A 227629-nucleotide genomic window follows, 5' to 3' on the forward strand; every position below is an offset into this window, starting at 1 on the left:
TCATTTCTTAGAGTTTAGAATTCATACTCCATTCATTCTCAATGGAAGAATATAGGAGATGCTTGGAGAGGCAAGAGAGAGAAAGAAAGGAGAGAAACCGTAGAGCCGATGAAATCAATGAGTTGCAGAGGCAAGTCGATGAACAAGTTCTCATAGCAGTGGCAATGGAAGAGGAAGAGAACCAAGGTCGCCGCCGTGGTTCACAAGTCGGCCGTCGCCGGAATGTGGACAGACATAGGCATTCTCGGGGTAAGAATCTTTTGGAAGATTATTTTATCCCAACTGCTTTGTACTCTGATGTTGATTTTCGAAGGCGATTTAGAATGCAACCCCATTTGTTCAATAAAGTCATGCATGATATTTGCAATTATGATGCATACTTTGTTCAAAAGTGTGATGCTACTGGGGTTTTGGGCCTTCTTCCGGAGCAAAGCTTACAATTGTTATACGAATGTTGGCGTATGGAGCATCTGCTGATCAGGTGGATGAGGTTGCCCGAATGGGGAAGTCCACTACGTTGGAGGCTTTGGTAAGATTTTGTGATGCAGTTGAAAATCTGTACACTAGGGACTACCTGCGTAGACCTACTCAGGGACCTCCAACGGCTTCTACAAAAAGCCGAAGCTCGAGGATTTCGGGAATGATTGGTAGCATCGACTGCATGCATTGGCAATGGAAGAATTGCCCAACTGTCTGGCAAGGTGATTATGGAAATAGAAAAGGCACAAAAAGTATCATCTTGGAAGCCGTTGCTGGCTTCGACACATGGGTTTGGCATGCATTCTTCGGAGTTGCCGGAGCCCAAAATGACCTCAACGTCCTGGGTTAATCTTCGGTCTTCAACGATGTTTTGAGCGGCCAAGGCCCCAATATTACCTATCAAGTCAACAATACAGTCTACCAGACGGGGTATTATCTAGCTGACGGTATCTACCCAAGGTGGACCACATTTGTCAAATCCATTCCGAATCCTCGATCCCATAAGCAAAAATTATTTGCTACTTATCAAGAAGGATACATGAAAGATGTCGAAAGGTGTTTTGGCATCCTTCAAGCTTGATGGTTGATTGTTCGAGGTGCGGCCCGTATGTTTGATGAGGAGATCCTCCGAAGCATTATGATGACTTGCATCATCCTCCATAATATGATTGTGGAGGATGAGTACGATTATGATGCTGGAGAGGTCTATGAACCGGATCCAATAAACACGGCCTTGACCTGGATTTATGAAAGGCCCATATGGCCAAATAGAGAACCGTTTGAGCCGGAACCGTTGGTGAGGGACGATCGTATGATGACCTGGATGATAGATCGATATACAAAGATGCAATCTTCGTATATTCATGAAAGCCGTCAACTTGACTAGACAGAGCATATATGGATGGTGAAACGGAATGAAGATGAATGATGGAGCATAGATGCTTTGGTTATATTTTATTTACTTATGTTTTGGTTGTGTTGTTTACTATTGCTTATGGTTTGGTTGTGTTGTTTTTTTATTTATTATTGTGCCTTGTTTGTAGTTTTTGTTTTAATTTTAATTATGTTTTGTTTGATGTATGGAATATGTTGAATAAAATTGTCTTTTATTGAATGCTTTGTTTATTAAATAAAGAAATCCAATACAAGTCATTAAGAATTACTACTACTAAAATAAAATACATGAAGTACACCAACGTTAATAGAAAACAAGAAAAATAAAAATACATAAAAGGATGCCAACTAATTTAATGGTTTTGATCATTTAACCAATCCTGTGTTGCTAGGCCCATCATCCTGGAAAAGTCTTCTTCTCATAACATCCCTTCGTTCTAGCTTCCAATATTGTTTTGTATCAGGGGACATATGGCTTGTATCCATCGCCATAGTTTCCCGATCCGTCTTCTCCATATCTTTTTTGCGCAAATACTCCTTTTCTCGTGCACACTCGGCTTGAATTGCCACCTTCATATCTTGGCGTTTCTGCTCCATTTCAATTCTTATGGCGTTTTGCCTTGCAATTTCCTCCAAAAACTTTGAATTATGATTGCTTGAATTACCCGCTTTCTTTGCCTTCGCAGCCTTTCGGCCAATGGGCCTCGGTTCCTTTTGGATGGGTGAGTCTTCACTCATAGGGGAATCGAGAGGTGAATCCGATGTCGTTGCATCACGGAGAGGCGTCTCGTTTAACACAACGTCGGGACCCGTGGGAATAATTATGAAGCGTTTACAATATTTCACCACCTCCCAACATTCATGATGGGTGAATCTTTTTTTGCCACCCCCGGTTGCACCGAACCACATCTGTGCTTGAATGAGCTATTTAACAAAAAAATGGAAATGCAATAAATATTTAAAATATATTGGATATGCAAGTAACAAAATAAAAATAATGGAAATGCAATTAACCTTACAAATAAATTGGAAGTGCAAGAAATATGAAGAAACAATTGGAAATGCAATAAATATTAACAACATATTGAAAATGCAAGAAATATGAAGAAACAATTGGAAATGCAAGAAATATTAACAACATATTGAAAATGCAAGAAATATTAACAAAATATTTGAAATGCAAGAAATATTAACAAAATATTGAAAATGCAATAAATATTAACAACATATATATATTAGGACATTAAACTTAATATAATGAAAATTACAAAATACTTACCTCGTTAGTACGATTTTCCCCACTTCTATACAAGTTCATCGCTTTTGCCAAGACATCTCTCTATTTTGTCATCTCTTTGTTGAGAAGTTTCCACCTACTCGACAATGCCATTTCCGTACGAGGCGAGTCCGAATTTTTTCGCAAAATTCGGCATGAATTTTTTTCCACATATGGAAAAATTTCATCTCATTGCCTGTCAAGGGACAATGACAAACTCGGAGCCAAGCCTCACACAAAGAAACATCTTCCATGGTGCTCCACGCCCCTCCGGTTTCAATAGAAGAAGCCATAAAAATAAGAAATAAAATTACAAGGTGAAAGAGATGAAAATGTTGAGTGAAGAGTGAAGAAAATGTTGAGTGAAGAGTGAAAAAAATGTTGAGTAATTGTAGAAGTAGAATAAAATGTATGAGAATTGGTGTTGAAAGTGAAGGGTATTTATAGGTATTTATAGGAAAAAAAATCAGAATTTTTTAGTATTTTTTTAAAAAATTTCGATTTTTTTTCATAATTTTATTGCTGGAAAATCGCCACCGTTGGATGAAGTGTGGAATCAAATCGGAGCGCTGGGGCGTGCACGTGTCTTCCCCGTTGGTGGCGTCGCGTCGACGCTGGTTCAAATTTTTGACCGTTGGGCGTGCATTGTACACGCCAACGGTAAAAATTTGAACTCCGCGTGTCGACGTCGGTGACGCGTCACCCCGCGTTTTGGACTGGGTGGAACTTGCCTTGGGCCAGCCGGGTTGGTGGGTCCCACCCCGGGCTGGGCTGCTCCACCGAATGCAATTTTTTTCCCCACCCTCGGGCTGGGCTCATGGATGGACTTGGTCTTAAAGAAGTCCCTACCAGACAAGAGTGTGTCTGCTGGAGTTGGCTCCAGCGCATAAGAAGGCCAGTTGGTGTTTACCTCAGTGGTTGAGGTCTTTGTTTGCAAACCCCATGGAATTGGTTCGAATCCCCTTCTCGGTGGCCCCTCCGTCACTATCACATGCGAAAAGATGCAGAAAATAGAACAACTTTGTATCATGGGAAATGTTTTATTAATACCGTCCCTAACGTTGGTGGGTTATGCAAGTTGGTTAAGTTAGTACGAACACGTGACTCTTGTACTTAAGTTCAAATCACTCTTGACACCTAAGTTCAAATCACTCCACTTTTTAATAAATTAGATTAATTTAGGACCCGTTGGATAACTATTTCAATTTTAGTTTTTATTTTCATTTTTTGTGCTAGAGTATAGAGGAAAATAAGAGTGAGAATAGGAGTGAGAGTATGATTGAGAGAGAGGATAAGAGGGAAGAGTAACAAAAATAAAAATAAAATCTTGAAAGTGAGAACAATTTGAAATAGATTTCAGTTTTTAGTTTTTGTTTTCACTTTGATTACATTACATCCTCCCCTCTCATCTTCCCTCTCAATTCTATCTCCACTCTCATTCTCACTTCCATTCTCCATTTTTTTCATCTACACTCTAGCACAAAAATTGTAAACTAAAAACTAAAATTAAAATAGTTATTAAATGGATCCTTAGATTATTGCTGGTATAAAAATAAGATGTGACATGTTGTCAGACTGAAGTGATTTAGACAATATTCATTCACGACATTAATTTATGAAACCAAAGTCAAAATTAAAATCATCCCTAAGAAGAAAATTAAAAGTAAGTTGTTTCAAAGCTATCAGTCATGCATTAAGGGGTACAACGTCATGAACTACTTAATGGTCTTGTGAAATACATCCTTAATAAAAGCATCAAGATTGGTGTCTGATGAGCCACCTTTAGCAATTGCTCCCTGACAAGTCTCTTGAAGTTGTTTGGCTCTTTCCCTCATCTCCTTTCCCTCCTTGCTTTCGAGATCCATAAACCTCTGCACAAGTTGTACAATTTCCTCCCTGGTCACCAAATCTTCTTCTTCAAACCCCTTCTTCTTCTTCTTCTTCAGTACCCTGCATCCTATCTTCCAATCTTCCACAATTTTCTTAGCGTTGAGGATTTGATCCCCAAATATAGGGCAAGTGAGAATTGGAACACCAGCATAAACAGCTTCTAGGGTTGAATTCCAACCACAATGTGACCAAAACCCACCAATAGAATCATGGCACAACACCCTCAATTGGTCACACCAAGACACCACCAAACCCTTATCACCAACACCATCTTTCAACTTAGAGGCATCCCCACGAACCACCCACAAGAACCTAGCACCACTGTTTTGCACCCCAGCAACGATTTCATCCATTTGGACTTTTGAAACTGAGAGGAAGCTTCCCAGTGAGATGTACAAAACTGAGTGTTTAGGTTGAGAATCTAGCCAATTATAGAGGTAATTGTGATTAGTGGGAGGACTTTTTGAAAGCTCAAAGTAAGGTATGCTTGGGCCAAAAGGGTAGATAGGCAAAGCAAATTTGGCTTTTAGATTGTCAAACACTTGGGGCTCAAGTTCGTAGACTGAAGAGGACACCAGATATTGTGCTTTATATATGCTACGCACAACTTCCAGGTTTATCTTCAAGATTTGCAGACCGTCTCCGTTCAACACCGTGGGAAGATCTAGATCTGCTATTACCTCATCATCTCCCCACTCTTTTCAACACAAAACCAATATTAATGCATAAGAAAAGGTTTGGAATATTAATATTACAGTTCTTATGTGCCCTTATATATTAAATAACGAATTGTCGATAACATGTCAAAAACAAAACGTATTAAAAAGAGAGAATTGTTGTAGAATATAACATTCAAATTTGGGTTGTAATAAAATAATTTTGTAACGATTCACGCACCTGAGACATTATTAAGAGGGAAGTGGCTCTTTTGTTCGAGTGTCTCGATGTGAAGTAAGACTGAGAACACCGATGCCGACATGGGCCAGAGTGAAGCCACCGGAATATTCCTCCGGTTCGCGACCCTCGTAGCCCAAACAACATAGGGATCAGCAACTATGGCGCTCACCGGCAGCTCAAGCCGGTCCAGTAGCTGCTCAACCGGAGCTTCCAACTTGGTGTTCACAGCTTCCACGAATCCAAGAAAGTCGTTTGCGCGAACAAGCTCGGAGGGTATGAGGTTTGGTACAGTGGCAAACCGGATGTTGTGGGGTTTCTGGTCGGAGCTCATGAAGCCGTGCCACTCTTCGGTGACGACGAAGGTGATGAGGATGTCGGGTTTCTTTGAAGACAGTAGTTTGCAGAGGTTCATCATGGGGTTGATATGGCCTCTGCCAGGATAGGGCAGAGCCACGACGTGGCAGACACTGGTTGGTGGTGGTTCTAATTCTCTGTTGGAGTCCATGTCCGATTTCATGATTCGATGAAATCAGTAATTAGTAATAAAGTTGAAGTTGGTCGCTGCATATATGCACGCGCAAGGGAGGGGCTTAAATGGACCAAAGTCTTTTCTTTTTATTTTTTATGGGTGTGATATGACTTTAGCAGGTTTTCCTTTTTAACTACTTTTTCGTTACAATAATTGATTGAATTATAACATGGTTGAGGTCCAGGTTCAGCGTCTATAAAAGATTATCCGAAGAGAGATAGGAAGAATGAGGCAATGCAATGGCTAGAGAAGTATTTCCCGAAAAACAGAGAGGGCTTGTAACCGGAAAAAAAAAAGGACTTGACTCAAACCCAAGAAATCTCAAAGCTTCAAATGAGGCTTGCCCTTGTGGTAGAGATCAAAAGGCTCGAATCAAGTAGATATTGAGACGACACAACAGATCAACAGGTCAAATGAGTCTATAATCGATTCTAAAAAAGCCGCTGCCAATTTTTAACCAAATGATGGAATGCATTGCTTTCCTCCATTCCAGTCCAGCAACCAAGCATAACCTCAACTTGTGATGCATAGCATTTATATATGTTTTGCATAAATTTTATAGCTTTTTGAAGTAACAAAACCCAAGTTCCAAAAATATAATTAACTTGAGTTTTCCTTGCTGAAACGAGTCCTCTTAAATGTAAAAAATTTTCAATCATGTGTAGGAAGTAGGAACTATAAATTAATCACACCATTGCAAGTGAGATTGTACTATTTTAATTCAATTTCATGCAACAAAATTCCACTCAAATTGAGGTATGGTTTGGCCAACAGGGTAGACAGGCAAAGTAAATTTGGCTTTGAAAGTGTCAAAGACTTGATGCTTTATAGACTGAAGTGATCACAGAAGATATTGTGCTTTTTCTACTATTTCAGAAACAGTTTCGAGGGCTCTATCTAGGGCTTTTTGACCGTCTTGAATACTGTGGTAAGATCTGCTATGCGTGTGGTGGCCGATCCCAGGGATGTTGTCTCATCTCTACCCTCTTTAATTTACACATTGTGCACAATACAGAAAACATAAGAACAATTTCATAAAAAATTTCCTATTAATATGCGCTTACTGACAAAAGATGTCTCTGAAAAATTGTTTTACTACTCTATGATGTAACGTGCCACATTGTTCTATGCCGAACATGTACTACACAAAGATAAGTGCGATTGGAATCTGTGATATCATAAATCATCTAAATCTGAGTAACTCCATATAATATAAGATTTAAAAATATAATCAGTCCAGACCCTTCTGAGTGGTTCAATTTCTAAGACCCGTTAATAGAGTCTTACAAATTCAAGTATGAATTTGAAATGATCCCAAAATTCGGGAGTTATATTTAATTGACCCTAAAAAAACAAAAGATATCCTCTGGCAAGTGGAGGTGGCAAAGTTGAAACTTGCCAGTTCCATTTGGTTGGATACAATAGTGACCGAGTGATGTGAGAGTCCAAGATACTTGAGCAACAACACCAGTGCACCACACAAACATGCATACATTATAGATAAAGACTGAACAAGTTGCCTTGCAGCTAGCTTAGCTTAGATGAGCTCGTCAAGAAACTTCTGGAGTGACTGAAATACCCTCATGTTCAGTAATGGATTCACTTCCCAACTAGTTAAGAATCTAGACTGCGAGTCAAGAAGAGAAATCTTTTTAATTCATCGTGACGTGATGTTATTAATTTATGTCTTTACAGTTCAATATAATTTATTTAGGTCACAGATTTTGGTATTTTGGTTGACACTGACCTGTTAATAAAAAAAAAGCCTTACTATTTTGTTCAAAAGGCGCTCTAAAGGTGGTGAATAGGATAACACCAACTTTTATATTGAACAGACATATTTGATTCCATAAATAAAAATAATGAAATGATAATTCACACACAGTAATCATCATATGATTCTATTTTTCAACCAAACTATATAGAAATTGGAAATGATATCCCCAATAATTATATTATTCCCACAAACCCAACACAAATCATGAACTTATAATTAGTGGTGATGGCCTCGTGAAATATCCTCAATAAAAGCATCAAGGTTCCTGTCAGATGAGCCACCTTTAGCAATTGCTCCGTGACAAGTCTCCTGAAGTTGTTTCGCTCTTTTCCTCATCTCTTTCCCCTCCTTGCTTTCAAGATCCATAAACCTCTGCACAAGTTCTGCAGTCTCCTCTCTGGTCACCAAATGTTCATGTTCAGTAGCCCCCACCTTCTTCTTCAGCACCCTGTATCCAATCTTCCAATCTTCCACAATTTTCTTAGCGTTGAGGATTTGATCCCCTACTATAGGGCAAGTGAGAATTGGAACACCAGCATAAACAGCTTCTAGGGTTGAATTCCAACCACAATGTGACCAAAACCCACCAATAGAATCATGGCACAACACCCTCAATTGGTCACACCAAGACACCACCAAACCCTTATCACCAACACCATCTTTCAACTTAGAGGCATCCCCACGAGCCACCCACAAGAACCTAGCGCCACTGTTTTGCACCCCAGCAATGATTTCATCCATTTGGGCTTTTGAAACTGAGAGGAAGCTTCCCAGAGAGATGTACAAGACTGAATGTTTAGGTTGAGAATCTAGCCAATTATAGAGGTAATTGTGATTAGTGGGAGGACTTTTTGAAAGCTCAAAGTAAGGTATGCTTGGGCCAAAAGGGTAGATAGGCAAAGCAAATTTGGCTTTTAGATTGTCAAACACTTGGGGCTCAAGTTCGTAGACTGAAGAGGACACAAGATATTGTGCTTTATGTATGCTACGCACAATTTCCAGTTTTATCTTCAACATTTTCAGACCGTCTCCATTCAACTCCGTGGGAAGATCTAGATCTGCTATTACCTCATCATCTCCCCACTCTTTTCAACACAAAACAAATATTAATGCGTAAGAAAAGGTTTGGAATATTAATTACAGTTCTTATGTGCCCTTATGTATTAAATAACGAATTGTCAATAACATGTCAAAAACAAAACGTATTAAAATGAGAGAATTGTTGTAGAATATAACATTCAAATTTGGGTTGTAATATAATAATTATGCAACGATGCACGCACCTGAGATCACCGACGCCGACATGGGCCAGAGTGAAGCAACCGGAATATTCCTCCGGCTCACGACCCTCGTAGCCCAAACAACGCAGGGATCAGCAACAATGGCGCTCACCGGCTGCTCAAGCCGGTCCAGTAGCTGCTCAACCGGAGCTTCCAATTTGGTGTTCAGAGCTTCCACGAATTCAAGAAGGTCGTTTGCACGAACAAGCTCGGAGGGTATGAGGTTTGGTACAGTGGCAAACCGGATCTTGTGGGGTTTCTGGTCGGAGCTCATGAAGCCGTGCCACTCTTCGGTGACGACGAAGGTGATGAGGATGTCGGGTTTCTTTGAAGACAGTAGTTTGCAGAGGTTCATCATGGAGTTGATATGGCCTCTGCCAGGGTAGGGCAGAGCCACGACGTGGCAGACACTGGTTGGTGGTGGTTCTAATTCTCTGGTGGAATCCATGTCCGATTTCATGATTCAATGAAATGAGTAATTAGTAATAAAGTTGAAGTTGGTCGCTGCATATATGCACGCGCAAGGGAGGGGCTTTTAAGGAAGATTAAAATGGACCAAGTCTTTTCTTCTTGTTTTTTATGGGTGATAATATCACTTGAGCAGGTTTTCGTTTTAAAATACTTTTTCGTTACAATAATTGATTGAATAACATGGTTGAGATCCAGGTTCAGCGTCTATCAAAGATTATCCGAGGAGAGAGGAAGTGTTGAAAATAAGGAAACAGGTGAAGAAAAAAAAAACTTATTTGTGGAATTCAAACTTCACTTTTTAATCAACTTGAATACTGAATAGAACTTAAATAGCAAAGTAACAAAAGAAACTAAGCTAAATAGTAGGAACAACTACTTCACGACTAAACCATGATACTCAGCCACTAACCATGACTCGATGACAACTTGGACTCTCCTATTAACAACCAAGTCCTTAAAGAATAGGACTTCCACAACTTAACAAGATACCCATAAACATAATAAATAGAATAATAAATATTCTTAACACCCTCCCTTAAACTGAATGTTCTGTAGATAATCAGTTTAAAGATAAAACTTCAATTCTTCAACTATCAACAAGCAACATCCTTCAAAGAACTAATTCCCAACAAATTTCTCAATTTTACGAACACATGCAGCTTGAGAGGCTTGGTAAAAAATATTAGCAATTTGGTCCTCAGTTTTACAATAAATCAGATCGATAACATCATCCTTGCAGAGATCACGAAGAAAATGATATCTCACATTAATATCCATGCAAAACTGAATTTTTCGAAAGCTTAATAACAGACATTATCACAATAGATTGATGTTGGACCTTGTTGCATGTAGTGAAGTGCTTCAATTAACCTTCTCAGCCAAATGGCTTGGCATGCACAGGATGCTGCTGCAACAAATTCAGCTTCGGTTGTTGATAAAGTCACAATCGGCTGTTTCTTAGATGACCAGGCAACTGCCTGAACCCATCATAAACACATATCCTGAAGTGCTCCTTCGATCATCTTGATCTCCCGCATAGTCATTGTCTGTAAAATAAAAAACAAACCAGACTTTGCTTCCTTCTTATAGACAACACCAAAATCAACCGTAGCTTTTAAGTAGCAAAAAATTCTTTTTGCTGCTGCAAGATGAAGCTCTGTAGGATTCTCCATAAAATGACTAATAAGACTCACATGGATGAGGGCTAATTTGCATATTGAGAAGTAAGTTGTGTCTTACTAAAAGGAAGGAGCATCAGTCCGCTAGAAGGTTGCAGCTTTGCCTATATCCCTGATAAAATTATCAAGGTTTGTATCAGATGAACCCCCTTTTGCAATTGCTTGATGACACAAATCGCTGCGTTCTTTCGCTCTTTTCCGCATTTCTTTTCCATCACTGTTTTCAAGATCCATAAATCTCTTCACGAGCTCAGCAATTTCTTCTCTTGTCATCAATTTCTCATCTTGTACCTCTGTCTTAACCCTCCCGCCAATCCTCCATTCTTCAACAATTTGCCTGCTGTTGGGCAGTTGATCAAGGAACAGAGGGAAAGTAAGCATTGGAACACCAGCGAAAACAGCTTCCAGAGTGGAGTTCCACCCACAATGAGTCCAAAAACCACCAACAGAAGAATGGCACAACACTTTCAGTTGCTCACACCAAGACACCACCAACCCCATTTCACCATTGCAGCTCTCTTTCAACCGAGAAGCCTACCCCCTAGCAACCCACAAGTACCGAATCCCGCTATTCCTCAGCCCTGCTGCAATTTCGTCCATTTGGGTGCTCGAAACTGAAAGAAAACTGCCCAACGAGATGTACAAGACAGAGCCTTTCGGCTGAGAATCAAGCCATTTCAGATAGTCAATGCTATTGTCAGCAGCTGATACAGAGCAATTGTGTTCAAGCTCTAGATAAGGTATGGCGGGACCAATTGGGTACACAGGGAATGGGAATTCTGCTTGTAAAGAGTCAAAGATTTGAGGTTCAAGCTCATAAACGGAAGTAAACAGAAGATACTGTGCTTTTGGAACCCATGAAATGCACTCCAGAGCAAGCTTAATGACTTTTGGGTCGTTTCCTTCGATCACTTCTCCAAGGTCTGCTAAATCAGTAGAAGAAATCCCTGGTATTTGATCTCCACAATCTATCATAGAGAAACAAATCAAGCCCAATTTCCACATCAATTTCAATTTGGGTTATCAAAAGATATATATATGCAGATAGCAATTACTTACCAAAAAACTCAACTGGGATGTTCTTGTTTTGTGAGAAAACATTAAAACGGTGTAGCATGGACAAGAAGGTGGCTGACATAGTCCAAAACAAAGACACCGGAATATTCCTCCGAATCCCAAACCCAACACCCCACCGAACCTCAATATCAGCTATGACAGCTGATACCGGCGGCTCGAGCCGATCGAGCAACAGCTCAAACGGAGCTTCCATCTTGGTCATGACAGCTTCGTAGAAGCCCGGAAAGTCGGCGGCTTTGAGACGCTCGGGAGGGATGACGTTTGGGATGGAGGCCAACCGGATGTTGTCGGGTTTCGGGTCGGAGCTGATAAACCCGCGCCACTCTTCGGTGACGACGAAGGTGATGAGAAGTTAGGGGTTTTTTGAAGCTAGTAACTTGCAGAGGTTCATCATAGGGTTGATGTGGCCTCGGCCAGGGAATGGCATCGCCGCCACGTGGCTGACGGTGACTGAGTCAACGTCGGAGGTAGCCATGACTCTTATGACGTTTTAGAGAGAAAGGCTTAACGTTTTTGTCTTTGAGGCTGGCAAGTCATTTATACAGAGTTTCATTTATTTTTAATAAAATAATATTAAAATGTATCAATGTTACCTAATAAATTCAGCTCCCTATTTCAGAAGAGGGGATGAAAAACCGACGCCGACAGTGTGGAAAGCGAAGCCACCGGAATATTTCTCCAGCGGCCTGCGGGAACTGCCCAGAGAAGCTCGATGTCGGCTATAATGGCGGTCACCGGAGGATGAATTTGATCTAGTAGCTTTTCGAACGGAGCTTCCATCTTCGTCATCACGGCTTCGTAGAAGGCGGGATAGTTGGCGCCACGAACTAGCTCAGAGGGAAGGACGTTGGGTATGGTACGGAAGCTGATGTTATTGGGTTTCGGATCGGAGCCTATGAAGCCAAGCCACTCTTCGGTGACGACGACGGTGATTTGAATGTCGTTTTTCCTGGAAGCTAGTAATTTGCAGAGGTTGGTCATGGGGTTGATGTGGCCTCTACCAGGATAAGGCACCGCCACTACATGGAGGACGTTGGAGGAGGTATCCATTTATGCCTTGGATTTCTGCTTACTGCCCGGTTTGTATAAATGCTTGTGACTGCAATTTTTTCAGTGTTTTGTTTTATCCTCTGGATGATTGATTCTTTTTTTCATGTTAAAATAGGTTTCATTTGTTTAGAGTACCCATTGGACGATGGTTAGTATGAAATTGTCAAATTTTCGTTTTTGATAACGCGATATTTTAAATTATTAAGAGTGCAACTCGATTGCAAGAGACGAACACACTGCGTTAACAAACTAACCTAACTTATATAAGATACCGGCTTTTATTTTAAATTAGGTATATTATTTCATTTCAAACATTCACTAAACAATAAAATAGAGTCTATAATCGATTCTGAAAAATCTGATGCCAATTTTTAACCAAATGATGGAATGCTAGAATACTGTGGTAAGATCTGCCATGCGTGTGGTGCCGATCCAGGCTGCAAGTTAATAAGAAGAATCTTGACGTATGACGTGATGTTACTAATTTATGTGTTATAATATGAATGTTATCTTTATAGTTGAATATAATTTATTTAGGTCACAGTGTAATATTTCAATTTCAAATGTTCAAAACTAATCAGATTTTGGTAATTTGGATGACACTGACTTGCTGATAAAAAAAGGTCGTACTATTTTGGTCAAAAGTGGGCTCTAGAGGTGGTGAATGGGACAACACCAACTTTTATGTTGAATAGGTATACATATTTGATTCCATAAATGAAAATAATGAAAAAGATAATTCATTACATAGTAATCATCATGATTTTATTTTTCAACCAAACTAAATAGAAATTAGAAATGATATCCCTCCAATAATTATATTATTCCCACAAACCCAACACAAATCATGAACTTATAATTAGTGGTGATGGCCTCGTGAAATATCCTCAATAAAAGCATCAAGGTTCTTGTCAGATGAGCCACCTTTAGCAATTGCTCCGTGACAAGTCTCCTGAAGTTGTTTCGCTCTTTTCCTCATCTCTTTCCCCTCCTTGCTTTCAAGATCCATAAACCTCTGCACAAGTTCTGCAATCTCCTCTCTGGTCACCAAATGTTCATGTTCAGCAGCCCCCACCTTCTTCTTCAGCACCCTGTATCCAATCTTCCAATCTTCCACAATTTGCTTAGAATCAGGCATTTGATCCCAAAATATAGGGCAAGTGAGAACTGGAAGACCAGCATAAACAGCTTCCAAAGTTGAGTTCCAACCACAATGTGACCAAAACCCACCAATGGAATCATGACATAACACCCTCAATTGGTCACACCAAGGCACCACCAAACCCTTATCACCAACGCCGTCCTTCAACTTAGAGGCATCCCCACGAGCCACCCACAAGAACCTTACACCACTAATCCGCACCCCAGCGACAATTTCATCCATTTGGGATTTCGAAACCGAGAGGAAGCTTCCCAGAGAGATGTACAATACTGAGTGTTTAGGTTGAGAATCAAGCCAATTGTTGAGGTCATTGTGATCAGTGGGAGGACTTTCTGAAAGCTCAAGGTGAGGTATGCTTGGGCCAATTGGGTAGACAGGGAAAGCAAATTTGGCTTTCAAAGTGTCAAAGACTTGAGGCTCAAGCTCGTAGACTGAAGTGGACAAAAGATATTGTGCTTTATCTGCTACTCCAGAAACAGCCTCAATGGCTCTGCCCAGGACCTTTTGACCGTCTGCAGAGAATATTGTGGGAAGGTCTGCAATGGACGTGGTGCCAAGTCCAGGGATATAGTCTACTATCTCATCTCCACGCTCTACGCATTATACAATTAGCACAGAGAAATAGAGAAAGAACATCAATAAATTTTTGCATTGAGATAACATTATTTTTGTTACATGTAAAAGGCTTTGAGATTTTCATTCAAAAGTTTCATACAAAACCAAGTTTCAAATTATGGGGTTCTCAACATTGAAGAAAAAGGATTATACTAGATTTTATAGAGACAGAAGATCATGGCGTATCAAATTGATACGAGTAAAGTCATGGTCAAATTCTACATTTGACATGCGCAATTTAACTTTTTTTTTTTTGTTTGGTTTGAAAAAAGTGCTAGAAAAATCACATTAATTAAATGGCTTTAAAAAATTAAAAAAATAAAGTGAATCGTATACGTTACATACTCCTTTAATAGCGAGAAACCTTAATTGCAAAACAATATTATTCCCATCATATCATATGTCTTATGCAAAGTGTTTCGCCAAAGCGGCAACTAGAATTCACGCACTGTTTTATCCCTTGGCATGTAGCAAGTGGCAAAATTCAACTTTGCCATTATTGAATTTGTTGTCTTGCCACAAGCTAAGTGATTGCAAATTCTTTTTCACTTTATAAATTAAAAATAATCAAAGATTTTAAGCAACTCTTTTTCTGGCGAAAATTTGAAGCAACTAAACAGTAAAGTAAGTGGGCGTAGATGTGGACGCACCTGCCACATCAAGAGGGAAGTGTCCGTTCTGTTTGAGGAGCTCAAAGTGATGCAAAAATGAGAACACCGACGCCGACATTGGCCAAACCGCAGCCACCGGAATATTCCTCCGGTTCCCGACCCTCACAGCCCAAACAACGTACGGATCAGCAACTATGGCGCTCACCGGAGGCTCGAGCCGGTCCACAAGCTGCTCAAACGGAGCTTCCAACTTGGTGCTCACGGCTTCCACAAAGCCAGGAAAGTCTTTTGCTCGGACGAGCTCGGAGGGGATGGCGTTTGGTAGCGTGGCGAATCGGATGTTGTCAGGTTTCGGGTCGGATCCGATGAAGCCGTGCCACTCCTCGGTGACGACGAAGGTGATGAGGAGTGTGTTGTCGGGTTTCTTTGAGGATAGGAGTTTGCAGAGGTTCATCATGGGGTTGATGTGGCCTCTGCCGGGATAGGGTAGCGCCACCACGTGGCAGACTGAGATGTGGTTGTCTTTTACTGTTCCCATTTTCTCTCTTTTTATGGAAGATTGAAGATGAAGTTTGAAGAAAGCTTTATATAGAATAAAATGAAGATTGAAGAGATTATCATGAAAATCCTCGAAAGACGAAATTACCCCTCGGCAACAGTGTTATCCATTACAAGTACCAATCCAACGGCTCCAAATATACATATGTATAAATAGGTATATTTGATTCCTTATTTATAAAATAAAACATGTATATTTGGTTCATGCTTTTTCCATGAATATGCATTGATAGCGCACACCTCATTTTGATTCCAAATATACATTAATAGAAAACCTCACTTTAAGGTATCCTACACATTATTGCATTATTGATCGAGATAGCAAAAAGTGATATTCTTGATGTTCAACTATTAACACGTTGCCCTCTTGCCAGCAAGAGATGATGACAAAATTGCTTAGGTGTTAATGAGTTTGTTTAGCATATTGCTGCCCACATGTTGGACTTTTAGGTATATTTGATTCCATCATTATGATTAATCAAGTAATCAAAACTAAACAAATCATGAACATAATTAATGGTGACCTCCTTGTGAAATATCCTTGATAAACGCATCAAGGTTGGTGTCAGATGAGCCACCTTCAGCAATTGCTCTATGACAAGTCTCTTCAAATTGTCTTGCTCTTTCCCTCATCTCCTTCCCCTCCTTCATTTCGAGATCCATAAACCTCTGCACAAGTTCAGCAATTTCCTCTCTGGTCACCAAATGTTCATGTTCTGCCCCCACCTTCTTCTTCAATACCCTGTATCCAATCTTCCAATCTTCCACAATTTGCTTAGCGTTGGGAACTTGGTCCCAAAATATAGGACAAGTGAGAATTGGAAGACCAGCATAAACAGCTTCCAAAATTGAATTCCAACCACAATGTGACCAAAACCCCCCAATAGAATCATGACACAACACCCTCAATTGGTCACACCAAGGCACCACCAAACCCTTATCACCAACACCATCCTTCCACTTAGAGGCATCCCCACGAGCAACCCACAAGAACCTAGCACCACTGTTCTGCACCCCAGCAACAATTTCATCCATTTGGGCTTTTGAAACTGAAAGGAAGCTTCCCAGGGAGACGTACAGGACTGACTGTTTGGGCTGAGAATCTAGCCAATTTAGATAACCGAGGCCATCATTGTGATTTATGGGTAGACTTTTAGAAAGTTCAAAATGAGGTATGGTTGGGCCAATAGGGTAGACACGCAGAGCAAATTGGGTTTTGAACGTGTCAAAGACTTGAGGTTCAAGCTCATGGACTGAAGTGAACAAAAGACATTGTGCTTTTTCTACTACTTGAGAAACAGTTTCAATAGCTCTGTGGAGGACTTTTTGATGATTGTCTCCAAAGAATACTGTGGGAAGATCTGCAACGCTTGTGGTGTTGAGTCCAGGGATGTAGTCTATTATCTCATCTCCACGCTCTTTCATTTACGCATTTCACAAATAGACACAGAGAAACATATATAAAGAGCAATTTCAATAAATAAAATTGCATTATTGAGAAAACATTATTTGATAAAGTGAGAAATGAAAAAAAAAGGTTTTTGATTGCATTCAAACTTTGCAATTCAAAATTGACGAGCAGTTCATCTTTAAAACAAATGGACACTTGTTAAATTTTTTTAACATTTTCTTTTTTTGGAATTTGACAAGCGTTAAAATCTCATTTGTTGTGAAGAGGAGCTCCTCCTCAATTTTAAGGAGTCAAGTCATGCTAATTAAAAACGGTAGTAATACAAAATGCATTCCTACAAATCACATATCAGTGATATGAATGCATAAACTTCTCTGTTTTGAGTTAGTTTTGCATATAAATGTGATTTGTCTGTAGACTGTATGAAGAATGACTTCTTACATGTGAGCAGTCAAGCAGTGTAACTTTGTAAGGTGAAAATAGGGTTGGCATGAGAGTCGACTTTCAACAATTAATGCACGTGGGGTCACCCACATGCTGACATGCATGTAGCGTACGAGCATATGCCATAATAACAATCAATTATCATGTCCCGATGTAAACCTAACAATCGACGTACCTGACAAGTCAGCAGGGAAGTGGCCCTTCTGTTTGAGCAGCTCAAAGCTATGGAGCACCGTAAACACCGACGCCGACATTGTCCACAGTGAAGCCACAGGAATATTCCTCCGGTTCCCGACCCTCACGGCCCAGTCAACAAAAGAGTCAGCAACTACGGCGCTCACTGGAGGCGCCTCAGCCTCGAGCCCATCCAGAAGCTGCTCGAAGGGAGCTTCCAATGCGGTGTTCACGGCCTCAAAGAACGCCGGAAAGTCGTTTGCGCGGACCAGCTCAGAGGGGATGACGTTTGGTAGCGTCGAAAATCGAATGTTGTCGGGTTTTGGGTCAGATCCGATGAAGCCGTGCCACTCTTCGGTGACGACGAAGGTGATGACGAGGGTGTTGTCGGGTTTCTTTGAAGACAGTGATTTGCAGAGGTTCATCATGGGGTTGATGTGTCCTCTGCCGGGATAAGGCAGGGCCACCACGTGGCAGACGGAGATTGGCTCAAGTTTTGCTGTGGCCATTTCTCTTGTGTGAAGATTGAAGCTTTATTGCTATATTGTTGGTGTTTGCTGCATGAAGATTGAAGACATCGAAGATTGAAGCAGATGACTGATCAGTTAGCTTTCACGATCATGAAACTGGTTGAAAGACGGAAATACCCCTCGGTTGCGGTAGAAATTAACACTTGGGCCTTACTCGTCCTCTGGGAACTAGAGACTGCTTATGCGCGGACTAATTTTTATATGTTACGGGTGATTGGTGTACTATATAATATTATTAGTGATAAAAATGGATATATTACTAAATATCTCTAATATATGTGAGGCAGTCGTGTGAAAACATTCTCCAATACATATAAAACATAAAAATAAAATATTTCTACACTAGAAAATACATGTGTTAGTGGACATAAAAATCAATTTGAGACTTGCGCAGTAACTTAATGAGTACACATGTTAAGGACAAAGTCTTTAGTTGCAAAATACATGTGTTAAGTGGATCAATAAAACCACATGGTCAATCGTTTGTCAAACTGCATACATAATTGTGGTGGGCATGAAACCAACTCAAAACAGAAAGTGTCATTAGAAATGTTGCTTGCATATGTCACTTACAAATGCTTCAAGATTGGCATAAGTCGAGCCACCCTTTCGAATTGCTTGTCGATAAATGTCCCTAAGCTCCCTCGCTTTGCTCCTCATTTCCTTACCCTCCTCACTTTCCAAATCCATAAACCTCCTCACAATCCCTGCAATTTCTTCTCTACCCACCAAACTTTCTTTTTCTCCCACCCCTTTCTTCTTCACCCTCCACCCAATCTTCCAATCCTCCACAATCATCTTGCTATTGGGGACCTGGTCCCAATATATAGGAAAAGTCAGCATTGGAAGACCAGCAAAAACAGCTTCTGAGGTCGAATTCCAACCGCAGTGGGACCAAAACCCACCAATAGAATCATGACATAACACCCTCAATTGGTCACACCAGGGCACCACAATCCCCATCTCCCCGCACCTCTCTTTCGACTCAGAAGCTGCTTCACGCGCCACCCAGAAGAATCGAACCTTACTCTCCCTCAACCCATCAGCGATTTCATCCATTTGGGCTTTGGGAGCTGAATGCAAGCTCCCTTGCGATACGTACAAAACTGACCCACTAGGCCGTTTGTCTAGCCAATCAAAATAGTGGGCCTCACTGGGCCTTGATTCGGCCTCCACTTTGGAATGGGGTATGGTGGGCCCAATGTGATAAACAGGGATCGATGTGTTCGCCCTCAGAGCGTCGATCACTGGGGCTTCAAGCTCGTACACTGAAGGCAACAAAAGCCATTGGGCTTTGGACAACGATGCAACGGATTCTAGAGCTCGATCCAATACATTAACCCCTTTCCCGTAGAAACACGTGGGAAGGTCCCCCACACGTGTGGAAGGAAGTCCCGGGATGTAGTCCACGTGCTCTTCTCCTCGTTCTATAAAGAAAACAAACACACATGTTGGTATTTGTTTGTTATTCCATTTTATTTTCTGTAATATCAGTAGTTATTATTTTTGAAGAAATTAGCACATGATACCTCTAAAAAGTCCAATACATTACTTAGTAAATTATAAGGATTATATTTCGAAACAATTATAATTACTAGAATTAAACTCAAACCAAGAGAAGTATTTAAGTTACTGAGTTCGTTATGTACCTTCCAAATTAACGGGAAAATGCCTGTGTTGGACGAGGAGATCGAAGAAATGGAAGACGGAGTAGACAGAAGCGGACATGGTCCATAGAGAAGCTACCGGAATATTCCTCACATTCCCGATCTCGATGGACCAGACCAAGTACGTGTCGGCTATCAAGGCGGTGACCGGCGGCTCCAGTCGGTCGAGAAGGTCTTCGACCGGGGTTTTGATTTTTCTCAAAACGGTCTCATAGAATCCGGGAGAGTCAGCGCCGCGGCCGATCTCGGAGGGGATGACGTTGGGAATAGTAGCGAAGCTCACGTTGTCGGGCTTCGGCTCCGAGCCGATGAAGCCGAGCCACTCCTCCGTTACGATAAAGGTGACGATGATGTCTGTGTTGTCGGCGGCCGGGTTTAACGAAGCGAGGGAGTTGCAGAGGCACATCATGGGGTTGATGTGGCCGCGGCCGGGGAACGGCAGAACCACCACATGGCGTGTGGTGATTGGTGAGGTTTTTGGGAGGCTCATTGTATTGGATTGGATTGGTTTGGGATTGGGGAGACGTCGGAAGGAAGTGGAGAGTCCAAAGCTCCAAGAGCGTGAATATAAAAAGAAGAGCGGCAAGAAAACGACAAAACAAGTTTCCGATTTCCCAGTTTTCTTAGCCCAATTCAGCTCGTTTGAATGCCCGTCCTTAGTTGTATGTGTTTTGGATGGACCAAATTTAAAACGTGGGCCGAGTCATGAAAAGTAGAAGCCCGCTTCTAAATTTACTAAAATAAATTTTTTTACTGCACGGTTAGTGACAGTGAAATTATTATGGGCCCTACAAAACAAAGTATTTAAAGACCATACGGGAGAACCATGGTCCGCTGTGATTTGTCCCTTTCTTTTACTTTCCTTCCCTAGGAGGACCACATAGAATTAGAAAGCCCAAAGGAAAAGGAAACTCGAAAAATATCTATTGACCATCACCAAAGTAACGTAGGAATTGGTTTGTCCAAAATTTCTTTCGTATGGGACTCATTCAATTATTTTTTTATTTAAATCATAATCTTAACAATTTTTATACCTAAGACTATATACTACAATATGATAAAAAGGTCTAGTCTAGTGACATCTAATTTCTGGTATATGTTCGACTTGTTAAATAAAATATGCCGCGTATAACATAAAGATAATTTCAGATAAAAAGAAAAACGAAAGAGAGAATGATTATGCATATCATTTTCCATGGGCACATATATATTGTTTGATCAAAAGAAGCAAACATTGCAAGCAACAATATATTAGTTTTTGTTGTGTGTGTGTGGGGGAAATGAACAGTATGTTACATATCTTACGAAATTCCATAAGATATGAAGCTCTACCTAACATATATAATAATGCACATATTTCTCAACACCAGTCACCTATAATGAAAAGCTTTAACGCTTTCAAATTTTGCTCTAGGGACCACAAATACACATATCTTGATGAATCATTGCAAGACTTCAAATTCGTATTGAATTAATTAAAGTGGAATATTTGATTGCAACAACTAGCACATGGATTAATGAATGATTAAGATCCATTTCACGAGATTATCAATAATCTACTTTGACAATTTGGTCTAATGACACGTAATCTTTACGTTGTACTAGAAGGTATTCTAAATTTAAATTTTATAGACGACAACTGTTAAACAAGAAAGAGAAAAAGAATTCCACACCACTCTATTGAAAAGTTTGAAAACATTTGGATATACTCATGTCACTTGACTTCTCTCTATGATCAATTTACCCTATAATGTCTATTATAAATAGGACAATACTTCCCTTCTTACCATGTAAGTAGGAGCTCCTATATTCATGTTAATAGTAGTATAATATGTGTGCATACGTTTTTCTTTTTATATTTTTAATGAATTATTTTTACATATATGTCAAACTGTGATTCGCTAAAAAGAAGAGTATCTCCTTAAAAATAAAGAGGAGGCAAGCAGTATCTTATAAATACATCCTTACTGAAGTAAAGTTGAGTTGAGCTTGGTGATGCTGCTAGTCCAATTCCCATCACTATAATTACAAGACTATCAACTATGGAAAAGGAGATGGGCATTTTCTACAAGATGGGCCTTACCACAAATCATTTCAATTTTCATGATAAGTAGGCCCCAGAAACAGAGAATGTTTTGGAGTTAACCGAAACTGGTCCTCCCAAAAAAATAGATATTTTCAACTACTTTTTAGTTAAATTAGAGATATTTTCATACGACAAACCCAAACACATGCAAAGCAAAAAGTCCATGGATGTTGGAGTGAGATATTTGTTGAGATCTTTCGAGCTATCTCTTTAGTCATCGCGTCACGAATCACACCTCCTCACAAATCGACCCTGCAACACAGAAAATAAGGTATTATCAAACGAACAATAATTTCAAAATTCAAAACATATCAATTTGGCAGAGAGAGAGAGAGAGAGAGAGAGAGAGAGAGAGAGGACAAAAACCTTGAGTCTTGGTCTTTTATCTGCGTTGAGTTTGCGGACTTGGTACCTTATCTTCTTGGAGAAAAGTCTAGACTGGCGCTTCTCTCTGTACCTTAGAACACTTGCCTCCCTTCTTGTTCTCTCTTCTTCCATTATTGGCACCTCTCCCATCTAAGTAAAGGATAATTAGACACAAAATTAAACATTAACACAACATTCTATACCTAAGAGAAGCCTCCTCATATATGCACATGACACTCATTTTACAATTTGCATGCAGTTTTACTGCTAAATCCAATTTGACATATGTCATCATGGACACAAATAAATAAATAAAAATGTAAAATTTACATGTTTGGATTGGAACAGTACTATAAAGTACACCATTTAAAAGTGTTTTTTCCGTACCTCAAACATATTGAAAGGGAAGCGTCATGTGTTCTTGTTCAGAGTATACGAGAGTTATTCGTATTTTCTCATAAAAGAAGCACAAGAATACAATATAAGTGCGAATAGCATTTCTCTTTTGAAACGAGGAAGAAGCATGGAAGTAGAAATGCATGCTATATATATATATATATTAATGACATCCTATTTCTTCAAAATTGGCACCAAATTAAAAATACGAAACAAGGTATAAAAAAGAGAGTAAAGGAAGATATGAAATAAAGTTAATCAAGTACTGACATAATTGCCATTGCTAGCCATGGAAGAACGTGAACAATCATCTGCCCAAAGAGGACCACGATCAGACCAAGCATCCAACACCTCTTGATAATTCAAATTCAAATTCAACTGCACCCTCTTCTCATCGTCCTCATCCCAAAACACAACACTCTCACTTTTTACAACCTTTCTTTCATAGTAGCTTTCATCTTCAAAAAAGCACCTATCTGCGGTTTGAAACACTTTCTGCTCAATCTCCTCCCCTTCTTCTCCTTTAGGAAACTCATCCCAATCCATAAAATCCCAATTAAGCTTGTGACCGCCGTACATGTTTTCGCTCGGTAATTTTCCATCTTCCTCTTCTTCAATGCCCAAAATGCGCTCCCAGTCATCCATGATATCAACCACATGATCATCTCCATTGGTGTTAAAAGCATCATCTAATTTGGTGGTAGTAGTAGTAGTAGTGGTAGTGTCAGAGAATTCTTCACCAGAATTATTGATGCTGTCTGGCACCTGTTGCTCTTCCTTCTTTGGGCTTCTTAATAAGAATGAATGGTACCTCATCTTATCTTTGGTCTCTCTTTTTCTTTCTTTCTTTGTACACAATTTGAGTATAACAGATGATGATATGAGAAGGGAATGGAAGATGTAGTGGGAAATTTGTATGGTGTTTTTATCCTGCGTGGCACCTTATCTTCTAGCCATTGGCTGGTTCAAGGCCTCAGTATGAGTTGAAAGTCTACAGCTTGAAAAGGGTAAGAAGGGCCCTACAACCACAATCCATTTTCACTCTGTGGAAAGGGGAGTTGGGGACCAATTACAAGACAGACTTTTTGAATTGCTGCATCGAGAAGAACGTGACCAAAAAAGTGTTGATAGCAATAAATTAGATATTTTATCAATTTCAAAGGGTTTGATCTAATTTGTTTCTGTATGTGTTCCAGGTATGTGCTCAGTTATAGTAGCAAGAAAAAGAGAGAACGAATTAAAGAAGCCCCGTGTGGTGTGTATGTATATAATAATTGGAAAACGCCACCCAAAATGGTTGTTGGTATTCGACAGTTTGTGGGGCTTCGTTGGTACCAAGATATGATCCCATGCGGCCCATTGTGTGCAGAAGACTAGCAGTCTGCAGAACATGTAAGTTTTTCTAGAATATATTAGGGCATTTTATATACATTGGCTCGTTTGCTAATTAGTATTGAATTGGATTAGATACTCCTTAATATTATCCCATTGTGTGCAGAAGACTAGCAGTCTGCAGAACATGCAACTTTTTCTAGAATATATTAGGGCATCTTATATACATTGGCTTGTTTGGTAATTAGTATTGAATTGGATTAGATACTCTCCTTATATTATTAAAGCATGTTTAACGAATAAATTATTTTTTTAAAAACAAGTTGAAGGTAGAAAATGAATTACTCATTAAGAAAACGTATCTCATCTAATTCTCACAAAATGATAAGATAGCAACACCTTATAACTAATCTCTCCTAATCCCCCAATATGGAAAGTCATTCATCTCTACATTCATTTCCTCCTTCAACCTACCTTAGATTTAGATTTAATGACTTATCCAATCCAATTATAAACACCAAATGAGCCCATAGGAGTTGCTCAGATATGTCAATGTTTGAGGCCCATATATGATATAACCCATCTTTCATATATACAGACTCACTCATCTAAGAACCTAAAACTGAAATCCTTAGGCAAGCGGGATTGTTCATATATATAGCTTTGCAATAATATTCTTCTTGATGTAATTGTTACCAGACAGTTTGACATGAGAATAATTTCATTTAAGGTGATATTTCATTTGATATAAGTCAATGTTCAATGAAGAAGAACTAACCATCCAGTCGATCTATAATTCTGATGATTTTCTCTCGAATATATATGGTACGAAGTTTAGCTCATATATTTGTTCATATCTCATATTGTATTATCTTCCTGTTTATGGCCATTTAGACAGAAAGCATTTTTGGAGCTTAAGTAAAATATGTTTAGCTGGCTTCCTCCTAGACTTTGAGTAGCATAGTCAAAACAATTATAATAGGATCCCAATTAATTTCATGTGTTTATATGTGCTGTGACCACACGCATGCACCGCCCATATATTCCAAAGCGTGTTGGCTTTACAGTTAATTGGGCGACCTCTTCATGTGATGTGATGTGGTGTGTGAACACAAAAGCTTGTATTAAATTTTGTAGGGGGTTTCGCCAGCGACACATGCTTGCTGGGTTGAGTTGCCATGCACTTTCTCAACAGCCGAGATTTGGAACGCAAAACCACAAATTTATAGGAGGATAAGTTGAGTTGTATCTCACTTATCAACGATAATATTGCTTGGTCAATACTCTACCAAGACGTTTAAAAATAGGAGCCATCAAATATTAATTCTAATTAGTTTGGGTACTTTAAACTTATGTATTGATGTCCGAAGATGAATACAACTTAAAAGTGGGTCTGCTTTTGGTCGCGTGTGTCCTACGACAGGCACAAAATGGATCTGCAAAGAGAGAGAGAGAAAGAGTGCAACGATAAGATCTTAGGTATTGGTGTGATATCAGTCGAAGACTTTCCGATACTTAAGTTAGTTTAAGGATGAAGTGAGTAAGTAATTAGACAGAATAAGGGTATTATTGCCAAGTTACTATTACTCGGTGCATTGAGGCAAGAGCCTTGTTTATAAAGGAAAGAGGTGGAGCACCTTGGGTTATTACTTCGATGTGGGACTATTGATGTCGCTTAAAGGGCTGCCATTTGTCCCTAAATGGAAGTGGCATGACATGTGCCTTCATTAGGCTGGATCGACAAGTGAGATTGTCGAAGGCTAATCCCTGCCAATTGTGAACCCTGGTGAGTTGGGATGGGCCTTGTTAACCTTCAATTAAGGGTCATTCGTCCTATGTATCCTGATTGAGAGGGTCTGGTTAGATATGGTATAAAAAATATGCATAGCCTAGAATGTACACATACATATAAATTTTGTCCACTACTATTCTAGGAATAAAGACCTCGTTTAGTGGCTCGACCTGCATTGAATTATAATTGAGTTCAAGTGATTTCTTAGAGTCATATTCTTTTAGATTGGACTTGTACGACATAATATCGTGTCCAATTTAATACGTGCAATCTCAACATTTATAAATTCGCCAAATAACTATTTTAATTGAAATAATCTAGTTTAAATCTAGCCACAAAAAAATTTCATATGGATATTGAGATATGACACTTAGATTCCAAGGAAATTCTCACATGCATATATAAATTCCTTTTGGTCGCGAGTCCTTATTTAGTTAGAATTTTGGTTCATTACTTACTAAGGTTTTTTGTTACTTACCATTTTATTTAGTTCTATTGTAATTGAGATTTATTTACTAATGAGATTTATTAATGAGACATTAGTCATCTTACAAAAATGGGATTGTCGCAGAAAGAAAAAAAAAAACAAAAAACAAAATACTAGTCAAATAGGGCTACTGGGATAGATTTGCAAGCTGACGTCTGTGGTAAGAAAAAAAGCCTTTTTAAGCCCCTACTTTACTCCATCTCCCACATGCAGGGGTTGACCCAGAATTCCAGATATCATTCTCTTCTCTCTCTCTCTCTCTCTCTCTCTCTCTCACACACACACACGTACACACATACGTGCACATGGGAATCACACAGAAATAGACTAAATAATTATGATCAAACAAAGATAAAGGAAATTGTATTGGAAAGATGGATTGACAGTACTTTGATTAATGATGATGATGATGATGATGATAACTAATTAAGCAAATCAAGTCCAGAGAGACTCTCTTTTAAGAGGGTCTTGGATTACATTGCTAGAAGAAGCAAAGCTGCTGAAGTATTGATGTGGAATGTTATTGAAGTCACTGTTGGATAATAGAAGGGACTTCTGATCATGATCATGATCATGATCTTGATGATGATGATTATGTTGATGATCTATCTGGTTGGGTAAGGCTACAGGCTCCTGCTGCATCTGGATGCAGAGTATCTCTGCCTGAGCCACAGCAAGCTGCATTTGTAGCTGAGAAACTTGGCTCTGCAGGAAAGATATTGCCCCTACGCACCCATAAACCGGGTCTCTCACTCTTGCATTTGCTTCATAAACCAAACTGCTCACAGCATCTCCTCTTTGATGAATCGGAAGCTCCTGGTTATCAGAGAATAATAAGTCAACACACAAGTACATGTAATTATCTATTGAGAGGAACTTTATTCGCACTCTGCACTTGTGCTTATGCACTCCTATGGATGAGTGCAAATAACAGTGTCATTATATGGCGTTGTTATTTGTAGTACTCTTTCACAGGAGTGTATGAAAGAAGTGTAGATAGCGTTTCTCCTAGAATTAATCAGACGTTTAGAGAGAGGGAAAAAAAGAAACCTGCAACATTTTGCTGACATTGCTAGCACCAAAGACCTTGTGAACAAGGGCAAACTTATGAGGGTCATCAGAAGGGAAGTAAGGGGCAAAGATGCAGTCCTTGGCGCAGCGGCGCCTCAACAACTTGCAAGAAGCACATGGAGAAGTTCCCCCCATTAATTTCACTCCAAGAACAAGAACTCAAAAAAGAAAGTTTTTCCCTCTGGAGTTGTACGTAATTAAGCAAAGCTAGAAGTACTACTCGTAGAGAAAACCAAAAACAGAAGGAGGAGCTTGGTAGTGTTCAAGCCAGAGAGCTGAAATTGCATATTTATATTAGTTCGAGGTCGGCCGCCTAGGGTAAGAATGGTTCCCACATGCTTCATCATTAAAATAATATCAACACATTTAAACAACGGCAATCAAATGCATAGACTTGAAAACACTGGAATCTGGATATTCCCAACTAGACAAACTAGCAATTTCTTGTGTGGAAATTACAATTCTAGCAAACAATGCCATGGTTTTGAGATGTGATTAGCAAGGGCAATTGGGTCATTTTACTGCATTTTATGCAGGGGAATAGATTCTTCTGCTAGTTGTCCACCGCCTTGGCGCGTGAAAGGTATGATATATTTATATACATGTACATGCACATAGGTTGGCAAAAGCCATGCAGTTGTAATTATGTACTTCTCACGTTCTGGTTTGACTCTTCTTTTTCTGGCTTGTGCTGCACTGTGTATGGGTTTGAGCAAAAAACGAGTAAGACAAAGGGAACAATGAAAATGTGATTAATTTTATGGAAGACGAATATTAAATTGGAGGTCATTTAAAAGCCATTGATTAGGGGAGAGAAAAAGGCTTGGTTAATTATTAGGGTTTTATAGTAAATACAACATGAAACCAATGGGAAACCCTAACCGGGACCAACACACCAAGAGAGATGGACTCAACGTGAATGTTTGTTGGCAGACATTCACATGGAAACATACATTTCTAACTCTCTCTCTCTCTCTCTCTCTCTCTCTCTCTCACACACACACACACACACACACACACACACACAGAGCCCCAAACGCCTACCTTTGATCAATATAAATTTCTATTTAGTTTATTATGTATATAACAATTATTGTGGGTTTTATTTTTCTTGTTTTCTTCATGCAGCTATATATATATATATATATGTCGTCCTCAGTCTTGACCAAACTGGGAATATTCTTTACATGCCGGGAAAAAAAAAACTACTGTTTCTAGAACTTCTTAGCTTTATTTAAGAATCTCAGTGACATTTAAATCAAACATCGATTTTGACACGCATTGTTACCTAGTTGTCACAACAGTGATGATAGTGTTCCTAGGACACACTACTTATCTTCAATAAAGTTAAAGACACATGAAATTGTCTTTTTCCGTAGAAAAAATGTTTAGCATCCTCAAATTCTGCATAGTTTTGCTAGTGGTTTAATTTTTTGGGTCGAAGTTGCTAGTGGTTTCATAATTTGAATACAAATGACTTGTCACACATTTTCCTCGTTTATCTTCTAACTTGTATATGTACATGAGCATGCGCAGCCATTAAGGCCCACAAGGGACACCTGATATGAGCTTGTCTTATGTGTTGCCAATTGGCTTAATTGATTTTGAATTTACTCGCTTTTTCCTTTTCTTTACTTGCCGCTACATGTGTGACATGTGTGTGTTTTGCTTTTTATATGATTTAGCTCAGTTTTATACTCTTTTTCTTCTTTACTTTTCGAATATCTCTTATCTATAACAAGTGACTCACATCTTTATTATTTAAAATTGACCATTCTTGAAAAAATTTCTGACTCCGTCACTGTGACACGAGTATGAAACCAAATGGCAAGTATTGAAAATAGGTGATGCGTGGCTATACATACCAATAATAATAAACATGCTTTTCCTAGGGCACACTTTGTGTTATGATTAATCAACTAAAAGCTAGTGAAATGATAAGAAAGGGAAAGGTCAGAAATAGCAGAGAACTCAAGTGCTTGAATTCAAAACTCTCATCTCCTCAAATAAGATTCATAAGACACGCTGTGTACTTTTATTTAGCGTAGGGTCAGATATATGCACAGAAGTGCATGGCTGCGAAACCATCCACTAACACGTCACAGCAGTGACCAGAGTACAAGACTTTGTTTGATTTCAAATCTTCATCATCATCACATGTATGCATTATATTAATAATGACCACATAATATATATATATATATATGATAATATTACCCCCACCAAGAAATTAATGAGATCCGACATGAAGCAAAGGGTTAAGAATTTATTAAAAGGAAACCCATTTCGAGAGAGATTGAAACTAAAACAATAGCAATTGTGAAACTCTAAGACCAATTCTCACTCTATTGCATTTAATGCTCTCCACATGATTCCAAGCTTCTAATCTTTTGTTCCGAGGAAAACAGCTCTCTTCCCCTAGTTGTCATGGCAGCATATGTGCATATATATATATATATATAAATTAAAAACCAAGTCTATGCTTTCAATTAGACTCTCATCTTATCTCTCATACATTATTTTAACATTAAAATGAGGGCCATATTGTTGAATTTCTTATCAGAAAACGCGTATTTTTTATATTATATTATTTATATATAAGTTTCAGTTTTCAGTTTGAAGTTTCAAACCCCTAAGCTATAGGAAGAAGAAAAACTTGTACGCTCTAGACGGTGAGATCCATGTAAACTTTTTTGTTTTACTTGTATATTTTAAGCTAATGAATAAAGTAGAGGAAAAACAGACATCTTTCACAAACTTAGAGAAAAATAAAACATGCAACCTCCGATGCAAACATTAAATGCACTTGCTTGGTGATATGGAAGATTCGATTCTTGAGATATGCATGGTTTTCTAATCTTCCTAATATTCTAATTTCTATAAGATGGTGGATGATATTAGAAGAAGCCATCTTTGACAATGGCAGCCTCGACAGTGGGGGTTTTCAAATGGCTACTACTGACATCAAATTCAATTGCTTGAAAGAGTGGTGTTGGATTTCCAATGCGACCGTTTACCACTATGATCAACTCAATACAATGAAAATAAAGCTGCCGATACTAACGGTGTTAGTTGAATAAGCACAGGTTTTTGGTGTGTTTCTAAACGGTCTTAAATTCAAACCCCTACAATACCCATGTGTGTAAGTTTCTTCATTCTCTGAAGATCAAGCCCCCATAATAACCGTGTTAATGAATTTACTTTCTTTCCCATCCAAACTTTGACAAATAAATAAATAAAGCGGTGAGTACAAGCTGGGCCACGCTAGCCTAGCTACATATATGTTCATTTCAAGTTTCTAATAAGTACCCAAAAGACCATGGCCAAAATAACTATACAGATGCACAGAAAATATAGAAAATAAATAAACAAAGGGAAAAGGACAGATAAGTATGAGTACCTTTTGTCCTTTGGCCCTAAAATTGAGCCGGCTTGAGAATGCCATCTGGGTACCTGCGACCGGACCAGAGTGATGCATAAAAACTCCAAGCTAGAGAAAACCAATGTGAATGTGATCTTGAAAAGAGAAAAGAAAAATGTTTCCCCCATTTGGTTTGATATTCTTTAGCTTTAACTTTGGTCTTTATCTTCTTACTATGGACAAAAACTCCCCTTCAAGGGGTTCCTACTCTGTTCTTATCTCACACATCACATAATCTGTAAGATAGGAATATTGCTCACGTGATGAGTGAGATAAGAACATGCAAGTCTTCCCCTTAATATTGGGTAAGTAAGAATTAGGAACCGAATTTAGTACTTGGCTACAGGCGGCATTGGACTAGCAAAGTTTGAAATGTATGAAAGTCTTGTTCTAGTCAAGTTCTACAAAGCTACAATATGGGCTCAACCAAGGGGATTTAACATCCACCTTAACTTGACCGTTTCAATATATATGTCGGAAACTGACAACCCAACACAACTGGCTTGGCTTTTCTTTGTTGCACACAAGCACATCTCATTATAGTCTTCATCTGACCATTGAACTTCAGGGTTCCCATCCAATATGCAATCAATAAAATTCCATAAGCACGAAGATGTTGGCAATGACCTCAAATTAAACTAGGCTATGATCCATCAGTCATCCTGGACAAGCTTCGACTCTCATTCAATTTTCGTAGATTACGCTTTTTTATTCCGTTTCTGAACAAAGTGCTTGCTACAGATTTTGTGTCCTTGCAAACTGAAGAACAATCTACGCTCTTTTCTTTTAGTCTCTTTTTCAAGTAGTCTGCTGTCTGCGCCTGAACTGGTTATGAGCAAACAGAATTTTCCATGATCACACTATAGCAAACAAATCCCAAATGCCATTGATAAGTTTCTTAACACAAATCTCAGTTACCAAAGATGAGTCACATAAAGTCATATAGACAAATCACCAAGGAGGACTACATCATGTGGTCATTGAACTACGATATTGTCTTTTCCTACTGAGCTTCAAAGTTACTAGCATAATCTTAAAGCCTAAGCTCATGAGATATCTCAAGCTCTGTGCCTACAGAGTATGGCTAGACAGTCAGTTCACCCAAATTTATACTTCTTATTTTACAGCAGATACAAGTCTATCACATATCTTTCAGAATTTTGTATTTATGTTCATTTTTGTGTGCTTTCTTTTTCCTTTTTTGGGACAATTTTTTGTAAGCTTTCTGATTTAGATGTAGTATGGTTCCCACACAGGTCATACTACATTGATGCCCTTCGATGTGATGCAGTAGCATGGGGAGTATTTTATATGGAAATTATGGAATTCACATAAGATCAATGATTTGATTTTAAACAGGCGTAAGTACACTACTATAGTAGTTGAGGTGCAGCTGATACTGCCATATCATTACATTACTTCTATATGATGAAAACGAGAGGTTCGTTTCTGCAGAATACAACCTATTACCTATTTATCAGGGATAATAGTCTGAAAAACTTAGCCTCATATCACAAATAGGTTAAGCTGCAGTTTAACATGTTAAGGCAGCCAATTCAGCATTATGACCTCAAATAACTAAGCAAGTAGGAAGCTTGGTAACCAACCACGTAGATTGTGGATATTACTATTAACTCACTGTCTCAAATTGACTTCAACAGATACTCTGGCATGTATGTTACAAACTTTGAATCTGGTTTAACATTACTACTAAAGAAAATTAAAACAATTAATAATACATACCAGAGTGGGAAGAAGCAGATGCCATGGCACAATCCTTCAGTCTCTTTATCTGTTCAATAACTTGCACATTTTCAAATACTCCATCCGCTTTTGCGTCTTCAGTAGATTTCTTCGTAACGTAATCTTCATCTGTTTTTGGGTCTACAGCACATTTCCTCTTAAAGCAAACCAATGCATTTTCACATGCCTACGAAGAAAAACAAGCTTAGATCAGAACATACAAAACCACAAAGGCTTATGATGTCTAGCTAGACGACTTAATACCACAATAAGAAGACGGAGAAAATAAGTAGAAAAAACACACAGTTAATTACATGTGAAATGAACAGTTACACAGATGCAAATGCAATAGATTTGAATATCTGATCCATCTCCATCTAATAGAAAATAAGCTTTATATATAGCAGTGGACCTATGATTTGTTGTACCAGCACATTCTAGATATGAGTAGCAATCCACAGAAATCATAACAAATCTTAGATACTAAATCAAGAGTCTAGATGGACTTGTATTTCTAACTGTTATCTCGAACCCAATCGAGGAATTGATTACAGATTTGGCTACTAAATCAATCATGATGATCTCAAAATCAGAACACAACTTTCCACACAAAAAGCCCTCTCTTAATTGAAAAAGTTAAGAAATAAGAAAACTGATAATGATAGTGATGAAGATGATGATCGATCACACTCACCCTTCCTGCAACAGAATAGAAACCACTATCTTTTGACTGGTGAGCAAAGTTTAGCCATTCTGTATACGGAACTTGCAGCCATGGATTAGTCGCAGACTTGAGGTCCCGCAAAAGCAAAGCCTCATACCTCAAAGCCAAGCAACTCTGCAAACAAAAAACCGGATCACAGACTACTTAACTACAATAAGCATTTACCTGGCGATCACAATTATTAGCTAATTAGGTCCATGAAAATCACCAATTTCAGCAAATCAACATTCAAAAAAGTTCAAATTAGAAGCAATTGCTCCGGGAAATTAAGTTCTTGATAATCAACAAAAGAGATGACTTGCCTCAACATCGCCTACAAGTGCGAAGGAGCGAACGAGAAATTCAAGAACCATAAGCTTCTCCTCGGGACTTTTCTCTGAAATTTCTCGCAGAACGGAGAGAGATTCGGACCGCAGGAACTGCCTCAAGCCGGACCTGACCTCTATCGACGACTTCACGTCCTTGGAAACTAACGCTGATTCCAATACTCGCAGCGTCGCATCGTCGAACCTGCAAAATCTCAAGCCCTTCAACACCACAGAGAGAGAGAGAGAGAGAGAGAGAGAGAGAGAGAGAGAGGAAGAAGATTGGAGAAGAAGAACAGACCTTTTGTTCAAGACAAGTGAGTGAAAGATCTCTGACATTTCGGCGGGAAAATGATTTTCTGAATTTCATTTTTGGGTTGAATTTATAGCTGACACGGGCCTCATTGGACCTATCTCATGAGCCCATTTAGGCCCAGCACTACCAAAAAGCAGCAAAAGTCTCTCTCTTCGTTTCTCTGTAACAGTCACAGAGTCGCCGTCCCGCCGATTAATCGTTAACATCGAGAGATATGGCGGGACGAGACCCTCGGCAGCTGCACCGGCTTCCTGTATTGACCAACACAACGGCGCTGGAGGACCGTATCGGCCTCCAGCACCGTGAGATCCAGGCCCTCCTCGTAGACAATCAACGGCTGGCAGCCACCCACGTGGCGTTGAAGCAGGACCTGGCAGCGGCTCAGCACGACCTCCGTCGCCTGTCGGTGGTCGCCGGTCAAGCCAAAGCCGAGAGGGACGCCGAGGTGCGCGAGGTTTACGAGAGGTCGTTGAAGCTGGACGCCGAGGTTCGCACCATCGACTCCATGGGCGCCGAGCTGGCTCGGACCCGTGCCGATATTCAGGAGCTCGGCTCCGTGCGCAAGGAGCTGGTAGCCGAGTTGCAATCGATTGAAGGAGAGGTTGCGAAAACTCGGTCCGAGTCGAAGCGAGTGGTAGACATTAAAGCCGATATTGAGACCTTCCAGCAGGAGAATAAGAAAGGAAGGTAATTTTAAATTTCTTTGAAGAGAATTTGTGTAGATTATGAATTATTTATTTAGTTATTTATCTGCTATTAGGGAACAACAAGTATTAATTACAGAAAGGAAGGTGATTTTGAATTCTTTGTTATTTGATTTTATGAAATTGTGCACATAAAAATTCAATCTTTTTTTGTGTGATGCATAGGGTTGCAATTGAGAATGAAACGAAAACCAGAGCTAAAAACCTTGAGTACCGGCAGGGAATGGAGAAAACCATGGCTGCCTTGGCTCGTGAGATTGAAAAACTTCATGGGGAGTTGGCCAATGCAGAGAAGAGAGCAAGGGCAGCAGTAGCAGCTGCTGCAGCAGCAAACCCAGGTAATTTTATTCCTTCACCTTCATCTTGTTTTTTTCCATTGAGCTATGGTTTCGAATTCTGATGTAAACTTCCTATTTTAAACTCACTAACCCAAATACAATGTATGAGTTTTAGTGACTTTTCGGTTGTGTTTATGCAGGTCCTGGATATCCTGCAACCTATGGCGACCCCGAAGTATATGGAGGAAACGCGTACCCTGCCCCCTATGGCATGCTGCATCAGGTATGTGTATGTCCTTGGCTTCTTAATGCTTTCCTCATATCACTCTTACTCTTGTGTATGTTGCTACTCAGTAGATTAAAATCATTGGAAAAGATGTGCAAGAATTGTTAGTGCCTTAAAGAATAACCGCATTTAGAACCTACAGAGTTAGTACAAATAATAACATGAAGATTGGCATGAAAACTGTTCTATCTTGATCAGAAAGTATCTGACTTCAGCCATCATTTCTTTCTTGAGACCAAATAGGTGCTAGATGGTTTAGAGTAATTCGAAATTCGAAAAATGAGAAGGAAGTTGTGCTGTGTTGAACCCTGAAATCAGAAGATATTAACAAGGAATTTTTGAAGAATTTTTTTTTTCTTTTTCTTCTTTTCTTTTTATAACTTGAAGTGTTCACCCAGTTCTGTTCGTGGCAATCTGTTGCACTTCAGGGTTAGTGAACTGTAGGAAGATAACAGCAATTCTATGGCATTGTTAGACATTTTAATCCCAGACTTGACAACAATGGGACGAACATGGAATAGCGAAACATAAACATTTGTATTAAGTATGGCAAGAAATGGAAGAAATATATGAATTGCGACGGTCCTGTCTACTTAAAATGTTCCATTATATGTACTTCTTTTGAATTAATTTAAATACGTTGTATCTACTCTTCCCGACAACCCTAGTCCTGTTATCAAACTTCAAATTCATTCTTTTAAACCCTTTTCGTTCAAATGATCCTTGAACATACATATATGACCTCTGCATTTTCAGGCCCAGGGAGGTGCGGATGCTGCCACTCCATATGGTTCTGTACCAATGTCACATGCTTCTTATGGCATGCAACCAAGGCACGATATGGGATGAGAATTCCGGCAGGCGTTTAGATGACCAAAGATCAGACTATGCTCTTCGGTTTGCCAATGATTTAGTGGTTCAGAAATGTAAATTATCTCGACATCCCAAAAGGTTTTGGCAGCAATTACATGAGCAATAGCAAGATTTGATATGCAGTTGAATTAGTGGCGCTGCATTTCCCTTGCTTCCCTCTTGGGCTTTTTTACTTTTTATTTTCAGTCTACCTAGTTCCAACCCTCTCACATCAAATTTTAAGCTCCTTTTCTCTTGTGAAGTGACCAGTCATCACCATGGGGATATAACAAGGGAAGCAATTGGTAAGAACCAGAAAGAAAAGAAAATGCTTAATCTGCAAACACAAATGGATGAAGGGACAAGGACACATAGGACGTAAGATATAACTTGTCTATGTATTATAATATTTATTGATTTTAAAATCTAAAATTTTGTCATCAATTTCAATTGAACCACCTTTCATCACCTTGACACGGCCGTCTAAAAAAAATTTCGGTCAAGACAAGGCCATCAATTTTACTACACGGTGTTTTTCTCGAGTAATGCTACTTTTATCACATTTGTATACTACATTCTTATACCCATATGTGACCACATTTGCCACATTCTCATACCACTTTATGTGAGTAATGCTACTTTTATCACATTTATATACTACATTCTTATACCCATATGTGACCACATTTGCTACATTCTCATACCATTTTATGTGACAAATGAGATGCATAACCACATTAATTAAAATTAATTTAACATTTTATTTTATTTTATGATTTATTAATACTTTTTAATTAGTGTGGTTGTATACCTCATCTGCCACATAAGATGGTATGAGAATATGATATACAAACGTGGCAAAAGTAGTATTATTATTAATTCTTTCACTATCACACAAATAACTCTCCATGAATCACGATTTGGTCTATTCTTTTGCACGCTCAGATGCAATGGAATACAAAGGATTTATGTATTTCAGTCTTCATAATTCGAATAAATTTTTGGAACATAGGTAAATCTTCACACAAAGCAAAGAAACAACAAAAACACATTCGACAAAATAAAGTTTTATACGAAATCGTAATTGTTTTGGATTTACAAAGCGCAATCAAACGCCACCATACAATATCATGTAACCTCCCGCCACAGACCAACTGCCTGACTTTGTCCAACTGATCTAGCCAAGTCATTACAAGCCACCCTAGAACGAAATTGAAACAAAGAAGAAATTATCTTCATGTTGGCACAGAGGCTTTAAGCCTAGAATAAAATAACAGCAGCATTTGCTCAACATAAGGAGTCTCAAAGAACTGCTGCCAAACCACCAAAGAAAGAAGGCCAGATGACAACACGCACTGATCAGCAACACAAGGGAGGAAATGACAATGGAAGGTAGGTTTTTACGTAGAGATCCTTGTCATCCACAAGTACTTTGCAGTCACCAGAGAGGCTAGCCCAACCCAGCAAGTAGAAGATCAATAAAGGAAACCGGTACCCCAAACTTCGAGCATCAAGACAATGTAGCAAAACAGTACTAGATCTTAAACACTAATTACTGATGTCGTCAAGTAAAATTATCACCAAGGGCAAGCCTCCGCGCCACATGATCAAAATGTCAAATCAAAATAGCAGATCCTATTCAATGTGGACAGTTTTTCAAACATCGATATAATGTTACCAATATCCTCCACTACTATACTCCAATGACTTCAGTTCAATCACTAAATGCTTAGATAGCTGACAGAATTGCAAACTTATACCGAGTAACAAGCTAGCAATTTAAACCAGTCCTGTACCTGGCCCTAAAGGTTAAGTGTATTACATTACACATCACGTAATATAACATGCCACCAATTTAATGATTGGTGCATCCAAACATAAGTACATTACAATATAAAATCCAAGCCACATGAGAGTAATGGGCAAGAACAGATTTTGGTTTATCTAGGCCCTCTAGAGAGGGCAAGTTAAGCAACCTCAGCCATTATTCATAAAGGTGTCAAATTTGCAGTCAGAAATGAATGTATACATCATAATCATGACCATGCATTTCACATGCTTCTATTTATGCTTGCATCTGAGCCATATATATTAAATGATCTGATGCAATCAAGAACCCAGCTATCCAAAGCTGGGCAAATCTCCAAAAAAGTGTTAATAATGGTTATGAAAGAGCAGCACTCACCTGAAAATATCAACCTACCTTAGCAGCAAGCAATTTGGAGATTATCCACTTGTCTCTAAAAAACATTCACACGACTAAATCAATCCCATGCCTATAATTAAAACCCTCCAGGTTGTAGGTAAAGTAATACAGGAGGACAGAGGCCTTGCTCAGGGTTAGTGAACAACCTACCTCTTAGTCTCCAGTTTAAAGAACCCTCCAACGGAATACAACAAAAACCATCAGACAACAATTCTCATTACATAAATTCTGCTTGATTGGGAAATTCTCTCAATAAGGACGTGCACGGTTTCCGCCATGTTGATGTCTATCAGGTCCACCATCTCTATAATTATCCCTGCGCCCACCGCCCCCATATCCACCTCTACCACCACTGCTTGCACAGAAAAATAAATCAGTACACAGCCCGAAAAAACAGATAAATAATTTGCACAAGAATCAAGTCAGAAAACCAGAAACTCCTTGGTTCAAAGAGACTTCTCCCCAGTCACACAAACTAGCATTGACAAAACCAAAAAAGAAAGGGAGTTTCACTAAAACACCCAAAATGGGAGCTGAAATTATAAAAAAAACCCAACACCCAAAACACTTTATAAACACACCCAAACCCATCATTACACACATTCAAAACCCATTTATAAACACACCCAAAAAATATACAATTATTGACTTTGGGGTTGATTTTGGGTGTGTTTCTATGTTTAAATAGTGTTTGGGTTTTTTTATAAATACATGTCTAGGATTGGGTATATTTATAAATTTGTAAAAAAGAAAATCAACCAACTCTAAACCACATTCAAAAATCACAACATAATCCTCATTAACAGAACACTCCAATTGAATTAATCAATACCTTCAGTGGTTAGCCAAAAGAAAAAAGTACAAATTATAAAACAAACAAGCAAATATAAAGCATCTGGGATTCATATTCAGGCTTGCTGACTTTTGCCCACAATGTGAGAAGCCAACATAGCACAAGAACAACACAAATGGAGCTCATTCAATCACCAGTTAAATTATATAAACAGTCGTTAGATAGATACCCCTGGTCAGGCGGAGCCCTAGGTGCCGACCTCTCTGCCATCGCAACATTGATCTTATAGCCCCTTAACTCGTAATCTATAAGCACAATACCCAGTTAGAATACAATTATATAGACATCATCATGATTCATAGCATGCAGATGAAAGACAAATTGTTACCATTGTAAAATCCACCAGCTGAATGTGCAGCAGACGGATCTTCATATGCTAAACATGCATCGCCTTTGTTTTTTCCCGATTCATCTGTGTATATTTTGATATTGTATGGCCACTGGTCCTTATAGCCACGTTTTTGCTTGATTCTTCCCACCTAAAAACAATAACTCAGCATAAGCTAACCACTTAAATGTATAACCAACTTCTGGGAACAGACAAGGGAATTTAACTTCGTACTACAACAGACAGTCCATAACTCATTATTTCACATGGATGCCCAAGAAAAAAGGTTTCTAAACAAATTTACCATATATTACAAGGATAAAAAAAACAAATTGTATCTTAGAACTGTTGTAAATCAATGAAAGCACATCATGACATCCTTATCAAGACAAGATAAGATAAGATGAAAAGAGAACTGCCATGCTCAAGCTAGAAAATCAGAAGCAACATAATTTAGATTGAAATGACAGATACCACACACAAAAGAACCAAACAAAATTCAAACTTAAAAATACTCAGATTCACTATGTTCAGAAGTAGGTATGGATTTACTTGTCCAATGCCTCCAAAAAGCTGCTGCAGTTCATCAACAGTAACATCTGGTGGCAAGTTTGATATGTAGATTCTAGCATTGTCACAAGTTTCATCACAATTCTGGTCGCATTGCTTCACCTTAGCTGGGGCTTCCATAGCAGCACCACCATATCCACCTCGACCACCAGCACCATACCCACCATCATATTTAGCAGGAGGGCCACCTCGGCCACCACTCCTTACATCACCAGGACCATCACCACCATAACCACCCGCAGGACCACCATAGGATGGGGGATATGATGTAGGCCCACCAGTATAGCTTGTAGGAGGAGGAACTGCATCTGTTCCATAACTAGCATTGTAAGATGGTGGGTAACTGCCTCCAGCTGCACCATAGGACGGCGGCACATGTGGAGGAACCTGACCGTACCCACCATCATCTCTTCCTTGGTTACTGCCATAAGAACCACCTCTACTACCACCTCCACCTCTACCATCAAAATTACCCCCTCTACCTCCATCATAACCGCTACTTTTACCTCCTTCATAGTTACTACTTCGACCCCCATCATAATTACCACCTCTACCACCACGGTTACCACCATAGCCCCCACCACTTCCTCCCCTATTATAACCGCCGCCACCACTGCCGCCGCCGCGATCACCACCGCCACCCGCAGGAGAGGGCGTGCCACACTTGTTACACTCAACTCTTCTTGCAAAGTTCAAATTCCCACAGCTATATACAACCATACCAATTTCAAAAACCACAGATACATATGCAATAAAGAAAACATATAGGTAAAGAAATGTCAACTGAATTCTAAAGCTTTCAAGGTTAGAAATCTACGACCCATCAAATTAGATAGTGAGGAGAGAAAGAGAAAAAGAGGAAGGGTTTACCCTGGGTTAGGGCAAAGCCAATCACCATCTCTTCCGCTGCCACCGCGGCCACCTCTGCCACCACCACCACGGTCGGCACCTCGGCCACCGCGATCTCCTCCTTGATATCCTCCGCCTGCAATCAAAACCCAACAGTTCAAATTAAAATCAAACCAAATTAAAAAAAAAATTTAGAAAGACCGACCAAAGCAAAGAACTTTTCTGTATTTACCTCGACCACCACCGCCGCCATAACCTCCACCACCTCGTCCACCACGGCCTCCACCACCGTAACCACCTCCATCGCCGCCCTTACCTCCATAACCACCACCACTACCTCCTCCATATCCTCCGCCTCCACCACCACCTCCATAGCCTCCACCACCGCTTCCGTAGCCTCCAGAGCCACCATAGCCACCACTGCCGCTAGATCCATATGGCGGAGGGGCGCCATCGCCACCCTCTTGACCGTACATCCCAGCCATGATCTAGGTTTGAGAGAGAGACACAGAGATTAGGGTAAGACTCGGATTTTAAGATATTTCCAGACGAGGGCTTGTACTTCATTTATAGGTAAGTCCTGAAGAGATTTTTGTCTTGGCTGACTTCGACTCAAACTCATGTTAATTTAATTATCTCTGGCCCAAACCGATTAGCACTCTAGAGTCAGTCTGGAGTAGGGGTTTTGTTGGGCCCTCCGGCCCATTATTATTCACTTTACAACTTTTTTGTGTTTTTCTCCTTGATCGGTGTATCCTATACTTTTGACGCAATATGACCGTGTTCTGTCTCTCTTTTTTTCTTTTTTCTTTTTTAATACAAGTGATATTTAGAGAGGGGGAATTGATATCGGATGCAGAAATAAATGCTCTAAACTATTTGAGTTATAAATTCCTTGAAGATCATGTATTATATAGGGGTATAATACTCCCCATTTTTAGAGTATAATATTAATAAATATTTACTTATATTATAACACGTGCACGAGTTATATCATATGGCCACACTTGAGTACCACACTATAATTACTCATCAATTTGGATTGCACATTCAGATAAGAAATTGTTTAGTCAATTATTCAAGTTAATAATGTAAAACACAAAATACGAGTGCATTTTGTTAGGAACTGTGAATCAAATACAATTGCCCTGCATCTAGGAATGGTCTACTTATTCCTAAATAAAGGGATGATAACAATAAAAAGGTAAGAAGTGTGACACAAGGCTAAAGGTTGAACGCTAACCACCACCTCTCACCCAAGGCCACACACCACTTTCACATGTAAGTGACTGTCTATATAAGGTGTAGTGCAGCTCTCCTTAACCTTGCATGGAAGCCTTTTGAGATCAAACTCGACACCTGAATGAGTCCATGGGCACGATCACACTTAGGACAACATCGATGCAATTCGGGATGAGCTAAAGGGCATGGCCCCAACATTGCTCTTATTTTTTTCCTTACCAATCTGTGAAATACTCAGACCTACGCCGTACACTGCGGATAACAAGAAACAATATAGAGCCTCAAAGTCATTTTGATTTCCAAACACCCTTCTTTTGCCATCTGACAATAAGCACTTGATACAAAGATATTCTACTGTAATCTAATCACCAATACGGGGAGTGGGATTCGAACTCTAGTACAGAGTGGGGAGCACATCCGCTCTAGGCAACTTGGCTAAGCCCATGTATGCTCACAAAATAAGCACTTCAACAAGTAATCAAACCTCTTACAAGCTACAACAACAAACACCAGCAACAATGGAACAGGAGACAGATCATACAGCAGTAAAAAATCTCCTCAGATATCTATTTTCTACAAAAATTTCCTCGGAATCTATTTTCTAATTAAATATGGTTAAGGATAACAAAATGGTTGTGACTAGTAAGGTCATCCACTGGCTAAGATAGGCCGGATAAAGGAAATCTGAAAGAGAAGTGCGAAGTTGAACAGAAAACCTGCAATTATCCACTGACGGATCAACGGTTGTGATTAAACCCAAGCCCCCAAAGTTACAGCTATCTGCACTCTGATTATGCTGCTGATAGTAGCTATTAAACGCATACGATATATTTCCAGGCCAGCTGATATTGGAACAAGACCCACCAGGAGACAGTGCAGTGCAATCGGCAAGTGAACATGCCTCTAAAGAACTTGCAGTTACATTGGATAAGTCCTTATTGTTGTTCACTACACACCACTTCGAAGGAAGGTACTCAACATTCTGCGCATCCACGAGGTTTTTTGAACCTTGGATAAAGTCAAAATGGTACTTGGCTTGACCATCAAAAGTGAACACACCCCAGTGTCTTTCAAAATTCCCAGTGCTTATGCTTCTTTGATCCTCATCTAAGAGGCTAAAAATGTATGTTTCAGATGGAGGATCCCGAGGTCTAAGTGGGGTACCCGATTTGCTATGAAGGTGCTCCATCAGGCCTTTCATGAAGGTCTCTGCAGTTGATGAGGTTGCGTTTGCTGCTCCATCTGTAGGCCAACCAATCTGCGACACAACAATTTCCATTTTAGGAAATCCTACTGTTGACAATGCAGTAACCAGGATGTCGTAGCTCAAGTCAAAGCTGTTTTTGTATGTTCTGCGGCTGTCATTATGATGTTTTGCATTGGCTTTAAATAGAGCGAAGTCGAGGGAAATGTTTTTGTTCTGGTGGAGACTTAAGAACGGAGAAATGGTCGCAAAGAATGGTGAACTGTGCTTGCTGAGAAACGTTAGGAGTTCAATCATGGTTCTGTTGAGATCAGCCCGAAAATGTCCTTTCGAAGGATGGCCAGACTCTGACAGGAAGGAATCAAAACTGCAAGGAACAACTACTTTCACATTGCTCTCCAATTTTGCTCGGGCCAAAGCTATATGGATATTCATTGCTGCTCCAATGACAAAGGGGTGAAATTGCTCACCATAACTCTGGAGAAATGGCTCATCTCCAACAGCAACATACCTGAAAAATAGTCTAGTTAGCAACCAGAATATACTTAACAAAAATGACAATATTGTGAATGAGCAAATTCCATTTGACTCCAATTAGAATAAAAAACAAATGTTTAGTAGTTGCTTTAAGAGGCTAAACAGTAATGACCCATGAAATCCCTGCTACAAAAATTTATTTGTCACTTTGTCCTTGCATTGCTGACTAAACCTAAAAGGGAGAAAGAGAGCATCTGCCATATCCTGCAAAGCTTTCTTCTTCTGTAAACAAAAAAGACTCACTTTAGAGTGTTTCCAGTCCTAATGCAATTAAGCACAGTTCCTGCTTAATTTTTTCTTGTAAATAGCTTTCCCGTAAGATCACAGGCAACAGGCTCCTCTCTAAAGTTCATTACACGTAGGAAAGTTTCATCTTGCTCTAGCCATAGCTCATGTCCTAAAAAGTGTGTTGCTTTATTGGTTTACTTGCCAAAAAAATAAAGCACGGATCAAATTCGAAGAGTTCAACTCCTGTAGCCATCAGCGGATTTCCGCTGCTAGCATTCAGACACAAACACCAACACCTAGTATTTTCATGCTTCCACCATGAAAAACACACAAATTATCTTCAAATTCCCTACATAAATTAAATTATATTCTTCTTTATTCTTAAGGAACCCCCCACCATAACTAGTTCACTTGACACCAAAGATAAACCATGACACAATGTTTACGCAAGTACTCTCAAAAACATCAAGACGAATATTTCGTCATGGCCTCCGCCTGTTTAAGGTTGTTTAAATAGAAAAGCAAGTAAACTGAGCTCAATAGCGCAGAAGTCCCAGCTCCAAGAGCAACGAAAGTTTGATTGACAAATACGATTTTTTTACCTCTTATGTTCTCAGAAATTGCAGCACAAAGCAAATAAAAGCTTCAAAAAGATATATTCTTTCAAATGTTTAATACAGAAATAAATGTACTTGAGCAACTGGGCATTAATAATAATCAATTACGGTCATAGTAAACACACTATCTATGGCCCAAGATCAAAAAAATGCAGCATCTAATTCAAAAACCCATCCGAAAGAGGCAAAGAACTTACTCAATTTTAACGCCACTGCCACCATTGGAGACGTAGCGAGTGACATTGTCATGAACCCAACTCTCAGCAGCCTTCTTAGAAGAATTCAAGGTTCTAAGCAAGGCATTAGGAATGCCCACAGTGATAACAAGATTGGACCCAGAAAGCGCTTCTAAGACACCTGGGTCGGCGTCGAGTAGCTTGACCTTGGTCACATTGTTAGACTTCAACAGCTCCACCACCTTGGTCGGCGGTAATGGGTGCGAGGCCGTCGTGCCCCAGTTGACGCCTACGGCTCCGCCGCCATAGGCCATCGTCGCCAGAAGGAAGACGACGACTGTGCAGAGATGTGGAGGCATTTCTGGGTTTTGCTTTTACTTGTTAAAGGCTGAAGCTTGATGCTGAAAAATTAATAAAGACACGCGAATTTGGTTGGGGGTTTTGGCAGCTAGTGTTGTTTGTTTGTTTGATGGAGAATAATTTGGAGCCAGCCAGACATGTTCGAAAGGTAGAAGAAAGGCCCATTGGCCAGATCCATGCGTCGAATGCGTCCATATGGAGGGAAAGAATTGGTGGTCCGTTTTTAAGACCCATTCGAACATGGGATGGGACTTTTTATTCTTTTTGTTTTGACTTTTCAGTGTGCAAAATGCTGATTTAGAGATCATTTTGACGTTCAAATATTGTCGTGTCATTGTTGATCTTGAATTTTATAAAGAAAATATATTATTTCCACGATTAAAAATGCTATTTTCGGAGTATTTATTTTTATTTATTTTTACCTTGAAGAGGGAAAATTTTGAATTGGGATATCTTTCAGCAAAGCAAAGAGAATACCACTAAATAAAGGGAAATAAGAGTCTACATCCAATAAAAATTCTTAATAGATAATGACAAACTCCATCAACAAAAAAATAGATAATGATAAAATAAACAATATAAAAAAATCTATTGACAAACGTTGATAAGTATTACAATCTGTTAAAAATAAATATCTTTCTGATAAACCTTTAATATATTTTTAAAAATTCTAATATGTTTTAAAAAAATTGAAGTTTGAAGAAAATAAAAGAAAATAAGCAAAATATTAATCTCACCAATTTTTATAAAAAGCAAATTCTAAATTCTAAATATAAGCATCCAAGAAGAAGTGTAAGTTAAAAGTTTTGAAGGCAACAGGGGTTAGCCGAGTATAAAATGAAACTTGCAGGTTAATAATCTCAAGTTCAACTCTAATAGCATCTTAATAATGTGTGTGAGAAATTCCGGTTTAGACTTTCTATTGTGTTCAAAAATAAATTTTGAAATGTTAGATAACATTCGAGGTTTAAAAAAAAATATTTAACGGTTTTCTTAGAGTGATATAACTATTTGAATCGAAGATTTTATTGATTTAAAGGATTAAAAAAAAGGAAACAAAGAGGGAAATATCCCAATAAATCAGGAGATGTAGATACAAAAATCACGGGCCAAACCGTTAGAAGAAACGCTTGCACAGCCGCCTTTTTCACGGGGACCGCGGCCCGTCACGCGATCATCCCCTTAATCAATCACAACCGTCCACGTGGGTCATCATCAACAGCCACGACTCTCCTGCCCGTCTACCTAATATCCCTGACCCGGTCCTCCAAATTTCTACCGTGCCACCACAATCTCCGTCAACACCATTCAACCTCTCACTCTCTCTCTCTCTCTCTCTCTCTCTCTCTCTCTCTCTCTCTCTCTCTCTCTCTGCACAATGTCTTTAACTTTGAGCCCTTCTTCTTCATCTGTAACCCCACGAAAATCAAGCCTTGGTGGTCCAGCTTTAGCTAGACCCTCAAAGAGCAACAATTTTCTCAATGTGGGTGGTCGCAAAAATGGCAATGTGAGTTCAGGCCGGTTGGTAATATTTGCCAAAAATGAAGCTAATAACAGAGCCACCATGGAGGCAGTGTTCGAGCCCTTTGAGGAGGTCAAGAAGGAGCTCCTTCTAGTCCCCACTGCCCCTCATGCTTCGCTTGCTCGCCAAAAGTACTCTGACCAATCTGAAGCTGCCATCAATGAGCAGATCAAGTAAGTTTATCAATCTCCCATGTCCACATTTTTATAATTAACCCCAAAGTCTTCAACTTTATGGTCTTTTTCCATTCTTCATGTTCAGTAGAATTGTTCTTTTCCTAAAAGATTGATGCTTTCTTGTATGCCAATCAATATAAAGTTTTGATATTTTCTTGGTTCTGGGTTTTATTTATGTAGAGTTTATGTCAATTCTATTTTCGTTTTGGTTTTGGTGATTTGACAGATTAATGCAAAGAAAACAAGAAATACCCAAATATGATTTCCGTTTTTTCTTTCTTAAACTTCTACTTGCTTGCTTCTGTTTTAAAGTTCTGACCAATTTGATGCCGAACTTTTATTTTCTGAATTAGTGTGGAATACAATGTCTCCTATGTGTACCACGCCATGTATGCCTACTTTGACAGAGACAATGTTGCTCTCAAGGGCCTTGCCAAGTAATTTCTTTTTACACCCTTAATTTTCGTTTTCTTCCTAATTCTAGTGATAAATTTTGATTGATTGAATTGCTTAAGTTCATGATACCAATAACACACAGGTTTTTCAAAGAATCAAGTGAAGAAGAAAGGCAGCATGCTGAAATGCTTATGGACTACCAGGTGTCTGCAATATATATCATTTCATACATTCTCCTTTTGAGTTTCCAAACTCATTTTGTTATGAATTTTGATCTCTAAATCTTTTTTTCTTTTTCTTTTTTTTCCTTTTCTGATGTTTTCTGATGTACCAGAACAAACGCGGAGGAAAAGTTAAGCTGCAGTCCATGCTAATGCCCTTCTCAGAGTTTGATCATGCTGAAAAGGGTGAGGCATTGCATGGTAAGTTCTTTATCATATTAGAGACAAATGCAACTTATTGATGTTCAAATTTAATTTTAAAATGTAGCAAGTCATATGATATTTTCTGCTACTTACTGTTCATGTGGCATTCAATTTTATCACTTATTATGTTTGCACCTTTTTTATTCAGCAATGGAGCTTGCGCTGGCCTTGGAAAAGTTGAACAATGAGAAACTTCTAAAATTACAGAAAGTAAATGGCTAGCTTTTCTGTTTCTTGATTGTGGTTTTAAAAATCTATATAATTTATTTCCGTTTTTGAAAACAAAGTACATATTTTGTCCCGAATCGGCTGCTTTATCCGATGATCACAGGTTTTCATACTAGTATTGTCTTCTGAAATATAGAATTCGTGATATTACAGATAGCCGATGAAAACAATGATGTGCATTTAGCGGATTATGTGGAAAGTGAGTTCTTGACTGAGCAGGTATGCAACTTTTAATGCTCTTTTTGGTATATTTTCATTCTTGGTTAGATTTTGACAAAAACTGAAAAAATACTGCATTTGGGTCATTTCAGGTGGAAGCTATAAAGAAAATCTCAGGTATGTAGCTCAGTTGAGAAGGATAGGCGCAGGACATGGTAATGGCTGACAACAAAACTGAGAGAACATGTTAAAATATGTAAAACATTTTTTTGGTGAATTCTGAAAAACGGTTTTGTTTTGCAGGTGTTTGGCACTTTGATCAGATGCTCCTCAATGATATTGCATGACAAAGAACAAGAATATGAGACATCGTTTCTTCGTTTTATGCCAAATGCTCTTAATGTTCTCTTTGTATTCTTAAATTCTGTTCACTGAGGGGATGTTTTTTTTTAGGTGGTAATTGTTCAAATATTGAGCTAGAAATTTTTCCGAGTTAGGGTGTAGGCTGGATCTTTGTTTTGGTTTGATGATTTATCTGTTATTAGACAAAAATGCTGCCTGAGTTTTTTTTTTTTTGTATTTTGTTAGTGGTTCTATTTCTATTATGGGTCTCATGCGTTTCCATTAAAGACAGGATTAATAAGTGAAGTTGCTAATTAAGCAACCTATCTCAAGTGGGCCACCGTCGTATTATTATGAACTTTTGGTTCTCTCTCTCTTATAAAAAGGAGAAAATCAAACACATACCAAATGCTGCTCCAAGATAAAAGAATACACTTGGCAGTAATTCAAATTGCTTAAGCCAACCTTAAGCATAGCCATACTACACCCCCTAAACATTTACGGTTTAAAAGCGACATGTGTAATTAAGTCACGAATCGATAGAGGATTAAAGTGACATTCTAAGTTTATGACCTCCTTAAATAAAATGAAGACTACGTGTCATATTATATGACAGTGTGAAATTTTAAATGTTACCGTTGAAGGAGTAACTTAAACACTTGAAGGCGAAAGATATTTGGTTGAGGAGGAGGTCAATGAGGGTAAGGATTTGCAGGTAAAATTGGAACTAAATTTAGGGGAAAGTGGCAGCTACAACTATCAGCAAGGTGAATGTAAACGTAGTGAATATTAATTATCTAGGAGATGGTTTCGTCATATGCAGTTCCAAGCTACTTTTATGCCAGCCAAATAAATATGCATCACAAACCAAGGTGAAACCAGAAATTTTTTAATGGGTGAGCTAGCTAAAGTTATTAGCTTAAAATCTAATGATAATTTTTTTTTTGTACTTACATTTTCTATAGTAAAATGCTTCTTTTTTGGAGACAAATTAATAGAAATTTTTTTAAATTGATGTTGGGACAAACTTTGACACCAAATACAAATGCGGAAGACCTCTTACTATGCTTATTGGTGTTGAACTTGTATATATATATATTTATTTTTAATTAAAATATTATGCTATATATATAAATTATTTTTTTCCTAAACCTTCCTACAGCCAAGGGCAACCATTGCCTTGGTTCCGCCCATGTCACAAACCTTCTAATCTAAACTCTATTCGCTACTTTTATCTTTTTTATTTTATTTTACCTTGTTGATTAAGATATAAATAGATTAGTATATCCTAATTAGCAATACCATCCGGTGTAGCTCATTAAATTATCTATGGTTGAGATACCGGGTTCAACTCCTGGCACCGCAATTGTCTTTTTGGCTTAATTCACTGCTTTTACCTTTTTTTTATATTTCCCTGTAATTAACTTTTTTATATTACCTTTTTAGAAATATTTTTGCTCACAATTTAACTCGAGGGCATTATCACCACAATTCTTAATACTCAATACATGTCCATAAAAATAATTATGGTTAACTTGTTACATATCTCTCTCAAAGTTTACACTCACTTCTTCTGCAATTCAGAGTATTTTACTTTCATTTTCAATAGCTTTTTATTAGCATTTGAATAAATAAATAATGTTATTATCACACCATCCAGCGTAGATCATTAAAATTATCTTAGAGCATCCACAGTGGTCGCATGTAAAAGGGGTTGTATATCAGATTTAAACCCTCTATCGCCGGAATTAGCTCCAATGTTCGCATGTAAATGGTTGTACATTTGCATTCTTAGGCTGAGATGCCAAAAAAGATGGAAGTTTACATCTTTTTTTACGTTCCAGAAGCGAGTCCCACGGCTGATAAAGGAGGGAGAGGAGAGAGAAAAGTAGCAAAGTTTCTGGAATTACGCACCCCACACTCGCGAATACAACTTCAGTTGCCCAACATAACTTAGTTCGGGCCCCACTTGTGGCTTAGTGCGCTTGATTTAATGGCATTTGAATTGGTGCTACAACAGATAAAACATCCTACGGCTCCCAAAATCATTAATCTAAAGGCCCAAACAATTTCTAAACAAACCCCAAAATCATCTAATTGATGCGAAAAAAGGCCTAATTTTTTTCCTTCAAATTTTCTATATATAAGTACGACCTTTGTTCACAAAAATCACCACTCTTCATAACTTATCCGAATTCGGGGATGTAAAAATCACCACTCTTCATAACTTATCCGAATTCGGAGATGTAAAAGTGACTTTACACCCCCAAATTTACATCTCCCCACTGTAGATGCTCTTAGAGTTAAGTTACCCAGGTCATTGAAATCTTTTTTTAAAAATTCATAATTCACAATTCAGTTTTCCATTTTTCCTTTTCATTAGCCAGACAATCACAACATTAGCAGCAAATTCTAAATTCCTACTTCTAAAATAAGTTCAGAAGTACAGCGCCTCTATAAATTTAAATGAAATAAATAAATAAATGTTGGCAAGATGATTATTCCTTTTTATGGACGAGGATGAAATAAGTGTACATGGAGCTTTCGTGCATCAGAAAAATTGTTTCAATGAATATGAGAAAATAAAAGCTAAAAACAAGTAAAATTGCAAAGCCAAAATCATCCGAATAACATAAGCAGCAAGTCAATTAAAATTGGTCCGATACATATCTCATTCCAGCACAAAACATAATAACATTCAAGCCAGTATTGCAACTTAAATAATCCACAAAGCAGGGCCGCAAAATGAAAGAAAATAGAATCCTCTGAGCATAAGCTGAAAAGAGTCAAACTGCTTAACTGATTCAACTAAGTACCATCTACAACTATAGGAACAACAATCTATAGTTGCCACCCTATTGTTTAAGCAGTAGCAGCTGTTTGGGCGGCTGCTTGTCGCTTCTTTGCCTCCTCAAGGATGGTTAGCTTGATACCTTTGCCCTTGGGAAGAGACACCCAAGGCTTTGTACCCTTGCCAATGGTGAACACATTACCAAGCCGAGTAGCAAACTCGTGACCAGTGGCATCCTGAACGTGGATGGTCTCAAAGCTTCCCTTATGCTTCTCCCTGTTCTTAATGACTCCAACACGACCTCTGTTTCTTCCACCAGTCACCATGACAACATTTCCAACATCAAACTTAATGAAGTCGGTGATCTTGTTTGTCTCCAAGTCCAGCTTGATAGTGTCATTGGCCTTGATGAGGGGGTCAGGGTAGCGAATAGTTCTCCCATCATAAGTGTTAATATAGGGGATGCCCTTCTGCCCAAACTGCACTGACCGAACCTTGCATAGCTTGAACTGCTCAGGAAAATCATATTGCGGAGTCAGATATAGTTAATTATCTAACCAATAATATAAGATAAAACGGAACAAAATACATTTCAGAAAGTACTTCAAGTCACTGACATCATATTGCAAAGCATAATGAACATAAAGCCGAGCAAAACAAAATACAAGAAACAACTAACAGAAAGACAACAAACATAGTGTTGCAGCTCGTAGACTTCTTATTTGTACCACTCGTTTGCAGGAACACCAATGCACCTGATCAATACAATTGGTGGCAATTTAATCTATCACTAGAAATACAAAACTAACGCCCTCCATTCAACTAACGTGAATACTTCCATGGTCATGTTAGCGTTTCTTCCTAGTAGACTCTCTGATATTTTCTTCCACATAAGATGACTGTAACATATTTTTCTTTGACAAAAGTATATTTCTACACTTTAGCTATTAAACCAATTTCATAGATAGAACATGTTCAGTAGATTTGTTAATAAAACTGACATACAATGGCTATATATTAAATAAGTTAGAACATAATTACATTTCCGCAAAACTAAAGAGAGATGATATACAAGGACCAACCTTAGACTCCTCATCTCTAATGGAGTGGAGCCGGAACCGACCCTTGGTGTCATAAAGCAGACGGAAATTCTCATTTGTTTTTGGGATGGAAACAACATCTGTAGATATAACAACACAACAAAACTTTCAGCACATTTCCAAGGATCACACTTGTTTCATTTTATAGTTCTACTCTACCACTAAATATTATACAAAAATGAATCGGCAAAGTAACAAAATGGTACTAAATTAGTGAAAGTGTTGAACTTACCCATGAATCCAGAAGGGTAGGTCTTATCGGTCCTAACCTTGCCATCAACCAAAATATGACGCTGCATGAGAATGGAAACGACCTCACGGTATGTGAGAGCATACTTCAACCTGTTCCTCAGGATGAGGATCAGTGGAAGGCACTCCCTAGATTTGTGAGGCCCAGATGATGGCTTGGGAGCCTAGACAAAGATTTGAAGCAGAAAATTACGTTAAACCCAAATCAAAATGAGACCAAAAATGAAACTTCATTGAAATTTTTTCTTCTTTATTCATTTTGGGGAGGGAGGGTTTACTTACAAAAGCACCCCCAAGCTTGTCGAGCATCCAATGCTTTGGGGCATTGAGCCTCTTCAGATGCTTCTTCAATCCTCTAGCCTGTAACACGAAGCATAAACCCACAGTTATACACACAACAGAGATCTTCAGAAGCATACGACAAAAAAGAAATACAGAGAGAGATAGAAGGAAGAGGGTATACCATTTTAGCAGAGGCAGATGCCGAAACCCTAGGTGGGAATGAGGAGGAGGTGCGATGCTGAAGAAGACAGGGACGAAGCGGCGGAGAGGCTAAGATTTATATGGGTGTATGAAATAAAGAGGGGGTTTTAGGGTTTGGGGAAGGAAAAGAGCGAGGATTCCGTGTGGTCGTGCTCAGACTGGGATGGAACGTGGACGGACCTGATTGAATGTGAAACATATTGGGAGGGTAGAATAGTAGCATCCCATTTTTAGCCACATCCATTGGTAAATTGTTTTTATTAATCTATTTTTTTTAATACAAACGGTAGTCTAAATTAGAGGGGACGTGATTTTTTTATACATAAAAGTTAAAACTAAGATATCATGATTCAAACTGAGATCACTGCAAATCAAAGTCTTTTTCCATTGGACTAGAACCTCTATTTTCTTATTAAGTTGAAGTCTATTGAACACTTGGCTTCTTTCTTATGTTTTGTGGGATGGATTTGTCTAAGGTTGGTGAAAAAATTCAGAGCTCCATTAGGTCTGTCAGATCGCCTGGCCTTCGACCTTTTGTGGGGTTGGGTCAAGGTCGAGGGAGTTGACGGCGAGAGCTATGGGGTTGGGAGAGGGAAGGGGTTACCGGTGCAGGTTTTTTTCTTCTTCATGTTTTTAATTTTTTTAATTTTATAATATTTTTAAAGAATTTTATGAAAGTAATGAAATTGAAATTTCATAGTCCATTTTGATACGGCACCTAAACTTGAAGGGGGTCGTTAGTCCTAAAAGTTAAAGAAGGAAAGTAAAAAAGAACTAAAAAGAGCTAAAACGAAAAAGAGAAAAACAAGTAGGTTCGTCCATTAAAATTTAGATGGAAGACACGGCACGCGGGTAAATTGCTTCCCAAGGCTCTTGCGCCCCAAGCCTCGTCAACAACTCCAAGGTTATATTTTCTTCCTACACTGGTTTCAGAGACTCACTTCTATGGCGGCGAAGCTTCAAACCCTTTTTAACTGATCCACTTCTCCGTTCCTCACCCTCTCTTTAACAGAATAGTATATGGGCTTTCGTTGATTTGGCTGCTAATTCAAGCTACAGCTATGGCCACGAATACGGAAAATGAATCTACAGTCTCAAGAGAAGTAGAGAAGCCTCCAATTGAGCCTATACGGTTGCCTTCGGTCGAGGAGATTCGAGGCCAAGACATTTGGAACAACTGTGCTGTGCGTAGTGTTGTCAGTGGAGTTATGGGTATGGCTAAAGTTCTTTCCTTTCCCTCATTTTTTGGATTTTCTCACATGGGTTTGAGTTTTTCCCCTTATTCTATGTTTGTTTTCTGAGAAAACGTGGGAAAGTTATGTTCTTTTTGTCTCTTGTCTCGAACTAGATTGTTGTGGGTTTCAGAATGCGTAAAAGTCACCTCTGTGTAGCCTTGTTCTTGTGCTAGATTTAGTCATTCACAAGTTTGTTAATACCTGGGGTTGTATTTATGAAAGGAAAAGAAAAAGAAACTAAATTTCATTGATTTCATCACCTCGTTCATTTCTCTGCATTTGAGTTGAGTGTTGGGGTTTGCTCAATTTAGCGAACTCTACCACAAGGTCATTACATTGGCGTTGTACTTTGATTTTGGCTGTGAAAAACAATTAATTTGAAGTTTTGCATGTATTTGTACAGAACTTAATAGTAGGTGCCACTGGAAATTTATTCTGTTTTATTCGCCATGTTGTTTCTTAAGCAACCAATGGTATAAATGTATAAGTATGTTGTTGTAGATGAGGCTGTATCTAGGCTATTAGGATCTTGAAATCTAATTATAGTAATGGCTAATTCTTTGAATGTTGTTGGAATTCTGTAGGTGGTGGGCTTGGATTGATGATGGGCTTGCTTCTTGGGGCGTTGGACACTCCTCTAATGCAAGACAAAATGACTGGCAGACAGCAGTTCATTTACCAAGCAAAGCAGATGGGCCAGAGGAGTTGGAGTTCTGCAAGAGCATTTGCAGTTATGGGGTTTGTTTTCTCAGCTGCTGAGTGTGTTGTTGAAAAGGTATTGCCGAATATGTTAAAATCCGTACTCTTAATTTTTATTTGATTGATGAGGTTTAATATCTTTGCTATGGGTGCTAATTCTGCATTATTGTTTCAGGCACGAGCTAAACATGACACAACAAATACAGTTGTTGCTGGATGTGTAACTGGAGGTGCACTGTCAGCAAAAGGTAACCTTTTCCCTGATCTGTTAACCCTTTGTCTTTGTTGAAAGTGTAATATGAATTTGTGATATGTTGTTATACAAAACTTTAAACCGACATATACAGATCTTACACTTCAGATGAAGTCCAAGGAATTTCGTAGTCTATATAATGATTATTTTCAACTCTGCATTCAGGCATATCACCATATGATTCTACCTGCACACTTGCTTTCCCTTTCTTCTCCTTTGGAAGGTGAAATTGAATAATCCCATCTTTTCTTTGGCAGAACATTTGTTAATTTGAGTTGCTGGTCTGAACTGATTTCATTTAGATGTAGGGATGGGGAAGACAAGTAAAATGCTATTTTGACAGAGCTGATGAATGGTGTTTGTAAAAAATTTAACATCTTCAAACATAAACGGATGAGACTTATGCCATTGAATACATCAATTATCTGGCTGGAGACCCCTAAGGGGTTAGTGCCTTGTTCTAGCTCTATCAGTCAAATGCAGATACACGCCTTCCCCCTCCCCCAAATGGTCCCACAGTCCGTTTTCCAATCAATATTGAGCTGATGTTTAACATTTACTTTCAGAAGCTACATGATTGCTTCTGTTCACGGAATTCGTTCATTAGTCAGCATGTTTATTTACAAGGGATTCTAGTAGTTAAATAATGTCATACATTATAGATGGATCCTTTGTTGTTTAACCATTTTATAATAAGTTACAATAATTTTAAAATAAGAGGTTGCATACCTTTATCATTTCTCTGGTATCATAGTTAGAATCTGAAGTTCACATCTATAACCAAATTCAGCTTCTTAATCCTGTTTTGTTGCTCCTTAAGATGCAAATAGAAAACCAGAAACCATTTAGAGTGTTGGTTACCTTTAATTAGTTGAGCACTTCCTTGTCCTGGCGTAGACAGGGTATAGAGGGCAGTCATTGAGTAAGTCTCAATGTTGCTTCTTATGGTGAACTCCCTGTAAATTTTGTTGGGTTGGGGATGTTCAAGTTTCCGAAGCATAGATCAAATTGCCAGTATTAAACAGAACCATGCATACTTTTTGGTTGCACTGTGTTACCTGTCTCCTGGTACATGTTTTATTTTTTTCAATTATTAAGTCTCACTGAAAGATAAGTGGTATAACATGGGTGAAAGGATGAGTAAACAATACAAGTACTGGACCGAGTGGTTAAGAATTTGACCCTTGTTGGAATTGTTCTCATTATGGTCCTGCTATCAGTGAAATTTCCTTCCATGCATATCAATCTCAGGTTCTTACAATTTTCTTGTTGTGCTGTTTTAGGTGGTCCACAAGCAGCCTGTGTTGGTTGTGCTGGTTTTGCTGCATTTTCAGTGCTGATAGAGAAGTTTTTGGATAGACATGATTGAATTTGAGGGCATTGCTATGTTGCCCCATTTTTGCAGACTAAAAGTACGACAGATCAGTAGAAGAGAAATAGCATCTTGGCCTGCAGTAATACAGATGTTTTTGCTTAGATTCAACTTCAGCCATTGTTATTATTATTTATTCCCGTTTATGAAGGGATGTACCAGCTAAATTACAAAGCCAATCATTTTGTATTATGTTATTCTGTTGACTGCAGTTCCAGTTTCATAATTTCAACAGAGGATATGTGACTGAGGAAATTGAATGGATTATAGAGAATGTTTGCTGCAAGATTCAAATAAATAGGTAGAAGGGAATTTCTTATTCCATTGTTGTATTAATTCCACGATATACTAGACTGGTAATGGTAATGAATTTTTTTTATTCGATTGACGAGAGAGGGGAATTGAACTTGAGATTTCTTCTTTCCATCGGAATATAAGTAGTTATTGCGAGAGAATATTTATGTCTTTCATCGAAAAAAATTCGGGTGAGAATTTCCTTATCACATGGTACGATGAATGTCAAGCACTGACCAGTTATAACATAACATATGTTTAACACACCCTATGGCACGTGACAAGGAAGATCCACCCTATCAATAGTTGAGAGTGACTCGCGTGCACAAGTAATTGAATTTCTACCGTGAAGAAATTTTTATTTTTTATAAATTTATTGAAACGTATTCTAAAAAAAATGTGTCAAATTAAATTTTAGGTGCAATAGTAGATCATGATAATGTGTCCGCCTCTTAGCATCCGAGTTTGAATTCCCCTCCTCATTAATTAGAGTAGTTTAGAATATTATCGATTCCTCAAAATAAAAAATAAAATATTAGACATGGGCATCGAAGTTCTTTTGGGCTTATCTTAGAAGGTTCTCCGACGTGGCCCAAATCCAACTGGTCACCAGCAACAAGTAACTGAAGAGCTCTCCTCGCGGAAGAGGTACTAACTAGGATAATATGTCGAAGACAGGTGAGGTCGTATGCGTTACCGGTGGAAGTGGCTGCATTGGATCATGGGTCGTCCGCCTCCTCCTCGACCGTAATTACACCGTCCATGCCACCGTCAAAGATCTCAGTTAGTTTATCCTTTGCCTTTTCCATTTATCTACACAACTGCCATTTCCTTGCTGTTCAGTCTGAAACGTCGTCGTGTCGTTTTTGTTGCAGAGGACGAGGGTGAGACGAAGCATCTAGAAGCCCTAGAAGGAGCAGCGACGCGTCTCCGTCTCTTCCAGATCGACCTCCTCGACTACAACTCCATCTTCGCCGCCATCAATGGCTGCTCCGGCGTCTTCCACCTCGCCTCTCCTTGCATCATCGATCAAGTCCAAGACCCTGAGGTTGCTTCATCTTCACAAAAACGCCATAAAAGAAGCTCAATTCTTTGTAATTATGATTATATTTAGATGAAATTGGTGTGCTTTTTGTTATACAGAAGGAGCTTCTGGACCCGGCGATCAAAGGAACGCTTAATGTTCTGACGGCAGCGAAGCAGTCTGGGGTCAGGCGAGTGGTGCTGACATCCTCCAACTCCGCCATCATTCCCAGCCCTCGCTGGCCGTCCGATAAGATCAAGGGTGAGGATTGCTGGACCGATATTGACTACTGCAAGCAGAAGGGAGTAAGTTACTGAGTGCCTAAGTTCTTAGTTATTATAGTTTGAAATTTTGAAAATTGGGGACCGTGATGTGATGCTGATTGTGTATGCTGTTTGGTTAGTTGTGGTATTCATTGTCGAAAACTTTGGCGGAGAAAGCTGCGTGGGAATTTGCCAAGGAGAAGGGATTGGATGTGGTTGTGGTGAATCCTGGCACCGTGTTGGGCGATGTCATTTCGCCCAGGCTCAATTCTAGCATGGTGACGCTAGTGCGCCTTCTTGAGGGTATTGTTCTCTGCACATTTGTGTTTGAATATCTTCTAGCATTGCACCTAGAAGTAGATTGTTGACTCCATCCAATTCTCATATGTGCAGTCTTATTTGAATACTCTATTATTGTGTAATGTTCTGTTGCCTGATAGTTTGCCATGTTACGTTGCCAAATTGTTGATCGAAATCATACATTCAGATCAGACATAGTTTTGCATTTGATTGACAGTTTGTTTGATAACATAACATCTCTATAGTAAGAGAACATTTCCCATTTATTATTTGTGGTAACATGGGACTAAGGTGACCACGTTCTTATTGAGGCTGTAGTTGGTAGATGAACCAGGAAGCAGGTGGACAGTAGACATTTTCTGAAAAGACATTTCTGCTAAAGAAAGGTTTGAGTTTGGTGTTTAAAATCTTGAAGTATTTTTTCATTTATAATACTTGAGTTTGTTTGAAATTTTTTGCTTAGTTAATCCCCAAGTTTGGAGAAGGTAGATTGCATGAGAATGAGTGTGTGTGGCAATAGAGGAATCCTTTTGCACCTCTTTGCTAGCAAGCAAATACTTGGCTCCTTCTTTCCTGCAAATCACCCTTTCACATGTGTGCAGAATTTATTTTTATTTTTCTTTCTTTTGAGCGTTTAATGAGTTATCTTTGCACATGAGTGAAGCTGTGATTCGCAAGTACAGAGGACTGGCTTCGTCCAGATAAGAAGCCAAGCAGAGTCCCTGCTAGCATATGTTTCTCTTTAAGTTTGATAGTTTATGTCATTAAAGGGTCGGTTTTTGGTTTCCTTAAATTGTTTATCCATGTCACCTTATCTCTTCTCCTGGTTAGTGGAGGACTGGACAGAAGGGTAATGGCCCTAGAAACATCATGGCTGAAGTAACAAGGAAAATCGATCAACCTTAAAAAGAAAAAGAATTGACAATATCCTTGTCAATCTTTGCTGCAGGCTGCACTGAAACATACGAGAACATCTTTATGGGAGCTGTGCATTTTAAAGATGTAGCTCTTGCACACATTTTAGTGTATGAGAACAAATCGGCCACTGGTAGACACCTGTGCGTTGAAGCTATATCACATTATGGTGACTTCGTGGCCAAGGTAGCTGAACTTTACCCTGAGTACAAGGTTCCGAGGTAAATTCCAGTCCTTAGACACCTGTAAAGTGGTTTTGCAACTGAATCTATGTGCATATATATATATATATTTGACCAGAACTATGTGCGTATCTTAAGTTGAGGAGTTTGGTTTCCTGATAACAACAATAAGCATCAGAACGTCAAATATGCAGTATTGTGAAACTGATACCCTATGTTATAATTGATAGCAAAACAACAGATGATCAAGCTGAACCTCATCATAACACAGCTACAGCTCATTGTACTGAATTATGTTCTCACAAATGGTTCTAACTGATTGTATTTAGTTAGACAGGTTGAGTGATTTTAGGGATTAGTCTGTAACTGTATTGCTAAAGCTTACTATAAATACTTGTAAATCCTTCTCCATAAATTCATGAGAGAAAATCTGTTATTTTACAATAATTATTGTCAAGACATCCACTGCTTCATTGCAACTTCTTTATCTGCCAGTACTCCTTTTACAGTCATTTCATGAACATATGGCTTTGAAATTGCTGAAGCTATTAATACGTTTATTATTGTGCAGTTTGCCGAAGGATACCCAACCCGGGTTGCTGAGGGAAAAAAATGGAGCGAAGAAGCTAATGAACTTGGGTTTGGAGTTCATTCCCATGGATCAAATCATCAAGGATGCTGTTGAGAGCCTAAAGAGCAAGGGGTTTATTTCATAAACGAAACTGAAGGATATGAAACTTATGAGGAACCTACTTATTGTAGAAGTGGTGAGGACATGCAACCTAAATGATATAGTTAATGTATTGTGTTTAATATTATGTACCAGTCATGCCTCCATGCAATCTGTATATGAATAAATAAGCAACATTTGAATGTTCATAATCTGTTCTGCTGAAGTATTTGCTTAAAATTAAAAGTTAACGTAGTCCCAAACTCAATTCTCATTTACTGGCTCAAGGTGCAGCGGATGGTGAAAAGCTACAATTTTTATTTATTTTCGTATTCACAAACATTAAGCTAATAAGGCAAAGACATTAAATTCATTGTACTTGTAACTCAAGCGATTATGAGCGCAAATATGAATTTTTGAGCAAAACTTATTCTCATGGGAAAAAGATTCCAAGATTAAGACCTAGATCCCAAGTTTTTCAATGTTGCTGGCCTAGACAGGGTATAGAGGGCAGTCATTGAGTAAGTCTCAATGTTGCTTCATATGGTGAACTCCCTGTAAATTTTGTTGGGTTGGGGATGTTCAATTTTCCGAAGCATAGATCAAATTGCCAGTATTAAACAGCACCATGCATACTTTTTGGTTGCACTGTGTTACCTGTCTCCTGGTACATGTTTTATTTTTTTCAATTATTAAGTCTCACTGAAAGATAAGTGGTATAACATGGGTGAAAGGATGAGTAAACAATACAAGTACTGGACCGAGTGGTTAAGAATTTGACCCTTGTTGGAATTGTTCTCATTATGGTCCTGCTATCAGTGAAATTTCCTTCGATGCATATCAATCTCAGGTTCTTACAATTTTCTTCTTGTGCTGTTTTAGGCGGTCCGCAAGCAGCCTGTGTTGGTTGTGCTGGTTTTGCTGCATTTTCAGTGCTGATAGAGAAGTTTTTGGATAGACATGATTGAATTTGAGGGCATTGCTATGTTGCCTCATTTTTGCAGACTAAAAGTACACAGATCAGTAGAAGAGACATAGCATCTTGGCCTGCAGTAATACAGATGTTTTTGCTTAGATTCAACTTCAGCCCTTGTTATTATTATTTATCCCCGTTGATAAAGGGATGTACCAGCTAAATTACAAAGCCAATCATTTTGTATTATGTTATTCTGTTGACTGCAGTTTCAGTTTCATAATTTCAACACAGGATATGTAACTGAGGAAATTGAATGGATTATAGAGAATGTTTGCTGCAAGATTCAAATAAATAGGTAGAAGGGAATTTCTTGTTCCATTGTTGTATTAATGCCACAATACAATACGAGACTGGTAATGATAATGAATTTTTTTTCTCCAATTGACGAGAGAGGGAATTCGAACTTGAGATTTCTTCTTTCCATCGGAATATAAGTAGTTATTGTGAGAGAAAATTTATGTCTTTGATAGGAACAACTCGGGTGAGAATTTCCTTATAACATGGCAGGATGAACGTCAAGCACTGACTAGTTATAACATAACAAGTGTTTATAACACACTATAGCATGTGACAAGGAAGATCCGCCCTATCAATAATTGAGAGTCACTCGCATGCATAAGTAATTGAATTTCTACCGTGAAAGTAAATTTTTTAAAAAATTTATTGTAACTTATTCTAAAAAAATATCAGTGTCAAATTAAATTTTAGGCGCAATAGTGGATCATGGTAATGAGTCCGCCTCTTGGCATCCGAGTTTCAATCCCTCTTACCATAAATTAGAGTTAGTTTAGAATATTATCGATTCTTCAAAATAAAAAAATAAAATATTAGACATGGGCATTTCTTAAAACGAAGTTACTTTTGGGCTTATTAATGTCTTAGAATTAAGTGAGTTCTAAAATCCGACGTGGCCCAAATCCAACTGGTCACCAGCAACAAGTAGCTGAAGTAACTGTAACCAAGCAAAGCTCTCCTTCCGGAAGAGGTACTAACTAGGATAATATGTCGATGACAGGTGAGGTCGTATGCGTTACCGGTGGAAGTGGCTGCATTGGATCATGGGTCGTCCGCCTCCTCCTCGACCGTAATTACACCGTCCATGCCACCGTCAAAGATCTCAGTTAGTTTACCTTTGCCTTTTCCATTTATCTACACAACTGACATTTCCTTGCTGTTCAGTCTGAAACGTCGTCGTGTCGTTTTTGTTGCAGAGGACGAGGGTGAGACGAAGCATCTAGAAGCCCTAGAAGGAGCAGCGACGCGTCTCCGTCTCTTCCAGATCGACCTCCTCGACTACAACTCTATCTTCGCCGCCATCAATGGCTGCTCCGGCGTCTTCCACCTCGCCTCTCCTTGCATCATCGATCAAGTCCAAGACCCCGAGGTTGCTTCATCTTCACAAAAACGCCATAAAAGAAGCTCAATTCTTTGAAATTATGATTATATTTAGATGAAATTGTTGTGCTTTTTGTTATACAGAAGGAGCTTCTGGACCCGGCGATCAAAGGAACGCTTAATGTTCTGACTGCAGCGAAGCAGGCTGGGGTCAGGCGAGTGGTGCTGACATCCTCCAACACCGCCATCACTCCCAGCCCTCGCTGGCCGTCCGATAAGATCAAGGGTGAGGATTGCTGGACCGATATTGACTACTGCAAGCAGAAGGGAGTGAGTTACTGAGTGCCTAAGTTCTTAGTTATTATAGTTTGAAATCTTGAAAATTGGGGACTGTGATGTGATGCTGATTGTGTATGCTGTTCGGTTAGTTGTGGTATTCATTGTCGAAAACTTTGGCGGAGAAAGCTGCGTGGGAATTTGCCAAGGAGAAGGGATTGGATGTGGTTGTGGTGAATCCTGGCACCGTGATGGGCGATGTCATTTCGCCCAGGCTCAATTGTAGCATGGTGATGCTATTGCGCCTTCTTGAGGGTATTGTTCTCTGCACATTTGTGTTTGAATATCTTCTAGCATTGCACCTAGAAGTAGATTGTTGACTCCATCCACTTCTCATATGTGCAGTCTTATTTGAATACTCTATTATTGTGTAATGTTCTGTTGCCTGATAGTTTGCCATGTTATGTTACCAAATTATTGATCAAAATCATACATTCAGATCAGACATAGTTTTGCATTTGATTGACAGTTTGTTTGATGACATAACATCTCTATAGTAAGAGAACATTTCCCATTTATTATTTGTGGTAACATGAGACTAAGGTGACCACGTTCTTATTGAGGCCGTTGTTGGTAGATGAACCAGGAAGCAGGTGGACATTAGACATTTTCTGAAAAGACATTTCTGCTAAAAAAAGGTTTGAGTTTGGTGTTTAAAATCTTGAAGTATTTCTTCATTTATAATACTTGAGTTTGTTTGAAATTTTTTGCTTAGTTAATCCCCAAGTTTGGAGAAGGTAGATTGCATGAGAATGAGTGTGTGTGGCAATAGAGGAATCCTTTTGCACCTCTTTGCTAGCAAGCAAATACTTGGCTCCTTCTTTCCTGCAAATCACCCTTTCACATGTGTGCAGAATTTATTTTTATTTTTCTTTCTTTTGAGCGTTTAATGAGTTATCTTTGCACATGAGTGAAGCTGTGATTCGCAAGTACAAGAGGACTGGCTTCGTCCAGATAAGAAGCCAAGCAGAGTCCCTGCTAGCATATGTTTCTCTTTAAGTTTGATAGTTTATGTCATTAAAGGGTCGGTTTTTGGTTTCCTTAAATTGTTTATCCATGTCACCTTTCTCTTCTCCTGGTTAGTGGAGGACTGGACAGAAGGGTAATGGCCCTAGAAACATCATGGCTGAAGTAACAAGGAAAATCGATCAACCTTAAAAAGAAAAAGAATTGACAATATCCTTGTCAATCTTTGCTGCAGGCTGCACTGAAACATACGAGAACATCTTTATGGGAGCTGTGCATTTTAAAGATGTAGCTCTTGCACACATTTTAGTGTATGAGAACAAATCGGCCACTGGTAGACACCTGTGCGTTGAAGCTATATCACATTATGGTGACTTCGTGGCCAAGGTAGCTGAACTTTACCCTGAGTACAAGGTTCCGAGGTAAATTCCAGTCCTTAGACACCTGTAAAGTGGTTTTGCAACTGAATCTATGTGCATATATATATATATATATATATATATATATATTTGACCAGAACTATGTGCATATCTTAAGTTGAGGAGTTTGGTTTCCTGATAACAACAATAAGCATCAGAACGTCAAATATGCAGTATTGTGAAACTGATACCCTATGTTATAATTGATAGCAAAACAACAGATGATCAAGCTGAACCTCATCGTAACACAGCTACAGCTCATTGTACTGAATTATGTTCTCACAAATGGTTCTAACTGATTGTATTTAGTTAGACAGGTTGAGTGATTTTAGGGATTAGTCTGTAACTGTATTGCTAAAGCTTACTATAAATACTTGTAAATCCTTCTCCATAAATTCATGAGAGAAAATCTGTTATTTTACAATAATTATTGTCAAGACATCCACTGCTTCATTGCAACTTCTTTATCTGCCAGTACTCCTTTTACAGTCATTTCATGAACATATGGCTTTGAAATTGCTGAAGCTATTAATACGTTTATTATTGTGCAGTTTGCCGAAGGATACCCAACCCGGGTTGCTGAGGGAAAAAAATGGAGCGAAGAAGCTAATGAACTTGGGTTTGGAGTTCATTCCCATGGATCAAATCATCAAGGATGCTGTTGAGAGCCTAAAGAGCAAGGGGTTTATTTCATAAACGAAACTGAAGGATATGAAACTTATGAGGAACCTACTTATTGTAGAAGTGGTGAGGACATGCAACCTAAATGATATAGTTAATGTATTGTGTTTAATATTATGTACCAGTCATGCCTCCATGCAATCTGTATAAATGAATGAAATAATCTGTTCTGCTGAAGTATTTGTTTAAAATTAAAAGTTAACGTAGTCCCAAACTCAATTCTCATTTACTGGCTCAAGGTGCAGCGGATGGTGAAAAGCTACAATTTTTATTTATTTTCGTATTCACAAACATTAAGCTAATAAGGCAAAGACGTTAAATTCATCGTACTTGTAACTCAAAGCGATTATGAGCGCAAATTTTGAATTTTTGAGCAAAACTTATTCTCATGGGAAAAAGATTCCAAGATTAAGACCTAGATCCCAAGTTTTTCAATGTTGCTGGCCTAGACAGAGTATAGAGGGCAGGCATTGAGTAAGTCTCAATGTTGCTTCTTAGAGCATTTCCAGCAGTGCAGGCTGGGCTCGGGCTGGGGGTTTGGGTACTGTAGGCGTTTCCAGCTACAAAATGGAGCCGGGCAAGAGGTGGGGGCAGACTGAGCTGAGGTGGGAAGTAAATGTCTTTGTCCTTTTACTTTTATTTATTTTTATATTACTCCATTTACTTAAGTTTACAATGTAAATAAGGAAGTACCCCCCATTTGGATTCAAATAAAAATATTAGAAAATCAAATTCCCACCAAATCAAAATATGAAAAATCGGTTTTAGTGCAAAATACGATTTAGGCTAAAAATGATGGCTCATTAAGTCAATATATACTTCATATTAAAATCCCATAAAATCAAGTTTTCTTATTTGATGTGTAAGGAATAAAAGCCGCCAAAAATTTTCTTGAGAAAATGATTATTTCGAAAAACCATTTTTCATACTTAGTCAATATTGCACATCCGCTAAAAATCTTGAGAAAATGATTTTTCATACGTAGGAACCCAAAAATCTTATCCGAACATGTTATCCAAATTAATTGTTTAAGTAAACAAAGTTGTGAAAAAAACAAAAAAATGAATAGTATTTGTCATGGCAAACCTAAACTGCTGTTTCACTAAAACACCCAAAATGAAGGTTGAAATTATAAAAAAACCAAAGCACTATTTAAACATATAAACACACCCAAAACCCATCATTACACACACTCAAAACTCATTTATAAACACACCCAAAAAGTTGACTTTGGGGTTGATTTTGGGTGTGTTTCTATATTTAAATAGTGCTTGGGTTTTTTTATAAATACATGTCTAGGATTGGGTTTATTTATAAATTTGTAAAAAAAAAATTGTGTTTCCAGCAATGCAAGGCTTGTCATGGCAAATACTATTCATTTTTTTGTTTTTTTCACAACTTTGTTTACTTAAACAATTAATTTGGATAATATTTTCGGATAAGATTTTTGGGTTCCTATGTGTCAATACTATTCATATCGGATCAGATTTTCGGTTTCAAATTTCAGATACATTTCAAAATTCAAATTTCAAATAAATTCAAAATGTCAAATTTCAAATACATTTCAAAATTCAAATTCCAGATAAATTTCAAATTTCAAATTTCATGTGAATTTCAAATTTCAGATAAGATTTTCACCCTCTAAAATTGCGCCACGTGTCATCTCTATCTGCCTAAATTTTTCTATAAATGCAGAGGCTCAGCTCATACCTCCCACACCATATCTTCTCTACATCTTCATTTCTCATATTTTAGATTTCATTTCTCGGATTTTAGATTTCATTCTCTATTCTCAATGTCAGACGATATGGAAGAGGTTTTGGAGAGACAAGAGCGAGAAAGGCGAGCAATAATGCGTAGAAGAGCTGCAAGCAAAAGGGCGCAGAGAGAACTAGATGAGCAACTTGGTGTGGCCGTTGCTTTGCTTTGGAGGAAGAAAACCAGAGCCACCGTGGTTCACGAGAAGGCCGAGCACCGAATGTGGACAGACATAGACATTCTCGGGGTAAGAATCTTATGGAAGATTATTTTATCCCACAATCTCTGTACTCTGATGTTCATTTTCGAGCAAGATATAGAATGCAACCCCATCTGTTCAATAAAGTCATGCATGATATTTGCAATTATGATGACTACTTTGTTCAAAAGAAAAATTGTCTTTGGAGATTTGGGGCTGCTTCCCGAGCAAAAGTTCACACTGTGATAATGAATGTTGGCATATGGGTCATCTGCGATCGGTGGATGAGATTGCCGGATGGGGAAGTCCACTATTTTGGAGAGCTTGGTGCGATTTTGTGATGATGGAAAATCTGTACACCATGGACTACTGCAGACCTACGCCCGAGGACCTGCAACGGCTTCTACAAAAAGTGAGTCTCGTGGATTTCCTGGAATGATTGGTAGCATTGACTGCATGTACTGGCAATGGAAAAATTGTCCATCTGCTTGGCAAGGGGATTATGGGAATCGGAAAGGGCAGAAAAGCATCATCCTCGAAGCAGTTGTTGGTTTTGACACATGGGTTTGGCACGCCTTCTTTGGAGTTGCCGGCTCTCAAAATGATTTGAACGTCCTGGGTCAATCCCCGATGTTCAATAATGTTCTGAGAGGTGAAGGCCCAACTATCACATATCAAATTAATAATACCGTCTACCAGAACGGGTATTATCTAGCTGATGGTATCTACCCGAGGTGGACAACATTTGTGAAATCAATTCCACATCCCCGATCCCACAAGGAAATTTTGCTGCCTATCAAGAGGGGTACATAAAAGATGTGGAGAGGTGCTTTGGTATCCATTCAAGTCCGGTAGGCAATTATCAGGGGAGCGGCACGTCTATTTGATGAGGAGGTGCTTAGGAGTATAATGATGACTTGTATCATCCTCCACAATATGATTGTGGAAGATGAGTATGATTACGATGCTGCTGAAGATGAGTATGAACCAGATCCAATGAACACCGCCTTAACACGAATTTATGAAAAACCTATGGGGCCAAATGGAGAACCAGTGCAGCATGATCCATTAGTTAGAGACGATAGTTTCATGCATCGGATGATTGAGCGCTACACGGAGATGCAATCGTCATATATTCATGAACACCGTCAAATGGACTTGATGGAGCATTTGTGGGCGGTGAAAGGCAATGAAGGACAATAAAGTAAAGTGAAGATGTGTTTTTAATGTATTATGTTTATTTTATATTTTTAGTTATGCTTTGTTGTTATGCTTTAGTTGTGGTTTGTTTATTTTTTATGCTTTGATTGTGGTTTGTTTATTTTTTATGCTTTGGTTGTGGGTTGCTTTTTATGTATGGAATGTTTTGAATAAAAAGGAATGTTGTTGAATATTTTCTTCATTCACTAAAAGACAATGAATACAACTCATAAAATAAAATACATGAATTACAACTACTTTTTTAAGCAAAACAACTAAAATGGTACAATGAAATGAAAGGCAAGCAAACTAACTTAATGGTTTTGATCATTTAACCAATCCGTGTTGCTAGGTCCATCGTCACGAAAAAGTCTTCGTCTCATAACATCCCTTCGTTCTAACTTCTAAAATTGTTTTGTTTCGGGGGACATATGGGTTGTATCCATAGTCATAGTTTCCCAATCATTTTTTTCAATCTTTCCTTGGCGTACATACTCCCTTTCTTTTGCATATTCTACTTCCATTGCCCTATCGTGCTCTTGTTGTTTCATATCCATTTCAATTCTCATGGCTTGCATCTTTGAAAGCTCCTCCAAATATTTAGATGTATTCTTGGTAGAATTACTCCCTCTCTTCACCTTCGCCGCCTTCCTCCCAATAGGCCTCGGCTCTTTTTCGATAGGTGAGTCTTGACTCATCGGGGAATCCATAGGTGAATCCGATGTCGGTGTCTCATGGAGTGACATCTCGTTCAACACTATCGTTGGACCCGTTAGAATAATTTGGAATCTCTTACAATTCTTCACCATCTCCCAACATAGGGTATGGTTGAAACTTTTTTTCCCTTACCCAGTAGCACCAAAAAACATTTGTGCTTGCATAATCTATACCAAAAAAAAAAAAGGTAAGGCAAGAAACTTTAAAAAATATTGGCAATGCAACAAGTATATAAAAAAAAAAAAGGAAATACAAGAAACTAAAAAAAATATTGGCAATGCAACAAGTATTAAAAAAATTAATGGAAACGCAAGAAACTTTAACCATTTATTAGAAAGCAAAATAAAATATAAATATTGCAATAAACATTCATATTAATATTGGAAATACAAGAAATATTAACATAATATATAAATTGCAAGAAACATTTAAATAAAATTTAATATGACATAGAACTTAATAAATAAAAAAATTACAAATAATTTACCTCACTGCTAAGGTTTTGCCCGCTTCTATGGTTGTTCATTCGCTTTTGTCAAGGCATCTCTCCACTTTCCCAACTCTTTATTAAGAATTTTCCACCTACTAGATAATGCTTGATCCGTACGGGTCGAACCAATTACCCTTTCACAAAATTCCTGATGAATTTTTTTCCACATATGACAGAATTTGATCTCATTGCCCGTTACGGGACAATGACTAACTTGGAGCCAAGCCTCACACAAGCTAATATCTTCCGTCATGCTCCATGCCCCTCCTCCGGTTTCACTAGAAGAACCCATAATATGATAGAGAAAAAAACAACTTGAAAGAGAGAAAAAAACAACTTGAAAGTGAAAAAAATTTGACTAGAAAGTGAAAAATAGTAGAATGAGAAGAAAATGTATGAAGAGTTGGTGTTAAAAGCGAAGAGTATTGGTTGGTATTTATAGAAAAAAATTCAGTATTTTTTCGTATTTTTTAAATTTTTCGATTTTTTTCTATTTTTTTGGCAAAAATTGCATCGTTGGATTCTTGGAAAAAACTAATCGGAGAGCCGAGCTTCCACGTCGCATAGAGCCGTTGGGGTTACTTTTTGATTTTTATTCGCAAAAAATGGCTGCCGTTGGATAAGTTTAAAAGCGGATCGGATGGCCCAAAGACATGCGACACGTGGAATCATGCCGTTGGCGGCCGTAGCGTCAAATTTTTAAACGGGCATGTGTATTGCACGCGACTTTAAAAATTTAAGCCCGCGTCATCATAGCGTCTGGCCACGCGTTATCACGGCCCGCAGGTTGGAGCTCAAGCCGCCTCCCCTCGGGCTTGCCCAGTTTGTAGGCCCCCTGTTTGCCCGGCGACTTCTTGTTCTTTGGAAACCACATTTTGGGTTTACCCCCAACCTCCTCTTGGGCCCTTTCGCCAATGCTCTTAGAGCAACTCCGGTGAGAAGCCCAAGCCTCTGTCTGGGGTTTGGGCCAAAAAGTTGTTTCTAGCAACAAGCCCGGGCCCAAAGTGGGACCCAAAAACTGGCTGCTCAAGACAAGTCAGCCCGAGCTCCACTGAGTTTAGGTCTTGATGTCGTGAGCTCTGATGCGCTACATCACATGTCGCATTTTGGGCTCTCCGATCAGATTTTTTTCTCCAATCCAATGGCAGCCAATTTTTGTGCAATTAAAAAAATTAAAAAATTGAAATTAAAAAAATCAAAAAACAAAAAAATACTGATTTTTTTTTTTCTATAAATACCAATAAATACTCTTCACTTTTAACCAAATTCCTCATACATTTTCTTCTCCTTCTACTATTATTCACTTTCTACTCAATATTTTTTTTCACTTTCAAGTTTTATTTTTCTCTATCATATTATGGCTTATTCTATTGAAAATGGAGGGGCATGGAGCATGATATCTTATTCGAAAATTTAAAATTTGAAACCGAAAATCTTATCCGAAAATTTTATCCAATTATGATATATGAATAGTATTGACACATAGGAACCCGAAAATCTTATTTGAAAATATTATCCAAATTAATTATTGAGATAAAAAATTTGTGAAAAAAACAAAAAAATAAATAGTAATTGCCATTTGCCATGACAATGGGTGAAAACACACAATACTATTTGCAAGGGCAATCACTATTCATGTGAATAGTGGCTGCCCTAGCCCCCTTGTCATAGCAATGGGCAAATGGGTGGAGTTGCTCTTATGATGAACTCCCTATAAATTTTGTTGGGTTGGGGATGTTCAATTTTCCAAAGCATAGATCAAATTGCCAGTATTAAACAGCACCATGCATACTTTTTGGTTGCACTGTGTTACTGTCTCCTGGTGGTGGTACGTACATGTTTTATGTTTTTTCAATTATTAAGGCCCTGTTCGTTTATGTTTTGAGAGCCCATTTTCATTTTGAGAGAACAAAAACAAACAAAAACCTGTTCGGTGGGCACAAACAGAAAACACATAGAACGTCTTAAGAAAACAAAAACAATTTCATGTCTACTTGTAGAAACAGAAAAAAGCTTTTTTCATTCTCATAGGAAACAACATTGAAAACACGATGCTTCTCTCCCCATCAGACCAAAACCACCATCAAACGCTGCCAACAGAGAATCACACGCAGAGCTTGAACCACCAACATCACCCTATCAAAATCAACACCGCCCCATCGAACCAGATTGTCACCGCCACTCAATCGAACCCAACAAAATATCTACGCAATTGAATTGAACCACCATCGTTGAACAACTAATTACCGAATCAATTTTCAGTCCAAGAAAAGGAAAGGGAGCTGTGAAGCTATTGGAAGGTGAGGTTGCAGAGAGAGAAAGACAGAGAGAGGGTGCAGCAGCATGAAGAGAAAGTGGAAAAAGGGGGGTTGGTATGATTCTTTCAATTTTGGAGAGAGAGAGAGAAAGATAGGGAATGTTAGAATTGGGGTGGGTTTGCAGAGAGTGAAAGTGAAGGTTGGGTTGAGGTTTCAATTTTTTTTTAAAAGATAATTCTAGTTTTATACTATATAATTTTATTCTATTTTTTAAATGATATTCTTTAAGATGCTTAAAAAATATTTTTTTAAAATAATATACGTACTTAATTTTTTTTTTTAAATTCACATATTAATTACATAATGTTGTATTTAAAAAACATAATGCATTTTAATTAAAGTTACATACATTCTTCACTGTTTTTGTCATTTTCACATATTCTTTGGACTCATTTTCACTGTATTTGTTCTCTGAAAACAGTTTTTAACTAATCTACTAGACACATTTTTGTTCTTTGAAAATGTATTTTTATTTTCTCGTTTTCATTCTATGAAACATTTTCAAAATACTCACTGAAAGCATTACCAGACGGGCTCTAAATCTCACTGAAAGATAAGTGGTATAACATGGGTGAAAGGATGAGTAAACAATACAAGTACCGGCCTGAGTGGTTAAGAATTTGACCCTTCGCATTCGAAGTTCTTTTGGGCTTGTTTTAGAAGGTTCTCCGACGTGGCCCAAATCCAACTGGTCACCAGCAACAAGTAGCTAAAGTAACTGTAACCTGCAAAGCCCTCCTCGCGGAAGAGGTACTAACTAGGATAATATGTCGAAGACAGGTGAGGTCGTATGCGTTACAGGTGGAAGTGGCTGCATTGGATCATGGGTCGTCCGCCTCCTCCTCGACCGTAATTACACCGTCCATGCCACCGTCAAAGATCTCAGTTAGTTTATCCTTTGCCTTTTCCATTTATCTACACAACTGCCATTTCCTTGCTGTTCAGTCTGAAACGTCGTCGTGTCGTTTTTGTTGCAGAGGACGAGGGTGAGACGAAGCATCTAGAAGCCCTAGAAGGAGCATCGACGCGTCTCCGTCTCTTCCAGATCGACCTCCTCGACTACAACTCCATCTTCGCCGCCATCAATGGCTGCTCCGGCGTCTTCCACCTCGCATCTCCTTGCATCGTCGATCAAGTCCAAGACCCCGAGGTTGCTTCATCTTCACAAAAACGCCATAAAAGAAGCTCAATTCTTTGTAATTATGATTATATTTAGATGAAATTGTTGTGCTTTTTGTTATACAGAAGGAGCTTCTGGACCCGGCGATCAAAGGAACGCTTAATGTTCTGACGGCAGCGAAGCAGGCTGGGGTCAGGCGAGTGGTGCTGACATCCTCCATCTCCGCCATCACTCCCAGCCCTCGCTGGCCGTCCGATAAGATCAAGGGTGAGGATTGCTGGACCGATATTGACTACTGCAAGCAGAAGGGAGTGAGTTACTGAGTGCCTAAGTTCCTTGTTATTATGGTTCGGAATTTTGAAAATTGGGGACTGTGATGTGATGCTGATTGTGTATGGTGTTTGGTTAGTTGTGGTATCCATTGTCGAAAACTTTGGCGGAGAAAGCTGCGTGGGAATTTGCCAAGGAGAAGGGATTGGATGTGGTTGTGGTGAATCCTGGCACCGTGATGGGCGATGTCATTTCGCCCAGGCTTAATGCTAGCATGGTGATGCTATTGCGCCTTCTTGAGGGTATTGTTCTCTGCACATTTGTGTTTGAATATCTTCTAGCATTGCACCTGGAAGTAGATTGTTGACTCCATCCAATTCTCATATGTGCAGTCTTATTTGAATACTCTATTATTGTGTAATGTTCTGTTGCCTGATAGTTTGCCATGTTGATGTTGCCAAATTGTCGATCACAATCATACATTCAGACCAGACATAGTTTTGCATTTGATTGACAGTTTGTTTGATAACATAACATCTCTATAGTAAGAGAACATTTCCCACTTATTATTTGTGGTAACATGAGACTTAAGGTGACCAAGTTCTTATTGAGGCTGTAGTTGGTAGATGAAGCAGGAAGCCGGTGGACATTAGATATTTTCTGAAAAGACGTTTCTGCTAAAGAAAGGTTTGAGTTTGGTTTTTAAAATCTTGAAGTGTTTCTTAATTTATAACACTGAGTTTGTTTGAAGTTTTTTGCCTAGTTAAACCCCAAGTTTGGAGAAGGTGGATTGTGTGAGAATGAGTGTGTGTGGCAATAGAGGAATCTTTTTGCACCTCTTTGCTAGCAAGCAAATACTTGGCTCCTTCTTTCCTGCAAATCACCCTTTCACGTGTGCAGAATTTATTTATTTTTTTGTTTCTTTTGAGAGTTTAATGAGTTATCTTTGCACACATGTGAAGCTGTGATTTGCAAGAACAGAGGACTGGCTCCTTCCAGATAAGGAGCCAAGCAGAGTTCCTGCTAGCATATGTCTCTTTAAGTTTGATAGTTTATGTCAATAAAGGGTCGGTTTTTGGTTTCCTTAAATTGTCTATTCATGTCACCTTATCTCGTCTCCTGGTTGGTGGAGGACTGGACAGAAGGGTAATGGCCCTAGAAACATCATGGCTGAAGTACCAAGGAAAATCGATCAACCTTAAAAAGAAAAAGAATTGACAATATACTTGTCAATCTTTGCTGCAGGCTGCACTGAAATGTATGAGAACTTCTTTATGGGATCTGTGCATTTTAAAGATGTAGCTCTTGCACATATTTTAGTGTATGAGAACAAATCGGCCACTGGTAGGCACCTGTGCGTTGAAGCTATATCACATTATGGTGACTTCGTGGCCAAGGTAGCTGAACTTTACCCTGAGTACAAGGTTCCGAGGTAAATTCCAGTCCTTAGACTCCTGTAAAGTGGTTTTGCAACTGAAACTATGTGCATATATATGCATGCATATATTTTGCCATATATATGTAGAGTGCTTTTGCCATAACTATGTGCATATATTTTTTTTTTTGCCATAACCTTGTGCATATCTTATGTTTAGGAGTTTGGTTTCCTGATAACAACAATAAGCATCAGAACGTCAAATTTGCAGTATCATGAAACTGATTCCCTATGTTATAATTGATAGCAAAACAACAGATGATCAAGCTCAACCTCATCATAACACAGCTACAGCTCAATGTACTGAATTATGTTCTCACAAATGGTTCTAAGTGATTGTATTTAGTTAGACAGGTTGAGTGATTTTAGGGATTAGTCTGTTACTGTATTGCTAAAGCTTACTATAAGTACATGTAAATCCTTCTCCAAAAATTAATGAGAAAAAATCTGTTATTTTACAATAATTAGTGTCGAGACATCAAATGCTTCATTGCAACTTCATTAACTGCCAGCACTCCTTTTACAGTCATTCCATGAACACATGGCTTTGAAATTGCTCAAGCTGTTAATACGTTTATTATTGTGCAGTTTGCCGAAGGATACCCAACCCGGATTGCTGAGGGAAAAAAATGCCGCGAATAAGCTAATGAACTTGGGTTTAGAATTCATTTCCATGGATCAAATCATCAAGGATGCTGTTGAGAGCCTAAAGAGCAAGGGATTTATTTCATAAACGAAACTGAAGGATATGAAACTTATGAGGAACCTACTTATTGTAGAAGTGGTGAGGACATGCAACCTAAATGATATAGTTAATGGATTGTGTTTAATATTATGTATATGTACCAGTCATGCCTCCATGCAATCTGTATATGAATAAATAAGCAACATTTGAATGTTCATAATCTATTATGATGTGGTATTTGCTTAAAATTAAAAGTTAACATAGTCCTAAACTCAATTCTCATTTACTGGCTCAAGGTGCAGCGGATGGTGAAAAGCTACCATTTAATAAGGTAAAGTCATTAAATTTTCGTATTCACAAACATTAAGCTAATAAGGTAAAGTCATTAAATTCGTCGTACTTGTAATTCAAGCGATTATGAGCGCAAATTTGAATTTTTGAGCAAAACTTATTCTCATGGGTAAAAGATTCCAAGAATAAAACCCAGATCCCAAGTTTTTCAATTCCCAATTCATCGTCACACTCTGTCAGCTTAGCGACATTCGAATTTTGACTATTTTTCAGGTCACATACATTTTTGGAGTTTCAGCATTTAATTAAATAAATATTAATATTAATATTTCTGAGCGGTGCTGCAAGTCGTGGCCCAAAAGACATCATCCCCCAAAATAGAGAAAGAAAGAAGTCCCAATGGCCTCATTTACTTGTGTTCATCCTCTGCTCTTGTTGCTCTGTTCCGTCTTACTGTTGCCAACAACCACAACTTCTTCTGAGAGCAACAAAGTTAGAGTTGATGTCTACTATGAAACCCTGTGTCCCGACAGTGAAGATTTCATCGTGAAGGATCTGATCAAGCTCTTTGAAAGTGGGCTCATCTCCATAGTTGATCTCAAGCTCTATCCCTACGGCAACGCCAAGCTTGGATCCAACAACACCATCTATTGCCAGGTCTCTCTCAGTCTCTCTCTCTCTCTCTCTCTCTCTCTCTCTCTCTTGTTGCTTTCTGTTTCTATTAACAATAATTTTAATTAATATTATTGGCCTAATGGCAACATTGAAACTTTTCATTTTCATTGACCATGAGTATTTCTAGTTCTTGGCTTCTAGGGTGACCTTTGAGCCACTTTTCCGTCAGTAATGTCATTTTTCTCTATAAACTTAATTAAAAAGAAAAAAGAGAGGGAAATCCATTATTTATATGAACATTTTGGTTAAAATGCACTGAAGGAAGAGATGGAGAAAATATTGTATCTAATTATAAAAAAATTAAATTTTTTTTTTTTTTTTAAAAAAAAAAAAAAGGGGGATAATAATGAATTTTTAGGACCATGAATTTTGGAATTTACGTGTGTTTAGGTAACTATAAACAGCCACCCAAGAGAAAAAGTAACCTGCCAACTGTTTTGTCTAAATTGCCACTTGTAATCCACCAATTTTGGGCAAAGGCAAAATCTCTGACTTGATCTTTGGCTCTTGCTCTGTTTAACAGGATTCACAAATGGCGAAATTAACGCTTCACTGACAACCTCATAATCATAAGACCGGATAAGCTCTTCTGTTCTTTCTCAGTTTTCTTATTGCTTCAATGGCTTCCTCTCGCACAGAAAGTAGAACCCTTTGTTTTTCTCTTCTCCCCTGCCTCTTGTTGTTTGCTCTGTTCGCACCCGCTTCTTCTTCTGCTAGAACTCTGCCTTCTGATTCTGGAAAAGTTTCGTTGGCTTTGTACTATGAGTCCCTTTGCCCTTACAGCGCCAACTTTATTGTCAATTACCTGGTCAAGCTCTTTGAAGATGACCTCATTTCCATTGTTGATCTCAAGCTTTCTCCTTGGGGTAATGCCAAGCTCAGAAGCAATGACACCTTCAGTTGCCAGGTCCTTTTATTCTTTCCGTGTTTTTTTTTCTTTTGAATTTTGTATCTGGGTTTTATGAAAGGATGCCATTTCATGGACTGGTCCTCTAAATGATTGCCGTAAATTGGTGGTGGAACATAATAAATTTCTTAACCATTGTTGTTCAACCCGAGTGATTGTCCTTCACTTCTTGCATGTGGGTTTTGTCTATTCTTGCTTAATTTATGGTTTCTGAGGGTTGTAGATGTAATTGATATGAATTTCAATTGCATTCAGACTGGTTGACTTGTTTGTGATGGTTGCAGCATGGTCCATCTGAATGCTTATTAAACACCGTGGAAGCCTGTGCCATCAAGATCTGGCCTGCACTGGTAAGACTTGATCAAGCTAGATATAAAGAAACTTCCCAAGTACACATAATTTTTGGCATTCCTGCAAAGTATGTCATGATGCAATGATGTTAGTTATCGAAATTTTCTGGTTGACAGCTATTGTCTTATAATAAAACACGCAATGCACTAGGCGTTGGTGGTTTATCCTTCTAGATTTGTTTAATGAATTCTTCGAGAAATTTGCTTGGATTCATTATGTAATTAGTTTTCAATCTTCTTGGATAGTTCAGTGTCCTTACATATATAGGATAGGGTTGTTGGTTGGTTTCGCAGAAACGTATTCCTAGTCAAATGCCAGTTATGGAGTGTTGTTGGAACTATAGAAAGTAATGCTCAAGCTGAAATGCTAACATTTGGTTCACTGTCACCTTGATGCAGAATGATCATTTTCCTTTCATTTATTGCATTGAGAGTTTGGTTTACGAGCACAAGTATCCCCAGTGGGAGTCATGTTATGAGAAACTGGGCTTGGATTCAAAACCTATTGCTGAATGCTACAGTAGTGGACTGGGCAAAGAGGTCAGTTTTTTTAGCTTATTAATCGTTCATAGAATTCAAACACGCTCTTGTAATGCATCTATTTATTTTATTGCATCTTAACAAGAATCAAACCTTGTTGTAAAACTCTTTTGACATTTCACTGATTGTTAATCATGCCATTTTTTGAAACCTCCGTTATTCTGTTGAGAGGGACAATACAAACCCCTTTCTCTTTTCCTTGTTTGGTGTTTGTGATTTTTAATGAAAGGAAAAAAGAAACACAATATAAGTGGAATTATTCTCTGGCAGCTTGAACTACAATATGCAGCTGAAACCAGTGCTCTCCAGCCTCCACATCAGTATGTGCCATGGGTAGTTGTGGATGGACTGCCAATTTATGAGGTTTGTTTCCTTCTCATGATTAGATTTCTAATTCCATTTCCATTGCCACCGAGGTTGGGTTATGGATATATTTTTTTAAGTATCTGGACTACTGATGGTTCTTTTTTGCTTCAATAGAGTAGAGTATTGTCAAGTTGTTAATTCTATCTGTTCTTTATATATTTGAAGAAAAACAATCTTCTATGATGTTTTCCCCAACTTGATTGACTCATAGTAGTGAGTTTATTGTTCTATTATCGGGATCTTCAAGAAATGACATTTCTTCTCCCGTTGCAGGACTACGAAAACTTTCTGACCTATGTCTGCAATGCTTATAATGGCACCGCTGCCCTCAAGGCTTGCAGCAAACTATCCCTTAATACCATCCAAAAGGCAAGCACTAAATCTACCCTTTCAGTTGGTTGTAACGAGGGAAAGATGCCAGCATTATTCGGAAGAATAAGATCAACCCTAACATCGTGGATGCGTCAGATGAACATGGCAATTTGGATATAGATGTCTCGCAATTCCATATCCATTTTAATCCAGTCATCAACGGTATGGTGCAGCTTTTGCTCGTATTTCCCATTTCCAGTAGATTGCAGTTACTTGTGAGTTGGTTGGTACCGAACAAAGAGACTTAATGTGCTGTTAATGTGTCCTTATCTTTACTAATAAATATACAGGAACAGTAGTATATATGGTGTAAATGGATCATGTTTATGTAGGAGCTAGTAGATTTTAATAAATTGAAAGACTTTGTTATGGTGGGGCTTGCATTAAACCTTGCCATTTCCATTTCCATTTCCAATTCCAATTAACACAGGGTGACCCTGTCATATAAAACAAGGTGTGCTTCTCAGTGCCAAGCTTTGTTTTGGGTGCACTAAGGGCCCATTGGGTTTCATGGGCTAACCATGATAGCGTTCGTAAACAATCCCAACTCGCTTGAAAACTGGATTGGATTGGATTCACAGGTACTATGTATGTAATCCCTGGAGAGTTCCCAACTATGCCTTCCTTATGAGAAACACAATGGGAAAATGGTTGTCAGTTCACACTTCCCTTTTTTGAGAGGGGCAATAATATACTAAAATTACACACTACACGGATGTTATGACTCGAATTTAGGACTTTGCTTTGGAAAATAATTACTCCAAACAACTACAATAGTAAGTGGTTTGCAAATTCACACATCCGATAAACCCGATAAATCTTTCCATAGCTCTCAAAGACATTGTATGGTGTGCTTCCACCACACAATAGTTTACACTATAAAACCCCCTCAAATTTGAACAAGTTGTCACTTCCAAATGAGAATCAACAAAATGGCTAAAAAATAAAAAATAAAAAAATTCATTCATTTAGAGAGACTGATTGGATGTTAGCTGATTGATTGGGCTGCAGATTAGAAGGAAAAGGAAGTGAAAGGAGAAACGACTCTTTTGTTTCGGGTCTACATAACAAAATGATTCTTCCAATAACCATCAAGTTAAAATTCCAATTAGGGCTCCACAGAGTCGCTATCAAATCAATAGACATCAAATAATTACCCATCAAGTGAATGAATGGTCAATGATGATATGTCTCTTCATCCAATCAAATGAAGCCACACATTTACCACTCCAATTTGCTTCTTTAATTTGTCTTCTACTACACGGGTCAAACCCTTAAGTAAAAAGTAGGTCCATGACTTCCTGCCCTAGCTACCCATTTTAATTTACCTTGTTCTCTAAGTTACAGCAACAGTGCAATTCAAAATTTGCTCTGTGAATTAGCCATGTACAAACGATTTTGCTAAGATTAATCACCTACGTAACCGTAGACTATGAATCAAAAACCTCCCATACATATTATACAGGCGACTGTTGTTACCACAATTCTTTTGAAATTTTGAACTTCTATAATTCTTTTGTTTAGGGAAGTATCCAAGGCTGAAGAAAGAGCAGTGGATTGGACAGTGTCTGTGAAGAAATCTACGCTTCATATATCCTGTCGGAGACTCAAACTACAGTTTGTCAAACAAGGTAGAAGGGACCCATCTTTATCAGTATATATCACTGAATGGGTCGTATCTTTGCACAAGCTTATTATTCTCTACCACAACTCTTGGCTTTTCTGTCTTTGGCTTTGGCACCCTCCTAATCCTATGCGTCGATGCAAAGGGCCACCACCACTGCCCAACTGTAGAAAATAAATCACCAGCATTTGACAAAGCCATTGCCCATCATTCAATCTTTCCCTTCCTAGAACCTAGAAGCTACAACCAACCTCATTTTTATTCTTCTTCTTTTTTTTTTTTGGTGATATTTGTAAATACAATTATGCATGGAACGTTTCTCTCACAATCGCTAATTGTGTAATTCGTTTGATTGGAAAGTTCAGCACAATGTAATGCATAGAATCGGAGCCATAAAGTAATTCCAAATTAATTAGTAATTAATTGTGAAAGTCAATATGCATGGCATCATCCTTTAAGATTTTTAAAAAAAAGTAAAAGAAAACCATTTAAGTTAAATCGTGTCAAAATTCTTGTTACTACCACCAATGGTTAACTAGCATCTTAAAGGTTAGAGTAATGCTACACTTACCATATTATTATCCCACATTTCTATACCACATGATGTGGCATATACCACCAATTAAATAAATGAAGTGTATTTTAATAAATAAAATTAGAAAAAAAAAAACCATGATGTGGTTAACTGCTGCCACATCATGTGGTATAAAATTGTGTTATAAAAAATGTGGTCTAGTATTATTCTAAAGGTTAAGTGTAATTTTTTTTTATTGAAAATAAAAATAAATGAAAAGCCCTGAACAATACAAGAGGACAATAAATTCTGATTAATAAAATAAAAAAGTAAAATCCTGTTATGTATGAACTGGAGTAACAAACAAGACAGAGATTACGCCATAATAGACAAACAAATGGTAATAAAATTCGATAAAATTGCATGTCGAGTGTAATGATCAAACAAATTCCCTTAGCATAGAGTGTAAGATCATCTATATATCTAATTCCACCGTGTGCATTACGATATTGAATAAGTTGCAGCACTGGCGGACACTCAAAATTTTTCTCTCTCCTTTTGCTTTTTCCAAAATGTCACTTTATAAATACACCCAAAAAATATACAATTATTGACTTTGGGGTTGATTTTGGGTGTGTTTCTATGTTTAAATAGTGTTTAAATTTTTTTATAAATACATGTTTAGGATTGGGTTTATTTATAAATTTGTATATTAATTAAGTATGAAAAATGGTTTTTCGGAATAATCATTTTCTCAAGATAATTTTTGGCGGCTTTTATTCCTTACACATCAAATAAGAAAACTTGATTTTATGGGATTTTAGTATGAACTATATATTGATTTAATGAACCATCATTTTTAGCATAAATTGTATTTTGCACTAAAACCGAATTTTCATATTTTGATTTGGTGGGAATTTGATTTTTTAGTATTTTTATTTGAATCCAAATGGAAGGTACTTCCTTATTTACATTGTAAACTTAAGTAAATGGAGTAATATAAAAATAAATAAAAGTAAAAGGACAAAGACATTTACTAAGGGCAATTTGAAGCACCTACAATGATTTTTCCGGCGATGGGCAAAGTCGGTCCATTGATTTTGGAGGCACTGTGCAAATATGGATGTCGAGGCCCTATATATACAAGTAGGAAAAAAAAATTCCATATAGAAACAAAAATTTCTGACACGGGAAGAACACATTCGGAAAGAGCTTCCCAGAAAAATTTATTTAGTCACCCTTCCAAATCACAGAGCTGATAAATTGATTTTCCAATTTAAATCCTTGATGAATTCTCATGTTAATAAGGGAGGGAAAAGAACTGTGATTTTGGGGAAATGGCTAAAGCTTGGGTTTTTACGATCCAAAATTTGATGGAAGAGGGTGGTACACTGGTACTGAAAATAAATGGCTTCATTTTGAATGGAGGAGAGTGAGAAAGACTTGCTGAAAGAGAAAATAATATTATAATGGTTTTGCAGCTTGAGAGTCGGGAAGAGGAAAACACAGGTTTCAAGCCATAATAAATAGATAAAAAGAAGAGTTGCAGCGTAAGAGTTGGGAAGAGGAAAATGAATTAAATTAGGACATCTACTCTCTAAGTTGTAGAATTTGTTGATAATTAATATTCAATTCAATTTTGGTTTTGGTGCCTTGTATGTAGTGTTGTGGGGTGATATTTAATATTTCATTTTTATTTTCATGTTTTAGTTAATTTAATGGGTTGACTTGGAAAAATTTGGAGGTCCCTAAATTTTGGGGGCCCTGTACGGTCGCACACCTCGCACACCCATGAGCGCCTCAGGGGAGGAACTGCACCTCCTTGCGCCTTACTAGGTCCGCCAATGAGTTGCTGATTAACTTTTCTAATATAATACAAATATTGAGTATGCCCTCTCCATTGTATTCCTTGAGTTTCTCAATGAATTTCCCTCATATTGTCAAGGTTCCTTAAAAAGAAGATGTACCACTAGATCGAAAACTAATTTATATTGTGTATTGCGCTAAACAAGTGCAAAAATACATATGAAAATGCAAATGACATTTTTATTATTTAAATATTATAAAACGATATGGAATCATTTTTAAAAATAAAAATAAAAATCAGACACTAATGTTAAGCACCCACTTCTAGGAGGTATAAGTTGAGGATATCTCATTGTGGTTGGTTGGTTAAAATGATTTACTTTCTAAGTCTCATTCAAAGATCATTTGAGTCGGAATCATTAAACATAATTATTTGATAATCCCATCTTAATCATTGTTGAAATTTGAAGGGATAAAATATTAAAACACCAACAAAAATAAAGGGAAGTGGGGCTTAAAGATGCAACACTATATGCCGATTCCCTTCTAGAACATCACAAGAAAGTCATCCAATTTTGCTACCTGTAAAAAGCACAGCTAGCTCTAATTTTTTTTATTTTATTTTTTGGTCACGTAACATTAATCAAATACTTGTTGATTATGTCCCCATCCCCCCCTGCACAAGTTTTGGTTTATCTTCTACCTACTACGTTAAACAATAAATTTAGTGATATCTTCTTTTCAAGCCTCATCCTCTAATTTTATCGGTTGGTTCTCATCATCTAATGGGTTTGCCGTCATGCATACGTAGCTAAGAATTTCCTCACAAATTTGTAATCACTATTTTACTTCTTTTTTTAAGGAATTTTTTCTATTGAGAAGAGCGATACTAGTATATTCTACAGTATTATAATATTGTATAATATACTTAGTGACTTTAGTTTAAAGACCATTGCGATTAAAATTCTTTAACTAAAGAAAAAAGGAGGAGTCTCGTGGGCATAATGAAATTCATACAAATTTAATATATTTGTTAGTCATTTCGTTGGAATCTCAGTTAAAAATTGACGTGAGATTTAAAGTTTACAGAAACTTATGTGAGATTTTATCATCACTAATACAATATTACAGAAAGGTCAACTACGCAAATTCTTTGCACCTACCTACCTCTTGTCAATTACTTATTACATACAACATTTCTCTAAAAGAATTCAAATTTTGGTCAATTACGTATAGTTTTTTTGTGGTGTTGTGATTGCAGATATATCATTTTCATATAGACCAAAGGGAAGTGATCAAGTATTGGTTCGCTTTGTTTTCAAGTGAAAAAAATACTATCTGGCTGTCCTTCAATCCCCAAATTAGTTAAAGATCTTATTACACGGCCAAAAGCATATATATTTGCCAGGAGGCTTGGCATTACAAGCATGTATAGCTGAGCTGAGATAGGAAGGACTCGGCAAAGAAATTGCAGAATAAGAGCATTAATCCAGATCACCTCTCAATTTGACCGTCGTCTTCCAAGATGGCCTCAAGTTGGGTAATGAGATTTGATTTGGACTGAGTAGCCCTTCAGAAAATTGATTTGCAATTCTGGTTGGGGTTCGCCAAATTTATGTGACTTTAAATTTTTTTTCAAAACAATGAAACGTTTTACTATCCAATTAGTTATCATCAACAAGATATAAGAGTGCAATTTACAATCACCTATAAACCACACATGTCAAGTAATAAATTATATAATCTTTATAATTCACACCTTATTGTTTAGTCCCTTTATTTTTGGTAAAAAGGAAAACCCTCACAACTCACTACTATTCATTAGGTACAAAGTTTTAAGGTAAACCTCGATTATGTGAAAATTGCAATCATTCAGAAACCCTCACAACTCACTACTAACTTAAGTATAAAGTTTTAAGATGAATCTTGGATACATTGAAGAAAAACCTTTGCAACTCACAACTATATGACTAGATAAACCCCGAATATGTGTAAATTGTAATCATTCGAAAAACCACCAGACTTAAGATAAACTCAAGAGTGTTCTCGCATCCTTGAATTTACAACTTGTCTCATAACTTCTCAAAGTCATTTTGTTCATTTTACAATAGCCACTCCTAACTTCTTGTTTATAACATAAACATATGGCCCCTAACTTCAGAAACCCTCACAACTCAGTACTAACTTGTTAGGTAAAAAGTCTTAAGATAAATCTCGGATACATTGAAGAAAAACCCTCGCAACTCACAACTATATAAGAAGGTAAACCCCAAATATGTGTAAATTGCAATCATTCGAAAAATCACCCACTTAAGATAAACTCAAGAGTGTTCTTTCATCCTTTAATGTACAACTTATCTCATAACTCCTCAAACGAGTTGTCTTTTTTTTTAATAATCATTTTACAATAGTCATTCCTAACTTCTTGTATATAACATAAACATATGGCCCCTAACTTGAATTTTCCCTTTGTTTTTCTCATGTTCTGGCTCCTACATCATTCCAACAAGGACAGCCTATGTACTGATATTGTGATAAAGAAGTGTACCATATATATATATACATATATAATAGCAAAGTACTGCATGTGATGTGAATATGTACACCCACCAAAAATAAAGTTCATAAATCCATGGTGCTGCAAATTGGACAACTCCTCACGTGTTACCGTATTTTGTCCGTATAGTTTTTGTGCCTACCCTATGAAACAAGGGCATGTGGGGTGGGGATGCCTTTGCTTGGGACCCATAGATATTTACATGATCATCAATAAAGAAATCACTAAAGGCTTAAACATATTCTTTGCAAACCCTTTTTATTGAGGAATTTTTCAAATAATTTTATTTAAGAGAAATTCTTTAGGATTCTCTATGAATTTTTTTTTCAACGATCCAAACTATCTATTTGTTAAGTCTTCATAGATTATCTTTGCAAAAAATTAGACAAATCAAAAACTGTTTTGATATCCAATTGTGTCCTACAAAATCAATGAACACGGTGTTTCAAAAAGTATTAAAATTTAAATAACTCAATTGAGTGGGTAAATAATATCGGATTTTAAGTGATTTTTTGTAGAGATGATCATTAAATGATTATCTAAAAAATAGATAGTTTGGATTAATAAAGAGTGGTGATTTTCCCACTCTAATTTTATCCACTTACACTCCATTTTATAACAAAAAAAGAGTGTAAGTGGAAAAAATTGAAGTGAGGAAATCATTAACTTTAATAAAATATAATAAAAAATATATCCTACAACAGTGTCCCTCAAATAAATTTATTTGAGATACGGTTCAATCGAAGCTCTCTATATATATATATGCCGACTGCCGACTGCCGACTGCCGAAGTGGTGATGGACAAGACCATTCGGTGCAGGTGCTAAAAGAAACCTCATCATCACCCCCATGCCCATGCCATGCCATGCCAATTAAGCCCACCCCCTTCTTCACACTCTAGCTCTCATAAAAATAAAATAAATGAAGACATGGGCTCGAAGAAAGAAAGGACCATGAATGATATGAATGCCAAGATATATAACGACAAAATAAGGAAAGAAAAATGCATCAGAAGCAGCTTGCTTGCATACGCCAAGAGCTTTTTCTTCCTACAATCAAATTCTTGTGAACTTTGCTCCTTCTGCACTTAAATTCCGCTCTGAATTCTCTGCCCCACCTACTGTAGCATATGAACATGACAGACAGACTAATATCAAACAAAACATATTCTTTATTTTTTCTTTTGCCAAAAGCATAATTTTCTTTTTTTTACTTCTACTGTAATTCTACAATTTTTAATCCTAAAGTTATCTTTCTGTAACATAATCTTTAAAGGGCGAAATAGATTTTGACTGGCCAGAAAGTCATGCTAAAGGGTGCTGCCATGACAGGTCCCGAATTTACCGTGTGAACTCTCCGACTATCCATAGCTATGAAAAAAAGAGTTACTATGTAAGGGAAATCAATAGTAAAAGGAAGTTGTTGCGACGGAAAAGTTAGGTGGATGGATACGACGCACTTTAAATATAAGAGTAGTATCAAGAGGATTACGTTTTCTGATGACATTATGTAAAGAATTTGTGTAGTTGAAAATTAGTTAATTCCTCCAAAATTATTTTAAATACAATTTGTTTCATTGTAAGGAGTGAATCTATATTACGTTTTGCAAGATTTTTGTTCTTTTCCCTTGAGAGAAATGGATCAAGGTGGTATTTCCAATATGTGAAGATGAGTCGAAGAGAAGAGCAAAGGAAAGGGCAAGGAGAAAGTGAAAAAAGAGGGACAATCTCAATTGCGATTCTTCAAAAAGCCAGAAAGTGAAAAGCACCTGCCGAGTGCGCAAGGATCGGTATTGTTTATAATAAGATAAAATAAAACAAAAGGCAAACAAAATAATATAAATAATTTTAGCACATTATAGTAGGACAATAAATGTAAGCATGATGACACTTCCATTGGATATGGGGGAAGGGAGTCTAATTTTGAAACCCAGAAATGGGTTTTGTTTTTGAGTGACCAGTGGTGGGGTCTACGCCATTATAACGAAATATAAAATAACATAAATAATATAATTTGCAAGAGATATATAATAAAATGGGAAGCAAGAGGGTTGGCTGGTGGTCGTTTTCATACTGAGGTGGAAGGTTACTCCAAATAAAAATAAGAGCAACAACAATCACAAGGGATTATTTATTTGTTTTTTTTTTTTAATAATAAAAAGTTTAAGAGGAGATTAGTTACTCTCATCACCATCTTTAGGACAGACATACAATCTCGAGCCGGAAGTACTTATGCATGGCACTCAATTGCCAACTAATACTGATATGGATTTATATAAGAAATCACACATTATGCATCAACGAGGACTGCTGAAACACTAATAGGACTACACACAGTAAAGAAACCTTACCAACTAAACCAACCGTATACTTTCTTTTCTTTTTTCCTTCCTTCTATTCATTGATATGCTTGTAAGTTGTTAAATCCCAATCCAAATACCAAGTAAAAAAGACCCCCAATAAATCCTAAAAACAAATTCTTATTAGATTGAAGAGAGGTGTGGATATAATTTATAAAGGGGGGGAAAACAACACCTGAAACTGAAAGTGCAAAATAAGAGTGAATCAGAAGCGCACGTGGGCATGATGACACATAGACATATAGATATATATATATATCTATAGATTGAGTTTGAGCCCAGCTATAGATATAGATAGAGCTGGTGGATGAATGCAAAGAAGCCGGGGGACCAGAGAGATCAATTGGGAAAGCTATAGCTATATATAGAGCTGGTTTTGCTCACTGTCTGTTTTTAGTATGGTTTGGCAGTTTTGCCCTATTTTTGCCAGTAAGCCAGGTGACTAGCTGTGACCTCCACAGTCAACAGTCCTGCTGGTTGCAGAAAACCTAAATAATAGAGAAGAATAAATGAACCCCAAATGAACAATATTGTTATTTATTGGATTTAAATGAATTGTGATTTTAAGCATAAGCGATAGTCTAAACTAAAAGAAAGAGGAGGATGGGATTTCGGATTTAAATTAATTGTTTAGTGGTATCACTATGATCAGCTGCACAGTATCATAAATTCTAAGTCAAATGAGTAAAGATGATGATCCATATGATATTAAGTTGGAAATTAACTAGCACGAGATGGTGGGAAATTTCTAAAAAATTTGTTCATGGGTTGGTCGATTCAATTATATCAGAGAATCGCCTGATATACATACCTCATAATCACAATTAAAAACAGAGAGAAGATATAATTATAAAAGACCAAAATTAAAAAATTAAAAAAGAAAAAAGAGAGGGGTGAAGGGTGAAAATTGGTGATGAGAGAACCTCCTATACTGCCGTACTAGTAGTAGCAGCATCAGCAGCAGTGGTACTTGAACCACCGCCGCCATCACCACCACCGACATCGCCATCGCCTCCTCCTTGAGAGGGACCCGCCGACACATTCCCGACAACCGCGGTGGCCGTAACGGTCGGCCGTTTCCGTTTCTTTTTCTCGTACGGAATCCCCCTAGCCTTGGCCTGACTTTCTCTCACCTCCCTCAAGTAAATCCTGACGGCCCGAGCCCCGAACGGATTCGACTCGGGCCGTCCACCGTTCTCCTCGTAGGCGGCTCTGAGTCGTCCGATGAGCGCGTCGAGGCTGCCCCAGGCCTGCTTGAGCGGGCAGGCGCAGGGGGCAGGGGGGTTGGGGTGCCCGAAGTAGGGGCAGCCGGCGGCGTGGACCTTGGTCTTCCCGAACTGGTCGAGGTACTTGAGGAACTCGATCACGTGGGCCCCACTGCACCGAGCCAGCGTCAGCGGCGGCTTGTGGTTCTTGAGGTACTGCAGGAAGGTGTTCCAGTCCCGCCGCTTCTGCGACTCATAGCGGCTCGGCGGGGCTGGAGACGATGAGGCCTCGGCTGCTGCTGCTGGAACAACGGCACCAGCAGCAGCCGCGGCTATCGACCCGGTTGCTGCCGATGATGGTCCCTCTCCTCCGCTGGTATTCGGGTCGGGTGGTCCGGTTCCCCCTGAAGCTGAATCCATTGTCTCTTTGTTTTGGCAGTTATGCTAAAATATTTTCAACTGGGTATATATTATATATGGGTTTTTTTTCTCTTTCTGGTCTCTAAGCTGAGGCTTTGAATTGTGGGTTGTTTCTGTCTCTTTCTCTCCCTTCCTCCATGTGAAGGTTGAATATTTGGGGATGGTGAGGTTTCAGAGGAGGGGGATGTTAGTACTGTGGATCTTTTTCACGGGAAAGGTTCTCGATCGCCTCTTGGGTTTTTTTTTTTTTTTTTTTTTTTCCCCTCTTGGGTGAGTGAGAAAGGGGGAGGGTTTTAGGGGGGAAGAGAGAGGAGAGAGAGAGAGAGAGAGATAGAGGAGGAGGAGCGTTTGGTGATGGGACGTAAAAAAGTATGGATGAATGAATATGAATGAGACTCTCGCTCACTCACTCTCACCCAAGAAAAAAAAATGAGAGAGAGAGAGAGAGAGAGAGAGAGTTAGAGAAGAAGAGAGAAGAAGAGAGAATTCACAAAATTTCACATGGTGGCCCCTTTGGAAGTGACATGTTTACTATTCAACCCTCCTCTTGCTGCTGCTGCCTCTGCCTCTGCTGCTCTCTCCACTCCGCCTTAAATCTCTATTTTTCCACCAATCCAAGACACCCCCATTTACCATTTATACGCACCCATAAGGCGTTTGTGGATCAACACCTTTTTTCTCTCCTTTTTTTAAAATTCTTTCCCCAAAGAGCAAAAATTTGTTCAAAAGGGTAAAATGAAGTTTGAAATTTTATGAAAGTTTAGTAATCTTAGAGCTCATATGGAATCAGTTATATTTTATGTGTACTTGAACAATACAATTTTAAATATTGGGAAGTTCGTCGATAACCAAAGATGATATCCAACGATTAAATTTTAAGATCTGACAGAGCAAATTATGTGATATATTTCTTAATTTAGAATGACCAAATTGTGTAACTAACACAAAACTCATTGAAGAATAGCAGTCGGTTGGTATAAGATTCATATAAAATCTATGTATACTCTACCTTTTAAAAGAACAATTTATAGCACTAAGGACTATTGCTAATACTTCTTAGATAATTGATTATATGTATTTGTAATGGCACAAGTGCTTTTTTATATTTATTTATCTGTTAGAAATATTAATTTTTAAGCTCAAAGAACCTATCAAACCCTATGTCTCTATAAGTTAATATAATTATTACATATAATATATATTTACCTATTTAATATGCATGGTTGGGAACGTCAAAGTTAAAAAAAAAAACATATAATTCACCTAGTAACGTCATGATTATAACATTGTTTAAAAAAAAAAACTCTGTATACTATTCTCTGGGAAGACAATGTAATATGCATATATGTGGAAAACCATAGCTAGGGCCAAATATGATTGCGTGTCTGCAACATTGAAGGGTTGGTGCGTGGAATAAGCAGTGGCTTGAAGTGAAAGGTAAAATAGTGTTATTACCGTTGTAACTAAGTTTTTCTCCTGATGGAGGTCAAACATCTTCAGGTCAATTAAGAATAAGAACGGGGGAAAATTGAAAACCCATTTTAAGTTAAGGACCTCATTAGTGCTTAATCTTTGCTTCAATCAGGGGTGTACGTATGCATACTCCATGGTTGCGACCTCATTAGTGTTGATAGATAACATGAATGTGTTCAAGCTCAAGCGGAAATGGGTGGGCACTTTGAAAATGCTCACGATTCAGCAGGACATGGATTTGGATATTTCTATTTTCAGAAAAAAAAAAATAAAAAATTGCCACTAATATTGAATGGAGTAATTGGAGATGCCGTTATTGTTAGAAATCAATACATATAATTCATTTTTTTAAAGATAATAAAGTGCTTATTAATTAGAAAGCAATCCCTTTGAACTAGATTTTCATGCTGTGAAGAAGTTTGGCTTCTTGTGATTCCCCATTAAATTAAAGTGCTTATAAATTATTATGATGTACTCATGAAGAGGGAATTAAATACGGGTACAAGTGAACATGACACACTGTCTTGATCAACTAACCTAACTCACGCGTGAATAAGTTACTAATTCTTGCACAATCCCAATAATGTTAATTACTAATGATCTCACAGTTAACTACAATCATGATTGTTTTAAATAATCAAGGTTTTTGTCCCTTCATTTTTTTATTTTTTTTGGATACATAAAATTTCTATTGCAGAACTGGGGCAAATTACAGAATTTGCAATACACAGCAGCCCCTAAAGAAGGAGAGTTCCAGTCAACAAATGCAGTGCAAGTCCACAGCACTACCTCATAAAGGCTAGGAACAATGAACCTAAGAAATCAAACAATAAAACAAGCGCACTAGAAGCCAACTCATAATACAAACAAAGCAACATCAACAAGCAATACCAGTGGAACACATCAGAGATAAGCCCTGAGGGGTATGCTTGCTAAATTAGGGAAATCTTGCTTGAGAATTAATGTCCCTAATATATAACCCCTTGGTAAATTGACATATATGACCTGCTAAGACGACCCGATTGACAAGATTTCATCTCCAATCTAATCCCTCTCTCTCTCTCTCTCCCCCCGAATATAGCAGTGGACAATCAATCACATGAGCTCCTCTTTTTCCTTTTGCTTTTTTCAGGGGTGAAACGTATTCGTGGGTTGTACGAAACGTGACAAATACTCTCTCGTACAAGAAAACACCATTTTTGTTTTCAGACAGGTAGCCTGTGTGCAGTTGTGTTTACTCACTTACCAATGCTCCAAAACTAATGGTTAATGAGTATCTTAAAATCTCTCAAAGGTTCATTTAATAATTTTTTTATTTTATGATTATAAGAATTTTCTTTTTAAACTTAAGAAATAGGAAGATACTTGCACTTCACACTCCCCAATCAATCATGTCATCGCTTTCAGTGTATCATGCATCATTAGCATTAGGGACAACAATCATTTACATCATGGTTATAATAAATGAACGATGATGACCATTTGCTTTAAAAGAAAACAGCAACAACAACGACAAAAAAAGTTGTAATGTTTAATTGAAAACACTACGTTCATGATGAAAAATTTCATCATTCCATACTTCATACAAATCACAATTTGACAAATATATTAACTATCGGCCGTTTTACGCTCTTGTGGCACATTTCGAGTCTTTTTATTATTATTTATTTATAAAAAGGATGCAACATTATTAATGTTGATGTACAAAAGTTATAGAACCAAATATGTACTCGATTTCAGGTGAATGGTAAACAGCTACATCTTTTGAATAAAATCAGGACTTAAATTTCAAATGCTAGATTCTTCCATAGAAGAAAAAAAAAACACAAGGCACAATAAAGAAAGGAAAAAGAATGGCAGAATAAGATCTGCAAAAAATCTGATCCTTGTGCATTTTGGGTTTAATCCGTGAACTGGATCACAGATGAAGAAAAGGGCTCAAAGGATCATATGCAGGGCATCGTAATTAATCTATGTATTAAGCACGAAAGGGTTGAAAATCCATTTCTTTTAGGAGACCAATTTGACTTAAGATTCTTAAATGTGATTACAAGTTGAGATAATTGCGATTATTTATCATAATATGTTGATGGTGGGTATCATTTATGGATGACCCCCGTGACGCATTGTCCAGAATCATATCAATTATCAGATGCAATTTGATCACTTTGATTCTTCTTTTTTATTATTTTATTTAATTTCCCCTTCATTGGCAATCTGCAATCACAAGGTTGTTTTAAAAATAATACTTTTTTTTTTGGTGTAAAAAAGAAAAGAACAGTTGGACTTTGAAAAAATCACAAGGCCATTCTGCAGTGCTGGCCTCGTGTCTACAAGCCCTATTAAGTTTCAGGAAACAAAATTCTGACCAGCTTGGTATCAATATCAATGGTATGTGTAGTAATTCATCAGCAGCATGCTATATCCATGTCATATTTGGACTGATATTGTGCAGTGACTTTTATTCTTGAAATGTGACCATTATTTGTTGATGCATTTTGGCTCTACGTATATCAGAATGAGTCATTCATGCGTATAAACAACTGTCTCCAGCCCTAATTCAAATTCTTCAATCATCCACAAATGACGAGTGGAAAAAAACAAAGTATTGTCACGTCGTTATAAGGAGAATCAAACTTAGAATCTTTAATTTAAGCTTATCATTATATCCAGAGGCGTAGTCACCTTTAGGCCAGAGGTGGCCCTGCCCCTCCAATGTTTTCTAAGTTTTCACCAATCAAAGCAATGTATTGTAAAATATTAAAAGGATTTTGCATGTTTGAAGTTAATGGCCACCCTAATAAATGCATTTTGAGTAATAATGTGAAGTTATATTGGCTTTTCTTTGCTGATTTTTATATCTTTCTCTTTTGGGTTTTAGTAGATATTAATTTCTTAAGTATAAAAATTAAAAATAAATAGCTCTACTTAGATAGATTTAGTTGGAAAATCTTAATTCTTATCATAACTAACCAAGTAGGTTAAAAAGACTTGATAAAAAATAATTAAAATGGCTATAGAGCTTAACGTATTTCAAAATAAGTTTAATATACTTTCTTTTTTCCGCAATCTATATTTTTTTCTTCTTGGTCTAAATATTTGGTACATGTTAATTTTTTGGCCCCCCAAAAGTTTGAATCCTGGCTCCGTCCTTGATTATACCAACTGTTAGAGTTTGATTTTTACCCTCCTCTCCAAGATTTTAACTTAAATTGTTTATATTTAAATCTGTCCTAACCCACGTTAGTAGAAAAGTTGACGTAAATTGAATGTCGAAATATACAACAAGTATTATTTCTGAAAAATAAATAAATTATGTACTGCTAGTTTTGCAATTTAGTTACGCACAGATACTAAAATTTGTGTTTTTGCCCTAAAAAACATAATACGTACACATACGGTTCTTCTACTTTAAAGCAACATACGTCCTTATTGGATCCTTAACACGGCAAGGGCCTGGTAGGAATAACACATCTGCCTGATTATTGGCCGGAGATTTCAAATGGGGGACCAGTCGTACCATTTGGCTTTCACCAGTGGGATTCCATATGTCAGAAGAAATCTAGCAAAAGCAAATAGTAATAATTGTAAGGATATATATATTAAAAAAAAAACAGAAAAGGTAGAAGATGACAAATTTGTGTGAAGGTGGGGTGGGGGGATTTGGGAAATGAGAATGACGAATTTCATGTGAAAATGGTTGAAGGTTGGTAAGGTTTTTGGTGGTGTTATAAATTTTAGGGTATGATCAATGTTTGGCCTTAGCAAGACTAGGGTTTTTCTACCTAAAATACATTAAGGTCTTTTAAATGGAGGCTTATGGAATGAGAAATGTTACATGGTTAGTAGTATTTAGCGTTCATTTGAATAGACGAAGTCTAGTTTTAAATCTCATAAATGATAATTTGATATGAGTTTTCGTTCAAAATTGATTTTTTTAGGGACATTTTGGAAAAAGCAAAAGGAGAGAGAAAAATTTTAAAAGAAGCAAAAATGGACAAAAATGCCCTTATTTATTTTTAGATTTCCTAAGGAATCCAATACATTTACATGTCTTTGATTTGAAAGTTGTGTGGTTTTTTTGTCTTTTTTGAAAAAGTTTTGGCTTTTTCCAAAAGTGAAAAATTTTTTATGTGTAAAACCTAAAAAACCTATTTTTTTATTGTACAACTCAAAACTTGTTATAAGTACATATATAGCATGCAATATAATCTAATCCGATATGTTGAATGTTGAGAAAGTTTAGAACAATATCATATTACTTAATGTTTAGATGTAAAAATTCATATAGCAAGATATTTAATATAAATGTCTTTAGTATAATCAGCTTGGATTTTTGTCTTCTTCATAAAAAAAAATCTAAATCCGAGGAAAGAGAGAAAGCAACTAACCAACTTTTGAACATGGGATTAGTTCTCTACCACACATCATATCGTGTTTTCATAATTAAATTTTAACACTTAGTTAATGATAAGCTTAAGATGGCCAATTATTAGTCTTACATCAGTACGCATATTATTGGAAATCAATGCAATGATAAGTTACGTGAAGGATTTTACCGTCTGATTTGCTAAAAGCCATTTCCAAATTTGACTAATGGTTAGCAATTCAAGCAACATAGATGCACGCCACCTCCTAATGAAAGGTACTAATCCTAAGATGACTTGCAACCTAGGGACATAGGCATAACATAATGGAACATAAATCTATCAACTAATTTAATCTAATTTAATTTAATTTAATTTAATTATGGTACTTAAAACAATTAATTAAGAATGAGTAGCGTAGGAGAAGAAGATGGTGATTATAACTTAAATCGTGTGGTCTATGCAACTTCTTTTTTGTTTATTTTATGCAAAGGGATAACGCATCCAATGCCTTCTCCCCCATTTTCTTCTTAGGCCCTAAACTTAAGACAAGACATGTCAATTTCAAAACCCCACAATTTATTTTTGTGCAGTATTTAAATACAGGATTTATGTGTTTTCAAAGGTAGAAAGCCTTGCCCCACCACAAACGATTCCTCTTAATCATTCATCATTTCAAGCAATCAAGGATGGCTAAGAAAATGATGCCCCATGTAGATAGCAGGATATCCCTATGCCCAAAATTATACATTATCATTGCACTCTCTTATTGCTTGAATCATTCTTTCCCATTATTACAAAAGAAAAAAATAAAAAGAAAATCTTTTTATTACTGTTTTCGTGGCTGAAAGCCTAAAATTTAGTGTAAACTAATATTAACAAGCAAATGATTGTGAGCCGTTAATATATATAAATTTGAAATACATAGTGCATTGATATATAAAAAATAATTGTCGACCTCATGAAGCTCATACATGTTATGTCATGAACTGCTGTCGTTTAATTTAGGTTTTGACAAGCATAATTAAAGCAAAGGGAGAAAACATCTACATCTAAAGAGGTGTGTATGGCTGGTTTTATGCAATAATCTCATCTTGTTGTCCTCTTAAGCATTTGAACATCGGAAGAGTTACTTTCTAAACACTTAAATAAAACAATACTTCAATAAAAAATTAATTGATTAATAATATCAATCCACCTGCATAACACATGTGATTTTACAATTTACAAGAAATGAAAACGTATTGAATTTTGAAGCTCCCCATTGGACAACTGAGACTGAGCTATGAAATGAAGCTATCCATCCCATCAAGTCAAGATGTGGATCAGGAAAGCAATAATTGAACAGGGAAAAGGATAAAAATCCACGGATTGAAGGGTCAAAATCAGCAGAGATTTACATAGACAAGTTTAATAGATGAAATACTATGATTTGCTTAATTAAGTAAGAGATTTATTTTTAGATTAAGACTTTCAAATGAGCTAAGACAAATGTACAATTGAGTCCATAAAATAAACTTTAAACCAAAAAATAAAATATAAAAAAAATCATCAAATTTCTACTTGATCTGGGCTCACAGACTTCAATTGGAGAAACTATATTGGTGGTGCATGATCTTTATTGAAAGCATTGATGTTGCATATAGGCATCTCATACGTGTAGTACACATGTCCTTGTTTTATTTATTACTCCCCACCCACCATTCATGCCTGCTGTTTCCATTCTCATGTAGGGTCTATTTTCTTCTGATGTTGACTTAAAAGCCATGAAAATTCCAGGACTACTTGCATAGACCCCAAAAGAAAAAAACCCCAAGTATGTGTTATAATCACAGTGGCAAGAGACTTGTAATTTAAGGAGTTGTTTATTGATGTATAGAGGTCTTGTGTTCGGTTCACCATTCCTTAATACTACTTATATATAAGTATATCATAGTGATTGAACGAAAACTATTCTAGCTATTCAAATCAGATCGTGGGCCCGTGGATCAATACTTAAGCATTTTCACAATCAAGGGTTTCAAGTAGTAAGAGAGATTTTATTAGGAAAATTACGGGTCTCTTCTCGTATCTTAATTTGTGTAACTTTGTTGTGTATTTGGCCAAGGTACAGGTTTTTATCTTTCTTTTTTCATGAGTGCAGTGCATAGGCCTTACTTTGCCATTTGTCCACTTCTTGACTATAAAAGCAGTCTAATCTTAATCGAAATGCTGGCCCCACTCATTCTCAGCCGTACATACGGGGGGAGGCGGGAGGAGACTTTAAGGTAGTTTCTGGACCTATGGTCTTTTGATGGGGCTTCAGTGAGTGATACAAAAAACCCAGGCACTCAATGATGTCCATAAATTACCCATATGCTTCGTGGAACATGTACATGTACTGTACAAATCTTCAGTGAAAGCTTTTACCTTCCAAACAAGTTTTACATTCACGGACATGCTACCTATTATTAATATTAAAAATACCGGTTCGCATTGGTTGAATGAAACATAATCTAATATGGGTTGATATTATAAGTGTGTTCACAATGCAATGCAAATTGCATCATAGAAAAAATATGCTAAAAGTCAGTTCAAAAAAGGGGCATTCCGAGAATTGAACTCGGGACCTCTCGCACCCTAAGCGAGAATCATACCACTAGACCAAATGCCCTAGATAGTGTGGTATTATAATCTAATAGCTTGATATTATAAGCATGTTCACATGCAATGCACATTGCAATATAGAAAAAAATCCTAGAAGCACATGGTTAGAGGGGCATTACCTGGATGGCTTGATATTTTAAGTGTGTTTGGGGAAGAAAAAATAAAAATCCTGAAAGTACTACATGTTAAGGGGCATTCCGAGAATTGAACTCGGGACCTCTCGCACCCTAAGCGAGAATCATACCACTAGACCAAATGCCCTGGATGGGTTTGACTTTCTTCAGTATTATTAAAACAAACAGTTCGGACTGGTCTGCACATTAACTTATGCAAGAACATTTACCAAATTCACATAGGAAAATTAGTGAAACAATTAAGATTATCGATTTGGAATTACTTTTAAGAAGCTTTAAAGCCTGGAATATTATTGATTCTCAAAAATTCAAAATCTTACCATATGCCATCGGCAACACAACGCGGATCCATTTCCAATTCCAAAGCAAAGATGAAAAAAGAGTTTCATTTCTATGGGATTTCCAAATCAAAACCATCTCTATGAAGAAATGACTGGAATAAAATTTCATAAAGAATGAATATTATTAACTACTGTACAATATCCTGAAAACATTATTAATCACATGAAACGACAGAAAGAGCTACACGAAGGTCATTTGAGGTTCCACATGTATACATTCTATATGTTTCTACTTCTTCTTGATAAATTGTGGGAGTACGGGCAGCATAGTGATTCCCACTGATTTTATCACGCTTGGAAAATATTATCTCCCTCAAGATCGGTTCGTGGCCGTTGAGAAGATTACCCAAGCTCAAAACTTTTCTCCATGACTGGTTAGCAGTGGGAGGTGTAAACATATTCGACACAACCAGTCTTTCGTGCGCCCTTACTGGTTGCTTCTTGTCAAACTCCTGCAAAGATAAGAGGCGCATATGATTAACAATTACTGGGGCTTCCCGCTAAAAAGTATGGCTCACATAAACGCTGTGATACAAATTTTCAATTCCTCAAACAACTAAAAGTTCTGATCCCTCGGTAAGACTTATGCTTCCTGATTAATGCCCTATAGACATGAGGGCATTATCTGCTGGACTGCTATAATAAGAAGGTTGTCATGAATACAGGCCTTTTACCTTTTGAGCGTTGTCTCCTGAGGAGCTTGTTCCCATTCTAGGAAAATAAAAGCTGCAGCAGTCAGAAAATATTGCTTCAGAGAGGCGTGGGGCTTGCAAGAACTTACGATGAAGAGAAGCTGCAATAGCAAGTAGCTTCTCAACATGTTCAAAAACACCACACAGTCGTCTTATGTCTTCAATAGTCTCACTGCCAGGCGATAGAGGATTTGCTGGAACAGAAACCAAAATTGTAAATACTCACTCTAATATTAGAGTCAAAGTACATATACACACACACAGACATATTAGTATTTGTTTTTTCTTTTCTAAAAGAAACACACTAGGCAACCTTGCAAAGGCCTCAATGCAGATGTCATAGTAATGTAAAGTTGATCCATTTTGGTTGCCATCTGCTTCAAGCCTCCATAACTAGTCTGGTTTAAAGTACTTGCTGATGCTCTGAAGGCAGTACAAACCATTTGCTCGAGCAACTGCTGCGGCCTTACCGTTTCCAGGTAATGAAGGATCTATGGAATGCAACATTAGAAAATCATTAAGGAGATACTGCACATACCATAAAGACACAGAAGCCAAATAAAGATAAACTATTGCAAAAGGGAACCAACTTGATTTTTATGGACTAACTCAACACTAACCATTGAGCAGCACATCATTTGTTTGTTGTTATATGTAATCTATTATTTTTGTTACACCTAGTTTGGAACCTACGATCTACTGTCCTCACACCACCCATCCCATGACACTTAAACTAAGGCTCAAGGGCAATCTATGTTTTTTCTTCTTCTTTTCATTTGATCATATTTCGATGTGAATACTTAGTGCCATGAGTCCCCCACCTGGAAGTAAGAAAATCTGCTTCCCTTTACTTACAGGAGTTTATGCCTTCAACAAAAGGCCATGGGAATTCCTTCATCAGGTTTCATCCAATTTCATGTAAATGGGCCTATTCCATTTCTGTTGGCCATTGAGCAAGTTAAATTAATTGGTTAATGCCCAAGTGCCCAACCAATCACCTGACCAACAAAACACAATCCATTGCTGGATTGGATTGGTTCTGTTTCAGGTTTAGGTGGTAAAATGCCCCAAAACTGGCCCCACCCGATCCATGGACACCCCGACTCTCATGGACCCTTTAGACAACAGACATACAGCAATGATTTTCTACAGCATAACTGTTCTTAAGTCAGTTTACCTTTTCTCCTTCTCTGTTTGGATCCATAACTGGCTTTTGCTCAGAAGCTGGCAACGCCGGTGCATCATTCCAAATTTTTCGCCATAAATTGCCATGCTCAGACATTCTCTTTGAAAGCCGTCCTTGAGGAGGCCAGTCAGCTTTGAACCCTCTATTGCAGGGCTCTTGGATGATCCAGTCTCTTTTGTGTCATCACTCTCCCAATCTCCAGGAGAATGCCATCGAATAAAATCTTCAAAAACAGAATCTGGATTTGCCGCTTTAAATGCTGACATGTCTAATCAAAATTTAACAGCTCATAAGTGACATGTTAAATTTAAACAGCATCTCAATATGTTACCCACTAATTGTTAATGTCAATGTGCACGTCATGTCATAAAATAACGAGAATTTAAAGCTTATTACCTGAAGCTAAGATCTCTTTCTCCAACTGAGCAGAAAAGTTCTGCAGTAGAATAATTAATAAGATTATCACAGTAATCAAGATACTTGACAGATGGAGAACCATCTGATCCCATACTAATACAAAGAACCTTGTGAAACTTAAGACAAACATAATGAATGTCTGAATCTTACAAATGAGTCGCCAAAGGCTTCAACAGCATGGAGCCGCTCTTCATGCATGTCTTCTGTCATAAGTGGTGCCTCCTACAATGATGAAGTGGAAAAAGATCAACTTTATATTCTCCAGGCTTGGTAAGAGCACAAACTATGATTGGTAGTTAATTGATAGTATGTGTTACATCAACCTGCGTGAATGGTGCATGCATGCTCTGATATGACTTCAGGAGCATCATATGCCCTGCCACTCCAGCTGAACCCCTCCGGATACAATCTGAAGGTTTTAGATTAGTAGGTTCTGCATCTTCAGACTTAGTACTAACTATAGATACACTGTTTTCAGAGTGTTGAGAATCATCAGATGTTGCAGGGCTGCTGCATGATCAAGGTAAAGTGCATAAATCATATGAAAACTTATCTTTCTTTGTAAATTGATAATCATCTTCCTAGTCGCTGACTGTACATTGACTTAAAATGCTACATAAGGAAATCATGGAGAACATAAGAAATTTAAACAACTGCACTTCATAACAGACCACTATACTTTTCCTTTGCTCAAAATATAATTATACTCCAAAACAAAATTTTATCTAGTTTGAAAGAAAGACGAAGAGATAATCCAACACAATTAGTTAGTATTTAATGAAGAAAACCAAGGAGATCTCACTTGCTTAGTTCACCTGTCACGTTTCCCATCAAAGTTTTCACCAGGTGTTTGCATTATACTTGAGCTTTCCTCATCTAGACTATCTTCCTGCATTTTTAGGCCAAATAAGATGGTCATGCTGAAGTCAAGAGGAACTCTGATTTAGGTAGAATTAGAACATAAGCAGTAAGATCATATTACAAAAAAGGAATTTAAAAACACCATTTTCACCTCGATTTGAGGAGATGAATGATCCTGGCTTCCAATACAATCTTGAAAGTCTTCATTCAATTGGCGCTTCCTCTCAATGCATATTGCAAGCTGAAGAGAAAAGCAGCAAGCTGAAAATGTTTTTGGCTTGGTTTCATGTGCTTCAAAGGAATTATCATGTGATAAGGTCAAATGCCAAAATTTGCACATCATATCTTAAAATTAAAATTAACATGTCAGGCATATTACTTCAATCACAATTTGATCCACATAATGGTGTACTTTGTGTGTTCATCACTGTCTGTACATTGACAAGGAGTCATGGTGCCATACAGCAAAAATCATAAGCTTAGATCAGTGCTCTTATAGAAGGCAGATATGCAAAGGTTCTAAATTTTTTAATCCATCTGTTAACCAGTGTGTAGAAACTTTATTCAGAGATAATATATTTATTTTTTTTTGTTTGTACAAACGAAATCAAACTCATGGAAGATATCTACAGATAATTACCATGTGAAGTTTCTGGTTAATCAAGCAAGTGGACAGGTCAATTGCACCAGTGGTCGGCATTAGGGGCAAGGGTTGTGATTCTTCCCAACACCACCTAACTTCTCGAACGAACTCTATCCAGATAACAGCAATAGCTGATCAAACATATAGAAAAACCAACAGCTGGTCATAATTTAGAAAATAACATCACTAGGGAATGAATCCAATAAGCTGAATGGGATACACAATAAATAACTTCTTTAAATGGTTTTAACATCCGAAATATTAGAAATCTATTTCTTACGCATACCACGAATGTTGCAGTTTCCAAACCAAAGAGAATGTAAACAAAACTGTGCAAACAGGGATTCAAGAGGTGCGCCTTTAATAGCTCGAGCAGTCTTATGCTCAGCAGCAGCAACATCTGGGAATCGTGCACCTGCAGATTAACAATGATACTCAGCAACCATGGTAATATATTGTCAAGGGTGTATTTTAATTAACTACATGAACATGTATTGCAGGAAGGGAGCATACCATCATGAAAGAGTTCCTTAAGCACACGATCAATAACTGTAGGTGGGGGTATAACCATTGAGGATTTCAAATTATCGGAGCCTGGATTTTCAACTACCCACAGAAAAACAAATTAAGAAAAAGAGAAAGTGGGTATCTCACAAAATCAAAATGCCATCTCCAACTCATGAAACAGAAACATGAAACTTAATGAAAATAGCTCATAAATCAAAGTTGGTACGAGAAGTCAAATTCAAACCTGACACAAAATCTTCCATAAACTGAGCCTCAAAGGACAGATTCAATGCCTCAAGCAAAAGGCACAGTTGAGAAGCAAATCCAATTCTGTTTCCTTTGGAAGAATCAGTTCTGAGAGAAAAATATTCATCAGATATTGCTTCTAAAGATAAAGTTCAGCTTTACATAAATTTTACTTGAGGAGATTAGAGTTCAAAATGATATAATTTAGCCACCCAAATTATACAATTTGGGGGCTAGACGCTACAAGTAAATTCTCTTGTCGCGTTTATTGTGCTAGAAATGAACGATAAGAACCAAAATCTTGCCAATATTCACAATATTGCATGGACAACAATTATGACAGGCATAGCTTTTACTTGATAAAAATTGATAAATATCATGGAAAGAAATACTAACAAACTTGAAGACATATCTGGAGATAATATCCAATTTTGAGCTTCATGGGGCGAATAATTTTCCAGTTCAGCCATTTCCAGGGAGCTCTCAACCACCTTTTCTGACCATATGGCAACCAATTCAAATCCTGTATGCAGACGATACATACATCAAACTAAATGGAAGACATATCGTCCACACTGAACAGGCAAAAAGTAGGATGAATCTTAATAATTTTTTTATTACCCACAATTAGTGTAATTTATAAGGTCCCCTCAGAAAGGAGATGATAAAAGAATAAATAAATTTAGGGACAAAAAGAGAATATCAACTCCATATTGAGTTATCGAGCATGCCAAGGATAATATCAGTAAACAACATGCATGTGATTTGAAGGAAAAACGAAGACATCAGCCCAGACATTCATAATTAAAGAAAAAACATGACTATAGTTCAGGATAAGATTACCTTTTATAGGGTCTTCGGCAGAATACCACTCACTCCATGGACAATCATCATCCCACTGTGTTCTATTGTGAGTGTCACCACCAAGATCTATTTCAGATTCAGTAACATTTGGATCATCTCCTTGAATATCATCATCATGAGGAAGGGATCTGTAGGTTAGCTTCATAGTAAAATGGACTTTGAAAAGATGCATAGAAATGTCCAATGTGGAGTAGGCCTTCAACAACAAATGGAAAATAATTAGAATTTGGAGAAACAGGGAACTAAAAGTTAAACTTAAAGACAATACAACTTCAAATTCCCCAATACAAACTTGGCATGAACATATGACACAATCACTGAGATCATAGCAAAATATACAAAACAAGATAGATACACAAAGAACATATAATTCCAAGAATAAAAATAGAGAAAAGCCGCTATTATTACTTGAGAAAAAATAGACTTTTGGAATAACAAAAGGAAAAAGGGTTTTGCCTCTCCTGAGGAAAACATAAAAATCAAGTATTGCATAAATCAGATTGCAAAAAAAAAAAAAAAAACCCTTACAGCTTCAAAGTAGAGAATAAAAAGAAACACCAAGAAGAAATAATACATAAAACATCATATCAGCTTCAAAGCATAGTGGTGATGCCAGCTCAACAGGTAAATGAATCACCAACATGAGACAGTAAGAGTATATAAAAAAGAAAAGAAAAAAACAGCATACAACTTATGGTAGAAACTTACAAATTTTGAAACAAACAACTCATACAATCCTTCCAAATGCATGAGTTTTACTGGAACCTGGCTACCAATATGATCAGCCTCAAATCTTCTTGTAAAAACTGTTCCCATATTTTGGATTCCAATATAAGCTTTCCTAGAAGGTACATGTACTGGAACAAACGCTGGCCACAAACTGCATAGCCAAATTTTAAACAAGATCTCAAGTTGATAAAATATACTCAGATAATGAACTGCATAAATTATCTAATACCATGATAAAAAGTTAATAAACTGTGGGCTACTGATTGTAAAGGAACACTATGTGGATATTGATCTAATACCAGACATTAGAACTGATCTAGGCATATGTCAAAGAATAATCAAAAGTTACAAAAAAAGAGTTTCAACTTGGTATCCCACCCGCCCACCTTGAACAATTCGATAAAGCAATTGCAACTGCACTTAAAAGCTTGCTAGCCTCAGGTGCGTCAAGAACCACGCCGCTGGCACTTTGAGGAGCAATTACCTGATGATAAATACTCAACAAGTTTGAAGCCAAAAGAAAAAATCACTAAAGAACAAAATAAAGAACTGAAGGTGTCAAGTTAAAACATACCAAAAATTCTTTGACCCCAAAACACAACTGCAAATCATGCAATGTGGAATTCCAATCAATAACTTTGCCTGTACAACCACGACATAATAAATTAGCCTCCCACATTAATATTGTAATTACAAATTTATGACCGAAGTTCGTTGTTACCTTCATTTTTGTTTCCGAAGTAGTATTCCATACAATAATTCTTTGCTGAAAACTTCAACTCCGACTTGACCTTATATAAATCCTCTGAAACTTCCCTGGCATCCTTTTTCTACAGACAGAAAGAATACACGAAATCCACAATGGAGGTCAAAACCGAAATAAAGGGACAATAATAACTTACATGCTTCAGCTCTCAACAATATCAAACTTAGCAATGCAAAATAGCAGTAGCAATCAAAATGCTTGTATGTGTGGTGAATGATTCAATTACATTATTTGATTAATAGAACAAGCTTCTTTAAGCATACCAACAGATTTTTTGGACCGTCTGCCATCCATTGCCGACAAACAGCTTCTATGTCAGAAATGAACCTGTAAAACATGAAATTTATAAATCCAAATTAGTTGCATATGAATTTACTTGGTCAAAAATATGAGGGTAAAAAAACAGATGATCTAAATGAATTACCTTTCCCATGAAGAGGCGAGAGTGAAATCATCAAAATGTTCAACCTGCAACAAATATTATTTCTGTTAATATCGAGCTTGAAACTTTTCTTGCTTAGCTATCATTAGTGGCGTTGAAGTGAAATTCAAGTTCAAAAATTAAAATTAAAAATAAAAATTCAGGCAAATTACGACGTGAAGCTCAATTCACTACGAATTAAAAATTACAATTATAAATTAAAACTGAAAATTTCGAAGCAATGGAGGAGAAACCTCTTCCTCTTCAGCTTCAGCTTCATCGTCTCCGTCAGATTCCATCCTGCTGGAAGACGCCATGTACAGAAAGTAGAAGAAAATGTGTAATTCGGATTGAATATACGACGTCGTTTGGTTTTACGAAATCGACGATCAATTGGATTGAGATCTGTTCCGTAGATGAAGAAATACGATTAAGATCTGTAAAGTGCGGGAATCAAAGGGACTTCTCCTGCTTCTCACTGTTGTACCTTTATGCAAATTGCAGTTTCCACTCCAAAGTTTATGATAAATCGTATCGATGCCCTTACTGTTCTGAATTTTGCAATTTGTCCCCTCGAAGTTCAAAGAAGTGCTAACTGATTATCTAAATGAATAATTAAAAAGAAATAATAGTATCTATGAAAAGCGTATAGCCGGGCGGCTATCCCCGGTTTTCTTAATTTTCTGTAAAAAGTAGTCTCGCCGGGCGGCTATACTCGGTTTGTTCATGTTTCTTAAAAATAATATAGTATCGCCGCACGGCTATACTCTATTCTGCCATAATTTTTTAAAAAATAGTACAGCCGATCGGCTATACTCGGTTTTTAATTTTATTTTAACATAGTATAGCCGGTCGGCAATACATGATTTTGTTTATGTTTCTACAAAATAGTATGGCCGCACGGCTATACGCTGTCATTGCCCATTTTTTAACAAAATAGTACAGCCGACCGGCGATACTCGTTTTTTAATTTTATTTAAACATAGTATAGCCTAGCGGCTAGACTCGTTTTTCCAGAATTTGTTTTATAAAAATAGTGTATCCCTTAAGTAGCATAATATGGATTTGTCTTTTTTAATTACTTTAATTAATAATTATGTTTAGTTATTTTACTTAGTGAATTATTAGTATTTATTAATTTAAACATAATAATATAAACTAATTTAACTAATTAAATGCGGCAAAGATATGATTTAATTACTAAAAATAAAATTTTAAAAATTAATTAACCTAAACATACTAATTTTCTGATTTTTTTTTATTTGTATAGCCGGTCGGCTATACGCTCGGAATTTTTTTTTAAAAAAAGGTATAGCGTCCCTTTTCCGCCTATTTTCTTTAACATATCCCGGCCGTACTCTCAGAATTTTTTTTTAAAAATAGTCTAGCCGCGCGGCTTGACCACCGCGTAGGCGCCGATCTTCTTTTAATTTATATATAGCATAGCCGGGCAGCTATACCTCTTGTTTCTCTTAAAAATAGTATAGCCGGTCGGCTATACTCGGTTTTGGTTATGTTTCTACAAGATAGTACATCCTATAATCATTCCTTTTGAATTTTATTTAAAATTTGTATAGCCTCACGGATATACTCGTTTCCTGAAATTTGTTTTAAAAAAATAGTATACCTCTTAAGTAGCATAATATGGATTTCTCTTTTTTAATTACTTTAATTAGTAATTATGTTTTAGTTGTTTTACTTAGTGAATTATTAGTATTTAAATATTTTGTTTAAGAAAAAATATAAAATTTTAATTACTATTTATTAAGTAACGTAATTCATGAAGTTAATTAAAATATTCACTAAATAAATAATAATTAAAATATATTAACTAATTTAACTAATTAAATAATATTTTAAACTAATTTAACTAATTAAATAGTAATTTAAACTAATTTGACTAATTAAATGAGGCAAAGATATGATTTAATTACTAAAAATACAATTTTAAAAAATTAATTGACCTAAACATACTAATTTTCTGAATTTTTTTTAAAAAATAGTATAGCCGCTAGGCGTTACCTTTGTTTTACACGTGGAGGCTAGTGCCTAGGCGCTAGGCAGGTCTTTAACAAATAATATATATATATATATATGTAGTATAGCCGGTCAGCTATACCCTGTTTTAATTGTTTCTAAAAAATCGTATAGCCGCACGGCTATACTGTGTGCTTGCCTAATTTTTTTTTTTATAAATAGTACAGCCGCGTGGATATACTCAGTTTTTTTAATTTTATTTACAAATAGTATAGCGCATAATATATTTCTCCAAAGCCCCAAGGCCTAAGTCTTTGATTCATATAATTATTATTAATGAAAGCCAAATCCAAAGCCGAGCCTATAGCAAAGCCCATTAGCCCAACTCTCCAATGTTAATCACACTTGCTGAACCATCATAGTATTTTGTTTATGAACAGCTTTATAGGAGTGTGTAATTTCGATGTGGGATTTGCATAATGCACACCTCAAAGAGGAAGCTTGGTTTATAATCATTTGCAGTAATTTGCCAAAAGGAAGTTCAGTTTTACTCGATGAGTACTCTGGGGTTTGACTCGGATGATGACTTTATCAGTATAGATGGCGGTAACTACATATTACAGAACGAAAGCCTTGTTGTCTTCTTTGATTGCAAAACGTCAATACTACTGAAGTAGTTTTTCTTGAGCTGCTTATTGGAAAAGGATTTTGTTTTGTTTTCTTAATTTTCTTCTCTTGTTCTACATATGGTTTTCCATTAGCAAGCAATCCAGTTGGGAATTTCTCAAGTGGCTAAGTACTTTAGTACGAAAGATCTGTTCGCTTTGTTGAAAATGGGTGTAAGTATGAAGAATACCAAAGCTATATGAAAATAGATGGAGGTAAATCATATAAAATCACTGGCAAAGATGAGCGCAGGGAATCAAATCAGTTTTCACTTATTAGTACCCAAGGCTATGAGCTTTCTCGCTTAGGGAAGGCTGATGAAGTTTGCAGTAAGAGGAATAATATATTAGATCATTCTTATAAAAGCTTTAAAGGACTTATTAGTATGGACGTGATTCTAATGAAAAAAATTCAAGACAATGCCCTGAAATCCGGCATATCTCAATTGGTTCCTTCTGTAAGTTTCAACGATAAGATTGTAAGTGCATAGAGTTTGGTTCCACAGTCCCATAGAAAGCCGTTTTTAGACATTTGCAACTAGTTACTCTGTTCTGCCTTGCTAATGATAATATTATTTTCTGTTGGTCTACCATCCAGAGATAACGAAAGTCAACTACTCCAAACTACAGTCCATATACTCCAATAGGTGTTGATGTGTTTTTATGCCCCAAAAAGATACATCACATTGCCCAACATCTTGAGCTTCCCAAAGTGAAGGAGCAAATGGGAAAGTGTTCATTGTAAACATACAGGAATTTTTTCAGAATTGATTTATCTTGTTATGTTTTGTTTATTATATTTTGGCAATATCTAATGATATTGCTCAGCGCCTTGTTGCAGTTGCCTACTTATCATGCTGCAATGTTTCTTGGTGATAGTGATGGAGAGGGGATGAGTCTTGTAATGTATTTCAAAGTTTCTAAGAATTTTGATAAAGACTTATCTCCTCAATTCCAAGACAACATCAAGGTAACTTCATTTTGTATGCAAATTCATCAATTTGGATAGGCATGTACTTTATTTTGACGTACTCTCCCTGATGGAAATGTGATCTTATGTTCCTTTGGAACACTCAATCTGTTGATATATTTGAATGATGCTTTTAGACAATGGTTGACAATGAGATGGAAAAAGTTAAAGGATTCGCAAAGGGCTCCACTGCACCTTCTATAGAAAGACTAAAGATCTTGGCTAGGGTGGTAAATCCTGAGGATCTCAGTCGGAGTTCTGTTGAGAAGAAGCTTGTACATGCATATAATGACAAACTAGTTCTTTCATGCCCCAACACAAGTTTTACAAGGTAAACATTGAACATTTATGTTGCTGAGTGTAAAAAACGGAAGAGCCGCACCGCTATACTTTGAAAACATTCTATTTATAGAGTCTAGCTGCGTGGCTATACTTTTAAAATAACTCTTAAAATATTGTGTTTATAAAGTATAGCTGCGTGGCTATACCTTTCAAATATTCTTTTTATGGTGTATAGCTGAGCGGCGATACTCACTTTTTAAAATATTCTTTTATGGAGTATAGCCGTGCGGCTATACACTCTTTTAAAATATTCTATTTTACAAGTATACTCTTTAAATATAACAATAAAAATATGGATTTCTCTGTAGCAAAGCCGAGCCTTGAGATAATGAATCAATTAGACATGATATGTATTTACGTGTGTTGCATGTGTATGAGAAGTGATATAATGACGTTGCTTATATTTTTAGGTGCACCTTGTCATATTTCCTAAATATATTTGAATATTATGTTTTCATTATTATTTGATATTAAAAAAATTAAAAAAAGGTCCACAAAATAATTAATTACTATTTATGAAATCATTAAAATATTTAAATATTCACTAAGGAAAAAATAATAATAATACAATAACTAATTAAAGTAATTAAAAAAGGATAGATATTACTTAATGACATATATATTAAATTAAAGAAAATTATTGTACCAAAATCACTTTTAACAAAAAGTTTACCAAACGCCGAACTGCTTTCTCTCACAGCAAATCTGATAGCAATTATTTTCATAGCACAACAATCCCAAATCACCCTTAATTACACCTATGTAAGTCACTTTGTCTCATCTTGCCTTTTAAAAGTAGCTTCTCCGTCCCAACAAATAAAAAAAAGTAGCTTCTCCGTATTAGTTATCTCTTCATTATCAAGTCCATCAAGAAATTCGTATCTTCCTTGCATGTATGTTAAAAACAACAAAATAAAAATCTGTTATTTAAGAAATGTTAAAAAATATAGAATCAAAACAAGGGAATGCGTGTTCCATATTTCATGTAAGAAGTGTTCATCTTATTTCAATTGAGTTTAATGTTGAGTTCTAAACCTTGGACCTCTCGAACCCTAACAAGATACCATACACTCTTAACTCCATGTGTGCTCCGGACGGGACATAAGATATTGTTTGTTTTACAGGAAGGAACAATCCCCTTTCTTTTGTTTTTTAATTTTCCTCTTAAAATAAGTATTAAAATGACCATATTAACATTTACTGTTCATATAGTATGTTCAGTTATTTGCATAATAAAGTGCAATTAATCATTATTACATAAGATTTGAAGTACGTTCAAATTTCATTACATACTAAATAATAGAGTGGGGGCCACGCATATAATGCGTCTCATTTATATTAAATGGGAGAGGTGTTACATAATATAATACATAAAATGTGATTTCTTTTTTCGGTTTCCTGAGAGGATGTGTAGCGATGGTCATGTTTCTTTATTTGTTTTATTCTATTACTCTTTAAAAGTTTGTTGTATTTTTTAATTCTCAATAACTCTTTAGGAGTTTGGTGTGTTTTGTATTTTAATTTTCGACTGCGATATAGATTTGCCATTTATGCGTTGCACGGTGAATCTATATTGTTAGTGTATGAGTACAAGCACTTTAGGCTGTTGAATCAGGAGTTTGAGTATTTGTTGGTTTATGCGTAATTCTCTCTAGATCAAATCAACATGTTGTTATGTTTGATAACTGGAGATATTGTACCCATTTCGCACGTTTGCAACTTTTCTGCTTCATCAATAAATACTATCGCTTTTTTATAAACAAAACTAGCCCCTTGGCACATGCTCAGTGCCAATTGTTTGATTGTTTTTTTAAAAAATAATAATTATTTACAATTTTATTTTTAGAATTAAGAAAATATAATATGGGTAGTTACGTTCTATAAAAGTAGGAGTTATTATCTGATTTTGTTTTTAATTTTAATTTTTTAAATATGAAAAAATGTGAATTTACCATATTATTCTCATTTAATTAATAATTTCAATTCTTAATATTTAAATTAACCAAGAGTATTTTATGATATTTTGAATGTTTCATCATTTTCAACTTTTTACTTTATATATATAGATAATAAATAAATTGATCACACCGAAAATTTCATTATAAAATTTCCGAACATTTTTTTAATTCTCAAAATTTCTTTAACAGTTTTATCGATATGAATATTTTCTGGATTTTTAACCAATATTTTCAAAGTTTAATTAATTTATTTCAGCCACAAGAATTCATTATTATACGATGCATTTGGATGATTGCCACCAATTTGACATAAGATGCCATATGATTTAATAAAAGAAGACAAAAGTTGACGGGACCCACTTAATTTATTTGCCAACAGAAAGGCGGACCCACCCAGAGGAAAGTAGCTCCCACCCAGTCCAAGTCCCAACCGCAATGAACTCCCAGACAGCAATGTCCAAAACTTTCCTCCCAAATCAACGGTACAGATGTCGAAATCTAAAATGACGCAACACAACGGGAGACCAAAGGTATTCGCAAGGGGCCCATAACGGTCCCACACCCTTCCCATCGGTGGCCACCGTTGGATCAAATCAGAACGCATCGCCCTCAATGCTGATCACACACAGGCAGATATAAATTCATTAACCAAATTTTTTTTTTCATTAACTAATTTATTCACGCTCCCAAACAAAATAACAAATCCACCACCCTCTCTCTCTCATTTTATTTGTCAGAAAAAATGAAACTCAGAAATCTGAACGAGGCCACTATCTCTGTGCTCTGTGTGTCGCTAAGGTAGTAGGAAGGGCGAGTTACTGAGTGAGCCGAGCCGAGCCGAGCCGCATTGAGCTTAGCTACCTGCCTAAGTAGCCATGGCTGCAGCGCTGGAGTGCTGGTCGAGCCGAGCGAGTACGGATGAGGACATGGTGGAGCAGGTACTGATGCGGACGCAGGACAGATCGGAGGGGGCGACGTCGGCGCCGGAGAGCTCGGCCGGTGCCGGAGTGAAGGAGTCGTCGGCGATGCAGAAGAGGCTGCAGAAGCTGAGCCGGAACGTGTCCGAGGCTATAGCGTCGCTCAAGAACTCGCTGAATCTCGACTCGACAAGTGACTCGGCGACGGCGCCGTTTAACAAAATCGAGAGCTCTAGGAAGTTAGTGTGGGGTAGTGTTGTTCGGAACCTCACGCAGCTCTACCCTGGCAGTCAGCTCCCGGAGAAGCTCGTCTCCAACATTCGCAAGCATTACGATTCTTTGCCCCTCAGGTTTTGAAAGCTTTTAGTTTAGATTGAATCGTTTTTGAATCTGTAGCTAGTTGTGAGTTTTTCTTGTTTGGTTTTGCAACACTTTTTGAGCAGCAAACAAACGATTTGGGCTGTGTTATTGCTGATTTTACTTATTTGGTGGTGATGGTTTTTCTATATGTGTTGAACAGTTATGCTCAGGCGGGATTCGAGATGAAAGAAGTGTTTCTTCATATAAAATTGATAGAGCAGGCATCAGTGGAGGGCCATCCCGCCATGTTGATTCAAGAGGTGTCTGAAAATGAGACTCAGGGCTCTGTATTCAAGCTCACATTTGCTTGTAATTCTTCGATTTCATGGCCGGTGATGTCCAGTGCACTTGATAGTGAGTCGATTTGCTACAAGAAGATACAGATCTTTGAGAAGAAAGGGTGTACGGTTGGAGTTGTTCTTCTTCTGGTCGAAGGCGGGGAAGAGAAGTTGTTCAGAAATCGGATTGAAATTGCTTTGAAGTCAGCCATAAAGAAGCCCAAACCTAGCACAGTAAAGCTCCCATTTGGACTATGTGGTTGTCAAGAAGAGAATACTAAGGGGAGAGAGGTGGGAGATATTGAAGAGGACATTGGTGAGCAAAATTATAGAAACGGAGTTGATATTTCTAGCCAAAAGATTCAGCTTCCCAACCCTCTACCCACTTCATCATTCGTTGTATCCGTAGATGAATGGCAGACAATACAATCTGGTGGGGATGAGATAGGGAAGTGGCTGTTGAACTCTGATAATCTTGACTTTGTTGATCAGATTGGACCCACTTCATATAAGGGAGTTTACAAGGGGAAAAAGGTTGGAATTGAGAAGCTTAAAGGGTGTGACAAGGGAAATTCTTATGACTTTGAGCTCCGAAGGATCTTTTGGAGCTCATGTCATGTGGGAACAAGAACATTCTGCAGTTTTCTGGCGTTTGCATTGATGAAAATCATGGGTTGTGCGTTGTGACAAAGTTGATGGAAGGTGGATCAGTATATGACATGATGCTTAAAAGTAAGAAGCTTCAGGTTAAGGACATATTAAGGATTGCGGTTGATGTAGCAGAGGGGATCAAGTTCATGAATGACCACGGCGTTGCATATAGAGACCTCAATACACAGCGTATCTTATTAGATCGACACGGGAATGCTTGCTTAGGTGACATGGGTATAGTAGCTGCTTGCAAAAGTGTTGGTGAGGCTACGGAGTATGAGACTGATGGATACAGGTGGCTAGCTCCTGAGGTTAGTACGATCCAGTGAACTAATAGATAATAGAGCTAGGACTCATCAAGGCTCCTGGTATTTTTATTTCAGAAGTTGAGCTAGCCCTTTAGACCACATTTTGCACAACTATAGCTATAGTGTCATTCCATGCATTTTATACTTCAAACCAGTTAGAATGAGTTCTTCCATGGTTACAAACCTTTAATCCTGTCAAATTGCATCTTCAAAAGCTTTGGGGACAAATTTACATTGCTCCATTTCCATATACATTGCATACCCAATTGTGCCATAAACTAAATTCACTTCTGTTGCTGTTGTTCCAAGGACTTGCTGATAGGATCGAATTGCAGATAATATAGACATTATTTTGCTACTGCAACTTTACCTGCATAAAATGTGTTAGGTTTCACTAGCACTCATAGTAGATTCAATGTATCTAATTCAACTTTTCAGGATCAGTCCATTTTGCATTTTCACTAGACACTTTATGTCACTTATCCCGACATAATTGTTTGAGCATGCCTAACATGTCTTCATAATTGTTGATACTTTACATTTCAATATACTGTTTACCTTTATCTTAGCACTCCTCTCCCATAAAACTTTGCCTAACCACTTTTATGCATTCCACTAAATAAATCAGCTTAGCTGCAACCTTATAGTAGTGCTAATTTCTGCAATACAGGTATTATGTGCGGAGCCCACAAAATGGAGCTTTTAAGTTTTTTAGCATGATCATAATTCAAGGATTATAGCCTTTCGAGATCAATTTTTTGATGCCACTCTATAAACCCATGTTTTATCTAACTTTTATTAGCTTCTGATAATAATTGGATGCTGCTACAAACTCTGTGTATAAGATACTTGATGATGAAAATAAATTATTTTAAGGTTGTTTGTTTAGATTTGCTTTGATTTAGGTCAGGGGAAATGCGGATAAATAACTTAGAACAGAATGATTCAATTTTTTTTCTTTCGGCAAGTTTGGCCTCTTGGGACCACCTTTAGTCACTTTCACTTTTTTATATTATATACAGATCTGAATAACTCCAAAATGCTTGAGAAATGTGGTATCACTGTACATTAAAATAGAACTTAAACTTGAAGTTGTTCTTCCTTATAATATATTGTAGCTCGTCTGTGATTTGAAGTAATTGTTTTCAAGCTGTTCAGCATACTAGGTGGCATCTTTTATTCACCAAAGTTATGCCAGTTCTTCCTGGGGTTTATCTCATTATTTGTTATCTGAAGACTTAAAATAACAGATATGGTATTTACAATTTTCTTTCATCTTTTTGGTTGCACACAGATCATTGCTGGTGATCCAGAGAGTGTTAGTGAGACATGGATGAGTAACGTGTATAGTTTTGGGATGGTCATTTGGGAGATGGTGACTGGTGAGGCAGCCTATGCCACATGTTCACCGGTCCAAGCAGCCGTTGGCATAGCCGCTTGTGGCCTTAGACCTGAGATCCCAAAGGACTGTCCACAAATGCTGAAGTCCTTGATGACCAAGTGCTGGAACAATAGCCCATCAAAGCGCCCTCAATTCTCTGAAATTTTATCGACACTGCTGCGAACCAACAACAACAGTAATAGGTGAGCATCCTCGGCTACTTCTAGTATATCAATACTACTCATGTAAAAGTTAAAACTACCCCTACTTAGGGAAGTAATCCACGCGCAATGTAGATGCAGAAAAGCTTAATTGTGTAAGCTGAAATGAAGAAAAATCTTCTTTCATCTTACAACGGCAAGAGATCTCTCTCAGATTCTATAAAAGAAAAGAAAAAACGGAAAAAAAAGTTGTATATTTTATTGTGTTCCTTTAGGATGCGTGTGTGTTATGATTTCGGTGGTGGGAATATTGAATTCATCTGCCTTGCCTCTGTCATCATGATTGATTAGGCTACGATTAACTTTATGTTTAATAATAGAACATGAGAAAGTATGCGGGGCACGAGATTGTCTGTCGGGCCTAAGAGCTGTGTGAGAAGGTCATGGAACTTGGACGCTCTCTTTTTTGGTTTTTTTTCTGTGTAACGTTATTCATGTTATGTCCCAAAAGAAAAGAAAAGAAAAGAAAAGGTTGTCTTCTCTTTTATGAACTATCCGAGGTAGCCAAGAGGGGTGTATGGACATCTTGTTTTTTGGTCCCATGAAAAAGAATCATCAGGGGAAATATCAATCAAGTATTCATATATTGATAAATAAAAAAATTGAAAAAAATGAAGGAAATTAATAGAGAAATTTGCAAATTTATAAAGAAATTTCAGGATATGTTTTATGTTGTGAGAATGTCCCGCATTGAAAAACTAGCAAACTTTAGAGGGCTTATAAGAAATTATACTACTACCTTGTTACCAATTGAATCCTTGTATAATAAACATGTCTTACTCAAAGGCATTAATCATGGAAAAAACAGATGTGTTTCAATCCTGTAGAATATCTTTTATCTTTCGTTATTTTCATTTTTCTGCACGTCTATATACAACAGGCTTAAGATTCGCAGACCTTCTCCCAATTGAGGAGCTATAATTTGGATGAAAGGTTGCCTTTTGAAATATTCAGATGCAAATTTCTTTGGTGTATTGAATAATGGAGTTTATGAGAAAAAACAGACCAAGGGAATACCCTTTTTAGCTTTTGGTGGACTGTTGTATGCTCAGGGGACGCGAGTATTAGACAAAAACAATATTTATGCTTCGATTGAATGCCCAAGGGATCTTTTTAGTATAGATTGTAAGAAGTGTCTTGATGTTGGAATAAGTGAACTTTTAGATGAGAGGTGGACGCACGATTTATGGAAGTCGTTACATCAGATTTAAAATTTACCAATATTAATAGGTGTTATTTGTTTTGTAGAATATGTTTTTTTTTTAATGCCAAGTCTCAAATTCATTCCATAAATGGTGATAAACCATTCTCATCACAATGTTTGTAAATGCTAGTTATGATAATCAAACAATATTTTCAATTGGTTTTCTATGCTTAATTTTGGAAAAATTATTTTCACAAATGGTTTATGAGGTTCACAAAATTATTATCTTTGGTCTTTTATGTTTTCTTGTGACATGGTTGGTCCTAGGTAGGGGTGTGCACTCAAATTGGAAAACCAAGCTGAATTGGCCCGGAAAAAATGGGAAAAATTGGGTTGACCAAAAATTAGATCGGACCGATTTGGTCTGGTGCTAGTTTCAGTTCTTGTAGTGAAAAAACCATACTTGCCCGAATATGTATTTTTAAATTTTTTAATAAAATAGTTAAGCAAATGCTTAATTTCTAAGCCCATAACTAGTTATTGGGGAAAAATTAGTTATGGTTGCTTAATCCACGTGGTGTGGTGTCATTAGTCGTATATGCTCCACTTACGTGCTGCAAAATCAATTTAACAAAATTTTGGACGAAACCTAACGACATAGACTAATTTATGTATGCAGAGTAACCTTAAGTACCAACCATGTTGCCAACGGGGTCTAATTCAATGAAAAATGACATTGATTTGCATACTAGATGTCTCAGGTTCAAATCCCTACGACATCATAGTTTTGTGTGTCTCCCCTGTAGTTTAGACTATCACTTGTACTAAAAAAAAAAGTACCAATCATGTAAAAAAAAAACATAAATGACTAAGAGTGATAATTTTGTAAACCTCAACGATCATTTGTGAAAATAACCATTTTCAAAATAATAGAAGATATTCAAATTTTCAATAATAATCATATTTATTACATTTAACAATTATTTATATTTATTTCATTATGCCTAAGCTATAATTAGCCATAATTATTATGCATTACACATGTCGATTATTGTAATGGAAAATATGGAAGTGTGACAATCGTACGTGTAAGATGGCTTATTTAAAAACATGCAGAGTTTCTGTATACATAACAAAGTATGATGATTTACACGGAAGAAGGCAGAAAACAAGTTGATGATTTGCATAAGAAGAGGTATGGCTCATTCCAAAAAAGGAACAGAATTGTGATAATTTGCAACTGCTCTTTGCAGGAAACGAGCCAAAAGGAATAAATGGCATAGTTCTACTATACTATGTCATATTTACTCAAGGCTTAAGGATAAAAGTCCTTTACAACTTTCAAATTTCCCTAATTTGAGCCATAAATAACAACAATGTTCAGTTGAAAAAAGACTTGACTTATAAACTAGTTTCATATTCGATATACCCACTTGGCATTTCCCTCTTCCTCTCTCGGCAGAAAGAGAGAGTTGATAGTAGAGTACAGTACACCGGTCTTGACCAAAAAAGAGCACAGTACACCGGTAGCCTCCGTAAACAGCACCTGTCCGCAGCTCTCCAAAAGCCAAACCAAAACCCCTCGAAATTTTAAAATGAAAAGGAAGTGAAGTTCCATAAATACCCTTCTCTGCCCCACCTGACCACCTCCTCCTATAAAACCCAAACCAAACTTCTGGATCTCTCCCCCTCTCCAAAAATCAAACCCAAAATCTCAAGAAAAGCATAAACCACACAGCAAAAACCAGCTTAATCAACCAATCCACCAATCCCACATCTCTCTCTCTCTCTCTCTCTCTCTCAGAGATTCCAATCTTCTTCTTCTCACAGTCCTAATCGGTACGGTACGTTAATTATACCTCTCTCTCTCTCTCTCTCTCTCCCTTTTTTAATTACTCTCTTTCTTTGGTTTTTGTTGCTTTAGAATCAATCATGCTGAAGTTAGGGTTCAAGTTTGGGTTTTTCATGGTAGCTTCGGCGCCGATCCTTCTCGGATTGGCGTTTCGAACCTACTTCGGCGGCGGTGACGCCAATTCGCGTTTCTCGATTCTTTATCTGGTTTTGAGTTTGATCGTTTCGGTGATCATGGCGTTTTCTGGCGTTTTCAGCAGCTTACTGCACTATATGCTTCCAAGAAAGAGACCTAGTGAAGGAGTGGTTGTAGAAGAAGAAGAAGACGCCATTGTGAGCAAGAACAGCAGCACCAGCTCCTGCTCAGTCGCAGCATCTTCTGTTAAGAAGCATCGGATCGGTCACTTCGTCGCCGAATCGACTGTCAACAGCAACAGCCTCATCAGCAACAACCACGGCATAGTTGAAAGGGACGTGCCAATCATGGCTTTGGGCCATTCCAACCCCTCCGATATCGACGAGGATCTGCACAGCCGGCAGCTCGCGGTCTATGGCCGCGAGACTATGCGGAGGCTCTTTGCATCGAATGTCCTCATCTCGGGGATTCAAGGCCTCGGCGCTGAGATTGGTGTGAATTTCGGCAATTCTCTGCTTGTTTGAGTTATTGTTTTCAATTTTTGTTTTCCCAAGAAGTTGATGAGAGATAAATGAAAAGACAATGTTGAATTCTGGAGGTGCTCATCTGTTATAATGTTGCATATATTTTTTTTGGATTCTGCTGTTTAAATTTTTTCACTTACCATGGTAAACAGTGTTGTGCATGTACGTGTGTGTATTTATTTTCTTTTGCTGGTGTTTTTTTTCTTCTTCTCCAATGTGGACTTTGGCTTCCTGCAGCAAAGAACCTCATTCTTGCTGGTGTGAAGTCTGTGATGTTGCATGATGAAGGGAACGTGGAGCTATGGGATTTATCCAGTAATTTTGTGTTTTCTGAGGATGATGTTGGCAAGAACAGAGCACTTGTTGCTGTTCAAAAGTTGCAGGAACTCAACAATGCTGTGGTTGTTCATACCTTGACAACCAAATTGGCCAAAGAACAGCTTGCTGATTTCCAGGTGCATTTTCTGGAGTTATTTACTGGTTGTTTAGTGTTATGCAAGTTATCAAGTTTATACTTTTGGGGCATGTTTGGGGGTCTATTTGAATCACAATTGCTGGACTAGGTTTTATTTAACTACTTAATGTTTGATTATGATGCCTAAGTGTCTTCATTAATGAATGAGGGAGGGTACATAGATAGTGAATAATAATGTAATTTTAGCACATCTAAAGACTGATACGTGGTAATTTTAGCACATCTAAAGACTGATACATGCAAGGACTAGTATTTTCATAGGTCAAGGACTAGTATTTTCATAGGCTATATATGAAACTTCCATTACCTAGAACTAGAAGGTTATTCATTTTTTATATGGAGAAAGGGAGAGGGGAAGGTATTTTAGCTATAGCTAGCATGAACTAGTCTCCTGAAGGTGACTTTCTAATTTTGTACTGAATCTATTTATCCTCTGCCTGCTGGTTTCAATATCTTGCTTCTGTTGGGTTTTGATAGTGAACTATTTTTGCTTCTGTTGATAGCATTTTAAAGTAATCTGGTTCTGATGATTTTCCTAAATATCTATTACAAATGGTTGTATTAGCTCTGTAGAAATTGCAATTTATGTTCTAGTTATCAAACAAGTGTTAGATATTTAAAATTGTGAATCCCATAAGTAATTATCTATTTTGCAGAAGGATTTAAAATTCACGAGTGTTTTTTTCTAGTGTGGTAGTTTTATTTGGGTTTGTACAGGCATATACTTATTTTCTGTTGTTGTAGGCTGTTGTATTCACTGACATCAGTCTTGAGAAAGCCATTGAATTCAATGATTATTGTCATAATCATCAACCTCCAATTGCCTTCATTAAAACCGAAGCTAGAGGCCTCTTTGGTTCTGTGTTCTGTGACTTTGGACCCGAGTTCACTGTTTTTGATGTTGATGGGGAGGATCCACACACTGGTATTATTGCATCCATAAGCAATGACAACCCTGCTCTAGTGTCATGTGTTGACGATGAAAGACTTGAGTTTCAGGATGGGGATCTTGTTGTGTTCTCAGAAGTTCATGGAATGACAGAACTAAATGATGGAAAGCCACGGAAGATAAAGAATGCTAGGGCTTATTCATTTACTCTCGAGGAGGATACCACGGGTTTTGGTACCTATGAGAAGGGGGGTATTGTCACACAGGTGAAGCAGCCCAAAGTCTTGAACTTTAAGCCGTTGAGAGAAGCACTCAATGATCCTGGCGATTTTCTTTTCAGTGATTTCTCCAAGTTTGATCGGCCCCCCTCTCCTACACTTGGCATTTCAAGCGCTGGACAAATTTGTGTCAGAGTCGGGGGGCTTCCCTATTCCTGGTTCAGAAGAGGATGCTCAGAAGCTTATATCTATTGCTAGTAACATTAATGAGAAACTGGGAGATGGGAGACTGGAAGATATTAATCCAAAACTTTTGCGGCACTTTGCTTTTGGTGCAAAGGCGGTACTAAACCCCTTGGCTGCCATGTTTGGTGGTATTGTGGGTCAAGAGGTTGTAAAAGCTTGCTCTGGGAAGTTTCATCCACTCTTCCAGGTCAGTACACAATCTTGTTTTCACGTAGAAGTTAACCATTCTTTAGGTGCTAAGAATTATTTAGTGCCATGTTATTTTTCAATGCTGGTAGTAACCTAATGTTTAACTTGTTCCAACAGTTCTTCTACTTTGACTCCGTAGAATCACTTCCTACAGAGCAACTGCAGTCCAGTGATTTGAAACCATTAAAAAGCCGTATGATGCACAGATTTCAGTTTTTGGGTCCAAGCTACAGAAGAAACTGGAAGATTCCAAAGTATTTCTTGTTGGATCAGGGGCACTAGGATGTGAGCTATTAAAAAATTTGGCCCTGATGGGAGTTTCATGTAGCAACCATGGGAAGCTAACAGTCACTGATGATGATGTAATTGAGAAGAGTAACCTCAGTAGGCAGTTCCTCTTCCGTGATTGGAACATTGGGCAGGCCAAATCAACAGTTGCTGCTTCTGCGGCTGCATCAATAAATCCGCGTCTTAATGTTGAAGCCTTGCAGAATAGAGTTGGCCCTGAAACTGAGAATGTGTTTGATGATACCTTCTGGGAGAATTTAAGTGTTGTTATTAATGCGCTAGACAATGTCAATGCGAGGCTGTATGTTGATCAGAGGTGCTTATATTTTCAGAAAGCACTTCTTGAGTCGGGTACTCTTGGCGCAAAATGCAACACTCAGATGGTTATTCCTCACCTAACAGAAAACTATGGTGCATCAAGAGACCCGCCGGAGAAACAAGCACCCATGTGCACTGTGCACTCATTTCCACACAACATTGACCACTGCTTGACATGGGCTCGATCTGAGTTTGAGGGTTTGCTTGAGAAAACTCCAGCTGAAGTGAATGCATATTTATCCAAGCCAAGTGAATATGTCACTAACATGAGGAATGCTGGTGATGCACAGGCCAGGGATACCTTGGAGCGTGTTCTTGAGTGCCTTGATAGAGAAAGATGTGAGACATTCCAAGATTGCATTGGCTGGGCACGCCTGAAGTAAGTCCTTAGATAGTAGACTTTATTATACATTTTTTCCTTTTGCCCCTCCTCTCTGTAATCATTAATTATTGTGATGGTTTGTTTCGATAATTCATGATGCCTGCTTTTGATGTACACAGGTTTGAAGATTATTTTTCCAACCGCGTGAAACAACTTATTTATACTTTTCCTGAAGATGCAACAACTAGTACTGGGGCTCCATTCTGGTCCGCCCCTAAGCGATTCCCCCATCCACTGCAGTTCTCAGCTGCTGATCCTGGTCACCTTCATTTTGTTATAGCAGCTGCCATACTAAGGGCAGAGACATCTGGGATTCCAATCCCTGATTGGGTTAGAAACACTAAGAAGGTGGCTGAAGCTGTTGAGAAAGTGGAAGTCTCAGAATTTCATCCTAAGAAAGATGCGAAAATAGTTACTGATGAGGAGGCTACCAATTTAACTTCTCAATCTATAGATGATGCACAGGTCATTAATGAATTGATTATCAAGTTAGAGCATTGTCGAGAGAAACTCCCACCAGGGTTCAGAATGAAACCAATTCAATTTGAGAAGGTCAATCTCTCTCTCTTTCTCTCTCTGTACATATCTTTTCTGACCTATCCTTCATTTAGACACTCATATATTCTATGGATAAGTTGATTGATTTCGATCACTCTGATAATTGGTTGAGGTAACAAGTGTTAATGGTGGTTGATGGTTTGAGTGATGCATGGGGAAGTTTCTTTATGTGACCTAGAGTGGGGATGGGCTAAACTTAGATGTGGGATGTGCCATTCTTCAAATTTTAATTCTAATTCATGCCTTCACTTGGAGTTCATTGTTTCGTTCTGTCCTACAAGTTGCCAATCACCTTAGGTTTTTTACACTTAGCTTGGGGAATTTGCAGGATGATGATACAAATTACCATATGGATCTGATAGCCGGGCTTGCCAATATGCGGGCTAGGAATTACAGCATTCCTGAGGTTGACAAGCTGAAAGCCAAGTTTATTGCCGGTAGGATTATCCCTGCAATTGCAACCACCACGGCAATGGCCACAGGACTTGTGTGCTTGGAGCTTTACAAGGTTTTGGATGGAGGCCACAAGCTAGAAGACTATAGAAACACATTTGCAAATCTAGCTCTACCTTTGTTCTCCATGGCTGAGCCAGTTCCACCCAAGGTCATCAAGCACCGTGACATGAGCTGGACCATCTGGGATAGGTGGATCCTGAGAGGCAATCCTACTCTGAGGGAACTTATTCAGTGGCTAAAGGACAAAGGACTGAAGGCTTATAGCATCTCATTTGAAAGTTGCCTGCTTTATAATACCATGTTTTCTCGACACCAAGACCGAATGGACAGGAAGATGGTTGATCTGGTTAGGGAAGTGGCAGGGGCGGAACTGCCTCCTTATCGTTGCCACTTTGATGTTGTTGTGGCTTGTGAGGATGAAGAGGATAACGATATTGACATCCCTCTGGTATCCATTTACTTCCGCTAGGTTGTGTTCTTGAATCCATTGAGAGTGTCGGTCTCTGATTTTTGGAAGAGAACTCATGCGTGTTTAGGATATTTGACCTCAGACTTTCATTCCTGTGTTAATCGATGATGAGCACACAGTTGAACATTTTTATCCCAACTGTCTCATGTTATACATGTATAATCTCTAAAAGTAAATCCCATTTAATAATAAATTTGCTTGTAATTTACTGGCCGGATTTCCAGATAATCTTTTGCGACAGTTGATTTTTGAGTGTCACCTTCTTGGGTTTTTGCCTGTACCCTTGCCACCAATTTAAACAGTAAAAACTAAAAACTGTCAATAAATGAAACTTTCACGCAATTGAATACCACTGGTGAACCCGGTGCAGGTAATTTTTTCTACTTCTGTAAAACGATGCTGGTATAACTGCTTGTAGATCATTTTGATTGTTGACAGTTTTTAATATATTTTTTACCTACCTCGAATTTATTTTTACGATTTCATCATTCATCCTCTTTCTCACTTTAAAAAAAAAAATCATCAGTTGTTGAAGTCATTTAGACTATCAGCTGTAAACCACATACTTATAAAAATAAAAAGAGGCCCACACCACACAACAGCTAAACAAAGTCTTTCATCTTCACCATTTCTTTCATATATGCTTATTACACTGCTGCCTTTTCATTGTAAGGTCCCAAAGGCAGTCTCACTTGGAAGGAACATGGTTGTTCAGAAACATAGACATCAGCATTATAATCACAGGAGAATTAAAATTGGTCATCTCTTGCTCCATAATTGTTCTCACAGTAACTTCTCATGTATCAATGACACCAATTTCTTTGATTTATATAAAATCCTATTAACAAGTCAAGAACCAGAGACATCAAAGCTTTACATTGGTTCTTCTACATACAAATGTCAGCATGGACCACAAATTTTCCCAACTGCCTCATGTAATCCAGAAATTTGTGGCATCAGCTCTTATCAGCACCTTCATCAAATGCACCGGAGTTCACAACTCGGAAGTCCAGTTGCTTCTGATGCTTCAAGCGACGGCGTTCATCGAAACTTTCCCATCCTTCCGTCTGTGAAGATATTGCTGTTATATCATTAAAATTAACAAATTAGACTACTTGGCACAATGACATTTGATGCTAAAGTACACACCTGACGAAGAACATCCATGGTTATCTCTGTGTTGTGCAAATCAAGTGTTGTGAGCTGTAGGCACTTTTTGAATAGCGTAGAAGGAAGGGATTTCAACCCATTGTTGCTGAGACACAGAGACTGCACAAAAGTAAAAGTTTTGGAATGAATATCAGCCTGGAGATGAAGCACAAAATAGATGAGGTTGCTGCAATTCCTCTAAAAGAGCTCAAGAAAATTAGACTAAAATGATATTTTTACTACCTTCAAGTAAAAGTTTACTAAATTTCAAAACTTTTTTGTGTGTGATTAACTGGCATAACAGGCAGTAGAAAGAGTCAAAGTTTAGGATGGCACGATACAGTAACCATTAGGGTTTAGGCCAGGTACAGGGAAAAGGAATAGGCGGATGCTTGGGGTACAGAGACAATGGCAGACATCAACAGGATGAGCAGTGAAAGCAGGTGCAATATGAATAAACTCTTATTTCCTACGTGAATAAGACAACCCTAACAACACAATGAAAATTAATCTTTGAAAAAAAATGGAAAATATATTTTATTACGGAAAACGTAAACTGTGTAACCTCTCCAGAACAACCTACAAATTACAGTTCCATATCAAAACAAAGGAAGCTCTCTCTCTCTCTCTCTCTCTCTCAGGGTCAAGAAGGGAAGCTCTTAAACGTTTAAAGAGAATTTGAGTTTTTGAAGGAAAACAAGAAAGAAATAGGGATAATAAGTTCAATACACTAGGAATTAGTATAGACCTTTAGATTATGCAAATTGCCAAATGTCTCAGGCAACTCGGATAGAAGATTTGATGAAACATCAATCTGCACCATGCCAAAAGCAAGTCAGATAAATGGACAAATCTACCCAAAATTAATTTAAAAAAAAAAAAAAACAAAACCAGCCCTCCCAAAAGAAATGAAGAAAAGGAAAACATTACTACCTCAATAAGACCAACACAGTCCCCTATGCACGTAGGCATGGTGCTTATCCTGGACACAGAGACAGACGGGTAAGTTTAATCAAGACACAAGCCATTGTTATCAAACATAACTTGCATATTTAAGAAGTAGTTACTTCATCAACATAGCATTAATGCATAAAGGGGAAAAACTTAACAACCTACAAAACATGTTTCAAAAAAAATCAAAATTTCCACTGAAACTAAATATTTTAGTTTCTGTATTTAAGACATAAAAGCATTTAGAGGAAAGAAAAGTAGATGTGAAATATTAAGTGCAGCTGCACGTCCACAATGTGAAATATATAAATTTAAAATGATCATACCACATTAAGCAGAAAAGACATGCAAGGGAAGAAAAAAAAACAGATTTTGATTCCGTAATTCCCAATAAGAAAAAACATGTCCTTGCTTAAAGTACTTTCAAAATCACCTGTTATTGTTGACTTTCAGAACTTCAAGCTTAGTCAAAAGTCCTATTTCATTTGGGAGGCTAGACAATTTGTTGTTTGCAACGTGAAATTGCTTCAGTGATGTCAACAAGCCGAATGCAGGTGGCAAAGTCGTTAAACTGCATAAATTGTGCAATTCATCAAGCATCCAACATAATGTCAAGAAGTAGAAAATGAAAGCCACCCCAATTTAATGTGACATCGTAAAGCACAAAAGATACTCAACTGGTTTTGGTCCAGAGACAGAACAGTTAGAAACTTCAAAGATACTAGAGCTTCCCAGTTAATAGAATTGTCCAATATATCATTTGCAGAGAGGAACAATTTCTACAAAATGTAGAGAATCAAGTGAAACTACGCATAAGTTATGGAAAGAATTTGATGAAGCTGGAGGAAATGCAAGAAAGAAACAGAGCTTTGTATACCTGCAAGGAACTTAGACAGCCAATCTTGGCAGGTACCACTGGAATAGCATTATTGCTGAGCTCAATGACTCTTGCAGAAGCTCCACAAGCCCACACTTCATCGGGTATAGCCTTTTCAAATTAAACCAACACAAATTTTCAACATTGGAAAACGTTAGGTCCTCTATAATATTACTTGGAAACAATTATCAAAATCGACATTCCCCTGCTAAGAGATTCCCATGTGTTATGATTCTAAGTCCCAATTAATTGTCTGAAGGAAAAACAATTCTGAAAGGCATACTACTTCTGTTAACAACCTCAAAACTTGTCTACCAAGCCAAACAGACGTTAATATAGATATCCATAATGTAAAATGTGATTAGAAAAATGCAAACAGTCCAAAAAGGGACAATCACCAAAGACTAGTTTTTATACCCTCAAGTTGTAGTCACGGAGTCCAATAACCCCAGTAGCTTTCCATCGATCCAACCGGTTCTTATCAACAGAAACTTCTGTCTTTTCTTTTCCCAATGTAGTAGCATTGTTGGCTCTGGAAATGGGGCGTGTGGGAGCTTGTTTTAGGATGGGCCCGTCCTATTCAAACAAAAATTCCAGAAGTACTACATTATCAATAACGCATTTTCTATAACTCAACACTTCCAAAAACGCATAAATCTCCACAGTTACTATAATCCAAAGTTTCATGAAATTTATGACCAACATTTTTACTCGAGAAAAAATAAATTAAAGATCTTTGTTTGATAAAATTGCTTTCTTCTCATTTATTTTCTCAACTACCAAACAAGTGGGTCCTTCCATCTCCATCAAAATCAAATTCCCAATTCAAGTTCAGATTTCAAGAAAGCAAAAAGATAGAAAAGAATTGAGTTTTATCTACAATACCCCTTGATGCAAGCCCTGAGAAGCCATGAGCATGATCCTGGACCCATTAGCGACCTCAGACTCCTCCAGTGTCATTCCATCCACCAAAAGCTTCCCTATCACAAAATACCCAGAACCCAAAAATTAAAATAAAACTGAAAATGAAAAACTTGCCATTCATAATTCATTACAGCTCAGAGAAATTCAATCAAATTTTACAGAGGAGAAAAAGGAGACACCTTTGCAAATGAGCTTTTGGCCACGAGGGAGGACATTGGTGAGAGGTTGCAGAAGGGACTTGAGGTCTTTGATGGTTGAGTCCGGAGAAAGATTTGTGATGGGTATGGTTCTGCCACTGAACTTCACGCTGAGGCTTATGTTGGCTCCGGTATCCTCACCGCCGGTGACACTACTCTCCATTTCCTCTCTTCGCAAATTGCAGTGAGCTCTTGGTGTTGGTCGTCTTCTTGGTAATTCTCTGTGGTGAATAATTTGCAGATTATTCATTTTACGTTCGTATTTATATACACACCCAAAAAATGAATAATTTGTGACAAAAGTCAGCTCCAAGCACAGTGCAAATTTTATGGGCCGAGAGGTCTGGGCCAGCCCGAAATGCAACCCATATCCATTTCAACAATGTAGGAGTCTATCTAAACAAAAAGTTAAGGGCATTTCGGTCCTTTGACACAAATGGTGTTCATTAAGAAGACAACGTTTTGGTTTGGTTAGGGCTCTCTTCTTCTTCTTTTAACTCCGTGCATCATACTCTCTATAAGGGTTGAACAGTAAGTACTAAATTCTAACCAAAAGATTTCCATTATCCCTATTCTCTCTGCCTATTTGTTGTTGTTGTTGTTGTTGTTTTATTTGTTTGTATATGTTTTGAACATCCCTATTCTTTCTGCCTATGCCTATATGTACTGTTTTAGTTTTAGTTTTCTTTGGTTGCTTTCATTTTGATATTTTGATCCTTACAAAAGTTATGCAACTGTGTCTGTTAAAGGGAGCTGTAATATATTGAAGACAATGCTGAAGAATGAGTTGCTTTCGTACGTCAAGATGTCTGGTCGTCAGCCATGTCGTCTAAGTATTAATCAACAACTATGTTCTTATTTCTTTTCCGAGCGTGAGATTTTTGTCGTTAAAACTGAAGAAAGTGAAATTTTGAAAACTACAACCAAACCACCGCCCCCGGACAAGGATTGGTATTTGTACCTGAACTTGTGCAAAAGGAGCTCTGGCAAGGCTCCTAGGTTTGAAAGTGTATTTGACGATATTAGGGTTTCGGACGACAATGATTGGATGGGACTTGGGCGGTCGAAGGGCAAGAGGCCAGGTAGGCAAATGATTGTTGGTTCCAAATTCTATAGGGTGCAGGGTGAATTCGACAGCAGATTTTCTGAGACTCATAAAATCATTGACTATGATAGCATGGGTTTTAAGTCAACTGTTGAATGCTTTAACCTTTCAATCGAAAATAGTTATTTCTTTGTTAATTTAATCTATTCAGGTCCACACAAGGGATTGAAATAACAGAAAATAACCCGAGAGTTGTGACAAATATTTGCATGTTGAAATTGATCACAAAACAATGTCAACTTCAATTAAATCAGCGCGTATGCATGTGTGATAAGTTTACACTCAAGAAATGACGAATTATATGTAAATCACTTGGAAGTTCAAAAAGAAAATGGTAAATATCTTTGGATCTAACATGAAGCGTATGGCATCGACCAACTTTTCAAGTGAGAATTCATCAGCTGGAATGGGTGCAGGACCTACTCCTATGGCATGCACCCTCTCCCCCCAAAATGGCTGGTCCCCAAAGAATGGTACAGTTGTGGTTGGACACTAAAAAGAACAGAGAATATGAGCCAAAAATGAGTAACTGGATCATTTACAAATGTAAGACTCCCCAAGAATATAGCATTATCAGTTACCGCAGCTTTCAGACCAGCGCAGTTGTCCCAGCAACCCCATGATGCACCTAAGAAATTTTTTCAAATCCAGTGAGAAACCAGAAGTAGCCTAGTTATCCAATAGGGGAACAAAACAACAAAACAACAAAAAGGTGCATCAAGTTCATGTGACGTTCTGAACACCAGTGCAGTGAAATCCCAACCAAATTAAAAAGAATTAAAAGCATTGAAATTTACCACAGCAGAGCATCGTTGGAATAGCCAATCATGGGGGCAATTGTCCACTAAATACACAGAATCACTTGGTTCTGCCACTAAGAAGAGAAATATATGAAGGCTTTCAGATGTAAAGAAGCATAGGAATACAATGTGCTTGAAAGTAAACTTTTTTTAAGAATCAAGACTTACAATTACCAAGGCCACCCCAGCCTCGGTTGATGACGACTCTCTGTCTAGTTATTTCCAGAGCTTGAAGGATAATATTGGTCATTTTCTCTGGTTCTTCAAGAGGCTAATACAATACACATAAAAAAAAATTAGCAAGCAAGACAATTTAGCATTTCAATCAAATGCACAATCAAGTAACCTTTACTATGCAATTCAGAGGTATACTCTGCATGTATTAGACATGCCTCAGTCAAATTAGATATTGAACAACTGAACAACCAAAGGGTCGATTTGTCATCTGTCATGAATAGACCTCCACAACCTGTTCGTTGGGGACCAACATGAAGGTGGTCACTCTGGAGATTGTGGCTTTGGTTGATTGTTTTAATTGGGAAGGAACAAGTAATTTTTTTAGGTAAGGACAAACAGAGCTACTCTGGGATAGAACTGGAAAAAGAATATTAAACATGAATAGAGAAAGCTGCAACAACTCACAAGGCTATCAAATCCACTATAGACAGGCTGTTCACCAACTTCAAGCCACTCCGCAAGTGAATCTGGGGGTTCATAATTTGAAGCAAGGTCAAGAAAACAAAAACAACAACATCAACCTTGGTCCCCCATCTGCCAAACGAGTAAAACGTAGAGCATATCAGCAAATAATCAGCATACTGTATTCTCATTTGGTCAAGCTGGTCTATTTCTACCACATCAAATCATATTCCTGAGGCTTCTGCAATATTATCAGTATACTATTGCTAGAACAAGAAGAAGCCCATGTAATAAGAGAAGCTTAATAATCCCAAACCACCATGAGGATTCTGAAATGACCATGTATGATACGTTTCCTTTGGATGATACGCCTTCTTTTGTATGATACGTTTCCATATAGCCGCAAAAATAGAAATTATAACCGTACGGCCGCACGGCTATACTTTCCAATTACATTGAATATTTTAAGCGTAGCGCCGACGGCTATACTCTTTAAATATATTGGAAAGAACACGAAGCTTGAACTCGCAGAGGACGGAACTTCTCTCGCAGTCACTGCTTCTTCCTCCGAGTTCGGCACCGAAAAAAGACCCAACCCGCCTAGGCGCCCGCCTAGCTACTACCTAGCCTCCTAGCCACCGCCTAGCCGCCTAACCGCCTAGCTCCCGCCTAGCCGCCTAGCGCCCGCCTAGCCACCGCCTAGAGCCAGCCTAGCAGCGTAGCTCCAGCCTAGCCGCTAGCCGCCCGCCTAGTTCGACTTTTCGAACACTGCGATTGACTGGAAGTCTAAAACCCGAATTTGAAAAAACTTAGCTGCAAATTTGAGATTGGGAAGCCGAAGCAGTGAAGCACAAGTCAGGTCCATAGAAGAAGAGATCATGAGACTCTTAATTCATCTAATTACATTCCTCTCCCTGTTTCGCGCCTCATATTCTTCTCTCTTCGCACTGACGACATGGCGCAGAAGAAAAAAATACAAAATTTGCTGACTTGGGGTGTCTGTCTTCTGTGGAAGGAAATGATGAAGTTGTCCTATCATGGAGTTTCTGTGGTCTTGCCAATAACAAGGTTCTGTGAATGGCATGTGTTAGGCTACTTGAATTCAAATTGATTCTGAAGTTTAAACATTTCTGTGAATGGCATGCGTTTAGCTTCTCTTGCTTTGCTTATTCTTTAATATGCAAATGGCATTTATGCTTGTACCTCACTGCCTGTGTTTTAGGCGGAGAATGTTAGTGCAATTTTTATACCACGACTCTTGCCCTCCAATTTTAAGTTCTTTGTAGGTGTCGAGAAAAGTAAACTACTAAGCTTGATGAAGGATTTCTTTTGACCATTATGTGTAAACTGTATCAAACCTATGCTGGATGCACCGATTAAATGATATGTTCAAAGAATTCTACGGCACAATAACCAGCTGAAAATTTTGATACTGCTGCTGCAATTTCTTTACTTGAGGTAGGAAAGCATACCTGCATGGTGAGCCCCTAATATTTGTAGAATCAGTTTATGCACTGGCACTGATTTCAGTCCTTTTCAGATAACGGAGCTTGATGTGTCCAAGACGAGTGCTGCAGATATGCAAGGTTCTACTACCAGAGCTGATGGTGAGAGTTAAAGTTATCTCTCTCTCTCTCTCTCTCTCTCTCATGTACCATATTCTATTTATTGAAAATACATGCACTTTTTGGATTTGGTGCAGAACTCCTGTGGTGGAGATAATTCTGGACGAGCTAACTTACAATAGAGATATTGTTTCCCCATTTCTTCAGGTTCATATTTCTTTTAATCCCTATCCCTCTTTCGCTTGTGGTTTGCCATATTTCTGTATCCCTATATAATCTGTGGCACAGTTGCCGGCCACTTCACACGGAACAAGTTTCATAACTCTCTCGAAGTTTGACAGTGTAATTGGGTTCATATGCACTTGGTGCATGATTAGCAATTTCTTTGAATTTGTTAAGGTCTCATGTTATATTAATTTCTAACACTTCATTCGTAATGTGTAAGAATTATAAAATTAACTATTTATGATAAGTTTGTCACTATGTCTGTTTACATTTTCTTGAGGGGATTTTGATCTTGTAATGAATGTAGTTGAAGCACGCTTTTGCCTCATTGATAATATTAGAATAGAAGTAGTTCAGTTGCTTTTAGCACATGGCTTTCAGTTGCTGTTCATACATACTAGTAGAATTCTTGTAATGAATGTAGGGTGATGTGTTGCTTGATTCCTCAAAGGATTTGAAGTCACTTTTCTGTAAGATTCTTGATTGTTGTGGTTGTGTGTTGATAAAGTCCAAACCTGCAATGTATTTGTTGTGTTTTGCAGGCATTCACCACAACAGTGAGGGTTACCTTATATTTGTTGTGTTGTATGTGATAATTCTGGGGATAAAACAGAGTTCTTTTCTAGTTGACGGTTATGAGCACTGTTTAAGATGATCTTATTGTGTTATTACATCCTTGTACCTGATCTTGTTTGTCTGCTCTAATTTTCAGATCACGCGATTAGTGGACATCTTCAGAGAAAAAATTGTGGATATCTCTGAACATTCACTGACAGTAGCGTGTTGCAGTTTCGTTTCCTATGGCTATGTTTGTAGAATCTACGTATCGCTTCTGGGGAAAAAAAAAATCCGTATAGCCGGGCGGCTATACTATTAAAATATTCATCCATTATAGCCGCAAGGCTCGACTCTATAAATAAAAATTATAAACGTACAGCCGCACGGATATACACTGATTACATTCGAATATTTTACAGGTAAAGCCGATCGGCTATACTCTTTAAATATAACACGAAGGTTGCACTCACAGAGAACGGAACTTTCTCTGGCAGTCACTGCTTCGTCCTCCGGGTTCGGCACCGAAAAGAGACCCAACCCGCCTAGGCGCCCTCCTAGCCACCGCCTAGCCACCGCCTAGCCGCCTAGCGCCCGCCTAGCCACCGCCTAGCAGCCTAGCGTCCGCCTAGCCACCGCCTAGCAGCCTAGCGCCAGCCTAGCCTCCAAGCCGCCCGCCTGGGCCGACTTTTCGAACACTGCGATTGACTGAAAGTCTGAAACCCGAAATTGAAACAATTTAGCTGCAAATTTGAGATTGGGAAGCCGAAGCAGTGAAGCACAAGTCAGGTCCATAGAAGAAGAGATCATGAGACTCTTAATTTATCTAATTCCATTCGTCTCCCTGTTTCGCGCCTCATATTCTTCTCTCTTCGCACTGACGACATGGCGCAGAAGAAAAAAATACAAAATTTGCTGACTTGGTGTCTGTCTTCTGTGGAAGGAAATGATGAAGTTGTCCTATCATGGAGTTTCTATGGTCTTGCCAATAACAAGGTTCTGTGAATGGCATGCGTTAGGCTACTTGAATTCAAATTGATTCTGAAGTTTAAACATTTCTGTGAATGGCATGCGTTTAGCTTCTCTTGCTTTGCTTATTCTTTAATATGCAAATGGCATTTATGCTTGTACCTCACTGCCTGTGTTTTAGGTGGAGAATGTTAGTACAATTTTTGTTTGCCGCATTCCTCGTAATAGTGATTCACTATTTCAGAGTAGTCGAAATCCGTCTTTCTGCATTTTTGTAGTAGTAGTAGTAGTAGTAGTAGTAGTAGAGAGAGAGAGAGAGAGAGAGAGAAATCTTGACCTTTTATTTTCAAGAATTTGCTTGCCAATTCATACATGTACTGTTAAACTGGCATTATCTGCTTTTAGGTTACGCTTGTTAGCTATTTATGACATTCTAGGCACATTGACCACTGCTACTCTTGAATTATGTTCTCTATGTATAATGTATGTTGGACTTGGAGGCGCTAATTGTACAGTATGAATGGCCAATATAGATACGAGCCTCCATTCGAGCTCTATTTTCAGATAGAGAGTGCTTGTACGGCTGTTGAACAACGAACATGATCTACAGAGAATTAATGAAATTCAGGTCAGTGGCTCGCTGTTGTCTTTGATCTCTCTCTTGTAGGTCATGAATTCAAATCTGTTACTCTCTATATTGATATTTGTTTGTGTTGAACTTGAAGGCTAAGTTTTTCTAATGCAGTTGGTCAAATTAAGGTCTGAATTCAGATCCGGGCTAGACGCATTGACAAGGTTTGTTTTTGAAAGAACAAGGCCGAAGCAAGTTGGGGCAACTATGATGATGGGTCCCGCACCATATCCTCTTCATGGCAGGTTTATGTACTCCTTGAGCTCTCTTATTGGGTGGTATTTTGCAACGGGCTCTAAATTATTAGTTTTTATCCATGATTTTCCTTGTGTATAAAAGTTTAACAGAATCTTAGTTTCTAACTGGAAAAAAGTGGTAGTAGTGAATATGTAATAAACGATTGACCAACCAACTGGAATTAGATGTGTGCTATATAAATTTTTGTCTTGGTTAGCTTCTTTGTGCTGTTTCATTGAGGTTACATAAATAATATATGTTGCCCTTTGTCTTATCTGAAGAGAGCAGATGTTGAAGTGGATGTTCTGTTTTCGTTTTAAACTACAACAATGCAGAATACAATAATAAAATAACCCTTTTGGATCTCAGGCTTCATACGGAATAGAGGGTGAATAAGAAACTGACTCTGGAACAACTCTGATTACAAATTTCTTAGGCATCGTATGATTATGCTCTTGAGGTGTATTAAGTCCGCTTTTCACCATCCCAAAAATCCCGAAGAAAAAGATACGAATCTTGTTCTTGCCTCATATATAATTGATTCTTTGTGATAACAAATAGTTTGTTGCAGTATATATGGATATGTATATCTTATTAGCTCATCTCTTGTATACTGGTCTTATTCGTTTAAATTGGCTACTCATGCAGGATTGTAAAAGGAATGCATATATGGAGGCAGAATTGCAATGTTCAAATGGTATACAAAGCATGGAAAGGAAGCTGAGAGTAGCTTGCCATGCTAGTGATGCTAATACCATCTGGCTGCTATTTTTTTGGGTGCTTACATTAGATTCGAACTTAAGACCCATCCCTTGTACCTACCTATCCCAATGCCAGTTTTGCTAAAGATCTTAGGCATTATGTAAAAAATCAGTTATCGGAAATAATTATGGAAATCATTGAAAATGTTTAGGCATGAAGAAGAATCCTTATTTTGCAAATGTTTGCTCTTCTTTTCAATATATGAATCTATCAATGATGTGGTACTTGACTATTACACATTCTTTGCAGACTGCCAAATCGAAAGTCGATAGTTATGATGCTGAAAGATCATTGATGAAGCTTGAAATCAAGGACTTTAATGTCAAAAATTAGAAAGGTGTAAAACACAAGAAAGGCTTAAAATCGCTGAAAAACAAGTCACAAGAGAGACTGATATTGCCGATATAAAGCACGAGCTCAAGTGGATGTTGCTCAAAAGGAAACGAGTGAGATGCAGAAGTTATTGGAAATGGAAAGATTGGCCCAAATTGAGAGGGCTGAGAGGCATATTGGAAGTTTGCCAAGAGAAAAAAGAAACTTAGATGATGAGTTAGAGAGAATTCGTGTATCAGAGATGGGAGCTCATTCGAAAGTTGCTCTTCTGGAAGCAAGAGTTGAAGAAAGAGAGAAGGAAACAGAATCTCTATTAAAATCAAATAATGAGAAGAGCAGAGAACTAGTCTAGTACTGTCGTCCTTCAAGGCCTTCTGGACAGCGTGCAGCACATGCGGATGCAAACAGCTACACAGGCAAAGCTTGATTCACTCCAGCAAGAGTTGACTTCTGTTGGGCTGAATGAAACAGCACTGCATTGCAAGCTAAAGACTGCTTCCCAAGGGAAACGCTCAAGGGTAGATGGCTATGAAATGGGCATGGACTGTGTTCAAGACATGGAGATGAGTGACCGGATTGTAAGAGTAAATAAGAGGTCTAGAAGTACTACGAGCCCTCCAAAGCACAAACACTGAGCAGATGGTGGTTCTGTATAGCCGGGCGGCTATACTATTTTAGAAATAAATAAAAAAGACCCCATCGGTCGGTGCCCACGTTTCAAGATAGGTATAGCCGCACGGCTATACTATTTAAACAGTATAGCCGGCCGGCTATACTATCTATTAAAAACATCACCCCCCCATAGATGAGCCGCCCACGTGTTTTAAAATACGTATAGCCTTGGGGCTATACTATTTTTATAATAAAAACCAAAAAAGCCACGTATAGCCGCGCGTCTATACTATTTACTTTTAGAAAGAAACAGACCCTGAGTCGTGTCAAAATCGGTATATCCACACTGCTATACTATTTTATTATTAAAAATAAGAAAAATACCGAGTATCGTTGCGCGGTTATACTATTTTATACATCTAAAAAATCTGCATTGCGATTAGGCTTACACGTGTGGAAAAAAACTCAGAAAAATGGAGTAAAGCCGCGCGGCTATAATATTTATATATCTAAAGAAAGGACCCGCCTTGCAATTGGGGGGCCAAATGTCAAAATAAGTATAGCCTCTCTACTATACTACTTTAAAAAAAAAACTGAATATAGACGCGTCTATACTATTTATTAAAAAATAAATAAAAAGGGGTGTCAAAATAAGTATCGATGCGCAATTATACTCTTTTAAAAAAAAGAAAAAAACTGTAGTATAGCCGCCCAACTAGACTCTTTAAATACATTATATTTAAAAGGTATAGCAGTGCAGTTATACTATTTAATATAAAAAAAATAAAGAGAAAAGGACCCTTCTAGTTGCATTATTTTATACTTTATAGATATTAAATTGTTAGTTTCAAAATATCCGAAGTAGATATTGAAGAGCCTTTAAGACGTGTACAGAACACGGATATATTATTGAAAAATACATACGTACGTGTATAATAGATTATTAAATATAAAAATGTTATATTCTTCATACGAGTAATAACTATGTAAGAGTAAAAAATAAAAAAAATGGACAATAGAGACTCGGGTAATAACTCTGCAACCTCTCTCACCAATGTCTTGCACCAAAGGGTAATATTGTGAGAGAGATTGCAGAAGGGACTTGGTGACACTGCTCTCCATATTCTCTCTTTGCAGTGAGTTCTTGGCAGTGGCGGACCCACATAGGAGCAAGGAGGTGCGGTTGCACCTCCCTGAAAAACTCTTGTGGTGGTGGCGCACTCTGCCCCTCGGTTTGCGCACCAACTGTTTGTGTTTTTGCACGAGTGAAACTCCTTTCTATTTGATGAGCTGCTGTGTGTTTGTTTTTGTTGCGCTCTGTGTTGAGCGCACAGTGCGTGCTCTTTTTTTAAAGTCCGCCCAAAAGCGTCGTTTTGGACTAGGCAAAAAAAAAAAAAAAAAAAAGAAACGTGCACAAGGCCTTAGCCAATACGGAATCAGTATAGCATATTATATATATAAACCATATTAATAAAGAGCGGAGAGGAGCAATTCAATTCAATTCAAAACTATAAGCTCTGTTTGTTGAAGTCTCTCTTGCGGCAATCAGATTCAGACCCAATCCTTTTGCAAGGTTTGGGATTTTTTTTTTGCTTATGTTGTTGTTCTCTTCTATTTTTTCTTTCTTATGTTTTTTTTTTCTCTCTTTTTCTTTTTTATAATATGTTTTTTTTCATATATATATATATATATTTCTGATTTGGCTTTCTCTGTATTTGTATAATCATTAGCAAACTCGAGAGAGAAGAATCATTAGCAAACTCGAGAGAGAAGAAGAGGTTGTGTAGTGCACAGCTCGAGGTATTATCAATTACAATTTGATTATTTATTTAATAAAGTAATATGCATTTTGTAATGTTATTTTTTTTTCCATGAATTATTAAAGACGTTAGTACTTTTTAAATTTGAAGGATATTTGATTCTCTAAATTTTGTTGTTGTTGAACTTTTAGCCTTTTAAAATTGCCCCTTCTCTGAAAAATTCCTGGATCCGCCACTGGTTCTTGGTGTTGGTTTGTGAAGAACCAACCCAACAAAGTCAGCTCGAATCTGTCCAAAAAAACAAAGGACACTACTTGTCTCCTTATCGGTAAAGAGATACTATTATTTCCTGTGAATAACAGTATGACACATATACAAAAATAATTCATTAAAAACACAAAAAGTAAAACTTATGCACACATATCACACTGCTATTGGCAGGAATGTAGGAGAGTCTACTTACCTGGTATGGAGGGAAGTATTTTCCAAAAACAAATGTCACCTCGAAGCTAAATACGAATTTTAAATAAATAAATAAATTTTTCTTGCCAAAATTCCATGGGCTGAGTTGGTCTGGGCTACCCTATAAAAGGGTTTCCAATAGCAACCCAAATCCATCTCAACGATGTTCCTCTGTTGGTCTATGCATCAAACAAAACTTTTTTATGTGAGACTTTTTACTTTCACATTTTCACATGTCTCCGCACGTGTGGCAAATTTTCAAGGCTAAAACACGTGGACAACGCATTTTGGATGACGTGGAGAACGTGTGTGGCCATTGGGCTTTCATACGTGGACAACATGCTCTGATACCATCCCAAAATCAATTGGCAATGAGGGCAGTAGCTCAACTTATTATAAGCCTTTGCAAGATTTTCTAACATCCAATATGGGAATTTTTACCCTCTTTGGTAATTACCCTATTTCCTTTCACAAATCTGTCGGGCTCTGCCGCTCTTCTACATGCAACATGCATGTATATTTGAGGTTAGATATATGCATCTCCCGCTATTTTACATATATACTTCTTTTGTTTTTCTGCATTTGTTTAAAGCTGTAACATATCAAAATTTGAAGACTACAGTCCCACAGCTATTTTACATATTTACTGCTTTTGTTTTTCTGCATCTGTTAAAGCTGTAACATGTGCATGTGTTGTGCGTCATCATGTGAATGAGAATTTGAAGTTCAAAAAATTGTACAGGACTGTTGTACCACTTCATTATCATCATAGTTGTCGTCGTAAGGGAAATTTTAGTTTCTCTTTCGCTTGTGGTTTGCCATATTTCTGTATCCCTATATAATCTGTGGCACAGTTGCCGGCCACTTCACACGGAACAAGTTTCATAACTCTCTCAAAGTTTGACAGTGTAATTGGGTTCATATGCACTTGGTGCATGATTAGCAATTTCTTTGAATTTGTTAAGGTCTCATGTTATATTAATTTCTAACGCTTCATTCGTAATGTGTAAGAATTTGTTAAGGTCTCATGTTACCTTATATTTGTTGTATTGTATGTGATAATTCTGGGAATAAAACAGAGTTCTTTTCTAGTCTGACGGTTATGAGCACTGTTTAAGACGATCTTATTGTGTTAGTACATCCTTGTACCAGATCTTGTTTGTCTGCTCTAATTTTCGGATCACGCGGTTAGTGGACATCTTCAGCGAAAAAATTGTGGATATCTCTGAACATTCACTGACAGTAGCGTGTTGCAGTTTCGTTTCCCATGGCTATGTTTGTAGAATCTATGATCACCTCTGGAAAAAAAAAAAAAAAAATCCTTATAGCCGCAGTATAGCCGATCGGCTATACTGTTAAAATATTCGAAAATATTTATATAGAATAGCCTTGCCACTATACTATTAAAATAAGGCAATGATTTCTTCACTCTTATTTTATCCACTTACACTCATTTTTTAGTTATAAAAAAAGAGTGTAAGAGGATAAAATAGGAGAAAAAGGAGTAAGGAAATCACCACTTTTAAAATATTATGACCAGTAAGATGGGGCTAATACTATTGCCTCCCCACCAGTTGAATGTTGCTGTGAGAAATAAAACTGTATGTTTGTATTTCTCTATTGTAGCTTCTTGGATATGTGTGCCATCAACTACAATAATTATTGTAATCCTATTATTTTTAGAGAAATGCTAGCAACCTTCTCTCTAACCTTCTTCCTTTTTAGCTTGACATATATCATTTTCCTTACACTTAAAATAATGTCATTAATATATTATACAAGTTAACTCTTTTTTTTTTTTTTGTTGAAAAAAAGCAGACATTTTCTTTAAAAAAAAATAATTGATGTTTAAAAAAAAAAAGATAGTAAGAAACTTTGATACCATGTAAACCCGCTATGAAATTTATTGTGGTCAAAACTTATTGTTTTAATTTTGGGTTCGATTTTCTCCTTTTCCTGTTGAGAATCAGAATGAGTTCTTATATATGTATTTTACCCCTTGAAGTTTATATTCTAATTTTCTTTGTGTCGAAGTCTCTTGGCAACTGAGATTTTGTTCAGATTTAGATTATGTATGTGTTGTCGTTTATGTAACTTAACTTTCGAGGTAAAAAATTAAGTATAGCCGTGCGGCTGTACTAATAAAATATAAAAAAATATTTGCAGCATATAGCCGCCCGGCTATTTCTTTTAAAAAATTGGGGAAGCAAGGTATAGCCGTTCGGCTATACTATTTCTTTTAAAAAATGTTAAAAACCAAATGTTAAAAATGTTAAAAATGATAAGAGTTTCCCTGTGTATAAAAGTTTAACAGAATCTTAGTTTCTAACTGGAAAAAAGTGGAAGTAGTGAATATGTAATAAACGATTGACCAACCAACTGGAATATGTGTGCTATATAAATTTTTGCCTTGGTTAGCTTCTTTGTGCTGTTTCATTGAGGTTACATAAATAATATATGTTGCCCCGTGTCTTATCTGGAGAGAGTAGATGTTGAAGTGGATGTTCTGTTTTCATTTTAAACTACAACAACGGAGAATACAATAATAAAATAACCCTTTTGGATCTCAGACTTCATACGGAATAGAGGGTGAATAAGAAACTGACTCTGGAACAACTCTGATTACAAATTTCTTAGGCATCATGTGATTGTGTTAATCTTACTCTGCAGAGTGTTGAAGAAGAAGATGGGTGTCTGAACAGCATATGATTATGCTCTTGAAGAATAATATTGGTCATTTTCTCTGGTTCTTCAAGAGGCTAATACAATACAAAGGACACCACAGCCTCGGTAGATGACGCCTCTCTGTCCAGTTATTTCCAGAGCTTGAAGAATAATATTGGTCATGTTCTCTGGTTCTTCAAGAGGCTAATACAATACAGATAAAAAAAATTTAGCAAGCAAGACAATTTACCATTTCAATCAAATGCACAATCAAGTAACCTTAACTATGCAATTCAGAGGTATACTCTGCATGTATTAGACATGCCTCGGTCAAATTAGATATTGAACAACTGAAGAACCAAAGGGTCGATTTGTCATCTGTCATGAATAGACCTCCACAACCTGTTCGTTGGGGACCAACATGAAGGTGGTCACTCTTTGGAGATTGTGGATTTGGTTGATTGTTTTAATTGGGAAGGAACAAGTAATTTTTTTAGGTATGGTCACTCTCTGAAATGACTATGTATGATACGTTTCCTTTGGATGATACGTCTTCTTTTGAAGGCCTTCTGGACAGTGAGCACGCAGCACATGCAGATGCAAACAATAGGGCAGACTCCCTGACTCTTCAGCTACAAGCTGCACAGGCAAAACTTGATTCACTCCAGCAAGAGTTGACTTCCGTTGGGCTGAATGAAACAGCAATGCATAGCAAGCTAAAGACTGCTTCCCACGGGGAAACGCTCAAGGGTAGATGACTATGAAATGGGCATGGTTCAAGACATGGAGCCGAGTGACCGGATTGTAAGAGTAAATAAGAGGTCTAGAAGTACTACGAGCCGCACGGCTATACGTTCTATGTATGATACGTTTCCTTTGGATGATACGTCTTCTTTTGTATGATACGGTTCCATTATAGCCGCAAGGTTCGACTCTATAAATAGAAATTATAAACGTACAGCCGCACGGCTATACGTTCTACTTACATTTGAATATTTTATCGGTACGGCCGAACGGCTATACTCTTTAAATATATTCGAACGAACACGAGGCTTGCACTCGCAGAGAACGGAACTTTCTCTCGCAGTCACTGCTTCGTCCTCCGGGTTCGGCACCCAAAAAGACCCAACCCACCTAGGCGCCCGCCTAGCTACTACCTAGCCGCCTAGACGCCTAGCGCCCGCCTAGCCGCCTAGCCACCGCCTAGCCGCCTAGCCACCGCCTAGCCGCCTAGCCGCCCGCCTAGGCCAACTTTTCGAACACTGCGATTGACCGAAAGTCTGAAACCCGAAATTGAAAAAACTTAGCTGCAAATTTGAGATTGGGAAGCCGAAGCAGTGAAGCACAAGTCAGGTCCATAGAAGAAGAGATCATGAAACTCTTAATTCATCTAATTCCATTCCTCTCCCTGTTTAACGCCTCATATTCTTCTCTCTTCGCACTAACGACATGGCGCAGAAGAAAAAAATACAAAATTTGCTGACTTGGTGTCTGTCTTCTGTGGAAGGAAATGATGAAGTTGTCCTATCATGGAGTTTCTATGGTCTTGCCAATAACAAGGTTCTGTGAATGGCAGGCGTTAGGCTACTTGAATTCAAATTGATTCTGAAGTTTAAACATTTCTGTGAATGGCATGCGTTTAGCTTCTCTTGCTTTGCTTATTCTTTAATATGCAAATGGCATTTATGCTTGTACCTCACTGCCTGTGTTTTAGGTGGAGAATGTTAGTACAATTTTTGTTTGCCGCATTCCTCGTAATAGTGATTCAGTATTTCAGAGCAGTCGAAATCCGTCTTTCTGCATTTTCGTAGTAATAGAGAGAGAGAGAGAGAGAGCAATCTTGACCTTTTATTTTCAAGAATTTGCTTGCCAATTCATACATGTACTGTTAAACTGGCATTATCTGCTTTTAGGTTACGCTTGTTAGCTATTTATGACATTCTAGGCACATTGAGCACTGCTAATCTTGAATTATGTTCTCTATGTATAATGTATGTTGGACTTGGAGGCGCTAATTGTACAGTATGAATGGCCAATATAGATACGAGCCTCCATTCGAGCTCTATTTTCAGATAGAGAGTGCTTGTACGGCTGTTGAACAACGAACATGATCTACAGAGAATTAATGAAATTCAGGTCAGTGACTCACTGTTGTCTTTGATCTCTCTCTTGTAGGTCATGAATTCAAATCTGTTACACTCTATATTGATATTTGTCTGTGTTGAACTTGAAGGCTAAGTTTTTCTAATGCAGTTGGTCAAATTAAGGTATGAATTCAGATCCGGGCTAGACGCATTGACAAGGTTTGTTTTTGAAAGAACAAGGCCGAAGCAAGTTGGGGCAACTATGATGATGGGTCTCGCACCATATCCTCTTCATGGTCCTTGAGCTCTCTTATTGGGTGGTATTTTGCAACGGGCTCTAAATTATTAGTTTTTATCCATGATTTTCCTTATGTATAAAAGTTTAACAGAATATTAGTTTCTAACCGGAAAAAAGTGGAAGTGGTGAATATGTAATAAACGATTGACCAACCAACTCGAATTAGATGTGTGCTATATAAATTTTTGTCTTGGTTAGCTTCTTTGTGCTGTTTCATTGAGGTTACATAAATAATATATGTTGTCCTGTGTCTTATCTGAAGAGAGTAGATGTTGAAGTGGATGTTCTGTTTTCATTTTAAACTACAACAACGGAGAATACAATAATAAAATAACCCTTTTGGATCTCAGACTTCATATGGAATAGAGGGTGAATAAGAAACTGACTCTGGAACAACTCTGATTACAAATTTCTTAGGCATCATGTGATTGTGTTAATCTTACTCTGCAGAGTGTCGAAGAAGATGGGTGCCTGAACAGCATATGATTATGCTCTTGAGGTGTATAAGTCCGCTTTTCACCGTCCAAAAAATCCTGAAGAAAAAGATAAGAACCTTGTTCTTGCCTCATATATAATTGAATTTTTTGTGATAACAAATAGTTTGTTGCAGTATATATGGATGTGTATATCTGATTATCCACAAGCTCATAGGCATTATGTAAAAACTCAGTTATCGGAAATAGAACCCTATGGAAATCATTGAAAATGTTTAGGGATGAAGAAGAATCCTTATTTTGCAAATGTTTGCTTTTCTTTTCAATATATGTATCTATCAATGATGTGGTACTTGACTATTACACATTCTTTGCAGACTGCCAAATTGAAAGTAGATAGTTATGATGCTGAAATATCATCGATGAAGCTTGAAATCATGGACTTAAGTCACAAATTAGAAGCTGCAAATGCACAGGCCCACTCATTTGAGAGAGAAAAAAAAAGACTTGATCAAGTCCAAGAAAGGTGTAAAATCGCTGAAAAACAAGTCACAAGAGCGACTGATATTTGCCGAGATAAAGCACGAGCTCGAGCGGATGTTGCTCAAAAGGAAACTAGTGAGATGCAAAAGTTATTGGAAAATGGAAAGATTGGCCCAAATTGAGAGGGCTGAGAGGCATATTGGAAGTTTGCCAAGGGAAAAAAGAAACTTAGATGATGAGTTAGAGAGAATTCGTGTATCAGAGATGGGGGCTCATTCGAAAGTTGCTCTTCTGGAGGCAAGAGTTGAAGAAAGAGAGAAGGAAACAGAATCACTATTAAAATCAAATAATGAGCAGAGCAGAGAACTAGTCTAGTACCGTCGTCCTTGAAGGCCTTCTGGACAGTGAGCATGCAGCACATGCAGATGCAAACAATAGGGCAGACTCCCTGACTCTTCAGCTACAAGCTGCACAGGCAAAACTTGATTCACTCCAGCAAGAGTTGACTTCCGTTGTGCTGAATGAAACAGCAATGCGTAGCAAGCTAAAGACTGCTTCCCGCGGGGAAACGCTCAAGGGTAGATGACTATGAAATGGGCATGGTTCAAGACATGGAGCCGAGTGACCGGATTGTAAGAGTAAATAAGAGGTCTAGAAGTACTACGAGCCCTCTACAGCACGAGAAAAACTTTCCTGGCACAGGGATGCCAGGTAAGCAATCCAAGTCCAATGATTTTTCAACAGCTGTCATCCATTAAAATTATAAAATAAAATAAAAAATTTGGTTGCCCCTGCTCCTCATACTTTGCGAACCCAGCAACTCTACTTTTAACACTTAACCAAAATAAAAATAAAAATTCTTCAGACCAACATTCAAGCCCTTGTCGTCCCGGTGTAAAATTCGACACTGCCATCCTCCATCCTGTATGCCCCCATCCCCTCCTCCATCGTTGGTGTTATCTATCTCTTATCATTTCTGTCTCATGTCTCCCTCTCGTTCTCTCTCTTCACGCCAACAACAGTGGCAGCGGCGGTGAGCTTGCCAAACTCCAAACTTGAGGTGACTGAGATCAAATTTCGAGGCCAATCTCTCCCTCTCTTTCTATCTCTTCTTGGCGGCCTCCGATGTGGCTGACGCAAAGTGAGAGACAGATAGGAAGAGAGGAGAGTAAGTCAAAACAGAGAGAGATAGGGGGTTTGGGTTGCACTGTGGGAGAGGGAGAGGGGCCGCGCAAATAGAGAGGGAAGGAGAGGGAGATATGAGAGGGGATTTCAGTTGCTCGGTTCGCATAGGATGAGGAGCAACCAAATTTTTTTTTCTTTTCCAATTTTAATGGGTGACAACTGTTGAGAGATAATTGGAAGGGGATACTTAGCTGGATTGCTTACGCTGGCATCCCGTGCCAGGAAAGTTTTTCTCCTAAAGCACACCCAATTAGAAGATGGTGGTTCAGTATAGCCAGGCGGCTATACTATTTTTGAAAAATAAAAAATAAAAAACCGAGTATATCCAATCGGCTATACTATTTTTTAATTAAAAAAAAGACCCCATTGATGAGTTGCTCACATGTCAAAATACGATTAGCCGCGCGACTATACTATTTTAAAAATTATGAAGACCGAATTGCTGCGTGGATATACTATTTATTTTTTTTAAAAAAAGACCCCCATCTGTAAATGTATAGATTTTGTAATTTTCTTTTGGCTTCCCTGACAACTTTGTAATAGGATTTTTATGTTTTTTATCAAGCTCAAGTTTAGATTAAAAATAGCTTCTCTAAGTATCCTTAGCTAACAACTATCCTATGAAGGTTCAAGCATATTGACAAAAGTAAATTGTGCATTGCATAATATTGCATTAAACTGTTTTCACAAAATGATGACTAGTTATCTGTTTCTCGTATGACTAGTCATCCTTGCTCTGTAGGATTTCCAGCTGGATAACCAACTTTTTTGTCCTATTCTCATTTCTCTCTCTGCTGCCATGTGTCATTCTGACCTAAGGGAATTTTTGTGTGTATAGGCCAAAGAATTCCTCTTTTGGCAGCCGTCTCTTTGTGTGAAAATTTTGGAAAGTTTTGCTTGCCTTCTTTCTCTTCTTCTTCCTCAAGAGAGAACCATATTTTCATTTATGAGTTTTTCCAAACTGATTTATTTTTGAAAAACTGCATTTGAAATACGAATCTGCATCTAGTTACTTAAAACACTCTCTCATTTATATCTAGGTCAGATTCAAGACTGATTTCTTCAAGGGTATGATTTCTTGAAGAAATTGGTCATTCTCATTTGAATCCAAATTTTGGTTTCTGTCTGAGTTGGAGCTTGCAAGCTAGTGCCATGGGATGAAAGAGCTGGAAAAGGAATTGTCATTGCCATGAAGAACTGAGCTTCAAGTTTTGCTAAGTTGGAGAAGAAGATTGCACAAAGGAGGTATAGCTCATCTTCCTAAATAGATCTAAGTTTTCTTGAGTTGCTTGAGTTCCTTTGTAAGAATCTTTTTCTACTTAGTGGATTGCCTGATCGGTTGATGACCCTCAGTTTTTCCCAATGGTAGGTTTCTGGGTGACCAATTTCTGTTTTGCATCTCTGTAATTTTTCTGGGTTGGTGTTCTTGGTGGTTGACTAGTCATCTTTATCTGCTGTTTGATGTTTCCTTGATTATGATAATTTCACACACTTTCACCATAGTTGTTGCTAGCACAGGAGATGCCTAGATTGACGGGTCCTTCTGAGTGCTTAGGTTGTCACTAGTAATCTTCTAGGGTTGCAGATACTTTGTGGCATGCTATGTGTGTATTCTTGATTGTGGTTGTTCATGACTAACAGTTGACTACTTATAAGTGTTTTTGGTCAAGGTCTAAAGTGTGTGAAGTTTGTTGCGTCTTGTTTGAGTCATAAATTTTACCCCTTGTCACCTAAGTACCAATTTCACCATCGATGAAATGCCCACGTGTTTTAAAAGATGTATAGCCATGGGGCTATACTACTTTTATAATAAAAACCAGAAAAAATTGAGTATAGCTATACTCTTTATTTAAAAAAAAAACCCACCTATCGATTACTTGTCAAAATCCGTATAGTCGCGCGGCTATACTATTTTATATTGAAAAAATAAGAAAAAAATAATAATATCGCCCCACGGCTATACTATTTATATATCTAAAAAAACCCGCCTTGCAATTAGACTCCCACGTATCAAATTAAGTATAGTCGTGCAGCTATATGATTTTTTTTTAAATCATAAAAAATAGAGTAAAGCCACGCGACTATAATATTTATATATCTAAAGAAAGGACTCGCCTTGAGATTAGGCTCCCACGTGTCAAATTACATATAGCTGCGCGACTATACGATTTTTAAAAAAGAAATTAAAAAATGGAGTAAAGCCGCACGGCTATAATATTTATATACCTAAAGGAAGGATTTTTCTTTCGATTTGGCGGCCATGTGTCAAAATAAATATCGCCTATCGGCTATACTATTTTTTAAAAAAACATTTTAAAAAATTGAATATAGCCGCGAGGCTATACTATTTTTTTTTAAAATTTTAAAAAGGTGTCAAAATAAGTACCAATGCGCGGTTATACTATTTAAAAAAAAAAAACCAGCGGTTAAATACATTATATTTAAAAGGTATAGCCGCACGGCTATAGTTAAAAGGTATAGTCGCACGGCTATACTAGTTAATTAATTAAAAAAATTAAAAGAAAAGGACCGTCCTAGTTGCATTATTTTATATTTTATAGATATTAAAATGTAAGTTTCAACATATTCAAAGTAGATATTGAAGAGCTTTTAAGACGTGTACAGAACACAAATGTATTATTGAAAAATACATACGTACATGTAGAATAGAGTATTAAACATAAAGTGCTAAATTCTTTATACGAGTAATAACTCCGTCAGAATAAAAAATAAAAAAGGGACAATAGAGACTCAGGTAATAACTCTGCAACCTCTCTCACCAATGTCTTGCACCAAGGGGTAATATTGTGAGAGAGATTGCATAAGGGACTTGGTGACACTGCTCTCCATATTCTCTCTTTGCAGTGAGTTCTTGGTGTTGGTTTGTGAAGAACCAACCCAACAAAAGTCAGCTCGAATCTGTCCAAAAAAACAAAGGAAGTGCCTCCTTACCCGTAAGGAGATACTACTCCTTCATGTGAATTGGGTTGACCAAAAATCAGATTGGACCGATTTAGTCTGTTCTAGTTTCGGTTCTTGTAGTGAAAAAACCATACCTGCCCGAATGTGTATTTTTAATTTTTTTAATAAAATAGTTAAGCAAATGCTTAATTTCTAAGTTACCTTTTGTAGGTGTCGAGAAAAGTAAACTCTTGATGACGGATTTCTTTTGACCATTATGTGTAAACTGTATCACACCTATGCTTTGGATGCACCGATTAACTGATATGCTCAAAGAATCCTACGGCACAATAACCAGCTGAAAATTTTGATACTGCTGCTGCAATTTCTTTTCTTGAGGTAGGAAAGCATACCTGCATAGCCATGCAGGAGTTTCTAATAGTGGTGATGTGTCCAAGACGAGTGCAGATATGCAAGGTTCTACTACCAGAGCTGATGGTGAGAGTTAAAGTTATTTCTCTCTCTCTCTCTCTCTCTCTCATGTACCATATTCTATTTGTTGAAAATACATGCACTTTTTGGATTTGGTGCAGAACTCCTGTGGTGGAGATAATTCTGGACGAGCTAATTTACAATAGAGATATTGTTTCCCCAATATAGACAGGCTGTTCACCAGCTTCAAGCCACTCCGCAAGTGAATCTGGGGGTCCATAATTTGAAGCAAGGTCAAGAAAACAAAAAACAACAACATCAACCTTCGGTCCCCAATTTGCCAAACAAGTAAAACGTAGAGCATATCAGCAAATAATCAGCATACTGTACTCTCATTTGGTCAAGCTGGTCTATTTTTACCACATCAAATCATATTCCTGAGGCTTCTGCAATATTATCAGCATACTATTGCTAGAACAAGAAGAAGCCCATGTAATAAGATATGCTTAATAGTCCCAAACCACCATGAGGATTCTGAAATGACCATGTATGATACGTTTCCTTTGGATGATACGTTTCCATTATAGCCGCAAGGCTCGACTCTATAAATGTACAGCCGCACGGCTATACTCTCTAACTACATTCGAATATTTTAAAGGTACAGCCGAACGGCTAGACTCTTTAAATATGTTCAAACGAACACGAAGCTTGCACTCGCAGAGGACGGACCTTTCTCTCGCAGTCACTGCTTCGTCCTCCGGGTTCGGCACCGAAAAAAGACCCAACCAGCCTAGGCGCCCGCCTAGCTACTACCTAGCCACCTAGCCACCTAGCCACCTAGCCACCTAGCGACCGCCTAGCCGCCTAGCCGCCTAGCGCCCGCCTAGCCACCGCCTAGCAGCCTAGCGTCAGCCTAGCCTCCAAGCCGCCCGCCTAGGCCGACTTTAAGAACACTGCGATTGACTGAAAGTCTGAAACTCGAAATTCAAACAATTTAGCTGCAAATTTGAGATTGGGAAGCCGAAGCAGTGAAGCACAAGTCAGGTCCATAGAAGAAGAGATCATGAGACTCTTAATTCATCTAATTCCATTCCTCTCCCTGTTTCGCGCCTTATATTCTTCTCTCTTCGCACTGACGACATGGCGCAGAAGAAAAAAATACAAAATTTGCTGACTTGGTGTCTGTCTTCTGTGGAAGGAAATGATGAAATTGTCCTATCATGGAGTTTCTATGGTCTTGCCAATAACATGGTTCTGTGAATGGCATGCGTTAGGCTACTTGAATTCAAATTGATTCTGAAGTTTAAACATTTCTGTGAATGGCATGCGTTTAGCTTCTCTTGCTTTGCTTATTCTTTAATATGCAAATGGCATTTATGCTTGTACCTCACTGCCTGTGTTTTAGGGGGAGAATGTTAGTACAAATTTTGTTTGCCACATTCCTCGTAATAGTGATTCACTATTTCAGAGTAGTCGAAATTCGTCTTTTGCCCTTCAGCTATCACTGTGTTGCTACTCATAACTGTATTAACTATATGAGTCATGAGTTGCTCTTTAGTTAATTGGATATTCTTCCTTAACATATGCAGGTTTTTCTGTGTTGAAATGAGACTGAACATAGTGGAATAAATACAAATTTCATGTGAAAAGTGCGGTCCAAGTGTTTGGAATTGCAGCAAGATTTCTTTTTGAAAGCTTAAATGCCAGAAAGCAAAGTGTTGCTGACGTATAAGCGAAAGCGGCAATCAAGAACAGATCCTGTACAGGGACATGAGTGCCGTAATTCACTTTTTGTTGCTCCCGATGATACTTCTTTACACAAACCACCAGACTTGCAAGTTCATTTGATTGATATGCGTTCATCAGAACATTACAACAGAAATTCTGCAGTGAGATTTTAGAAAGTTGGAACCTGTTCAAATTTTTTAGTTTGTTTCATAGGGATATACGTTGTATGTCAATCATCTTTATGTAGATAATTTAATAATCCATCCTTCCCTATTTTTCCTCTCATAATTTTGTTCTTGAAAAAAATACTGAAAAGGAAAAGGGTTTCAAGGGATTACCAGATACCACCAGAATGTGCCCTATTCAACCGACCCTTGAAAGCGTATCTAGTTGAGATGAACATTTAGATTTGGTTCTTTAATTTAGGTTTTTATGAAGATCTTCTCTTAGTTGTCTTAGACCTATAATTTATTTTTAAGGTCATTGCTATATTCTGTCTCGCCTGCCTCTTTTTCTTGCAGGTATGCCATGTATGTTTTGTGTGCTGTGTTGGGGGTAACCTGAAGAACTGTGGAAAATGCCTTCAGTCCTATAATCTCCAATGCCTAGATAAGCCCCATAAGGAAAAGAAACACATTGAAGTATCTGGCACAGGACAAATACCAATTAAAACTTCCGACAAGTCTTGATGAGGTTCCTTCCCAAAGGGATGCATATGAGAATAAGCCTAGTGGCAAGAAAGTAGGCTCATCTTCAAATGCTAATGCTGGAGCATTGGTTGATGATAATAATGTTGGAGGGAGGTTAGTTTCTCAATTGGTGATGAATTCCGCTATAATTACTGCTGATTTTGTAAGACAAAAATCATCATCAGCAGCAGCAGTATTTGATAGAAAAAGCAGCACTGAATGTGATGGTAGCTCGCCAAGATTGAATACATCAAACTTAGAAGACACTGATTCATTCTCTAGAAATAAGTTAGATAAATTTGGTGGTGATTCAGCTTGCGTGAAACAAGTTGACCACCCCATTGATTACTTTCTGCCGAAGGAATAAAAGAAAAAAGGATATGGATGAGTCTAATATGCAAAGGAAATCACTGCCCGTGGAAAATAGCTGCTCATTGATAACCAAATTGAATAATTCTGTTTGTACTAATACCAGTTCTTATGAAGAAACTTCCCCTGAAAACTGCTCACTCAGTAGATCATGAAGCAGATTTGAAGCACTCCAGAGAGGTATGTAATATGAAGCCTATCTTTTGTCAATTTGGAAATAATGTATCTGCCTATGAGCACAAACACAATCATGTGAAATGAGAAATAGAAAATAAGATGCGACATGGAAAATCCATTCTCATTTACATGTATTCTATAATAATACATATGTACAAAAACAAGGTCAGAATAAAAGGTGCATCATTGTTAGTGCTTAGTTGCCCTCGAGTGGTTGACTGACTCCACTATTATGTGCATTCTTAACCTGATACTTCATTTCTGTACATGTAATTTGTAATCACCGATCAAATTTCTTTGTTACGGATCATTGATTTTACATATGCTCGTGCTGGATCTGCTGCCGCTGGAACTAAAATGTAGGTTCACATTAACTTCAGAACTTATTGGTTTCTTATATTTTAATTGCTTACTTCATTCATCGGGACAGTTTGATGCATGAAGAAGAACAACTTCATGATGACAAAAAGACAGGCAGTGACGCCTTACAACAGGCTGGAGAAGTACGTGGCCAGAGTGCTCAAAGTGCAATGGATGTTGAAGTTCTTTGCATGGATCATTTAAGAAAAAGTAGTGATACTAGAGACTCCTCTTCTGAAGCTGCAACTCTATGTAAACCAGGAAAAACCCATGCATTGATAAGAGATGAAGCTCAAGTTTTATCAAGTGCTGATCCTAAAGCAACAGAAACCCCTCATTTAGGCAGATCACTTCCTTATTTGGACTTGTCTGTTATCCTTACTGGTAGAACGTCATTAATTTCTAGGAATGCATTTGAACCAGTAACATTATCAATTCACATTGTGTTTAACGTACAATACTTTATCTAAAAGAATTCTTACTAGCAGATTCATGTGGCACTGTGGAATGCAATGTTGACTTAAACTTGAGTTCTCAGAAGCACCTGACCTGGCTGCGCCAAAAACTATATGGGACTCCTTGGATTCTACTAGCAGAAATAATGCCACTGTATTGCATGAACTGTCTCCTCCAGAAATGTCCGCTGTGTGAATTGAAAGAGTAGAAACTCATGCTTCATGGTTACACAAAGATGCATTTGAATGTTTAGAAGTTGGTGACAGCTGCAAAGATGATGATAAAGTTAGTCCTCTATTTTCCAAGGAAATTACACCAAAAAACCAGTGTATGCAGGTGAGATTTGTAAGTCTTGTTGTTTGAAGTTTTGGGGATGATTTGGCTGTCAACTAATCTTATTTTACTTTTCATGTTTGGAATATTGATTCCAGCTATTTTCAGAAGAAAAAACCAGTGATATTTTTCGCCCAGTGACAACACAGCCTGTGGCGGCGGCTTCTATAGCTTCAGGACAAAGAAGAAATTCTTCAGTTGGGAGGCCAAAATAATCAACCAGAACAATAATCTCCTCTGTTACTAGCTTGTGCGTGATGGTATTGCAAGCTGAGCAAGAGCTTTCAATGAAAGGAGTAGTTTTCTTGACAAAATATAAGCCATATAGTACCATGTGGTCTGAAGAGGAGTTGGATTTTCTTTGGATAGTTGTGAGGAGACATGGAAGGGACAATTGGGATGCTATGTTAAGGGATCCAAGATTGCACTTCTCATCATGGAGGGTGGAAGGGACTTAGCTGAGCGGTGGGAAGAGGAACAGTCAACTTTTGAGTGGCATATGTGTTCCTCAATTCAAGTACTCGATAGCACAAGGCAGTTCTTTGGACTACCACTACTTTTTGGGTCCAAAAACAGGAATCTGGAAAGAAATACAGCATATGAAGGAGGTAATGCCTGGCGGAGGCCATTATTCCAGCCGGCTTATGTTTGCAATAATGGCAATGAACACCTCCAGAGGCCTATTAGTTACACAGAGGACATCTCATTTTGGTTTCCGAAGGGAGAATTATGACGAGTATTTTAAGTAGAAGTAGGAGTATGGCAAAGGGCAATTTACTATCAACTAATGGCCCCACAACTTGCGTTGGAGCAAAGGGAAACTTGCCCCACTGGCTCAGAGAATGCTTTTCTCTGTATGATCTTTCATGGTTTCACTGGTAGAGTGCATGAATGTTGTTTCATCTTTGAATGACTGAGGCTCTTGGAACTTTTCTAGGCATTTTCGAGTGTTCCTCAATCCTTCCGACTCTGTTGATACCTCTTTCATACTAGACCTCTTTTTCCCATTCAACCTCAACACCTTGTTGCAAGCTCAGCATTGCTCCAACATGCTCCATCTCTGCATCTCGAACCACTTAAAAGGATCCAAAATCTGAACAAGTTGGTTTTCCCTTGTCAGTGAAATGAAAGAAGCAACCAGATTTTCCCCGTCATCTTTAGCAAAAGAAAACGGGGTTTTCCCAGTTAATATTTCTACGAGTGTGACTCCAAAGCTGTAGGTGTCACTTTTATCTGTAAATTTACTTCATCGGAAGTACTTTAAATCCATGTATCCAAAAGTTCCTTGTACTACTGTGGTTAAGTGAGTTTTGTCAAGGGGAACTGATTTTGAAGTCCCAAAGTTGGATACTTTAGCACTGTAGTTATGGTCTAGAAGAATGTTAGAAGACTTGAAGATGGGGGATTGAAGCTATATGATACTGCTCCGGCAACTTCACAGGCGATCCTGAAGCGATGTTCCCATGAAAGTGATGGTGTTTCAATGAAGCGATGTTCCGCTCGAGTATAGCCGAAGGGCTATACTCTATAAATAGAAAATTTTCCCGTAAAGCCGGCCGGCTATACTCCATAATAGAAATTATAACTGTATAGCCGATCGGCTATACTTTTTTTTTCCAGTAAAGCCGGGCGGCTATACTCTCTAAATACAATAAATTAATAGTACAGCTGCTATGCTGTATAAATAGGAATTTTAAACGTATAGCCCTATAAATAGAAATATTACAATACTCCATAAATATAAATTATAAAGTATAGCCGCCCGACTATACCTGTTAAATATAATATTTTAATAGTGTAGCCGCGCGGCTATACGCTCTAAATATTTTAAAAGTATATCCGTATGGTTATAGTCGTTAAAAGTATAAAATTATTTTCTTTACATTTTTCTTTGGCCAGCTTCTGTTATTTAATATATGTAATTAAGTAATATCTTAGTCTTTTTTAATTACTTTAATTATTGTTTCTTTGGTGAAAAAATAGAATATTTTAAAGGATAGCCGCACGGCTAGACCCCATAAATAGAAATTATAGAAGTATAGCCACTCGGCCGTACTCTCTATATAGCCGATCGGCTATACTGTATACATAGAAATTTTAAAAGTATAGCTGCAAGGCTAGACTCTATAAATAGAAATTTAAATAGTAGAGTCGCACAGCTATAAGCTATAAATAGAAAATTTACATGTCACAACCCGATCCGAGAACAAAGAATATTCCTGAATCAGGGTGCGTGAATTGAAAGAAATAAATAAAAAGACTGAAAAATTGGTTAAAATACGTTACCATTATATTTATAAATAAAATTATAATAATCTTACAAGTGTACAAGATATAAATAAAAGTTTATCACTCTAAACTAATCCAACTTCTCTGGTTTCGGCTTTGTCTTACCCACTAATTGATCTGAAAAATAAAATAGGTGAGGGATAAGCAAACCACCACTCAATGAGTAGATTCTGTACTATGCCAGTCAAACAATGTCATTTTACACTCTCTAGAAAAATATAATAAAAAGATACACAATCCAAATCATACCATATCATTACTTCATATCTTGGTTATCATTCACAAATTGTGCCCAGTACGTGACCCTTATTGGCCTCACTGCCCTATGTCCCTGTCTGGTACATTTATCCTTCGGATACGCCGTCACTGAAGTTCTCATGTTTCATGAATAATACATACTTCACAAAAACTCCAAACAATATATATTGTGTGAAATATTGCACAAATTAGACATGTTTGACTTGAAAATAGAGAGAACTTTGTAAATAGATTTTCACATTTATTACAAAATACGAACTTTTAGAACATATTACATAACCCACTCACTATGATAAGTATGAAATATTGCAAGACAAACACACACGTTCTTCATCTTGTTTCTTTTTCTTCCTTATATATATATATATATATATCTCTCTCTCTCTCTCTCTCTCTCTCTCTCTCACTACTTCATGGTAAAAATCTACCTTAAAGGATTGGAATGAATGATTGAAGTAAGGAAGCATGATACTTATAGGAGAGGCTATGTATGCATCCAAATAATATTTGTATATACAATATTTTAAACCATCAAAAGATAAGATAGAAGTAAGGGAATAATATGAGTCATCCCTTTTTGGATAATGATATCACAACACCACCACCAAAAGATAAGATAGAAAGATAAGGAAATAATGTGAGTCATCCACCTTTGGCTAATGATATCACAACACCACTTGTTACTAGCATGTAAGGTGGCATGACAATGATGATTTGATTAAAACCAATTCTAAGTCTCTACACGTGAAAAACAAGAATGGTGTCATCTTTCAACTAAAGGGATAATCTCATACTAGGCTTAAGATCTAATAATATATAAGTCCTCACAAAAAATATTTAACAAAGAAAAATTCATATTAATAAATAATTAATATGTGGTATGAATATTATTATATATATATATATATATATGTATCTTTACAGTTTCTCACTTTGTAGGAGACTTTTCTTCAGCTGTAAATGGGCTTGCCGTAAAGGGCAGACTTATGAAATTGTCCTCTTTGTATGAGTTCAAAAATTAAGCCCCAAAAATACTTCGAAAGAGCAGCAGAGCCTTAGGAAGTATTTTGGTTACCTTCACCAGCCAAAACAATAGCAACTTACAGGTAATTTTTGCATGCTTACAGATAAACCTTTGAGCTTGGCATGAGAGGCATGTGGCATGGAAGCAAAATCAACATGAGTTTAGCACTGAGGGGAAATTTAGGCTTTCTTAGGGGTAAAAAGGGAAGTGTTAAGGTGAGAAAGGAGAGATTTATAGGAGATTTGGCTAGGAAGAGAGAAATGAAGAACAATGCTCTTTGACAGCGGATACTCATGCGCAGGAAGAGAAGAATGGAGAATAGGGTGAGCAGTGCACGAGATTGCTGGGTTCTTGCAAGTTAGAGAGAAAGCTTGCTCTCTGAATCTGGGTTGGATTTGTTAGGTAGGAGAGGCTTCATTTTATAGCCGCTGGAAACCATCACTTCCCAAGAAACCCTAATGACTTCTACCTATTTTGGCCAATCTTTTCCCTTCCTTTCTCATCACCCTCCTTGGCTTTTCCCATTTTGATGAAATCCCTTCTGTCTATTTGCACCAGATCAGAGTTTTTTGAAGCTCAAGGCCCCTTTTTCCCCATGGTGTCTCAATGCATGGACTTCCATTCCCACCATCTCTTTTATTGCTTTCTTCTATTTTTTCCATGGCCAAGTCTGATGGGAAAAAGAGTTGGGATATATATATGCTGGTTCGAATGGTGCTTCTAGCAGCTCGCATGCTAATATTCTTTGGTTCCTTGAATGTTTCTTGCTTGGAACTTGCTCCCCCCATGTGCTGGAACCTCCAGCAGCTCTGTTCAATGATCCTACAGACCTTCTCTACATGGCTTCTATTTTTCTAGTAAGGGGCTGAGGTTTTTGTGGCTTATTTTGGAGTTTTGTATGGGCCAAGGTGGTTCCTTAAGTAAGTGGGCTATTTTTATTAAAATTGGGCTTTTTGGTTGAGTCAATAGACTATTTTGCTTGGGCTATTTCTTCTCCCTTGTGCTCACCCATATATTTGGGCTAAAGAAATAGGCTTGAGTCCCTAGGCTCCTAAGCAACCAAAGACTTTCCATTACTCGGCCCATCAATGGGCCTCATGTTGATTTATTATCATCCATACCACAACCCACTCAAGTAAGCCCCGGGCATTTGAGTGGCTTAGGCCCACTTAGGCTTGTAGCGTGGTTGGGTGTGAGATAATAATTTTGTGCTTGGCATGGCATGTCGCTTGACTTGTTTAAATTTTAGGGAGTTTCACTAAAACACCCAAAATGGGGGTTGAAATTATAAAAAAACCCAAGCACTATTTAAACATATAAACACACCCAAAACCCATCATTACACACACTCAAAGCCCATTTATAAACACACCCAAAAAGTTGACTTTGGGGTTGATTTTGGGTGTGTTTCTATGTTTAAATAGTGCTTGGGTTTTTTTATAAATACATGTCTAGGATTGGGTTTATTTATACATTTATATCGTCCTTGGGAAGGACTGCGATGTTTAATTTTGGCATGGGCTTGTAGAGCCGGTATATTTTATCTCAACCCCTAGCATGGCGAATTTATTTAGCATGGCACGTGAACTACAACTCGCATGTGGCGGGTTTTCGTGTACTCCGCTTTATGCTTTTTCTTAATGGAGTGTCGTTTTGGGCTGATAATTTATTCGGGCCCAATAATGGATTTTTTGTGCCTCAACACTCACATTACAAGCCTAGCCGATCAGCTATACTCCATAAATAGAACTTAAGGGGTATGATTATTTGTTTTTATATAAAAAGGACCTTGGTATAGCCGCATGGCTGTACTATTTTTTTAAAAAAAAAGGAACCGCCTAATAGCACCTATTCGGAATACTTTTATTTTTTATTTTTTAATTTTTAAAAAGAATATAGCCATGCGGCTATACAAAGGGTCTTCATTTCTCACTTTACACCCTAAAATTGAAATTTCTCACTTAAACTTCTGGAACTGAAAAGTTAGGCCACCATATAATACTTTAATATAATTCTATGTGTATAATACTTGAATTTCGTATACATTATTGAAAATTTTGTAAAGAAACACGTGTATTAAACATGAAAAATATGTACATACGTGTATTGTACTAAGTCTTTAAGACGTAAACACGTACATATATGTATAATACAAGTGTTAAATGGGAAAATGCTAAATTCTTTATAAGGGTAATAACTCTCGAAAAGTTAAAAATCAAAAGGAGACAATAGAGACTTCGATAATGGCCAAATAGTAATGAATAATGCTCTAAACTACTCTTATCAATAAAAGAAATTGGGAAAAGATTTTGTTTTTTAAAAAAGGATCCCAGTGTTGTAAATGCATGAGTTGGTGGATGACCACCATACCTCTTAGCATTCACCCTTTCTAATTCTATGTAACCTACACACTAAATACCATAGTTATGGGCTTGACATTTATGAGTTGTTAATGTCTTCTTATCACTGTAAGCCTAGAAATATGAGGTCTTACAAGGATTAGGTAATAAAATAAAAAGATAAAAAAATATTACCGAAATGAAATCCAAATAATGTTGGAACTTCAGGTTCTTAACATGATGTATAGTTTTCCACCCAAAATCATAATACATATGCACTTGTTGAAATATCGATTTGGAGGTTGACACAATTAGAGTTTCAAGTTCTAGAATTTACCTATTTTAATGCACATGTTGGCAAAACTTATAGTTTGGATTAGACATAATAAGAACTTTGGGTTCTAAGATATTTGAACTTCGGATCATATGAGGAACTTCAGGTCCTTAAATTTAAATTCTTGAAATGAAAACAAATAACTGAACATAACAATACAAATAAAATAATAATTAAAATACTAGAATATCTAATCATATGATCCGAAGTTCAAATATCTTAGAACCCAAATTATTGAAATGAAAACAAATTTAAATTATTGAAATACTAGAATATCTAATCATATGATCCGAAGTTCAATTTAAATTATTTATTTTCATTTAAATTATTTAAATTTAAGGACCTGAAGTTCCTCATATGATCCGAAGTTCAGATATCTTAGAACCCAAAGTTCTTATTATGTCTAATCCAAACTATAAGTTTTGCCCACATGTGCATTAAACAATAACGCTATGGGCACCAACTTTTTTACCAACTTTTGAAACCAACACACGTGGCACATGACATGGCAACCCATGTCATCTGCCATCTCATCTATTTTAATTACATAATTTGTTATATAAATAAAAGAATTTAACATCGAACAAAGAAAAGAAAAAGAAAAGAAAAAAAAGAAAAGAAACCCATTTAATATTTAGGTCCCTTCCGTCTTCCTCCTTGGCTCCCCCACCCTCTCCTCTCTTGAAAAAACCCTAGAAATTCAACAGTCCTCCATGATAGCCAATATGTCTCTTAGTATGGGAATCAAAGCCAGGATGCCAATCCAAGTGGACATCAGTATGGGAATCAAAGTCAGAATTCAAGCTAGAATATAATTCCAATCAAAGCATTTAGCTTCCTCCCTTTCAATTGCCGCTAGTTGAAACTTCTCAAATTCAAAGCATCGATCCTTTGTGGTTTAGCGTTAAACCTCCTTCTTCCTCTTTGAAAAACCCTAGAAATTCAACGTCCTTCATTGAAGAATTAAAGCTCTCATCGCACCATTTTATTCAACCACAATAATGTCGTCGATAGGTACGTACATACTTGAGCAATTTTTTATCACTTGGGTTTTAGTGTTCTAATACTCATATTTTATTATAACTAAAAAACAAAACAAAAGTTCTGCATAAATCGCACCAGCAAGTTAGGAGAGGGTTGGGGAGCCAAGGAGGAAGACGGAAGGGACCTAAATATTAAATGGGTTTCTTTTTTCAGTGTTAAATTCTTTTATTTATGAGTAATGCTACACTTACCACATTTTTATCCCACATTTCTATACCACATGATGTGGCATGTCCATATCATATGCCATATCAATTAAATTAACGAAGTGTATTTTAATAAAGAAAATTAGAAAAACAGAAACTAGTATTTTACATGATGTGGTATGTACACATCAGCCGCCACATCATGTGGTATAAAAAATGTGGTAAGACTAGTATTATTCTTTATTTATATAACAAATTATGTAATTAAAATAGATGAGATGGCAGATGACATGGGTTGCCATGTCATGTGCCACATGTGTTGGTATCCAAAAGTTGGTAAACAAGTTGGTGCCCATAGCGTTATTGGTGCATTAAAATAGGTAAATTCTAGAACCTGAAGATCTAATTGCGTCAACTTCCAAATCGATATTTCAACAAGTGCATATGTATTATGATTTTGGTCAGAAAACTATACATCATGTTAAGAACCTGAAGTTCCAACATTATTTGGATTTCATTTCTTCTATTTTTTTTTTTGTCTTTTTATTTTATTACCTTGAACAATATCATATTACTAAAAATTTGGACCTGCAGTTCAAAATTAGGTATTCTTTTTCATTTGATATAGGCACTCGAACCCGAAGTTTCATATATACGTTAATATATATATATATATATATATATATCCAAAGTTCATAATTGTCTATTGAGATTAATATTAATATGAACCCGTAGTTCATATCCTGTCAAGAACCTGCAGTTCTAGCAATACATATATGAAATGTTAATTGAACTTGAAGTTCAGAATCAAACGTTGTTTTTTTTCCTTTTTCTTTATCATGTTTTTCACAATGGAATCAAAAGATTGGAACTTTCAAGTTCATTCGATCTTAGTTTTTATTATTCTTATATTTGATTAGAATCTGTAGTTCTATATCACATAATCTAATTGGAACCCGAAGTTCTTCAATCATACCTATGCTATTCCTATCAAATTGAGCTTGAAAGACCTTTGATTCATCATTTAGTTTTGAACGTATTTTTCTTAAAATCAATACTTTTATGTGATCTTTTTTAACCTGATGTTCAAGATCAAATTCAGCCTATAGCCATAAGTTTTGTTTATATGACTCGCTAGAACCCGAAGTTCTATACTTTAAAACTTGAAGTTCGAAACTGCTAATTTTTTTAGTTTATAATAGAAATTTACAAATATCTTCATATTAGAACATTTAATTCCATAAATTAAATTTATCTTAGAACCTAACATTCGATATATTCAATTTATCTTATAACCTTCTATTTTATGTTTCATATTTTATTTTTATTTTTAGAAATTAGTGTGATTATTATTGTAAATTTTTATTTTATTTTAATTAGTACTACTGTATTGTCTTTGTGAATTATTTATTTATATCTTATTTGGACCAGAAGTTCCATGTTAAACAATTAGTTGAAACTAGAAGTTTCATTATACATATTTGAAATACAAAATTTAATTTGAGATTATAAAAATCTGAAATATTTGCAATGACATACTTAATTCAAAACCTGGAGTTTTGATTACACATTATAATCGAAACCTGAAGTTTTGGATATTTAATTTGTATTATGAACTAGACGTTATCTCCAAACCAGAAATTATGGATTTTGAAATTTTAAGTCCATAGAGAATGTTTTAAGTATATTATATGAACCAGAAGTTCAGTGAATTTTTATTATTATTATTTTTTGTTCTGGCTTTCATGGATATCCTAAAAGTTGATATTCTCATATATACAAATAAGAAAGAAAATAGAGATCTAAGTAGGATTGTAATGTGGAAGAGCATAAAGGAATAAATTTATCCTTTCGTGTTCTAGGAGCTCCAGTAGTAGCAATATGAAAAATATGATGTGTTTCAATTGTTTGGTAAATAAAAAGTCTTTATTATGCATCCACGAATTTCATATGATTGGATCTATTATTTCCTAAAGAAATATAAGAATTTAATTACTATTTACTTAGTGAATAATTATAATTTAAATATTTGACTAAATAAAAATAATAATTACTGTTTATTAAGTTAATTAAAGTATTTAATTATTCACTAAAGAAATAATAATTAAATAATTCTAAGATATTATTTAATTACTAAAAAGAAAATTTATTGGACCTAAAAGATACTAAATTTATATTTATTCTTAAATAAAATCTCTCCCGAAAAAATTTCGTCGCGAGAACTCTAATCAGGCGAATTTTCCTAGGTAGACTTGTGTTGATGAACTTTCGTCGGGAGAGGTTTTCTTGCTTTTTTTAAATTTTTTATTATTTATATTTATATTTATTTTAAACATGTAAATTTAGTTTCTTTAATTTTTTTTTTTTGGCCACCTTCTTTAGTTTAATATATGTAATTAAGTAATATCATAGCCTTTTTTAATTACTTTAATTTGCAATTATGTTTAATTATTATTTCTTTATTGAATATTTATATATTTTGCTCATTTCGTAAATTACTTAATGAATAGTAATTCATTATGGACTTTCTTTTCACAAAATTAGTTGGGTAAATTCAAGTCTCTAACCAAAAGCCTTAGCTTCAGAAATTGTTCCCAAACCTTTCTTAAGGCTCGAACCCTAACCATAAGACCATCTCCAGTCATAGGGCTAAATATAGTCCATGGCTAAAAATTTAGCCCCCCAAAATATTAATTTTTTAAAGAATGATGCAGAACTAAATTTTTCCATCTCCAGCCATGCATGGCTATATTTTAGGGTCATTCATATTTTATTATTTTGAAAAGGAGAGTGGGGAGTGCTTTAATGATTAGTTGTTGAAAAGCACAGGGATGGGGCCCACTGTAAATTTGGCCTAGGCCAAAGCTAGACTACATTTGGCCCAGTTGGAGGGCTAAAGGGCCAAATGTGGCCTTCCAAATTTGGCCTAAATTTTATTTAGCCCGTGGTTGGAGATGAGTTTTGCATTAATTTAGGTCTATATTTGCGATATAGCTCATGGCTGGAGATGACCTAAGCCTACTAAGGAGTAGATACGTTCTCTTATTTTCCAATGTGGAACTCAAGTTCATGTATTTCAATCAAACTCCAACAAGCAGTTGATATTATCGAATCATGTTGTGACATTGATTTAAGTTTCGAGGCTAAAATCCATTTTTGGAATACTAAAATATTTTGGGTACTAAAACTAAATTTATAGGATTTTTATTAAAATATTTAATGCTAATTACTCACTAAAGAAATAATAATTACAACGTAATCACTAATGAAAGTATTTAAACAAGGCTAAGATATTATTTAATGAATAAAAAAGAAAATTTTGAAAAGGATATTTTAAATAGAATATTTGAACAGTATATCCCCCCGACTATACCCTTTGAATAGCATAATCTTGATTTCTCTTTTTTAATTACTATTTACTTAGTGAATAATTAGTATTCAAATATTTTATTAAATAAAAATAATAATTACCATTTATTAAGTTATAAAGTATTTAATTATTCACTAAAGAAATAAAAATTAAATAAGTCTGATATTATTTAATTACTAAAAAGAAAATTTTCTGGAACTGAAAAGTTCGGCCACCATATAATATTTTAATATAATTTTATGTGTATAATACTTGAATTTTGTATGTATTATTGAAAATTTTATTGAAAAAACAAGTGTATTAAACATGAAAAATATGTACATACGTGTATTGTACTAAGTTTTAAGGCGTGTATGCAACACGAAAGTATTATTAAAAAAATATGTACGTATATGTATAATACAAATGCTAAACGGGAAAATGCTAGTTAAAAATTAAAAGGGGACAATAAAGACTCGGATAATGGCCAAATAGTAATAGATAATGCTTTAAACTCCTCTTATCGATAAAAGAAAATTAGGAAAAGATTTTGGTTTTTTTAAAAAGTATCCTAGTATATATTTAAATACTCTTTAAATTTTATTTTAATATTTAAAAAGTATAGATATTCGAATACAAATTTGTGCTCAAAAAACCGAAAAATCAATCTTAGGATTTCGGTTTTGCTTCAATTCCTACACTCCGAATTTTCCCTCTCTTCGTGGATCAAGCTAAGGCTAGGGTTTTCTCTGAATGGCGCGATCCATCTCCATCTCCTCGGAATGTCACTGTAAGTTCCCTTATTATTATTATTTTTTTCAAACACTTTCACTTTTGATTTTCTGAATTCTTCACGGTTCAATGTATTTATTGATTATTATTTCAAAATCGAGACACACTTATAGATACGTATTCGTAGTTACATATTAGAATGTATGTACATATGTTATGCTTTGCTTTTAGACTTTCCATTTGGTTTCCGAGAAAATAGAATAGAAAGTGAAGTATGAAGCGGGTTTTGTGTGGCGTGAAGGTTGTGTGTTGCTTTGTTTTTCCACATTTAATTTAAAATATCACTAAATTATGATAGAACTGTGGTGGACTTTGTATTTCCTTCACGTTTACATGTATTTTGTATCTGGCTTTTACATCTGAATTTTGATATGAAACTAATCATGGCAGCAAGTGCTTTGTAATATTTGGAATGATATTTGTTTTACTTGTGAAACGTTTTCAGTTTTTTTTTTTTTAAAGGTTGAAGCGGTTATAGTAAGTAGCACCTATAAAAGCATTGTTCGACTCTCTGTTGCACATGATGAATTAAGTAGGATGATGAGTTGGGTTGTCAAATGAGTTTAAGGCTTTTAATAATGTTATTGAATGATGAAACCATATTGGAGGATATATGAGTTGGAGCCTAATTAAACTGGGATTGGGCAGTTTGATGCTCATGCGAATGTAGATAAAACAAGTAGTCATTGAGGATGGATGATGATGGTGACATTGATATTTTTTTCTCCAATTGGAACAACAAAAATCGAACTGATCGCCTTTTTATTGTCTCTTGCCTTATCGCTGCTCTAATTGGAATTTTGACTATAGCCTACATGTGGATTGCCATGGTAGCATGTCCAATGAAACAGGTGATATTTGTGATTTAGGTCTATTCAGAATCAGAAGGTTGACTCTATCCCCTCTTCATGTCTGGTGGATTTTTGAGCTCCATTAATGAGATGGCATATTCAGTATGAGCAACTGTTAGGAGTCAGAGCAACAAGTCCAAGCATACGCTATGAATTGAAATTTTACAAGTATAGCCGAACGGCTATACGCGGCTATACGATTTAAATGTGTGAATATGATATTGGAAGAGAATAATTTTCATTGATAGGTACAATTGGTTTTATACAAGAGAGTTCTAAGTATACTAGGAAACGTGTCCTCTATTCTAGGGAACTTACTAGGAAAGTAAATCCTAATTACAACAGTATTGATATTAATTGATATTATACAAACTGATTTCCTACACTCCCCCTCAAGTTGAAGAGTGGATATCAAGAACTCTCAACTTGCGAACAAGATTGTTGAATTCTTCTCGTCCCAATGCCTTAGTAAGAATATCGGCTAACTGAGAGGACGAACTCACATGTTGTGTGGCAATCAAACCTTCCTGAATCTTATCTCGAATAAAATGGCAATCCATCTCAATATGTCTTGTTCTCTCATGAAATACTGGATTGGCAGCAATATGTAAAGCTGCCTTGTTGTCACAATACAACAAAGCAGATTGGCGATGAAGAATGCGCAAATCCTTGAGGAGGGATCGAAGCCAAGATAACTCACAACATGCTGCTGCCATAGATCTATATTCAGCTTCTGCTGATGATAAAGATACAGTTTTCTGCCGCTTCGATTTCCATGAAATTAAAGAAGATCCCAGAAACACACAATAGCCTGTAGTGGACCTTCTAGTATTAGGACAACCTGCCCAATCAGAATCACAGAAGGCACGCAAAGTCAAGTCATTCTGAGAAGACAATAATATGCCTTGACCTGGCGATTTTTTTAAATAACGAAGAATACGAAGTGCAGCCTCCATGTGAGGTTTACGTGGGGCATGCATAAACCTACTTAAGACATGAACAGAGTAAGTAATATCTGGCCTTGTGATGGTCAAATAAATCAAGCGACCAACGAGTCTTCTATACTGAGCTGGATCTTTAAGTAATTCACCCTTATCTGAGAGCTTAAGACCTTTTTCCATAGGAAAATCAACAGGTGCGGCACCTAGGAGTTTTGCATCCTTCAAAATTTCCAATGCATACTTGCGTTGAGATAAGAAAATGCCTTGTTTTGATCTTGATACCTCAATCCCCAAAAAGTATTTCAAATCTCCAAGATCTTTAATACGAAAATGACGGTGCAAAAAAGCCTTGAGTGCCGAGATAGCTATAGGGTCATTGCCCGTGATAACAATGTCATCAACATAAATCAATAATGCTGTGAAAGAGTGCCCCTTATGGCGTGTAAATAATGAATAGTCAGCTTTAGATTGAATGTAACCAGTAGAACAAATGGCCTGAGAAAACTTAGCAAACCATTGACGAGAAGCTTGCTTTAAACCATAAAGAGATTTATGAAGGCGACATACCAAGTTCTCCCCCTGTCGCCGAAGACCAGGTGGAGGGAGCATGTAGATTTCCTCATGGAGATCACCATGAAGAAAAGCATTGTTGACATCAAGCTGATGAAGGGACCAATTACGGGCGGCAGCAAGAGCTAGAAGGCAGCGGATAGTGGGCATTTTGGCAGTAGGAGAAAAGGTATCATGATAATCAACACCTTCTAGCTGAGTAAAACCTTTAGCAACCAACCGGGCTTTGTAGCGCTCAACCGAGCCATCAGACTTAAGCTTGACTTTATACACCCACCGACAACCAATGGGCTTCTTTCCAGCAGGTAACGGAGTAAGACTCCAAGTGTGGTTATCAGACAAAGCCTGCAATTCAGACTGCATGGCCTCTTGCCAATGAGAGTGGGGAGCAGCGTCCTCATAAGAACTGGGTTCAACAATAGTACGACTTTTGCAATGAAAGCAAAGTGAGCGGGAGAATAACGATGATATGAGAGAAAATTGCAGAGCGGAAAAGCGTGTACCTTTAGTAGGACCCGGCATAAAGAAGCGAGTGATCAGGGATGGGCAACATGACTTGATTGCGGATGTAGTCACGTAGCGAGCGGAAGGCACAGGATGCGTTGGATCGGCGGAGAGGGTGGGTCAGTGCGGGTGCATGTGGACTGGTGACGGGTGAACCGGGACGTGCCCGGTGGTGGGGATGAGAGCAAAGGTGGGTGGGCTCGGCAGCGCGGTGGTGGTGTCGGAGTGGGGACGAAGGCGGGGATGTGGTGGTGGGGTCGACTCGGGTAAAGGAGCTGCTGGAGAAGAAGAAAAAATGGGGTCGGACGTCGGAAGGGAAAGGAGGTGCCGGAAAGGCAGAGGGAACCGAAAGTGATGGGGAAGGAAAAGTGTGGTAGGGAAAAATATTTTCATGGAACTTAACATCACGACTTGTGAAAATTTTGTGAGACTCAAGATCATAAAGTTTGAAAGCTTTTTGGCCGAGGGGATAACCAAGGAAAACAGATGGAATTGCACGAGGAGCGAATTTATGTGTGACATGAACATTAGTGGCATATGCAAGGCAACCAAAAACACGGAGATGAGAGAAAGATGGTGTTTTGGAATAAAGACGTTCAAAAGGAGTGTGAAAAGAAAGAAGAGGAGTAGGAAAACGGTTGATGAGATGAACTGCAGTTAAAACACATTCCCCCCAAAATTTTGAAGGAAGATTAGCCTGAAGTTTTAAAGCACGAGCCGTTTCAAGGATGTGGCGATGCTTACGTTCTACGACCCCATTTTGTTGAGGCGTATAAACGCAAGAGTGTTGAAAAATGACGCCTTGTTCATGAAAGAAAGTCGAAGAGAAAGAAATTCCCCCCCATTGTCGGCACGAAGCTGTTTAATTTGGGAATCAAATTGAGTGCCAACAAAAGAAAAAAAGGTTTTTAAAAGATGTTGAGTCTCATGTTTATGGCGCATTAAAAATACCCAAGTAAAGCGAGAAAAATCATCAACTATTGTAAGAAAATAATGGGCACCAGAAATTGACGAATGCTTATAAGGGCCCCAAATATCACAATGAATTAAATCAAATGGTTTGACAGATGAGATTGAACTTGTTCCGAAAGGGAGACGACTCTGCTTTGCCAAGGGACAAACATGACAAGCGTTATTAGAGACAAAAGGGAAATCTAGTAGATGCTTAGACATAAAATGTAATCTGGAGGAAGAAACATGGCCAAGACGACGATGCCAAAGGTCGGTAGTGGTGACAGTGTGATTGCAGGATGGACGGTGAGCGGGATTTTGGTGGGTTGTGTTGGGGGTTGTCTCCGCCAATAGTGCCACCAAGTAATAAAGCCCGTCAAGTTGCTTACCCAAACCAATCGTCTTCCTCGTAGCAAGGTCCTGCAAAACGCAATAATATGGGAAAAAAGTCACTGAACAATTCAAATTTTTTGTAAGCTTACTCACAGACATCAAATCTACTGTGAAAGTAGGTACACATAGCACATCACGCAAAGTATAAGTAAAATTGAGAGGGAATGATCCTGTTGTAGTAATTGAAGCCTTCTCCCCACTAGGCATACGAACCGGTGGCACAGAATGATCAATATTACGATGAACCAACAATTTTGGAGAAGAAACAATGTGGTCAGTCGCGCCACTGTCGATAATCCAGCGCTGAAATTTTAATTTTGACAAACCTGTGTTGGTGGCAGCTGCATGGACCTGGGATTTCTTGTCGAAACTGATTTGTCACGCATGATAGCCAACATCTGCTGAATTTGAAGGTCCGAAGGCGGACATAACAGATCTGCATCGTATCCTTGGTTGGGCCTTCCGAAACACGATTGGAAGATGAACCATCATGCGTTTTCTTAGGTTTGTGGCGTGGATGACCTTCTGGATACCCATGAAGCTTCCAGCAGGTATCAATACGATGGCCATCGTCATCACAATGGGTGCAATGGGGTCGGTTTCTTGAAGATCCAGCGCGGCGATCATCACGGGTGGAGGTCTGGGAGCGATTTTGGTACATCTGTCAATGCGACGATCCTCACGATTGGTGGATCGATTTTGATTAGGGCGTCGATTCGAACGACCATGGCAGCGTATCGGAAGTTCCAGCAGCAGCTCGTGAGGCTCCAAGCGTGCGTTGCTTTTCTTCTTGGCTGATGGAGGCATATGCTTGCCTAACAGACGGCAAGGGATTCATCAAGAGAATTTGACCACGAACAACACTATAAGACTCGTTCAATCCCATAAGGAATTGCATGAGTTTGTTGCGATCATCATGGGTTGCACAGGTACATGTAGAAGAATCAGTGTAGGAAGCAAGTTCATCCCAAAGACCTTTCAACTTGGTGTAATAGGCAGCAACTGACAATTGATCTTGTGTCAAATATGAAGTCTCCCGTTGAAGTTGGAAGATACGAGGAGCGTTGCTTTGAGAGAATCGTTCACGGAGATCCTCCCAAATCTCGCGGGCGTGGTACAATATATGACACTATTGCTGATTTCGGGATCAAGAGTGTTGACAATCCAGGAGAAAACCATGTCGTTGCAGCGCATCCATACCGCGTGTTCATCAGGAGTGGATTCCGATGACGGCTTTTTGAGAGTTCCATCAACGAAACCCAATTTATTCTTTGCGTTCAATGAAATAGTCATGAATCTGCGCCACGTTGCATAATTATCTCCATTCAAAGGCTTTGGTACAATTACCAAACCTGGATGATCTGAATTATTGACGTAGTAAGGACTTGAAGGTTCAACCTTGAATGTGCCAGAGGAATCACTCATGGTTTCCGGCAGCTGAAGTTATGCGGCACGAGAAGGTAAGGTGCCGTAGGAAAAGAAATATGAAGAGCTAGGGTTTGATGTCCTGCTCTGATACCATGTGAATATGATATTGGAAGAGAATAATTTTCATTGATAGGTACAATTGGTTTTATACAAGAGAGTTCTAAGTATACTAGGAAACGTGTCCTCTATTCTAGGGAACTTACTAGGAAAGTAAATCCTAATTACAACAATATTGATATTAATTGATATTATACAAACTGATTTCCTACAAAATGCAATATTAGGAGTCAGGGCAACAAGTCCAAGCATGGAAATGAACCCTCTGTTGACACGGGAAATAGTAATGGGGGTATGTCCACAGAAAGCACAGCTGATACTCATCAAGCTGTTAATCTCTCCTCAGTTGATTTCAATGGAGTTTGGTGAACCTATACCTCTATTATTATTTCGGACGAATCATAAATTGTTGCTTGATTGTTGCATGTGCTTGTGTTTCATGTTGGTTTTTGAGCTGACTCAACACAAGGACCGGAGGTGGGTCTATATTTATTCAAAAGGTGCCGCACCATAGAAAAGCAAAACTTTGTGTTTCCTCCTCCAGTTGCTATTCTACCTGCCGGAATAGGGAATGATCTGGCTGGATAGTTTTCTACTTGATAGGATTACTCCTTGCTACCGCAACCAAATTCTCACCAATCAAATCTCCACACAAATCCATTTTGAACTACTACTAATCTTCTGCTTGATGATGGCTGGTTTGTAGATAATGCTGTAAATTGAGAGAGGCAAGTGCATAGGGTTGCAAGACTAAGAAAGAAACTGTGTCTGTATAGTGCAGCGGCCAACGGCTTTATTTTTAGGGCTTCTTAAATATGGGTCCATTTTCATTTAGATAATATGAATGCAGGACACTAATTAGGCTCTCTTCAATTGCAGTCCTCCCAATCAATTGTATGGCCAGGTATGCAAACCTTGTAGCCACCATATTCGAGAGATTTACAGGATATGACATTGGTTGAAAATGGCAAGTAAATACAAATACCACTTTTAAATATGGAAAAAACCTATTTAATTCATTCCTCACAGATTAAAAACCTATTTAATTCAAATTTCATCTATATATGTGGAAACTATATTTTTTAGAATTCTATATTCGTAGCTTTATTAAATTGGTAGCATATACCTACCTTTTAGCTATAAATTAATTTATATACTGAGTTTTTCAAAATTCTTTGATGGAATTTTTTTGTCATAATGTTAATTTTTTAATATACCTAGTATGGAGGTATAACTTTTTTTTAATTTTAAACATATGTCTTTTCCTGTCATTGAGGTGCATTCGATATGTGTTTTACCTAGTACTGAGGTGCATCAAATATGTACTATACCTATTAGATAGGTATATCAATTTCAATGGTCAATAGGGTATTGTACCTGGAGCATAGGTTATCAAATTTAAGAATAATATTAATAGTTCATGAAGAAATAAACGAGTACAATGAGATGGGGAAAAAAACAACATGTGAATTATTAATCCCTTTCACAAAGTTATAAAACTAAAAAATAGTACAACTTGACAATTGGTGAGAAACAATTGAAAATTTTAATCATTATTATCTTTAGGTAAATAGAGTGGAAAAAAAAACACATTATACTACAAAAAGCTACACAACAATGAAATTAAAACCTAAAACAAACATAAAAAATGGGAAAGAAAACAATGATAGTATATGAGTGGGCAATTGCATTATGAACGAATAATAAAAGGAGTACACAATAAAATAAGTGGCAATGGATTAACATATTTATGCACAATATGTGCATTAATAAAATCCACTTTAAATAGGAATTTGTACAAATCAAGCATGTTTAGACATTTACATTCAAAATGTAATTATTCCTTTAATTACATGATCAAATATGATCATTAATGGCCTATAAATCCTCATCTTACCCGTTTTATACAATAGGGATATAATAGGAACAAAAAATTTAAATACAAATCAGTTAAATACAAAAGATTGAGTCAGCATGTCAAAAATGGAATGTAATCTACATGGCAAACTAGTCAAAGGACTTGTATCAACAAACAATTATTCAAAAACTAAACCCAACTATTAGTTGGATTTTTGGACCTCTATCAACTTTTCTATTATTTTTCAGCCATCAATATAGTTCTTAAGTCTCGTGAAGAATCGTTCAGCTTTGGAAATTTCCAAGCTCCCTACCGAAGCATCACATCTTTCTCAGTGTATTAAAAACACTTCGAATAACAGTTTTTACTGTCTTGGCAAAAGTGGCCCTAATAGACATTATCTAATAATGAAAACAAAGGCATCTGTAGAAGATTTGTTTGACGAGCAAACAAAAACAATGTAATGTTAAGTAACCTAGTAAGAGCATCCACAATGGATGGGTGTATATGAGGATGTATGTTAAATATACACCTCGAGTCACCGGAATCGTCTCCAATGGGGAGATGTAAATGGATGTAAATATACATCACCACCATGAGGATGTAAAATAAAATGTATATTTACATCTTTTGCACGTGGGACCCACCCGAGAAAAGAAGAGGAAAAGTGGAGAAAAGTCATCATAAAAGAGTGGGACCCGTTGCTATAGTAATCGCTGGAAAAAAATTCACATGTGGAGAAATTTTGGGGATTTTTGGATGAAATCGTATCTTCTCCGAATTTAAATATTTTTAGGTCTATTTGTTTGAAAAAATAAAATGAACCTAATACAAAAAAAAATTAATTTGATAAAGTAAACACAAAATACAAATTTAGCACAAAAACGAATTAAGACAAACAAATCAATTATACATCTTTAGATTTACATCGTTTCTCATTGGAACAAAAAACGTATTTACACCCCCCCGGAGATGTAAAGTGGATGTAAAAGTGGCTTTACACCCCCGAAAATACACCCCCCACTGTTGATGCTCTAAGAGGATATCAGAATTTCACATTTCCGATGTCTTGCACATGATAGGAATAAAACATCATTGTGGACTAGTGAAGAATCATGTGTAGGCAGCGGCAAACCCAGGAATTTTCCAGCAGAGGTGCAATTTTCAAAAGCTAAGAGCTCAAAAAAAAAAAAAAAGACAACTAAACATCCTTATAATTTAAACAATACTAATGTTATTCATAATAAATTCTTTTTCTTAAAGTACCGTTCCATAACTGTACAATTAAAACAAAATAAGGGTTTTATATCTATACGTATGACTAATTGATTATAATTTATCAATTAAATAAACAAATCAATATCAAATTGTCAATTAAATAAATAAATAAAAATTAATTATACCTCGAATAGCATTTCAAGTAGCCTCTTCCTCCTTGAGTTTGCTACTGATCTTACTAATACAAAGAGAGCTAAATAAGAAAAAAAATATTATTATTAAAAAAAAAAAAGAATAAACAAAATTGGTGTTTGCTCAACAAGAAAAAAAATGCATTCAACTTACTTTGGATTGGCGTACTCAAATAGAAGAAAAAAAGAAGTGTAATTCTTGTACAAATTTGCAAACTCAATTGAATAAAGATAACTCCCACTTAAAACCCAATTAAATGAGGAATTATAGAAATTGGAAACCCAATTGAGTAAGGAATAATACAAATTCGAAAGCCCAATAGAATAGCCCAGGTGGTTTGGGCATTTCGTCGAACACATTGCGTGCATCACTTTTCTGAAGCAGAGGTGCAACTCCAACTGCTCTAATAGACTTTTTCGACTACCGAAGGTGCAGGTGCACCTCCTTGCGCCTGCACAGGTCTACCACTGTGTGTAGGAGGAGTAGCCAAAACACCTCATGATGGATAAGCCTCTTCTAGCTGGCAATGACTCGGGTTTATCCTCAAATTTATTGTGAGGAAAGTGCCTATGAAAGGCATTCACTGCTCCTGTCACCCAATCTTCACCATCCATGGCCTTGGCAATTTCAACAGCACACTCTTTAACCTTTCAACCGAAATAGTTATTTCTTTGTTAATTTAATCTATTCAGGTCCACGCAAGGGATTGAAATAACAAAAAATAACTCGAGAGTTGTGACAAGTATTTGCATGTTGAAATTGATTACAAAACAATATCAACTTCAATTAAATCAGCGCGTATGCATGTGGGATAAGTTTACACTCAAGAAATGGCAAATTATATGTAAATCACTTGGAAGTTTAAAAAGAAAATGGTAAATGTATTTGGATCTAACATGAAGCGTATGGCATCGACCAACTTTTCAAGCGAGAATTCATCAGCTGGAATGGGTGCGGGACCTACTCCTCTGGCATGCACCCTCTCCCCCCAAAATGGCTGGTCCCCAAAGAATGGTACAATTGTGGTTGGACACTAAAAAGAACAGAGAATATGAGCCCAAAATGAGTAACTGGATCATTTACAAATGTAAGACTCCCCAAGAATATAGCATTTTCAGTTACCGCACTTTCAAACCAGGCATTGTCCCAGCAACCCCATGATGCACCTAAGAAATTTTTTCAAATCCAGTGAGAAACTAGGAGTAGCCTAGTTATCCAATAGGGAACAAAACAACAAAAAGGTGCATCAAGTTCATGTGACGTTCTGAACACCAGTGTAGTGAAATCGCAACCAAATTAAAAAGAATGAAAAGCATTGAAATTTACCACAGCAAAGCATCGTTGGAATAGCCAATCATGGGGGCAATTGTCCACTAAATACACAGAATCACTTGGTTCTGCCACTAAGAAGAGAAATATATGAAGGCTTTCAGATGTAAAGAAGCATAAGAATACAATGTGCTTGAAAGTAATCTTTTTTTAAGAATCAAGACTTACAATTACCAAGGCCACCCCAGCCTCGGTTGATGACGACTCTCTGTCTAGTTATTTCCAGAGCTTGAAGGATAATATTGGTCATTTTCTCTGGTTCTTCAAGAGGCTAATACAATACACATAAAAAAAAATTAGCAAGCAAGACAATTTAGCATTTCAATCAAATGCACAATCAAGTAACCTTTACTATGCAATTCAGAGGTATACTCTGCATGTATTAGACATGCCTCAGTCAAATTAGATATTGAACAACTGAACAACCAAAGGGTCGATTTGTCATCTGTCATGAATAGACCTCCACAACCTGTTCGTTGGGGACCAACATGAAGGTGGTCACTCTTTGGAGATTGTGGCTTTGGTTGATTGTTTTAATTGGGAAGGAACAAGTAATTTTTTTAGGGTAAGGACTGTTGGAAATTAGGAACGTTATTAAATTGTTATTTAGTTTCCTTTTATTAGTTGATTGTAATTGATTTGGAGTAGTCTCCAAGTAACCTAGTTTTCCTAGTTAAGCTTGTACCATCTCCATAAATACTTAGCCTTTTGGCTCTATCAATAACAACCCGAGAATTATTCTTCTTAAAAAAGTCTCTAATTTCACATGGTATCAGAGCACCGATTCTAGGGCGTCTCTTGAAACTTTTTACAAACCTTATTTTCTTCACAATCCGATGTTTCACAACCCTAGTTGCTAATCTTTGAAATCCTCTGCCAAATTGAGAGTCGTTGGCGCTTTTCATCCCTCACCCATAATGGGTATTCATCTTGTACAGTCGTCTTGTTCACCCTCTCCTCAATAATCAATATTTTATTCCCGCTACCAAAGCCATACCATCCCACAGTTCCTACATCTAACTAAACCAACAGTCGCACCCTTCTTTGGCGCTGCAATTTCCTTATGTTTTTCATACAAGTATTGCTCTCTATACAAATCATATTGAGCCATCTCTAGTCATGCTCTCTGTTGCAACTCAGATATTGAGCCCATGTTTTCATGTCTACTATGCTTGCCACAACCACGCCACCTTCGGCCTTCATCGAGCCTACCCATCATTTTTTAAGTCGTCTACGCTTGCTGCAGACACGCCGTCTTCATTGCGGTTCCTTCATGAGCCTCGTCACTGCTCACTTGAGCCGTTTATTTCCTCCGTGAGCCTCGTCAATGCTCACCTAGCCATCATGTCTTTGGACAACCCACGACATCTCCAACAAGCGCGGAGGCTCTACACTAGCACCACTGCTGTTGACCAGCCACTGTGTTCATTGATTCTTTGCCCTTGCCTAGAAACCATCGATCGCTCGTATCCAAGCCATCTATCGTAATCTTCCTGAGAGCACCTTTGCACAACTGCTGGTCCTTTTTCTCTGTGTTGCCATCGCTTCTTTGCACCACGACAACCCAACATGAGGGTTCACTTTCTTTCCTTTGTTGATATATCAGTTTCTCTTTGAGGTTTCACATCAGACCCAATTTTTTGTGTTCTTTCTCTAGCTAATTTTTTTCTTGGCCAAGTTTGATATTTTCTTTCTGTCTCCACATCACTCAATTCTTCTTCTTCTTTTTTTGGCTAACTTTTTCGATGGGTCATATCCTTTTTTCGGTGGGTCATTTTTCAAACCAAAAGAAAAAGTATTTTTTCACTTTCACGCCATCTTCTTGGCGTTGCTCCTTTTCTTTTTTTAATCTCTCTTTCATCATTATTTTTTCATTCTCTCTTCTCTTTTTCCAAATCTCAACCCTCTACAAGCTTCGGATTTGAGGGGCAGATATGGGAGATAGACACATTGTCACATCATCAGCTGCACACAGGCAGCTGCACACCATCATCAATAGCTTCCGCACAATTGCACCAGCAATATCATCAATCGAGTTGCACCAGCAACACCATCATTCAGCTGCCCGGCAGCAGCATCATTATTCAGCCTCAAGAAAAGGCATCATCAACAACATTTGTTGCACATTAGCAACAAAATCACCATCGTTGCACATCAGCAACATCAACAACAACCTCCATACATGCAAAATGCGTTGAACATCAAGCACAACTTTATTTGGGTTCTGCTTCCTTCAACTCACGACTCTCATACATCGTCGGATTTGGAGAGGAGCAACAACCCTTTACAAGCAGCACACCCGCTGCTCCATTTGCCTCAGTTGCCTTCATTACAGCGGTGATGCAGCTGCGACGCAGCTGCCCCTTCTGACGCAGTGACACCACTGCCTCTTTATTAGCAACCTTTGGGAGTAACACCTTTCACAATCTCTTGTGCAAGTTGGGACGTTCTTGATATCCACCCTCCAACTTGAGGGGGAGTGTTGGAAATTAGGAACGTTATTAAATTGTTATTTAGTTTCCTTTTATTAGTTGATTGTAATTGATTTGGAGTAGTCTCCAAGTAACCTAGTTTTCCTAGTTAAGCTTGTACCATCTCCATAAATACTTAGCCTTTTGGCTCTATCAATAACAACCCGAGAATTAACAAAGTCTCTAATTTCACAAGGACAAACAGAGCTACTCTGGGATAGAACTGGGAAAAGAATATTAAATATGAATAGAGAAAGCTGCAACAACTCACAAGGCTATCAAATCCAATATAGACAGGCTGTTCACCACTTCAAGCCACTCCAAGTGAATCTGGGGGTTCATAATTGAAGCAAGGTCAAAAAACAAAAACAACAACATCAACCTTCGGTCCCCAATCTGCCAAACAATTAAAACGTAGAGCATATCAGCAAATAATCAGCATACTGTATTCTCATTTGGTCAAGCTGGTCTATTTCTACCACATCAAATCATATTCACTGAGGCTTCGCAATATTATCAGTATACTATTGCTAGAACAAGAAGAAGCCCATGTAATAAGAGATGCTTAATAATCCCAAACCACCATGAGGATTTGAAATGACCATGTATGATCGTTTCCTTTGGATGATCGTCTTCTTTTGTATGATACGTTTCCATTATAGCCGCAAGGCTTGACTCTATAAATAGAAATTATAACCGTACAGCCGCACGGCTATACTTTCCAATTACATTCTAAATATTTTAAACGTAGAGCCGAGCGGCTATACTATTTAAATCTGAACACGAACCTTGAACTCGCAGTGGACGGAACTTTCTCTCGCATCACTGCTTCTTCCTCCGAGTTCGGCATAGAAAAAAGACCCAACCCGCCTAGGCGCCCGCCTAGCTACTACCTAGCCTCCTAGCCACCGCCTAGCCGCCTAACCGCCTAGCTCCCGCCTAGCCACCGCCTAGAGCCAGCCTAGCAGCGTAGCTCCAGCCTAGCCGCCTAGCCGCCCGCCTAGTTCGACTTTTCGAACACTGCGATTGACTGGAAGTCTAAAACCCGAATTTGAAAAAACTTAGCTGCAAATTTGAGATTGGGAAGCCGAAGCAGTGAAGCACAAGTCAGGTCCATAGAAGAAGAGATCATGAGACTCTTAATTCATCTAATTACATTCCTCTCCCTGTTTCGCGCCTCATATTCTTCTCTCTTCGCACTGACGACATGGCGCAGAAGAAAAAAATACAAAATTTGCTGACTTGGGGTGTCTGTCTTCTGTGGAAGGAAATGATAAGTTGTCCTATCATGGAGTTTCTGTGGTCTTGCCAATAACAAGGTTCTGTGAATGGCATGTGTTAGGCTACTTGAATTCAAATTGATTCTGAAGTTTAAACATTTCTGTGAATGGCATGCGTTTAGCTTCTCTTGCTTTGCTTATTCTTTAATATGCAAATGGCATTTATGCTTGTACCTCACTGCCCGTGTTTTAGGTGGAGAATGTTAGTACAATTTTTGTTTGCCGCATTCCTCGTAATAGTGATTCACTATTTCAGAGCAGTCGAAATCCGTCTTTCTGCATTTTCGTAGTAATAGAGAGAGAGAGAGTGAGAGAGTTAGAGAGAGAGAGAGAGAGCAATCTTGACCTTTTATTTTCAAGAATTTGCTTTCCAATTCATACATGTACTGTTAAACTGGCATTATCTGCTTTTAGGTTACGCTTGTTAGCTATTTATGACATTCGAGGCACATTGAGCACTGCTACTCTTGAATTATGTTCTCTATGTATAATGTATGTTGGACTTGGAGGAGCTAATTGTACAGTATGAATGGCCAATATAGATACGAGCCTCCATTCGAGCTCTATTTTCAGATAGAGAATGCTTGTACGGCCGTTGAACAACGAACATGATCTACAGAGAATTAACGAAATTCAGGTCAGTGACTCACTGTTGTCTTTGATCTATCTCTTGTAGGTCATGAACTCGAATCTGTTACTCTCTTTATTGATATTTGTTTGTGTTGAACTTGAAGGCTAAGTTTTTCTAATGCAGTTGACCAACCAACTGGAATTGGATGCGTGCTATATAAATTTTTGTCTTGGTTAGCTTCTTTGTGCTGTTTCATTGAGGTTACATAAATAATATATGTTGCCCTGTGTCTTATCTGAAGAGAGTAGATGTTGAAGTGGATGTTATGTTTTCATTTTAAACTACAACAATGGAGAATACAATAATAAAATAACCCTTTTAGATCTCAGACTTCATACGGAATAGAGGGTGAATAAGAAACTGACTCTGGAACAACTCTGATTACAAATTTCTTAGGCATCGTATGATTATGCTCTTGAGGTGTATTAAGTCCGCTTTTCACCATCCCAAAAATCCCGAAGAAAAAGATAAGAATCTTGTTCTTGCCTCATATATAATTGATTCTTTGTGATAACAAATAGTTTGTTGCAGTATATATGGATATGTATATCTTATTAGCTCATCTCTTGTATACTGGTCTTATTCGTTTAAATTGGCTACTCATGCAGGAATTGTAAAAGGAATGCATATATGGAGGCAGAGTTGCAATGTTCAAATGGTATACAAAGCATGGAAAGGAAGCTGAGAATAGCTTGTCATGCTAGTGATGCTAATATTGATAATGTTCTTAAGGTAAACAACAGTGGCTTGCCCCCGATGTCTTTAACATTTTAATTGATATACTGATATATATTTGGCACGGGAAACTGCTCTTGCAGGTTTGATGGAGCAGCTTTGGAGGGATTAAATTTATCTATATCTGGAGCTCATTCGAAAGTTGCTCTTCTGGAGGCAAGCAAGAGTAAATAAGAGGTCTAGAAGTACCACGAGCCCTCTAAAGCACACACAATCAGATGGTGGTTAAGTATTCAAGTGAGATGAGGATAGCCGCAGTCAGCAAACTAACTGGGAAGACTCAATGATGTGATTGTGATTAGTGTTTTTATTTACATCGTAAGGCACAAAAGATACTCACTGGTTTTAGTCCAGAGACAGGACAGTTAGAAATCACGTGTCAAAATAAGTATGGCCGCGCGGCTATATTATTTTTTAAATAAAAATATGGATGATCGCCGCGGCTATACTATTTTTAAAAAGAGGACCGTTGACGTGTCAACATAAGTGTAAGCCGCGGGGCTGTACTATTTAAAAACATTTAAAAACCAAGTACAGCCGCCCGGCCATAGGATTTTATGAAAAATAAAAACCTTAGTATAGCCCATGGCTATACTATTTTAAGAAAAACTATAGTATAGCCGCGCGGAGATACTCTTTAAATACATTAAGATATAGCCGTGGGGCTAGACTATTTAATAAATAAACAATTAAGAGAAAAGGACTTTCCTAGTTGCCTTAGTTTATACTTTATAGATATTAAATTGCTAGTTTCAACATATAATATGGAGATTGATCATTTTGGGTATCTGTCAGCACATGTGTTATTTGATTGTTGCCATGAGAGCTACTGTTGAAGAACATGAAGTTTATATAGCTAGTAGCATGTTCTCTCTTTCAAGATTGCAATATTCATTGATTATGAGAGATTTGAGGGATGTAAAACAGGGTACATGCGTGTAGCGGCATTTATGATTTCTGTCTCAGAAGACCTTGATGGAAATCCTATCATGACTGTTATAGTTGCAAAATTTCCTCTGCCTATGTTGTGTGTCATCATGTGAACAAGATTTTTAAGCCCTAAACTTATATGGGGTTATCATACCACATCATCGTTCGTAAGGCCAACGTTACAGTATAATTTTATCCAAAAATACTTGGAGAAACCAATTCAATCATATGGGTTTTAGACTTCAAAGCAAATCCCACATGTTCATCACCTTCTTTCATGATCTTTGTTTGATGGAATAAATGAAATAAAATGGTAATGTGAATTTCCCCATATTTTTTGGTCTTACTTGATCTTCTTTTGTTGCAGTACTTAGGAAACGTGTTATAATACCCAGTTCATGTTTTTAAAGGAGATTTTCGACCACGCAACAGTGTCTATGAAGTTAAATTGATATCTAAGTATATGCAGATACCATGAAATGGATAGTTCTGAGAGAGTCTTTACTCAACATGCTTCTGGTATTCCCCTTCTCTTTCAAACCATGAATACTGAAGAGCCTGTTGTCCACTGGTTATTAAGTGATTTTTATACCACGACTCTTGCCCTCCAATTTAAGTTACCTTTTGTAGGTGTCGAGAAAAGTAAACTACTAAGCTTGATGAAGGATTTCTTTTGACCATTTTGTCTAAACTGTATCAAACCTATGCTGGATGCACCGATTAAATGATATGTTCAAAGAATTCTACGGCACAATAACCAGCTGAAAATTTTGATACTGCTTCTGCAATTTCTTTACTTGAGGTAGGAAAGCATACCTGCATGGTGAGCCCCTAATATTTGTAGAATCAGTTTATGCACTGGCACTGATTTCGGTCCTTTTCAGATAACGGAGCTTGATGTGTCCAAGACGAGTGCTGCAGATATGCAAGGTTCTACCAAGAGCTGATGGTGAGAGTTAAAGTTATCTCTCTCTCTCTCTCTCTCTCTCTCTCATGTACAGTATTCTATTTGTTGAAAATACATTTGCACTTTTTGGATTTGGTGCAGAACTCCTGTGGTGGAGATAATTCTGGACGAGCTAACTTACAATAGAGATATTGTTTCCCCATTTCTTCAGGTTCATATTTCTTTTAATTCCTATCCCTCTTTCGCTTGTGGTTTGCCATATTTATGTATCCCTATATAATCTGTGGCACAGTTGCCGGCCACTTCACACAGAACAAGTTTCATAACTCTCTCAAAGTTTGACAGTATAATTGGGTTCATAGGCACTTGGTGCATGATTAGCAATTTCTTTGAATTTGTTAAGGTCTCATGTTATATTAATTTCTAACGCTTCATTCGTAATGTGTAAGAATTATAAAATTGACTATTTATGATAAGTTTGTCACTGTCTTCCGCCAGTTTCCAATGAACCTAAACGGGAGCTTGAGGTACTTCTCCTGAAATATGCTTCTTATTTTTGGTGTTACCCGTTGTCTGTTTACATTTTCTTGAGGGGATTTTGATCTTGTAATGAATGTAGTTGAAGCACGCTTTTGCCTCATTGATAATATTAGAACAGAAGTAGTTCAGTTGCTTTTAGCACATGGCTTTCAGTTGCTATTCATACATACTAGTAGAATTCTTGTAATTAAATTAGTTTTATAGGGTGATGTGTTGCTTGATTCTTCAAAGGATTTGAAGTCACTTTTCTGTAAGATTCTTGATTGTTGTGGTTGTGTGTTGATAAAGTCCAAACCTGCAATGTATTTGTTGTGTTTTGCAGGCATTCACCACACCAGTGAGGGTTACCTTATATTTGTTGTGTTGTATGTGATAATTCTGGGGATAAAACAGAGTTCTTTTCTAGTTGACGGTTATGAGCACTGTTTAAGATGATCTTATTGTGTTATTACATCCTTGTACCTGATCTTGTTTGTCTGCTCTAATTTTCAGATCACGCGATTAGTGGACATCTTCAGAGAAAAAATTGTGGATATCTCTGAACATTCACTGACAGTAGCGTGTTGCAGTTTCGTTTCCTATGGCTATGTTTGTAGAATCTACGTATCGCTTCTGGGGAAAAAAAAAATCCGTATAGCCGGGCGGCTATACTATTAAAATATTCACATAGTCTAGCCCAGATGTTAAAATATTCGAAAATATTTATATCGTATAGCCGTGCGGCTGTACTATTAAAATATTTGAAGTAATTTGAAGAGTACAGCCCGCGGCTATGCCATTAAAATATTCGAGAATATATTTAAAACTTGGGGTTGTGAATCATTGATTAACTTCAAGATATTAAGATGGGGCCTAAAATACTTAAAGCATTTACCTTTTCTGACCACCTCTTCTCTCTCTTTCTCTGTCCTGCTTGCACTCTATGAACTTCTGACCAGTAAGATGGGGCTAATACTATTGCCTCCCCACCAGTTGAATGTTGCTGTGAGAAATAAAACTGTATATGTTTGTATTTCTCTATTGTAGCTTCTTGGATATCTGTGCCATCAACTACAATAATTATTGTAATCCTATTATTCTTATGATAATGGTTCCTCTGTTGTGGTTATTTTGTTTTTTGTTTTTTATCGTCGTATGAATACACAGTGTATTGAGTAGACTGTGTACCATTTGTGGTAATTTACACTGCCTTGGTTTCAGGACTTGTATCTGGATTTATCTGAGGATAGTGGAAGGACAATTCCCCGTGACTATCTGGAGCTTGCTTTGAAGCCAGTTGATGACAGAAAAGCGATGTAGTTGCGAAAAATGAGGTATTTATCTGGCTCTTCTTAGTTTGTTTGAGAAGATTTCTGCATTTTTTTTTAGAGAGAGAGAGAGAGCAATCTTATTTTCAAGAATTTGCTTGCCAATTCATACATGTATTGTTAAATTGGCATTATCTGCTTTTAGGTTACGAATTTATGACATTCTAGGCACATTGAGCACTGCTACTCTTGAATTATGTTATCTATGTATGTTGGACTTGGAGGCGCTAATTGTACAGTATGAATGGCCAATATAGATATGAGCCTCCATTCGAGCTCTATTTCCAGATAGAGAATGCTTCACCTTTGTACAGCCGTTGAACAACGAACATGTTCTACAGAGAATTGACGAAATTCAGGTCAGTGACTTGTCTTTGATCTCTCTCTTGTTGGTCATGAACTCAAATCTGTTCCCCTATAGAATCAAAACCTACTTGCAGTGGTGTCAAGAAGAAGCTCATGTAATAAGATATGCTTAATAATCCCAAACCACCATCAGGATTCTGAAATGACCGTGTATGATACGTTTCCTTTGGATGATACGTCATCCATTATAGCACTGCAAGGCTCGACTCTATAAATAAAAATTATAAACGTGCAGCCGCACGGATATACACGGATATACACTCTGATTGGATTCGAATATTTTACAGGTACAGCCGAACGGCTATACTCTTTAAATATATTCGCACGAACACGAAGGTTGCACTCGCAAAGAACGGAACTTTCTCTCGCAGTCACTGCTTCGTCCTCCGGGTTCGGCACCGAAAAGGGACCCAACCCGCCCAGCTACTACCTAGCCGCCTGGCCGCCTAGCGCCCGGCTTAGTCACCGCCTGGCCGCCTAGCGCCCGCTTAGTCACCGCCTAGCCGCCTAGCGCCCGCCTAGTCACCGCCTAGCCGCCTAGCTCCCGCCTAGCCACCGCCTAGCAGCCTAGCGTCCGCCTAGCCACCGCCTAGCAGCCTAGCGCCAGCCTAGCCTCCAAGCCCCCGCCTAGGCCGACTTTAAGAACACTGCGATTGACTGAAAGTCTGAAACTCGAAATTCAAACAATTTAGCTGCAAATTTGAGATTGGGAAGCCGAAGCAGTGAAGCACAAGTCATTTCATAGAAGAAGAGATCATGAGACTCTTAATTCATCTAATTCCATTCCTCTCCCTGTTTCGCGCCTCATATTCTTCTCTCTTCGCACTGACCACATGGCGCAGAAGAAAAAAATACAAAATTTGCTGACTTGGTGTCTGTCTTCTGTGGAAGGAAATGATGAAGTTGTCCTATCATGGAGTTTCTATGGTCTTGCCACTAACAAGGTTCTGTGAATGGCATGCGTTAGGCTACTTGAGTCTTGAATTCAAATTGATTCTGAAGTTTAAACATTTCTGTGAATGGCATGCGTTTAGCTTCTCTTGCTTTGCTTATTCTTTAATATGCAAATGGCATTTATGCTTGTACCTCACTGCCTGTGTTTTAGGTGGAGAATGTTAGTACAATTTTTGTTTGCCGCATTCCTCGTAATAGTGATTCACTATTTCAGAGTAGTCGAAATCCATCTTTCTGCATTTTTGTAGTAGTAGTAGTAGAGAGAGAGAGAGAGAGAGAGAAATCTTGACCTTTTATTTTCAAGAATTTGCTTGCCAATTCATACATGTACTGTTAAACTGGCATTATCTGCTTTTAGGTTACGCTTGTTAGCTATTTATGACATTCTAGGCACATTGACCACTGCTACTCTTGAATTATGTTCTCTATGTATAATGTATGTTGGACTTGGAGGCGCTAATTGTACAGTATGAATGGCCAATATAGATACGAGCCTCCATTCGAGCTCTATTTTCAGATAGAGAATGCTTGTACGGCTGTTGAACAACGAACATGATCTACAGAGAATTAATGAAATTCAGGTCAGTGGCTCGCTGTTGTCTTTGATCTCTCTCTTGTAGGTCATGAATTCAAATCTGTTACTCTCTATATTGATATTTGTTTGTGTTGAACTTGAAGGCTAAGTTTTTCTAATGCAGTTGGTCAAATTAAGGTCTGAATTCAGATCCGGGCTAGACGCATTGACAAGGTTTGTTTTTGAAAGAACAAGGCCGAAGCAAGTTGGGGCAACTATGATGATGGGTCCCGCACCATATCCTCTTCATGGCAGGTTTATGTACTCCTTGAGCTCTCTTATTGGGTGGTATTTTGCAGCGGGCTCTAAATTATTAGTTTTTATCCATGATTTTCCTTGTGTATAAAAGTTTAACAGAATCTTAGTTTCTAACTGGAAAAAAGTGGTAGTAGTGAATATGTAATAAACGATTGACCAACCAACTGGAATTAGATGTGTGCTATATAAATTTTTGTCTTGGTTAGCTTCTTTGTGCTGTTTCATTGAGGTTACATAAATAATATATGTTGCCCTTTGTCTTATCTGAAGAGAGCAGATGTTGAAGTGGATGTTCTGTTTTCGTTTTAAACTACAACAATGCAGAATACAATAATAAAATAACCCTTTTGGATCTCAGGCTTCATACGGAATAGAGGGTGAATAAGAAACTGACTCTGGAACAACTCTGATTACAAATTTCTTAGGCATCGTATGATTATGCTCTTGAGGTGTATTAAGTCCGCTTTTCACCATCCCAAAAATCCCGAAGAAAAAGATAAGAATCTTGTTCTTGCCTCATATATAATTGATTCTTTGTGATAACAAATAGTTTGTTGCAGTATATATGGATATGTATATCTTATTAGCTCATCTCTTGTATACTGGTCTTATTCGTTTAAATTGGCTACTCATGCAGGATTGTAAAAGGAATGCATATATGGAGGCAGATTGCAATGTTCAAATGGTATACAAAGCATGGAAAGGAAGCTGAGAGTAGCTTGCCATGCTAGTGATGCTAATACCATCTGGCTGCTATTTTTTTGGGTGCTTACATTAGATTCGAGCTTAAGACCCATCCCTTGTACCTACCTATCCCAATGCCAGTTTTGCTAAAGATCTTAGGCATTATGTAAAAAATCAGTTATCGGAAATAATTATGGAAATCATTGAAAATGTTTAGGCATGAAGAAGAATCCTTATTTTGCAAATGTTTGCTCTTCTTTTCAATATATGAATCTATCAATGATGTGGTACTTGACTATTACACATTCTTTGCAGACTGCCAAATCGAAAGTCGATAGTTATGATGCTGAAAGATCATCGATGAAGCTTGAAATCAAGGACTTTAATGTCAAAAATTAGAAAGGTGTAAAATACAAGAAAGGTTTAAAATCGCTGAAAAACAAGTCACAAGAGCGACTGATATTGCCGATATAAAGCACGAGCTCAAGTGGATGTTGCTCAAAAGGAAACGAGTGAGATGCAGAAGTTATTGGAAATGGAAAGATTGGCCCAAATTGAGAGGGCTGAGAGGCATATTGGAAGTTTGCCAAGAGAAAAAAGAAACTTAGATGATGAGTTAGAGAGAATTCGTGTATCAGAGATGGGAGCTCATTCGAAAGTTGCTCTTCTGGAAGCAGGAGTTGAAGAAAGAGAGAAGGAAACAGAATCTCTATTAAAATCAAATAATGAGAAGAGCAGAGAACTAGGCTAGTACTGTCGTCCTTCAAGGCCTTCTGGACAGCGTGCAGCACATGCGGATGCAAACAGCTACACAGGCAAAGCTTGATTCACTCCAGCAAGAGTTGACTTCTGTTGGGCTGAATGAAACAGCACTGCTGCAAGCTAAAGACTGCTTCCCACGGGAAACGCTCAACGGTAGATGGCTATGAAATGGGCATGGACTGTGTTCAAGACATGGAGATGAGTGACCGGATTGTAAGAGTAAATAAGAGGTCTAGAAGTACTACGAGCCCTCCAAAGCACACACAATGAGAAGATGGTGGTTCTGTATAGCCGATAAGAGGTCTAGAAGTACTACGAGCCCTCCAAAGCACACACAATGAGAAGATGGTGGTTCTGTATAGCCGGGCGGCTATACTATTTTAGAAATAAATAAAAAAGACCCCATCGGTGGGTGCCCACGTTTCAAGATAGGTATAGCCGGACGGCTATACTATTTAAACAGTATAGCCGGCCGGCTATACTATCTATTAAAAACATCACCCCCCCATAGATGAGCCGCCCACGTGTTTTAAAATACGTATAGCCTTGGGGCTATACTATTTTATAATAAAAACCAAAAAAGCCTCGTATATGCCGCGCGGCTATACTATTTTTAGAAAAGCGGACCTTGAGTCGTACCAAAATCGGTATATCCACACTGCTATACTATTTTATTATTAAAAAAAGAAAAATACGAGTATCATCATGCGGCTATACTATTTTATACATCTAAAAATCTGCATTGCGATTAGGCTTACACGTGTGGAAAAAACTCAGAAAAATGGAGTAAAGCCGCGCGGCTATAATATTTATATATCTAAAGAAAGGACCCGCCTTACAATTGGGTGGCCACATGTCAAAATAAGTATAGCCTCTCTACTATACTACTTTTTAAAAAAAAACTGAATATAGACGTGTCTATACTATTTATTAAAAAATAAATAAAAAGGGTGTCAAAATAAGTATCGATGCGCATAATTATACTCTTTTAAAATAAAAAAACTGTGGTATAGCCGCCCGACTAGACTCTTTAAATACATTATATTTAAAAGGTATAGCAGTGCAGCTATACTATTTAATAAAAAAAAATAAAGAGAAAAGGACCCTTCTAGTTGCATTATTTTATACTTTATAGATATAAAATTGTTAGTTTCAAAATATCCGAAGTAGATATTGAAGAGCCTTTAAGACGTGTACAGTAACACGGATATATTATTGAAAAATACATACGTACGTGTATAATAGATTATTAAATATAAAAATGCTATATTCTTCATACGAGTAATAACTATGTAAGAGTAAAAATAAAAAAAATGGACAATAGAGACTCGAGTAATAACTCTGCAACCTCTCTCAACAATGTCTTGCACCAAAGGGTAAATGTGAGAGAGATTGCAGAAGGGACTTAGTGACACTGCTCTCCATATTCTCTCTTTGCAGTGAGTTCTTGGTGTTGGTTTGTGAAGAACCAACCCAACAAAAGTCACTCGAATCTGTCCAAAAAACAAAGGACACTACTTGTCTCCTTATCGGTAAAGAGATATTATTATTTCCTGTGAATAATAGTATGACACATATACAAAAATAATTCATTAAAAACACAAAAAGTAAAACTTATGCACACATATCACACTTGCTATTGGCAGGAATGTAGGAGAGTCTACTTACACTAGTATGGAGAAGTATTTTCCAAAAACAAATGTCACCTCGAAGCTAAATACGAATTTTAAATAAATAAATAAATTTTTCTTGCCAAAATTCCATGGGCTGAGTTGGTCTGGGCTACCCTATAAAAGGGTTTCCAATAGCAACCCAAATCCATCTCAACGATGTTCCTCTGTTGGTCTATGCATCAAACAAAACTTTTTTATGTGAGACTTTTTACTTTCACATTTTCACATGTCTCCGCACGTGTGGCAAATTTTCAAGGCTAAAACACGTGGACAACGCATTTTGGATGACGTGGAGAACGTGTGTGGCCATTGGGCTTTCATACGTGGACAACATGCTCTGATACCATCCCAAAATCAATTGGCAATGAGGGCAGTAGCTCAACTTATTATAAGCCTTTGCAAGATTTTCTAACATCCAATATGGGAATTTTTACCCTCTTTGGTAATTACCCTATTTCCTTTCACAAATCTGTCGGGCTCTGCCGCTCTTCTACATGCAACATGCATGTATATTTGAGGTTAGATATATGCATCTCCGCTATTTTACATATATACTTCTTTTGTTTTTCTGCATTTGTTTAAAGCTGTAACATATCAAAATTTGAAGACTACAGTCCCACAGCTATTTTACATATTTACTGCTTTTGTTTTTCTGCATCTGTTAAAGCTGTAACATGTGCATGTGTTGTGCGTCATCATGTGAATGAGAATTTGAAGTTCAAAAAATTGTACAGGACTGTTGTACCACTTCATTATCATCATAGTTGTCGTCGTAAGGGAAATTTTAGTTTCTCTTTCGCTTGTGGTTTCCATATTTCTGTATCCCTATATAATCTGTGGCACAGTTGCGGCCACTTCACACGGAACAAGTTTCATAACTCTCTCAAAGTTTGACAGTGTAATTGGGTTCATATGCACTTGGTGCATGATTAGCAATTTCTTTGAATTTGTTAAGGTCTCATGTTATATTAATTTCTAACGCTTCATTCGTAATGTGTAAGAATTTGTTAAGGTCTCATGTTACCTTATATTTGTTGTATTGTATGTGATAATTCTAGGAATAAAACAGAGTTCTTTTCTAGTCGACGGTTATGAGCCTTTGTTTAAGACGATCTTATTGTGTTAGTACATCCTTGTACAGATCTTGTTTGTCTGCTCTAATTTTCGGATCACGCGGTTAGTGGACATCTTCGAAAAAATTGTGGATATCTCAACATTCACTGACAGAGCGTGTTGCAGTTTCGTTTCCATGGCTATGTTTGTAGAATCTATGATCACCTCTGGAAAAAAAAAAAAAATCCTTATAGCCTTGCAGTATAGCCGATCAGCTATACTGTTAAAATATCGAAAATATTTATATAGAATAGCCTTGCCACTATACTAGGCAATGATTTCTCCACTCTTATTTTATCCACTTACACTCATTTTTTAGTTATAAAAAAAAGTGTAAGAGAATAAAATAGGAAGAAAAGGAGTGAGGAAATCACCACTTTTAAAATATTATGACCAGTAAGATGGGGCTAATACTATTGCCTCCCCACCAGTTGAATGTTGCTGTGAGAAATAAAACTGTATGTTTGTATTTCTCTATTGTAGCTTCTTGGATATGTGTGCCATCAACTACAATAATTATTGTAATCCTATTATTTTTAGAGAAATGCTAGCAACCTTCTCTCTAACCTTCTTCCTTTTTAGCTTGACATATATCATTTTCCTTACACTTAAAATAATGTCATTAATATATTATACAAGTTAACTCTTTTTTTTTTTTTTTTGAAAAAAAGCAGACATTTTCTTTATAAAAAAAAATTGATGTTTAAAAAAAAAAAGATAGTAAGAAACTTTGATACCATGTAAACCCGCTATGAAATTTATTGTGGTCAAAACTTATTGTTTTAATTTTGGGTTCGATTTTCTCCTTTTCCTGTTGAGAATCAGAATGAGTTCTTATATATGTATTTTACCCCTTGAAGTTTATATTCTAATTTTCTTTGTGTCGAAGTCTCTTGGCAACTGAGATTTTGTTCAGATTTAGATTATGTATGTGTTGTCGTTTATGTAACTTAACTTTCGAGGTAAAAAATTAAGTATAGCCGTGCGGCTGTACTAATAAAATATAAAAAAATATTTGCAGCATATAGCCGCCCGGCTATTTCTTTTAAAAAATTGGGGAAGCAAGGTATAGCCGTTCGGCTATACTATTTCTTTTAAAAAATGTTAAAAACCAAATGTTAAAAATGTTAAAAATGATAAGAGTTTCCCTGTGTATAAAAGTTTAACAGAATCTTAGTTTCTAACTGGAAAAAAGTGGAAGTAGTGAATATGTAATAAACGATTGACCAACCAACTGGAATATGTGTGCTATATAAATTTTTGCCTTGGTTAGCTTCTTTGTGCTGTTTCATTGAGGTTACATAAATAATATATGTTGCCCCGTGTCTTATCTGGAGAGAGTAGATGTTGAAGTGGATGTTCTGTTTTCATTTTAAACTACAACAACGGAGAATACAATAATAAAATAACCCTTTTGGATCTCAGACTTCATACGGAATAGAGGGTGAATAAGAAACTGACTCTGGAACAACTCTGATTACAAATTTCTTAGGCATCATGTGATTGTGTTAATCTTACTCTGCAGAGTGTTGAAGAAGAAGATGGGTGTCTGAACAGCATATGATTATGCTCTTGAAGAATAATATTGGTCATTTTCTCTGGTTCTTCAAGAGGCTAATACAATACAAAGGACACCACAGCCTCGGTAGATGACGCCTCTCTGTCCAGTTATTTCCAGAGCTTGAAGAATAATATTGGTCATGTTCTCTGGTTCTTCAAGAGGCTAATACAATACAGATAAAAAAAATTTAGCAAGCAAGACAATTTACCATTTCAATCAAATGCACAATCAAGTAACCTTAACTATGCAATTCAGAGGTATACTCTGCATGTATTAGACATGCCTCAGTCAAATTAGATATTGAACAACTGAAGAACCAAAGGGTCGATTTGTCATCTGTCATGAATAGACCTCCACAACCTGTTCGTTGGGGACCAACATGAAGGTGGTCACTCTTTGGAGATTGTGGATTTGGTTGATTGTTTTAATTGGGAAGGAACAAGTAATTTTTTTAGGTATGGTCACTCTCTGAAATGACTATGTATGATACGTTTCCTTTGGATGATACGTCTTCTTTTGAAGGCCTTCTGGACAGTGAGCACGCAGCACATGCAGATGCAAACAATAGGGCAGACTCCCTGACTCTTCAGCTACAAGCTGCACAGGCAAAACTTGATTCACTCCAGCAAGAGTTGACTTCCGTTGGGCTGAATGAAACAGCAATGCATAGCAAGCTAAAGACTGCTTCCCACGGGGAAACGCTCAAGGGTAGATGACTATGAAATGGGCATGGTTCAAGACATGGAGCCGAGTGACCGGATTGTAAGAGTAAATAAGAGGTCTAGAAGTACTACGAGCCGCACGGCTATACGTTCTATGTATGATACGTTTCCTTTGGATGATACGTCTTCTTTTGTATGATACGGTTCCATTATAGCCGCAAGGTTCGACTCTATAAATAGAAATTATAAACGTACAGCCGCACGGCTATACGTTCTACTTACATTTGAATATTTTATCGGTACGGCCGAACGGCTATACTCTTTAAATATATTCGAACGAACACGAGGCTTGCACTCGCAGAGAACGGAACTTTCTCTCGCAGTCACTGCTTCGTCCTCCGGGTTCGGCACCCAAAAAAGACCCAACCCACCTAGGCGCCCGCCTAGCTACTACCTAGCCGCCAGACGCCTAGCGCCCGCCTAGCCGCCTAGCCGCCTAGCCGCCTAGCCACCGCCTAGCAGCCTAGCGCGCCTAGCCGCCTAGCCGCCCGCCTAGGCCGACTTTTCGAACACTGCGATTGACTGAAAGTCTGAAACCCGAAATTGAAAAACTTAGCTGCAAATTTGAGATTGGGAAGCCGAAGCAGTGAAGCAGAAGTCAGGTCCATAGAAGAAAGATCATGAAACTCTTAATTCATCTAATTCCATTCCTCTCCTGTTTCGCGCCTCATATTCTTCTCTCTTCGCACTAACGACATGGCGCAGAAGAAAAAAATACAAAATTTGCTGACTTGGTGTCTGTCTTCTGTGGAAGGAAATGATGAAGTTGTCCTATCATGGAGTTTCTATGGTCTTGCCAATAACAAGGTTCTGTGAATGGCATGCGTTAGGCTACTTGAATTCAAATTGATTCTGAAGTTTAAACATTTCTGTGAATGGCATGCGTTTAGCTTCTCTTGCTTTGCTTATTCTTTAATATGCAAATGGCATTTATGCTTGTACCTCACTGCCTGTGTTTTCGGTGGAGAATGTTAGTACAATTTTTGTTTGCCGCATTCCTCGTAATAGTGATTCACTATTTCAGAGTAGTCGAAATCCGTCTTTCTGCATTTTTTAGTAGTAGTAGTAGTAGTAGAGAGAGAGAGAGAGAGAAATCTTGACCTTTTATTTTCAAGAATTTGCTTGCCAATTCATACATGTACTGTTAAACTGGCATTATCTGCTTTTAGGTTACGCTTGTTAGCTATTTATGACATTCTAGGCACATTGACCACTGCTACTCTTGAATTATGTTCTCTATGTATAATGTATGTTGGACTTGGAGGCGCTAATTGTACAGTATGAATGGCCAATATAGATACGAGCCTCCATTCGAGCTCTATTTTCAGATAGATAGTGAATATGTAATAAACGATTGACCAACCAACTGGAATTAGATGTGTGCTATATAAATTTTTGTCTTGGTTAGCTTCTTTGTGCTGTTTCATTGAGGTTACATAAATAATATATGTTGCCCTGTGTCTTATCTGAAGAGAGTAGATGTTGAAGTGGATGTTCTGTTTTCATTTTAAACTACAACAATGGAGAATACAATAATAAAATAACCCTTTTGGATCACAGACTTCATACTGAATAGAGGGTGAATAAGAAACTGACTCTGGAACAACTCTGATTACAAATTTCTTAGGCATCATGTGATTGTGTTAATCTTACTCTGCAGAGTGTCGAAGAAGATGGGTGCCTGAACAGCATATGATTATGCTCTTGAGGTGTATAAGTCCGCTTTTCACCGTCCAAAAAATCCTGAAGAAAAAGATAAGAACCTTGTTCTTGCCTCATATATAATTGAATTTTTTGTGATAACAAATAGTTTGTTGCAGTATATATGGATGTGTATATCTGATTATCCACAAGCTCATAGGCATTATGTAAAAACTCAGTTATCGGAAATAGAACCCTATGGAAATCATTGAAAATGTTTAGGGATGAAGAAGAATCCTTATTTTGCAAATGTTTGCTTTTCTTTTCAATATATGTATCTATCAATGATGTGGTACTTGACTATTACACATTCTTTGCAGACTGCCAAATTGAACGTAGATAGTTATGATGCTGAAATATCATCGATGAAGCTTGAAATCATGGACTTAAGTCACAAATTAGAAGCTGCAAATGCACAGGCCCACTCATTTGAGAGAGAAAAAAAAAGACTGATCAAGTCCAAGAAAGGTGTAAAATCGCTGAAAAACAAGTCACAAGAGCGACTGATATTTGCCGAGATAAAGCGCGAGCTCGAGCGGATGTTACTCAAAAGGAAACTAGTGAGATGCAGAAGTTATTGGAAAATGGAAAGATTGGTCCAAATTGAGAGGGCTGAGAGGCATATTGGAAGTTTGCCAAGGGAAAAAAGAAACTTAGATGATGAGTTAGAGAGAATTCGTGTATCAGAGATGGGGGCTCATTCGAAAGTTGCTCTTCTGGAGGCAAGAGTTGAAGAAAGAGAGAAGGAAACAGAATCACTATTAAAATCAAATAATGAGCAGAGCAGAGAACTAGTCTAGTACCGTCGTCCTTGAAGGCCTTCTGGACAGTGAGCATGCAGCACATGCAGATGCAAACAATAGGGCAGACTCCCTGACTCTTCAGATACAAGCTGCACAGGCAAAACTTGATTCACTCCAGCAAGAGTTGACTTCCGTTGGGCTGAATGAAACAGCAATGCATAGCAAGCTAAAGACTGCTTCCCACGGGGAAACGCTCAAGGGTAGATGACTATGAAATGGGCATGGTTCAGGACATGGAGCCGAGTGACCGGATTGTAAGAGTAAATAAGAGGTCTAGAAGTACTACGAGCCCTCTACAGCACGAGAAAAACTTTCCTGGCACAGGGATGCCAGGTAAGCAATCCAAGTCCAAAGATTTTTCAACAGCTGTCATCCATTAAAATTTTTAAATAAAAAAAAAAATTTGGTTGCCCCTGCTCCTCATACTTTGCGAACCCAGCAACTCTACTTTTAACACTTAACCAAAATAAAAATAAAAATTCTTCAGACCAACATTCAAGCCCTTGTCGTCCCGGTGTCAAATTCGACACTGCCATCCTCCATCCTGTATGCCCCCATCCCCTCCTCCATCCTTGGTGTTATCTATCTCTTATCATTTCTGTCTCATGTCTCCCTCTCGTTCTCTCTCTTCACGCCAACAACAGTGGCAGCGGCGGTGAGCTTGCCAAACTCCAAACTTGAGGTGACTGACATCAAATTTCGAGGCCAATCTCTCCCTCTCTTTCTATCTCTTCTTGGCGGCCTCCGATGTGGCTGACGCAAAGTGAGAGACAGATAGGAAGAGAGGAGAGTAAGTCAAAACAGAGAGAGATAGGGGTTTGGGTTGCACTGTGGGAGAGGGATGAAGATAAACAAAGAAACCAGAGAAACAAAGGAAAACAAAAGAAAAGTTTTACTGAATAATCCTCTCTTCTCATTTACTGAATTTTCTTACTTAATTACATTTACATTTGAGGTGTATATATATAACCAAGGCTGTACTAAGCTTTCCCTAACAACCTTCAGAATAAACATAACAAGCATAACAGACTAAAAAGAGAAATTTGTCATGAGTCATGACTTGGCATCTTTATCTTTACACCCCCTCAAGCTGAGCTTGGAAAGACTAGGAGTACCAAGAGAAAGCTTGGATTGAAGAAAGAGGAACCGATTCTTAGACAAAGATTTAGTATGAATATCAGCTATCTGGTCTTGGCTGCAAACATACTGAATGAACCAGATTTGCAAGAACCAGCTTCTGATATAATGATAATCAATTTCCACATGTTTGGTTCGGGCGTGAAAAACAGGATTTGATGCAAGGGAGATAGCAGAAATGTTATCACACCAAATGGTAGGTTTAACAGAGGAGGAGAAACCAAAATCTCGAAAGACTTTGCAGATCCATGTAACCTCTCAGCAGTAGCAGGAGCCTGTGGATCGATATTCAGCCTCGATGAGACGAACGAGCAATCAGCTGAGGTCTGCTTTTAGCACTGCACTCACTAAGGTGGAGCCAAGAAACACACAAAATCCACCCGTGATCTCCTATCAAAGTGAAGCCAGCCCAGTCTGAAGGCAGTCAGAGTAAGGCGGATAGAGTGAGAGGACCTTTATGAAACCATATACCATGTGAAGGGGTACCTTGAGAAACGAGAGATTCGCTTGGCTGCTCGTGCATATGTGAATCGGCTTGGAGCATGCATGAACCGCGCTTGATTAATCGCAAAAGAGATATCAGGCCGAGTCCAAGTTAAATATCTGTAGCCTCACAATGGATCTATACTCTGTGGATTTTCCAAAGGTGTACCACCGTGATCCAGTTTGGTAGTTCCAAGAGGTGTAGAACAAGGCTTAGCACCTCCATTTTTGTCTTTTGTAACAAGTCCATCAGATATTTACCTTGATGGAGAAAGAGTCCCTCGTTGGTGCGTTGAACTTCAAGACCCAAGAAATAATGTAAGGGACCCAAGTCCTTGACAGGAAACAAAGAGCTCAGATTTCTTGATGAAAAGATTGCACACTGATGAATCTGGACCACTGACCAAGATGTCATCCACATAGACAAGGACAATAACAAGAACTGGAACCTTGAGAACAAAGAGGGATGCGTCAGAAGATGATTGAGTGAAACCAAGAGACGAGAGCCTCGAAACAATTTATCAAACCAGCCTCGAGCTTTGAGGCCATACAAGGACTTTTGAGTTGACACACATGATTCGGAAAGCTTGATCATCTGAAGCCAGGTGGTGATGCATGAATACTTCTTCCTTTAAATCACCATGAAGGAAGGCATTACTAATATCAAGTTGATGCAGAAACCAATTGAATTGCACAGCAAAGTTAACAAAATTTGATAGTGACAGGCTTTGCCACAGACTAAAGGTTTCCGATAGTCCAAGCCCTCTTTTTGATGAAATCCCTTGGCAACGAGCCGAGCTTTATACCTGTCAATGGTCCCATCAGGCTTTTTCTTGATTCTAAACACCCATTTACAGCCTACAACATTCTGGGATGAAGAAGAAGGAACCAAGATCCAAGTTCCAATTGATTGGAGGGCATTAAATTCAGCTTGCATGGCTGATCTCCATGCAGCAAATTTAGAGGCTTGATGATAGGTTGTGGGGACATAATCAAGAGAAGATGATAAAGGGTGTTTGGTAGCAGTATAAGCTTTAGGCTTAAAAATGCCATTCTTTGATCTAGTAACCATAGGATGAATATTTTGACCTGGTAAAGATGGAGAAGAGGAGTGAGATTGCAAAGGGCTGAAATTGTGTGGTGATACAAATTCACTAGAATTAGGAGGAGAAGAGGAGTGAGATTGCAAAGGGCTGAAATTGTGTGGTGATACAAATTCACTAGAATTAGGAGTATGTGAAGAAGGATGGATGGAGGGAGAACTTGGGAAGATAGAGTGTGAGTTGGGAATGGGAAATTGCAGGTCAAAAATAGGAGATAAAGGAGGATAGAATTAGAGGGGGATGCAGACTTGGCAGTAAAGGGAAATGACTTCTCATCAAATAAGACATGCCGAGAGATATAGACCCTCAGTGATCATGTCTAAGCACCTATAACCCTTATGCCTGTAAACTATATCCAAGGAAAACACACTGCTTGCTCTTGCCATCAAGTTTAGAGGAAACATAAGGTTTCAACCAGGGGTAACAACTACATCAAAAATCTTTAGCTTAGTATAATCTGGTAATGTATGAAATAAAAGCTCCATGGAGATTGGGCAAGACCAGAAATAGGCAACCTGTTGATCAAGTAAGTAGCAGTGGATAGAGCTTCAACCCAATAGAATTTAGGAACATTAGAAGCCACTAACAATGTTCTGGCTGTTTCAACAAGATGCCTATGCTATGCTTCTACAGCCATTCTCGCTTCAGTGTATGTGGACAATCGAATGATGAGAAATACCATGCAAATTAAGATAAGACTGAAAAGAAGCACTAGTGAATTCACCCCCTGAGTAGAACGAATAGCCTTTATTTGATTACCAACAGATTTTTCCACATATGTCTTGAAAGTTACAAAGGTAGAATACACCTCAGATTTCTTCTCAAAGGAAAGAACCAGCTATATCGGGTGTAATCATCCACTAACAGCAGGTAATATTGAAAACCACTCACAGAAGTTACAGGGGCAGGTCCCCATACATCACAATGAAGTAAAGCTAGACTATGGGAAGTAGATGAACCAGCAGGGTGAAAAGGCAGTTTATGGATTTTTAGCTATAGCACAATCTGAACAGTAAGAAATCAACGGAGGATTTATTTTGCAGTGGCAAGCTTATTACCTGTAAATCACTTTTCGAAAAATATTGGAGGAGGGATGACCCAATCTACTATGCCAAATCTGCACTGGAGCTTTAAGACTGACAAATGCTGAAGAAGAAATGGAAGAAGCAGGACCTAGGTGAAGGAGAGCTTTGCAAAGGATAGGATCCATCTCTAACTGGTCCCCGCAAAAGCATCTTCCCCGTAAAACGATCCTTGACAAGGGATCCATCAGAATCAAGAGTCAATGAACATGAATTGTCTTTGACAAATTGAAAAGCAGACAGCAAGTTGTGCTTCATTTGAGGAACATGAAGGACATTTTTCAATTTAAAGGAAGTACTGGGAGTATGTAACAAAGAGGAACCAATATGGTTGATGGACAGACCTTTACCATCACCAATATAGACTTTGTCTTCACCAGTGTAAGGAGATGAAGAAGAGATGTTGGAGATGTCATTGGTAATGTGAGACGTTGCGCCAGAGTCAATGAGCCAGGAAGGAGAGGGCTTTGATGTATAGTGCGCACACATTGCAGCAAGCTTGGTGGGAGGGATTTTACCAGAAATTGCAGGATTCATGCGATCATAGCAGTCGATGGCCTCATGACTTGTATTTCCACAAATCTGGCAAGGAACACGAGCACCAGAGGAAAAGGAACCACGAGAGTTGGAATTATGACCACGATTGAAACCAGAAGGGAAGCCGAGTTGTGGTTGCCTCGATGAGAGCCGAGTAGTTGCCCGATTATGACCATAGTTGCCCCGATTGTTGGAAAATTGATTATTCCTGCCACGATTGGAATTATATCGAAAAGAGTTGTGAAGCGGTGGATGTTGAGCAGCAAATGCCTGAGGTGGTGTAGGAAGAAGAGGCGGTGAGACTTGGGCCGAGAGAGCATGAAACGGTTCAGTGGTAACAGAGGAAGCAATTTTCTTCGTCGAGTCATGGAAAGCTCCTTTGTGAGTAATAAACCATGTAATTCATCAAGAGAAGTTGAAGAGAGACGAAGCATGATAGAATCAATGAATGATTCAAAATCATCAGGAAGCCCAGCCAGTGTAGCAGCAATAAGATCGCGATCCGAAACCAAGTTCTAAATTTACGCAGTGAGGGAATCGAGATTTCTTGAGTCAGAGATAATCACCATTGTTTGGGAGCCTTCTCAATATCTCAAGACGAGAACGGTCGATGAATATGAGCATCAGAAACACCACCAAAGCGCTGCTCAAGTTTGAGCCACAGATCTCTAGACGAAGAAACACCAACAGTAAACGGAATGACTTCCTCGGAGAGGTTGAATTGAACCAGATGAGAAGATTCTGATCCTTCTCATACCAACTTCGTAAGCGGATTGAGTGATCGATCCGTAAAATGGCACCGGACAAGACTCGGCCCATCAACAAGTCCAAGAAGCTTGTAGCGACGAAGAATTAGAGCAAACAGAGCACACCAAGCAGATAATTCGAACGCTTGAGCTTGATCGGCACCATGCTACCGATGTTTTGAATTGTAAGAGAAGTGTAGGTTTGGGACGAATTAGGGTTTGAAAAGGAAGAATTGGGAATCTGAGTGGGGATAGACGGAATCGGAGAAGAGGATTCAAGAGGTGACGCCATCAGAGATGAAGGAGACAAAGAATCAAGAGAAAAACAAAGAATCAATCAATGTGCGTCTGCATAGAGATCAAACCAGATTAGAGTATGGCTGGAAGAGACTAGGATCAAGAGTGCCGTGAGGCAGTGGCGATTGATACCATGAAGATAAACAAAGAAACCAGAGAAACAAAGGAAAACAAAAGAAAAGTTTTACTGAATAATTCTCTTCTCATTTCTGAATTTTCTTTTAATTACATTTACATTTGAGGTGTATATATATAACCAAGGTTGTATTTAAGCTTTCTAACAACCTGTCAGAATAAAACATAAAGATAACAGATTAAAAAGAGTCACATGAGTCATGACTTGGCATCTTTATCTTTAAGGAGAGGGCAAATAGGGAGGCGATTTGAGTTTCGGTTCGTTCATAGGATGAGGAGCAACCAAACTTTTTATCTTTTCCAATTTTAATGGGTGACAACTGTTCGAGAGATAATTGGAAGGGGATACTTAGCTGGATTGCTTACGCTGGCATCCCGTGCAGGAAAGTTTTCTCCTAAAGCACACCCAATTAGAAGATGGTGGTTCAGTATAGCCAGGCGGCTATACTATTTTTTAAAAATAAAAAATAAAAACCGAGTATATCCAATCGGCTATACTATTTTTTAATTAAAAAAAAAGACCCCATCGATCAGTTGCTCACGTGTCAAAATACGATTAGCCGCGCGACTATACTATTTTAAAATTTATAAAGACCGAATTGCTGCGTGGATATACTATTTATTTAAAAAAAAAGACCCCATCTGTAAATGTATAGATTTTTGTAATTTTCTTTTGGCTTCCCTGACAACTTTGTAATAGGATTTTTATGTTTTTTTTATCAAGCTCAAGTTTAGATTAAAAATAGCTTCTCTAGGTATCCTTAGCTAACAACTATCCTATGGAAGTTCAAGCATATTGACAAAGGTAAATTGTGCATTGCATAATATTGCATTAAACTGTTTTCACAAAATGATGACTAGTCATCTGTTTCTCGTATGATTAGTCATCCTTGCTCTGTAGGATTTCCAGCTGGATAACCAACTTTTTGTCCTATTCTCATTTCTCTCTCTCACGCTGCCATGTGTCATTCTCGACCTAAGAGAATTTTTGTGTGTATAGGCCAAAAAATTCCTCTTTTGGCAGCCGTCTCTTTGTGTGAAAATTTTGGAAAGTTTTGCTTGTCATCTTTCTCTTCTTCTTCCTCAAGAGAGAACCATATTTTCATCAATGAGTTTTTCCAAACTGATTTATTTTTGAAAAACTGCATTTGAAATACGAATCTGCATCTAGCTACTTAAAACACTATCTCATTTATATCTAGGTCAGATTCAAGATTGATTTCTTCAAGGGTATGATTTCTTGAAGAAATTGGTCATTCTCCTTTGAATCCAAATTTTGGTTTCTGTCTGAGTTAGAGCTTGCAAGCTAGTGCCATGAGATGAAAGAGCTGGAAAAGGAGTTGCCATTGCCATGAAGAACTGAGCTTCAAGTTTTGCTAAGTTGGAGAAGAAGATTGCACAAATGAGGTATAGCTCATCTTCTTAAATAGATCTAAGTTTTCTTGAGTTGCTTGAGTTCCTTTGTAAGAATCTTTTTCTACTTAGTGGATTGCTTGGTCGGTTGATGACCCCCGTTTTTCCCAATGGTGGGTTTCTGGGTGACCAACCTCGCTTGCATCTCCTGTAATTTTTCTGGGTTGGTGTTCTTGGTGGTTGACTAGTCATCTTTATCTGCTGTTTGGTGTTTCCTTGATTATGATAATTTCACACACTTTCACCATAGTTGTTGCTAGCACAGGAGATGCCTAGATTGACGGGTTCTTCTAAGTGCTTAGGTTGTCACTAGTAATCTTCTAGGGTTGCAGGTACTTTGTGGCATGCTATGTGTGTATTCTTGATTGTGGTTGTTCATGACTAACAGTTGACTAGTCATAAGTGTTTCTGGTCAAGGTCTAAAGTGTGTGAAGTTTGTTGCGTTTTGTTTGAGTCATAAATTTTACCCCTTGTCACCTAAGTACCAATTTCACCATCGATGAACCGCCACGTGTTTTAAAATACGATAGCCATGGGGCTATACTACTTTTATAATAAAACTATAAAAATTGAGTATAGCTATACTTTATTTAAAAACCCACCTATCGACTTGTCAAAATCCAGATAGTCGGCGGCTATACTTTTATATTGAAAGAATAAGAAAAATATAATATCGCTCAGGCTATACTATTTATATATCTAAAAACCCACTTGCAATTAGACTCAACGATCAAATTAAGTATAGTCGTATAACTATATGATTTTTTTTTTAAATCATAAAAAATAGAGTAAAGCCACGCGGCTATAATATTTATATATATCTAAAGAAAGGACTCGCCTTGAGATTAGGCTCCACGTGTCAATTATGTATAGCCAGGCGGTTATTCGATTTTAAAAAAGAAATAAAAAATGGAGAAGCCACCACGGCTATAATATTTATATACCTAAAGGAAGGATTTTTCTTTCGATTTGCGGCCATGTGTCAAAATAAATATCGCCTATCGGCTATACTATTTTTTAAAAAACATTTTAAAAAATTGAATATAGCCGCGAGGCTATACTATTTTTTTAAAAAAAATTTTAAAGGGTGTCAAAATAAGTATCAATGCGCGGTTATACTATTAAAAAAAAACCAGTGGTTAAATACATTATATTTAAAAGGTATAGCCGCACGGCTATATTTAAAATAGCCGCACGGCTATACTAGTTAATTAATAAAAAAAATTAAAAGAAAAGGACCGTCCTAGTTGCATTATTTTATACTTTATAGATATTAAAATGTAAGTTTCAACATATTCAAAGTAGATATTGAAGAGCTTTTAAGACTTGTACAGAACGCAAATGTATTATTGAAAAATACATACGTACATGTAGAATAGAGTATTATTAAACATAAAGTGCTAAATTCTTTATACGAGTAATAACTCCGTCAGAATAAAAAATAAAAAAGGGACAATAGAGACTGGTAATAATCTCTGCAACCTCTCTCACCAATGTCTTGCACCAAGGTAACATTGTGAGAGAGATTGCATAAGGGACTGGTGACACGCTCTCCATATTCTCTCTTTGCAGTGAGTTCTGGTGTTGGTTTGTGAAGAACCAACCCAACAAAAGTCAGCTCGAATCTGTCCAAAAACAAAGAAGTGCCTCCTTACCCGTAAGGAGATACTACCCTTCATGTGAATTGGGTTGACCAAAAATCAGATCGGACCGATTTAGTCTGGTTCTAGTTTCGGTTCTTGTAGTGAAAAACCATACCTGCCCAATGTGTATTTTTAATTTTTTAATAAAATAGTTAAGCAAATGCTTAATTTCTAAGTTACCTTTTGTAGGTGTCGAGAAAAGTAAACTCTTGATGACGGATTTCTTTTGACCATTATAAACTGTATCAAACCTATGCCGATGCACCGATTAATCGATATGCTCAAAGAATCCTACGGACAATAACCAGCCTTGAAAATTTTGATACTGCTGATGCAATTTCTTTTCTTGAGGTAGGAAAGCATACCTGCATAGCCATGCAGGAGTTTCTAATAGTGGTGATGTGTCCAAGACGAGTGCAGATATGCAAGGTTCTACTACCAGAGCTGATGGTGAGAGTTAGAGTTATTTCTCTCTCTCTCTCTCTCTCTCTCTCTCTCTCTCTCTCATGTACCATATTCTATTTGTTGAAAATACATGCACTTTTTGGATTTGGTGCAGAACTCCTGTGGTGGAGATAATTCTGGACGAGCTAACTTACAATAGAGATATTGTTTCCCCAATATAGACAGGCTGTTCACCAGCTTCAAGCCACCTCAAGTGAATCGGGTTCATAATTTGAAGCAAGGTCAAGAAAACAAAAAACAACAACATCAACCTTCGGTCCCCAATTTGCCAAACAAGTAAAACGTAGAGCATATCACAAATAATCAACATACTGTATTCTCATTTGGTCAAGCGGTCTATTTTTACTACATCAAATCATATTCCGAGGCTTCGCAATATTATCAGCATACTATTGCTAGAACAAGAAGAAGCCCATGTAATAAGATATGCTTAATAGTCCCAAACCACCATGAGGATTCTGAAATGACCATGTATGATACGTTTCCTTTGGATGATACGTTTCTATTATAGCCGCAAGGCTCGACTCTATAAATCTATAGCCGCACGGCTATACTCTCTAACTACATTCGAATATTTTAAAAGTATAGCCGAACGGCTACACTCTTTAAATATGTTCAAACGAACACGAAGCTTGCACTCGCAGAGGACGGACCTTTCTCGCATCACGCTTCGTCCTCCGGTTCGCACCTAAAAAGACCCAACCAGCCAATTTAGGCACCCGCTTAGCTACTACCTAGCCACCTAGCCACCGCCTAGCGACCGCTAGCCGCCTTAGCGCTTAGCGCCCGCTTAGACACTTAGCCTAGCGCCCGCTAGACACGCTTAGCCGCTTAGCGCCCGCCTTAGACACCGCCTTAGCCGCCTTAGCGCCAGCTAGCGCCTAGCGCGCCGCTTAGGCCGACTTTTAACACCGCAATTGACTGGAAGTCTAAAACCCGAATTTGAAAAAATTTAGCAGCAAATTTGAGATTGGGAAGCCGAGGCGGTGAAGCACAAGTCAGGTCCATAGAAGAAGAGATCACGAGACTCTTAATTCATCTAATTCCATTCCTCTCCTGTTTCAAGCGCTTTATATTCTTCTCTCTCAGATCACACATGGCGCAGAAGAAAAAATACAAAATTTGCTGACTTGGTGTCGTCTTCTGTGGAAGGAAATGATGAAATTGTCCTATCATGGAGTTTCTATGGTCTTTCCAATAACAACGTTCTGTGAATGGCATGCGTTAGGCTACTTGAATTCAAATTGATTCTGAAGTTTAAACATTTCTGTGAATGGCATGTGTTTAGCTTCTCTTGCTTTGCTTATTCTTTAATATGCAAATGGCATTTATGCTTGTACCTCACTGCCTGTGTTTTAGGGGGAGAATGTTAGTACAAATTTTGTTTGCCACATTCCTCGTAATAGTGATTCACTATTTCAGAGTAGTCAAATTCGTCTTTTGCCCTTCAGCTATCACTGTGTTGCTACTCATAACTGTATTAACTATATGAGTCATGAGTTGCTCTTTAGTTAATTGGATATTCTTCCTTAACATATGCAGGTTTTTCTGTGTTGAAATGAGACTGAACATAGTGGAATAAATACAAATTTCATGTGAAAAATGCAGTCCAAGTGTTTGGAATTGCAGCAAGATTTCTTTTTGAAAGCTTAAATGCCAGAAAGCAAAGTGTTGCTGACATATAAGCGAAAGCGGCAATCAAGAACAGATCCTGTACAGGGACATGAGTGCCGTAATTCACTTTTTGTTGCTCCCGATGATACTTCTTTACACAAACCACCAGACTTGCAAGTTCATTTGATTGATATGCGTTCATCAGAACATTACAACAGAAATTCTGCAGTGAGATTTTAGAAAGTTGGAACCTGTTCAAATTTTTTAGTTTGTTTCATAGGGATATACATTGTATGTCAATCATCTTTATGTAGATAATTTAATAATCCATCCTTCCCTATTTTTCCTCTAATAATTTTGTTCTTGAAAAAAATACTGAAAAGGAAAAGGGTTTCAAGGGATTACCATATACCACCAGAATGTGCCCTATTCAACCGACCCTTGAAAGCGTATCTAGTTGAGATGAACATTTAGATTTGGTTCTTTAATTTAGGTTTTTATGAAGATCTTCTCTTAGTTGTCTTAGACCTATAATTTATTTTTAAGGTCATTGCTATATTCTGTCTCGCCTGCCTCTTTTTCTTGCAGGTATGCCATGTATGTTTTGTGTGCTGTGTTGGGGGTAACCTGAAGAACTGTGGAAAATGCCTTCAGTCCTATAATCTGCAATGCCTAGATAAGCCCCATAAGGAAAAGAAACACATTGAAGTATCTGGCACAGGACAAATACCAATTAAAACCATTCCGACAAGTCTTGATGAGGTTCCTTCCCAAAGGGATGCATATGAGAATAAGCCTAGTGGCAAGAAAGTAGGCTCATCTTCAAATGCTAATGCTGGAGCATTGGTTGATGATAATAATGTTGGAGGGAGGTAAGTTTCTCAATTGGTGATGAATTCCGCTATAATTACTGCTGATTTTGTAAGACAAAAATCATCATCAGCAGCAGCAGTATTTGATAGAAAAAGCAGCACTGAATGTGATGGTAGCTCGCCAAGATTGAATACATCAAACTTAGAAGACACTGATTCATTCTCTAGAAATAAGTTAGATAAATTAGGTGGTGATTCAGCTTGCGTGAAACAAGTTGACCACCCCATTGATTACTTTCTGCCGAAGGAATAAAAGAAAAAAGGATATGGATGAGTCTAATATGCAAAGGAAATCACTGCCCGTGGAAAATAGCTGCTCATTGATAACCAAATTGAATAATTCTGTTTGTACTAATACCAGTTCTTATGAAGAAACTTCCCCTGAAAACTGCTCACTCAGTAGATCATGAAGCAGATTTGAAGCACTCCAGAGAGGTATGTAATAATGTAATATGAAGCCTATCTTTTGTCAATTTGGAAATAATGTATCTGCCTATGAGCACAAACACAATCATGTGAAATGAGAAATAGAAAATAAGATGCGACATGGAAAATACATTCTCATTTACATGTATTCTATAATAATACATATGTACAAAAACAAGGTCAGAATAAAAGGTGCATCATTGTTAGTGCTTAGTTGCCCTCGAGTGGTTGACTGACTCCACTATTATGTGCATTCTTAACCTGATACTTCATTTCTGTACATGTAATTTGTAATCACTGATCTAATTTCTTTGTTACGGATCATTGATTTTACATATGCTCGTGCTGGATCTGCTGCCGCTGGAACTAAAATGTAGGTTCACATTAACTTCAGAACTTATTGGTTTCTTATATTTTAATTGCTTACTTCATTCATCGGGACAGTTTGATGCATGAAGAAGAACAACTTCATGATGACAAAAAGACAGGCAGTGACGCCTTACAACAGGCTGGAGAAGTACGTGGCCAGAGTGCTCAAAGTGCAATGGATGTTGAAGTTCTTTGCATGGATCATTTAAGAAAAAGTAGTGATACTAGAGACTCCTCTTCTGAAGCTGCAACTCTATGTAAACCAGGAAAAACCCATGCATTGATAAGAGATGAAGCTCAAGTTTTATCAAGTGCTGATCCTAAAGCAACAGAAACCCCTCATTTAGGCAGATCACTTCCTTATTTGGACTTGTCTGTTATCCTACTGGTAGAACTTCATTAATTTCTAGGAATGCATTTGAACCAGTAACATTATCAATTCACATTGTGTTTAACGTACAATACTTTATCTAAAAGAATTCTTACTAGCAGATTCATGTGGCACTGTGGAATGCAATGTTGACTTAAACTTGAGTTCTCAGAAGCACCTGACCTGGCTGCGCCAAAAACTATATGGGACTCCTTGGATTCTACTAGCAGAAATAATGCCACTGTATTGCATGAACTGTCTCCTCCAGAAATGTCCGCTGTGTGAATTGAAAGAGTAGAAACTCATGCTTCATGGTTACACAAAGATGCATTTGAATGTTTAGAAGTTGGTGACAGCTGCAAAGATGATGATAAAGTTAGTCCTCTATTTTCCAAGGAAATTACACCAAAAAACCAGTGTATGCAGGTGAGATTTGTAAGTCTTGTTGTTTGAAGTTTTGGGGATGATTTGGCTGTCAACTAATCTTATTTTACTTTTCATGTTTGGAATATTGATTCCAGCTATTTTCAGAAGAAAAAACCAGTGATATTTTTCGCCCAGTGACAACACAGCCTGTGGCAGCGGCTTCTATAGCTTCAGGACAAAGAAGAAATTCTTCAGTTGGGAGGCCAAAATAATCAACCAGAACAATAATCTCCTCTGTTACTAGCTTGTGCACGATGGTATTGCAAGCTGAGTTTTCAATGAAAGGAGTAGTTTTCTTGACAAAATATAAGCCATATAGTACCATGTGGTCTGAAGAGGAGTTGGATTTTCTTTGGATAGTTGTGAGGAGACATGGAAGGGACAATTGGGATGCTATGTTAAGGGATCCAAGATTGCACTTCTCATCATGGAGGGTGGAAGGGACTTAGCTGAGCGGTGGGAAGAGGAACAGTCAAAACTTTTGAGTGGCATATGTGTTCCTCAATTCAAGTACTCGATAGCACAAGGCAGTTCTTTGGACTACCACTACTTTTTGGGTCCAAAAACAGGAATCTGGAAAGAAAATACAGCATATGAAGGAGGTAATGCCTGGAGGAGGCCATTATTCCAGCCGGCTTATGTTTGCAATAATGGCAATGAACACCTCCAGAGGCCTATTAGTTACACAGAGGACATCTCATTTTGGTTTCCGAAGGGAGAATTATGACGAGGATGAATTTAGTATTTTAAGTAGGAGTATGGCAAAGGGCAATTTACTATCAACTAATGGCCCCACAACTTGCGTTGGAGCAAAGGGAAACTTGCCCCACTGGCTCAGAGAATGCTTTTCTCTGTATGATCTTTCATGGTTTCACTGGTAGAGTGCATGAATGTTGTTTCATCTTTGAATTGGAACTTTTCTAGGCATCTTTGAGTGTTCCTCAATCCTTCCAACTCTGTTGATACCTCTTTCATACTAGACCTCTTTTTCCCATTCAACCTCAAACACCTTGTTGCAAGCTCAGCATTGCTCCAACATGCTCCATCTCTGCATCTCGAACCACTTAAAAGGATCCAAAATCTGAACAAGTTGGTTTTCCCTTGTCAGTGAATTGAAAGAAGCAACCAGATTTTCCCGTCATCTTTAGCAAAAGAAAACGGGGTTTTCCCAGTTAATATTTCTACGAGTGTGACTCCAAAGCTGTAGGTGTAACTTTTATCTGTAAATTTACTTCATCGGAAGTACTTTAAATCCATGTATCCAAAAGCTCCTTGTACTTCTGTGGTTAAGTGAGTTTTGTCAAGGGGAACTGATTTTGAAGTCCCAAAGTTGGATACTTTAGCACTGTAGTTATGGTCTAGAAGAATGTTAGAAGACTTGAAGATGGGGGATTGAAGCTATATGATACTGCTCCGGCAACTTCACAGGCGATCCTGAAGCGATGTTCCCATGAAAGTGATGGTGTTTCAATGAAGTGATGTTCCGCTATAAATAGAAAATTTTCCCGTAAAGCCGGCCGGCTATACTCTATAATAGAAATTATAACTGTATAGCCGATCGGCTATACTGTATGAATAGAATTTTTTTTTCCCAGTAAAGCCGGGCGGCTATACTCTCTAAATACAATATATTAATAGTACAGCTGCTATGCTGTATAAATAGGAATTTTAAACGTATAGCCCTATAAATAGAAATATTACAATACTCCATAAATATAAATTATAAAGTATAGCCGCCCGACTATACCTGTTAAATATAATAATTTAATAGTGTAGCCGCGCGGCTATACGCTCTAAATATTTTAAAACTATATCCGTACGGTTATAGTCGTTAAAAGTATAAAATTATTTTCTTTACATTTTTCTTTGGCCAGCTTCTGTTATTTAATATATGTAATTAAGTAATATCTTAGTCTTTTTTAATTACTTTAATTATTGTTTCTTTGGTGAAAAAATAGAATATTTTAAAGGATAGCCGCACGGCTAGACCCCATAAATAGAAATTATAGAAGTATAGCCACTCGGCCGTACTTCTATAATGCCGATCGGCTATACTGTATACATAGAAATTTTAAAAGTATAGCTGCAAGGCAAGACTCTATAAATAGAAATTTAAATAGTAGAGTCGCACATCTATAAGCTATAATAGAAAATTTACATGTCACGACCCGATCCGAGAACAAAAATATTCCTGAATCAGTAAAGTGCGTGAATGGAAAGAAATAAATAAAAAGACTGAAAAATTGGTTAAAATACGTTACCATTATATTAATAAATAAAATTATAATAATCTTACAAGTGCACAAGATATAAATAAAAGTTTATCACTCTAAACTAATCCAACTTCTCTGGTTTCGCTTTGTCTTACCCACTAATTGATCTGAAAAATAAAATAGGTGAGGGATAAGCAAACCACCACTCAATGAGTAGATTCTGTACTATGCCACTCAAATAATGTCATTTTACACTCTCTAGAAAAATATAATAAAAAGATACACAATCCAAATCATATCATATCATTACTTTATATCTTGGTTATCATTCACAAATCGTGCCCAGATACGTGACCCTTATTGGCCTCACTGCCTATGTCCCCGCTCTGGTACATTTATCCTTCGGATACGCCGTCACTGAAGTTCTCATGTTCCATGAATAATACATACTTCACAAAAACTCCAAACAATATATATTGTGTGAAATATTGCACAAATTAGACATGTTTGACTTGAAAATAGAGAGAAGTTTGTAAATAGATTTTCACATTTATCACAAAATACAAACTTTTAGAACATATTACATAACCCACTCACTATGATAAGTATGAAATATTGCAAGACAAAATAAAATATTGCAAGACAAACACACACGCTCTTCATCTTGTTTCTTTTCTTCCTTATATATATATATATATATATATATATATATATATCTCTCTCTCTCTCTCACACACACACACTACTTCATGGTAAAATCTATCTTAAAGGATTGGAATGAATGATTGAAGTAAGGAAGCATGATACTTATAGGAGAGGCTATGTATGCATCCAAATAATATTTATATATACAATATTTTAAACCATCAAAAGATAAGATAGAAGTAAGGGAATAATATGAGTCATCCCTTCTGATAATGATATCACAACACCACCACCAAAAGATAAGATAGAAAGATAAGAAATAATGTGAGTCATCCACCTTTGGCTAATGATATCACAACACCACTTGTTACTAGCATGTAAGGTGGCATGACAATGATGATTTGATTAAAACCAATTCTAAGTCTCTACACGTGAAAAACAAGAATGGTGTCATCTTTCAACTAAAGGGATAATCTCATACTAGGCTTAAGATTTAATAATATATAAGTCCTCACAAAAAATATTTAACTAAGAAAAATTCATATTAATAAATAATTAATATGTAGTATGAATTATTATTATTATTATTATATATATATATATCTTTACAGCTTCTCACTGAGGAGACTTTTCTTCCGGCAGCAATTGTGAATGGGCTGTGCTGCCGTAAAGGGCAGACTTATGAAATTGTCCTCTTTGTATGAGTACAAAATTAAGCCCCAAATATACTTCGAAAGAGCAGTAGAGCCTTAGGAAGTATTTTGGTTACCTTCACCAGCCAAAACAATAGCAACTTACAGGTAATTTTTGCATGCTTACAGATAAACCTTTGAGCTTGGCATGAGAGACATGTGGCATGGAAGCAAAATCAACATGAGTTTAGCACTGAGGGGAAATTTAGGCTTTCTTAGGGGTAAAAAGGGAAGTGTTAAGGTGAGAAAGGAGAGATTTATAGGAGATTTGCTAGAAGAGAGAAATGAAGAACAATGCTCTTCCGGCAGCTTGACAGATACTCTGTCTGCCAGAAGAGAAGAATGGAGAAGAGGGTGAACAGTGCACGAGATTGCTGGGTTCTTGCAAGTTAGAGAGAAAGCTTGCTCTCTGAATCTAGGTTGGATTTGTTAGGTAGGAGAGGCTTCATTTTATAGTCGCTGGAAACAATCACTTCCCAAGAAACCCTAATGACTTCTACCTATTTTGGCCAAGTTTTCCCTTCCTTTCTCATCACCTTCCTTGGCTTTTCCCATTTTGATGAAATCCCTTCTGTCTATTTGCACCAAATCAGAGTTTTTGAAGCTCAAGGCCCCTTTTTCCCGCAGCTGTCTCAATGGCGCAGACTTCCATTCCCAGCCATCTCTTTTATTGCTTTCTTCTATTTTTTCCATGGCCAAGTCCTGATGGGAAAAGGAGTTGGGATATATATGCTGGTTCGAATGGTGCTTCTGGCAGCTCGCATGCTAATATTCTTGGTTCCTTGAATGTTTATAGCTTGGAACTTGCTCCCATGTGTCTGGAACCTCCAGCAGCTCTGTTCAATGATCCTACAGACCTTCTCTACGTGGCTTCTATTTTTCTAGCAAGGGGCTGAGGCTTTTGTGGCTTATTTTGGAGTTTTGTATGGGCCAAGGTGGTTCCTTAAGTAAGTGGGTATTTTTATTAAAATTGAGCTTTTTGGTTGAGTCAATAGGCTATTTTGCTTGGGCTATTTAGGCTATTTCTTCTCCCTTGTGCTCACACACATGTTTGGGCCAAAGAAATGGGCTTGAGTCTTGAGGCTCCCAAGCAACCCGAGACTTTCCATTACTCGGCCCATCAATGGGCCTCATGTTGATTTATTACCATCCATACCACAACCCACTCAAGCAAGCCCTAGGCATTTGAGTGGCTTGGGCCCATTTAGGCTTGTAGCATGGTTGGGTGTGAGATAACGATTTTGTGCTTCGCATGACATGTCGCTTGGCATGTTTAAATTTTATCGTCCTTGGGAAGGACTGCGATGTTTAATTTCGGCATGGGCTTGTAGAGCCGGTATATTTTATCTCAACCCCTAGCATGGTGAATTTATTTAGCGTGGCACGTGAACTACAACTTGCATGTGGCGGGTTTTCGTGTACTCCGCTTTACGCTTTTCTTAATGTAGTGTCGCTTTGAGCGATAATTTATTCAGGCCCAACAATGGATTTTTTGGGCCTCAACATTAGCCCCCTTAATTATAAGGGCCATGGACAGTCTGAATAGGCCGAATAATTAAACCCTAATCCAAAAAATCAGATTTGTATTTGTAGAGAACTCTCCTCTTCCAGGTGCAAAATGACGCGCGTCATGATTGGTTCTCCAGCAGTTATTTGTAATTTCCCAACGCCAACCGCCTTTATTCTTTTCTTTTTTATTATTTTATTATTTTCTTCCATTTCTTTCTCTTTTTTCATACTGCAGACCCAAACTTCCTTCCATCTTTCTTTTCTTTGTTCTCTTCCCTTTCTCCAATGCACTCAGATCGAGTGAGAGTGTGAGATCGGGCAAAATCGTCTGCCCCAACCCTGGGAAGAAGCCCCGAGTTCGACTCACCGTCCCTCCTTTATTTGAAGGGGTCCATTTGTCGCTGCTGGAAGGGACCCCCTTGTACGGATTTTTTTCCAAAGTCTCGATTTCTCTCCTTTTCTTGGTGTATTCAAGGTCATCTCTTGGGGAATTAGCAAGGTATGCCCTTTTCCTTGTTTCCTTGTAAATTAGTTGGAGAATTCATCGGGTTCTTCACACCCACGGATATTCCCCCTTGTTTTGGCATAGCACCAAACCTCTTTTGACCTATTTTGTTATTGCAGCAACTTGGATGCTTATAGCGTGGATGCTAGCAAGGAAGTGCATGCCCCAGACTTATGAGATTCCCTTCTTCTTTGATTTGTTCGGGCTGCTGGAAATGTACCAATTTTTTGTGGGAGGAAACCCTTGGGTTTCTCCCATTTTCTTTTTCTTTACTTTTACCTTGCACCGATCTCCTCTATGTTTATGGAAAGGCTAGTCTTGGCATGACGTCTTTCTCTTTTCTTTATTTCTATGCAAGTGTATACGTCTCAAGCATAGGTGAGGTTACTGGAAGCCTTGATGTTTCTACTGCTGGAACCTTCAAGTGTACCGATTTCACAACTTGGCAATTTGGATTTCTATCTCTATTTCTCAATAAATAGTTGTGCTCCTTCACTAGAATCGTGGGTCTTTCTTTTGGCCTTGTAGGAATAGACATGGACTGGTGTTTGGCCTAGGCTTGTTTTTCTTGTGAACACACGCTTGATTAAATCTGGACTTTTCTCTGATCTTGTGGAAATAGAAATTGACATAATACATGCTCTGCAATGCTTGAATCTTTTTGCATTTTGAGGGAGAATTTGCTTGTCATGGGAATTGCTCGAGAATTTTACTTGCTATGGATAAATTGCATGATGCTTTGATATTTGCTTAAGCGTTTTCTTTGGCGTGAGTTTGACTTGTCATGCTTGACGTATTTTGTGTGTGCTACGTTCTTGACCACCTTCTTTTGATTGAACTATATGCATCACGAGCGTATGCTTGTAACGCATGATTAATACATACGATTAGAGGTTGTTGAAAGCTGGAGGAAAGCACCATTTGTTTTCTTTTATGAGCTTAGAGCTTGGACATGGATAACTATTTATTTTTTTGGCTTTATATGGATAGATATAAACATGTGTATGATGGGTCTGCAAGAATGCCGTGTAACTCATAGGGATTTTTCTTGTTTTTGTGAAAAAGGTTACTAAGAGGTAAGTGATGTTTAGTTTGTAACACTTTCTTTGTGAAAAGGTCAGCTGGAATGATTGATTGAGCATGGAATGGGAACCTTGCTTGTCATAAGCTCGAGTAATAGATTGCATGATGCTTCAAAAAAAATTTTGTTTATGCATTTCGCGTGGCATGAGATAGCTTGGTTTGCTTGGCCTGTAAAGTTCATATGGCTTGCATGCTAGTGTGGAGATTTCTTGGCTTTTAACACAGAGATGCTTTGCCCTTTTGCAGCATATTCTTTGTTGGCAATTCTTGCAGGATTAGTTACAATGACTTCTGTGATTAGTGGTGGCTTACTTCCCCTTGCACGACGGGTTGAAGAATGGACGACTACCTTCATAGCTTAGAAACACTTGCCAAGACTCGATCATAGGCACTGAGTAAGCTTAGGAAGCTACTCTCATTTCCAGGTGTTGTATAGAAGAAAGACGTGTTTTCGGCGGCCACTTTATTTTTATTTTTATTTTTATTTTTTCAATACCCTTGCAGCATCACTAAGGGTTGGCCACAATGGCTCGATCGCAAATTGACAGCCCTAACTACCAAAGATGTTTTGCAAATGATTAAAGGTTGCTAAGGAAAAATCGTTTTTGACCTTACAGCAACGTGCTGAAAGGGCTTAAATGTGTGTCTTATTAGGATTTTGCGTGGACTTCCCGCTGAATACTTATAAGAAGTTACAGCACACACTATTTTTAGAGCACGAGCTGCTTGTAGCATGAAGATGTATGCATGATCCCCTTAAGCAAGAGTTGTCGTTAATGCGTTAAGCCTTCAGAACACGAATGGAGAGCAAGTGTCGTAAGCTACGAGACCTTCTCCTTGACAAATGAGCGACTGAGAATGGTGCTTGGTGCATGTGGAAACATTGAAAAGATCATCTCATAGTGCTTCTTCTATTCTGTTTTAGTCATGCACCGTGATCTAGTTGAGGTACCTGATTCTCCTTCTTCGCACCGTAATATATATATTTTTTCTTTTAATAAAAAGGGCATATCTTCCAGCACCATCTTTCTCTAACACTTGTCCTTATTTCGCTTTGCAGGTTGCATTTCTTTGTTGTAGGGGCTACGGCTCAGCATGAGTAGCTTTTTCTTTGAAACTGCAAGGTGTATCGATCTTTAGCACAGTTGACTGCATTTGGGCTCGAGTTGTAACCTTTTTTTTTTTTTGGAGAGCCTAAAGCTCATGTTGTTGGAAACTTGAAACACAACCTTGTTGCATACTTTCCATCAAAACCTTTGATGTAGAATGCTTGAGATATTAAGCTTCGGCCTATTTTGTATGCTTTGCGTGAATTGTTGGGTTTTGGAAATGCATTGAGATAAAGATTTCCAGCTTGTTCTGTACACTTAGGTTTGTTGAAATGCATGAGTTGCTTGAGATTTGAACAGGTTGGGTTGTGGTAGGTGCAAGGTACATACTGTCAATTTTTTTATAGGATCACAAAAGTGTTTGCCCCATTGCCTCTGCATTTTTTTTTCTACCTCCACATGGCCTTCCTTATGTGATCAGATTTTTCTTTCACAGCACCCCAACACATACACTTTCTTCAAATATTGCAAGGGCTGGGATGATTTTCCTTCATATCATGACCTTCCCTTCTTTTTTTTTTTTTTCAGGTTGAGAGCATCTCACAAGTCACAGAGGATACACTTCCTACTCCTCCTCTTGGGACGTCCAGTGTGTTGCCCATTGCCTTGCGACCTCTAGCAGCGCAGCCTCCTCCCTACTTTTCTTTCCTAAGCACATCCGACGCAATCGCTGCACCTTCCACACAAGCCTTCAGAAGGTCGCCATACTCCTCCTTCCTAGTCACATCCGACACAATTGTCGGCACCTCTCCACAGCTTCCAAAGAGCCTCTTCTTTTTCATTTTTCTTTTGGACACTCTAACGACCATGTCGTTATGACTTTGTAATGTAGTGTTGAATCACTGGAGCTTGTATTAATTTCTGAATGCTTGAGGCGTGTTGTAATCTGCATGTTTTATATATATATATTGCTTGGTTAGCAAAATTTATTTTTATGAACTGCTGGAGATTCTTTGACAGGTTGGATATCCTTAAAAACAAGGTATATGCTGACAAAATTTTGTCTGACCACTAGGCCTGAAAAACACCCTCTTATCATACCTAAAAAGGGTCAGACTAGCATATGCATGGTCTTTGTAAAATTTCCAGATGTTTTGCATATTCTGGTTGCTTATCAAAAGGGGACAATGGTTTCGTTGTTCTAGCAGCTCAAAAATGCATGACCCATATTATTTTGCTTAGGCATGCTGCTTGTTGATGGCCCCGGACCCCATCCAAGTGACTTTGCTCGGCATGTCTTACTGCTAAGTAGCGTGTTTTGGTTTTTTTTTTTGTTTTTTTTTATGTTTTCAATGCAAAGGAGGTTTAAAGTGTATAAAAATAAAATTCCAGAGACATATATATATATATATTTTCAAAATAATCCTTCATTCTCATTGCAAAGTCCCGGCTACCATGAAGGTGCACCATGCAATATAGTCTTTTTTCAAAATATGACGATAAGACAGAAGGAGTTCATGTCTAAAACAAAAGGAAATGCAATAAATGAAAGTGCTTGACATAAGATTAACTTAGCAGTAGTAAGGCTTGAGCCACTTTGCATTGATGAATACTCCAATCAAATCGAGCCCCCAAGTATGAAAGAGTCAAGGAGTGTGCATGATTGCAATAGCATGAAAGCTTGTGGCTTAGGTTGGCATGTATTCGGCATGTGTTGTACAAGGCTGCCATGCTCTGCAAAAATATTTAACATAACCACATCTGCTGCTTTACTTGCATGCGGCTCATAACCCAACTAATCAAATAGTGATTTGTGACTCATAACCTATCACATTTTCTTCAACATATGTGAGGTGATCAGAGGTTACGGCAGCTGTTTCTCGATAATCTTGCTAACCAAATGAAGCCCCCAAGTGGCGTTCTTCCAGCATGTTCCAATGTAAATACTTCGCTGCTGGAACTATCCTCTCATCCATCAGCAAGTGGCCACAAGGTACGGTAACCTATAAGTTTCGAATATTTACACCAATAAGCTTTCTCCATGTTTCCACAAGGCTCCCAAATAGTCTCCAATGGATTTGGGTCACTCTTCCACGAGTGGCACAATACATCGTCGTCGAGCAAGTCATCAGAGCATGTAATGACAGCAGCCATCTCCTTACCCCTTCGTTTTGGCAAGGGTCTCGTCAAGAGCTTGCTTCTCGAGGGCAGCTCAGGAGTTCCGTCATGTATCTCGGCGTGCAAGATTTTCCTCAAAGTTTCACAATCAGTGGTTGGATGACCCACAAACTGATGATAACCGCAGTACCTAGGATCACACTTTTCTTCTATGGTAGGAATTTTGTAGGGCTTGAGGGGTTCGTTTGCACCATGGACAAACATTGTATCAAGAATGGCATGGAATTCTCCATCTTTGCACGGCAGTGACGGGTACGTCTCCCTGCCTTTTCTTTTGCATGACTTGCAGTCACTGGATAATTTAGCATCCTCATCTAATGTCTAGTGTGCTTCTGTCTCTTCACTCATCCAAGCTTCTTGCCCAGTTAATTTGACTGAAATGCTTGTTTTCCTCACTACTTCTAGCAGTTGAGAAAATTGACTGATGCCAATATTTTTCAAATAAACTCTATAATCTGCCACAATATTACTGATGCAAAATTTGACAAGCGCCTCCCAATTTTTTTCATCATAGCAATCCAACGCTAGGTCCCGGAACCTGTGCACAAAGTCCATGGGTTCCTCTCCATGTTTTTGGCGAGTATTGTTGAGTTGAATGATAGTAACTCTTTCTTCATGCTGGAAATACTTCTTACAGAACCTATTTGCCAAATCTTCCTAAGAACGAACAGTGCCTGGTGCCAACATCGTATACCATGTGTAAGCACGATCGGTAAGGCTCTTCGAAACGGTTGACGTGCTCCTTGGAGCTTTCTTTCCTTCTGTCAAAAAGGACAAAGCTTAGTGCTTCGTAGCCTTTAGGATATTGCTGCTGGAGTAAGCTTGATGGATACGACGGCGAGGAAAGTACTTCCCATCTATCTAGCTTCGAGTTAGTTCTTTCTCTAGCATAGCGATGACGTATTTTGGGTGACAAAGATGGTCCTTTTTGTTCGCACTTCGGCAGAGCAAACTCTTGTGAAGTCTCTCGCTCTTCGTCGCTTAGCAACTGAACCTTTCAGCTCTTTGATTGTGTTTGCCATCTCTCTTTGGGTTTCCCCATAGCATGGATGGCTGCAACAAGGTTTGAGAAGGTAAAAGCTCCCTTACTTGCACGTTCTTATTCTCTAGATGAGGCATGTTGCCTTGATTCCGAGTCGCCATGGTTTGGCCCGTCTTAAAAGGTCATGTTGTTGCTTATGGTCTTCTTCTTTGGAAGCATTGGTGAAGATAATGGCCTAATCCCCAGCAGAGTCGCCAATTTATGTAGGGGACTTTTTCTTCCGGCAGCTGTAAATGGGCTGGGCTGTCATAAAGGGTAGACTGATGAAATTGTCCCCTTTGTCTGAGTTCAAAAATTAAGCCCCAAAAATACTTCGAAAGGGTAGCAGAGCCTTAGGAAGTATTTTGATTACCTTCACTAGCCAAAACAATAGCAAATTATAGGTAATTTTTGCATGCTTACAGATAAACCTTTGAGCTTGGCATGAGAGACATGTGGCATGAAAGCAAAATCAACATGAGTTTAGCACTGAGGGGAAATTTAGCTTTCTTAGGGGGGGAAAAGGGAAGTGTTAAGGTGAGAAAGGAGAGATTTATAGGAGATTTGGCTAGGAAGAGAGAAATGAAGAACAATGCTCTTCCGGCAGTTTGACAGATACTCTGTCTGCCAGAAGAGAAGAATGGAGAAGAGGGTGAATAGTGCACGAGATTGCTGGGTTTTTGCAAGTTAGAGAGAAAGCTTGCTCTATGAATCTGGGTTGGATATGTTAGGTAGGAGAGGCTTCATTTTATAGCCGCTGGAAACCATCACTTTCCAAGAAACCCTAATGGCTTCTACCTATTTTGGTCAAGCTTTTCCCTTCCTTTCTCATCTCCCTCCTTGGCTTTTCCGATTTTGATGAAATCCTTCATCTATTTGCACCAGCATCAGAGTTTTTTGAAGCTCAAGGCCCTTTTCCCAGCTGTCTCAATGGCGACTTCCATTCCCACCATCTCTTTATTGCTTTCTATTTTTCCATGGCCAAGTCGATGGGAAAAGGTGTCTGATATATATATGTTGGTTCAATGGTGCTTCCGCAGCTGATGCTAATATTCTTTGGTTTCTTGAATGTTTTCTTGCTTGGAACTTGCTCCCCATGTGCTGGAACCTCCAAAGCTCTGTTCAATGATCCTACAGACCTTCTCTACGTGGCTTCTATTTTTCTAGTAAGGGGCTGAGGCTTTTGTGGCTTATTTTTGAGTTTTGTATGGGCCAAGGTGGTTCCTTAAGTAAGTGGGCTATTTTTATTAAAATTGGGCTTTTTGGTTGAGTCAATAGACTATTTTGCTTGGGCTATTTCTTCTCCCTTGTGCTCACCCATATGTTTGGGCTAAAGAAATAGGCTTGAGTCCCGAGGCTCCCAAGCAACCAGAGACTTTCTATTACTCGGCCCATCAATGGGCCTCATGTTGATTTATTACCATCTATACCACAACCCACTCAAGCATGCCCCGGGCATTTGAGTGGCTTAGGCCCACTTAGGCTTGTAGCGTGGTTGGGTGTGAGATAATAATTTTGTGCTTGGCATGGCATGTCGCTTGGCATGTTTAAATTTTATCATCCTTGGGAAGGACTGCGATGTTTAATTTTGGCATGGGCTTGTAGAGCCGGTATATTTTATCTCAACCCCTAGCATGGCAAATTTATTTAGCATGGCACGTGAACTACAACTCGCATGTGGCTCCGCTTTATGCTTTTTCTTAGTGGAGTGTCGTTTTAGGCTGATAATTTATTCGGGCCCAATAATGGATTTTTTGTGCCTCAACACTCACATTACAAGCCTAGCCGATCATCTATACTCCATAAATAGAACTTAAGGGGTATGATTATTTGTTTTTTTTTATTTTATAAAAAGGACCTTGGTATAGCCGCATGGCTGTACTACTTAAAAAAAAAAATGGAACCGCCTAATAGCACCTATTCGGAATATTCTTATTTTTTTTTTTTAAATTTTTAAAAAGAATATAGCCATGCGGCTATACAAAGGGTCTTCATTTCTCACTTTACACCCTAAAATTGAAATTTCTCACTTAAACTTCTGGAACTGAAAAGTTAGGCCACCATATAATACTTTAATATAATTCTATGTGTATAATACTTGAATTTCGTATATATTATTGAAAATTTTGTAAAGAAACACGTGTATTAAACATGAAAAATATGTACATACGTGTATTGTACTAAGTCTTTAAGACGTAAACACGTACATATATGTATAATACAAGTGTTAAACGGGAAAATGCTAAATTCTTTATAAGGGTAATAACTCTTGAAAAGTTAAAAATCAAAAGGAGACAATAGAGACTTCGATAATGGCCAAATAGTAATGAATAATGCTCTAAACTACTCTTATCAATAAAAGAAATTGGGAAAAGATTTTGTTTTTTAAAAAGGATCCCAGTGTTGTAAATGCATGAGTTGGTGGATGACCACCATACCTCTTAGCATTCACCCTTTCTAATTCTATGTAACCTACACACTAAATACCATAGTTATGGGCTTGACATTTATGAGTTGTTAATGTCTTCTTATCACTGTAAGCCTAGAAATATGAGGTCTTACAAGGATTAGGTAATAAAATAAAAAGATAAAAAATATTACCGAAATGAAATCCAAATAATGTTGGAACTTCAGGTTCTTAACATGATGTATATGTTTTCGCCCAAAATCATAATACATATGCACTTGTTGAAATATCGATTTGGAGGTTGACACAATTAGAGTTTCAAGTTCTAGAATTTACCTATTTTAATGCACATGTTGGCAAAACTTATAGTTTGGATTAGACATAATAAGAACTTTGGGTTCTAAGATATTTGAACTTCGGATCATATGAGGAACTTCAAGTCCTTAAATTTAAATTCTTGAAATGAAAACAAATAACTGAACATAACAATACAAATAAAATAATAATTAAAATACTAGAATATCTAATCATATGATCCGAAGTTCAAATATCTTAGAACCCAAATTATTGAAATGAAAACAAATTTAAATTATTGAAATACTAGAATATCTAATCATATGATCCGAAGTTCAATTTAAATTATTTATTTTCATTTAAATTATTTAAATTTAAGGACCTGAAGTTCCTCATATGATCCGAAGTTCAGATATCTTAGAACCCAAAGTTCTTATTATGTCTAATCCAAACTATAAGTTTTGCCCACATGTGCATTAAACAATAACGCTATGGGCACCAACTTTTTTACCAACTTTGATACCAACACATGTGGCACATGACATGGCAACCCATGTCATCTGCCATCTCATCTATTTTAATTACATAATTTGTTATATAAATAAAAGAATTTAACATCGAAAAAGAAAAGAAAAAGAAAAGAAAAAAAAGAAAAGAAACCCATTTAATATTTAGGTCCCTTCCGTCTTCCTCCTTGGCTCCCCTACCCTCTCTTCTCTTGAAAAAACCCTAGAAATTCAACAGTCCTCCATGATAGCCAATATGTCTCTTAGTATGGGAATCAAAGCCAGATGCCAATCCAAGTGGACATCAGTATGGGAATCAAAGTCAGAATTCAAGCTAGAATATAATTCCAATCAAAGCATTTAGCTTCCTCCCTTTCAATTGCCGCTAGTTGAAACTTCTCAAATTCAAAGCATCGAGCCTTTGTGGTTTAGCGTTAAACCTCCTTCTTCCTTTTTGAAAACCCTAGAAATTCAGCAGTCCTTCATTGAAGAATTAAAGCTCTCATCGCACCATTTTATTCAACCACAATAATGTCGTCGATAGGTACGTACATACTTGAGCAATTTTTTATCACTTGGGTTTTAGTGTTCTAATACTCATATTTTATTATAACTAAAAAACAAAACAAAAGTTCTGCATAAATCGCACCAGCAAGTTAGGAGAGGGTTGGGGAGCCAAGGAGGAAGACGGAAGGGACCTAAATATTAAATGGGTTTCTTTTTTCAGTGTTAAATTCTTTTATTTATGAGTAATGCTACACTTACCACATTTTTATCCCACATTTCTATACCACATGATGTGGCATGTCCATATCATATGCCATATCAATTAAATTAATGAAGTGTATTTTAATAAAGAAAATTAGAAAAACAGAAACTAGTATTTTACATTATGTGGTATGTACACATCAGCGGCAACATCATGTGGTATAAAAAATGTGGTAAGACTAGTATTATTCTTTATTTATATAACAAATTATGTAATTAAAATAGATGAGATGGCAGATGACATGGGTTGCCATGTCATGTGCCACATGTGTTGGTATCCAAAAGTTGGTAAACAAGTTGTTGCCCATAGCGTTATTGGTGCATTAAAATAGGTAAATTCTAGAACCTGAAGATCTAATTGCGTCAACTTCCAAATCGATATTTCAACAAGTGCATATGTATTATGATTTTGGGCAGAAAACTATACATCATGTTAAGAACCTGAAGTTCCAACATTATTTGGATTTCATTTCTTCTATTTTATTTTATTTTTGTCTTTTTATTTTATTACCTTGAAAAATATCATATTACTAAAAATTTGGACCTGCAGTTCAAAATTAGGTATTCTTTTTCATTTGATATAGGCACTCGAACCCGAAGTTTCATATATACGTTAATATATATATATATATATATATCCAAAGTTCATAATTGTCTATTGAGATTAATATTAATATGAACCCGTAGTTCATATCCTGTCAAGAACCTGCAGTTCTAGCAATACATATATAAAATGTTAATTGAACTTGAAGTTCAGAATCAAACGTTGTTTTTTTCCTTTTTTCTTTATCATGTTTTTCACAATGGAATCAAAAGATTGGAACTTTCAAGTTCATTGGATCTTAGTTTTTATTATTCTTATATTTGATTAGAATCTGTAGTTCTATATCACACAATCTAATTGGAACCCGAAGTTCTTCAATTATCATATCTATGCTATTCCTATCAAATTGAGCTTGAAAGACCTTTGATTCATCATTTAGTTTTGAACGTATTTTTCTTAAAATCAATACTTTTATGTGATCTTTTTTAACCTGATGTTCAAGATCAAATTCAGCCTATAGCCATAAGTTTTGTTTATATGACTCGCTAGAACCCAAGTTCTATACTTTAAAACTTGAAGTTCGAAACAGTTAATTTTTTTAGTTTATAATAGAAATTTACAAATATCTTCATATTAGAACATTTAATTCCATAAATTAAATTTATCTTAGAACCTAACATTCGATATTCAATTTATCTTATAACCTTCTATTTTATGTTTCATATTTTATTTTTATTTTTAGAAATTAGTGTGATTATTATTGTAAATTTTTATTTTAATTTAATTAGTACTACTTTATTGTCTTTGTGAATTATTTATTTATATCTTATTTGGACCAGAAGTTCCATGTTAAACAATTAGTTGAAACTAGAAGTTTCATTATACATATTTGAAATACAAAATTTAATTTGAGATTATAAAAATCTGAAATATTTGCAATGACATACTTAATTCAAAACCTGGAGTTTTGATTACACATTATAATCGAAACCTGAAGTTTTGGATATTTAATTTGTATTATGAACTAGACGTTATCTCCAAACCAGAAATTATGAATTTTGAAATTTTAAGTCCATAGAGAATGTTTTAAGTATATTATATGAACCAGAAATTCAGTGAATTTTTATTATTATTATTTTTTGTTCTGGCTTTCATGGATATCCTAAAAGTTGATATTCTCATATATACAAATAAGAAAGAAAATAGAGATCTAAGTAGGATTGTAATGTGGAAGAGCATAAAGGAATAAATTTATCCTTTCGTGTTCTAGGAGCTCCAGTAGTAGCAATATGAAAAATATGATGTGTTTCAATTGTTTGGTAAATAAAAAGTCTTTATTATGCATCCACGAATTTCATATGATTGGATCTATTATTTCCTAAAGAAATATAAGAATTTAATTACTATTTACTTAGTGAATAATTATAATTTAAATATTTGACTAAATAAAAATAATAATGACCGTTTATTAAGTTAATTAAAGTATTTAATTATTCACTAAAGAAATAATAATTAAATAATTCTAAGATATTATTTAATTACTAAAAAGAAAATTTATTGGACCTAAAAGATACTAAATTTATATTTATTCTTAAATAAAATCTCTCCGAAAAAATTTCGTCATGAGAACTCTAATCAGGCGATGATTTTCCTAGGTAGACTTGTGTTGATGAACTTTCAGAGAGGTTTTCTTGCTTTTTAATTTTTTATTATTTTTGTTTATATTTATTTTAAACATGTAAATTTAGTTTCTTTAATTTTATTTTTTTGGCCTTCTTTAGTTTAATATATGTAATTAAGTAATATCATAGCCTTTTTTAATTACTTTAATTTGTAATTATGTTTAATTATTATTTCTTTATTGAATATTCATATATTTTGCTCATTTCGTAAATTACTTAATGAATAGTAATTCATTATGGACTTTCTTTTCACAAAATTAGTTTGGGTAAATTCAAGTCTCTAACCAAAAGCCTTAGCTTGAAATTGTTCCCAAACCTTTCTTAAGGCTCGAACCCTAACCATAAGGCCATCTCCAGTATAGGGCTAAATATAGTCCATGGCTAAAAATTTTAGCCCCCCAAAATATTAATTTTTAAAGAATAGTGTGACTAAATTTTTCCATCTCCAATAGGGCTATATTTAGATCATTCATATTTTATTATTTTGAAAACGAGAGTGGGGAGTGCTTTAATGATTAGTTGTTGAAAAGCACAGGTATGGGGCCATCACTGTAAATTTGGCCTAGGCCTAGTAGCTAGACTGTACATTTGGCCCAGTTAGAGGGCTAAGGACCAAATGTGGCCTTCCAAATTTGGCCTAAATTTTATTTAGCCTATGGCTGGAGATGAGTTTTGCATTAATTTAGGTCTATATTTGGGATATAGCCCATGGGAGATGACCTAAGCCTACTAAGGAGTAGATACGTTCTCTTATTTTCCAATGTGGAACTCAAGTTCATGTATTTCAATCAAACTCCAACAAGCAGTTGATATTATCGAATCATGTTGTGACTTGATTTAAGTTTCGAGGCTAAAATCCATTTTTGGAATACTAAAATATTTTGGGTACTAAAACTAAATTTCTAGGATTTTTATTAAAATATTTAATGCTAATTACTCACTAAAGAAATAATAATTAAAACGTAATCACTAATGAAAGTATTTAAACAAGGCTAAGATATTATTTAATGAATAAAAAAGAAAATTTTGAAAAGGATATTTTAAATAGAATATTTGACAGTATATCCCCCACGACTATACCCTTTGAATAGCATAATCTTGATTTCTCTTTTTTAATTACTATTTACTTAGTGAATAATTAGTATTTAAATATTTTATTAAATAAAAATAATAATTACCATTTATTAAGTTATAAAGTATTTAATTATTCACTAAAGAAATAAAAATTAAATAAGTCTGATATTATTTAATTACTAAAAAGAAAATTTTGTGAAAAGTTGGCCATATAATATTTTAATATAATTTTATGTGTATATACTTGAATTTTGTATGTATTATTGAAAATTTTGTTGAAAAAACAAGTGTATTAAACATGAAAAATATGTACATACGTGTATTGTACTAAGTTTTAAGGCGTGTACACAAAACGAAAGTATTATTAAAAAAATATGTACGTATATGTATAATACAAATGCTAAACGGGAAAATGCTAGTTAAAAATTAAAAGAGGACAATAAAGACTCGGATAATGGCCAAATGGTAATGGATAATGCTTTAAACTCCTCTTATCGATAAAAGAAAATTAGGAAAAGATTTTGGTTTTTTTAAAAAGGATCCTAGTATATATTTAAATACTCTTTAAATTTTATTTTAATATTTAAAAAGTATAGATATTCGAATACAAATTTGTGCTCAAAAAACCGAAAAATCAATCTTAGGATTTCGGTTTTGCTTCAATTCCTACACTCGAATTTTCCCTCTCTTCGTGGATCAAGCTAAGGCTAGGGTTTTCTCTGAATGGCGCGATCCATCTCCATCTCCTCGGAATGTCACTGTAAGTTCCCTTATTATTATTATTTTTTTCAAACACTTTCACTTTTGATTTTCTGAATTCTTCACGGTTCAATGTATTTATTGATTATTATTTCAAAATCGAGACACACTTATAGATACGTATTCGTAGTTACATATTAGAATGTATGTACATATGTTATGCTTTGCTTTTAGACTTTCCATTTGGTTTCCGAGAAAATAGAATAGAAAGTGAAGTATGAAGCGGGTTTTGTGTGGCGTGAAGGTTGTGTGTTGCTTTGTTTTTCCACATTTAATTTAAAATATCACTAAATTATGATAGAACTGTGGTGGACTTTGTATTTCATTCACGTTTACATGTATTTTGTATCTCGGCTTTTACATCTGAATTTTGATATGAAACTAATCATGGCAGCAAGTGCTTTGTAATATTTGGAATGATATTTGTTTTACTTGTGAAACGTTTTCAGTTTTTTTTTTTTTAAAGGTTGAAGCGGTTATAGTAAGTAGCACCTATAAAAGCATTGTTCGACTCTCTGTTGCACATGATGAATTAAGTAGGATGATGAGTTGGGTTGTCAAATGAGTTTAAGGCTTTTAATAATGTTATTGAATGATGAAACCATATTGGAGGATATATGAGTTGGAGCCTAATTAAACTGGGATTGGGCGTTTGATGCTCATG

At 37.4% G+C, this 227629-nt stretch overlaps 23 protein-coding genes, 5 long non-coding RNA genes, 5 other non-coding genes and 6 pseudogenes across 53 annotated transcripts; 20 read left to right on the forward strand and 19 right to left on the reverse strand.

The window, feature by feature from the left end:
- Positions 1-4262: 4262 nt before the first annotated feature.
- On the reverse strand, positions 4263-6049 carry LOC148921367 (UDP-glycosyltransferase 87A1-like). Its single transcript, XM_089045371.1, has 2 exons — positions 5438-6049; positions 4263-5237 (listed from the first exon to the last, which is right to left on the reverse strand). The coding sequence occupies exons 1-2, from the start codon at positions 5952-5954 to the stop codon at positions 4366-4368; spliced, it is 1389 nt and encodes a 462-aa protein (XP_088901497.1). The 5' UTR covers positions 5955-6049; the 3' UTR covers positions 4263-4365.
- Positions 6050-7786: 1737 nt separating this feature from the next.
- Positions 7787-10905, reverse strand: LOC103332216 (UDP-glycosyltransferase 87A1-like). Of its 2 annotated transcripts, XM_089045385.1 has the most exons (3): positions 10333-10905; positions 9027-9457; positions 7787-8828 (listed from the first exon to the last, which is right to left on the reverse strand). In XM_089045385.1, the coding sequence occupies exons 2-3, from the start codon at positions 9379-9381 to the stop codon at positions 7960-7962; spliced, it is 1224 nt and encodes a 407-aa protein (XP_088901511.1). In that variant the 5' UTR covers positions 9382-9457; positions 10333-10905; the 3' UTR covers positions 7787-7959. The 2 variants fall into 2 exon arrangements, with proteins under 2 accessions (XP_088901511.1, XP_008233194.2); XM_008234972.3 differs by lacking the exon at positions 10333-10905 and having other exon boundaries at positions 9027-10267.
- On the reverse strand, positions 10757-12953 carry LOC103332004 (UDP-glycosyltransferase 87A1-like; annotated as a pseudogene). Its single transcript, XR_016123888.1, has 3 exons — positions 12343-12953; positions 11732-12226; positions 10757-11640 (listed from the first exon to the last, which is right to left on the reverse strand). The product of XR_016123888.1 is annotated as a UDP-glycosyltransferase 87A1-like (transcript).
- A 526-nt stretch (positions 12954-13479) lies between these two features.
- On the reverse strand, positions 13480-15835 carry LOC103332316 (UDP-glycosyltransferase 87A1-like). Its single transcript, XM_008235074.3, has 2 exons — positions 15227-15835; positions 13480-14554 (listed from the first exon to the last, which is right to left on the reverse strand). Exons 1-2 carry the CDS (start codon positions 15723-15725, stop codon positions 13659-13661), a joined length of 1395 nt encoding a protein of 464 aa, XP_008233296.2. The 5' UTR covers positions 15726-15835; the 3' UTR covers positions 13480-13658.
- Positions 15836-16169: 334 nt separating this feature from the next.
- Positions 16170-18491, reverse strand: LOC103336180 (UDP-glycosyltransferase 87A1-like). The gene is made up of 2 exons (XM_089045357.1): positions 17776-18491; positions 16170-17163 (listed from the first exon to the last, which is right to left on the reverse strand). Exons 1-2 carry the CDS (start codon positions 18281-18283, stop codon positions 16259-16261), a joined length of 1413 nt encoding a protein of 470 aa, XP_088901483.1. The 5' UTR covers positions 18284-18491; the 3' UTR covers positions 16170-16258.
- A 105-nt stretch (positions 18492-18596) lies between these two features.
- On the reverse strand, positions 18597-20528 carry LOC103332412 (UDP-glycosyltransferase 87A1-like). The gene is made up of 2 exons (XM_008235187.2): positions 19954-20528; positions 18597-19731 (listed from the first exon to the last, which is right to left on the reverse strand). The coding sequence occupies exons 1-2, from the start codon at positions 20459-20461 to the stop codon at positions 18848-18850; spliced, it is 1392 nt and encodes a 463-aa protein (XP_008233409.2). The 5' UTR covers positions 20462-20528; the 3' UTR covers positions 18597-18847.
- A 1574-nt stretch (positions 20529-22102) lies between these two features.
- Positions 22103-23713, reverse strand: LOC103332506 (CCT motif family protein). Its single transcript, XM_008235278.3, has 3 exons — positions 23090-23713; positions 22424-22573; positions 22103-22309 (listed from the first exon to the last, which is right to left on the reverse strand). Exons 1-3 carry the CDS (start codon positions 23633-23635, stop codon positions 22280-22282), a joined length of 726 nt encoding a protein of 241 aa, XP_008233500.1. The 5' UTR covers positions 23636-23713; the 3' UTR covers positions 22103-22279.
- Positions 23714-26765: 3052 nt separating this feature from the next.
- ASL5 (Lateral organ boundaries (LOB) domain family protein) lies at positions 26766-28443 on the reverse strand. Its single transcript, XM_089041510.1, has 2 exons — positions 27481-28443; positions 26766-27246 (listed from the first exon to the last, which is right to left on the reverse strand). Exons 1-2 carry the CDS (start codon positions 27634-27636, stop codon positions 26866-26868), a joined length of 537 nt encoding a protein of 178 aa, XP_088897636.1. The 5' UTR covers positions 27637-28443; the 3' UTR covers positions 26766-26865.
- Positions 27480-34132, reverse strand: LOC148921368 (protein DOUBLE-STRAND BREAK FORMATION). 5 transcript variants are annotated; one of them, XR_016122026.1, is made up of 7 exons: positions 33996-34132; positions 33692-33899; positions 33360-33503; positions 32666-32852; positions 31550-31742; positions 30902-30954; positions 27480-27603 (listed from the first exon to the last, which is right to left on the reverse strand). XR_016122026.1 is itself a non-coding variant. In XM_089041502.1 (6 exons), exons 1-6 carry the CDS (start codon positions 34031-34033, stop codon positions 27699-27701), a joined length of 708 nt encoding a protein of 235 aa, XP_088897628.1. In that variant the 5' UTR covers positions 34034-34132; the 3' UTR covers positions 27647-27698. The 5 variants fall into 5 exon arrangements, 3 of the variants coding, with proteins under 3 accessions (XP_088897628.1, XP_088897630.1, XP_088897625.1); XR_016122021.1 differs by having other exon boundaries at positions 31550-31747; XM_089041502.1 differs by lacking the exons at positions 27480-27603; positions 31550-31742 and adding an exon at positions 27647-27776.
- A 92-nt stretch (positions 34133-34224) lies between these two features.
- Positions 34225-36306, forward strand: LOC103332769 (protein FLC EXPRESSOR). Of its 2 annotated transcripts, XM_008235556.3 has the most exons (4): positions 34225-34697; positions 34880-35052; positions 35193-35275; positions 36035-36306. In XM_008235556.3, the coding sequence occupies exons 1-4, from the start codon at positions 34225-34227 to the stop codon at positions 36125-36127; spliced, it is 822 nt and encodes a 273-aa protein (XP_008233778.2). In that variant the 3' UTR covers positions 36128-36306. The 2 variants fall into 2 exon arrangements, with proteins under 2 accessions (XP_008233778.2, XP_016648490.2); XM_016793004.2 differs by having other exon boundaries at positions 35193-36060.
- An 875-nt stretch (positions 36307-37181) lies between these two features.
- On the reverse strand, positions 37182-41477 carry TAF15B (TBP-associated factor 15B). 6 transcript variants are annotated; one of them, XR_016124040.1, is made up of 8 exons: positions 41169-41477; positions 40958-41072; positions 40070-40793; positions 39518-39668; positions 39359-39434; positions 38487-38688; positions 38316-38370; positions 37182-37331 (listed from the first exon to the last, which is right to left on the reverse strand). XR_016124040.1 is itself a non-coding variant. In XM_008235669.3 (6 exons), exons 1-6 carry the CDS (start codon positions 41419-41421, stop codon positions 38586-38588), a joined length of 1422 nt encoding a protein of 473 aa, XP_008233891.2. In that variant the 5' UTR covers positions 41422-41477; the 3' UTR covers positions 37182-38585. The 6 variants fall into 6 exon arrangements, 1 of the variants encoding a protein (XP_008233891.2); XR_016124039.1 differs by having other exon boundaries at positions 37182-37580; XR_514187.2 differs by having other exon boundaries at positions 37182-38370.
- Positions 41478-42452: 975 nt separating this feature from the next.
- On the reverse strand, positions 42453-45484 carry LOC103332991 (O-Glycosyl hydrolases family 17 protein). The gene is made up of 2 exons (XM_008235824.3): positions 44962-45484; positions 42453-43893 (listed from the first exon to the last, which is right to left on the reverse strand). Exons 1-2 carry the CDS (start codon positions 45297-45299, stop codon positions 42780-42782), a joined length of 1452 nt encoding a protein of 483 aa, XP_008234046.2. The 5' UTR covers positions 45300-45484; the 3' UTR covers positions 42453-42779.
- A 1100-nt stretch (positions 45485-46584) lies between these two features.
- Positions 46585-48806, forward strand: LOC103333093 (ferritin-4, chloroplastic-like; annotated as a pseudogene). Its single transcript, XR_016124043.1, has 8 exons — positions 46585-46995; positions 47352-47435; positions 47537-47597; positions 47729-47816; positions 47968-48029; positions 48201-48266; positions 48359-48421; positions 48510-48806. The product of XR_016124043.1 is annotated as a ferritin-4, chloroplastic-like (transcript).
- A 2347-nt stretch (positions 48807-51153) lies between these two features.
- Positions 51154-53291, reverse strand: LOC103333190 (Ribosomal protein S4 (RPS4A) family protein). Its single transcript, XM_008236027.2, has 5 exons — positions 53152-53291; positions 52971-53048; positions 52672-52852; positions 52422-52519; positions 51154-51848 (listed from the first exon to the last, which is right to left on the reverse strand). The coding sequence occupies exons 1-5, from the start codon at positions 53152-53154 to the stop codon at positions 51411-51413; spliced, it is 798 nt and encodes a 265-aa protein (XP_008234249.1). The 5' UTR covers positions 53155-53291; the 3' UTR covers positions 51154-51410.
- A 626-nt stretch (positions 53292-53917) lies between these two features.
- LOC103333286 (Mitochondrial import inner membrane translocase subunit Tim17/Tim22/Tim23 family protein) lies at positions 53918-57118 on the forward strand. Of its 3 annotated transcripts, XM_089044229.1 has the most exons (6): positions 53918-54075; positions 54184-54383; positions 54991-55181; positions 55281-55353; positions 55524-55581; positions 56642-57118. In XM_089044229.1, exons 2-6 carry the CDS (start codon positions 54233-54235, stop codon positions 56715-56717), a joined length of 549 nt encoding a protein of 182 aa, XP_088900355.1. In that variant the 5' UTR covers positions 53918-54075; positions 54184-54232; the 3' UTR covers positions 56718-57118. The 3 variants fall into 3 exon arrangements, with proteins under 3 accessions (XP_088900355.1, XP_088900354.1, XP_008234360.1); XM_089044228.1 differs by having other exon boundaries at positions 53957-54383; XM_008236138.3 differs by lacking the exon at positions 55524-55581 and having other exon boundaries at positions 53974-54383.
- LOC148921369 (small nucleolar RNA snoR137) lies at positions 56293-56434 on the forward strand. Its single transcript, XR_016123451.1, has one exon. It is a non-coding gene; the product is annotated as a small nucleolar RNA snoR137 (small nucleolar RNA).
- Positions 57119-57645: 527 nt separating the features above from the next.
- On the forward strand, positions 57646-61735 carry LOC103333450 (phenylacetaldehyde reductase-like). Of its 2 annotated transcripts, XR_001677975.2 has the most exons (7): positions 57646-57807; positions 57900-58072; positions 58168-58353; positions 58452-58614; positions 59561-59747; positions 60280-60475; positions 61261-61735. XR_001677975.2 is itself a non-coding variant. In XM_008236314.3 (6 exons), the coding sequence occupies exons 1-6, from the start codon at positions 57690-57692 to the stop codon at positions 60422-60424; spliced, it is 972 nt and encodes a 323-aa protein (XP_008234536.2). In that variant the 5' UTR covers positions 57646-57689; the 3' UTR covers positions 60425-60604. The 2 variants fall into 2 exon arrangements, 1 of the variants encoding a protein (XP_008234536.2); XM_008236314.3 differs by lacking the exon at positions 61261-61735 and having other exon boundaries at positions 60280-60604.
- LOC148921370 (small nucleolar RNA snoR137) lies at positions 60912-61053 on the forward strand. The gene has a single exon (XR_016123450.1). It is a non-coding gene; the product is annotated as a small nucleolar RNA snoR137 (small nucleolar RNA).
- A 537-nt stretch (positions 61736-62272) lies between the features above and the next one.
- On the forward strand, positions 62273-65305 carry LOC103333541 (phenylacetaldehyde reductase-like). The gene is made up of 6 exons (XM_008236429.3): positions 62273-62474; positions 62566-62738; positions 62834-63019; positions 63118-63280; positions 64227-64413; positions 64962-65305. Exons 1-6 carry the CDS (start codon positions 62357-62359, stop codon positions 65104-65106), a joined length of 972 nt encoding a protein of 323 aa, XP_008234651.2. The 5' UTR covers positions 62273-62356; the 3' UTR covers positions 65107-65305.
- A 5840-nt stretch (positions 65306-71145) lies between these two features.
- LOC148921371 (small nucleolar RNA snoR137) lies at positions 71146-71285 on the forward strand. The gene has a single exon (XR_016123452.1). It is a non-coding gene; the product is annotated as a small nucleolar RNA snoR137 (small nucleolar RNA).
- Positions 71286-72476: 1191 nt separating this feature from the next.
- Positions 72477-75537, forward strand: LOC103333631 (phenylacetaldehyde reductase-like). Its single transcript, XM_008236549.3, has 6 exons — positions 72477-72658; positions 72751-72923; positions 73019-73204; positions 73303-73465; positions 74409-74595; positions 75187-75537. The coding sequence occupies exons 1-6, from the start codon at positions 72541-72543 to the stop codon at positions 75329-75331; spliced, it is 972 nt and encodes a 323-aa protein (XP_008234771.2). The 5' UTR covers positions 72477-72540; the 3' UTR covers positions 75332-75537.
- Positions 75538-75819: 282 nt separating this feature from the next.
- Positions 75820-79153, forward strand: LOC103333824 (Thioredoxin superfamily protein). Of its 2 annotated transcripts, XM_008236759.3 has the most exons (6): positions 75820-76231; positions 76773-77156; positions 77441-77506; positions 77906-78046; positions 78317-78409; positions 78686-79153. In XM_008236759.3, the coding sequence occupies exons 2-6, from the start codon at positions 76869-76871 to the stop codon at positions 78902-78904; spliced, it is 807 nt and encodes a 268-aa protein (XP_008234981.2). In that variant the 5' UTR covers positions 75820-76231; positions 76773-76868; the 3' UTR covers positions 78905-79153. The 2 variants fall into 2 exon arrangements, with proteins under 2 accessions (XP_008234981.2, XP_016650338.1); XM_016794852.2 differs by lacking the exon at positions 76773-77156 and having other exon boundaries at positions 75915-76231.
- Positions 79154-88325: 9172 nt separating this feature from the next.
- LOC103336365 (protein LIGHT-DEPENDENT SHORT HYPOCOTYLS 5) lies at positions 88326-89884 on the reverse strand. The gene has a single exon (XM_008239435.3). The coding sequence runs from the start codon at positions 89267-89269 to the stop codon at positions 88571-88573; it is 699 nt and encodes a 232-aa protein (XP_008237657.3). The 5' UTR covers positions 89270-89884; the 3' UTR covers positions 88326-88570.
- Positions 89885-97690: 7806 nt separating this feature from the next.
- TRNAP-AGG (transfer RNA proline (anticodon AGG)) lies at positions 97691-97762 on the reverse strand. The gene has a single exon. It is a non-coding gene; the product is annotated as a tRNA-Pro (tRNA).
- A 182-nt stretch (positions 97763-97944) lies between these two features.
- TRNAP-AGG (transfer RNA proline (anticodon AGG)) lies at positions 97945-98016 on the reverse strand. The gene has a single exon. It is a non-coding gene; the product is annotated as a tRNA-Pro (tRNA).
- Positions 98017-98333: 317 nt separating this feature from the next.
- LOC103333919 (Rab3 GTPase-activating protein catalytic protein) lies at positions 98334-106020 on the reverse strand. Its single transcript, XM_008236864.3, is given in 23 exon segments — positions 98334-98682; positions 98905-99116; positions 99236-99413; positions 100100-100239; positions 100242-100376; positions 100505-100544; positions 100676-100747; positions 100849-101035; positions 101341-101414; positions 101538-101627; positions 102027-102160; positions 102316-102444; positions 102543-102635; positions 102781-102890; positions 103179-103305; positions 103626-103842; positions 104355-104526; positions 104762-104859; positions 104950-105017; positions 105097-105205; positions 105405-105468; positions 105566-105609; positions 105817-106020. Coding segments are annotated over 23 exon segments (2853 nt in total). The 5' UTR covers positions 105880-106020; the 3' UTR covers positions 98334-98385.
- A 1855-nt stretch (positions 106021-107875) lies between these two features.
- On the forward strand, positions 107876-111161 carry LOC148921372 (uncharacterized). The gene is given in 6 exon segments (XM_089048718.1): positions 107876-107933; positions 108062-108145; positions 108286-108683; positions 109046-109174; positions 109312-109505; positions 111056-111161. Coding segments are annotated over 6 exon segments (969 nt in total).
- Positions 111162-112190: 1029 nt separating this feature from the next.
- On the forward strand, positions 112191-115804 carry LOC103334083 (Protein kinase superfamily protein). The gene is given in 4 exon segments (XM_008237052.2): positions 112191-112741; positions 112912-113621; positions 113624-113991; positions 115283-115804. Coding segments are annotated over 4 exon segments (1764 nt in total). The 5' UTR covers positions 112191-112349; the 3' UTR covers positions 115577-115804.
- A 2636-nt stretch (positions 115805-118440) lies between these two features.
- Positions 118441-123941, forward strand: LOC103334185 (ubiquitin-activating enzyme E1 1-like). Its single transcript, XM_008237163.3, is given in 9 exon segments — positions 118441-118578; positions 118659-119213; positions 119483-119700; positions 120465-120971; positions 120973-121260; positions 121380-121452; positions 121455-122247; positions 122370-122802; positions 123137-123941. Coding segments are annotated over 8 exon segments (3456 nt in total). The 5' UTR covers positions 118441-118578; positions 118659-118666; the 3' UTR covers positions 123734-123941.
- Positions 123942-124465: 524 nt separating this feature from the next.
- On the reverse strand, positions 124466-128103 carry LOC103334473 (LRR/ubiquitin-like domain protein). 2 transcript variants are annotated; one of them, XM_008237488.2, is made up of 10 exons: positions 127814-128103; positions 127596-127690; positions 127128-127286; positions 126711-126821; positions 126512-126612; positions 126267-126404; positions 125816-125864; positions 125631-125696; positions 124883-125002; positions 124466-124800 (listed from the first exon to the last, which is right to left on the reverse strand). In XM_008237488.2, the coding sequence occupies exons 1-10, from the start codon at positions 128079-128081 to the stop codon at positions 124690-124692; spliced, it is 1218 nt and encodes a 405-aa protein (XP_008235710.2). In that variant the 5' UTR covers positions 128082-128103; the 3' UTR covers positions 124466-124689. The 2 variants fall into 2 exon arrangements, with proteins under 2 accessions (XP_008235710.2, XP_088908579.1); XM_089052453.1 differs by having other exon boundaries at positions 124466-124814.
- Positions 128104-129140: 1037 nt separating this feature from the next.
- Positions 129141-130489, reverse strand: LOC103334575 (uncharacterized). Its single transcript, XR_016123290.1, has 4 exons — positions 130379-130489; positions 129905-130007; positions 129734-129810; positions 129141-129564 (listed from the first exon to the last, which is right to left on the reverse strand). It is a non-coding gene; the product is annotated as an uncharacterized LOC103334575 (long non-coding RNA).
- Positions 130490-133218: 2729 nt separating this feature from the next.
- On the forward strand, positions 133219-135554 carry LOC148921373 (uncharacterized). The gene is made up of 4 exons (XR_016122754.1): positions 133219-133716; positions 134223-134317; positions 134435-134565; positions 134927-135554. It is a non-coding gene; the product is annotated as an uncharacterized LOC148921373 (long non-coding RNA).
- A 6726-nt stretch (positions 135555-142280) lies between these two features.
- Positions 142281-143746, forward strand: LOC148921374 (uncharacterized). Its single transcript, XR_016123241.1, has 3 exons — positions 142281-142710; positions 143192-143286; positions 143404-143746. It is a non-coding gene; the product is annotated as an uncharacterized LOC148921374 (long non-coding RNA).
- A 180-nt stretch (positions 143747-143926) lies between these two features.
- LOC148921375 (uncharacterized) lies at positions 143927-145628 on the forward strand (annotated as a pseudogene).
- A 4071-nt stretch (positions 145629-149699) lies between these two features.
- LOC148921376 (uncharacterized) lies at positions 149700-150968 on the forward strand. The gene is made up of 2 exons (XR_016123240.1): positions 149700-150218; positions 150557-150968. It is a non-coding gene; the product is annotated as an uncharacterized LOC148921376 (long non-coding RNA).
- Positions 150969-152026: 1058 nt separating this feature from the next.
- LOC103343971 (uncharacterized) lies at positions 152027-154493 on the forward strand (annotated as a pseudogene). The gene is made up of 3 exons (XR_016123239.1): positions 152027-152674; positions 152779-153082; positions 153178-154493. The product of XR_016123239.1 is annotated as an uncharacterized LOC103343971 (transcript).
- A 14363-nt stretch (positions 154494-168856) lies between these two features.
- On the reverse strand, positions 168857-170514 carry LOC148921377 (uncharacterized; annotated as a pseudogene).
- A 14558-nt stretch (positions 170515-185072) lies between these two features.
- Positions 185073-186520, forward strand: LOC148921378 (uncharacterized). Its single transcript, XR_016123154.1, has 3 exons — positions 185073-185648; positions 185766-185896; positions 186258-186520. It is a non-coding gene; the product is annotated as an uncharacterized LOC148921378 (long non-coding RNA).
- Positions 186521-193074: 6554 nt separating this feature from the next.
- Positions 193075-208940, forward strand: LOC148921379 (uncharacterized; annotated as a pseudogene). The gene is made up of 3 exons (XR_016125332.1): positions 193075-193221; positions 206162-206884; positions 208309-208940. The product of XR_016125332.1 is annotated as an uncharacterized LOC148921379 (transcript).
- The last annotated feature ends 18689 nt before the right edge of the window (positions 208941-227629 follow it).

This window comes from Prunus mume, linkage group LG1, assembly GCF_029339155.1.
Source record: "Prunus mume cultivar Tortuosa linkage group LG1, ASM2933915v1, whole genome shotgun sequence".
NCBI lineage: Eukaryota > Viridiplantae > Streptophyta > Magnoliopsida > Rosales > Rosaceae > Prunus > Prunus mume.

Bases quoted from the DNA above. Each gene is read 5' to 3' on its own strand.
- LOC103333824 (XM_008236759.3), top strand. From the start codon at position 76,869: ATGGCTTCCTCTCGCACAGAAAGTAGAACCCTTTGTTTTTCTCTTCTC. The intron at 78,047-78,316 runs GTCAGTTTTTTT...ATTCTCTGGCAG, and splicing joins GTAGTGGACTGGGCAAAGAG to CTTGAACTACAATATGCAGC. The intron at 78,410-78,685 runs GTTTGTTTCCTT...CTCCCGTTGCAG, and splicing joins ATGGACTGCCAATTTATGAG to GACTACGAAAACTTTCTGAC.
- ASL5 (XM_089041510.1), bottom strand. From the start codon at position 27,636: ATGGGGGGAACTTCTCCATGTGCTTCTTGCAAGTTGTTGAGGCGCCGC. The intron at 27,247-27,480 runs GTTTCTTTTTTT...TCTGATAACCAG, and splicing joins ATGTCAGCAAAATGTTGCAG to GAGCTTCCGATTCATCAAAG.
- LOC103332991 (XM_008235824.3), bottom strand. From the start codon at position 45,299: ATGCCTCCACATCTCTGCACAGTCGTCGTCTTCCTTCTGGCGACGATG. The intron at 43,894-44,961 runs GTAAGTTCTTTG...ACTATTTTTCAG, and splicing joins GGCAGTGGCGTTAAAATTGA to GTATGTTGCTGTTGGAGATG.
- LOC148921368 (XM_089041499.1), bottom strand. From the start codon at position 34,033: ATGTCAGAGATCTTTCACTCACTTGTCTTGAACAAAAG. The intron at 33,504-33,691 runs GCAAGTCATCTC...TTTTGTTTGCAG, and splicing joins CACTTGTAGGCGATGTTGAG to AGTTGCTTGGCTTTGAGGTA. The intron at 31,748-32,665 runs GTATGTATTATT...GCTCATAACCAG, and splicing joins ATCTGCTTCTTCCCACTCTG to TTCAGGCGCAGACAGCAGAC.
- LOC148921367 (XM_089045371.1), bottom strand. From the start codon at position 5,954: ATGAAATCGGACATGGACTCCAACAGAGAATTAGAACCACCACCAACC. The intron at 5,238-5,437 runs GTGCGTGAATCG...TGTGTTGAAAAG, and splicing joins CCCTCTTAATAATGTCTCAG to AGTGGGGAGATGATGAGGTA.
- TAF15B (XM_008235669.3), bottom strand. From the start codon at position 41,421: ATGGCTGGGATGTACGGTCAAGAGGGTGGCGATGGCGCCCCTCCGCCA. The intron at 40,794-40,957 runs GTAAACCCTTCC...GGTTGTATATAG, and splicing joins TGGCTTTGCCCTAACCCAGG to CTGTGGGAATTTGAACTTTG. The intron at 38,689-39,358 runs GTATCTATCTAA...CTGTGCAAGCAG, and splicing joins AGGGCTCCGCCTGACCAGGG to TGGTGGTAGAGGTGGATATG.
- LOC103336180 (XM_089045357.1), bottom strand. From the start codon at position 18,283: ATGGCCACAGCAAAACTTGAGCCAATCTCCGTCTGCCACGTGGTGGCC. The intron at 17,164-17,775 runs GTACGTCGATTG...CGTAAATGAAAG, and splicing joins CTTCCCTGCTGACTTGTCAG to AGCGTGGAGATGAGATAATA.
- LOC103333541 (XM_008236429.3), top strand. From the start codon at position 62,357: ATGTCGATGACAGGTGAGGTCGTATGCGTTACCGGTGGAAGTGGCTGC. The intron at 62,739-62,833 runs GTTGCTTCATCT...TTTGTTATACAG, and splicing joins ATCAAGTCCAAGACCCCGAG to AAGGAGCTTCTGGACCCGGC. The intron at 63,020-63,117 runs GTGAGTTACTGA...CTGTTCGGTTAG, and splicing joins ACTACTGCAAGCAGAAGGGA to TTGTGGTATTCATTGTCGAA.
- LOC103333450 (XM_008236314.3), top strand. From the start codon at position 57,690: ATGTCGAAGACAGGTGAGGTCGTATGCGTTACCGGTGGAAGTGGCTGC. The intron at 57,808-57,899 runs GTTAGTTTATCC...TTTTTGTTGCAG, and splicing joins TGCCACCGTCAAAGATCTCA to AGGACGAGGGTGAGACGAAG. The intron at 58,615-59,560 runs GTATTGTTCTCT...TCTTTGCTGCAG, and splicing joins GCTAGTGCGCCTTCTTGAGG to GCTGCACTGAAACATACGAG.
- LOC103334473 (XM_008237488.2), bottom strand. From the start codon at position 128,081: ATGAATAATCTGCAAATTATTCACCACAGAGAATTACCAAGAAGACGA. The intron at 126,822-127,127 runs GTATAAAAACTA...TAATTTGAAAAG, and splicing joins TCCGTGACTACAACTTGAGG to GCTATACCCGATGAAGTGTG. The intron at 126,405-126,511 runs GTTGAGTATCTT...CAATTTATGCAG, and splicing joins CTGTCTCTGGACCAAAACCA to TTTAACGACTTTGCCACCTG.
- LOC103332769 (XM_016793004.2), top strand. From the start codon at position 34,225: ATGGCGGGACGAGACCCTCGGCAGCTGCACCGGCTTCCTGTATTGACC. The intron at 34,698-34,879 runs GTAATTTTAAAT...TGTGATGCATAG, and splicing joins CAGGAGAATAAGAAAGGAAG to GGTTGCAATTGAGAATGAAA. The intron at 35,053-35,192 runs GTAATTTTATTC...GTGTTTATGCAG, and splicing joins TGCTGCAGCAGCAAACCCAG to GTCCTGGATATCCTGCAACC.
- LOC103333631 (XM_008236549.3), top strand. From the start codon at position 72,541: ATGTCGAAGACAGGTGAGGTCGTATGCGTTACAGGTGGAAGTGGCTGC. The intron at 72,924-73,018 runs GTTGCTTCATCT...TTTGTTATACAG, and splicing joins ATCAAGTCCAAGACCCCGAG to AAGGAGCTTCTGGACCCGGC. The intron at 73,466-74,408 runs GTATTGTTCTCT...TCTTTGCTGCAG, and splicing joins GCTATTGCGCCTTCTTGAGG to GCTGCACTGAAATGTATGAG.
- LOC103332216 (XM_008234972.3), bottom strand. From the start codon at position 9,483: ATGAAATCGGACATGGATTCCACCAGAGAATTAGAACCACCACCAACC. The intron at 8,829-9,026 runs GTGCGTGCATCG...TGTGTTGAAAAG, and splicing joins GTCGGCGTCGGTGATCTCAG to AGTGGGGAGATGATGAGGTA.
- LOC103333190 (XM_008236027.2), bottom strand. The intron at 52,520-52,671 runs GTAAGTTCAACA...TTATATCTACAG, and splicing joins CTACCCTTCTGGATTCATGG to ATGTTGTTTCCATCCCAAAA. The intron at 51,849-52,421 runs GTTGGTCCTTGT...TTTCCTGAGCAG, and splicing joins TTAGAGATGAGGAGTCTAAG to TTCAAGCTATGCAAGGTTCG.
- LOC103332506 (XM_008235278.3), bottom strand. From the start codon at position 23,635: ATGAGGTACCATTCATTCTTATTAAGAAGCCCAAAGAAGGAAGAGCAA. The intron at 22,574-23,089 runs GTCAGTACTTGA...TCCTTTACTTAG, and splicing joins TGGCTAGCAATGGCAATTAT to ATGGGAGAGGTGCCAATAAT. The intron at 22,310-22,423 runs GTTTTTGTCCTC...TCTGTGTTGCAG, and splicing joins ATAAAAGACCAAGACTCAAG to GGTCGATTTGTGAGGAGGTG.
- LOC103336365 (XM_008239435.3), bottom strand. From the start codon at position 89,269: ATGGATTCAGCTTCAGGGGGAACCGGACCACCCGACCCGAATACCAGC.
- LOC103333286 (XM_089044229.1), top strand. From the start codon at position 54,233: ATGGCCACGAATACGGAAAATGAATCTACAGTCTCAAGAGAAGTAGAG. The intron at 54,384-54,990 runs GTATGGCTAAAG...GGAATTCTGTAG, and splicing joins TGTTGTCAGTGGAGTTATGG to GTGGTGGGCTTGGATTGATG. The intron at 55,582-56,641 runs GTGAAATTGAAT...GTGCTGTTTTAG, and splicing joins CCTTTCTTCTCCTTTGGAAG to GTGGTCCACAAGCAGCCTGT.
- LOC103332316 (XM_008235074.3), bottom strand. From the start codon at position 15,725: ATGGGAACAGTAAAAGACAACCACATCTCAGTCTGCCACGTGGTGGCG. The intron at 14,555-15,226 runs GTGCGTCCACAT...TATAATGCGTAG, and splicing joins CTTCCCTCTTGATGTGGCAG to AGCGTGGAGATGAGATAGTA.
- LOC103332412 (XM_008235187.2), bottom strand. From the start codon at position 20,461: ATGAGCCTCCCAAAAACCTCACCAATCACCACACGCCATGTGGTGGTT. The intron at 19,732-19,953 runs GTACATAACGAA...TTTTCTTTATAG, and splicing joins TTTTCCCGTTAATTTGGAAG to AACGAGGAGAAGAGCACGTG.